This window comes from Castor canadensis, chromosome 1, assembly GCF_047511655.1.
Source record: "Castor canadensis chromosome 1, mCasCan1.hap1v2, whole genome shotgun sequence".
Taxonomy (NCBI): domain Eukaryota; kingdom Metazoa; phylum Chordata; class Mammalia; order Rodentia; family Castoridae; genus Castor; species Castor canadensis.
In genome coordinates this window covers 121,364,567-121,606,515 of record NC_133386.1, presented here as the reverse complement: position 1 = coordinate 121,606,515, position 241,949 = coordinate 121,364,567, and the positions used below count along the sequence as shown (strand labels likewise).

General features: G+C 41.5%; 2 protein-coding genes across 4 annotated transcripts; one reads left to right on the top strand and one right to left on the bottom strand.

The window, feature by feature from the left end:
* The first annotated feature begins 9,816 nt into the window (after positions 1–9,816).
* On the top strand, positions 9,817–10,338 carry LOC109679203 (protein tyrosine phosphatase type IVA 1-like). 3 transcript variants are annotated; one of them, XM_020154497.2, is made up of 2 exons: positions 9,817–9,939; positions 10,009–10,338. In XM_020154497.2, exons 1-2 carry the CDS (start codon positions 9,817–9,819, stop codon positions 10,336–10,338), a joined length of 453 nt encoding a protein of 150 aa, XP_020010086.2. The 3 variants fall into 3 exon arrangements, with proteins under 3 accessions (XP_020010086.2, XP_020010085.1, XP_020010084.1); XM_020154496.1 differs by having other exon boundaries at positions 9,817–10,152; positions 10,210–10,338; XM_020154495.1 differs by having other exon boundaries at positions 9,817–10,338.
* A 3,442-nt stretch (positions 10,339–13,780) lies between these two features.
* Positions 13,781–238,558, bottom strand: Me3 (malic enzyme 3). Its single transcript, XM_074065995.1, has 14 exons — positions 238,234–238,558; positions 149,993–150,126; positions 147,097–147,246; positions 100,019–100,094; positions 90,186–90,347; positions 80,184–80,287; positions 49,754–49,863; positions 24,897–24,994; positions 24,495–24,608; positions 22,775–22,880; positions 21,992–22,134; positions 17,650–17,823; positions 15,325–15,423; positions 13,781–13,942 (listed from the first exon to the last, which is right to left on the bottom strand). The coding sequence occupies exons 1-14, from the start codon at positions 238,519–238,521 to the stop codon at positions 13,781–13,783; spliced, it is 1,920 nt and encodes a 639-aa protein (XP_073922096.1). The 5' UTR covers positions 238,522–238,558.
* Positions 238,559–241,949: the final 3,391 nt, after the last annotated feature.

Below are 241,949 nucleotides of genomic sequence, written 5' to 3'. Positions count from 1 at the left end.
TTTTCCCCCCAAAGAGATCTAACTACCATCAACCAATATTGAAAACACTGTTTGCCTTTTACCAGGATTGACTTACCTAATTCACACCTGCTGTACTCTTGGAGTGTTACTCGCTCTCTATCATACAATAAATTGCTATGATAATGTATTAATATGAGTTAAAATATAGACTGCTTTGTTAAAGAAAAAAGATTTTAGATAATTTTGGTATGTTCAGGTGAGTGGATTTAATGTTATAGATATCTGTGACTGAAGGAACTGAACTTGTTATATATAACTTATTGCCATTGGAGCAGTGCTGACTCAGTATGTGACAAGCACTGAACAAATTTTTGGTGACTTGGAGATTAAGACCTCAGCAATCTCTGCCTGCCTTCAGGGTGCAGAGGTGAGACATGACTAGAAAACTCTCTGTAACCAGGTAAACCAGGTAAACATTGAATAGCACAGCACATTCCTCGCCAATGTAGAGCCCTTGCTGTCCTAAAAAAAGGGCTAGAAATGCTATAAATTAATTTCTTCAAAGAAGCAGAGTTTTCATTCATTAGTTTTCTAGATCACATGACTTTTTCTTTGGTGCTTAATTAGCACCAATTTCTATCCTTTATTATTTCTGTTTTTCTGCTTGCTTTGGGTTTAGTTTGCTCTTTTTCTAGTTTATTAAGGAAGGAAGTCAGGTCTTTGATTTGAACCTTTCTTCTTTTCTAATGTAACCATTTAATGCTATAAATTTCCTTTCTAGCTTTAGCTGCATTCTATAAATAGGACAAGTTACATTTTCATTTTCCTCCCATTCAAAATATTTTCTATTTTTTGACTTTCTCTTTAATCCATGGCATATTTAGAATAGTAATTTACAAATTTTTTTTGAGATTTTACAGATTATAATTGATTTCTACTTTAATTTCTAGTTTCCTTTATTATCAGAGCATATGCTCTGTATAATCTAATTCTTTTAAATGTTAAGGTTTGTTTAAGCTCAGGATATAGCATGTCTTGCTGAACATTCTATGTGTGCTTGAGAAGAATATGTATTCTACTGAGTGAGTGGTGTTCTATAAATGTTAAGTCAAGTTGGTTTGTAATGTTTAGGCCCTCTGTAACTTTGCTCATTTTCTCTCTACTTGTTCTATCAATTACTGAGAAAGGAATGCTGGCGTTTCCAAGTAAAATTGTGGATTTGTCTATTTCTCCTTTTAGTGCTGTTAGCTTTGAGTCATGTAGCTTGATACTTTGTTTGTTGGTGCATACACATTTAAGATTGTCATGTCTTTTTGGTGATTTGACTCTTTTATTATTAAACAATGCTTTCATTTATTCCCGCCTTTGCCAATATTCCTTGTTATGGAATCTCTTTTGCCTGTAGATATATAGCCACTCCAACTTTCTCAGGGTAAGCTTGCATGGAATAGCTAATTTCATACTTTTAATTTTACTGCATCTATGCCTTTGTATTTTAAAAGGATTTCTTATAGATATGCAGTTGGAGCTTTAAAAAAAATCCAACGTGACAATCTTATTTTATCAATTTGTTGTTTGAAATCATTGGTATATTTGAACTTATGTATACCATTGTATTATTGTAGTATTTTCTGTTTGTCCCTTCTATATTTTCTTCATATGATGCTCCTTCTGCTTTCTTTTGAATTCATTGAGTATTTTTAGTGCTCCATTTTAATTTACCTTCTGGGTTGTTTAGGCTATATTTCTTGTTGTTTTTTTTTTGTGATTAGTTTAGAGCATGAACTAATTTTTCATAATCTAGTCTTAACATTTCACTACTTCAGATAAAATATAGCAACTTTGTAACAATATAAATCCCTTTATTCTTCTTCTGTTTTTTTGGTCAAATGTCATATGTATTACAAATCCCAAGCAAAACATGTATTGAAAATCCCAGGCAATATTACAATTCTTGCTTTAAAAATTAATATAGTTTAAACTGGGTGCTGGTGGCTCATGCCTGTAATTCTAGCTGCTCAGGAAGCAGAGATCAGGAGGATCACAGTTCAAAGCCAGCCTGGGCAAAAAGTTTGAGAGACCCTATCTTGAAAATAGCCAACAGAAAAATATGGACCCAAGTGGTAGAGCACCAGCTTAGCAAGCATGAGTTCAAACCCCAGTACTAGTTTAAAAAACATAAGAGGAAAGAGTCTGTTTCTTTTTAATTTTATAAATCATTGTGTTCTATTGTCTTTAGAATAATGCAGCTGTGCAGAGCTGTGTTCATCCTGACCCTGAAGTCTCCTTTCTCTATGTTAAGGTATTCAGGACATTGTAAGTGCTCTGTGTTTACTCAGGAGAGATGGATTTTTTAAAATCCTTTTATCTCCCATCTAAGGAAGACCTCAAGGTCCACTGCCTGCCTTATTTCCCCTGCATTTCCATACTGACATCATTTTCATTTCCCTGAAAAGTACATCTGGAAGTCCTTTTCATGGCAGAGTTTGTATTCCTTTTCAATTTTGCATAATGTTAAATCTGACTCCCAGTGATGCATACCTGCTTAGGTCATTTCCTGTTTTGCTATGACAAAAGCTATAGTACAGACCCCACAGCAGCCTTGGCTGGGGGATGAGGGAGGGGTGGACACTGCTCGTAGCACTCAGCAGGCCCTGCCACTAGCTGTGGCTGAGGCCAGGCTAGAGAGGGAGGAGTTGAATTCAGCCCAGACTGCTGGGCAGATGACAGTGCTGGCTGCTTTCAGGCCCTCCGATACTCAGGTGCCATCCCTGGCTCCACAGCTGGCAGAGCTTCTCAGTCCTACACCAATTACAGCTCCCCAGAGCAAGGATATTAACCTTTTTGCTGCATGGCCCAGCCCTCAGGCAGCAGCAGCCCAGGTGTCTCCACACAAATTCGAGCCCTAGCATCACCAGCTTCTAGCTGTGGGAAGAACCGTTGGGAAGCAGGAGGTGCAAACACAGCTAAATTTGAATGGGGAGAGCAGCCGAAGTCCTCAAGGGCTCATCTGGCATGCTGGCTGGAATCTGCACATCAGGGAGGCCACATTCAGGCCCAGGACACCTGTGGGCTTCTGGAAGATAGCTGACCCTCAAGCAGAAGTGGCCTGTTTTTCTCAGGGTTCCCAGAAGGCCCTGTTGGCCTAAGTAGTTGGGGGCGAGCACCTCAAGCAGTCCAGGACCTGGGATGGGGACCTGTGTCCAGGCCACCTCTCTACCAAGGCTCCTCTGGCTTCTCTTTGGTATTTGAGCATTCTGGTTCTGAAACCAGACTGAATTTGTGGCTCTGGAATCTGGATCAGTCTGGATAGCTCTTCTCTGATGCTGAAACCAGGATCTGGGTTTCTTTCATAGACCTCAATAAGGACCTTGTACTGCTCTTTGCCAAACTTGGTCCTCCTGCATCTCAGGCCTTGTTGGTGCACTGGGAGAGCAGCCTGCATTTCTTTGTGTTTTTGCTGACCAAGAGCCTTGGTGGGAAACTAGTCTGTTTTTTAACTAATTCGTTTGCTCTTCCTCTTTTCCTGAGGTCCAGTTTTTTTCTGGTGTTTCTTTTCAGCCTGAAAAACTTCCTTCAGCATTTTGCTAGAACAGATTTGCTGGCTATTAGTTTTCATTCATCTAAGAATATCTTTATTTTGCCTTTATTCCTGAAGGGGATTTTTACTGGATATAGAGTTGTGGGTAGATGGTTATTTCTATTAGTCTGTCATTTCTGGTTCCATGATTTCTTATGGGATACCAGTCATTCGAATTATTGTTCCCTATTTGTAATGTGTTGTTTTGTCTGCTGCTTTCAAGATACTCTTCTCTATTTTTGGTTTTCAGCAGTTTGCTTATGTCTTTTGGGGTAGAATTGTTTTAGTTTATTATATTTCGAGTGTACTGAGTTTTAAACATCTGTAAATTTGGGAATCATTACAGTATCTTCCTCTTCTCCTTCTCTGAGGTTTTACTCATTATTATTTTTTACCCCCTTTTCTCTGTTTCTCAAATAGCATAACTTCTATTAATCTGTTTAACTTCTCTGTTTTTTTTTGAGATGGGGTTCTCACTATGTTGCCCAGTCTGGCCTTGAACTCCTGAGCTCAACTGGTTCTTCCACCTCAGCCTTCTGAGTAACTGGGATTATAGACATGTGCCATCATTCTCAGCTTTCATTTTTCTTTAACTAAGTAGGTTAGAATGTTGAGGTACTTGACCCAATTGTTTTTCTGTAATGCAGAATTTTTTTTCCAGTAACTTAAACAGATGTGGGGGAAAGAACTAGAAGTCCTGAACACTGGGTCATTTTGGAGGTCAAGGAGCCTTGGCTGCTCTATGCGCACTAGCATGAAGTACTTCCCTAACTATGAATCAACAGCATAGTTGGCCTTTCTTTCTCATCTAGGTGGCTGAATTCACCTGCAGATGCAATCATTTTCTCTGTATACTTCTCCTTCAAAGTTATGAACACTTGACTCTGTACCCATTGCAGAATTTTTAAGTGAGCTTTCTTTCACTCATCGTGGAGAGGTTTCCATTCATCTCTGCAGCCTTCTTTGCACTCGTTTCCAAAATACCTTCAATAACTTCATTAGTGATAAATTTTTATCAACATGCATTAATTGTACTTATTAATGGATTTCACTGTGGTATTTCCATACGTGCCTTCAGTGTGCACCGATCGGTTTTTCTACTTTCCTGACTTCCCAATCTTGAGTGGTCACTGTTCTATTTTCTGGTCAATTGTTTTTCTTTTAGCTTCCCCTTGAGAGAGAACATGCAATACTTTCTGTGTCTGGTTTATTTCATTTAACATAATGTCCTCCAATTCCATCCGTTTTGCTTGCAAATGACAGGATTTCATCATTCTTTAGGTACAAATAATACTCCATTGTGTAGCTATACCACATTTCTTTAGCTTTGTGTTAGCTTTCTGTTACTGTGACAAAATACCTAAGGTAAACAACTTATAAGGAGGAAAGGTTTATTTCAGCTCATGGATTCAGACGTTTCAATTTACAGTCAGTTGGCTCTGTTGTTTCTGGGCCTGTGGTGAGGAAGTAATCATGGCAGGAAGTGCATGGGGAAGGAAAGATATTCTCCCCATGGCTGTTGGGAAGTGAAAAGAGAGAGAGGAAGGGACTAGAGAGCAAGTGTGTATTTCTTTTAAGGGTCTGGTCTGGAAGTGGCATCATTATTTCTGCTTATGTCCTATTTGCCAAAACTTAAGTCACATGACTATTACCTCACTGCACAGGGAGTTTGGGAAATGAATCCTGAAGTTCAGACAACTTGTGTCCAGTGAAATTCTAGAGAAATAGTAGGATGAATTGAGGAAAAATGGATTTTTAAAAAAATATATTAGCATATACTAGTTGTACAGGGGAACATATTGTGTTATTTACATATGTGCTTACAATATTTTAGAGTCACACTCCTCCTTTCTGAAAACAATTTCAACAGGTTTCATTATTCTGTTTTCGTATATAAATACAAAATACATCCACCATATGGAAAAATGGAGCTTAAATGGACAGTTGTCCATCCTTCATATCCTGAAATTTGGAGGGCTGAGAGGAGGAAGCTACAAAATATTGGCTAAGATATTTTAAAAAACCCTGTAAATCTGCAAGAAAAGTCTCCAGAGACAAACACAAAATGGGAGCAAGAACACAGACAAGATAGCCACCAGCTCATTACCTGTGCCCTAGAGCTTTTTAGAATTAATGCTGAAGATGCCTCACAAAATAATAAACATCAAAATCACTAAGTTAACATTGGTTCATTGCTACTACATAATCCAAAGACTCCACTCAGATTTTGTCAGTTGTCCCAATAGTGCAGCTAAGTAAAAGGATCCTGTATTACATTTATAATCATACATCTTTAATCTCCTTCCACCTGAAACAGTTCCTCAGCTTTTCCTGGCCATTCATGGCTGACACTCTGGAAGATCACAGGAGGATTACAATTCTTCAATTTAGATTTATCTGATATTTCCTCATGATTAAATTCCAGTATAGTACTTTTTTGGCAGGAATATCACAGATACGATACCACATTCCTTGCAATCCATCTTCTTAGGTGGTACACAATTCAATTTGTCTAATTACTGGTCATCTTACTTTGATCATTTGATTGAGTTGCTGTATGCCAAGTTTCTGCACTATAATGTTACAATTTTTCATTGGTAACTAGTTAGTTTTTTGTTGCAGTTACTTTTGAAGGTAAATATCCCATTTCAAATTAACTTTGCCTGATAGTTTTAGCATATATTGACTTTCTTTGATAAATGAGTAATTGTGGTGGTGATTGCCAAGTAGAGATTTTTCTAATCACCCCATTCCTGCTCTGTTTATTTAGTTTGCAGTCTACTCTAAGGCAAACATTTGCTTCTCCCATTTGTTTACATTAGCATAGACTCATGGGTTTGTTTTTTTGATGAGTTATGATCCATTCTCATCACTTTTTATATAGAAACATGGCCAGTGTGGACACTTAGAAGTTGGCATCTATGTTTTTGTTTAGAACTAACAGAAAAGTAGCAATGGTGTTGAGTTCCCCAGTACACACTCACCTAGATTCCCCTATTGTTAACATCATGCATTACTATGATACACTTGTCACAATAAGGAACAATGGTACTATTAATTAAATCTCACATTTTACTTAGATGTCATTACTTTTTCCCCCCTAACATCCTTTTTCTGTTCCAAGATCTAAGATACCAAGTTGCATTTAGCTGTCATGTCTCCTCCTCTGGTCTGTGTTCTATATCCCTTTGTCATATTCCTGTCACTCTTCACCATTTCCTTGCTTTCTGGCATAATAAGATGTTCCAGCCACTCTGGCATTCTCCCTGTCCCAGCTCTGGATTCAGCTGTTTTTCCAGCGAGTCTTCTTTTCATGGAAAATGGTGTTTAAATAAACATGATCTGACTTGTGCTCATGCTACAGGGTTGTTATTGCTTCAGGACCTCTCTGCTCTCTGTAATGAAACTAGGGAATTCATGCACAGGCCCACATATCTGCACATGCCACGTATATACATGTGTACACAACACCTGCATGCATGTGCATTCAGACGCACATATGCAAGAATATGTGCACACACGGTCACGTACATGTACATATATTGCACACATGCACGCACCCCCCCATATTTCTACTACTATATGTTGAAAATGATGAGTACACACAGGTACCACCAATACCAATTCAAAATTCTAAGATTAATTTTGCTTTTCTCTTTTCCGTATTTGAAACTCCTGCCTCTGACAGTAAAACAATCTGACTCCCATTATCCTCAGTGAATTACCAGAACTCTTACATATCTTGGATCACTACTGTCCATCCATGCATCTCCACACTGCTTGGCATTTGAGAGTCTGCACCTGGCTTCTATTACCACTCCAACTGTTGCATGAATGACTTTTCACTACCCCTTCCTCCCACCCAGGACTCTGGTATTCTGTGCTGCCACCTCTGTGTCCTTGTCCCCTGTACAGCTGATGACTTTGCTCAGCCCCATCTAGTGGAATGAATTATTAAAGAGGAAATGAAAAGAAAGAAGAGTGAACAATAAGGAAGAGCAAGGAAGAAAAAAGTCTTCTTAAAGACCATATACAGGTCAGGAAGAAAGAAACTTTAGAAAATTCTAACAGCTATTATAAAAGACACCTGAGAACAAGGAGTATCTTTAAAAAGCTGAGACAAAGTAAATGTCAATGTAGAATTGTGCACCCAGCAAACCAAAATAATTCTTTTTATTATATTAGTGAGAGGTAGTGACATTTACAAAAGTTCTTACAATATACCATGGTTAAATTCACCTCCCCTATGATTCTCTCTATCCCCTCCCCCATTCCTGGAATAGTTTCAACAGGTCTCATTTTTCCATTTACATACACGTGTACAGAATATTTCTACCATATTCAGCCTCCTACACACTTTCCTTACATCCTTCTCCCTGCCTCTAGTATCACCCCCAGGGGAAAAAAAAAGCTGATAAACCAAAGAAAAATGAGAAAAGCTTGCCAACAATATGGAAAATGCATTGACAGGGAGAAAATGTGTTTGTGCAAGCAAATGCAAAACACTTATCAAAGCTGATCACACGGAATTAAAGGAATGGCCAAAAGGTGCTTCTGGATAAAGGATATAACCTCAGAGAGATGTATGGAGATACAAGAAGGAGTAGTGAGCAAAGAAAGTTAAACAATGAAATAATAGCATCTAATCAGTGGCATTAAAAATAGGATGCCTGATAGTACTAATAGCTGAAGCATGTGAAATTCCTTCAATAGGTTGGAAAGAAATTCTAAATAAATATTTGACTTTTTCCAAGTGATTGAAGCACGGTAACAATAGAATTAATGGTCTGACAGCCCATAGTATTAGTGAGATAGCCTCCAGAGTCAGAATTGCAGAATTCAAATCTCAGACCTGCCATTTATTAGCTCTATGACTAATTCTTAGGGTTGTTGTATTAAATCGACAACATTTATGTAATTTATGTAAAGCTAGGCAGGCATGATGAAGCACGCCTGCAATCCCTGATACTTAGGAGGCCAGCCCAGGCAAAAAGTTTGTGAGCTCTCCATCTCAGTCAATAGCTACGTGAGGCAGCACACGCCTGTTATCCCAGGTACACCGGGATAACTATTAAATAGGGGGATCGCCCTCTAGGATACCGGATATAAAGCAAGTTCCTACCTCATAAATAGCCAATGCAAGCTGGTATTGGTGGCTCACTTCTGTAATCCTAGCTACTCAGGAGGCAGAGATCGGGAGGATCGCGGTTCAAAGCCAGCCCCAGCAAATAGTTCGCAAGACCCTATCTCGAAAAAACTTTCACAAAAAGGGGCTGGTGGAATGGCTCAAGGTGAAGGCCTTGAGTTCAAACCCCAGTACCACACATAAAATATATGTAAAGCCATTTAGATTTAGAATATCTCGTTCCTAAGAGATACGGTTAAACGTGAAGCAACGGCTGGCTGGCGACAATGGCTGGATATCTTCTTCTCCCTTCCCCATCGCAGTCTCCCCCACGTTCCTCTTTGGCTCCTGTCAGGCTTTGTCCGCCTCTGCAGACCCTCTCTTCCCTGGACCCAGGGATCTCCCATCCAATACCTTAACGGCGGCAGCAGTGACGTCACGAGGGGCGGGCCTCACGTCCCGGGCTGCTCATTGGCTCTTGGTCTGCCCAGCGATTGGTGAGGGGCTCACACTCCATAAAAGGGAGGGCCTGTGACGCAAGGGCGCCTGGGAGAGCGTGAATTGGCTCCCTCGACGTGGCTCTTCAGAGCTCCTCCGCCACTTGGGATTCCACCGCCGCCGCTGTCGCGCGACGCCTCCTACCGCTCCTGGGCCTGAGGCCGCCGCCGCCACCGCGGGAGTGGCTGTATGATTAGGCCACAGTCTTTCATGAGTACACCTGTTCCTTTCTGCGGTGTTCTCGGTCGCGCATTTATGGAGTTTCGGAAGGACCCTGGAGATTACTGCCAGGCACAGCACGACCTTTGGCAGGCGGGCGAACTGTAGAAGGCCGTCCCCCTCCAGCGGGACGCCCCCGACGGGCTAGCGAGCGAGTCCCCCCGGGACCCAGGAGGGCCGGAGGGCGGCACCGAGCGGAGAGGCCACCCGGCTGACTGGATGGGGTAAACGGGCGCTTCCTGCGTGGACTCCCGTGTTCCCCGGGGAAGAGCTGCTGCCCCGTGCCCGGAGGCGCCTTCCGTTGCTTCGTGCTCAGAGCGCTGGGACTGCAAGTGGAGGACGTTGGCCTTCCGACTCTTGACATCCTATCAGTGTCCCGAAAACTTTAATTGGTTTTCCTAACTGTATTGAGTGTTTTCTCAACCGGATCAACATGGCTCCCATGAACCGACCCGCCCCTGTGGAGGTCTCCTACAGGAACATGAGGTTTCTCATCACGCACAACCCAACCAGTGCAACCCTAACCCGATTTATTGAGGAGCTTAAGAACTACGGCGTCACCACGATCGTAAGGCTGTGCGAAGCCACTTATGACCCCGCCCTGGTGGAGAAGGAAGGCATCCAGGTTCTCGATTGGCCCTTTGATGATGGCTCATCACCATCCAACCAGATTGTGGAGGACTGGCTAACACTTGTAAACACTAAATTTCGTGAAGAACCTGGTTGTTGTATTGCTGTTCACTGTGTCGCAGGTCTTGGGAGAACGCCAGTGCTTGTTGCTCTAGCATTAATTGAAAGCGGAATGAAAAATGAAGATGCAGTGCAGTTTATAAGACAAAAGCGGCGAGGAGCTTTCAACAGCAAGCAACTTCTGTATTTGGAGCAATATCGTTCCAAAATGCGGCTGCACTTCAAAGACTCCAGTGGTCACAGAAACAACTGTTGTGTTCAATAAAACTTGGCAGATTGATGCAGTCAACGTTGGAAATGGATCTTGAGACAGGACCTAACTTAGACATATTGGCCCACATAGAGGCTTAGTGAATAAATCTAATGAGATTTCCAAAGAAATACTGAGAAGCCACAAGCTTGACAGATGTGCAGTTACTGTTTCACTTATATCTCAATATAAGATGTTTAGTGAGGTTAAGTACCAAAGATACCCAGCACAGTACTTGTATATTTCTAGTTATACAGAATTAAAATGCCAGGAACTCTAAACAGCAGTCTAGCCCTTACGTGGTTTATTCCTTAAGCCATTGCACGTATTGCAAGTAGGGTGTATGTGGTCACTTGCCTGAACCTTTATGCTTCCCACCCTGCATGTGCACAGGTATACATCAGGTTTGTGCAACAGTTGATTTTGTTGGATTCTTACCTAGTCTTATGGAGATTATTTAATGTCTATCTAGTTTTATGTTGTTATGAAACCTTCATTTTGAAAAATCAACCTCTGGTTAGAAGTTCATGCAAGATCCACATTATACAGAAGCAGTGTGTTTAATGTCTTCACATAGAAAAGGCTTGCAGTGAATGTTTATGTTTGGGGTAAAACTTAAAAGGGAGGACCTGAAGACAGAATGGGAGAGGACTATGGAATATTTCTACTAAGATGTGCTTTGGTCTTGTGCGGACATATAGGATAGGCTCTTTACTTTAGTAAACATTTAAAAAAGGTAGAGATACATTGTAGCTAAAATGATGCTTAATTATAAAAATTCTGAAAATGCATGGGGGGCTGAGGAGTTAGAATGAAGACATAGAAAGCAGAAAAATATCCCTTAATCTCAGGGTGCTTAGGAGACAAAATCCTGCTGTAGGAAGAAGTTCTAACTTCACTACCACATAGTTTTTTGTGTTTTTTTTTTTAAATGCTGGTTATTCTGGTGAGGCGAAGAGGTATCCTGTTGTGGGTTGGCTTTTCACGTGGCTAATGATGTTTAACATCTTTCCTTGGCTTGCTAGCTACTCACATATTTTGCCCATTTAAAAAACTAGGCTGTCCATATACTTAAAAAAAATGGATAGGGAGGTAAAACAGGTAGATACCAGTAGGAAGAGGTAAATGGAGAGGGTGAATGTGGTCAATGTACTTTGTATACATGATACAACATAGAAACCGGTTGAAAATGTGCTTCTTAGAAGAAAGGGGGCAGGGGAAATAAGGGAGAATGATGGGGGTGTGACTCTAATTAAGATACAATGTAAGCATCTACATACATTGTGGATGTCAGGATGAAACCCGTCTGTACAACAAATAAATGCTCATAAAAATGTAAAAAAAAAAAAACCAACCCAAAATAAAACTAAAAAAAACCCAGGTTGTTATTGACTTGTAAGAGTCCTTTATGTATTCTGGATCTAATGCCATTATCAGATACATGATTTGCAAATATTTTCTTCCAATCTGCTGCTGGTCTTTTTAAAAAATTAATGGTATGTTTCAAAATGAAAAAGTTTTAAATTTTGATGCTATATTACTTAATATTCTGAGTCATACTTGAAAAATATAAAAACAGTCCTCAACCCAAGTCATAAGGATTTTCTGCTTTATTTTCTTCTAGAAATTTATAATTTTAGCTTTTACATTTAGGCCTATGATCTAATTTGAATTGATTTTTCTGTATAGTGTAAGATGTCTTAAGTCTTTTTTTCTTTTTTCTTTGCATGTGGATATCTAGATGTTTCAAGAATCTTTTTTTTTTTCAAAAGACTATCCTTCCCCTCACTGCATTGAGTAGCTTTGACGAAAAATCAATTTACAATAAATATAAGGACTTATTTGTGAACGCTTAATTCTTTTCCATTCATCTATCTGATCATATTCTTGGCCACTGCGTCTTTGTAGTAAGTCTTTGAAACTGAATAGTGTACCTTGATAAAAAAAGTTGGTTAAATTGGCTATGCTTGCTGAAGCCTGTAATCCCAGCTACTCGGAAGACTGAGATCATTCAGGTCTTGGTTTGAAGCCAGCCCAGGCAAAAAGTCTGCAAGACCCCATCTCAACCAATGGCTGAGTGTGGGGGCCACACTGTCATCCCAGCTATGCAGGGAAAGCACAAATAGGAGGACCCTGGTCCAGGCTGGCTTGGGCATAAAGCGAGATCCTATCTTAAAAAACCCAACACAGAAAGGGCTGGCAGTATGGCAGTATTTGTTGCATTCCCATTTAAATTGTATCAGCTTGCCAATATCTATTAAAAAAAAAAAAGGTGTATGTGTTGGGAGTGGACGCCCATGGCTCACACCTGTAATCCTAGCTACTCAGGAGACAGAGATCAGGAGGATCCTGGTTTGAAGTCAGCCCCGACAAACAGTTGGCGAAACCCAATTGAAAAAAACCCATCATTAAAAGGCTGGTGGCAAGTGGCTCAAGATGTAGACCCTGAGTTCAAGCCCCAGTACCACAAAAAAAAAAAAAAAAAAAAGGAAAAAAGCCTGCAGGGTTTTGTAACACGATATTTAAAAAAAAAAAGTTTAAAAGAGATAATGGTTTTCAGATCCCAGCTTCTCTCTTCAAACCCTCCTCTGGAAACCTTCACATTCTCTGTGAGCCCAAGGGCCATGGAAGATGGCTGTTTGCTCACGGTATTCTTGGCTAAACGCCCCAAGGAAGCCAGAGCTAGGAAAATGAAATCAAGTCTTCCTTAGAACTCCCTATGGTGTTCTCCTCTCATTGCTTCTCTTTCTCTTACTCTATAGCATACTGACCCTCTCCACCCACATTTCTCTGGCTTTCCTTTTAGTAATAACCAGAAAAGAATGTCTCTAATACTCAACAACCCTCAGGGAAGTGACCATTCCTGACTAATTAGTGGTCTCCAGCCATTCTGAGCTCACGCCCTACTGAGTCTTGAAGGGAGTATATTTCTCTGACAGAGACTAAACTTCCAGCTGGATGGTTGAATCACATTTTCTGGCTGGTGGCTATTCTCATATTCCTCAGCTGCCCATGACTCCCCTCCATCCTTCACTCTTGGGACTCCATGCAAACACTGCTCCCTTGAGCCTTATGTCCTCATAGGAAGTATCCTCTCCTGTCTTTGGCCCCCCTTGACCTTTATCTGCACATTTGTTTTTATTCATGGACTTACCACTTGCAGAAAGAGTTGTATTCAATTACTACTACTAGACCCTGAGCTGTATAAAGGTAGGATTCTAGGCAGGATTCTGTATTTCCCACAAGGCCTAGACAATAGCTGGCAATTAAGTTTGGGAAGCAACTAAGAAAAGGGTTATACAAAGTGAATTCCCAGAGCCTTCAGGGACAAGGCTGTCACTCAGTATATCTCAGCATCTTCCCTCACACCAGAACATGCAAAGGAAAAAACAAAAACACAGTGATAAGAATGGCCATTTTGGGGCCCATTTATATTGTGAATATTATAAGCCCCACATCAGATCGTCTGAAAATTCATGGCCTCCTTAGGCCAACTGTAGCAGTCCACTGTAAAGGCTTCATAGTCTGGAGTATAGATCAGGGATCTTACAAAAGCCTCCTTGTCCGTGGGCTCTGGATAGAAGGAGGCCAGGTTGTGTTTGTACCCATAGTCGAGGATCTAGGAAAGAACATGTTTGGCTGAGGAAGTGGATCTCCAAGAAAACCTGCCTAAAAACCCTTGCTTGGCAGACTGGGACAGGGAAATACACCCTGATGAGCCAGACATATTCCTCTTATGAATTGTGGCCCAGGAAACCACTGGATAGGAAGGATTTTAAGCTTTTTTTCCTAGCCAGGTAAAGTTGACATAGTAGAATAGGTGCTGGGCCAAGGTCAAGAGGTCTAGCTTAAATTCTGCCCTCTTCTAATTGCCTGTGGGACCCCAGCAGTGACATTATCCTTGCTGCACCACAGTTTCCGCATTTGTAAAGTGGGATAACAATATCTTTCTCTGGAGCGGTGTGAGGCTAAAATTAGGGAATAGGTAAAAGTGTCTACACTTAATTAGACATCTCTCCTGGATGTGGCTTGAAATGCATGAACATACTAGACACTTCTGGGCATTAGATCTGGCTTCAGGAGAGTGTGAATCTAAATATCTCCAAAAGGAAGGAACTGGACAGGGCAGAACTGGACTGTGAGCTGGACTGCTGTTCTTGAGGACCGATTCTTGAGGGATCCTGTACTAGACAACTCACAGGGAACGTGTGTTGTTGTGTAATGCATTTTCTGAAATTATTATAAAAAGTTATAGAAAAAAATATATAACTAACAGAAATAGTAGTATCGTAAACCCTCACATATGTATTATCCAGCTTCAATGGTCATTTTGAGCTAGTCTATTACACCATGCTCTGATTCCTTGAAAAACCTGTCATGTCTGCATAGTCTCAGACACTGGAATATTCCATGAATTTGATCACACCATGGTCCAGCTATTATGAGAAAACTGAGAAGAATGAGCATCAACCCAGGCTAAGCAGGCACTAGATATGGATCTCTCTCAATGTTCTCTTTAAATCTTCTTCAGAACTCTGGGAGAGAGGGATTACTGGCCTCTCTAGAAAAGGAGGAAACTGAAGCTCAGGGAAGTGAAGTGACTGGGTCAAGATTATCCCACTGCTGTTTGGCAGAGCTGGGACCCCAAAGCCCAAGTCCTTTCTATGATGCCATGTAAGCTGACCTTTCTCATAAATGCATGACTCATTCATTTAAAAAAGAAATTCCACCCACATTCTGCTCACAAGAGCATGGGCTTTCCATGACCTTTCTGTCTGATGTTTGCTGGGAAATCTGGGAGCTTTCCCAGAACTGGCTTAGGTAGGTGTTGGGGGTGGGCTCCGGCTGTAGGCAGAAATTTGTCCCTCAGCCTATGAGTTGCATGAAGTGAAATCCAAGTAGCTTAGAATTCCCATTATCTGCCATCCCCTTAGCCCTCCAAAGTCACAGAGAGAAAGTAGTTGAGTGTCACCCGTTATTGTAAGATAGGATGCTTCTTACTTTGATGGCAATTCTTAGAGACACATCTTGGATGGTGCTGAGTGGTGGGTACAGTCTCCCCTGGGAAAGATGATGCTCAGAGACCTCCTGGGCAATTTGCTGGAGAGAGGGAGAGAACCAAGAGAAATAAGCTGAGTTTCTGCCTTTTCAGACCAAGTCCAACCCATTACCCCAGAGACTCATGTAGCTTGGCACAGGTGGTCAGACATTGCAGTTCCTACTGTTAACTCTGCCATGTAGCCCCAAGGGAGGTAAGTGCTTAGGCTTAAACAAGGAGCATTCTTTCTGTATTGTGAGTCTGGCTGAGACTTAGAACAACACAAGGCCTTCCAAATTCTAAAGGAAAATCACCGAGACCAAGATGAATAAACCATGACCTGCAAAGCAAAGATTATGGAATGTCCTCTGGGTTGGTCTAGCCTATTGCACAAGGATCCCTGAATTCCACATGCTATGCAAGCTGACCTTTCTCATAATTAGATGGGTGCCCATCTAAGCAACATCATTTGTCTGTGTTTAGGGTTCCCTTCTGGCCATGGTCCTGGTCTGAGAAAAGCCTCTCCTCCATCTTCCACGAGGTCTCTGAGAGATGTTTGTGCCAGAAGTGATAGGGCAGTGGAATTTGTCTTGCCCCCAAGTTTTCAGGCATTGAGGAAGTGAGTCTCTCCTTTCTTTGCCTCCTTCTCACACTCCCATCTCACCTAGCTGTATAATATGCTAGGCTCTGTGCTAGGCGCTGAGGTTCCATAGGGAAAAGCCACAGTACTTGTTTTATATAATTGTTAAGGTTAAATGAGGTAGTGAATGTAAATCTCCTGAAACCTATATTAAATTTCCTTAGGAAAATAAAATTCAACTTAAATACTTTTAACTAAAAGCACCCTTTCTAGAAATACAAGTTGTTGGGCCTTTGAAGACCAGACTGTAGATCCCACAGGGGAGGGGTTACCTTGCTCACAGTAGGTGCTTCGTAAGTAGATGAGGAGAGGCATCTATGTGATGGGAACTGCTCATGAAATTTTGGAACCAAAGTATCTGCCAGCACTAGTCAGTAAGTGTACAGATGTTTTCTGGTGCCACAAAAGAAGAGCTCTAGCAACTGTGTTTCTACACAACAAGGGAATTTGATTTCAGGTTGATTCTAAGAAGGATGTGATTCTTCCCATCCATTGAGGGCTTCAAACAGCTCTGCTGACAGCCACAAGGTAGGAACACACATCATAGCAATGGGACAAAATGCAAATTTAGAATACTCAGATAAGAAGGACAGAGTGTTGTCATATCTGGTGTGCACAGGGTTGAAAGATAGCTTAAAAGCCTTCATGTGTCATTAAGTAATGTGTGGCAGCCCAGTGCTCAAAGTAGACATTGTAAAAAGGGAGTTAGGGGATTGGACAATTCCTTTTGGGACTTAGAGAGATGGATCTGGACAGGGCTGCATGGAAGTCATTTCTGTGTCTCATTGATTATGGACTCTCTTTTGATGAAGAGGAAATCCAGGAGGTTAGAAGTCCAGGGCAGCCTGTGGGGCTTGTCAGGTATAAATACATTTAATATTTGTCTACAGCTTCAGTTAGCTTATACTTCCAACAGAGACAGTTCTCTGCCTTGATTTCTTCAGAGTAAGAATAAATGTCAAGTGCCGGTCACTTAGTAGGCACTTGATAATGTCAGTGTTGCAGTTGTTCTTAATAATCAGTAATATGAATGTGAGATATCATTATTAATGAATTCTTTCATTGTAAAGAAACCCTTTCTTCTAGTAAGGAACCATCCAGGAGCTTTTCAGGTATGATATACCTGGACCAGGTGCATCCCCAACACACCTATCATTGTGCTCAGAGTAGGCAAAGCCAAGCGTGCAACCCATCTGCTTCCTTATGAAGTGTCCTAGTGAGGCCTACTGCTACTAATTATCCCAGCGATGTGTCCAAGGCCATACCTGGAAGAATCTATCACCTGTCATGGTCCATAAGTCACCAGTTTCAGGTGGCTTTGGGGGTATCTCCTCTGTCTAGGCATCTAGATGGCACTGCTGGGAGCAGTACTAGGTATGTTCCCTCACCCAGTGCCTCCTACTAACCCCTTCCACTGACAATTCCCCATCTCCCCTCAAATACCCGATGGGGACCAGAGGAAGGCCAAGCTTCAAGGTAACCTTGAGAGATACTTGAGGTTCAATAACTTTGGGGATTTATTGCCAGGGTTGAGGGCAGGTATATAGAAACAAGAGAGAAGGAATCTTTAGGGGGCACTGGGTCTACAGATCTGGTATTTATCCACAGGTCCTATTGGAAGCATTTGAAAGAGGACACACAGTGATACCTCTGCTGTCAGGAGGAAGATCTCTTCTGGGATGTGCCGGATCCTTCCAGCAATGACTCCCAGTGCCACTCCGGGAAACACATAGGCATTGTTTCCCTGCCCAGGAGTGAATTTCTTGCCATCTTTCAGAGTCACACTCTTGAAAGGACTTCCACTGGCAAAGATCCCTCGGCCCTGGAGGCAAGAAGAAAAGTAGAGATGGATCCCGGGAGCCTGTGAGCAACGTGGCCTAGTAGGCCAGAGGGAGCAGTGAAGACAAAATGTGGTACCAGTGCCAGGTGCGCCCCAAGACCTGCCACCCACATGGCCTGGGCTCTGTGGCCACTGCTCTTCTGCTGCTGCCCTAGGCACCAGCTCTGGTGACCATGGTCCCAGGCCTTAGGCTGGACCCCTCTTTCCTGTGGCTGTCAAACATCCGTACCCTTCTTCCTTTCCTCCCCTGTCCCACTCCCTTGCCCATCTACTTGCCATGACTCTGTTTGCCCTGGGCACCTGGTGCCAGCTTTTGCCCTCATTCTCCTGGTCCCCATGGCCTGCAGGGGTCACAGAAAGGCTCACCCTGAGGTCACATTCCCCTGTCCCAGGGATACATGTCCCGGGCATGCTGGTAAGCGGCTGGCATCCTTCACTGATGGGATTAGTGGGGCTTGTTACCAGATCCTAAAGGTTGTTCCAGGTCTCTTCTCTTAAGAAATTAACAAGAGTTGGCAGCACAACTCTAGCGGTAGGGCACCTGCCTAGCAAGTGTGAGGCCATGAGTTCAAATCCCACCTTAGTTTGCTTCGATTATTTAGTCTCTTCATTTGGATAATAGTTGGGTGAGTGTTCAGAATCAGCAGTCCATTCAGGAGCCCCAAGAAAGGCTTGAGAGGCGGACCCTTAGGAGAACAGGCATCCTCCTGGAAGCTAGAGTACTCTGTCTTGCTGCCATGTGGAGATGTCAGATAAACCAGGTCAAAGGGACCTATACTGGAGACTTCCTTGAGACAAAAGAGATATCTTGGGGATCTCAGAAGGTCTAATTTCTCTCTCAAAGGGCAAATTCCCCTTTCTCTTTCCCTCTCTGTTTCTACCAGCCAGCGTAGGGGAAGCCAACATATTCACACCTTGACTATATCCTTAAATACTGGAAGTGCTTTGTTCCTGCTAACCTAAAAAGATGACTAACTCATGAGTAATAACACCTGTCTCTCAGGGGGAGATGTCTTTATCCTGTAACGGACTGCTATTTTGAGCCTGTATGTTGTATGTTACATGTCTTTGTGTTCCATTTAAGAGAGCCTTTGGAGGGATCGTGTGGTCACAGGAAATACTGCCACCATAATGAAGCCACCACATGTCCTGCACCATCTTGCCAGTCCCTAGGGATAGAAAACTCATGGGTGACCCCATCTAGTCATCCTCTAGGAAAATTATAACTAATTTGTGGTTAAAATTCTCTAAATTAATTTAGTTTTTATATATGTTGTTTTTAATGCACTAATCTGTTAAGGATTGGACAAAAATACAGTATTTGTGTTAAAGATCTGTTATAAACTACTTAAAAATCTAGCTGGCTAAACTATTAAAAATAATAACAAAAGTAATTTAAGAGTACACGCTAAATTAATGTGATTGTTTTGTGTGTCCTTGTGTGTGTTTTCTGTGTATGTCTTTGTCTCCTACCAGTGTGGCCACTGAATTTTTACTTTTTTGAGCCCACACATGTGTGCTTAAATTGACATTTTTTGGCATTCCTATGTCAAAACATCTGTGTGTGTGTGTGTGTTTAGATGTCTTTAGGATGATTCTTCCACTACTTTTATAAGTTAATGTAAAACTGTTGTTTGGAAAGTTTTTGTTAGCTCTTTTACCTAAAGTATACATTCTATCTAATGAGGTCTTTGACATTTCTGCTCTTGACAAATGCTAAAAGTTCTGCCATTAAGGCCTGACATCTGTTTGTCAGATAAATCAATATTTATCTGACATTGTTTTATATAGACTTAATGCAATTGAGTGTTAAAACAGGGGCTACTTGGAATTTCTGACACTGCCTTCCCTTAACCATTGGAAAATGTAGGGTTTTAATTTTTCAGTACCATATGTATTGGCAGTATTGACAACCACTGACCTTACATAACCAAAATTCAAGGTTTAAACTGTAATGCTGCTATTGGGTCCTTCCTGTGTTAGGTGACTTTATGTTCTTCAAGTATACAAGCCTTCTAAAATAGAGTTATAAAAAGACACTGTACCAAGCTGGTGTCTTAACTTCTTTTACAAGTTAGTGCATGTGTTCCCAACTGTAATGAGAGATTTAATAGTACTACATAAAACTAAAAGTAATTAGATGTTATGTTAATTGCTAAACTGTTAACCATGGTTATTTTAAGTTTTGTCATTACACTTCTGATCTTCTGAAACATTTACAGATAAGCCCATGAAAAATGACTCTTACAAGTGCTTATTTGTCAACAAGGACAGACATTGTTAAGTATTGGGATTGTTTTATATTTTCCTTGTAAAACTTTGTAACTGTTGTCTTTTGACACTTTACAACAATTTAAAGGTATTAGTACATCCTCTATGGGACTGACAATTAGGTTTAATTAAGCCCAGACTAACAATCATTTTTAAAAATAAGTCCCTTTGTTGCTTAATTTGGCCAAAAGAGTTGCATTGGCGTTGACTTCTGATCTGTTTGATGTGTTGCCTCCCCTCTTCTGTGGAACAAAATCTGACTGTCTAAAAGAATCTATGACTTTCCAGGAGAGGCTTCTCCTGGCTCCGAGGGACAAAACTGCCAAATTGGAAAAATCTTCAGAGATAACTGTTCAGAGAAACAATTTAAAAGGACTACAGTTCAAAAGGAATACAAAATGAGGGAATTTCTCCAGATCTAGATAAAGTTAATTGTGCCAGACTTCTAAAAGTAACCAGTTGAGAGATTTTAAAAAGGGGCTCTTATGCATGTGCTCTAATATTTAAACCTTCTAGGCTTCTGGCAAAAGGCACGATCATATCCTCGGCCAAGGCCTTCTGTTTAAGCAAAGGCAATATGACCATTTCTACTAGCTCCAGATCTGTCTTTTAAATAGTACTCAGAGCTATTTATACTCTCCTGTGTTCTATTTTCAATGGTGTTTAACTTCTGCTTAGAGACATTGTGAGTCTTTTGTATAGCACTGACTCATTGATGATTACCCTCTAATTGGACTGGCACACCTTGCCCATAATGTAACTATTACCCCAAATAATCAGTCCTTAACTGCCCACTACACTGGCAGTCAAAATAGGGGTCCTTCCAAGGGTCAAAAATAGGTACAGGTAAAGACACCTATAAAAAGTAACCATAAGACTTGTCACTTTTCAAAATAAAAATTTAGATTCTTTGTCTTTCCTACTACATCTGACAGAGCCCCCTTCTGATGCTCCTATCACTGTTAATGTTCAGGTCATGCCTTCTAAACCAGATTTATCTATTCTAGGATAAAAGCCTTTGGGACCCAAATCATGAGACAGTAGGACTCTTTGGCTCTACAGATGAACAAGATCTCCTGGACTGCCTAGATCTCCATGAGAAACTATGACTGGCTGGACAATAATTCAGACACCTTGTGTCCGAATGAGTCCCCAGAGAAAGAAATAGGAGAGACCATTTCCCCTTGTAGATAGCTAGGTGCCCCTTGTCAGCTCAAAGAAGATTCAGAAGGAAAAGAACTCCAGCCCCTCAACAACCTCAAAAAGATGTTTTTGGGATCTTGTCTCTAAGGGGGAATTTGAGGCAGGCTTGAATTAGGGAAAGTTTGGGGCTCATAGAAAATATATGCTTTAATAGTGTGTGTGTGTGTAGGTTGCCCATGCCTGGTGCGGGGATGGCTCGGACTGGCCTCACCTGGCCTGGGACTGCCCATACCCCTCCACTCATTGACTTTTGAATGGGAATCGCCTGGTTCTTCCCTTCTCATAGGTTAATGTAGGTTTTAAAAGTACCTGGAGAAGAGAAGCACATTCTCTCTGCTTCCCAGCTTCCACCTGTATTTCCCTTCCCTAACTTTTAATAAACCCCAATTATACCCATGTGTTCTATTTGGGTTCTTCCATGCAGCACAGGGACCAAGATCTTCTGAAAATACCTTTTCTTGTTAACAGTGAAAGCTTGGGATTTGGAGTCAGGCCTGGGTTTGAGGGCCAGCTTTCCTCTTTATTAACTCTGGGACCTTGGGCAAGTTGCATAATCATTCTAAACCTTTTTATTCCATGGTGATGGGGAATTTTTTCACCCTCATGGGGATTGCTTGTAGTTATTGTTATTGTGGCCTCTTGGGGGTGGGGTGGAAAGGAAGGATTCCCTGCTGACCTCAGTGAGTAGGTAGCACTTCTCAGCTGTGCATTCAGCCTTGCTGGTGGGGTTGCTCAGGGCAAAGATGATAGGGCGCTCATTGAAGGAGGCCATGTCCCTCAGAATCTGCTCCGTGAAGGCTCCTGAGGCAGCAGCAACACCTACAGGGAAAAGGGGACACTGGGGACACCTATTCAGTATAAATACTCCATTCCTCTCCTGGTGGTGGGGGTGGGGCAACTAGGCAATTAGGTGATCTACCATGTGAACCACAGCAGCTCCTGAAGCTAGGCAACTAGGCATACCATGACAGACCCATGAGAGTTAGGGATGGTGTCAGCCATAAGAACTGAGGAAGCAGAAGGAGAAAGAGTCCTCCTGGTTGAGCTGCCTGAACCCTCCTGTTCATCCCTGAGAACACCAGTCTTCTGTAGGTTCCTAATAGATGCACCTTGAAGGCATTCCTAGGCATTGCCATTGAGAATTGGCAGCTCCCCTAGAACAGGAAGAGATGCCAGAGTCCCTGCCAGGGTGGGAGGAGTGCTCATCTCTTCCTGGTTAGAGACCAGCTCTGTGCTTTTCTACTGCTCTATATCATCCTACATCATCAAATCACAACTCTGGCTCATTTCTATGGTTTTTATACAGAAACCACTCAATAAAAGTTTATGGTATTGAATTGGACATGGAGTAGAGGGCAGAGCTGTGTTTCCATAGGTTTTTTAGGCCTCTTGGCTGAGCCTCAGTCTGTAAGTCAAGAGGGTTAGCTGTGCTGGGCAGTGGGTTGCTTCTTTCTCCTACCTATAAGGGCTGTGGGCTTCACTAGCCTCACTACCTCCTGCAGAGATTTCATTTCAGGATGGTCTTTGGCAAACATCTCATTCTCATGGTTCAGGTCACTCCTCCCCTGTTGGAAAAGAAGGATCATGAAGCAGCTATGGTGTTGGGCAGGGGTGCCGATGAATTTGGAATTTCTGAGAGCCCTTCCTGGTGAGCCTCATGCTTTGCTCTGAGCTTTCAGAAGCCTTAAGACTCACACTCTTTATTGGATCTTCCAGTAGAACCTCAGTGGAAACTAAATGTGTGCCTGTGTACATGCATGCACATGAGGGTGTTTCTTTAACTAACCAAACCACAGAGGGAAAATCCATGAAGCATTTTTTTTTTTTAGCTGCCAAGGTCAATGGCTTCTTTGGCTTTGACAGAAATACTCTTCGCGCCCACTTGAGGTATGAGGATTTGAGACTTCCAGGGTTAGGAGGTAACGTGAATGTATTTTACAAGAGCTATTAGCCTCTCTGTGAACAGTACTAAACCAATCCCCACACTTAGAATCACTGTTGCATTCAGCCATCCAGATTCCTTTTATTTCTTCAAGTAGAAATCTGAAGGTGACAGGAAAGTATAGGTGCTGGTAAATGAGTACAGACATTTCTGGTGACTTCATAGAACTAGAGTGAAGATGCTAGCTTTGAGAACTCCTTGGGTAGGGGTGAGCTCAGCAGGGTGAGAAAAATGATGTTGAAAAATGAGCAAGTGAGAAGAGTAGCAGGTTCTGGTAGCCTGTAATTGTGGCTAGACTCTGTTCTGAAATGACATGGGGTTGGGAAACGGAATCTCCAGGCCTAAGTTCCTTCTAGCAGCAATCTGGTTTCATATGGAGCAATAGGAAGGCCTGTTTCTGCTGAGGGTCTCTGCTATTCTTGGTTGATGACCCCCCAGTGCTTCTCAATTTCCATCCCTGCCATTGCTTTTCATCTCTCACTGACATTCTGTGTTAATAGAATTCATGGAACACTAAGCAAAACTCTAAGGGAGAGGGTCATCCATTTGTGTCCCTCACCACATTCTATTCCAAAGCTGAGCTGCTTCTCTTGTTTGTTCTTTCCCTCATACCTCACACATCAATTATGTACTTGCCAGGTGCTAGACATTGACATCAAGACCATACAGCTAATCGAACTAGTAGAGACAGACAAATGAAAAGGCAACTCTTCTACAAAGTGGTAGTGCAGTGTATAGAAGGGGGGAGGTTTATATGAGCATAGATAGAGGAAGTTAATTGATACCTAGATGCTCCAGGACATTTTTTAGAGAATGTGACATGTGAGCTCAATAGGAAGATAAAAAGGAAACTGGGAGGGAGTTGAGGATTTTGAGAATGAGTTTGCAGAAAAGGGAGAAGGAAAATTTCAGGCAGAAGGACAAAATGTGCAAAGATGTGGAAGAGAGAGAGCAGATGACATTTGGAGAACTGTGATTCAATATGGCTGAAGGTTAGTGCAAGGCAGAAAGTGGTGGGAGAGAAGGCTGGAAGGGGCACCACACCCACACACCCACCCACCCACACATTCAGAATTTTTGGAAAAGAGCAATGAAGGCTTTGGCTTTGAGCTTAGACCATTGCCCTCTTTTTGCTCTCTATTCTGTCAGGGTAGTTTGCCCCTTGGAGAACTCTTCCCATCCAGTTCCTGGAAACTCTGACTCTCAGGAAAACTCCAGGTCTTCACAATGACAGTACCTTGACAATCAGCCCCTCGATGTCCATCATCCAGATCTTTTTTGTGGCCTCTGCCTTGGATAAACCTTCTTTCTCTAGCGCCATGACAAGGAGTTTGGCGATGCCCATTCCTGCCTGAGAGGTACCATAAGGAGTATGTTTAGACACAGGGCAAAGAGCTACTCAGCATGTATCAGATGCCTCACCAAAATGAGTCCCTCTTCTTCCCCCCCAGTTACACAACTCCAAGAAGGCCCAGTTAAGCCCTTGACATGAGAAATGCTAGAGCTGAATCTCAGACAGCTGAAATGACCAGAATACTTGTGCTACTTCTTCTCAGAGTCCCAGAGCTCCCTTCCTTGATACTCCTCCCCTCATTCTTATTTTCCTGCTGGAACAAGAGTACCCTCTAATGGCACTTACCTCGCCCGCGCCTAGGAAAACAAACACATGATTGGAGAGCTTGTTCTTGGTGATTCGCAGAGCAGCCAGGATCCCTGCCACAGCGACAGAGGCTGTGCCTACAACAGAGTGGCCTGTGATCAACCTCTAGCCACTGGCCCCCAAAACCCAAGAGAAGACCCTTAGTAGAGTTCCCAACACCAAGGACCTATGGGGGAAGAAGCAATCTTCCTTAGTTCTTATAGAAGTCAAACCTGAAGGCATGTGGGGGCTTTTAGAGCAAATCCGTGCCCTTTTGTTATAGAACAGATCCTGCATTACTTATCCCTGAGAGAGGATCAGTTAGCCAGGTGCTGCTACTGTTATCCCAAATGAAAAAATGGGATCCACATACTTAGATAGAAGCCAAAAAGCAGTGTGAGTCCCCTAGAATGATTCACTTATGGGACAAATTGATAGAGACATACTTTTAAAATGAGAACATAGAGAGGCCGGGCTACTGAAGACTCTGGGCCTTCCTTTAGAAATGAACATCTGTGGCACCTTACTGGGTAAAGAACACTGGACATATTGAATCCTGTGTGAGGACTCAACATGGAGTAGAAGACTGAGGAAGAAATTTATAAATATCAGCTGTGGAGAAAGCCGGATGTCGGGCTTGTGAGTAGTTTCCTTTGTTGTGATAGTGGCAAAAGAGCAAATAAAAATAGGTGATGTTGAGAAAGGCAAGATTTTTGTTCAGAAGTGTGACCAGTGCCACGCTGTGGGAAGGGAGGCAAGCATAAGACTGGGCCCAATCTCCATGGTCTGTTTGGGCACAAGACAGGTCAGGCCACCAGATTCTTTTGCACAGATACCAACAAGGACAAAGGCATCACCTGGTGAGAGGATACACTGATGAATTATTTGGAGAACTCCAAAAAGTACATCCTTGAAACAAAAAATGGTCTTCAATGGCATTAAGAAGAAGGGAGAAAGGGCAGACTTGATAGTTTATCTCAAAAAAGCTACTAATGTGTAATAGCCACTGCCTTCTTTATTACAAAACAGAAATATCTCATGGTTTTTTATGTGTATGAAAATTCAGATCATGAATGGCTGACAGAATATTTTTGTTCGTCAGTTGTGATTTAAGTAAAATTGGCTTGTAGTTAAGTGAATATGGTCTTTTTTTGTTTTTTTAAAATAGTAATTCTAGTTGAGTAAATATTGTTGCTGTTTTCCCTTTCTAAAGATATTATTGGATTTAATTAGTAATGTCCAACTTTTCACAAAGATGGGGAATGCTACCTTAAAACTTAGTGAGGATTGGTTTTATGTTTAGACTTACATAACTAGTTATGTGGATATGTTTAAAAATTCCTTGACTCTCTCAAAACTGAGCAAGACTCACCTTATTTCAATGTGTGATCATTTGCCAGTTCAAGGCAACGTTGAAGATAGGAAGCAATGTCTATATTTTGGTCTTCACTATGCCAATTTAAACAGAATTCCCTGTATTTAAAATGCTACCTTTTAAAACCAGAATATTTTTGCACATTTGCCATTGTTATCTTTGTTCAAAAGAATTTAGTAAATCTCCTATAGCTGTGACTATTCAGTTGCTGTGTGATGAAGGACTCAAAAAAAGCTAGTTATTTTCATGTCATTTTGTAGCTATTGATTCAGTAGAAATTAAGGAAACTATAAATATTTTATTTCTGTGAGCCATGCACTAAGTGTTATATCTTTTTGTCTCCAGTTTATTTTTATGGTAATGAAAAGGCACGGCCTCAGTTACTGATTTGTATGATTTAACTACTTCTATTAGAAATAAATTGGTTTTTTTTAAAAATAAAATGCTGACTTTCACTTATTGAAAGGCATATTAGTGTGGTTTATGTGTAATATCAAATAAAGAATATTTAACACTTCTCACAAAAAATATCAGCTGTAGCCTTGTGATGGGTTAAATTAAGGAGGAATATAGTAGCTGTATGTGTTTTTTCCTTGATAGTTATGTGACTCTATACATTAACTGACTTTTCTCCCTTCCTCTAGGCGCATAACTTTTTTATTCATATGTGCATACAATGTTTGGGTCATTTCTCCCCACTTCCCCCACCTCCTCCCTCAATCCCCTCCCCCTCCCTCTCCCCCCAACCCCCTCGCTACCAGCCAGAAACTATTTTGCCCTTATCTCTAATTTTGTTGAAGAGAGAGTATAAGCAATAATAGGAAGGACCAAGGGTTTTTGCTAGTTGAGATAGGATAGCTACACAGGAAGTTGACTCTCATTGATTTCCTGTGCAGGCACATAACTTTTGTTGGAGGTTAATTCTACACTTTATTCTTTGTGTAACAGCATTTTCAAGTGTAACTGTGACTGAATTTTAAGAGCAATTGAATCCTTCCTAGAGATGGATAATGTGACTATCTTCCAGAGACGAATAAAATGGCTGTTGAGACTTTGCCTCTTCCCATTTTGGAGCCAAGCCTCCAGCCCCACTGTTAACAATTTTGTTAGAGTTTTGTTGTTGTTATTGTTATTTGGAAGCCAAATGTATGGAACAATGTGCATGGATGTGTTAGCCAAAAGGGTGGACTGTACCAATTAATGGATCATTTTCTCTCAGTTCTAGATCCACCCTTTATGCTTCTTGATCCTCAAACCGCTGTTCAGCTTTGACAACTGGCTCCATGCTGGGCTGTGCCAGTAGGAGGTGCTAAGAGGGGAAGAGTCTGAAAGGCTAGATGAGAAAAGACTACTTAGTCAGCATTGCCTCACTCTTGTAGCATTGCCAGGTAAAATGTAGAACACTTAATAAAATGTGAATTTTAGATGAACAACAGTACTTTGTAGTATTGGTATGTCCTATGCAATGTTAGCATAAATATTCTAAAAATTATTTATTTATCTTTGAAACTTAACTGAGAGTCCTGAATTTATGTTTTTGCTAAGTTGGGCAACTCCATAGCATTGGTTTTTTACTTCCACAGCAGAAAGTGAATCCAGCATCAGATTGTCACTTAGAGAACAAGCCTCATAGTTCACACCCTGGAGACGCAAACACCAGCCAGCTGCCACCTTCTTTTTCCTTTGTTCTCTCAACCTCAGATGTGGTAGCAGATCCTTGGTGTTTCTTTTCTTTTCTGCTTTTCATTTCTCTAATGCATACTTTTTTTTTCATTTTTCTTTTATTATTCATATGTGCATACAAGGATTGGTTCATTTCTCCCCACTGCCCCCACCCCCTCCCTTACCACCCACTCCGCCCCCTCCCTCTCCCCCCCCTCAATACCCAGCAGAAACTATTTTGCCCTTATTTCTAATTTTGTTGTAGAGAGAGTATAAGCCATAATAGGAAGGAACAAGGGTTTTGGCTGGTTGAGATAAGGATAGCTATACAGGGCATTGACTCACATTGATTTCCTGTGCGTGGGTGTTACCTTCTAGGTTAATTCTTTTTGATCTAACCTTTTCTCTAGTACCTGCTCCCCTTTTCCTATTGGCCTCAGTTGCTTTAAGGTATCTGCTTTAGTTTCTCTGCGTTAAGGGCAACAAATGCTATGTAGTTTTTTAGGTGTCTTACCTATCCTCATCCCTCCCTTGTGTGCTCTCGCTTTTATCATGTGCTTAAAGTCCAATCCCCTTGTTGTGTTTGCCCTTGATCTAATGTCCACATATGAGGGAGAACATACGATTTTTGGTTTTTTGAGCCAGGCTAACCTCACTCAGAATGATGTTCTGCAATTCCATCCATTTACCAGCGAATGATAACATTTCGTTCTTCTTCATGGCTGCATAAAATTCCATTGTGTATAGATACCACATTTTCTTAATCCATTCGTCAGTGCTGGGGCATCTTGGCTGTTTCCATAACTTGGCTATTGTGAATAGTGCCGCAATAAACATGGATGTGCAGGTGCCTCTGGAGTAACCTGTGTCACAGTCTTTTGGGTATATCCCCAAGAGTGGTATTGCTGGATCAAATGGTAGATCGATGTCCAGCTTTTTAAGTAGCCTCCATATTTTTTTCCAGAGTGGTTGTACTAGTCTACATTCCTACCAACAGTGTAAGAGGGTTCCTTTTTCCCCCGCATCCTCACCAACACCTGTTGTTGGTGGTGTTGCTGATGATGGCTATTCTAACAGGGGTGAGGTGGAATCTTAGCGTGGTTTTAATTTGCATTTCCTTTATGGCTAGAGATGGTGAGCATTTTTTCATGTGTTTTCTGGCCATTTGAATTTCTTCTTTTGAGAAAGTTCTATTTAGTTCACTTGCCTATTTCTTTATTGGTTCATTAGTTTTGGGAGAATTTAGTTTTTTAAGTTCCCTGTATATTCTGGTTATCAGTCCTTTGTCTGATGTATAGTTGGGAAATATTTTCTCCCACTCTGTGGGTGTTCTCTTCAGTTTAGAGACCATTTCTTTTGATGAACAGAAGCTTTTTAGTTTTATGAGGTCCCATTTATCTATGCTATCTCTTAGTTGCTGTGCTGCTGGGGTTTCATTGAGAAAGTTCTTACCTATACCTACTAACTCCAGAGTATTTCCTACTCTTTCTTGTATCAACTTAAGAGTTTGGGGTCTGATATTAAGATCCTTGATCCATTTTGAGTTAATCTTGGTATAGGGTGATATACATGGATCTAGTTCAGTTTTTTGCAGACTGCTAACCAGTTTTCCCAGCAGTTTTTGTTGAAGAGGCTGCTATTTCTCCATCGTATATTTTTAGCTCCTTTGTCAAAGATAAGTTGCTTATAGTTGTGTGTCTTCATATGTGGATATTCTATTCTGTTCCACTGGTCTTCATGTCTGTTTTTGTGCCAGTACCATGCTGTTTTTATTGTTATTGCTTTGTAATATAGTTTGAAGGCAGGTATTGTGATACCTCCTGCATTGTTCTTTTGACTGAGTATTGCCTTGGCTATTCGTGGCCTCTTGTGTTTCCATATAAATTTAACAGTAGATTTTTCAATCTCTTTAATGAATGTCATTGGAATTTTGATGGGAATTGCATTAAACATGTAGATTACTTTGGGGAGTACTGACATTTTTACTATGTTGATTCTACCAATCCATGAGCATGGGAGATCTCTCCACTTTCTATAGTCTTCCTCAATCTCTTTCTTCAGAAGTGTATAGTTTTCCTTGTAGAGGTCTTTCACATCTTTTGTTAGGTTTACACCTAGGTATTTGATTTTTTTTGAGGCTATTGTAAATGGAATTGTTTTCATATATTCTTTTTCAGTTTGTTCATTATTAGTGTATAGAAATGCTAATGATTTTTCTATGTTGATTTTATATCCTGCTACCTTGCTATAGCTATTGATGATGTCTAGAAGCTTCTGAGTAGAGTTTTTTGGGTCTTTAAGGTATAGGATCATGTCGTCTGCAAATAGGGATATTTTGACAGTTTCTTTACCTATTTGTATTCCTTTTATTCCTTCTTCTTGCCTAATTGCTCTGGCTAGGAATTCCAGTACTATGTTGAATAGGAGTGGAGATAGTGGGCATCCTTGTCTGGTTCCTGATTTTAGAGGGAATGGTTTTAATTTTTCTCCATTAAGTATAATGCTGGCTGTAGGTTTGTCATATATAGCTTTTATAATGTTGAGGAACTTTCCTTCTATTCCTAGTTTTCTTAGAGCTTTTATCATGAAATGATGTTGGATCTTATCAAAGGCTTTTTCTGCATCTATTGAGATGATCAAGTGGTTTTTGTCTTTGCTTCTGTTAATGTGGTTTATTACGTTTATTGATTTTCGTATGTTGAACCACCCCTGCATCCCTGGGATGAAGCCTACTTGGTCGTGGTGAATAATCTTTTTGATATGTTGCTGAATTCGGTTTGCCATTATTTTATTGAGGATTTTTGCATCAATGTTCATTAAGGAGATTGGCCTATAGTTCTCCTTTTTGGAGGTGTCTTTGCCTGGTTTTGGGATAAGTGTAATACTGGCTTCATAAAATGTGTTTGGCAGTTTTCCTTCCCTTTCTATTTCATGGAACAGTTTAAGGAGGGTTGGTATCAGTTCTTCTTTAAAGGTCTGATAGAATTCAGCAGAGAATCCATCAGGTCCTGGACTTTTCTTTTTGGGGAGACTCTTGATTGCTGCTTCAATTTCATTTTGTGTTATAGGTCTATTCAGGTGATTAATTTCCTCTTGGTTCAGTTTTGGATGATCACATGTATCTAGAAATCTGTCCATTTCTTTAAGATTTTCAAATTTATTTGAATATAGGTTCTCAAAGTAGTCTCTGATGATTTCCTGGACTTCCATGGTGTTTGTTGTTATCTCCCCTTTTGTATTCCTAATTCTACTAATTTGGGTTTTTTCTCTCCTCATTTTAGTCAGGTTTGCCAGGGGTCTATTGATCTTGTTTATTTTTTCAAAGAACCAACTTTTTGTTTCATTAATTCTTTGTATGGCTTTTTTGGTTTCTATTTCGTTGATTTCAGCTCTTATTTTTATTATTTCTCTCCTTCTATTTGTTTTGGGATTTGCTTGTTCTTGTTTTTCTAGGAGTTTGAGATGTATCATTAGGTCATTGACTTGGGATCTTTCAATCTTTTTAATATATGCACTCATGGCTATAAACTTTCCTCTCAAGACTGCCTTAGCTGTGTCCCATAGGTCCCGGTAGGTTGTGTTTTCATTTTCATTGACTTCCAGGAACTTTTTAATTTCCTCTTTTATTGCATCAATGATCCACTCTTCATTAAGTAATGAGTTATTTAGTTTCCAGCTGTTTGCATGTTTTTTGTCTTTACTTTTGTTGTTGAGTTCTACTTTTACTGCATTGTGGTCAGATAGTATGCACGGTATTATTTCTATTTTCTTATATTTGCTGAGGCTTGCTTTGTGCCCTAGGATATGATCTATTTTGGAGAAGGTTCCATGGGCTGCTGAGAAGAATGTATATTGTGTAGAGGTTGGATGAAATGTTCTGTAGACATCTACTAGGTCCACTTGATCTATTGCATATTTTAGTTCTTGGATTTCTTTATTGAGTTTTTGTTTGGATGACATATCTATTGATGATAATGGAGTGTTAAAGTCTCCCACAACCACTGTGTTGGCGTTTATATATGCTTTTAGGTCTTTCAGGGTATGTTTGATGAAATTGGGTGCGTTGACATTGGGTGCATACAGATTGATGATTATTATTTCCTTTTGGTCTATTTCCCCTTTTATTAGTATGGAATGTCCTTCTTTATCTCGTTTGATCAACGTAGGTTTGAAGTCTACTTTGTCAGAGATAAGTATTGCTACTCCTGCTTGTTTTCGGGGGCCATTGGCTTGGTAAATCTTCTTCCAGCCTTTCATCCTAAGCATATGCTTATTTCTGTCGGTGAGATGAGTCTCCTGTAAGCAACAAATTGTTGGATCTTCTTTTTTAATCCATTTTGTCAAACAGTGTCTTTTGATGGGTGAATTCAGTCCATTAACATTAAGTGTTAGTACTGATAGGTATGTGGTGATTCCTGCCATTTAGTTGTCTTAGTTATTTGAAGGTTTGATTGTGTGTACCTAACTTGATGTTACTCTCTACTGTCTTGCTTTTTCTTATCCTGTGGTTTGGTGCTGCCTGCCTTTTCATGGTTAAGTTGGGTGTCACTTTCTGTGTGCAGGATCCCTTGCAGAATCTTTTGTAATGGTGGCTTTGTGGTCACATATTGTTTTAGTTTCTGCTTATCATGGAAGACTTTTATTGCTCCATCTATTTTGAATGATAGCCTTGCTGGGTAGAGTATCCTGGGGTTGAAGTTATTTTCATTCAGTGCCCAGAAGATCTCACCCCACGCTCTTCTTGCTTTTAATGTTTCTGTTGAGAAGTCTGCTGTGATTTTGATGGGTTTACCTTTGTATGTTACTTGTTTTTTCTCTCTTACAGCCTTCAATATTCTTTCCTTAGTTTCTGAACTTGTTGTTTTAATGATGATATGTCGTGGAGTAGTTCTATTTTGATCTGGTCTGTTTGGTGTCCTGGAGGCCTCTTGCATCTGTATGGGACTATCTTTCTCTAGATTTGGGAAATTTTCCGTTATTATTTTGTTGAATATATTACACATTCCCTTCGCTTGCACCTCTTCTCCTTCTTCGATGCCCATGATTCTCAAGTTTGGTCTTTTGATGGAGTCAGTGAGTTCTTGCATTTTCTTTTCACAGGTCTTGAGTTGTTTAATTAATAGTTCTTCGGTTTTTCCTTTAATTACCATTTCATCTTCAAGTTCTGAGATTCTGTCTTCTGTTTGTTCTATTCTGCTGGATTGGCCTTCCATTTTGTTTTGCAGTTCTGTTTCATTCTTTTTTTTTTTTTTTTTTTCTTATCCTGAACATTTATTTTTAATTTTTTTCCATTTTTATTAGCATATATTCATTGTACAGTGGGGATTTGTTGTGACAATTCTGAATAGCTTTTTATTGTACATTGGTTAGATTGCCCCCTCCATTCCCCACCCGCCACACCTTCCCCAACCCACTTAAACCAATTATAAGAGTCCTCGCCATTCTATTTCCTTTATGTATATGAAGCCCATCAGCCTTATTCCTTCACCTTCATCTCTTTCATTCACCCTCCCACAAATACTCCCCTCTACACTATACCTGTTTTATAGTCCCGTCTCATTGTTAATTCCAAAGTCAGTGTTCAAAGGTGTTTCTCAGTGTATTTTGGCCATGACTGCCCTCACTTTGGTCAGTTCAACCCCCTCTGTTACTCTCTCTTATCATTCTTTTTTCTGAGGTTTTCCATATCCTGGCAGTTTTCTTCTTTATTTTTGTCTATTTTTGTCCTGAGTTCATTTATCCATTTATTCATTGTGTTCTCTCTTTCACTTTGGTGTTTATACAGTGCTTCTATGGTTTCCTTTATTTCTTCTTTTGCTTTTTCAAATTCTCTATTTTTATTGTCTTGGAATTTCTTGAGTGTCTCCTGTACATTTTGGTTGACCCTATCCAGTATCATCTCTATAAAATTCTCATTGAGTACTTGTAGTATGTCTTCTTTTAAATTACTCTTGTGGGCTTCATTGGGTCCTTTGGCATAGTTTATCTTCATTTTGTTGGAGTCTGGATCTGAGTTTCTGTTCTCTTCATTCCCCACTGGTTCCTGTACTAATTTTTTGCTGTGGGGAAACTGGTTTCCCTGTTTTTTCTGTCTTCCCGTCATTGTCCTTGATGTTGTTACTGTCCCTGTACTGTGTGTAATTAAGTATTTTCTAGCTTGTAATAATAACAATGGTAATATTTAGAATGGAAGAGTGAGCTGAGATGGAAAGCAAGAAGTTAAAGAAAAGGGGAAAACAAATATACAGACAAGAGGGAGAAAGCAGAACAAGGTAGCAGACAAGAGAGTTTCAAAGGTATAAACAGGGAGTGTTAGTGTACTAATCGACAGTAAGCTGAACAGACATTAGACAGAGAGAGGACTGAAAATCAAAGATAAAAAAAATAAAAAATAAGTAAATGAAAGTAATATCTATATATAAAAATGAATTAAAATAAAATGGAAAATAGAAAATTAAAAAAAAAAAAAACCAAAAAACTTCCAAGTTTATATGCAATGCAGTTTCAGTCTTAATAATTTGGGTGTCCGTCTCAATCTCCAGTCCTGGAGTTGGTGCCTCAGATGTTGTTCTGTAGTTGTCTCATCAAAGGGTATGCATAAAGTAGAACAAAACTACACACTCACACACACACACACACACACACACACAAAAGCCCCACCAAGTGTCCCCAGTTCAAATGCAATACAGTTTCAGTAAGTTTTTCGGCTTGCAGGTGTAATTCGGTTGTTCTCTCATCAAAGGTAGGGAGAAAAAGAAAAAAAAAGTGTCTGGAGACAGTTCTGAGAATGGTATTTGCAACTGTGGCTTGCCTGCCTGCTGCTCTCAGCCTGTAGCCGGTGGCGTTATTTATGCAGATCTCTGGGGTGAGCTAGCGCTCACCTGGTCCCACCGGCTTTGTTTGCTCAGAGTTCTCCTGTGCGGGAGCCTCTGCTACAGGCTTTCCCCTTTCCAAGCACTGGGAAAGGTGACACTGCCCTGCGTTGTCAGGCCTGCGTGTTTATTTACAGTTTGTATGGGAGGTGGGTCTTCCCCTCTCTCCTCTGAAGTCTTCCACCCACTGCCACTTTCAGCAGCTTTCCTGCTCCTGCTTACTGGGCGGTGCTGCTGCTCCTGCCGGCCGCCATGTTTGTTTACAGTTCACGTGGGAAGTGGGTCTTCCCTCCTCTCACAAGCTTCCCTGCTCCTGGTTGCTGGGTGCGCGCCCCGCTCCCGCCAGAGGCTCTCCGGCCCGCCCGGCTTGTTTATTTACAGTCCCGGGAAGGATTCCCTTCCCCCAATCTTCAGCGCTCAGGGCACCCCACCCTCTTTCCAGCATGTCTTAACTGTTCTTATTGCTTATTACTCAGTTTCTCTTTTTTTCCCGGGTGGAGGTCTGTCTGTTCAGGGGGCTATGCTGCTCTGGCCCAGGCTTGTCTGTGGGGCTACCGCGGTACCGCGAAGCTCACCTGGTCCGCGTCTTCCCACACCATATGGGCGCCGGCCACTGGCGGCCCCGGGGGCCCTCCTCGTTTCTCCGTTTAACGTGAAGTGGAGATTCTCTGCACCGGAAGTGCAACCTTCGGCCGAGGGAAGGTTGGTGCCAAGGACAAGCGAGGTGAAGGACTCAGAAGCCAGGAGTCGTCTGACGCAGAACTGCTGGGAGCAGGCTGTACGGACACACACTGGGCGAGTGCCCCAGCCTTCTGCCCGAGGCTGGCGCCCTGGGAACCTGGGCGACGGGTACAAGCAACGGCTCTCTAATGCATACTTAACAATTCTTTTTTTTTCTTTTATTCATATGTGCATACAATGTTTGGGTCAATTCTCCCCCTTCCCCCCACCATCCCCATCCCCTCCCTTATCCAGCCCTCCCCCCCACCCCTTTGCTACCAGGCAGAAACTATTTTGCCCTTATCTCTAATTTTGTTAAAGAGAGAGTATAAGCAATAATAGGAAGGACCAAGGGTTTTTGCTAGTTGAGATAAGGATAGCTATACAGGGAGTTGACTCCCATTGATTTCCTGTCCATGTGTGTTACCTTCTAAGTTAATTCTTCTTGAACTAACCTTTCCTCTAGTTCCTGGTCCCCTTCTCCCATTTGCCTCGGTTGTTTTAAAGTATCTGCTTTAGTTTGTCTGCATTGAGGACAACAAATGCCATCTAGATTTTTGGGTGTCTTACCTATCCTCATACCTCCCTTGTGTGCTCTCGCTTTATCATGTTATCAAAGTCCAATCCCCTTGTTGTGTTTACCTTTGATCTAATGTCCACATATGAGGGAGAACATATGATTTTTGGTCTTTTGGGCCAGGCTAACCTCGCTCAGAATGATGTTCTCCAATTCCATCCATTTACCTGCAAATGATAACATTTCGTTCTTCTTCATGGCTGCATAAAATTCCATTGTGTATATATACCACATTTTCTTGATCCATTTGTCAGTAGTGGGCATCTTGGCTGTTTCCATAACTTGGCTATGGTGAATAGTGCTGCATAAACATGGGTGTGCAGGTGCCTCTGGAGTAACCTGTGTCACAGTCTTTTGGGTATATCCCCAAGAGTGATATTGCTGAATCATATGGTAGATCTACGTTTAAATTTTTAAGAAGCTTCTATATTTTTTTTCAGAGTGGTTGTACTAGTTTGCATTCCCACCAGCAGTGTAAAAGGGTTCCTTTTTCCCCACATCCTCACCAACACCTGTTGTTGGTGGTGTTGCTAATGATGGCTATTCTAACAGGGGTGAGGTGGAATCTTAGTGTGGTTTTAATTTGCATTTCCTTTATGGCTAGAGATGGTGAACAGTTTTTCATGTGTTTTCTGGCCATTTGAATTTCTTCTTTTGAGAAAGTTCTATTTAGTTCACTTGTCCATTTCTTTATTGGTTCATTAATTTTTTGAGAATTTAGTTTTTTGAGTTCCCTATATATTCTGGTTATCAGTCCTTTGTCTGATGTGTAGCTGGCAAATATTTTCTCCCACTCTGTGGGTGTTCTCTTCAGTTTAGAGACCATTTCTTTTGTTGAGCAGAAGCTTCTTAGTTTTATGCAGTCCCATTTATCTATGCTATCTCTTAGTTGCTGAGCTACTGGGGTTCCATTGAGAAAGTGCTTGCCTACACCTATTAGTTCCAAAGTATTTCCCACTCTTTCCTGCACCAACTTTAGAGTTTGGAGTCCGATATTAAGATCCTTGATCCATTTTGAGTTAATCTTGGTATAGGGTGATAAACATGGATCTAGTTCCAGTTTTTTGCAGACTGCTAACCAGTTTTCCCAGCTGTTTTTGTTGAAGAGGCTGTCTTTTCTCCATCATATTTTTAGCACCTTTGTCAAAGACAAGTTGGTTATAGTTGTGTGGCTTCATATCCAGGTCCTCTATTCTGTTCCACTGGTCTTCATGTCTGTTTTTGTGCCAGTACCATGCTGTTTTTATTGTTATTGCTTTGTAACATAGTTTGAAGTCAGGTATTGTGATACCTCCAGCGTTGTTCTTTTTACTGAGTATTGTCGTGGCTATTTGTGGCCTCTTGTGTTTCCATATAAATTTAATGGTAGATTTTTCAATCTCTTTAATGAATGTCATTGGTATTTTGATGGGAATTGCATTAAACATGTAGATTACTTTTGGGAGTATAGACATTTTTACTATATTGATTCTACCAATCCATGAGCATGGGTGATCTCTCCACTTTCTATAGTCTTCCTCAATCTCTTTCTTCAGAAGTTTATAGTTTTCCTTGTAGAGGTCTTTCACATCTTTTGTTAGGTTTACACCTAGGTATTTGATTTTTTTTGAGGCTATTGTAAATGGAATTGTTTTCATACATTCTTTTTCAGTTTGCTCATTATTAGTGTATAGAAATGCTAATGATTTTTCTATGTTGATTTTATATCCTGCTACCTTGCTGTAGCTATTCATGATGTCTAGAAGCTTCTGAGTAGAGTTTTTAGGTCTTTAAGGTATAGGATCATGTCTTCTGCAAATAGGATATTTTGACAGTTTCTTTACCTATTTGTATTCCTTTTATTCCTTCATGTTGCCTAATTGCTCTGGCTAGGAATTCCAGTACTATGTTGAATAGGAGTGGAGATAGTGGGCATCCTTGTCTAGTTTCTGATTTTAGAGGGAATGGTTTCAGTTTTTCTCTGTTAAGTATAATGCTGGCTGTAGGTTTGTCATATATAGCTTTTATAATGTTGAGGTACTTTCCTTCTATTCCTAGTTTTCTTAGAGCTTTTATCATGAAATGGTGTTGGATCTTATCAAAGGCTTTTTCTGCATCTATTGAGATGATCAAGTGGTTTTTGTCTTTGCTTCTGTTAATGTGGTTATTATGTTTATTGATTTTCGTATGTTGAACCACCCCTGCATTCCTGGGATGAAGCCTACTTGTTTGTGGTGAATGATCTTTTTGATGTGTTGTTGAATTCGGTTTGCCATTATTTTATTGAGGATTTTTGCATCAATGTTCATTAAGGAGATTGGCCTATAGTTCTCCTTTTTGGAGGTGTCTTTGCCTGGTTTTGGATAAGTGTAATACTGGCTTCATAAAATGTGTTAGGCAGTTTTCCTTCCCTTTCTATTTCATGGAACAGTTTAAGGAGGGTTGGTATCAGTTCTTCTTTAAAGGTCTGATAGAATTCAGCAGAGAATCCATTAGGTCCTGGACTTTTCTTTTTGGGGAGACTCTTGATTGCTGCTTCAATTTCATTTTGTGTTAAAGATCTATTCAGGTGATTAATGTCCTTTGGTTCAGTTTTGGATGATCATAAGTATCTAGAAATCTGTCCATTTCAATAATTCTTTATATTAAGTTTTCTCTGTCAAGGCAACCTTAACTGATACAGAGAACTCACTAAAATGCAATCACAGTTGACAATGTGAAGTCTCCATGACATCAAAGAAAAAGAAATTAAACCAGGACTATTTATGACTTGATCCATTTGCACAAGTTAAAAAAAATGATGTTATCTTGGGCTGATGGGAGCCTTGAAAAGTAAAAATGTTCAGCAGACTTTTAAAAGACCTGCAGCTGCCAGGTATCGGTGGCTCAGGCCTATAATCCTAACTACTTGGGAGTCTGAGATCTGGAAGATCAAGAATCAATGCCAGCCCTGGCAAATAGTTTTTGAGACCCCATTCCAAAATAACTAAAGCAAAATGGACTGGAGGTGTGGCTTAAGCAGTAGAATGCCTACTTTGCAAGCACAAAGCCCTGAGTTTAAAACCCAGTCCCACTTAAATGAAAAATGCTTTAATTATGTATTAGGATTGACAGTGCTGTCTAAAATGCAGAATGACTGGAAATTACACAAACATCTAACAAAGGAAAATGGTTAAGTAAATTAGCTCTGTAGGCATGATCATTATGACGATTATGTAGCAACATGGAAAATGCTAGTAACTAACACTGGAGATACTTTCTTAAGTGCCTTGTATGTCTTAACATAAAGACATTTATTTAATCCTCACTATTATCCCTATTTTACAGAGCAGGAAAATGAGGTATAGAACAGATCAGATGACATAAACAAGATTTGAATCCAGGGAATTGGGCTCCAGGGCCTGTTTCTCTTAAACTTTGAGTCATTGGGTTTGTTGGGAAGATGAGAACCGGAAATAGTACACATACCACGATTTTATTGCAACGAAGCACACACAGAATCCAGAAGGAGTACAAGATGCTAATGGTGCGGGGTGGGCATGTGAGTGGGTTTTCAGCCTACCTTTGCAGCTTCATGTTTCCCTATACCAGTTATTTTCCTGGTTCCCTAAACAGGCCGCCCATTCTTACACTCAAGTGCTTTGCTTTTTCCCTTGCTGTTCCTACTCTAAGTAGGATTTTTTTGTAGTTTCTTATTTATTCCTTAAGACTCACCCAAATTATCTCTGCTTACCCAGGCCTGCATTAGCCTCTCCTTTTCCCATATCTATTTTTTATCTAACCTAAATAAAACCAGGCTACATCCTGGCCAGATCAGCACGGAGCTGCATTAAAAAACTCCAAACTAACATCATTCAAGAAAGTGAACTTAGTTAAAGAGGTGATGAGGAGAATGGCAGTGTATGATCCTCTTTCCAAATCTCCAACCCCCTTTTGTCTGTTATTTTCTCCAAAATCCACTTGCTATGATGGCTGTTCTCCATTTGTCTCCCTGAGAACAACTCCATCCCCCTCAAAACCTGCTTTCATTTTAGTTTTACTGAGTTAGAATCTGTATTTGAAATGCTCTCTGGTTGATTTTGAGGTTACAGTGAGGTACTAATTTCCTGTCATCTGGAATTGGAGTTTTGTGCTCATCAGATTGTTTCAGGGCAGCCTTATGCTTCTTAAAAGGAAGCAACTTGCAAAGCATCTGCCACCAGATGGCACCCAAGATATTCCATCAGAGACTCTCCCAAAGACATTGCATTCTTCAGGAGCTTTTAAATTTTGGGGTGTCAAATTATTGTGGGTTAGAATGGGAAGTCCAAATAACTTGAGGTTTTCTGCAGAAACTCAGTGCTAGATGGGGACTTAGGGATCATGACATCCTATAATTGTACAGATAAAGGTACTGAAGAGAGAGAGAGACAGAGAGAGAGAGAGAGAGAGAGAGAGAGAGAGAGAGAGAGAGAGAGAGAGGGAGAGAGAGGCTTGGCCTAGTTAAGTTACCTAGTGGTGGGCAAAAAAGGGGGGGCCTAAGATGTTGCTTCAATTCCTTCAGGGTCCACAGCCCCAGAAAACCTTTCCTGACTGGATTTGGAGGCAGCAAGAGAAGCACTATGGTTTCCCTGGATAGAACTGAGAGTGAAGTTGTAGAGAGAAGGAGCTTAGCAGGAGTCATTGGTGCTCAGATGTCACTCTGGAAGGGGTGGAGGACACAAAACAATGGAAAATCTGATAGGAAAGAGTCACAAATTTCAAAAAAACAACACAAGATAAGCTGTCACTTATTGTCATCGAATCACTCTTACAGTGACCTTGGCTCTGGGCTATGCACTTACCTGACTTTGTTCATCTAATCTTCACAACAATACTTTGAAGTAGGTAGTATTATGTTCCCACAGTAGTGCTTTCTCTCTGTCACTCTGCTTCTTTCTCTCTTTCTCTCTCTCAGGAAGTAAGGCTTACCACTAAGTCTATAAACCTTCAGCCTCAGTCCATACTTTGCCATTCCTACTATAACCACTGAGTGATTTTCTGCTCTTCTTTTTGTACAATGGATTCTATCATTTTTGTCTACTCATGGGATTTGTCCTCAATTTCTCTCTCTTTATGGCTCATTCCCATTACTATATGAACATGTTACAAAGCTTCCATTTTTAAAAACACTCTATTTCTTACTTCTCCTAGAGCCAAACTCTTCTAGAGAGCAAAATGTACTCATGCCTTCATTTCCTTTCTTTTCAGTTTCAAGTGGCTGACTTCATGTCAAGGTCACCAAGCACCTCCACCTTGCCAAATTAGGTGGTCAGTTTTTAGCCTTGCTTTTCCTTGATCTCTCAGCAGCATTTTATCCTGTTACTTATTCTTTCCTTTGGGGAATTCTTTCTGCCCCTGACATCTGGAACCTCACACTCATTAGCTACCTCAAAGAAGTAGCCCAAAGCCTACTTCTTCATGGTTTTTCTTTTTTTTTTGAGACAGGGTCTTAGTATGTAGGGGAGGGTGGCCTGAAACTCACAATCCTCCTGCCTCAACCTCCTGAATGTTGGGATTACAGGTGTCAGCCAACACGCCTGGCTTCACTCATGGTCTCTTTTCTGGGATCCTCATTTGAGGCCACCCTCTGAGGTGGCAAGCTATCCCACAATCACAGAGAAAACAGCAATTCTTAAGCCCCAAATTATTAAGTTTGGCAAAAAATGTTATCATCTCCATCATTAACTTTCATTTTGTGTGTGGGGGTTCTTGGGCTTTGTGGCAGGAATTTTAAAATGGAGAGGAAGATAATCACTAAGCCTGAGAAGTCCAGGGGTCCAGGAATGTACAGGAACATGGTTTATGTCCATAAATGCCACGGACGGCTGAAAGCGTGGCTGGTTGTTCCCATTTGTGGTGAAAGAAAAACAAATTTTCTTTTTCATAGGGAACATCCCATTATTCCATTTCCTGAAAGCTGAATATTTGAGGTTGTAGGTTCAGGAAAAGCTGAACCTACAAAAAGGACAAGCTGAAAACATTGTTTCTGCTTTTAACAGTGACACTTGACGGAGGCAAAGGAGGTTCCATGCTGAACAGCAGATTCCTGGAAGGAACGAAGAATCCATCACTTTATCAGGGGAGTGCAATACTGCTGAACCAGGCAGCAGGAAGGACAGGAGGAGCTGGGCAGGTCAGGATCTGACCAAGGTGCCTCTGGAAGCCTAAGCACCTTGCAGGGCTGGACAGCCTCTACTAGAAAGTCAGGCCTGCCCCCAATCTTCCAGAACCATCTTCCCTTGGCGGCCAGTTACTGTTACCATTTGTTGTTTAGAGTATACTGAGGTCTCCTTCCAGGCCTTCACTGGGCTTTGACTAAAGAGGAATAAACCAGACTTGTTCTCAACGAGATAGCAGCCTATGTGTTCAGAAAAGTAAGGTTTCCATTATTGCATGTCAAGCAAAGGCCTTCAAGACTGCTTCAACACTATTTCTGTGTCATGAGGGAATCTTCCAGAGCCCCTGAATTCTCTGAATGGCAGTTCTGGAGAAGGTGGGGTTGGGCTTCTTCTGCCACAGTTTGGAAGAAACCTGTCTTCTTAGCTTCTCTGAGACTTTAGCTGTCCAACAGGCTAAAAGAGAAAGTGTCTGAGGATCCAGGGTCAGGAGCATGAGAACTCTGTGAACCCTAGGGACAGCCATGAAAATGCAGAAAAGCCTCAGAACACAGGACTTGGTGAAAAGGAAGGCTTCGAGGACTGGAGAAAGATGAGGTGGGAGGGACCATGGGAAATTCTAGTAAAGAGATTAAGGGAAAGCCTGGAATTCCTCTTCTGTGATGAGTGCTGTCTTACAAATAGAACAAACCAACTGGACAGTCTTTGGAGTTGGGCTGTTTGTGCCCAGCTGCCCGTGGGCATCTGTAGCTACCTGGACCCCTCCCACATCCTTCTTCTCTCCCCAAGCTCATCTTTTCTTAGTGATGTCTCACATCTCTTGGCTGAATATCCTATCTGTGTTCCTGGAGCACTTTGGAGCAAAGTGTGCAGCCACTGTCCAGTGCCACTCCTTGGCCAGGTTGGGATCATCTAGACACCTGTGGTTTGGTCCTGGATACGGTATCAGAAGGAAGGTGACACTTGAGCTGTGGGGAGTGGATTATGAGAAGCCTATGAAAACTTGACCTAAGCACAGCTGTGTCAAATAATCTGCAGGCTGAATTTGGCACGGCCCCACCTCCAGAAGGGAGTGAGCACAGTTATGTCCAATAATTAGCAGGCTGAGTTTGGCATGACCCTAGCCGAAGAGTATGAGGGCAAAATGGAGCACAGCTGCTTTTCCTAAAATGTGTATGTTGGAGAATAGCCATCCCAGGTTTCTCTTGTTACAATGTCACGCCCCTCCCAGAGAACTGTTGCTCCACCTCCTTGTTTACCACTGGATATAAAAGACTCGCTGAAGGAGGACTTGGTGGGGTTGGTTATTGGGTGGCTGCTGGCCCCTCACAGAGCTGACAGAAAACTCACAGATCAGTGAGTTCAATGCTGGCAAAACCGGGCATATGTGAAAAGTGGGCCCTGCCTCCCTGCTCAGGCTTCCCCAGTCCCAGACTGATACCAGGCTTTCCTCAAATCAGGATCTCTCTATCTTGGGTCTCATCACTTCCTCCCTTCTCCCATATCTATGTGTGGAGAGCCTATTATGCACCAGAGATACTAGTAATAGGTACCATGAACTCAGTACTGCTATATGCCTGCTCCTGCTGATACATACACCCATACAGTCCTTTCAATGAGTGACATAAAGGCTTAATGTTGAAATACTGAACAATGCATTGGCACAGGCTCCAACCAAGATGTTGGCCTTAGAAAAGCATCCTGGCCATTTTGGTGGTACTTGCTGATTTATGGCTGCTAATACTGTTATGTCCATCTTACAGATAAGGAAGAGAATGTTCTGTGTTTTTAAGCCATTTGAACAAAATCACAAAGCAAATAAGTGAGAATTCAGACTCAGATTTATCTCATTCCAACGTCTCACTATTAAGCATTCTGGCTCACAAATTAAAGTTTAAAGATGTAAAGTGGCCGGACGCAGCAGCTCAAGCCTGTAATCTTAGCTACTCAGGAGGTGGAGATTGGAAGGATCACATTTCAAGGCAAGCCTGGGCAAAAGGTTTGTAAGACCCCATCCAGTCAATAAAAGCTGAGTGTGGTAGCATGTCATCCCAGCTATGCCGGGAGGTGCAAAGAAGTCCTGGTCAGCCCAGTCATAAAGTGAGACCAATGCAGAAAGGTCTGGGAAGGGTGGCTCAAGTGGCAGAGTACCTGCCTATCAACGTCAAGGCCCTGAATTCAAACCACAGGACCACCAAAAAAGGAGTGGGAAGGGGTGATGCTGACCTGACGTTACTCAGGCACCCCAATAAGCCATCTGGCCCTGGGACTGTGGAAGAACTAGTTCCGTGGACGGCTGCTGGGGTACAGGATGCTCTGAAGCTGGTGAGCCAATTGGGCTTTCCTGTCCCCAGTCACACTGTGTGGTCAGTTTATAAGCAATCCAAGGCCACTAGGCCAGCAGCATTCTGGCTCTGGTTTCTTGCATGCAGTTCTCCTTCCTGAGGTCAAATTGGCCTGTTCCCCAGCAGGGCCATTCTCACTGCCTTTCCCCTTCTGGGCCTCTCTTTCTTAAGGAGAGCACAGAGATGCTTCTTTGGTCCCAGCTGAAACAACAAAAGTCACCTGAGCCTCTGCCTATTCCAACATTCCTGAAGAGGCTGCCAGCAATGAGTCAGTGCATTGGCAGCCCCACTCGCCAAGGACCAGCCTGGCCTGGGCCGAGGTTACTGTGAGTTGGAGTTAGGGTGGGAGCAAGAGGAGGCAATTAGAAGGAGGTCTTTTCCCAAGCTCTGGCGCCAGAGGCCTGTCCCTGCTCTGGCCTCAAGGGGTCATTGATTCTGAGGAGAAGGCATAGTGCGCCTGATTGGGAGAGAGTCCTCCCTTCCATCTTCCTACTTGCCTTCACTCCCGGGCCTTTTCAATTCTGTTTATGGAGGAGTTTCTTGCTTACTTCCGGTCACTGCTATGAAGTTTCATGCTTTATTTTCTCCCCACTTTGTAAGGGGAAAATTCCAGCATGGACTGAGTCTTCCATGTTGGACTATTAGCCCTGAATTCCTCACCAGACCTCCCATAGCCCATCTAGCGGTGGAAATACACGTCACAGCCTGCTGGCCCTGGTCCAACCACTAACCAGCTGTGAAGGTGAATCCCTTTCCCTTCTGCGCCTCTCTTCTTTGGGTCTGTAATGTGCAGGAGGTAGAGGGAATGGAAACAATGAGGGGAAGACCACAGCAACAGGATGCTAGGGAGTAGCAACACCCACATTTATGTGGTGTCTGGAATTTATGATCGGCTCTACCACTGTATAGTCACAGGAACAATTGGCAGCCCATCATGGAGAGAGCGGAGACTTTTGAGTCAGCAATGGCTGGGCTCTGGTCCCAGCTTTTTTCCTATTTTGCTATGTCACATTGAGCAAGCTTTAACTGCTTGTACTTTAATTTCCTCACCAGTGACATGGGGCATCTGTTTCTCTATCAGGAGGACGAGCACATTGCTAGGAACCTGTGATATAGTATGGATGAGAAGCACCATTCAAACCTCAAGTTCTGAGGGTGTGAAAAATGTTATAATGTGACACCCTTTGTGATCCCTGGAAGCAGATTTTGAGACCTAATGTAGTTTTCAGGCTGTTTTTAAGAAGTGCCCTTGTAGAGAGGAGGGGAAGGAAGCAGAATGGGACAGAAAAGGAATTTGAGCCTCAGCCAACCTCACTTGAAGCTCTGTCTGAATTGAGCTGAAGTGGATGGGTCTTTATATTCCTTTAATAGTGGGTGAGGGTAGCCTCTGGCAGGGCAGGACTATGGGCAAGGTGGCTCTCGATAGCAAAGGCTCTGCCTGATGTGCTGACAGACTACTGTCTTCATTTCTGAGGAAAGAATGGGAAATTCCTCTTCCATTTGTTGTAAGAACCAGAAAACTATCCCACCTGGCTTTGCCTAGTAATCTATAAGTAAGACATAAAAACCAATGAATTTAAACAAATGAATTTATTTAATTAAAAACCTCCATCAAAAAGCCTCCATGAACACATATGATTATGTGTTTATATCTGAGTATGAGGAAATATGGAGTACACTTATATGTGAGTATATATATGATAACCAGGAGAGAGGCTGCAGAGGCAGGTGTCCAGTGTAGACATGTCTACATAAATGGGTGGGTGAGATTGTCATATGCATCTAGTGAGCACCTCCAATGTGCCAGTCTCTATATTGGAAGCTGGGGAATAAAAATAGATAAGATGGTTTCTGCCTCTGAAAGCTTAATTTCTTGTAGGAGGCAAAGAATATAATGTAGGCATTTAGAGTTCAGTGTGGAAAGAGAACTGGTGTGGTTTTGAGATGAAGCTTTCCTCCAAAAGGGAAGTGTTGAAGTCTTGTCCCCACCTGGTGGATCTGACCACTGTGAAGTGATTGGATCACGAGGGCGCTGACTTTATCAATGGATTAATATATTGATGGATTCATAATTTGATGGCATTATTGGTAGATGATGAAAACTAGGAGGTGGGACCAAGGTGGAGAAAGTAGGTCAGAAGGTCATGCCTTGGAAGGGTGTATTGGATACCCTGCTGATGACTCCTCCTTCCTCCTCCTCCTCCCTACCTCCTCCTCCTCCCTCCTCCTCTCTCCTCCTCCCCGCTCCTCCTCCTCTTCTCCTCCTTCCTCTTCCTCCTTCTTCTTCTTCCTCTTCCTCTTCCTCTTCTTATTCATCTCTTCCTCCTTTTTCTTTCTCTCTCCCCCAACCTCTCTTTCCTGGCCAGCACGATATGAACAGCTTTGCTGTACCTCACCCTTCTGCCGTGATGCTCTGCTTCATCACAGGCCAGAAACAATGGAGCCAGTTGACTATGGACTGAAGCCATGAGCCTAAATAAGTACTTCCTCTTTTAAGTTGTCTTTCTCAGGGATTTGTCACAGGGACATAAAGTTGACTAATAGGAATGGACAGAGGGGAGCACCTGGGTGGGCACCCAAATCAGAATAGAGGATCAGGATCTTCCCTGGGTAGGAAACCTCCTAGCTGAGTCTTAAAGGAGTTACTTAGGCAAAGATGATGGGAGAGTGTGAGCAGAACTTTTGCACACAGAGAGAAATGACTGGTAAGAAGATTATAGGAGTAAAAGTGAAGGAAGGGTCAGTAAAAGGAGAGAGGAGCCCCCCTGAAGCCATACATTTCAGTGAATGGGTGTGAACTCCCTCACAAAGAGGGGATCACATAGTGAGTCATAGTTCCACTTTAGAGAGACATTCTGGCAGCAGTGTGGGCGTGTGTGCAGACTGACTGACTGCAGGGCCCTGGTGTGTACCTGTGCATGTGTTTTTGAGGATGTACACACATGGGGCTGTCTGTGTGTTTAGAATCTGGACTTTGGGCACCGGGTGTGCAGCCCACATGGACTTATTTTCAGCTTCCACCCTCTGGCCTTGGCAGTCCAGGTGACTCAGGGGGATAGTTGTCCTGCTGCTGACTCATGATGAGTGGCATGTCCATCCTGGGTTAGCTGGCAGGTGCTTCCTCCAAGGCCACAGACACACCTCTGCTGGCCATGCTGACAGTGAGGTGACCGGCAGTCAGTGAGACTGTTTCCCTGCTCACAGCCAGTCTTCCTGTATTGTGCCACCTTGTCTCTGCACCGTGCCCAGCTTGCTGAGTTTTGGATCATGAGGCCTCATCACAGGCCTAGGCATCAAGGGGAGGGGGGACAGAATGAAGAGGCTGTGGGGATGGTGTATGGCTATGGCCCAGCTTTCCCTTTAAGGGTCTCCCCCTCTCTGGGGAGACCCACTCTTCAGGCACTGAAGTCATAGATTTGAACACAATCATCTAAAACTATGCTATAACTATGTTATTGCAACCCTTGAAATTTCATGACAAATAAAAAAAAATCATTTATCACATTTCTTATACCCTATAATGTGGATCACAAAGAAAGGAAGAGGCACTTGGTTTTGTAAAATGAGTATGAGACCTGGACCAGTACGGTGAGTGATTAGGAACCTGGAATTTCGAGTCCAAATGCCTGGATCCAAATCTCAACTGTACACTTACAGGCTATGTAAGTCACTTATTCCCCTGTGCCTCAGCGTCTTCATTCTTAAGACATGGGTGCTAATATCTCCTAGGGTTCAATGTGTGAAGCGCCTAGGACAGTGCCTGATGTATCAGACATTCAGCTATGTTTGTCGCCTGGATTTGAATTCTCTCAAGTCTATTCCTAACTCGCTTGGAGAGTTGTGACCTCTTTCAACCTCTAGAGGAGTAATCTGTAGAATGAGATTGTTGGCTAGTCTTTTACTCTCAAGGACCAAGACCTTTTTTCACAACTCATTCTTTTTTTACTTGACATGGACCTTTGGTTTTAACAAGACTTGGCTTGTGCTAGGAATCTTTCTGTATAGTTATCTTTATCTCAAGCTAGCAAAAATGCTATGCCTTTCATATTATCGCTTATGTCTTCTCTTCAACAAAATTGGAGAAGGGGGCAGAACAGGTTCTGCCTAGAAGTGAGGAGGAGTGGGGGTAAGGGGTGAGGGTGGGGAGGCAGTGGGGAGAGATGGCCAAAACAATGTATACACATATGAATAAATGAATAAACAATAAAAAAAAAGACTTGGCTCACCAAACTTGATTTATTAAATAATAGCTTATGTGGGCCCATGGAGGTTTCTCTTGGCCATACAAAATGCTAGCTCCCAGTGTTCCTTACTGAGAACTCCTGGATCATGTGAGATAATGCTGGTGAGGCCAGCCTACCTGCCCCAGCTTCAGACTCTGGTACCTGAACAGCAAAAGCAAATGCCTTCAGGCATTTCTGGGCCCTAGCCTAGGTGACCAAATGGCCCCTGAACTAGATGATGCTTCATGTTCATTGGTCTATGTCCCTGGTGCCAGTGTCTCTCTAGGTTTACCATTCTTAAGAATGCACATTCTGGCCAAGTTCAGAGAAGTAATTGCCCTGACTTCCTGACAGGGATACATCTTGTATTTGGAAAATCCAAGAGCAAGTTATTATGGCTGAGGAAGGTAATTTCTATGGTGATTGATGTTTTTGGTCTAATGAGTCCTGTGTGCTAATACTTTCTATATATTATCTCTTTAAATTTCATAATACTCTTCCAATGCAGCTGTCATCTCCATAGAAGAGATGTTGAAACTATGGTCAGAGAAGTGATTTTTTTTTCAAGTCGAGCTACCTGATCTCAAATGACATTACTATGTACTTACTAATGACATCAATGTTTAGAGTTTATTTTTTTTATTAGGATATGTCCACTACACAGGGGAGGGTGATTCATAGTGAATGCTTAGAATTTCTTACATATCAAACCATGTAATTGTTATCTACCTCTGAAATAGTTAATGATCTCTATTTTGTAGGTAAGCAAAAATAGGGAACCTTTTCAAGGACATAGAGCTAAGAGTTAACCAAGTAGAAGTTGCATTCAAGTTTAATGTTCTTTCTTCAACAGCTTCTGTCAGAAAACCAGCTATGAGATTCTACCTCTTCCCTGCCTTGGCATCTAGCAGAGCCTTGTGAAAAGGCATTAGTCTCCAGTGGCTTTGTTTGGTGGGTGGAAACCTACCTTGGATATCATCATTGAACATGCAGTACTTGTTGCGGTATTTGTCGAGTAGGCGGAAGGCATTGGCATTGGCGAAGTCTTCAAACTGGATGAGGCAATTTATTCCATATCTGTGTGCATGGGGAGGGAGGGAGGGAGAGAGGGAGAGAGAGACAGAGAGAGAGAGAGAGAGAGAGAGAGAGAGAGAGAGAGAGAGAATACATGATTGCCTCTCAGAGGCAGATCTCTGGCAAATCACAACATGCACTGGAGAGAGGGGAGGTTCAGGACAGTGGTAGGGGTAGATGGCTCCTTCTGTGGGTTTTTGCCACTTGTCTGAATCAGGAACTCCTGGGATTGGAGCTCTGATTGCTCCATCATGGATGAGGATGGGAAAGGGAGAGAGCAGGGTCTCTAGGCTTCACAGTTATCCCAGCCAACATTACTGTATCTAATGTGAACTGGTGGTTCCAATGGGAGGGGTGAGATAGGACCTGCCTTTTCTGAACTCTCTGGCTATCTGAGATCCCAGTAGAAAGCTCACTCCCAAGACAGGTGTGTGCAAAGAGCCAAGATTCCCCTCTCTGCAGCCCCCCAAATACATCCATCATTGGATCCTGAAATGTGGCTTTCCTCTACTAGAGACATCTCTAAATGGAGGCCTTGTTCCCTAACAAGTCGCAAAGAAAGTTGGGGAAAGCCACTTCAAGAATCCACTGTTATCTGCTACCATCTTGGTGAAGATGTTCTCCAACTTGGAGGAACAGAAGAATCAGTGAACTCATTTAAAATGCAGATCACCAGGCCCAACTCACTGTCAGTTTCACTCACTAAATGAGATAAGGCTCAGGAGTCTTCATGTTTTTAACAAGCACTCCAGGTAGTTCTGAATCTGACATCAAGAAAACTTTGAAAAACACTGCCTTAATGAATAAAGAATGCACAGTAAGCTGCTTGATAAGCCTTCTGGGAAATCTATGTTAGAATTGCCTCCTAGATTTCACAGTCTTCTCTAAAAAATGAGTGGGCTCAGTATTATTTCATAACCTATTTTTCTTGTTCTTTGATTTGGTATTTGATAGTTTTGTTGGTGTCTCTTAGTCTTTTCTGTAGGCAGGCAAGGTATGAATTATTAAAAGTTACTTAATACATGGGTAAAAATATTTTACATTTCATGAGTCTACTTGTGATAGAGTAAGGGCATCTGAGCTCATGTTCATTGAGATAAACGTCCCAATTGATCCACATTTGATGAAAGAGTATTAGGACACGTGATGGGGAGAAGTGGCTAATCATCCCCAAATTGGTGTGGACAGTGGGCCCCTGCGTGGGACCAGCTGTAGAAAGATTTATGACCTTGCTAGGAAGGATGGGGGCCTCCTAAGCCCTCGAGGCATCTTTCTGATGAGGCTCGTGACTATGGGGGAGTGAGAAGCACTGAAATGACCCAGGAAACATTTTTTCAACCTCATCATTAGTCTGTGTTCCTGCAATGTTTTTCCCAGAGCCTTAGTTAATCAGAGCTGCTTGTGGGGGCACTGGGAGTTGAGGTCATGTTATAGGGGCAGTGTGCTTTTGGGTCAGGTGGCTTATGGGCCTGACCTAGCTCACCATATACAACTGAGTGACCTTGCACATGTCACTTCACCTTCTATTCTGCCTCAGTTTCCCCTTTGTCAATGAGCACAATGATGTCTGCCTGGCCAACATTTGTGAGCTGGTGTGAGGATTAAAAGCTGAGGGTGATTGTTTTTTCAGCTTTACTGATGTATAATTGATAAATTACAATTGTGAATATTATGCACATGAAAGTATATAACATGACAATTTGATACATGTATATTTTGTGAAATGATTACCACACTCAAGCTAGCTAATGCATCTATCACCTCACAAGGTTATCTTTATTTTTGTTGTATGAGAGCTTAAGATCTACTCTTTTAGCAAATTTCAAGTATAAAATATAGTACTATTAGCAGGTGATTTTTTGACTGTAAACTGCTAAACACAGTGTCATTGTGGCCACAATTCTTATTCACAGTCATGCGGCAAGTACAGATTGGTGGAGGAGCACTTACTATGTCTCCTGACCAACCACCCAGCTCCTCTTCTCTTTGTACAGGAATTTTTGTTGTTGTTTGTTTGGTTTTTGAGACAGAGTCTCACTATGTAGCCCAGGCTGGTCTCAAACTCATGCTCCTCCTGCCTCAGCCTCCTGAATGCTGGGATTACAGGTGTGCACCACTATGCTTAGCTTGAACAGTTTTTAAGAGAGGAAGAATCACAAATGGTTTAAAACAGTGATAGGAGCTGAAAAGATACCCTACCTCCTAGCGCTGAGATCCACTTAGTGTGAGACAGGACACAGCCTTAAGCTCTAGGAGAAGTAGTGGCCTCATCCCTAGAGGCCAAATTTCAGAGCAATGAAGATGTACGGAGATTTTTTTGGTCACAGACCAAGTTCTGGAGGACTCCAAAAAAGAGTTTGGAGGAAAGTGAGGTGTCAGGGACTGGGTTGGACAATGGGAAGCACACAGGACCAGTGCTGAACTTCTGTGAGCTCTGAGAGGACCTCATGCCTTCTCCTTGTGTACCCGTCTCTGTGCATAACTCAATACAGATTGTCCTATTTTTTAAGTTTTTAAAGAGGAAGAAATTTCATAGTTTCCCTCAACAATGTATTCCGTGTTTTAACAATCCTTTAAATAATTAGTACCAAGAGGAATGCCTGGCACCCACTGGTGCTCAGTCATTTGGTCAGCCCTCAGTATCTTCAGGTTCTGCAGACATGAATTCAACCAATTCCAGATTGAAAATACTAAAAACAATTGTGCGGCACTGAACACTCACAAACTTTTTACTTGTCATTATTCTCTAAACAATATTGCATAATGACTGTTCACACTGTATAAAGTATTATAAAATCTAGAGATGGTTTAAAGTATCTAGGAGGATGTCCACAGGTTGGATGTCCACTTTATATAAAGGATTTGATACTTCTGATATCCATAAGGGATTCTGGAACCAATCTCCCTTGAATTCTGAAGGACAAGTTTACTATGAATAGAATAGTAAACCCCCCCCATCCACAAATATAGTGCTGTGCTAGCCAAGCCAAATTTTACTGGGAATTTTTGTTCAGGGTATGAATTTCGAGTATTTTAACTGAGAGTGGGGAACAGAATGTCTTTGGTTGCCGGCAACATTTTACTATATATGACTTTCATCGTTACTCCACAGCTAGCCTGAGGCTAAACAGCTGAAAAGGTCAGACAACAAAGCAAGTGATGCATGTTCTCTCTCTCTGTCACACGCACAGACACACTCACACTACTGACCTTTAAGCAACATCACCAGTTATTTGCTGAGGTAAAACTAGGGCAAGAATTATAAATAAATGCCTTTGTTCAGTGTATGAATACTTTTTCATATTTAATTCAGTTTTGTATAAGAAATCCCTTTTGTTCCCATGGTACAATTTGATAAGGTATAGAGTAAAACCTCTCTTCCAACTTGGAATTGCATAAAAGGCCCTGTGGATCACACATCAAATACCTGGATTGAGAAGTTCTAGGACTCCTGAATTTCCAGAACTTTGTTCTTTTTAGATACATATCCCAGAGCTGCTTCCTGGGCCTTTCATCACCAGGGACCCCTCCTATTCTAGGATTTCACACTGTCCCCTTTCAATCTTTGACCACAGCGGCTTCCCCTCACTTCTATAGTATCTGCTCTTAGTCTGTATTAAGACCTCTGGGTACTTCACCATGTCATCAGAGTCCTTGGGCCTCTCCCTATGATTTTTCATGAAACCAGGCCACTGTCCAGTCTGAACTAGGAGTTCAGTCACTGATTTAGGACCATCCATCTATCCTTCCTCCTTCCATCCATCATCTCTCCATCAACTCATCCATCCATCCATCCATCCATCCATCCATTATTCACTGATCTATTCATATCTATTGAAAACCTATAAGCCAATACAATAGTTCAATTATGTTTTATAAAAAGGTGGCTACATGAAGGAGTTGGTGAAAATTTAGCATTGTGAGTTTGCCTGTCAACTTGTTAAGCTAATTAAAAGCTAATTAAGAACAAAAACAAAATTTCAAAGTGAAAATCTAAATGGCTCAGGTGGAAAAAACTTCCCAATCCATCTATATGCATCCAAATACAGGCTGTATCCTAACACAAATTTAAATGTTAATGATCAAGTATCTTATACATTCATTAAAATGCTAATAACAATGGTAACAAAAATAGTTCAGCTTTGTTGATTATTTATTACCTGCAGGACAGGTAATAAAGTTTATTGCCTGCTCTTTATACACACTCTCTCAATCTTCATATGACTTTATGAAGTTGCTGCTATTTCCAGAGAAGCAGATGTTATTTGCCCAGGGCTACTTACTCTGTTGCACTTGGTAGGAGCTGGAGCTGGAATTTGGATCTGGCTCTAATGTGACTCAGTTTTAGCCTAGTTTTAAAAACAATTCAGATTTGTGAAAGGTAAAACTAAACAGATAATAAAGCCAAATTTCTTTATCCATTGGGAAAGACACGTGGTGAAGAAAACATTGGACAAGAAGACAGAAGAAGTGTGTTCTTTCTCTGTCTCTGACAAAACACTTTGGGTCTTGCCTGAGACCCCTTTCTCTCTGTGTGTCTCAGTTTCCTGATCTGACAGCACTGGAGGAGGAGCATGAGCTACTTAATGTCTGGGGTTGGAGTTGATACGCTAGGAGATTTGCTCAGGTATTTCTATAAGACTGGGGCTTCTGAGAGTTCTTAGCAAGAGCAGCATGTGCCAGAATAATTTGGAGAGTCAGTGTCATAGATCCTCTTGTGCTTACGCAAACCAGACCAGCAGGCGGTCACCCTCCAGGGGAGCAGTAGTAGGCCCCTCGAGGGGGCCTAATAACACCTTTACTCTGGGCAGTTTCCAGATAGTAGAACTGGCTGAGCCCTGAGGTCTTGTCCTGGCAGAAGCCAGGCCTTAGGGGAGCTTCCTGCTTATCTGTCCCCTTTTGCACTTTTGAACTCTTCACCCTGAAGCCCTGGCAGCATCAGAAACATCAGACTCTTCCCCAGTGGAGAGTTCCTGTGATGGAGAAAGAGGCTCCTCCCAAGCCACACAGGGCGCTGCCCAGACTTCTTGACCCCAGGGACTGAACTGGGAAATGGTGTGGAACTGCCAGGGAAGGCATTCCAAAACCAGGGCTCACTTGAATACACAGGATGAGGGGTAGATGTTTGATCCTCTTCCCCACCCCACCTTTTTGCAGCAAGGAGAAGGCTACAAATGATGACCTGTGCCTGGGAGTCCTGGTAAGCCATGTGGCAGTGTGGTGAGACCTAGGCCATGGCCAACAGAAGCTGGACACCTGCCACCTGGCATACAGCCTTCCTGGGGAAAGAAGGGTCTGAGGTGGTGCTCTGTTCTTTCCCCCAATCCCACATAAGCTGACCAAATACAGTGATGGATGTTGGTTGGGGCAGGACATTCCGGGGGCTGCAGACCTGGTTTTTCTGTTCCAGAGGTCAGGACCTGCCATTCTTTCAAACACCTGGAATGACCTCTTTCGGGCCTGAACAAATATGAGTGACCTGGAAGGAGCAGGTGGACTTGTTCAGCCTGTCTCCAAATGGAATGACTAAAAGCTACCACTTATATTCCCGTGGGAGACTGCTCTGTTCTTCCAATGAAAAACGCATGTAGGCCTTTCACAGCACAGTGTCCAGTGCGAAGATCAGTCATTGTCATATGGAAAAACAATTTCTTTTCTTTTTTTTCCTTCCAGGAACTAGAGCTGACAGAATTGTGAAATTCTAGGTCTTTTTTCTTCTTTCTATTTTATACATGACATTTAAGCTCTATGACCTTGAAATGCTTCCAGAAAAGGTTTTGTGGTAATATAAGCTTGAATATCTCTGTATAAATTATGTATACCATATACAATGATACTGGAGACTGAAAAGTCCCACATTAAAAAACCTTTTTAACCTAGCACTTAAAAAACTTATTTGGCCAGAGATCTTACCCAGCTGTGCCCCCTTCTACCCCACAACTTGAGAAACATCACTCTCTACAGAAAGAACTTCATACAGGTAGGGCTGGCTGAACTCCAGGCCGTCTCTCCCTGGAGTTCCTGCAATTGCTATTTCTGGTGAGGATCCTACGATGACTGACCTTACCTCCTTCAAGTTTATTTCTCCTTTCCCAATCCATTCTCCTCATCTTTCTCTACATAAGTCTGTGGAAGTCACTTATTTTCACTATCACGGCCTTTGGAGTTACGTTCAAATTTCATAACTGGTGTTCACTTCGGCCTCATCCCGAGTGCTTGATACCTGGTTCATGTCTTCCAACACTCCAGGCACATTTTGTTGCTTCCCAGCCACTGTGGGCCTTTACACAGCTCCATGCCTTTACTCTGGCTGCTGGTTCTTTCTGCCTAGAAGGCTCCTTTGTGCCCAGCCAAACTCCTGCTCAAACTGTAGAGCCCAGATCAAATACCAACCCTTCTAGAAAGGCTTTCCTGACACATCTGTTCCCCTGTCCTTAACACAGTATGAACTCCTGTGTTCTATGGGCTCCCATGATACTCTGAACATACTTCTGATGACATATGTCACCTTGTATTCCAATTATTTATTGGAATTTTTATCCCAATCCAATGAAAGAAATGTCTTGGGCAGGGACATACAGAGGATTCTGTATGTTAGGAACTGTATTGGGTATGATATAAAAGTTCAATTAGACAAATGGGAACAAGTGAACAATTGATTGTCCTACTTGCCAGAATACAAAGCGCTCACAGTCAAATGGGGGCACAAGAAAATATGAAAATCAATTCCCATGCACCACGGTGAAAACAATAATGAAGGTGTGTGGCAGGTGTATGGGAGAACTTGATGAGGGCAGGCATCGAGATTTAGAGAGCAAGAGACTCAGAGTTGGGGCTTGAAGAAAGAGCAGAGGCTTCTAGACAGGCTGAATGGGTGTGTGTGAGGGTAGGGAGTGGGAATGTTGTATAGGGAGCAGCATATGCATGTGGAAGAGAATATGGAACCTTTCTTCAGCAGCAAGAAATGCATAGAGCTAAATCTTGGGAGGAGGACTGGTCGATGATGGTGTGTGGAACCCCGGGGCCCCTTCTTAACATGCCTGTGTAAAGAAACTGCACAGTCTGGAACACAATGGGGATCCACTGAGGAGCTTAGGCAGGAAGGTAGCATGTATTTCAGGAAGTTCATTCTGACAGCAGAGTGGATGACAGCTGGACAGCTGGACAGACATACTGGAGACAAGGCAGCTGTGACCACGTGAGAGATTGTGAAGTATAGGTATAAGGTAATGGGGATACTGAGGGAGAGAAGAGGTTGGGAAAAGAAGTCAAGGAGGTAAAAGGAGTAGTTCAAAAGAAAGGCAGAGTGTGGGAGAGTGGAGAGAGCTTTGAAATCAAGAGACTGGTTCCATCACTTACATCACTAAATGTGTGACCTGAGGCAAGTTATTTGACACAAAGTTCAGTCTTCACTGGTGATAGAATGGGATCACAATCCTTCTATTGCAGTGTTGTCATGATCATTAAGTGAGATAATGTATATAAAAATCCAGGCTCATTGTAGACCCTGAGTCCATAGAGGTCCTGCCAATTAAGGAGAGATTTGATAGTAGGCCAGATGTGGAAGATGAAGGAGAGGAAAGGTTCCAGGATGGGTGGATAGAGGTGGTGTCTTCTACTCTTCACATTTGAGTATAAGGATAGGCAGGCACACTTATCTAATAAGACAGGCTTGGGACATATGAGTCTGAGGTGCTATGTGACATTTGAATGACATGCTTATGGAGCAGTAGGCTATGGGTGAAGTTCAGGAGAGAGGAACGTGCCACTTGGGGCACTGTGAATAGCCAAAGACATGGGACTGGAAGAGATCCTGAAATAATGTGTGTACGGTGAGCAGGGAGCAGGGCCCAGGACAAAAGTCCTGGGGCTTGCCTGCATCCAAGGATCAGAAAAAGGCAGAGGAAGAGGGTAGTGGGCAGAGAAACCACAGAGGTGGAAGACAGGTCCAGAGAGAAGCTGCCCCCAGGACCCATGTGACAGGCTGTGGTCAGGAGTGTCACATACTACCATCAAGTGAAACAGGAATAAGTTTCTATTCAACTCAATGTTTAGATCGTTGTTGTTCTTTGCAGACTTCTTTCAGTGGAGGAATGAAAGGGAACCATATTTCAAGGGGTTAGAGTGTAAGTGAAAAGGGAACAAATGTCAGTGATTATGAATTTTAAGAAGTTTGACTATAAAGTAGAGTAGGGGGATAGACATTGGGGGATGCAGGACTGAAGGATGGATTTGTTTTGGAGAAGGGATGTGTACACATGAGATAAGCGAGCCAGAATGGAGGATGTGAGAGATGAAACATAAAGGGTGAGAGATGGGAGGATGGGGGAGATCCTGAGCAGCTGGGAGGCGGTGAAACTAGAGCTCAGCTGGAATGTGAAGAAGACATGGTTGGAGATCATGGGACAGATATGAGCTGTCGTACTACAACTCAGCTGCAGATGTGTATGAGGGAGTGACTCATTCTTTTGGGGTGGGAGGGGAAGTGGGAGGCAGGAGTTGGAGGTGATGTATAAGGATGGCAGGGAAATATGAAGGTTAGGATGCTGAGCTTGAAAGAGAGAAGGAAAGTGGAATGAGGTACAGGGATAATCTTTAAATATATGAAGGGCTGCTCTGTGAACAAGGAATTAAGCTGAATTGCTTTTGTGTGGCCTTGGGGGAAAAAGCAGAGCCAATGGGTGGAAGACAGACAGACCCAGATTTAGTGTCATATAAGGCAGAGATTTCAAACACTAGATAGATGGAGACTGCTGGTCACTGGAGTGACCCACCGGGGCTCCACTTGGTGAGGACATCACGGAAGGGATTCCAGCCTGGGGTGTGATGGTGGACCTCAGAAGCCTTCCCTTCCCAGCTCCCAGACTGGGAGATTCCCTGGTGTGCCTGCCTGGTAGCCAGACTGGCGGGCTCCTGGGAGTGGCCTCAGGGGGAAATGTCCATTGGCTATAGCAAGATAGTTACAGGAAGCAGCAATTCCTAAGCAAAAGTTTCAGGATAATGTGTCCATTCCTCAGTCATGGCTGTGACGGCAAGTTCAGGCCACACAGAAAACACTTCAGGAACAGTGGGATTTCCTCCTGAATTTCCCAGCCTGTCTGAGTTTCTGGGCAAGCACGCACTTGGCGCCAGTAATCCCAGGGCTCGGAAGAGGGAGGTAGCTGACCTGCTGACCTTTCAACTTCTTAAAGCTTAGTGACTAGTACTGAGTTTTTTCCTCTAGGGCACTGAAACTCACTCCTCAAACTCTTATTCCTGTCCTTTTCTCAGCCACCAACCCACTGGCTAGTTTGGGGGCTTTAGTCATGCCAGCTCATATTTTCCCATAGCTTGTATGTGTCCAGTTGTCACCAGGCCGCTGAAGTCCTCCATGAAGTTCTCTGATTACTCACATCTCTCTGTTTAGGAGTGCTACTATAGTGTTCACACCATACAGTCAGTGATGCAATCCCAACTGTAGCCTCCTGAAATCTAAACCAATTCTCTCTCATAAAACTAGCTGGACTCTATCTTGAATTATGACAGTTGTTCTGGGGCGGGGGGAAGATGGTAAAGTGGGGAAACTAAGTCTGTATGTGTGGACTTTCAAGGCCCAAGTGAGAGAAAGAAAGGAAAACAGACTACCTCACATTAAGCAGTGCAGTGGATCAAAGCAGGTGCTGGACAGAGAGTCTTAGAAGGCAGGGGTGGTATCTTATTCTCCATTGCATGGCATGACAGCTGAAGAGGGAGCATTAACTGACTCTCTTTCCTTGCCTGCTTCTCTGGACATGTCTACCTCAGACACCCATGTTAGAGAACCAAGCATGCTACTGCATACCTGGTGTCTTATGCTTGCCTGACCAGTAAATGTTCGCTGAACAAATGAATGAATGAATTCCAGAGAACAATCCCTTTCACAGTAGTAGCCAGTCTGTACATCCAAGCTCCTGGTGAAAACCACATTCTTCCCTTTTAGAGGCCACAGGGGCAAGGTGTCCATGCATCACACTATCTGGCCTCTTCTTTTATCCCCAGGACTGACATTTACATGAATGAGCATCACCTGCACTGAGCATTTTCTTAGCTAGGCTGGGAATGCAGGCCAGCAGAGGGGCCATAGATCCTCTACAGTCAAACACCTCAGGTTTTGGAGACCTATGGATTTGAGTCTGTTTGGGTGACCTGGGACAGGTACACTTAACTTTGCTGAACCTCATTTCTTGTCCTCTATGGGTTGTTGTGATAATTAAATGTAATGCACCCAGCACAATGCAGGTGCTCTATAAAAGCCTGTTGCTAACACTTCCATGAGAATAAGGCTGTGACTTTTAAAATCCAACTAAGTGTCCCATGTTCTTTAACCACCATACAGAAACCATCTACACAAACACAGTAGCAAATATTAGAGATTTCTTTCTCACCCTCAAGTGCATCTTAAGATTCTCAAGAGCAAAGTCTACTTCAGAGTTCAAAGAATATCAGTTCAATGAATGAATGAATGAATACATGGATAAATAAAAAATAGAATGCTACCTTTAAAAAAAATTTTTGTTTTATTCATATGTGCATAAAATGTTTGGGTTATTTCTCCCCCCTTCCCCCACCCCCTTCCTTACCACCCCCCCTTACCCCCCCTTACCCATCGCTACCAGCCAGAAACTATTTTTCCTTTATTTCTACTTTTGTTGTAGAGAGAGTATAAGCAATAATAGGAAGGAACAAGGGTTTTTGCTGGTTGAGATAAGGATAGCTATACAGGGCAATGACTCACATTGATTTCCTGTGCGTGGGTGTTACCTTCTAGGTTAATTCTTCTCGAACTAACTTTTTCTCTAGTTCCTGGTCCCCTTCTCCTATTGGCCTCTGTTGTTTTAAAGTATCTGCTTGAGTTTCTCTGCGATGAAGGCAACAAATGCTATCTAGTTTTTTGGGTGTCTTACCTATCCTCATACCTCCCTTGTGTGCTCTCGCTTTTATCATGTGATCAAAGTCCAATCCCCTTGTTGTGTTTGCCCTTGATCTAGTGTCCACATATGAGGGAGAACATACGATTTTTGGTCTTTTGGGTATATTCCCAAGAGTGGTATTGCTGGATCAAATGGTAGATCAATGTTTAGATTTTCAAGCAGCCTCCAAATTTTTTTCCAGAGTGGTTGTACTAGTTTACATTCCCACCAACAGTGTAAGAGGGTTCCTTTTTTCCCACATCCTCACCAACACCTGTTGTTGGTGGTGTTGCTAATGATGGCTATTCTAACAGGTGAGGTGGAATCTTAGTGTGGTTTTAATTTGCATTTCCTTTATTGCTAGGAATGCTGAGCATTTTTTCATGTGTTTTTTGGCCATTTGAATTTCTTCTTTTGATAAAGTTCTGTTTAATCACTTGCCCATTTCTTTATTGGTTCATTAATTTTGGGAGAATTTAGTTTTTTGAGTTCTCTGTTTATTCTGATTATCGGTCCTTTGTCTGATGTATAGTTGGGAAATATTTTCTCCCACTCTGTGGGTGTTCTCTTCAGTTTAGAGACCATTTCTTTTGTTGAGCAGAAGCTTTTTAGTTTTATGCAGTCCCATTTATCTATGCTATCTCTTAGTTGCTGAGCTGCTGGGGTTCCATTGAGAAAGTCTTTGCATATACCTATTAGTTCCAAAGCATTTCCTACTCTTTCTTGTACCAACTTTAGAGTTTGGGGTCTGATTCTAAGATCCTTGATCCATTTTGAGTTAATATTGGTATAGGGTGATAAACATGGATCTAGTTCCAGTTTTTTGCAGACTGCTAACCAGTTTTCCCAGAAGTTTTTGTTGAAGAGGCTGTCTTTTCTCCATCGTATATTTTTAGTGCCTTTGTCAAAAATAAGTTGGTTATAGTTGTGTGGCTTCATATCCGGGTCCTCTATTCTGTTCCACTGGTCTTCATGTCTGTTTTTGTGCCAGTACCATGCTGTTTTTATTGTTATTGCTTTGCAATATAGTTTGATGTTGGGTATCGTGATATCTCCAGTATTGTTCTTTTGATTGAGCATTGTCTTGGTTATTCATGGCCTCTTATGTTTCCAAATAAATTTAACGGTAGATTTTTCAATCTCTTTGATGAATGTCATTGGGATTTTGATGGGAATTGCACTAAACATGTAGATTGCTTTTGGGAGTACAGACATTTTTACTATGTTGATTCTACCAATCCATGAGCACGGGAGATCTCTCCACTTTCTATAGTCTTCCTCAATCTCTTTCTTCAGAAGTTTATAGTTTTCCTTGTAGAGGTCATTCACATCCTTTGTTAAGTTTATACCTAGGTATTTGATTTTTTTGAGGGTATTGTAAATGGAATTGTTTTCATATTTTGTTTCTCAGTTTGTTCATTATTAGTGTATAGAAATGCTAATGATTTTTCTATGTTGATTTTATATCCTGCTACCTTGCTGTAGTTGTTGATGGTGTCTAGGAGCTTCTGAGTAGAGTTTTTTGGGTCTTTAAGTATAGGATCATATCATCTGCAAATAGGGGTATTTTGATAGTTTCTTTATCTATTTGTATTCCTTTTATTCCTTCTTCTTGCCTAATTGCTCTGGCTAAGAATTCCAGTACTATGTTGAATAGGAGTGGAGATAGTGGGCATCCTTGTCTGGTTCCTGATTTTAGAGGGAACGATTTCAGTTTTTCTCTGTTAAGTATAACGCTGGCTGTAGGTTTGTCATATATAGCTTTTATGATGTTGAGGTACTTTCCTTCTATTCCTAGTTTTTTTAGAGCTTTGATCATGAAATGGTGTTGGATCTTATCAAAGGCTTTTTCTTCATCTATTGAGATGATCAAGTGGTTTTTGTCTTTGCTTCTGTTAATGTGGTTTATTCCGTTTATTGATTTTCATATGTTGAACCACCCCTGCATTCCTGGGATGAAGCCTACTTGTTTGTGGTGAATGATATTTTTGATATGTTGCTGAATTCGGTTTGCCATTATTTTATTGAGGATTTTTGCATCAATGTTCATTAAGGAGATTGGCCTATACTTCTCCTTTTTGGAGGGGTCTTTGCCTGGTTTTGAGATAAGTGTAATACTGGCTTCATGAAATGTGTTAGGTAGTTTTCCTGTGGTATCAGTTCTTCTTTAATAGTCTGATAGAATTCAGCAGAGAATCCATCTAATCCTGGACTTTTCATAGTTTCTCGAAGTAGTCTCTGATGATTTCCTGGACTTCCATGGTGTTTGTTGTTATCTCCCCTTTTGCATTCCTGATTCTACTAATTTGGGTTTTTTCTCTCCTCATTTTAGTCAGGTTTGCCAGGGGTCTGTTGATCTTGTTTAGTTTTTCAAAGAACCAACTTTTTGTTTCATTAATTCTTTGTATGGTTTTTTTGGTTTCTATTTTGTTGATTTCAGCTCTTATTTTTATTATTTCTCTCCTTCCGATTGTTTTGGGATTTGCTTGTTCTTGTTTTTCTAGGAGTTTGAGATGTATCATTAGGTCATTGATTTGGGATCTTTCAGTCTTTTTAATATATGCACTCATGGCTATAAACTTTCCTCTCATGACTGCCTTTGCTGTGTCCCATAGATTCCGGTAGGTTATGTTTTCATTTTCATTGACTTCCAGGAACTTTTTAAATTTCCTCTTTTATTTCATCAATGACCCATTGTTCATTAAGCAATGAGTTATTTGGTTTCCAGCTGTTTGCATGTGTTTTGTCTTTACTTTTGTTGTTGAGTTCTAGTTTTATGTCATTGTGATCAGATAGTATGCACAGTATAATTTCTATTTTCTTATATTTGCTGAGGCTCGCTTTGTGCCCTAGGATATGATCTATTTTGGAGAAGGTTCCATGGGCTGCTGAGAAGAATGTATATTGTGTAGAAGTTGGATGGAATGTTCTGTAGACATCAACTAGGTCCATTTGATCTATTGTATATTTTAGATCTAGGATTTCTTTATTGAGTTTTTGTTTGGATGACCTATCTATTGATGATAATGGGGTGTTAAAGTCTCCCACAACCACTGTGTTGGCGTTTATATATGCTTTTAGGTCTTTCAGGGTATGTTTGATGAAATTGGGTGCGTTGACATTGGGTGCATATAGGTTGATAATTGTTATTTCCTTTTAGTCTATTTCCCCTTTTCTTAGTATGGAATGTCCTTCTTTATCTCGTTTGATCAATGTAGGTTTGAAGTCTACTTTGTCAGAGATAAGTATTGCTACTCCTGCCTGTTTTCGGGGGCCATTGGCTTGGTAAATTTTCTTCCAGCCTTTCATCCTAAGCCTATGCTTATTTTTGTTGGTGAGATGGGTCTCCTGTAAGCAATAAATTGTTGGATCTTCCTTTTTAATCTAATTTGTCACATGGTGCCTTTTGATGGGGGAATTAAGTCCATTAACATTAAGTGTTAGTACTGTAGGTATGTAGTGATTCCTGTCATTTAGTTATCTTAGTTATTTGAGGGTTTGATTGTGTGTACCTAAATCGATGTTACTCTCTACTTTCTTGCTTTTTCTTTTCCTGTAGTTGGTGCTGCCTGCCCTTTCATGGTTATGTTGGGTTTCACTTTCTGTGTGCAGAATCCCTTGAAGAATCTTTTGTAGTGGTGGCTTTGTGGTCACATATTGTTTTAGTTTCTGCTTATAAAGGAAGACTTTTATTGTTCCATCTATTTTGAATGATAGTTTTGCTGGGTAGAGTATTCCAGGGTTGACGTTATTTTCATTCAGTGGCCAGGAGATCTCACCCAAAGCTCTTCTTGCTTTTAATGTTTCTGTTGAGAAGTCTGCTGTGAGTTTGATGGGTTTACCTTTGTATATTACTTGTTTTTTCTCTCTTACAGCCTTCAATATTCTTTCTCAAGTCTCTGTATTTGTTGTTTTAATGATAATATGCCGTGGGGTAGTTCTATTTTGGTCTGGTCTGTTTGGTGTTCTGGAGGCCTCTTACATCTTTATTGGCATAGATTTTTCTAGATTTGGGAAATTTTCTGTAATTATTTTGTTGAATATATTACGCATTCCCTTTGCTTGCACCTCTTCTCCTTCTTCAATGCCCATGATAGAATGCCATCTTGAATTTTTTTCTGATTACTTTATGTGTCTATATTACAATCCCAGGGAAAACTGAATTTTCCAAACCAGTCTTTTCTTTGTTTTGGCCACATTGTGGGGCACAGAGAAAGTACATGATAAATACAGGCTGAATAGAAATTTTGGGGAAATTTCAGGAATTATGTGAACAAGAGCAAAAACTAGATAGTTTTTCCTTAATTTCTCACTGTTCTCTCATTATTTGACCTTGGGGAGACAATTTTCTTCTTTGGTTTCAGTTTCCTTACCTATGAAGTAAGATTGCTGAATGAAGAGAGCAGGCTGTTTCTTGCTCACATACCCCAAGACTGTGACATCACAGTCCCAATGGTGGGCCAAGTAGGAAAACAGGAATGATAAACACAGACTGAGTGCAGACACCAGTGGGTCGCCTACAATCCTACCTACTTGGGAGACAGAGAGCAGGAGGATTGTTGTTGGAAGCCAGCCCCAACAAATAGTTTGTGAGACCCTATCTAGAAAAAACCTACCATAAAAAAGGGCTGATGGAGTTAGCTCAACTGGTAGAGCACCTGCCTAGCAAGTGTGAGGCCTTGCATTCAAACTCTAATATCATTAAAAAAAAAAAAGAAAGATACAGACTGAACCACAGAAGACATCCCCCAAATTTATAGAAATACTGCTGGGAGGTATTCAGAATGTGATACCCCCTTGAAACACTGTGATCAGGGATTAGAACTAGCAGTGATCTAAAAATCATTTTTTTTAAATTAAGAACTATTTATTTTTGAATAGATAATACATGCACATGGTACAAAAGTCAAAAGGTGTACAGTGAAAAGTCATTCTCCCCCTCTTCCCAGAGACAACAAAAGTTGTCAGGTTACTGTGTAACTTCACAGAGATTCTAGGCATATGCAAGTCTAAAAATCTTCTAAAATTAAAATGGAATCCTCAAACTTTCTTTGTAGTCAGGATGCTACAAGCTCACGAGTGTTCCTTTGCTTATTTTGCTTTCAATCCAACAGAAGTTTGGAGTCAAAGAGCTTCAGCTTTTCTCTTGGGGGTAAGCTGAGCCGGCTGGGATTTGTAGTTTGGTGAGAGGCTGGTGGGAGATGCCCAGCTCCATGAATGATGGGGAAACTGGACAACTGGCCCTTAAGTGCTCAAGAAGAAAGAATAATCTGGATGTGAATAGTGAATTAAGAGGATGAGTCCTTCACTACTGGAAGCTACAGTTTTGAAGATGGTAACTGATGGCTGGTCCCTCTAGAGCGCTGTGCTGAGGATAGGTGGGTATGAAAGTTGCCCTTCAACAAACTACAGAGAGAGGCTATGAGTAAGTGAAGTAGGATAGTGTTAATTCTACTTTGGATATGAAGTGTTCCCCCCACCCCCTCCCAAAAAAAGGTTCATGTGTTAAAGGCTTGCTCTTAAGCTGGTTGTGCTATTGGGAAGTGACTGGATCATGAGGGTGCTAATTTCATCATTGGTTAATCTATTGATGAGTTTGTACTGAATGGGTTATAGGAGGTGGGGCCTGGTTGAGGAAGTAGGTCACCAAGGGCTTGCTGAAGGGTATGTTTTGTTCCTGGACCCTTCCTGCTCTCTGCTTCCTCGTTGCCATGAGAAGAGCAGCTTAGATCCACTGTGCCCTTCCACTATGATCATTCTGCTTCCCCACAGGCCCAGAAACAATGGAGCCAAGGGACCATGAACTGAAACCTCTGAAATCATGAGCCAAAAATAAATCTTTCCTCCTTTTAATTGATTTTCTCAGGTATTTTGTTATAGCAAGGAAAACTGACACAAATAGCTTTCAAAAGATCTTCCTCCCATTTATCCTCCTTGTCTATTATGTCAAGAAGGCATCTTGATTATGTAAGATGTCTTCTTTCATGATAGAACAGAAATAGATCACCTATGTTCACAGGCCTGATTCTACTGCTTAGTGAGTATATGCCTCAGGCACCTCTCTGCGCCTCATGTCTGATATCTATTAAATGAGCATTCATCCAATAAATATTTATTGAGAGCCCATACCACACTGGGGATTGTTCTGGATGCTTGAAAAACAGCAGTAGACAGAAAAGACAAAGAGCCCTCCCTGGAGCTTATATTTTAGTAGGATGGGATATTAATTACATCTACCTAATAGGGTTTGCTATACTTTAGATGAGTGTCCTCAAAAGGCCCATGTGTTAAAGGTTTGGTCCCCAGGGTGGCCCTACTGGGAAGTGCTTTGGACCTTTAAGAGGTGGGGACTTATGGGGAGTTCTTGGTCCACTGGGGGAAGTTCCCTTGAAGGGGATTGGGGAACCCAGGCCCATATTCTTCCTCTTTCTGGTGAAGAGGCAAGTGGTTTTCTCCACTACATGCTCCCTGTCATTGCCAGCAGCTCAAACAAATGGGACTGCCTGCTCGTGGACTAGCAGCTCCAAACTATAAGCTTTGCAAAACTTTTCTCTTTCTAAGTTAATTATTTGAGGTATTTTGTTATGGTGATGGGGAGTTGATGAACACAGGGTTGCTGAGAGTAGTAAGTGAGTTAACTTATGTGAATTACTTATCATCCACAGGAGCCTAGGTTAGCTTAGTACCCAGTTCATCAGAGGGTGAAGGGTAGGATGCTTGTTTGCTTATTATTTATATGCTTTTAAATATAAGGAATTATCTGGGGAAGAATTGCTGCTTAACTCGTTATTTAAAAAATTCAGCCAAGTGTGGTGGTTTGCACCTATAATACTAGCTATTTTGGAGTCTGAGATCTGCAGGATTGTGGTTCAAGACCAGCCCAGGAAAAAGTTCGTGAGACCCCCATCTAACTTAACAGCTGGACGCAGTGGTGCACACCTGTCATCTCAATTATGCATGAGGCTGAGATCTGGAGGATTGCAGTTCTCGGCCAACCCAGGCAAAAAAGTTTATAAGGTCCCCATGTCAAGAGAAAAAAATCTGGGCATGGTGATACCCCTGCCATTGCAGTGATGGTGGCAAGCATAAAATAGAAGGTTTGTGGTCCAGGCTGGCCTAGGCAAAAAGTGAGACCCTACCTCCACAATAACCAGAGTGAAAAGGGCTGGAGGTGTAGCTCAAGTGATTAGCGTGCCTGCCTAGCAAGTATAAAGTCCTGAGTTCAAACCTTAGTACTGCTCTCAAAGAATGCATTGGTTTTTCTAATTACAAAAGAAATGCTTGCATATAAACAATCAAACATAACACAAATGAATGACTTGGAAAGGCAAAATCACTGGCAATCTCATCTCTTAACTGTAACTGCTATTAGCAGTTGGTGAGTATACATACAGGTATTTTTTTCCTTACATAACTTACCTTGATGAAATTATTTATTTTTAGGATTTTTTTCTAGTTATTCAACTTCATTAAAGAATAATCTTACAAGCCTAATAAAATGAGCAAAGTAGAATAAGAAGAAACTGTGTATGAATGAGCAAGACATGGAGAAAGACAGGGAGAATGAGAATAAATATACTATGTCATGGGTTGGTAAGAATTGCTACATCCTTCTACATGAGACTTGGGTTTGAGTTTGGGTCTTATCTACACTTTTTATCCCTCCAGAAACCAACACAACTTTCCTTCCTTCTTTCCTTCCTTCCTTCCTTCCTTCCTTCTTTCCTTCCTTCCTTCCTTCCTTCCTTCCTTCCTTCCTTCCTTCCTTCCTTCCTTCCTTCCTTCCTTCCTTCCTTCCTTCTTTCCTTCCTTCCTTCCTTCCTTCCTTCCTTCCTTCCTTCCTTCCTTCCTTCCTTCCTTCCTCCTTTCCTTCCTCCTTCTCTCTGTTCCCTCCCTCCCTCCTTCCTTTCTTTTGGTGGGACTGGGTTTTGAACTTAGAAACACTTCTTTTCATCCACAGCAGCTCATAAACTATCACTTGATAAAACAAGTGATCCCAGCTCTGAGCAATCAGGAGTAGGAATGAAGGGTCACTCTGGAGTGCCCACTGGCAGTAACTTTTGAGGGTTTGGGTTTTCTGATGGTGTCTTGTCATTGCACTAGGGCACTTGCCTGGAAGCTCATGTCAATTTTTCACTTTCAGATGTTTTATTTGGTTATTTTTCAAACCTACTTGCTAGTTTTTGTTCTACAGTGTTGGGTTCTTTCCTTAGTTCATTAAAAAATCTCTTTAATACAGTAAAGTATAACTGTTTTACAGTTTCTCTCAGAATATTCATTTTTCTTGGGGTTCTAATTTTCGTGGTTGTCTGTCCAATTTTCCCAATTGTGGATTGTTTTTGTATAGATTGTTGTGAATTGTATATTCATTTTCATCAGGGAATTGAAGTCCATACAGCCTGGGACTGTTTCACTTATCTTTCTGCCAGATTTTCCAGTAATATCATTGGCAAAGGACAATATTTTACATTTCTTTCTTATATTTCTTTTTTATTTTTGCTTCATATGTATACTGTAAATGTGGATTCCAAATCCACAGGTGGTAAAGGCTTGGTGTTCTGCTCATTTTTTTTCTTTTTTGGATGGCACTGGGGTTTGAACTTAGGGCCTCACACTTGCTAGGCATGCATTCTACCACTTGAGCCACTCCACCTGCCCAGGCTTGATCTTTTGGTTTCCTCATAAGCTACTTGTCATTTACCAAGGTCGATGGCCAGGGTCTATTTTCTTCTTCATGGTGAGAACAGCTACTTGAAGCTCCCAGTCATTGACAGGTCTCTCAATTGTTTAGACCTCAACATTTGACTCTGCCAGGTGTCAATTCATTTCCAGCCTTTAATAATGGGAAGGAGATAGCCGTGAAAATGGAAGTGCATTCAAGGCTGGAGAGTTAGCAAGCTTGAAGGCTGTCCAGCTGTAACAAGGATGACATGTCCAAAGAGCGGCAGGAAGGCCAATGTGACAGGCGGGGAAGGATTAAGGAGAGGGCGGAAGGAGGTAGGTTGTCAGTGGCATTCTAGGCCGTCCCTCTAGACTGTTAGTGAATCAGCACCAGGGGGTGGGTCTGCCTCAGTTCAGTGACTTTCTGCTGGGCAAGTTTGTATTTCTCATTTATGTACTGAGAAATGTGTCTCATAAAAAGCTCTTTGGTTTGCAAGAGGAAAATTCTTTCAGAGTTGGATCTACAAGGCCCAAATAACACTTAGCTGAAACAACTACAGGCAAAAGCATGAGAAGCCCTCTCTCCATGGGCACGGGAACGCTCCCCTTCCTGGGAACACACTGAGGATCCATGGCGTCTTTCCATGGGGTGTGAAGGCAACAAGCCTTTACTAATTGACATACTAGGAATCTAAAATGGAGATGAGTCATATCCATGGCTGTTTTGCTTTTGTTTTTCCTTCTTAAGTTTAGCATTGAGAAAGACAGGGAAAGTCATATTGGAATGGAGAGGATGGATGGGTGGGGGATTAGGAAAGTGGTGATGGATATGCATGAGTGTGGACACCACTAACCACTGCTCAAAGGAGGATGGCTTTGGAAATTATCTGAATTAACAATAACAATAATAAATATAAAAACCCCAAGTGTTTGCTACCATAAAGGTAAATTTTGAGCATTTTATATGGATGGTCTCAGCCATCCATCATAAGCACTCTGTAAACTAAGTCTTTAAAATGCATATTAGAGCTGAGCATGGTGGCATATGTTTATAATCCCAGCACTCGGGAGGCTGAGGTAGGAGGATTGTGAATTTGAGACCAGGCTAGGCTATATAGTGAGAACCTGCCTGAAAAAAAACCAAAGGGAGAAAATTCTTTAGGGATGAGGAAAGTAAGGCAGAGATGAATCAAATACTGTGCTAATAAGTAGCTTGTTTAAAGGAAGTTCAAACATAGGCAGCCTAGTTCTAGAATCATGCTTTTATAAATGGGTGGAATCTTCATAGGTTTTCCTGTATTAGGTGAGTGAATTATAACCTTCACTTTCTTCATCTCTTAAAATGAAGCCAGTAATAGTTCCTATCTCCCTGGGTTGTTGTGAGAACGGGATGAGTTAATATTGTATGAAGTGCTTATATTAGTGTCTGCACACGGTAAGCAATTAAGCAAGAGTTGTTATTCTTAATCTACCAAGTGAAACCAAGTCCCCCAGTCTTCTCCCCTTCCCACAGCAACAAAAACACACCCATCTACTTCTTCTCCTCCGATGTAATCTGAAAGTTTCAGGTCTGGACATGATTTTGCTCCTATTCTGGAAGCTAGGTGAAAAAATCAGACTGCTGATTGAAAATGAAAAAGAAGTGGCATCATTTAATTCATCTCCCTGGCCAGTGAGTTTTTTCCAGCACATTTTGGACTTAGCCCTGAGGCTGGACCTTAACTAGTGAACTGCAAACGCTTTCAGTTTTCAGTCTGCTTGGTCACGATGAAAGTGCGTAGATCTAGGGAGTTGGTGCTAGTTTGCGTTCCGATACAGTTTCTCAGCCCTTTCTGTGACCCAGGACAGATTTCTTGTGGGATCAGGAGTCTGTCATCATGCAGCATCTGGTTGGTATTCTGATGGGAACATGTTGGAGCTAGATTGTCAACAATTAACCATGTCAGGTGAAGACTGAAAAACTGTCCTCCTTTTTCAGAGGCCAGGTGAGCCAGATGAGTTTCAGAGTTCCTTCATCTGAGCTTCCCAAGATGTGGTCAGATTCATAGCTTTTGGCTAATTGAAAGCTAGTCTGGGAAAGTCTTTTGACCTGTCTATCCACCAACAGCACCCTAACTAGTTCCTGTAGGCCCACGGGACTAAAGCCATGCTCCCAAGAGCCACCACTCAGGTAGGGACGTTATACAGTCCTAGGACCTGGGGTAGGAAAGTTTTTTTTGTTTTTTTGTTATTGAGGCTGGTATTTTTTTCTTTTTGGAGGCACTGGGATTTGAACTTGCTAGACAGGTGCTCTTACTGCTTAAGCCACCCTGCTATCCCTGGGGGTAGGAATGTTCTGTAAAGGCTGTCTACTCCTGGCCACATTAATACTTGACCTGAACCCTTCTACAACAGTCTAGGGAAATATTTGTCCAAGCTTTTCTCTGATTGTGAAAGAAAAATAAAAAGTTCAACCCCTCCATTAAGCCATTATACAAGAGATGTCACAATATAGCATATGAATAATTAGTAAATGAAATATACATTCTATACACAAACAGGAAAAATGTTTCAGGTCAGGCTGATCAGGGTAGACTTCCCCTCGGTTGGACAGTGTTTGAATTGGGGCATTTTTATATGTAATGCACAATGTCTATCTCATCTAAGTCACCACTGGTGGCTTCATTTTCTGAATTTCCAGGTTATCACCAAAGAGTCTTTAGCTGCGCCCAAGTGCAAAGCACTTAACTCTCCTCTAATTATTTTTCATTCAAGATTTTGGTCTTCCTGGGAGTATGGCTCAAGTGGTAGAGTCCCTGCCTAGCGAGGGCAAGACTCTGAGTTCAAACCCAGGTATCAAAAAAATTTGGTCTTCTCAGAAGCACTGTAAATTTCTTGAGGGCACAGCTCATCTTTTTATTCCTTTTAAATCTCATTACAGGGCCTCAGACAGTATTAGGTACATAGCCATGAAAAGTCCCTGGAAATGCATGATTATATTTTACTATTATGTATAATAGTAATTATATATAATATTATATGAGATATTATATAAAATATATATTAATTATATATAATCAATATATATAATTTATATGTATTATATATAATTATAATATGTAATTATATTAAATATATATTATATATAATATATGTTAATTATATAATAGTAATTATATATAATTATATACAGTAATATATGCAATATATAAGTATATATAATAATATAATAGTAATAATATAATGTAATATATAATAGTAATTATATATTACATATATATATAATTATATATATATAATACATAAATTAGTTTGTGTTGATCCTGCTTTCTTAGAGCTGCTATAAGGAATTTTCTCACCTAGTGATGAAAATAAAGCTCAGCTCCCAGCTCAGTGTTCTGGCTCCCTAGTGTTCCTATCTCTTTGTCAGCAAGATGCATCCCCTCATGGGACAAGTTTATCTTTTTCAGTTTGAATAGTAAAATTCCAAAAAGTAGTTGTGTGTTGGAAGCAGGATGTGTAGCTTCATGTGGATGAGAATAGAGAGAATCTTGGTTTAGCTCTGCAAATATTCTGAGTACTTGGAGATGAATACCCTGAACACTTGGAGAAGAATACTCTGGAGGCTTCTGATAATAGCTTGCTATTGTGCTGTAGGAGGTTGCAGGACTCACCTGTGTGAGTGCTCACAGGATCAGATGCTTGAACCCCACGGCTCCTCAAAGATCCGAAACGGATAAAGCATAGCACATGTGCTACATGCCTCATTCCCTGCTCAGGGCCAGCAGAGCTACCAGCCATGACACTCTTCCCTGTTGAATCTAGAGGGGCCTTAGAATCCTAAGCAGTCAGACTTGGTACAGGAATGAAAGCTTTTACCTTTCTTGTCATTTATACTAATAATATCCTAGACTAACCCTGTATTTCACGGAGTACTTGGATTTAGTTTTCCTTAGGGCCCAGTTCAAAGAATGGTAGTGAGTTATATTCTCTTCTCTTTCTACCTTCTTTCCCAGGTGGAACTCAATCATTCCCTTGACTTTAAATAAGATTTATGGGCTGGAAACTCCCAACTTCATATTTCCATCACAGAACTATTCTTGAGCTCTTCACGTACACAGATACTTGGATGCTAAGAAAGCATGGGAAGTCAGGTTATCTAAATTCCAGTAGATATATAAGAAATGCCTTTGACAACAATAGTTTTTGAGGGCAAGACCATCTCTCTATGGGTTGCTCACCATGCCCAGTTCAGTATCTGGCAAGTGCTGGTAAAAATGCCCATTGATTTTATGTAACACAGTTCTCTGCCTATGTGTGTAACTATGTTATTTTCTCTGCCTTTCTTACATTTCCAGATCAGTTCCTCCTATAATGTTGGCTGTCCCTCCCAGGCTGCATGCATTGTGGTGGTCTATTACACCAATGAACCATGCCTCCTGATTTATGCCCTGTGTTTCTTCCTCCCTTGAACCAAGTCTGGACCTATGGCTGGTTTTAACCAGCATAATGTGGCAGAAGCTATACTGTCACTCTTAAGAAGGCCTGGCAACTTCCACTTTGTATTTGAGGGAGCCCTGGACTCTCATATAAAAAGCTCAGCTATCTTGCTAAGGGAAGAGACCACATGGAGAAGCCATGTGACGAGAGAAACCCTCTGAAACTCCACGGAGAGAAGATAAGCCCAATGTTTCCAGTGTCTCAGCTGAGCCTGCACCCAGCTAATCTTCTGGCTGAAAGTAGCCATATTTAGCCACGATGGACAAGACCAGCAGATGAACCATCCAGCTGAGTTATTTCAGTAAGAGCAAATAAAAATTAGGTCAGTAAGATTTGGTGTGGTTTGTTACACAGCGATAGTATAGTAAAGTGAAAACAAAAGTAGTTAATAAGCACTTTAGTTCCTCTTTCTCTTTGTCTATCTCTCTTTCTCTGTCTCTCTCTCTTTTTCTGCTTCTTTTTCTCTCCTCCGTCCCTCCCTCCCTCCCTTCCTTCCTCCCTCCCTCCTTCCTTCCTTCCTTCCTTCCTTCCTTCCTTCCTTCCTTCCTCCCTTCCTCCCTCCCTCCCTCCCTCCCTCCCTCCCTCCCTCCCTCCCTCCCTTCCTTCCTCCCTCCCTCCCTCCCTCCCTCCCTCCCTCCTTCCTTCCTTCCTTCCTTCCTTCCTTCCTCCCTCCCTCCCTCCCTCCCTCCCTTCCTCCCTCCCTCCCTCCCTCCCTCCCTCCTTCCTTCCTTCCTTCCTCCCTCCCTTCCTCCCTCCCTCCCTCCCTCCCTCCTTCCTTCCTTCCTTCTTTCCTCCCTTCCTTCCTTCCTTCCTTCCTTCCTTCCTTCCTCCCTCCCTCCCTCCCTCCCTCCCTTCCTCCCTCCCTCCTTCCTCCCTCCCTCCCTCCCTCCCTCCCTCCTCCCTCCCTCCCTCCTTCCTTCCTTCCTTTCCAGGCCCTTATGAATGCTAGGCAAAGTACTCTACCACTGAGTCACACCCCCAGCCCTTTCTGCTTGCTTTTAGTTGATTTTAAAAGTCATTAATTTTGGAGATCATGCAGCTGAACCGTATGTTGACCTTTCATGAGCTTTGCTGTAGATAACATCTTTGACTAACATGTTAAACTTTCACTTCTGTGAAAGTTTCATTTTACTATCTTCTCCAGCGAAAGTTGTCTTTCTACTGCCTTCCCCTGTTCTTCAATGAAATATCCTTTTGTATCTGCAAGGTTAGTTATTTTTAGGAAGAGGAACTAAAAAGACATGAGTTCTAAGACTTTCTCATCAGTAACCTTTCTTTGGAGTTACAGAACCCAGGACATCTGGTAGACCTATAGATAACAGCAGTCCATGCACCAGAAAAGCAGACCACCAAAAATTTGTGACTACACTACAATTTGTAACTATTTTGGCACCCAACTATCTGGTATACTTTTCCCCAAATCCCGATATAACCCTTGCACTCTCAACTCCTAAGCAAGATGGTCTTTGTTTGTAATAGACTCCATCTTCTTTGGTTGTTAGCTTTCCAAATAAATCTTTTTCCTTGCCCTAACAACTTGCCCTTGAGTCACTGGCCTTCTTGAGTGGCATGCAACAAATGCGGGGCAAAATAACAACAGAAATGCAGGTTTGTGCCTGACACCTCAGAGCAAGAGGTGGTGAATAGCCTTGGAATCCCATCTTCTTATTTCTAGCTTTTGCTTTGTTGATCTGTTTGTACGTTTGTATGAAGGTCTGACAAGTAACAAGTCCCTTGCTCCTTCTCAATTTGATCAGGGGATTGTGTTTCAGTGTATTTCAGTATGGAATTGTAGTAACCTTCAAACATAAGGATAGAAAGAAGTGGGATGAGATACAGAGAAGAGATTAGACAAGAAGTTCCACTTAAGCCAAAGGGTCACTAGGAACGCACGGTGGAGGACATGACATGGCTACATGGAAAGGCCAATGTAGCGTTGAGGGATGGGTCTATGGAATATTAGTGCTAGGAATTTGAGGTCTGGGGCTGTATAGATTTATTTGAAAAGTAGAACTGTTGTATAAAGACCTCTAATAGTGAAATAGTAATTTCCACTCTGGTGTGAACTTTAGATAGTTGTGTGTGTGTGTGCACGCGTGCAGTGACAAAGGCTTTTTTTCTGAAGTAGATGACTTCTTTTCAAAGCAAAGTTTCTTTTAACTATTATTTACCTTCTTCTTTATTACTCTCCTTGAGTTTCTAAGAACTCAAGAACCTCTACATTTAGAATTGGGGGAACTATAGAAAAGCGGTTTCCTTTCCTGGCCTGCCTAAAGGCTGAAGCTGCTGGTAACATCAAACATCTGCCCGACCTAGGCCAATTATCAGAGCTAGGGCTCCAGGTACATTCTTAAAATACACAATTTCCATCCATTCTGGTATAAGTAACAAAAATAAGAAGTATAAATGGAAACCATTGTGGAAAACTTGTCACACCAGGATATGGTTCTCAGGTGCAAAGCTCCAGGTCACACCACAAGGAAGAGGAAGAGCAGGAAGGATGGAATGACTCCTCTGCCATGGAACATCAGTCTTTGTTTCAAACACAAAGTTGGAGGATGTCCCCAGCTTTCTGTTGTTGAAGTTTGTAGACTTAAATGGAGATCCCTTTTGCTTTTGTGGGTTCTCCTCGGTGGCCAATCTCCATGATAGGAACTGAGCCATAGTGAACTTTCTTTTTTTAGGTCAAAGAATTCTTAAGACAAATGCTGATTAATGCGGAGGGGAAAGGAGATGAAGCTTTTTATTAGCAGGATGTTTGGGCAGAGTAAAGGATGTTCAAGGTAGGAGTCAACTTTTCCCAAGGTTAGTTCCTAAAATATAGTTGTATTTGGCTTCAGGGCTTCTGACTCACCCCTAGGCCAGGATTCCCAAGAGTGCCTGAGGAGATCACTCACTCCCCACCTACAGTATCCACAGAAACATCTGCTTTAGTTTATTAGAAAGTCAAAACAACCTACCATCAATCCATCATCTTTTCTGCTTAGGGACACATTCCTGTTTGCTGACGCAGGCCCCTCACCCTTGACTGTTGGTGTGTCTGTGGAACTGTGAACTGATTTTGATGATCACTTGAAGAGCTTCTTACATCCTAGTTTATTTGACCTTCTCACACGAATAGCAAGACTTCTGTTTGGGGAATCATGGAATGACTACTGACTCATTAGATAATCTGTGAGCCCTGGAAACAGGAAGCTAAAAATGGACTCTCAAAGCCAATTTCATTCCTTTCTCTGAGGTAACTCAGCAACCTGGATATGGAGTCATAGATTAGGGTCCTCCTCAAAGTTCTGTCAGGTATTGTATGAACTGAAGCAGATACCTTGGCCTCTTAGGGTCTCAACTTTCTCTTTCGTAAGAATGAGAATAACAATAATAACTATCGTGCCAGCCACATGGGGCTGTTAAGAGGTCAGATTAGAATAAATGCATGGTGCTTGAATTCATTCTTATATTACCTCCAATAAGCCATACCTATCTGGAGTTCCTTTTGTGCCAGAGAACTCATTCCTAAAGAGTCTGGTGTATTGTGGGAAAGATTTGATTTATTTTTGGGTCTAAAATGACCTCTGTTGGTATTCTACCACTTGGTTCGTCTCCATTGACTACACAGAAACAAGTTCAGTCCTCTTCTAGAAGAATGGATTTCAGATGTCTGGAGGTAAGACTGTGCTCCTGATATAGACAGAGCTGTCCCAATCTTCTTTCCACAAAATCAAACCTTTTATTACCTTCACTGTCATGTTCCCCAAAGATGCTTTCAGTAATTTGTGACCTATTTATTTTATCTAGACCTGAATGTGGTATTCAGGATGGCTTGAAAGGGGAAGAATGAAGAGGGCACTCACTGCCCCTGTTCTAGCTGCTATGCTTTGATTAATGCATTTGAACCTGAATTAGCTTCTTTGGTGGCCATATCCCAAAAGCATCACTTCCTCTATAGTACCAAATGCGAACACCTAGCATTCTGATCACTGAATACTTTTGGTCCAGCTCATTCTACCTAGTACCCAGCTCAACCACTCTCAGATCTCACCAGGACTATGGTTTATCAAGCCTATCACCTTTTCCACTGTTCCTTACCCCTCTTTTCCTCCATGTCCTCACGTTCTCATATATAAACTTCATGTATAACCCCAGCCTGGACCTTTGACATATCGTTATAATCATCCCCTTGAACACTCTCTCAGCTCCTTTCTCACCTGGAAAAATCCCAACCTTGTTTACATTCTACCCATACCTAGACAGTTGAATCTGGTTAGAGAAACACAGAACCAGGTTAACTGACTGTCTTAATATGTTTTGTGCTCCTATAACAGAATACCATAATCTGGGTAATTTATAAAAAATAAATTTATTTCTCACAGTTCAGTTGGGGCAGTCCACTATCAAGTTGCTAGCATTTGGCGAGGGTCTTCATACTGCATCATCCCATGATAGAAGGTGGAAGGGCAAGGCCATAAAGCAGGAGAGCAAGACATTGAACTCACCTCATTCTACAAGCCTTAAATCCTTTCATAATAGGCATTAACCCATTTGTGAGAGTGGAGCCCTCATGACCTAAATGCCTCCTATGAGGCTCCACCTCCCAACACGTTGCATTAGGGATCAAGTTTCCAATGCATGCATTTTTGGAGGACATATTCAAAGCACACCACTAACATAAGTTAAATTCATGGCCAGTAACCTTAAGTGGACCCATAAAGCTGCCCAGCCACAATGCTCTACTTCCCAACCCTGGAAATCTCTGGCTTGCTTAGATAATGAGGTCACACTCCCTTACCCTTAAACTTTTACCAGTTTTTCTCCACACTCACTCCTACCTGATGATTTTCTCTTCAACTATGCAGGACTCACACATGTTTCTTCTACCACCTCTACCCACCTGCTCTATCTCTGCCCAATATTCTACCTTTCCTCTCTCCTTGTAGATTTTTTTTGTATCCCTAAGACTAAGATCTCCAGGTGTACACTACATTTCTGCCCTCCTGGCTTACTCAAGAGCTTCTGCTCCCATCTTGTCCTCCGTCATTCATTTCCTCTTCTCTGCTGAATCATCCCCATCCCATATGACCATAATATTATTTTTCTCTCTTTTCAAGTGAGAAGGAGAGCTGCTTTGTGTTCAGAAGCCCACTTTGCTGCTGAAACTCCAGCTTTCCCAGATTATTGCGGGTGTTACTGTGATTCCATCCCAGCAGTATGCTGGCAATGACCAGGGAAGCAGGTGACCATGATGGCAGACAGAAGGGGTAGGTGAACTATAAGAAAGGGACTAAGGTAGAATGTAGATAATTAGAAGAGATAAACCAGTTGGGGGTATAACACATAGGTACATGGAAATATCACAAGGAAATTCCTTGTATAGCTACCTTTATCTCAAATAAGCAAAAATGTCATTTTTTTTTTTAATCTTTTCTTTTCTACAAAATTGGAGAACAGAAGGGCAGAAGAGGTCCTGCCCAGGGGAGAAGGTTGGCACCAGTGGGAGGAAAGGGGGTAGGAGAGTGAATATGGTGCAAAAAATGTGTACACATGCATGTAAATGCAAAAATGATACCTGTTGAAACTGTTCCAGGAATCAGGGGAGGGAGGAATAAAGGCGAGTTGTGGAGGGGGTGAATTCAAGTATAATATTGTTGATACATTGTAAAAATCTTTGTAAATGTCACAAGGTACCCCCATCCAGCACAATAATAAAGAAAAAAAAAAAGACGGAGCAGGTGAGGGGGTGGAGCTGCCAATATCTTCACCTCAATGAAGAGATGATGCGTCATTAATCTAGAAGGTCCAGAGCCCATGTAGTCTGGCTACAGTAGCTTATTAACACTTCCCTGTCCTCATACAGAGGTGGAAAATTATGTCAAATATGGTATGATGCTGTCCAAATATATTTCATCAGAAGGGCAGCACCTGTTCTCCATCACTTGCAACATCCCTACTCATACTGAGAACCCTGAATAGCTTTGAGCAAAAAGGCTTTCCTCCTGGACCAACAGATATTTAACTACTTCCAGTCACAGAGCCTTTAGCCATCGATCCTTTCTCTTCTCTCTCCTCCTAAAGATTCTCCGAGAGAACGCACCCATTCAGCCTTCAGTCTTCTAATACACGGGGTCAAGCTGGAATTTTCATACTACCCGGAAAAGTATGCATCTACTTCCTCTAATTTGTGATTCTGTCTAAACCAGTGTTGATTTCAGTCAAGGTACCACTCAAGCGTCCTCTTTCAAAAGAGACAACTAGCCCACTTACCTATCTTTCACGGCCTCCATGAACTCATCCAGCAAATCATCGTATTCCTTCCCACATATACGGTTGTGTTTCAGGCCGATGTACAGAGGGTCTTTGATCAGTGCCTGGAACAGACAGCACCCAATTACTGAGCCCGCTTCATTTTCACTGATTTATTATTATGATGATCTTTAAAACAAGAATCCAGGTTTAGTGGGAAGGATTTGAGTAGCAAACTGGCTGGGTCTCCCCACCCCCACCCAGGAGTCATCCCTGGAAGGTCTGCAGGCCAAGCCACTGACAGAGGTGGACAACTATGCAGAGTCCCCACTTCAGGAAAGAATGATACTTTGGAGCAGGCAAGCCTCTCTCAGACAGTCTTCCAACCTCTGGCTACAGACTCTGAGTTTATTTCAGGGATTCTCAACAGTGGCACTATTGACATTTCAGCCTGAATAATTATTTAATGTGACATTTGAGTTACACATTTGAAGATATTTAGTAGCATCTGTGCTAGAGATGCCACTAGAAACCAGTAGCACATGTCGTGATCATGAAAAGTGTCTTTAGATGTTGCCAAAGGATTTTTTGGTGGGGCAAAAACTGTCCCTGGTTGAGAATCACGGTGGCTGACTTTGGGCAGCATCTGGATTGACGCTATAAGTCTCACCCAAAGCCCCTGCTCTGGACATAGCTTAGAAAATACTTCATTCATCCATGCAGTCAATGAAATTTTTTCCTAGGCTTTAGAGGACTCAAAGATAGAATGATAGAACCAGAAATTTCAGCTCAAGGAAGATGCTTGCCTCACCTCCTAGCCTGTGCAAGAGGCGCCACTTGCCTCTTGCAGCTCTTCCCATCACACCAGTCACACGCAGTTGGGTCAGGTGCTGTGTCTGCATTGGTGTGAATGACCTCTCTTTCTGGACTTTCCCCCTCTTCTATCCCCCAATGAGTCCCTTACTAGTCACATTCACGCATGACACGTTTGTCTGTTCATTTATTTATTTTGGCTGTTCTGGTGCTTGAACTCAGGGCATGGTGCTTGGTGCTCTACCACTTGAGCTATGTCCACAGCCCTCTTTGCTTTTAGTTATTTTTTGGGTAGGGTCTCACAGTGTTGCCCAGGCCAGCGTATGCCTGATAGTCTTACTTAGGCCTCCCACATAGCTGGAACCTCAGGTGTGCGCCTCCATGCTATCCATGTTTATTTATTATTTTGAATATTCATAGAAGTTTTATAATCAAGAGCCAAAAAACCAGAAAAAAAACCTCAAACTTTTGAGTGATAAACGGTTAAACAAACTGGCACATTCATGCCATGGAATACTACTCATTGGTAAAAAGGAATAAACTATTGACATGCACAACAATCTAGGGAAATCTCAAGAGAATCGTGTTGCATGAAAGAAAGCCAATCTACATACAACCTGATTCCATCTATATAGCATTCTTTTTATGTAACATTCTTGAAATGATAGACGGAGAACAGGTCAGTAGTCATTTTAGGTTCGGGAGAGGAAGAGGGGAATGTGGAATGGTCACTAAGGGGTAGAACTCTGACAACCAGAGACTGACTGCCTTGGTGGTATAGGAATCTATGCATCTCATAAAATTGCACAGAACTGCACAATACATACACATGTGTGCATGCATCCATGCATGCACAGATAAATGCATAAAACTGGTGAAATGTGACTAAGATTTGTGCATTGTATCAAGGTCAATTTCCTGGTGGTAATATGTACTGGTTTTGCAATATGTTACCATTGGGGAAAACTGGATAAAAAATATAAGGGATCTCTCTGATTTATTTCTGACAACTGCATGGGAATCCATAATACTTCAAAATAAAAAGTTAAAAAAATAAACAGAAGACTGTGTTAAGATTTTTACAACTCGTGTAATAAAGAGAGGACACATTTATTGGTGATTTACTACTGCTGACATGGGGCACAGTAGGGGTTTGTAGGTGAGTGAGCAATGGTTGTTGCCTTCAAGGGGCTCACAGTTTACTGCAGGTGCTAATGAGTAAACTAACTCCACTGCAGGGTAGAGCAACACTGATTTGGGACGAAGTGTGGCACATGGAAACACAGAAAAGGAGTGAAGTAGTTTCTCTTCAGTGGTGGGTGGGCAGTGTGTTATGGATATTAAAAGATAGATTTCAATAGGTGGGCTGGACCTTCAGGCTGAGACATCAGCACAAAGAAAGGTTGGGGGCTGGAGGCAGAAGGAGAAAAGCATACCTGGTGTGCTTTGGAAATGAGAAATAATTCCATGTGTTAGAGTCCCCTGGGATTATCTATTTTTGTGTCTAGCCCACAAAACATAAGAGTTCCTGGACAAGGTTTTGGGTTGTCATCATCTCCATCTGAGCTGCTACTGCAGGACAGAAAGATAACCACCCTTAAGCGTCTGAGACAAGTCTCACCTCCATCACTAATATGCTGAGTGACTTTGGGCAAAGCATGTGACCTCTCAGAGCCTTCTTCTCACCTGTCAAATAGGGATAAAATAGCAGCTGCCCAGGGTGGTTGTGATGACTGAGTTCAATAAATAGGAAAGAGCTTTGTGAATTATAACACATGCTATAAAACAGTGGCAGTGCTAGTTTTCATATTGCTTCCTGGGTGTCACATACTGTCCTGAGTGCTTCAATTTACTCAGGCCATGGTAGCCATGGAAGGGTGCAAGCTAGAGCTGTCTTAAGAGAACTTGAGGGGAGGTTATTTGGTGCTACCATACTCTGCCCAGCCTGCTTAATGACTGCACGTGGTGGAGCTGGGGAATCTGGGCTGGGCCATTCCTGCTCAGTTGAGACTATTTGAGTTAGCCTTTGATTGGGGACTTCCCACTGGCTTGAGACTCTCCCTGGGTTATGCTGTAGTCAGAGCTCTTCTCAATTCTACATCCTTCCTCCTTTCTTTCACAGGAGTCTGACCTGTATTGTAGTCGGAAGATCTTATCCTTCTCCAACTACTCCTGCTCTCTCCTGCTTTATTCTTCATGGTGTTTCTTTCCTCCAATGAATCTCTCACACATCTGTTTCTCAGAGGACCTGAAAAGGCGGGTCTCATTTCTGCCCCATGTTACAAATGAACCAACAAGATAAGACAGGTTAAGCTACTTTTCCAAGACATAGTGCAGTTAGGCTTCAAGACTGGAGTCCATGGTCTTAACAGTTCAGAATGCTGCTTTGCTGCATATCAACAAGAATTGATTTATAGTATTTTAAGCCACTGTTCTAGATCCATCTTGCTTTGACATCAATGTAGGAGGCAGAAGGGAAAAGATGCAGGGGACAGAAAAGAACCAGAACTATCTGTCTACTCAATCCCTCACTCCCAGTCCTGTGTCCACATCTTCTTCCCAAGGTGGGTTTAGCACTTTAAGATATCACAGGTTTACATTTAGAATGTGGTCCTAATCTCCTTCTTTCATTCTCCTCATTAACCGGATCAGTCCTCAAAATTGTTAGTTTTTCTTTGGCAGCCGTGTGTATGACCTTCAAAGTGATAATTAAAGTCACTTAGGAGCAGCAAATATCCAGCGAGGGAGAATGACAAAGTCAGTGATGACATGACAACTTGATGGACAGCTGGGCAGTCATTAAGATGGGTGATTGCTAAGACTATGCAGCCAATCAACAAATGTGTACGAGATTCTTTAAAGTGCAAAAAACAGGATACCTAATTGAGAAGTTATCATAGTTATGGCTATTTAAGCAAAACACACATGTGCATAGAGCCTGGAAGGCCATGCATAAAACTGATTGAAAATGTGTAACTCTTGGCATTTGCAAAAAACATTCATTGTTCCAGTTCTTACAGAGATTAAAAGGATCCACAGTAAGTAGTAACTTGGAATGCCACAAGTCACAGATTTGAATCCTGGTGCAGCAGGGAGCATAGAGAGAAAATCTTAGAACTGCAGATACAGTTTTTGGGGTGAGTCAAAAGTCTCCAGATGTACTGAAAAACTTTTGAATTTTCCAAAAATTTCTCAGATCATTTCCATAATGATCAAAGGTCAATCTTTGAGAGACTGTTGAGATATAGGGTGAATCTAGAAAGCTTTAAAAGTCTTTTATATTTTATTTTTATAATAAAATGCTCTATATCTTAAATACTTCAACACTAACCATAAAATGGAAAAAATCCATATGGAGATGAGACTAAAATAATTTCTTTTTTTTTTATTGTTTTATTATTCATATGTGCATACAAGGCTTGGGTCATTTCTCCCCCCTGCCCGCATAAAATAATTTCTTAAAAAACTTTTATTAGTATATGATAGTTATACAGGGAGTTTTGTTGTGACATTTCCACATATAAATATATTATGCCCTGATTTGGTTTATCCCATCCGTTATTCTACCTCCTACCCCATTCCCCTTCTTAAAGTGATCTCAACAGGTTTTGTTGTTCCATGTTCTACTTGTATCGAAAGTGTATCAACCACATCCACCCTCCCTCTTCATTTCCCTCCCCCTCTCACCAGTGTCCTCCCCTTAATAAGACCTGTTTTACATTCCTACCCTTCATTGTTTAAGTATCCATTGTTCAGTGTGGCTTTGCCTTGGTGTTTTGTATGCTTGTATAGAGCTTTTAAGTAATTTGCTCATTTGATCCTTCTAATAACCTGACTTATTTTCATCTCTGATTTACAGATGGGGAAGCTGGAGTTCAAGGGTTTAAATAAGCTCATAGATCCAGAAAGTGGCTCGGCAGAGACTGAGCCTTGCTTTGACTGGGTCTCATGGCAGCATCTTCTCCTCTCCATCATTTGATGTTGTGGGGACCAGGGAACCAAGCAGCAGCCAGGACTCTGCCTTGTCCTCCTGGAAGAGTTCGGTAGACAGAGGGAGGTCTAGGGGTTCAGGCTGTCATCTTGAAGACCAGGCTGGGGAGCAGGGAAAGCCAGAAGGAAAGGCAATGTTCACACTTCCAGCCAGTTGGGGTTTCTCTGGCAGATGTGAAAATGGTTTCTCTAAAACAGCAGGAATGTAGCTCCCTTGGCTGACTTGACACAACATAGGAGCACGAAGCACATATTCTGTCCTCTGCCTCACGAACTGATTTGGATATAAGAATGACTGCCATAAAGTGTGGGAGTATTTACTGCCTGGACCTCGTCCTTGCAACCCTCTTCTACCCTGACTTCCTCATTCACGTATGCTTATGCATTTAGAAGAGAAGTTTTCAGCATATAGTATTGCCAGATAAAATGCAGTATGACCAGTTAAATTTGAATTTAGATAGGTAGTAATTCTTAAGTTTTTCTTAGTTTAAGTACGTCCTAAGTATTGCATAGATCATCCTTATGCTAAAAGTGATTAATGCTTATCTGAAATTTAAATATGATGGGTGTCTTGTATTTTAATTTGCTAAATCTGGTGTCTCTACAAATAGAAGCAACCCTGTCAAAGGCGAGAAGACATGTACTGCAGAGGAAGTCATTGTACTGGTAGCTGTGGTCTAGATGCCCTCTGAGCAAGCTTGATATGGACCAAAGGGGTGCTGAACTTTAAAACTAGGTGGATCTGAGTTTGAATTCATGCTCTATAACTTGTCTAGTTCAGTGACTTTGGGAAAGATATTTAACTTCTTCCTGCTTTATTTTTTCTTCCCTGTTAAAAAGGAATGTAATCATCTCTGAGTGTCTGTCCCTTATTCATTTGTATCTTGTCCCGGAAATGGACAGGGCTGGCACATGTAAAAGTTTAAAAAGTGTTTATTGACATAAGTTGCATGGGTCCCAGGAATTAACAAAACAGATGCCAAATTAAGAACTATGAAGATCTTAAAAATTACTTGGGCTGGTTTCCTCCATATGAATTTCTGGGGATTGGAAAGGCTGAATGAGCTGTTCAAGGTCACAAAACACATTGGTGGAAGCAAGAAAGAAGAAACCATGATGTCTAGACCAGGGCTCTTGCTAAGGTAGGAACTAGTTTATTTACTTCCGTGCGATCATGCCCAAAAGGTACCCTGGAACCTAAATATTAACCAAATGCTTCATCTGTCCTATCTGCTAGATAGTTACTAAGTTTCCTTTTGAACTAAGTAAGCCAGTGGCTATAATTTTAGGTGAAAACAGTTACCCAAAGTAGGTAAACCAGAACATCTTCTTCCACTGTGCCCACCTCTGCCTTCCTTGGAGACAAAATAGAGAAACCTCTTGATCAAAGCAATGCTTGTCTTACGTAGCATCAGGCACACTGAGATGTCATACAGAGCACCTGTGGATCCGGAAAGCCATGGGGTTGGGCACACTGCAGCCATATTGTCTTTCCCCCATGGGTGACAATTATACCTATTGCTCATTTCTTTGGAGGTTGTTAGGCCCAGGAGTAAGCTACAGCAGGGGCAGCCTCGCCGATCACACACATGTAGAGAGTGAGCTCTCTGATGATGGCACCATGGTGAAGGCTGAATATTTACTAGTCACAGTGATGTTAAACTTGTAAGGTAGAAAAACCTCCACAATCCATTAACCCCCAAGGCCAGGTCACCCAGCTCTGCTGATAATCTATTTCTGTGTTTGTCTCCTGGAGCAGACATGCCGGTTAGTCAGTTCCAGAAGCTGACCCAGCATCTCCTTGTGAGGGGAATTTATAGAGGCTTAGGACTTCAGCCAGGAGACTCCAAGGCTCAGGCGGCCCATCAAAAGGTCAAGTACTCTGGGTTCCCTGAAGAATCTTAGCATAAAGTAGGTTAGCACAGGGCTTGGAGCCAGCTGTTGGGAAAACCATTCCTGCTTTGCTCCTCTTTTCCCATGTAAAATGAGAGAGTTGAATGAGATGGGGTTTTAGGTCCCTTCTAACTTGGACAGTGTGACTGTCATGTGTTTTGTTCCATCTAAGTAGCCATGAAGGACAGGGGCTCCCATCCCTTTCCCCCTGAAACTTAACCGTGGGATTTCCTTTCTTCATGGGAGCACTGCCCTACATGTTTATTTTCCCAGGCCTCCTTGGTGATGGCAGGTAAAAGTGACTCAGCTTCAGGGCTACAGACAGCAGATGTTTTCTTCCAACAGGAAACCTGGAGGGGTGTTTTCTTTGACTCTGATCAAAGCTCCTGTTGCCTCTGGAGTTTTTATAGAGTCACACACACACACACACACACACACAGATGATGCAGTTACTTTGACACTAAGACTCCTCGTAACAGTACCCTCCTTGAACTGCTGTGGGAAACAGAATTTGCAAGATGGAGCCTCCCTCTTGCTTGGGGAGGAAATGTTGCAAACTGATTCATTTAAAAAAAGAACTGTAGTGTGGGAGATGACATAGTAAATCCATTTGATGAGAGATAAATTATGTCTTCCTAATGTTAGTTCATGTTACAACTTTGAATTCTCATGTTCTGAGTGAAACAGTCGGGGGAGAAGCAGAAACTTTGAGTAGATGTAGCACAGGACCCATTAAAGTGAGCAATTAGGTGACAGGATTGAATCACTGACTAGACTATTCCACCCAGTCCTGGCCCTTATTTATCTCCTTCATGCCCAGCAGAGTAACTGACTCCTACTAAACATGCAATAACTAAGTAAAGAGAAAGTGCTCACAAAATAATCTTGAAATATTAGAACAAAATTACAGGTACATTATGATTACAACTAGGTAATAATTACATCTGTACATATGCATAGATAAATATTGGAAAGGGACAGGACACTTAGGTAGTAGTGTGAAAGAAATGCCATTTCCTTTTTCTTTAAAAATTTTGACTAATATTCTAAAGTTACTTTAGTATGAAAATGTGAAAGTCAAGAGATGATCTTTATTTCTAAAACGACTGAAACCCCAGCAGGAATAGGATGTGGGAGAGGATCAGAGGCTCCAGTTAGGATCCCTGTCCTGCCACTTCTAGAAGATTTTTTTTTTTTTAAGAAAATTAAACTCTTTGGCCTTAGTTTCCTCAACTGGAACAAGAGGGTGATGACAGGCGCTCCATTCACAGGGCTATTGTTAGGCTCAAACTGGGTGTCAGGTCCTGGTCCATGACTATAGTTCGTCTCTGAACCTCTTTTCTGGTGGGTTTGTCACAAATCGAGATCAGCCTTCAACTGATCATTTCTGAGTGCTGGACCTTCAACAACAAAGAATTCTAAAGTACCTGCTAGAGGCAACCAACACCCTTTCCGGGGATGAAGCAATGACCTAAGAATTAAACACTCTTGCCTGGGGCTGGCTTTTAGGAGAGGGAGTGAAGGTCAGATTAAATACAATTGGGACACAGCAGGAGATGATGGATGGGAAGAATAACTAAAATAAGGTTTGCTACACTCATCCATCTTTGGGGCTTTTTGAGGCTGGAGGATAATTTTAATTGTTGTCTGGTATGAAATCAAACATCTGGTGGGGGGCGGCGGGCAGGGGGCGGTGGTTAGTGGTGGTGGAGACACTGTGCAGGCCAAACTTGCAAACTGGTCTCACTGAGCAGCTGTAAGGCTTGTGCCACCATCCAGCCTTCCATGTCCTAAACTGGAACAGAGGCACGTAGACAGGAAGAGCCTTTAGAGGTGGGAGGATGCTCAGTAACCTGGTCCAGATATTATGAAGTCTAAAGATATGACGTGGTACTGGGAGCAGACTCCCTGCTCCTCAGTCCAGTCCAGTCCTCTCCCATCCCCCTTGTTCTCCCTCATCTCACCTCCACCCCCAAGATTTCCCAACTCTTAATCAGGGTTTGCCCAGTGCTCTGTCATTTGATGGCATCTCTGGACAAAGCCTGACAAGGCATCATTCCTTACTAAGCATTACAGTGCTCATTCTTTAGAAATGGGAACATATGATGTCTAAGGAAGAGGAAGTTCATGCAAAAAGGCTTTGCAAGTCTTGAGAGAGATCACTACAGAATGCAAATGTGTATTACCTTTTTTTGACAATGTGAATCAACAATAGAATTTATCCTAAGGAAGTAATCACAGAAAGGGACAGAGCTTGATATGCAAAATGGGTAGCAGAGCACAATTCATCTTTGCAATAAGCCCAGAAACCACCCAATGTCCAATTGTGTGGGGTTTCTTATGTGAGTTATGACATACCAGGCAGCTATTAAAGAGACACTGTGGAATAATGGCTAATGACCTGGGAGAGGACTCATGACATATTTTAAGCTGCAAAAAAGTAGAATAAAAAACTGTATATGCAATATAAATCCAATTTTTGTTTTATAAGTGCTTCGGGGGAAAAAGGCTGGAAGGAAATGTAAAAATGTGATAAGCATTGATCATGTGACTGATATATGTTATTTTTAATGCTTCTCTGGATTTTAATTTTCAAAAGAATATGCACTGATCTTAAACCCCAAAATAAATGTCGTTAAGAAGGAATTCTCAGACACTTTTTTTTCTGATACAGAGACACGGGGCTGAGAATCACAGACATGTGCAAACGCTGTGTCCCATAGTGGTATTCAGAGCAGACAAATTCTTGGCTAGGGTTTGAGCTTCTTTGATCTCAAACCAGCTGGAATCCTGCAGGCAAATCTCACCCATAGTGGCTCAGTTTTTCTCACTGGGTTTGCTGGACACTGCTGTGCCTGATTCAGACATTTCAGCTCCTGGCCATGCTGCTTTAAGTTTTAACCCTTCCTCTGAAGCAGCTTGCCTTGAAAATGCTGAAAAACACCCTTTCGCTTCACAGTGAGAGCTGCCAAGCACAGCTCTCTCCACCAATGGGTCAGAAAGTGGCCTCAAGGTGAATGGAAGTTGCCAGAGATGAAAGGAAGCTCTTGTAGCCGATATCCTAAGCATAGAAATCCTCATAGAGGTAGAAGAAGGAGCAAGGGGACACAGAAGTGGAAGGGGGCTGCATGAGGTAGGCAACAAGAAAGGAGGAAGGTCATCCACTTCAAAACTGTGAATAGGGGAGTGGCCTTTCAAGGGGATGCCAGGAAAGAAATGGCTCATTGCTATGTGGATATAACCATCTCACCCACAAAAATGCTCCCCAAGCCATCCACCCTCCAGCTCCCTCTGGTCCCAGAACACCCAGTCCAGACAGCCTGTTACCTCATTGTTGGTCCCGACGTCCAGCAGAACAGGGAGGCATTGCTGTGGGTTCACCCCTCCACATGCTGTGTATAGGGCCAGCTTGCCCACAGGGATGCCCATGCCGTAGCAACCCAGGTCTCCCAGGCCCAATATGCGCTCCCCATCAGTCACCACCACGGCCTGAAAAACATAGCAGGGTGCTATCAATTAGGGTCAGTGCCTCCTGTGACAAAGTACTCATTTCAATGCCTTGGCAGTCAGGCTTGTCAATTGGACACCCACTGACTTTGCAAGGTATGAAACTATTTGGGATAAGACCAGAGGATTGATCATCAGCTGTAGGAGGCTGGTCCTTTCTGGCAGGCTGGTGAGAAACCCCACTGAGGTGAAATGACAGAAAGACACCTGCCTTGCCATCTGAGGTTTGGGATGGGAGCTGCAGAAATGGCTGGAGAGAAATCACATATAGCCACTCACCCTCAAAGAAACTAAACAGACACTCAGCCTGAGACTTGGGATGAGGGACAGGGAGGGAAAGACATAATGAAAAGCAAGTGTTCACATTTTATGAAGCCAGTATTACACTTATCCCAAAACCAGGCAAACACACCTCCAAAAAGGAGAACTATAGGCCAATCTCCTTAATGAACAGTGATGCAAAAATCCTCAACAAAATAATGGCAAACCGAATTCAACAACACATCAAAAAGATTATTCACCACGACCAAGTAGGCTTCATCCCAGGAATGCAGGGGTGGTTCAACATACGAAAATCAATAAACATAATAAACCACATTAACACAAGCAAAGACAAAAACCACTTGATCATCTCAATAGATGCAGAAAAAGCCTTTGATAAGATCCAACACCATTTCATGATAAAAGCTCTAAGAAAACTAGGAATAGAAGGAAAGTTCCTCAACATTATAAAAGCTATATATGACAAACCTACAGCCAGCATTATACTTAATGAAGAAAAACTGAAACCATTCCCTCTAGAATTAGGAACCAGATAAGGATGCCCACTATCTCCACTCCTATTCAACATAGTACTGGAATTCTTAGCCAGAGCAATTAGGCAAGAAGAAGGAATAAAAGGAATACAAATAGGTAAAGAAACTGTCAAAATATCCCTATTTGCAGATGACATGATCCTATACCTTAAAGACCCAAAAACTCTACTCAGAAGCTTCTAGACATCATGAATAGCTACAGCAAGGTAGCAGGATATAAAATCAACATAGAAAAATCATTAGCATTTCTATACGCTAACAATAAGTAAATGGAAAAAGAATGTATGAAAACAATTCCATTTACAATAGCCTCAAAAAAAATCAAATACCTAGGTGTAAACCTAACAAAAGATGTGAAAGACCTCTACAAGGAAAACTATAAACTTCTGAAGACAGAGGTTGAGGAAGACTATAGAAAGTGGAGAGATCTCCCATGCTCATGGATTGGTAGAATCAACATAGTAAAAATGTCTATACTCCCAAAAGTAATCTACATGTTTAATGCAATTCCCATCAAAATTCCAATGACATTCATTAAAGAGATTGAAAAATCTATCGTGAAATTTATATGGAAACACAAGAGGCCACGAACAGCCAAGGCAATACCCAGTCAAAAGAACAATGCTGGAGGTATCATGATACCTGACTTCAAACTATATTACAAAGCAATAACAATAAAAACAGCATGGTACTGGCATAAAAACAGACATGAAGACCAGTGGAACAGAATAGAGGACCCAGATATGAAGCCACACAACTGTAACCAACTTGTCTTTGACAAAGGAACTAAAAATATTCGATGGAGAAATAGCAGCCTCTTCAACAAAAACTGCTGGGAAAACTGGTTAGCAGTCTGCAAAAAACTGAAACTAGATCCATGTATATCACCCTATACCAAGATTAACTCAAAATGGATCAAGGATCTTAATATCAGACCACAAACTCTAAAGTTGATACAGTAAAGAGTAGGAAATACTCTGGAGTTAGTAGGTATAGGTAAGAACTTTCTCAACGAAACCCCAACAGCACAGCAACTAAGAGATAGCATAGATAAATGGGACTGCATAAAAGTAAAAAGCTTCTGTTCATCAAAAGAAATGGTCTCTAAACTGAAGAGAACACCCACAGAGTGGGAGAAAATATTTGCCAGCTATACATCAGACAAAGGGCTGATAACCAGAATATATAGGGAACTTAAAAAACTAAATTCTCCCAAAACTAATGAACCAATAAAGAAATGGGCAAGTGAACTAAACAGAACTTTCTCAAAAGAAGAAATTCAAATGGCCAGAAAACACATGAAAAAATGCTCACCAGCTGTAGCAATAAAGGAAATGCAAATTAAAACCACACTAAGACTCCACCTCACCCCTGTTAGAATAGCCATCAGCAACACCACTAACAACAGGTGTTGGTGAGGATGTGGGGAAAAAGGAACCCTCTTACACTGCTGGTGTGAATGTAGACTAGTACAACCACTCTGGAAAAAAATTTGGAGGCTACTTAAAAAGCTAAACATTGATCTACCATTGATCCAGCAATACCACTCTTGGGGATATACCCAAAAGAATGTGACACAGGTTACTCCAGAGGCACCTGCACACCCATGTTTATTGCAGCACTATTCACAATAGCCAAGTTATGGAAACAGCCAAGATGCCCCACCACTGACGAATGGATTAAGAAAATGTGGTATCTATACACAATGGAATTCTATGCAGCCATGAAGAAGAACGAAATGTTATCATTCACTGGTAAATGGATGGAATTGGAGAACATCATTCTGAGTGAGGTTAGCCTGGCTAAGTATGCAGTAGATACAGTGATAATTCAGGGCTTACCTACTGTAAATTTAGATGCTGATGGAGCTGGTGACAATGACAGACATAATTATATGATTATGATGGATGTTCCCTTATTCATTCATTTATGAGCAACTACTTTGCATAAGACACTGTGCCAGATCCTGGGGGAAAGAACTTCAGTTAGCTAATCTAAAAAACAAGTATGCATGGACCGAGCTCCTAAAGAGCTAAAAGGCTAAACAGACATGGAACTTGTATACTGACAATTGGAATGACCTTGGAACAGAGGCTTGAGCATAGCAGAACAGCACCAAGGGCAGCGGAGAGTGACAGCCTCCTGTAGCATAACTTCCTGTAAGGTAACCTTTTGTGAGTGAGGGGACACCTGCCAAACCTGGGACAGATGGAGACTATAAGGATGCAGGTGGGGAGAACGGAATTTGATACAAAAGGAAGTTAAGATCCAGGATAGAGGTAGGGGATACGTTGGATGTACGTATGGAAGAAGGAGGTATAGGTTACACGAAAGGAACGAATGGAAAGTCAGTCAGGAGTCAGACAATGAAGGGTCATGAATGTCAGACCAAGGACAACTTCTCAGGGTGCCAGTGAAGTTGTTTATAGGCCACTCCAACTTGCTCACGATGATGGACTCCCTCCACTTCTAAGAGTTAAGTTGGTTGGCCACTCATCGCTCCATTGGAGCATGGATTTGGACAAGGGTTTAGGACCAGCCTTGAGCTATGTATGTCCTGGTTGACCTCCATGCGTGTTGCCAGTGGGTGCCATGGGGCTTAGTTTAATTCTGGGTGCTGGGGATAAAGCACCCATTCATACCCCAAGAAGAGTTTATGATCGAGTACCCAAAGGGCTCATGGTATCCTCTTACTTCTATTCTGTCTCCAGGACTGCTGCTGCCTTTTGGTAGAAACAGTTGCAGAAATTCTAAAACTACTTCTAGACTTCTGCAAAGGAGTTCTGGAGAGTACAGCAGACCCATGATGTCATGGTATTTCCTCTTAGTTTGTGGTGAGTGCTCACAACCTGTGTCCGACCTCATCTGAGCCTCTGTCCAGCCTGGACAGGTCTGAGATCTCTAATCCTGTTTCCCAGGTGAGCAAACTGAAGCTCAAGCTTTCATGTTCCACTCAGATCTTAATTATCAGCCGGTGCTGGGCGCTGGGTTGATGCTTGCATATTAGGTGTCTCAGAAAGGCTGGTGACTTACCAAATTCACCTGTGTGTGCATGTGGAAGTACAAGATGCCAACCAGGCTCTGGGTTTCGGGTTCAGTGATCTTTCTACCATTCCATTCCACTGGGCTAAAGCACCTGTGCTCTTGGCTCCCAGCCTGACTCTAACCTCCTCCTGGCAGCTTTCTCACTTGGAGCCTGGGCCCTCATCAGTCCCCAGAGGCCCAAACTCTGGGAATCTACTATCTTTCTCAATCAAAGCTTCTTTATTTTGGTTCCCATTCTCTCAAAATCCTCTCTGCTGAGGAGTTAATGAGTAACATGAAACTAAACATATGAAATCAGCTATTCAGGGCTTTATTCCTACAATCCTAGGGATTCAAACAGTATTTGAATCTAGGCTCCTTGATAATGTGCCATATGTAATCGTGGGCAAATAGATAAATTTTTGGAGCTTTAATTAAAAAATGTATATAATAATAATAATAACCCATCAGATTGTTATAAAGGTGAAATTAAATAATATGTGGCTCATGAGCAAAAGTAAGGATGATCAGTAAATGGTCACTGCTCTTATGATTATAATGATGGTTATTATTTGGGACAAACATTAGACTTTATTTCTTATCTCTCTTGCTCAGCTCAGCATTATCACAGAAAGATCGTGCAATAATTATCTGTCAAATGAATGAATGAAAGAGAGACCAAAAGAAAAATACAACTTTTAAGAAAGTCTAGCTATGCAAAGCTTAAAGCATTTTCCCTTGATACCGTCATCCATCCCAAAGGCTTCTACTGGTGTCTCCTAAGTGGATGACACTTGTAGCTGACTGTTGGACACTACCACTTAGATTTCCAATACTCCCTTCAAATTCTACCAGTATGTAACTAAATGAATCTTCTTTTCCTTCCTACCCTTTTTGAGCATTTTTCCTTTGTGGCCCTCTCTCCTGTTTCTTCACATCTTCCAAGGTCAAAACCATCCAATTTGCTTTAATTCCTCTTTGTCATTACTCAACCATGGTCAGTTGGCAGCCAGGTTCTGTTGATTTTTTCTGGCATCCATATTTCTTGCATCTGTTCTGTGGTCTTTGTACCATTGCTACTGCCTTGAACCAGCCACTGCTCTCTGTACTCTCGGATAGTCCCCATTTCATTTCATGTTTCCAAAGCACATCCAGATGGATCACTTTCTTGCCCTAAACCTCCAGTGGCTCCTTATCCCTATAAAATGAAGTTCAAATACCTTAGCCTGACATAGAAAATTTTCATGGACTCGGTACAATCTGCCCTTCAAATTTCCCCTTCATCTTCATATTCCATCCTAACTAAAATATTTGCAATTTTGTTCGAGGTTTGTGCTTTCTTGAATACATGACACTTTACTCCACAAACTCTTCATTTCCTAGATCCAAATTCTGCCATTGTTGTAAGTTTTAAGGAATGTTTCAAAAGGTGCCTCCTTCCATGAAACTTCTCTGCTGGAAGTTGTCACTCCCTTCTCTGACTTTCTAAAGTATTTTCCTTGTCCACAGCACCTCTCACTCTCTTCCTTGTTTTATAGTTATATACATTTCCTTTTCTTTCATAGTAAGCTTTAAGCTCTTTAGGGGCAAGTAACAGTGTCATCTTTGATTCTGCAGCACTTAGCTTGGTGCTTGCAATGTGATATGTTCTCAATAAATGCTAACTAATATGAGCTCCAATGTAGAGCATAAAGTGACTTCTGCACTGGACAGAATTCAGAGCTGGCATAAATGAACAAGTTCAGAGAGAAGATGCTACATTCCATTTTTCATTAACACCATTAGAATTAATGCTGGGAGTCATTAGTTCAATAGATTGTCAAACGGCTTAGGGAAAAGCCTGTGCGGCATCCTTGGATTGTAAATGTGTCAGAAACACATTTTCTTGTTTGGAAGTTTTGTAAGTCATGACTCCCTTGTCTTTCAGATGACTAGGAGGAGACATGGGGGATGGTGTTCCACGCTCTTCTTTGCCTGCCCACCTCAGATGTATAACCTTTTTAGACTTACTAGAAATGTCTCTTAGCTTAGGTGAACCCAGTAGGACTGCTGTGAGGATCATGATTCCCTTTTTGCTCTGGGGCTTCTTTAGAGTTGTAGGAATGGTCGTGGGCTTCCCACAGTTCTGTGTGTACAACCTTCTCTGTCCTTTTCCTTTTGTTTCACTTCCTCTCATCTTTCGCTTTCTGCTCCTACTGGCTGTCTTCCTTTCCTTTTCTTCTCCCCACTCCTGCCCAACATAAATCACTACACACTTCCTTAGTTTCAATTTTTGGTTCTACTCCTCACTTGCAAAGATCCTAACCTCTCATCTTACTTGTCTATGAAACAGAGATTATAATTATCCCTTCCCCTTACAGGGTTGTCAAGAGAATTCAGTGAGTTAATCTGACCAAAGCACTTAGCATAATGTGGCATGAGGTGGGTACCATGATGTGCTGCCTAAGATGGTCCCTCAGAAATGTGGGAGTTATTTCTCCAGCATTGCCCTTAGCTGTTAACCCATCTGGGGATCTCCTCTGCTGAAGAAAGCCACCTTGCCCAGAGCCACACCCCATTCCAAGGACAGCCTGCAGCCCATGACTGACCATTGCAGAAGTCCAAAGACCAGCTTGCTTGACTTGAAGGTCCAGCCCAGCCCAGCAACCAAAGCTCCTCATGGGCTCAGCCAAGCCTTCCTGTGACCTCACTGCAGCCCAGTCTTTCCCTTTGCTCTAGCCTACCTTCTTCCCTTTCACAGGTGTGGGTCCAAGAGTACTTTCTAATATGCTAATTTCTACCCCACAGACTACTTCCAGGGAAACCCAATCTCTGACACTGAGCACAGACTGAGGTTTAAGACAACAGGGGCCAGGGACTTGGTTCCTGGATAGGCAGGAACTTGGTCCTAGTAATCTTGTCCAAGTTTAAACAATTATGTGGCTGGTGCCTGTGGCAGAGCGTGTGTCCTTGGCTCCATTACCCAGATGCCTGTCAGCACCTCTTCCCCAGAAGCTGTTGGGACTGGAGTGGAGGAGACATTTAGGGGGAGGAAGGTGATTCTCAGCTGAACCCTCCCCTTGGCTGTAGGCAATGAACACTGTGGGAAAGAGTCAGAAAAACAATTCTCACTCCTCTTTTGTGATTTATGCTGGACAGCTCTGGGTGGCCTGGTGCAGCCTGCTGCCTCCTCTTTGAACAAGAAAGGCCCACAGAACTTCAGTCCCGGGTTTTAGCTCCATTTCCCTTACAGCCTACATCTCAGCTTGCAGTTCTACTTTCTAGCTGGAAACCCACAGAGTTTATTTTTTACCTTCCAAGTTGATTCAGAAGACCCTCCAAACTCATCATTCTCCCTAGCCTGGCGCCAGCAGCATTAGGGCCCAGAAGACATCTGAGCCTTGAGAAACTGCCTCCCACTCAGCTGCTGGGGGAGATGAAGCTAAGTAGCAGGCTCTGGGTTGGGCAACGGCCAGGGTGACCTTGGGCAAGTCACTTAACCTCAGCAAGCTTATCACAGCAAAAAACACTCCTATCCATTCTTTAAGACCCTCCTCAAGGGTTTCAGAAGCAGCCCTTCCTGCACTCTGATCATAGGGCCTGTGAGAACTGATGAAATGGCCAAAATGTCCTGTAAGGGATGATAAGTGGAATTCCTTACCTAGGCAGGGAGACTTTTGCCTCCTCTTTAAGGGAACTGGAAAAAATACATACGAGACAAGAAAGACTAAAGCTTGGAACATTGGGAACTTTGGAAAGGGCACCTTGGGTGTAGGGAAAGGAACTTCCTGAGTGAGCCTGGGGAATGGGGGAGAGGAAGGGTGTGGGATAAGCAACGAACAGTCCAGTCAGCCCTGGCTGTCTTGTTTATATGCTCAACCGTAGGCCCAATATTCAGAGCATCTGGTTTTTCCAGAGAAGCCAAAAATCTAAGTGCTGTGATATTTATTTTTTAAATGATGTCTCCAGATTTTAAAATGTTGCCTATAAATTTAAAATTCTCAACAATCACTAATGGGGGCTAAACTGTCAAACTGCTCAATTATGGCTTTTGATTTCCAGGAAAGACACCTCCATGGTTGTACTTAATCCCTGAGCTACTGTGGAGGGCTACATCTGCCTCTGCCACCTCCGGTGACAATGTCCACTCAAGAGTCCTTCAACATTTACAAACAATCTTCACAATAAGAATACAAAGCTTCTCAGGTGAGCAGAGTTTCAGGACCAGAGCTCACATCTGTCTGTTGCAAAGTCAGAGCTGCTTCCTCTCATAATCATTGAACCTGATCTCCAGACTTCTCCAAAGTGAAATGGGAATAAGGATAGAGGTGGTCCACTCTGCAGTACTGTAGAGTGGGCAAGCAGCCAGTTGCCTGTCCATCTAAGCAGATAAGCAGGACAGAGAAGCACAGAGCAATATCACATCCAGACAGAGATGCACAAAATAAATTATTCATCATGACCAGGACTGAAGTACAAGGGCTTTGGCTATGACTGGAGCCTGGCTCCTGAGAGCCAAGGACCTGCCCTCCTTCTGCTCTAGTTCTACACACTGACACTTCCCAGAGAAAGCCAGCAGTGGTGGAACACAAAAAGAAGTAGGTAGAAAGAAGCTGTATTGGCTGCCCTTTGGAGAGGAGTGAGGGAGCTCAGGGAACTGGAAGGGGAGGAAGGAGAGAGGACCTGGAGACAAAGCAGTAGAGTGTCATAGCCTCTCAGGCAAGGCAGGGTGCTGTGAACCTTTGCTCTGAGAGTTATTTACAGTGTACTTGGTCAGCTCCAGCCCCTTTTGGCTCATGTGCCAGAAGCAGCCAGCAGCCTCACCTATGTTATTCCAGAAATGACAGTGATCTGAGATGTCAGAGCTCCCCCTCCCCCTGTACCCCAACTCTCCCATAGAAGTCCTATGGCAGGAGATCTGGGATTTAGCCAGAGGCTCATAAATTTCTACAATGCTGGATATTTTATATTTAAAAACTATCACATCTGCATTCCATATTATATCCCATTTGTTATATAAAAATGTTTCCTCCTTAAGTTCTTTGAGTGAAACTGATCTTCAGGAAGAAGTGCCAGGTCATCTACCCAAGTGGGAGGATACTGCCCATCATGAGCTTTTTCTGTTTGTGCAGAAAGTCCTCACCTACATCCTTGTCTCTGTGATGTCCAAACTCTACTATCAGTGGAAGGCCCAGTTCCAATGTCATTTTCCCCTTGAAACCACACCAGATTTGCTTCACTGTAAACGTTGCTTCTGCTTGCTTGAACACTCTCAGCTCTGTGTACTTCATTAATCTTTGATCAAGCTCCACCTTGTTAGTCTTTGGCGTCTGTCTTATTTTCTTTATGACATGTCACTTATTCTAGAACTAAGTCTGTGTCTGACTTAGCTCCATATATTTAACAGGTACTCAATGCGTACTGAACATTTCATCTCATCTCATCATCACAGTATGGAGCAATTTCACATGGGCGTCTGGCTAACGTAAATCTCTGCTCTGTAGTACACTCATGTTTGGCTACAGCAGGTCTGTGGGCTGGTCGTGGGAATGGGGACAGTATGCTGTCTTCAGTGTCATAATGGCTCATTTTATAGGTGGAAATGACTGATGCAGGCTGAAAGGAGTCATCAAAAAGTAGAGCAATATGGGTATTGGGGGGGGAGAGGAAGGGGGAGGAGTGCGTGGTAAGGGAGGGGGTGGGGGCAGGGGGGAGAAATGAACCAAGCCTTATATGCACATATGAATAATAAAAGAAAAATGAAAAAAAAAACCAAAATAGATATAAACTAAAAAAAAAAAAAGTAGAGCAATAGCAATGAAAACAGGATCATACCTTAATGTTTTCTTCTGGCCAAGAGTTCAGCATTGTTCCAATGTGGCCTCTGTCATGGATGGTGATAAACAGCCCACTAGAGAAACAAACACACATATAGAGAAACCAGGTGGTCAGACTAGAAACAGAGCAAAGACTGTGCGTACTGGGTATCATTGCATTGCTTAGTTTTGCACATAAACCGGAGCAAAAGAGATCCCTTCCCAAAACCCCAACACTTTAGATGGTCCTGAGCTGGCCCTCCTCTAATTGCAACTCTGCGTAAGACAAGGAATGCATCAGGCCAAGTGTGTACTCACCTGCACCCTGTGTACTCTAGAAACCATACTCTCTCTTCTTTCTTCTAGACCAAGTACCTAAGAGCCCAGAATTCCCTGACTGGATGATCCTAATACTGCTTCAGGAACTGCACGCATCTCTTCTCCAGTACAGACCAGTGGCTAGACCCTAGACCAGGGACTGTGAGTGAAGCTTGGACCTGTGGGTGGGGATGTCCAGACACATGTGCACAAGGCCCCTGAAGTGGGGAAGTAGCTGGGATGGGAATAGGGTGGTGTGGGACAGTTTTCCCTGAACCACCGGAATCTGAGAATTCCAAATCCCAAATTGGCTTTTAGATCATCCGAAGGTATATTTGTAAGTGTAGGATAATACTACACATCTTCTTTAACAGTTTATTAGGTAGATTTACAACTTTTAATGTTTAGATCTTAGATATGTGGGTGTAAGTCTTCTACCCTGGCATCAGGGGTGAGAGAATGTACGTATACCTGTTTGTGTGTGTGCGTGTGGTGTGTGTGGACCCTTTCTCTCTTCTCTCTCTCTCTCCTTGAGATTTCCCATCAACCTTTCATTAATTAATTAACCTTTCATTAATTTCCCATCAACCTTTAAACATGCCCAAGCCTTTATCATCCTAAAAACAAATCAAGACTTCCAGCTTCTGGTAGGGACATAGTAGCTTGGATAGAATAATCATACCGCAGATAACAATAATAAAATTATTCATTTGTAAACAACTTGTATTATTATCACATTAGGAATGTGTGTTTGTTTATTTATGGCAATGGAGGTTGGCCAAATGGTGACAGAAACTGGAGGGGAATCCATCTGCAAAAGCAGGAATTATACCTCTTTTTCTTTTAATTGGGATTTTTTTTCCCTTTCGTAGTAGGGTTTGAACTCAGGGCTTCCCACTTGCTAGGCAGGTACTCTACCACTTGAGCCACTCCACCAGCATGGGAATTATACCTCCTGAGATTTGCTAATTTGTACCCTTTTGCTGGAGGGCATTCCCAGTCTTCAAGCAACACTAGGGGACAGAAAGTCAGAGTCTTACTAGCCATAGGAGTCAGAAAATAGAGCTGGGGTTAGAAGAGCAGCTGGGAAGTGAAGGTGACGCATTCCCAAATCTGTGCATAAAATCTGCCTAAATCATCGGCTGACCATTGAACTATGCATACACAGGGGACTGGCAAAAAAAAAAAGTTGCAGCTGAAAGCTAGAAGGACGGAGCAGAGATTTTAGTTACTGCTGATTTGGAGAGACAGAGTTTGGAATTTGAGTCCAATTAAGTTTGGTCTCCTAGAACAAAAAATACTCTTCAGAGAAACAAAACTGAACACAGATCCTATAGAATTTGGGGTACATAAAGGTCCATTATAGTAATCATGTCTTCACCCCTGTTTGAGAGTTTTCAAAATAAAAAAATTAAACAACAATAAAAATATCACAGAATCACAAGCTATTTTTAGCTTTCATATTCTGTGCCAGAACTGTTCTTTCTTTTCCGTTCTGTTGTCAAACTTCTTTTTTATTTTGGTGGTGGTATTGAGGTTTGAACTCAGAGCTTCGCACTTACTAGGCAGGTGCTCTACCACTAGAGTAATGTCCCCAGCCCTTTCTGCTGTAGTTATTTTTTGAACAGGGTCTCGCATTTATGCCTGGGTAAGCTGAATTGTGATCTTCCTATTTATGCCTCCCATGTAGCTGAGATGACAGGCAAGTGCCCATGTCACCCAGCCATTAGTGAGATGGGGACTTGCTAATTGTTTACCTGGTCCAACTGCAATCCTCCTGATTTCTGCCTGCTGAGTAACTGGGATTACAAGCATGAGCCACTATGGCCTAAACTCATTGCCAAACTTCTTAAAAGGGCTGCCTACTCTAGCTACTCCAGTTTTTCCATCTCCCATTCATTCCTCTGCCAATATCTCTTCTCAACACCATGCTACCAAACTACTGTTGCTAAATGCAATGGTTGTTTTTCAGCTCCCATCTCCTCTAGCTTCTCAGTGGCAGCTAACTTTTACTCACTTCTCCACCAACACTTTGGCTTCTGTGACTTCACTTTCTTTGCATTTTCTTCCTTCTCCTCTGGGTTCCCCTGCTTAAGTCTCCAGTGAAACTGAAAACCAGTTTCTCACCTTCGGTACTACTGACATTTTGCATTAGACAATTTTTTTGCTGGGCATGAGTGGAGTTGACCTGCGCACTGCAGGAGTCTTGGCAGTATCACTGGGCTCATCCACTGCATGTCATTTGCATCTCCCACTCCCTTGTGACAACCAGGAATGTCTCCAGACATTAGCAAATATACCCTGGGGGAATAAAATGATCCTGATTTTGGACCTCTATATTTAACTGCCGACCTGACATGGGTCAAAGGAACTTCAAACTTAACCTGCCTAAAATCAAATTTATAATCTAATCTCCCACCACTATGACACCAAGACAAGACAAAAAAAAAAAAAAGGCTCATTCCTCTCGTTTTCCTGTCATCCACCACACTGGTCTAGAGAATGAGGCTTTCTAGTCTTTCATGTGCCATGCTCTTCCTTATGTCTTTCCTACCTCTAGGCTTGTCCATACACAGTTCCTTCCTCCTCTTACATCCTGCCTTGCCTCACTCTTCAGTTAGTTAATTTCTAATCATTCTTTTGATAGCTTCCAAGTCCTAGTAGAGGCTTCTTGTCATATGCTCCAAGTTCCTCTTCCTTGCAGATGCAAACTTAGCACATTAAGCTGTCTGGTTCTTTGTTTTATATTCTTCCCTCTGATTAGACTGTAAGCTTCACGAGGGCAAGGTCTGAATCTATTTCTGCTATTGTTTGCCACCGTATTCCCAGGCTTAGTCCATAATATGTTACTTTTAAATAAATGAAGAGGTGGAAAAATGAGTAACAACAGGATGATGACTGAGGGATAAAGATGAAAAAATGTTGAGTAACAAAGGATGAGAGTTGGAGCAAAGGTGATTTGTGGGTTCTCTGCTGTATGCCACTCCCGGGACTATGTCGGCCACTGGGTGATGCTGTGCCCTGTGGTTTAGGGCAGGGAACTGAGCACATGGAGGATGGCCCATGGGCCAGAGAAGAGGCGAATACACCAGGCTTGGAGTGCAGGGCTCTGTTCACCACATTGAAGGGAACAGTGTAGGCATTATTTGAATTAACTTACTCACAGTTTGAGAGCAAGTACCAGGTGAAGGTTGCTAGCATATGCCACCCCAAAGTGTGTCTCCTTGTTTTAGAGATTATTTTGAGCTTAAATGCCATTGAGAATCAGCAGGTGCAGAAAAAACTCAGAATATCAGGCACAAGTTTTCCTTTTGTAAAAAAAGTTTCCATTTATTAAAAAGTTTTTCTATTTGTACAGATGCCTCCCTCTCCTATACTAGGGGGGACTCTTTTTTAGGTTAGTTTTTTCTCTTATCAATGCAGGAGGCACTGACTTAAATCTCACAGTGAAACTTACTTAACAGCCCTGTTTACCCTACTTTTTCTGGACACTACCTCAGAATCTACCCCCTTCAGAAGCCCCAAGCCCCCTTTCCTTTGTTTTAGTCTGAAATGGTGTTTAAGCACGGGTGTGGGTGCTCCCACCTACGCATACAGATGCATGTATTGAGCTTCTGTTTTTTTTTTTATTCCTCCTGTTAATCTGCCTTTGGCCAGTCAAATTTACGGGGCCCCAGCTGGAGATCCTAAAATGAGTAGAAGAAAAGATTTTTCCTTCTCCTTCATGGGCATTTGCTAATCCCATTTTTCTTTCTTTCTTTTTTGGCGGGGAGAGGGAGACTAGGTTTGAATTCAGGGCTTACGCTTGCAAAGTAGGCACTCTACTGCTTAAGCCATATCCCACTTGGAAATGACTGTAGGGCTTTTGATCGCATGAATCAAGACAAAAAAGATAAGAATTGAGTTGGTTTCTAGGCACTGATTTTATCTGAAGTTCATCTCTATGAATTTAAGTTTAAAAAATCATGCTCATTGGTATTAATGAGCCTCAAATTGCCCTGGTTGGAAAAAGTGTCTAGGGGTTGTGAAGATTAGGTTGGGGTGGTTGTGTTGGTGTGCATAGGATAAATAGGCCAAGCTGAACCTATAATCCTGGAGTCATTTTATTTTTTTATTGTCATTATTATTGTACTGAGTTACGATGTGGCATTTACAAAAGTTCTTACAATATATCATAATTGAATTCACCTCCTCCATCATTCTCTTTTATCTCCCCTCTTCTCCCCCCATTCCTAGAAGAGTTTCAACATGTCTCATTTTCCCATAGGATCTTGCATTTTTGCACAGGGCCAGCCTAGGACTGTGATCTTTCTACCTAAGGCTTCGTGTAGCTGGGATTACAGGAGCATACCACCATGCACAGCCATATATCTGGAACTTCTTAAGGAACTATTCAGCCATGTTTTTAGCTTTTTTTTTTTTTGCATATGATTTCATGTTCTGCAAGATCACAATGCAAAAATATCACCCTTTAAAATGTGTGTAATTTAATTAACTCTTAAATTACATCTTAAAGTGCATATTAATCACAGCTGTAAGTGATCCTGAAGGATTGGCCTGGCTGGGGATTTTGAAATAAAGACTTCATTTTATAAACCAAGACACTGAAGTCCAGATAGGCAAAGTGGCTGTATGAAATCCCACAGCTGATAAGCAACAGGACCTTCCTGGACCAGGACCCTGACAGAGAAGGCCTGCTCGTCCGGGACTCTGGAAATGCACAATGAATATTTTTCATTGATGTTTGTTGGTGAGGAGGTAAAATGTGCATGGCAGGGGGTTGTGATGGTAAACAAATGGATTGCAGCACCACATTTCCTGGCAGAAGTGATCTAGACCAACTCAGAAAGGAGATACTCCAAAGAAGAAAACTTCCTCAGAAATGCAGCCCATTTTCAGTTTCAGTGGAAATCGTTTTCTCCAGCTCTAAGTGGTGATGGAGTGGTTTTTATCTGTTTGCATGAGCACAAGGCTCACCCCTCTGCATTCTCCCGCAGTAGCTTCAGAAAGTATATCTAGATGCCTCAGGAAGTGCTTCTTCCTAGCCCTGCCCACTTAAACCCTGAGTCCCTGAGGCTGGAGTGGGGACTTTCAAGTGATTTCCAAAGCACTGACAAGGGATGAGGCTGCAAGTGACTCAAAGGACATTTTAGAGAAAGGTCAGGGGGAAGGTAGCCTAGCCTAGGGGCTAAGGCATGTGCTCTGCAGCCACAGTGCCAGGGCTACTCCCTGGCCACATGGCTGTCCACAAGTTACTTCCTTTCTTAGAGTTTCACTCCTTACTTGTGAAATGGAGGGAGTGACATTATCGGTTTCCCACCTTGGCTGTAACAATGAGCTAAGAATGCATATTTAGTGTGGCAGAGTTTACTGGCACAAAGTGTAAGCTCAGTAAATGGTACCTCATCCTGCTGCGGAGGATTGAGTAGAGCAGGCTCAGGGGTCAGATCCCCTGGATTCCAATGCTGGCAACAGGTCCAGTGAGGCACCTGGTTCACAGTAAATGCCCAGAAAACGTTAGCATCTAATTACAGCTAGAGTGACACCATGCCGGTGTACATGTTCGTTAGGAGGCATGTTGGCAGTTACAGTGCCTTTTATTGCTGAAAGAGGAAGGCAGTCATAAATAAAATCTGGCAGGTAGAAAACCTTTCATTATATAGATCACTGAGTAGGGGCAAAAATAAAAGGGTCTTTGGTGATACAAGGTTGGGACTAAAGATTTCCCATGTTTCCTGCAAGAGCTAATATCCCATGAGAATGAGATCAAGGGAAGCCTGGAAAGGGACAGAAGTCACAAAACAGTTACACCCATTCATTTGTTCAATAAGCTTTTTTTGAGTATCTCTGTTCCAGGGACCCTGGCAGGCTCTTCAGGTATGTTATCCTAATGCCCATGCTACACGACCAGGTGGGCATCATCGTTCTGCAGGTGAAATGAACAGGTAGTGATGTAAAGGTGTGACGAGATTTAAATGCAGATCTCTTGGATCCCAGAAAAGTGGCCCCTTTGGATAAATGATTTGGGGCAAGTCACTTCACTTCTCTATGCCTTAGTTTTCTTGTCAGTAAAATGGGGACCATGACTTCTCCATAGCAAAATGACTGTGAGGGTCAAATAAGGCAAGTCTCAGAATCCTTGTGCACTGAAAAGCCCTGTAGACACATGAATCTTAATATCTGCCTGATCTTGTCCAATCTGGCAAGTCTGAGAGGGGTGCTGATGTGAGACTCCCTGAGCACATGCTGCTCTGGTTCCCTAGCAGATCCATGCGGACAACTGGGTAGTAATGTAAGTGCCAAGAAGTGCTCTGCGCTCCACAGCTGGGTTTGTTTCAATCTTCGCTCTTTGAGAAGGAGGCAGAACCCTGGGAATGAATGATGCCTGGGAGGCACTGCCTTCAATAACTGTGTGACAAGGTTCGAGTACAAGAGGACCATACTGTTTGAGGCACAAAGGAAGGCAAGAAGGTTGGAAACTCCAGGAAGCTCAGTCTGGCTTTGAGGCACAGAACATCTTCAGCTTCTGTGTGAATTACAGGCAGCCTGGGTGTCCCTAGGCTCTGAGCATCCTCCAGTGTGCTGGCAACCTGAGCACTCATGGAGGTGGATGTCTCCTCTGAGTAATTAACAAAGGACATTTCTCAGCCCTGGGCTACCCAGATGGGTGCCTGGGATAGATGCATTCATGGGAATCCCACTGTTAATAGCTGCTGACTGGAACAGGATAAAAACAAAAGTAATTTTAGCTACTGATGATTTTCCCCAAGTTTTTCCTGTTTATTTCAAGATGGCAATTTTAGAACTTGAGGGATGAAAAATATATAGTAATATGGAAAACTGCCAACCTATGGAACCCAAGTCTTTAATAAAGAGAGTGTTGCTCAATACCTGACTTCAAACTATATTACAAAGCAATAACAATAAAAACAGCATGGTACTGGCACAAAAACAGACATGAAGACCAGTGGAACAGAATAGAGGACCCAGATATGAAGCCACACAACTATAACCAACTTGTCTTTGACAAAGGAGCTAAAAATATTCGATGGAGAATTAGCAGCCTCTTCAACAAAAACTGCTGGGAAAACTGGTTAGCAGTCTGCAAAAAACTGAAACTAGATCCATGTATATCACCCTATACCAAGATTAACTCAAAATGGATCAAGAATCTTAATATCAGACCACAAACTCTAAAGTTTATACAGTAAAGAGTAGGAAATACTCTGGAGTTAGTAGGTATAGGTAAGAACTTTCTCAACGAAACCCCAGCAGCACAGCAACTAAGAGATAGCATAGATAAATGGGACTGCATAAAACTAAAAAGCTTCTGTTCATCAAGAGAAATGGTCTCTAAACTGAAGAGAACACCCACAGAGTGGGAGAAAATATTTGCCAGCTATACACCAGACAAAGGACTGATAACCAGAATATATAGGGAACTTAAAAAACTAAATTCTCCCAAAACTAATGAACCAATAAATGGGCAAGTGAACTAAACAGAACTTTCTCAAAAGAAGAAATTCAAATGGCCAAAAAACACATGAAAAAATGCTCACCATCTCTAGCCATAAAGGAAATGCAAATTAAAACCACACTAAGATTCCACCTCACCCCTGTTACAATAGCCATCATTAGCGACACCACCAACAACAGGTGTTGGTGAGGATGCGAGGGAAAAAGGAACCTTCTTACACTGTTGGTGGGAATGTAAACTAGTACAACCACTCTGGAAAAAAATTTGGAGACTACTTAAAAAGCTAGACATTGATCTACCATTTGATCCAGCAATACCACTCTTGGGGATATACCCAAAAGACTGTGACACAGGTTACTCCAGAGGCACCTGCATACCCATGTTTATTGCGGCACTATTCACAATAGCCAAGTTATGGAAACAGCCAAGATGCCCCACCACTGACGAATGGATTAAGAATATGCGGTATCTATACACAATGGAATTTTATGCAGCCATGAAGAAGAACGAAATGTTATCATTCGCTGGTAAATGGATGGAACTGGAGGATATCATTCTGAGTGAGGTTAGCCTGGTCCAAAAGACCAAAAATCATATGTTCTCCCTCATATGTGGACATTAGATCAAGGGCAAACACAACAAGGGGATTGGACTTTGAGCACATGATAAAAGCTTTAGCACACAAGGGTGGGGTGAGGATAGGTAAGACACCTAAAAAATTAGTTAGCATTTGTTGCCCTTAACGCAGAGAAACTAAAGCAGATACCTTAAAAGTAACTGAGGCCAATAGGAAAAGGAGACCAGGAACTAGAGAAAAGGTGAGATCAAACCAGGAACTAGAGAAAAGGTGAGATCAAAAAGAATTAACCTAGAAGGTAACACACACGCACAGGAAATTAATGTGAGTCAACTCCCTGTATAGCTATCCTTATCTCAACCAGCAAAAACCCTTGTTCCTTCCTATTATGGCTTATACTCTCTCTATAACAAAATTAGAAATAAGGGCAAAATAGTTTCTGCTGGGTATTGAGGGGGTAGGGGGCAGAGGGAGGGGGCGGAGTGGGTGGTAAGGGAGGGGGTGGGGGCAGGGGAGAGAAATGACCCAAGCCTTGTATGCACATATGAATAATAAAAAAAAAAGAGAGAGTGCTGCTTTATGTAAAATACAGAATATCCCTGGAAAGTTGTGAGTAAATAAAAGATCTGGAGCTAAAAGTATGTTTTATGTATATTCAAGAGGTTGTTGTTTAAAGGAAAACTATAGGGAACTACTTAGGAATATACATTACTATCCCCTGATATGTTAGTTTGCTTTCTGTCACTATTACAAAATGGCTGACATAAATAGTTTATAAGCAAGAAAGGTTTATTTTGGCTCATGGATTTCAGTCCATGATTGGTTGGCCTGTTGTTTTGGACCTGTGGTTGCACAGTACATTATAGTAGGAGCACTTCATGGCATCTGGGAGGCAAGGAGAGAAAGAAAGGCCATACCCTCAATGACCTGACTTCTTCCCACTAAGACCTACCTCTTAAAAATTCTGCCACATTCCGATAGTGCAAACATCTGGAAACAAGCCTTTAATATATGGACCTTTAGCAAACATTTCAGATCTAAACGTAGACCTGATTTCTGGCTTTCCCTAGTTTGGACTTTGCTTTTTGCAGTTCCTAGAAACAGACTATAGGTTCTCTCCTAGCTGACAGAGAACTCTTTGGTCAGGACTCACTGACCAAACCTGAGAAGGAATGGCTAAAGAAGAGGCATAGATCTTCCTGCATGGAGCATAAAGGGAGGGAACAGATTAATGCACTGGGCATGCACTCTATTGTTCCACACACTTACTTTATTTGGCCTGAAAGGTATATTTGTTGTAGGCTTCTCATCCTGAAACCAGGTTAAAACTCTTCCTATCCATGTGTGGAATCAGTACTGATTTCTCAAACACATTATGTGCTCTCTCTTTCAAGAACAGGGCAGGATGGACATGCATGATTTGCTGAAATGAAGCGAGCCTAGTGACTTGCTTTAGCTGAGAAAATGTAAGTGGCTACAACACGACTCTCCTAGGTAGAAATGTTGAAGAGCCAATGTATGATTCACCCTCTTCTTCTGTTTCTCTCTTTGCCACAGTAACCTGTAGAGTTCCAGATGAGGCTACTTCATTAGTCTGTGTCCCGGAGAGAGGGTGACACAGGACACAGTTCCCATATTGGTGTGTGTACAGAAACATTAAGCAGAAGCACAGAATAAGCTTCATTTTAAGCATTGAGATTTTAGGGTTACTTGATACACAGCTAACCTAACTCTGGCACACTTTGTTCAACAAAGTTTTTCAGGGATGCCCAACATATAAAAGAAACTATTGGCACTCTGGATAAAGAAGAAGTGACGGCCACCTGCTTTGTGAGGGACTTCTCACTCATTTTCATCTCAGTACCCATTATTCCCTCAATAATCTTCTGGCAGTGACAGCAAAGGAAAAGAATTCCTTATTGGAAATAGTGCTATGGTACTGAGAGTTAGCAATTGACGTTTAGGACAATACATCTCTAATGCACACCTCCTCTCATTAGATTATATGTTGCAGGAGGGTTCGGCAGCACCTGTTTTATTCATGGCTACAACCTGGAGGTCTAGCATAGTTCCAGGAAAACAACAGGCACTCCACAGGCAATAGATGCAGACATGGTACTGAAATGAGGTACAGTTGGGCCTTCATTTTGCAGTTTTAAACTGAGTACATAATAATAATGACAGGCGTTGTTGTGAAGATATATGGCATAGGTTTTATACCAAGCCATTTGAATTGTTTCCCCTCAGCTTTTCAGCTTGGGGTTGAAATCCTAGCACCAAGTACCCATGATCTTATTTAGAAATAGGGTTTTTGCAGAGTAATCAAGTTAGGATGAGGATATTGGAGTGAGCCCTAATTCAACAAGCTACTGTCCTTAGAAGAGGAAGGGAAGCCATATAGGGAGAAAATGACCATGTGATGATGGAGGCCGAGATTGGAGTCCTACATCTATAGGACAAGGAATGCCAAGAATTGCCAGAAAAAATAGAAGACAGACAGGGCAGGGAAGGATTCTTCTCTATTGGTTTCAAAGAGAGGGATAGCATGGCCCGGATGACACCCTGATTTTGTACTGCTAGCTTCTAGAGCTGTGATATATTTCTTTCAAGCCACCCACTTTGTGGTAATTAATTATAGTAGCCCTGTCATGATTGGATTGGATGCCAATCACACGGTTTTTATATAGTAGCCATAAGTAGTGGTCATCACAATTCCTTCTCTATATATTACTTAAAACTTAAAGTCTGTTGGAACTTCATAAGGGCAAATGCAGGTAAAGTTTCCATCATCCTACAAGGCCTGAAAATTACACCACCATCTCCAGTTTCCATCAGGAGGCAGAAAAAATTCTCTTGGATTTTAGAATTCAGTTACATGGGTGAGAAAGAAAGACAAAGATAATGTTCACTTATGAGAATGTTCTTTCTTGAGAAAAAGACTCTTAACTCTTATCTTGGTCTGCAGAGGAGTGATCCTTAAAAATCTCCTAAAATAGAATTGGAAGTATCAACAACAAAACCCATTGAAATAAACAACATTCATTTAGGCTTCTTGGCACTGAGTCTAACACAAAAGGAGGACTTAATTAAAACAGGGTCAGTGACATTAGGTAAACCACTGCAGCAGGCTCAGAAGGAGGGTTGTGCACTTTCAACTCTGTAACAAAGGCCCACTGTTGTCAACGAAACCCTCATTCCACACATTTTTGGCAGGAAGGGAACCTGTCCTCCGAAAACCTGCAAGAGGCTATTTTTAAAGCACAGCAGCAGTCTCCCAAAGTCAACAGCACCGCAGGGGAGAGTAGGTCTAAGAAGTCCAGGAAGTGGATCTAAGAATCCTTGAGAGCTCTGCAGGCCAAGTGCCTGGAGAGTTTGAGGTGAGGCCACTGCTCATGCATTGGAGGAACTGCCCTGCAGGCTGCAGGTTTTGAGAAGTCCTCAGGGTGGTGTGATTGAAGTGGGATACAGGTGTCCACTGGAGGTGCAGTGTGTCAGAGGTTGGTCACTCACAATCCTTCCTTGGTTTTACTTTCTCTCTTGAGGTACATTTTGATTATTTAAACGCACTGAACCACCATAGCCAATTTCCTGTACCCTGGACAGCCCATCCTGTTTGCACTTTGTTTCCGTCTGAGGTGGGATGTTACAAAGGAAGTGGATGTGTGCCCCAGCCCCCACCCTATGGAAGCCCCAGCCCCCACCCCATAGAAGTCCCAGCCCCCACCCCATGGAAGTCCCAGCCCCCACCCCATGGAAGCCCCAGCCCCCACCCAATGGAAGCCCCAGCCCCCACCCCATGGAAGTCCCCATGGAAGTCCCCTTTCCTTCTGACAGTCCCAGACAACAGAGGATGTGAAGTGATCCTTAACTTAGTGAAACTTAAGTTATGGACAGTGATTTCTGTCCATGTCACACCATCAGCAGGGCCTTGGAGTGGATTTCATACACTTGAGGTTAACAATTGCCTTGGCCCTATGTAGGAGTCATATATTCTGCTTTGTGCTAGGCGTTGTGCTGGGTACACAAGGATGAATATGACATCATCTCTGAACTAAAACAGTTTTCTGATTTAGGCAGACCAGAAAAAGTGCAGTACATTGGGATACAACAGAGACATTATTGGAAGACTGAGGATAACCACCAAATAAGCAGGCCCAGAATGGCTGAATCTCAGTATGAGAAAGTAGCAGAGCAGAGCTTGCAGAACTGCTTGAACCTCTCATTCCTCTGCATCCCTCTTGTTGCTGTAGGATGGTTTTCCCCAAGTAGACTTGAAGCATCACAAGGGCAAGCACCATATCTTCCACTTCCATGGATTTCCAGGGGTTCCCTAATGCAGTCCTATAAATACAGTATCTACTTGAAAAGGTATTTCCAATAGACAGCTAATTCTTTTCTCTCCCTCCCTGAATGTGGGGATGGACCAGTTAGGACAGGGCAATTAATGTTTCCCATTACTGCATATAGTCATGGGACTTTGAGAAGGTTAACAGACCTCTCTCAACCTGTTTCTCCATCTTAAAAATGACGGAGGTAGATTAGACAACCTCTAAAAGTCTATGATTCTATGATTATAACCTAGTAAGGCTTACAGACATCTATGAAGTTATTGTAAGAACATAGATTTTTGAGCTAGACATACCTGGGTTTAAATTCCAGATACAACCCTTACTTGCTGTGAAAACTTTCTGAGTCTCTGTTGCTCATGAACTGGAGCTCTAACCATTAAATTAATCTTAATAAGTTGGTGTGAGCGTAGACACATACATGTAAAATGTCAGTCATAAAGTAGTCTCTTGATAAATTTATGTTGGTAACTTTAGCAATGTTTGCCAAAGGAATGTGTCAGATTTCTCCAAGAAACCCAGAATTTCATGCCATGGTTCACAGATGGGGCAACTGCATATTCCGGTTTTCCTGTGTCTTGACACGATTATTATTTGCTTCCCTTTCCACTCTCAAAAACTTGCTGTTCTACAGATAAAGTATATTGAAGTCAGTACTGCAAACATTTATTGAATGCCAACTATGGAAAGTCATACTCATCCTTTTGGTGGCATTGTTTGAATCCCTTCTCTGTATAATTATTAATTCTAGTAATAACAACACAAAACATATGCACAGTGGCATATACTGCCAAAAGGCTTTTGCTTTCCCTGACATTTTGCTATAGTCTACAATGAACTTTTGTCAAACTCTGCAGGGTTACTTTTGAACTCAAAGGATGGAGCCTTAAAGGTGTTAGATCAAGAAACCTCAGGTCTGGTTTTGGATCTTTGGGGGTCTGATTTTTGGCCTCAGGTAAGTCATATCATTATTATCTTAGCTGTCAAATGTAAAAGGAAAGGAAAGAAAGAAAGGAAAGCAAGAAGGAGGGAAGGAAGGAGAAAAAGAAAGAAAAAAAGGCAGCATTTACTTAGCTCCCACTGGGGACATTTTACAAATGCTACACCATTTATTCATTGTGACAAGTCTGGGAGGCAAGTATTGTTGTTCCTATCTTACACTTGAGAGTAGTGAGGCAAGGAGATGAAATAGTATCACTGAAAAAAAGAAGTAGCCAAAGCAGTATGGGAAAGCAGATAAGAAGCCATTATGCCTTCTTGTCTCCCTTGTAGAAGTTACAGGAGGTATTTATAAAACACTAAGCCCTTTAGAAGGCAGGCTTCTGTTAACAGAGAGAAACTGGAATAAGTTTCTAATTATTTTTACTCTTTTTTCCTTCCTGGAATTTCCAAATATAATATATTGCTCTAGCCTCTTTGTTGATTATGAGATGATTTTTGGCAGTAGAAGATTATTGAGTTGAATTCCGAGGGTTGGGAGAATTTCCCCATCTGTTCTCTTTGAATAGGAAGGATCCTGATAAGATATGCAAATAGTTGAAGCAGCGTAGTTTTCATTAAAAAGCACGAGTACAGAGAAAAGCTGATGGGGAGAGTCCTGAACTTCCATCACATTATTAGCTGACTGGACAATTTATAATCAGGAGGGAGAAAAGGGCCCTTACATGGAATTTCAGCTGAAATTGGCACTCTAGTACAAGGAGAAAATCACTTTGGAATCTGAAAATTCAAATACTGCAACTCACAGATGCTTCCAATTAGAACAGAGAAGGTTACTGTAGTTTCAGCTGTTACTTGAAATATTAAAAAGTGCCAAGAAACTCAGAGAGAGCTGGTACAAAGGAGTTTCTTTTTCTACTGAAATAGTCACTCCTCTAGAAATAATAATCACAGAAGTTTCAAGTCCCCTTTACCCTGAGAAGTCACACTTAACACTCTTTACTTTCTTTCATGGCTGTGAGCAGGCAAAGACTCACACATGCCTCCACTTTATAAAACAAACACCTTTCTGCCACCTAGAAGGACTCTGGTTAATCTGGGTCTCTGGGTGGTAAGTTTTTTGGAACATGTCTCTGTTGTAACTCAGACTTCTGATATCTAAAACAAATAGTCATCAACTTGAAATTCTGAAATTGCTGTCCCCCTGACTCAGAGGCACAACCGATGAATCACTTGTTTATATGTATGTGCAAGATAAAGACAGAAAAACATCCTATCTACTTGCTTTTCCAAAGCAGGTCTGAGAAGTATTCACACATACTTTTTTCCACTGAGTCATAAATCTCTGTAGCTTTGTTTTGAGAAATAGGCCAGGAGCTCACCCTATGGAGACACACTGAAACAATAGGACCTTGAGCCAAGGGCAAGCTGAAATTATAAAGGCTAGAATCTATTTTATGCTAGCATTTATGAGGCCACTCTATGGGCAGGCATCTGAGTCCTATCTTGAAGCAATTTGTAAGCGGAAGACCCTGCCCACTTTAATTTATCATATAAATATTTCTGTAGCTATCATCACATATTAGTCATGAAAGCTGGAATTTAATAAGAGAACAGAATGCAGTTTCAAGAGGACAAAAGTTCACTGGGAAAACATATGTTTAAATCTCAGCAACCCTGATCACTGGAAGCAAATGTAAGAGACAGCCAAGTGCCTGGAACTAAAGTCTGAAAAAGCCACTCATCATATGCAATTAAGCAAGAGGAGGGGAAGAAGCACACATGTGACCTAATTTGTTGTTTTGACTAGGTTTAGCCTCCAAACTACAGATATCTTTAAGGGAAGAAATCTCAGAACACTCAGATCAGGAATGTTTAAGGCCCTGACAGTATTTGCTTTGAAATGACTAGAAAAAATATGTATGCATCTCTGGCCAGGAATAAGTCCTTATTGGACCCAGTTCAATGGCAAAATGTCAATGTTATTGTGAAGCCTGAGAACAGAGGCTCAGACAGACTTAGGCCCAAATTCTAGGTATTTTGGTAATAGCAGAGTGACCTTGGCAACTGATCACATTTGAGCCTCAGTTTCCTCATCTACAAAATAGGAGCAAAAAATAATGATAATAAAGTTACATGTGAAAATTAAAAGAGACTATTTAAAACCCAATTAGATGTTGCCTACAAGTGACTAACTTTATCTTTAAGGATACAGATAGACTAAAGTTAGGGGATGGAAAAAAATATTCTAGGCACGTGTAAACCAAAAAGGAGCCAGGGGTGGTTCTATTTACATCAAATAGGCTTTAAGTCAAATACTGTAAAAAAAAAAAAGAGAGATAATAAATGGTAATTATATAATGTTAAAGGAATCAATTCATCAAGAGGATATAACAATTATAAATATATATGAACTCAACATCAAAGCACCTAAATAAATAAAGCAAATATTAAGAGATCTGAAGTGAGACATACACTATACTACTATAATAGTGGGACACTCTAATATCCCATTTTCAACAATGGGCAGATCAAACAGACAAAAAGTTAACAAGGAAATATTACACTTTGAACCACATGAACCTAGCAGGTGTATAGCACATTTCATTCAACCATAGCAGATTCTACATTCTTCTCAAATATATATAGAACATTCTCCTGAATAGATCGTATGTTAACCACAAGTAAGTCTTAACATATTTAAGAAGTGTGAAATCTTTTCAAGTATCTTTTAAAACTAGAGTGGTTTGAAACTAGAAATCAGTAATAGGAAAAATTCACAAATATGTGAAAATTAAGCAATATGCTCCTGAATAGCCATTAGGTCAAAGAAGAAATTAAAAGGGAAATTTAAAAATATTTAGACACAAATACAACATATCACAACTGATGGGATGCAGCAAAGGCAGTTCTAAGAGGGAAATTTACAGCAATAAACACACCTTCATCAAAAAAGAAGAAAGATTTCCAATAAACAATCTAATGTCATACTTCAAGGAACTAGAAAAAGAGAACAAAGTCTAAAGTTAGCAGAGGGAATAAATAACAAAGATAAGAGGAAAAATAAATGAAACAGAAATAGAAAAACAATAGGAAAGATCAACAAAATGAAGTTAGTTGTCTGAAAAGATAAAATTGAGAAATCCTTAGCTAAAGTACCTAATAAAAGAGAAAACTCAAATAAGTAAAACCAGAAATGAAATAGAAGACATTGCAGTTGATACCATAAAAATACAAAAGATCTTAAGAGACTACTATGAACAATTCTATGCCAACAAATTGGATGATTTAGAAGAATTGGAAAAATTCCTAGAAATATATTACCTACCCAGATCAAACCACAAAGAAATAAAAAAATCAACCACATTAAAAACAAATAAAAAGACAAAATCAGTAATAAAGTGGCCCATTAAAGAAAAGCCAATGACCAAATTTAACAGCACATGAAAAGGATAATTCAAGTGGGATTTATTTCTGGAATGTAGGATAGTGTAATATGCAAATCAATAAAAGTGATTCACCATGTGAATAGAACAACAGACAATAACTACATGATTGTCACACACGCACAAAGGCATTTGAGAAAATTCAGTATTCTTGAATGATGAAGACTTTCAACAATTAGGTATAGAAGGAATGTTCAATACAATAAAGACCACATGACAAGCCAACAGCTAACATTATATTCAATGTTGAAAAACTGTATGCTTTTCCTCTATGGTTGGCAATTCTATACTTGATCTTAGCCAAAAGGTCGAGAAGCAACGTGTGATCAGCAATTCTTAGATGACAATTCTCAACACTTCTTATGGTTTGGATCTCAAATGTCTTCTAATGGTCACCAGTGGTGACTTTAGGAGGGAAAGCTTAGTGGAAGGAAGTTAGGTCATTGGGGAGTGTGTGCTTTTGAAGGGGATATCGGGACCCAGCCCCTTCATCTCTCTCTGTTTCCTGGCTGCCATGAGGTGAGCAGGTTTTCTCCACCATGTACTCCCATCAACATGTACTGCCTCACAATAGATCTAAAAGTAACAGGGTCAAACAACCATGGACTGAAATCACTGAAGCTATGAACTAAAATGTGGGAGACTGAGGCAGAGCACAGCTCTGTCAAGGGCCTCTTGGCTGATAGGCATGGACCCAACCAAGGCAAGGCAAGGCTCAGCAAGGCTGCCTTGCAAGAAAAATAGGACAGGCTGACCTGGTCAGGATACTCTGTACTAAATAACAACATACCACCACTGCACTGTTCCTTCCACCTACGTGACTGGACCCATGAGAACTTGACCTGCATTTCACCCTGCTTTCTCATACATGCTGTATAAATAAATGCACTTGGAGGAGGAGGGGGTCACTGGCGTCTCTCATCAGGAGTGCCAGACCCACCCGACCCCAGCTTTCTCAATGTCTATCTTTGTGTCTTTTTCTTATTCCCCAGTCACCCCCAGTCAGAACAACGGACCTACTCACACTGGCCATGAGACCAAAATAATCTTTTTCCCATTTAGGTTGATTTTTGTACAGCAATGGACACACCACTTATATTTCATATAGTACCGAAAGTCCTACCCAGAATAATTAAGCAAGAGAAATAAATAAAAGTCACCCAAATAGGAAAGAAAAAGTGAAATTAACCTGATCTTATAGAATCCTAAAGATGCCACCAAAAAATTGTTAGAACTGATCAATTAATTCAATTAAGTTTCAGGATACAAAATAGATATATAAAATCAGTAACATTTCTTTCCATGAAAAATGAACTGTGAAAAAAAGAAATTAGGAAAAATCCAATTTACAATAGCATTAAAAAATACTTAGGGTTAAATTTAACCAAGGAGGTACAAGAGAAGTATTCTGAAACTATAAAACATGGCTGAAAAACTTGAAGATGACACAAGTAGGTAGAATGCCTGGCATACTTAGTAAATTTTCAATGAATGAAGTTAATTTTTTACTATTATTATTTCATGTAAACATCCTAGAGGATTCTTTGTATCTCAGGCTTATCATCAGTAGACAAACATAGTAAGTAGAGCTAAAAACTGTTGACTTATCTTAAATTATATGAGTATGAGTTAAATGCTTGCAATAGTACCACTTTTTCTCCATCAGAATACCTTTGTCCATAAAGATAAACCTTACACTATCCAATGCCAGAAATATCAAATTGGGATCTCAATCTTAATCTGCCCTTGACACAACAATATTGGTGCCACTGCAAAAAAATTCATATTTTAATGTTGGGAAACACAGCCAGCCCACTCTCTTGTTTCTATTGGCTTGTGTAAGCTAAAGCACTCATTAATTGCCTCAATAATTATTCATTAGATCCCTCTATGTAATAGGTACTTTCTAAACATTTGAAATATCTATCGCAGTGAGCAAAACAGAAATCCATGCCCTCATGAAACCCATATCCATTTTATTCATTCATTCATTCATTCAACCATGTGGCAAATTCCAATAGTAGGAGCTAGAGAAAGGACAAAGATACAAAGACGAATAAGACACACTCTCTGATGAGCGTCCTGTCCAACAGAGTGGACAGCAACAGAGAAGGTCTGTAAATAGACACTGAATTATAACTCAGTAAGTTCTGTAAGTACAGTATTAGCAGAGGGCGCTGGGACAGAAGAGAAACAAAGTATTCTGAAAGTGAGAGAAGGGAGAATCTGTCCTCCCTGAGAGGTGGTGACTGGCAAAGATGTTTGAGATGGATTTTAAGGAGTAAGCAGGGCTTTGTCACCTGGATAGTGTGGAGAGAGGGAATGGAGCAAAGCTCCATCAATTAAGGTAGTATATGGTAAATGTAAGACTAAAAGAAAGTACACACATGCATTAATGGAAGATGGTGGTTTGTTGACATGCCTATAATCCAGCAGTGAGTAGCTACCCTGAAAAAGGAAGATCAGAGGATCCCGAAAGTCACCCATGGGGTCCCATAACCAGCAAGAAGCAAAGCTTCTTCTCAGAATCCACAAATAAAGAAGCAACTCACCAAGTGAGGACTAGGAAGAATGACTGGAAGCTCAACATTCTGGATCGGCCATCCCTGAGGTTGCCACATGGTTCCAGACTCCATCACTTGGCACTCCCTTGGTGGTAAGTCCTAACTTCCTGGCACACATAGGACTCAGAGCTCCATGCTCCCCCCACCACACAACCTGCTACCATCACCCTGAAAATCCAGGGAAACTGGCACCCATGTACAAGCAGGCCCCTCAGTGCCCACTGCCCCATGGGTAACAGAAAGTGCAATCCAGTAGGCTCCGTTCTCCTAGAAGCAACACCACAGAATTGAGCTCCCTGAAGCTCATGCAGGAAATCATGCCCCAGAACTCCTGCCACCTGCATGCTTGGTGATCCCAAGCTGAGCCATCAGCAGAGCCATTGAAGTGGGCTCCCAGAAGCCTGTGTGAGAAATCAGGGCCCAGGGCTCCTGCTACCCAAAGGCTTGGTCCCCCTGTGCTTGCAGCACTACTGCACTACCCTCCCAGAGCCCATGCCTGAAAAGCAGGCCCCAGAATTTCTGCTGACTGAAGGCTTGGTTCCCCCATGTTTCCAGCAGCTGCTGTGGCTCTGGGTAGCCCAGCACCAGCAAGCAAGCCTTAGGGCGTGTGATACCTGCAGATGTGGGTCCCCCATGCCTGCAGTAGCTGTTGTGGCTCCTGGAAGCCCAGGCCCCAGTGCAAGTAGACCCCAGGGCCACCATTGACTTGTGGACACCAGACAATTCAAGACTGCAGGCTCTGCTTCCCCATGGCTACCCTCAGCTTGCTACTCAGTTCCAGGAGCCTACCACCACATGCCCAAGTGAACCTCCAGTCCCAGGCTTTGCTATTTTTTGGTGCCAGGAGGCTTCCTTGCCCACAGAGCATTGAAGCCCAGCCCTCCCCACTGTCTCCGACAGCAAGAGAGCCCTTGCTTCTCTGCTAAAGAGCAAGAATGCCAGATTCCCCACTTCAGGGAGGAAAGCTATAACCTGCCACTCTGTAGGTGGCACCAGAAATCCATTCCCCCAAGGTACACAAGCCCAGTGCTTCACGCTGTACTTCCCTGCAGAACAGTCATATCTCTCTTGTCCAAGAGCTGAATTCCTGGTTCCTCCACTGAGTACAAATCTGCTACTCTGTTGGTGCTGGGAGGCCTGCCCAACACAGTGCACAGAGACCCAATGCTCCCCACTGTGACTGCAGTAAAGATCTTGTGCCCCCATCAAAAAGCAGGAACTCTAGCCCCCTTGCTGAGGACAGAATAGAGTAATCAATTGGCACAACAAGAACCCTGCAAAGGGTAACATATCCAGCATATCTGTCTCTGAGGAACACTGCTGGAGAACCAGGAGAAAAAACTCAAAACCCCAATTACAGAGGCATAAGGGATTAAAACCCTAACCCAAACCACCTCCAGATGTGTAAAATCTCAATGCAGAATGAAACAGCAAGACAACCACTCTCCATAAAAAGCCAGTTCCACCACTAAGGATCCAAATATCTGCATAGAGGAAGAGCTATCAAATAATGACTTTCAAAAACCCATAGTAAAAATGATTAACAACCTCAAAGAAAAACCACAAAAGTTATTATTTGACTTCAAAGAGAATATGAATAAACAATTAAATGAGCTTAAAGGGAATACAAACAAACAGATGAATGAAATTAAAAAGACTATCCAGGATATGAAAGAGAAAATCAATGAAGATATGGAAACCCTAAAAAATAATCAATCCAAAATAAACAACTCAATATCTGAAATAAATATTGCAATTGAAAGCTTGGTGAACAGAATGGTACAAGTTGAAAATAGAGTGTCAGGAACACAAAACAAAGTAGAGGAATTAGACCAGTCAAAGATCATGAAAGAATGCTAAGAAAATACAAATGGAACATGCAAGATATCTGCACATGAAAAGGCCAAACCTACAAATCATGGGTGTAGAAGACGAGGAGATAAAAACTAAAGGCATGGACATCCTATTCAATAGAACAATAGCAGAAAACTTACCTAACCTGGGGAAAGAGTCACCCGGTGAAGGAAGCTTACAGAACACCCAACCAACAGGACTAAAAAAGAAATACCCCCAGACACATCATAATCAAAACACTCAGCACACAGAACAAAGAAAGAACTCTGAAAACTGCAAAAGAGAAAAAGACAAGTCACATTAAAGGCAAACCCATTAGAATAATAGATTTCTCAACTCAAACTCTAAATGCAAGAAGGTCATGGAAAGACATAATTTAGCCCTTGAAAGAAAGCAATTGTCAACCTAGACTAGTTTACCCAGAAAAACTATCCTTCCTCATTGAAGGAGAAATTAAAACTTTCCACAACAAGGGAAAACTAAAGGAATTTGCAACCACCAAGCCAGCACTGCAGAAGACACTTACAGGACATTAACATATAGAAGAAGAAACTAGAGGAAGACTCAAGAAAGAATAAATCCTTTTGAGCAAGCAGACCACTAAACAAGGAATAGGTAAAACTAAACAGCAGGGGAATAAAAATTACTAGAAACAACAGGAACCTGCCAACATTAACACTGAATGTAAATGGCCTCAATGCCCTAATCAAAAGACATAGAATAGCAAACTGGGTTAAAACAGAAGACCCAACCATATGTTGCTTAGAGGAGATTCATCTCACTGAAAAAAATCAATACTGGCTTAGAGTTAGAGGCTCAAAAATAGTTTTCCAAGCAAATGGACCCCATAAACAGTTAGGGGTAGCTATACTCATATCTGACAAAGTAGACTTCAGACTAAAATCAATCTGAAGAGATAATGAAGGTCACTTCATATTAATGAAAGGAACAGTTCATCAATAGGAACTATCAACCCTTAACATACTTGCACCAAACACAAGGGCACCCATTTACATTAAAAAAATTCTAATGGCCCTAAAAGCACTGATAGACACTAACACAGTGATAATAGGAGACCTGAACACCCCACTATCACCAATAGATAGGTCATCCAGACAAAATATCAACAAAGAAACTTCAGAGCTACTCCACATATTAGACCAAATAGACATAGTTGGTATCTACAGAGTATTCCACCCAACAACTAGGCAGTACACATTTTTTTCTGCAGCTCATGGAACTTTCTCCAAAATAGATCATATTTTAGGACACAAAGCAAGTCTCAACAAATTCAAAAAAATTGAAATAACTCCACAAATAATATCAGACTACAATGGAATAAAAGTGGACCTCAACAACAAAAGAAACCCCATGAAATATTCAAACACATGGAGAATAAACCACACACTGCTGAAAAACCAATGGGTGACCAAAGTAATAAAGGAAGAAATTTAAAAAAATTCCTGGAATCCAATGAAAATGAAAGTACAACCTATTGGAATCTGTGGGACACAGCAAAAGCTGTGCTGAGGGGAAATTTTATACCTATAAGTGCCTACCTTAAAAAAACCAGAGACCTCTCAAATAAATAATCTAATGATGCACCTTAAGCTCCTAGAAAAACAAGAACAAACCAAACCCCAAACCAACAGACAGAGAGAAATAATAAAGATCAAGGCTGAGATAAAAAAGAGAAAGCGAAACCAAACAAACTATACAAAGAATCAATGAAACAAAAAGTTGGTTCTTTGAAGATTAACAAGATTGACAAACCCTTAGCCAAAATGACAAAATGGAGTAGAGAGAAGACCTGAATAAATAAAATCGGAGCTGAGAAAGGGGACATAACTAGAAACACCAACGAAATCCAGAGAATCATTAGAGAGCACTTGGAAAACTTACATTGAAGTAAACTGGAAAATCTAGATGAAACGGTTAAATTCCTAGATGCATACAAGCAACCAAAATTGAACCAAGAAGATATTGCCTACCTAAATAGTTCTATTACATGCAATGAAATTGAAACAGTAATAAAGAGTCTCCCTCTTTATTACTGACCTGATGGATTCACGGTCAAATTTTACCAAATCTTTAAAGAAGAACTAACACCAATACTCCTCAAACTTTTCCAGGAAATAAAAAGGGAAGGAACACTACCAAACTCATTCTAGAAGCCAGTATTACACTCATTCCAAAACCAAACAAAGATGTAGATGTAAAGATTATCAACAAAATATTGGTAAACAGAATTCAACCACAAGTCAAAAAGATCATGCACCAAGATCATGGTCAAGTCGGTTCCATTCCAGGGATGCAAGGATAGTTCAACATACATAAATCCATAAATGTACTACAGCATATAAACAGGAGCAAGAACAAAAACCACACGATCCTCTCAACAGACGCAGAAAAAGCCTTTGACAAAAATCCAACACCCTTTCATGATAAAAGCTCTGAAGAAACTAGGAATTGAAAGAATGTTCCTCAACACAATACAGGCTATATATGACGAACCTAGCGCCAACATCATACTAAACTGAGGAACAACTGAAACCGTTCCCTTGAAAGTCAGGAATGAGACAGGACTGTCCACTTCCTCCACTCCTATTCAATATAGTTTTGGAATTCCTAGACAGAGCAATAAGATAAAAGCAAGAAATAAAAGGAATTTAAACAGGGAAGGAAGAAGTCAAACTATCCCTATTTGCAGATGACATGATCCTATACCTAAGAGACCCCAAAAACTCTACTGAAAAATTACTAGAAATCATAAACTCTTTTGGCAAAGTAGCAGGATACAACATTAACATACAGAAATCAGTAGCTTTTCTAAATACCAACAACACACAGACTGAGAAAGAAATCAGGTAAACAATCCCATTTACAATAGCCTCAAAAACAAAAAAGTACCTTGAAACAAATTTAATGAAAGAAACTAAAGACCTTTTTTCTCTTTTTTATTGTTTATTCACTTATTCGTATGTGCATACATTGTTTGGGCCATCTCTCCTCCCCACCCCCCCCCTCCCCCACCATCCTCGCTTCCAGGCAGAATCTGTTCTGTTCTCTTCCCCAATTTTGTTGAAGAGAAGCATAAATGATAAGAAAGACAGCATTTTTGCTAGTTTGAGGTAAAGATAGCTATACAGAGAGATTCCTAACATTGCTTCCATGCACATGTGTATTACAACCCACATTGGTTCATCTCTACCAGACCTCTTCACTACTTCCCGGTCACCTTCCCATAGTGACCTCTGTCAGTTTAAGATTATTTTATTTGCTCCTCCACAGTGGGCACATCAAACACTTTCAAATTTTAGGTTTCCTTCCCTTTCCCTATTCCTCCTGTACCCATTCTCCTCTTAGCATAAGACCTTTTAAATGAAAACCATAAACCACTAAAGAGAGAAGTAGAAGATATCAGAAGATGGAAAGACCTTCCATGCTTGTGGATCAGTAGAATCAACATTGTGAAAATGGCCATACTACCAAAAGCAATCTACATGTTTGACACAATCCCTATCAAAATTCCAATGACGTTCTGCACAGAAATACAAAAATCAATCATGAAATACATATGGAAACCTCAAATAGCCAAAGGAATTCTGAGCAACAAGTCCAATGCTGGAGGCATCACAATACCTGACTTCAAACTGTACTATAGAGCCATAACAATAAAAACAGCATGGTAATGCACAAAAACAGACAGGAAGACCAACGGATCAGAATGGAAGATCCAGACATAAGCCCATGTATCTATAGCCAGTTGATCTTCGATAAAGGAGACCAAAACACAATGGAGAAAAGATGGCCTCTTTAACAAATGCTGCTGGGAAAACTGGATCTCTACATATAGAAGACTGAAACTAGATCCCTGTCTTTCACCTTGTACCAAAATTAATTCAAAGTGGATCAAAGACCTTGATATAAGGCTTGAAACCCTGAATCAACTCCACGAAGAAGTAGGAAATACACTGGAACAGATAGGTTTGGGGAATGACTTCCTAAATAGAACTCAAAAGGCTGAGCGTCTAAGAGAAACAATGAACAAATGGGACTGCATTAAACTAAAGAACTTCTGCACAGCAAAAGAAACAGTCACCAGACTCAAGAGACAGCCCACAGAATGGGAGAAAATCTTTGCCAGCTACTCATCCAATAAGGCACTAATATCCAGAATCTATAGGGAACTCAAAAACCTCAGCCCCCAAAGAATCAACATCCCAATGAAGAAATGGGCACATGAATTAAACAGGGAATTCTTCAAGGAAGAGGTACAAATGGCCAGTAAATACATGAAGAAGTGTTCAACTTCCCTCGTTATAAGAGATGCAAATCAAAACAACATTTAGATTTCATCTTGCCCTAGTTAGAATGGCCAGAATCAAGGGTAATAACAACAAATGCTGGTGAGGATGTGGTGAAACAGGAACCCTTATACACTGCTGGTGGGAATGCAAATTAGTACAACCACTATGGAAAGCAGTATGGAGATTCCTCAAATAAACCTAGAGATTGAACTGACAGTTGATACAGTGATACTGCTCCTGGGCATCTACCCAAAAGAGCGTAAAACAGGATACCATGGAGGTATCTGTACACTGATGTTCATCGTAGCTCTATTCACAATAGCCAACCTCTGGAAACAAACCAGATGCCCTACAACTGATGAATGGATCATGAAATTGTGGTATATATATGCAACGGAGTATTACTCAGTCACAGGGAATAATGACATGGGGTTTGAAGTCAATTGGATGCGATTGGAGGACCTCATGCTAAGTGAAGTTAGCCAGGATCAGAAACACAAAAGATGCATGTTTTCCCTCATAGGGGGACAGAAGATTCAAAGATAAGCATATATACAAAAAGATGCATGATCATATACAAACTCAAATGTAGAACATGTTTGTAACAGTTGGAACAACTCTATGGAACTCCGGGAACAAGGTTCAGGAAAAGAGAATGATAAAGCATCAGTAATATCGCATACCATAAGATGTAAAGATAGAGGATATAAGGATATGTATTGAAAACTTGAAAAATGGGGGGAGAGAGGTTAAGGGGTAAGGGAGAGTATTCGAAGGGATTGAACAGACCAAAGTACACACACAGAGGGCATACACTGAGACACCCCTTTGAACATCAACTTAAATATTAATAACAAAAATCAGGACTGAAAAATAGGCACAGTGTGTGCAGGGTGGTGGTGCTTGTGGAAGGGGGAGGGCAGAGGAAGGAGATTAAAGTAACTGTCTATGGTTGATGGACTTCATATACCTATGTGAAACAGAACTAAATAACCTCTTGCAATTGCTTTAAGGGGTTGGGAGGAGGCTGAGGGGAAGAGATGATGGCGGCAATGTAAATAATGTAAAACATGAGTCTAATTGTAATTGTCACTATGAATTCCCCCTGTATAATGAATATATTCATTTTGTTATAATAATAACAGAAGAAAGAAAGTACAACACATAAACTGAAGTAGCTTATTTGGGAAATCAATTAAAACCATTGAGTAAACAGACTCTGCTTTTGTTTTGTTTTAAAGCTAGGCTTCAGTTGAAAATGGTCTTTAGTCTCTGTAAGTTTCCCATGAGGTGAAAATAGTTGAGTGTGCTCCAGCTTGGGTCTGCAATCTGGTGTGTTGTGCTTACCTTTCACAGTGTTTATGAAAATATGGACTATAAGCATCCTATGGAGAATAGGTTGTGAATTGTTTTAAAATGGTGAGTCTTGGGCTCCTCTCCTGAAACAATGGGTCAGAATCTTGGGAAAGGGAGTTGGAGTCTAATTTTTCATAAATGGACTCTTAGGAAAGTTTGAAACCACTGTCCTAGATAGAGGCTTATTTTCAAACACTGCCCTCTCACACTGATAATCAAAATCATTTCATTACTTGTCATCTGAAATATTTTAGCCAGCACTTTCCCGTATTTATTTGTTCTATTACTTGAATTCAAACTTCTTGTCCTTTCTTTACCTAGAAAGAGAATTTTTCTCTCTTTGCTCCTTGCCAGTGGATACCCCTACTCCCATCCCCAGGCATTCCAAAGAGGGTCAGTCTAGCTTCATCTATTCTTCCACTCAGTAAAAAAGTTACCATGACAACTTCACATCTATGTCCCTACGCTTGGCTGCACATGAGAAGCACTGATTGGCTCACCCGGGGTCCATCCTGTACTAGTAGACAAGGGCAATCTCTTCAACCTCATTTGTGATGAGGACTGGACATTGTTGTTAATCCTCTAAAACCAAGGATTCTGAATGTGCAGGTCATGATCTCATTTCACTCCAGCTATTTATTTCTTCCCAATTTATAGGCCAGGGTTTGAGGAAAAGTTATTTTGCAAATAATGAACAAAGCCTATTCTTTAATTATCCTAGTAACATTGAAACTCTTTCTACTTTTATCTCCCCATGCCAGTACTAAAATATAATTAAACTCCAGAAACACATACTGAATACCTCCTATGTCCTATGCAAATCTTCTTGCTGAAAAATTCTTAAAGGAATCAAAGCATTTTACATCATTGTTAAAAAATTTTAAGACTACAAATTTTAAACAAAATTAGAGTTATAAATCTTTGTCTTTAAGTAAGGAGCCATTGCTGATAGAAACTTTCTCCTTTAGGATTCTATTAGAAGTCATCAGGAAAAGAAGATTCCAAATTTCTTCTATCTCTCTTCTGATCCTTCCATCCACCCTGCCTTCCATCTAACAAGTACCATGTGGCAGGCCCGGGCTGGGTGTTGAGTACACTATGTTGAGCAAACAAATATGGCTCCTATTGGAATTTTATAGAAAGAGTGCTGGATGGAAAAGTAGAAGACTCCAAACCCTATGTTCAATTTTTCTCTTACTATTTGTACAGCTTTGGGGGAGTCATTTAACCTCTTGAATTCTCTATTTCCTCCTGTGAAAGGAGGCTGCCCTGTTTCACAGGCTGGTTAGAAAAATTGTATCTGAATTTGCCCTAAAACTTTAACATGCTATCTAAATATAAGTAATAATTGTGAATTAAATTTGATTCAAGTAGTGGAGGGAATATCTATCTGTGCACAATAAGAGGCTGGAGACTTGAGTTGTAATCCTACCATTTCCACTGATTAGTGCCCCTGGTGGGCAGGGTGTCATTTCCTCTCCTGGCCATGGTTTCGGCTGGTTGATTTACAGCTCTGTGATGCTGCCAGTGTATGCTGCACAGGGAAGCACGCCTGCAGAAATGCAGAGCTCAAGAGTCCCTTAATTGCTAATCAACTCCATCTATTCAAAAACAGAGTCTCACCTACTGCTTCCTGAGAGTTTTGACTGTTTTCAAAGGCTTCTTAGAAAGGCAATGCCTCAGTCTGTCTTAGAGCCCTGAGCAGGGAGTTGTCTAAGAATGCTTCAGAGTGGGGTGCAGGGGTACAGAGGAGATGTTTGTGTTGGCTAGCAGGCCATCCAGGAGTTTTTAAGTGTGGGGGCCATTAAATATCCTGACACCAACCCAAGCCAAAATCCTGGGAGCAGAAGCCCATGAGGTGCGTGGAGTATCCTTGCTATGAGCCTTTGCAAAAGGCTCTGACTGTGCAGGTGTGAAAAACCTGGTCAAGCCTGGGCTTCAGTGGAGCATCATGACCTGGCACTGCAAGTCGCAGCCCCAGTTCACCCCATCGCACTGCAGGGGACTCTGGCCCTGAGGCTGATGCAGGTAGATTCCCGCAGGTACCTGTTGCTAATTTCATTGAGTGTAGGAACACGTTTTCTGTGTTGATGTTGTTGGGAGCAGAGGAAGATGGGGCACATTTGTGGTAACATACATGATTTAGAAATGCTGAGTTTCAACAATGTAGGACTAGAGGGAGTTTCAAAATGGAAGGAGGGAGAGGTCTTGGAATAGGACAGATTGACTCAGGGCTGAGTCCTGCCACTTATTAGTTGCGTGGTCTGGGACAAGTTTCCCTTCCCCTCTGAACCTCTCATGTGGGGTCCAAAATACATTCTGTCTGACTTAGGGCTTTGTGGGATTCAAAGATAACAAAGGCAACCTGACTGTCACGGTACCAGCCACTGAATAAAAGCAGGTGTTAGTAGTAGAAGTTGTAATCTAGCTTGGTATTCCATTTCTGGAGCCCTAGTTTAACTTTCCACACTACCCATCCATTGTAGCACAGGTCTCAATATGACAAATCTTTCACTTTTACGTTCACATCTGACCAGTCTCCATGTAGCATAGATTTCTATTTTCTGTTCTGGGTTTTCACTTTTCATTTTCACATCTAGGATAACTTCAGGTTCTTTTGTCTCATGCTTTATTTAATATAATAGTTACCCCTTGAGCTCTCCTCTTTTGTCATCCCAGAATGATTGTCCTTAGAAAAAACTTCCATTTCAGTGCCCCACCCCACATTCAAAAGTGTATCACCCTCCCCGCCCCCCCACCCCCCATCAGCTTGATCCAAACTCCTCCCTGTGCCTTGCATCCAGCCTGGCCTTCTCCACTCTGCTCAGTGGAGTGATCTCTTTACAGCACAGAAGTGGGCTGTCTTGGTGGAGAGTCCTCTGTCCTGGAGGTAGATGCTGTCACCAGAGAGGAGACTTCATGAAATGAAGGACATCGATAAAAGTGCACACTGGGAGCCTGGGAGTGAACTGTGGCTCAACCACCTACTAGATACAGAACCCTTTTCAGGTTAACTCTCAGATTAACCTGCCTCAGATTCCTCCTCATGAAAATGGGACTGATAACATCACATACCAAAGGGATATTGTGGGGCCCGAATGGACACAATCACATAGAAGAATGCCTGGTGCATGGGAAGTGCTGCATACATAGATGTGAGCTACTGTTAAATGACAGAGGTGATCCTTGTGGCCCAGCAGCAAGGGGGATTGCTTTCAGCTGTAGGAATTCTTTGATTTGACTGGATGAAAAGAGAAACTTTATGCCACATAACAAGAAGTCCAGAGCTACCTGACTCCAGGATTTATTTAGTGGCTCAATGATGTCACCAAAATCTTGGACTTTCCATGTTTCACTTTGCCATCCCTACTTCTGTAGGCTTAGTCCTGGGGCTGTTTTCCTCGGGAATATGGGATATTTGTGTAGTTCTGGGCATCAAGACAGATATGGGAAAGTTCAGGGAAGAAGAGGGGCTCTCTTCTGAGGAGGAAAACCATTCCCCAAAGTCCTCTGGCAGATCCCCTCTCATCTTTCTACTAGCATTAGGTCATGTGTGTATACCCCTCTCAAAGGACATGGCTATTAGGACAAAGAAAGATAACTGGAAAATTCAGTCATTTCAGGAGGAAGAAGGAGCAAACGGTAGTGTCTTTCACACTCCCAATTTTGAGAGTTTATAGTTCTTGGCTTATTACAGCTCCATGCCTTGTCTGTAGAGTTCTTCCTGCTTGGAGCCTATTAAAATTTTTGTATGCCAGGGACTGTGCTGGTCTATCTTCCCACTGTGAATCAAAATCCTTCTCTCAAGGTTTAAATCAAGAACCAATAATTCAATTGGGAGATTTTCTTTTTCTTTTCTTTCTTTTTTTTTTTTAAGGCAGAACTGGGATTTGAACTCAGGGCCTTGTGCTTACTAGGCAAGCACTCTACCACTTGAGTCATACCACCAGCCCTTTTTTGCATTATATACTTTTCAGAAAGGGTCTTGAGTTCTTGCCTGGGACTGACCTGGGACAGTGATACTCCTACCAAGGCTTCGACGTAGCTGGGATGACAGGCATGAACTACCACATCCAACTTATTTGTTGAGATGGGATCTCACTTTTTGCCTGGGATGATGAACTATAATCCTCTGGATCTCTACCTCCCAAGCAGCTGGGATTACAGTGGGAATATTTTTACTGTAATGAATTACTTCAATAGTTACACAGTAAAGTTAAAATTCATGTCTTACTTTACTCTTTGGTTTGTTCTGCCTTAGAGTTCTTCTTAGTTGGTTGTAAATGACTTAAGGACAAGGACCATAAATAAACTTCCTACTCCTTTTGGATCTTCCATGTGTTTATGGTAGGCAACAGTAAAGACGGTACTTAACCAATGCTTTTTTTTTTGGTGATACTGGTGTAGCAGGGAGGAGGGCCAAAAAAGAAACAGACAAGTCTGTGTTCTGATAAAGTAGTAGGAGGAAAGGATGGCATAGCAGAGAGATAAAACTTAAAGAACTGAAACATGAAGGTCATATAGCACTGGGGGAATGAAATAGCCAATGAAGTCACATGCAACCATGTATGGGTTGAGTTTTGTTTTTTGCTTCTGTAACCTGCTTGCAAGGGTATGTAAGGTGAGACCCCTTTGTTCTCACTCATGTCCAAAGGGTGAGCCCCTAGAACAAAGGAGTCTCAGCCTTTGGACACGAGTGTGCTGATTCTGTGCTGGCACAATAAAACGTTACTTCCTGCTAAACTGGCCTCAGTGTCCTGCATCTCAGCTTGAGATTCCTGCAACACTGGGGTTTGATCTCAGGGCCTCATGCTTGCAAGGCAGGTGCTCTAGCACTTCAGCCACTCTGTTAGCCCTGTTGTTTTGTATGTGTGATGGATTTCTTCTTTTTTTTTTTTCATTTTTCTTTTATTATTCATATGTGCATACAAGGCTTGGTTCATTTCTCCCCCCTGCCCCCACCCCCTCCCTTACCACCCACTCCGCCCCCTCCCTCTCCCCCCCCTCAATACCCAGCAGAAACTATTTTACCCTTATTTCTAATTTTGTTGTAGAGAGAATATAAGCAATAATAGGAAGGAACAAGGGTTTTTGCTGGTTGAGATAAGGATAGCTATACAGGGCACTGACTCACATTGATTTCCTGGGCGTGTGTGTTACCTTCTAGGTTCTTTTTGATCTAACCTTTTCTCTAGTACCTGTTCCCCTTTTCCTATTGGCCTCAGTTGCTTTAAGGTATCTGCTTTAGTTTCTCTGCGTTAAGGGCAACAAATGCTAGCTAGTTTTTTAGGTGTCTTACCTATCCTCACCCCTCCCTCGTGTGCTCTCGCTTTTATCATGTGCTCATAGTCCAATCCCCTTGTTGTGTTTGCCCTTGATCTAATGTCCACATATGAGGGAGAACAAACGATTTTTGGTCTTTTGGGCCAGGCTAACCTCACTCAGAATGATGTTCTCCAATTCCATCCATTTACCAGCGAATGATAACATTTCGTTCTTCTTCATGGCTGCATAAATTTCCATTGTGTATAGATACCACATTTTCTTAATCCATTCGTCAGTGCTGGGGCATCTTGGCTGTTTCCATAACTTGGCTATTGTGAATAGTGCCGCAATAAACATGGATGTGCAGGTGCCTCTGGAGTAACAGTCTTTTGGGTATATCCCCAAGAGTGGTATTACTGGATCAAATGGTAGATTGATGTCTAGCTTTTTAAGTAGCCTCCAAATTTTTTTCCAGAGTGGTTGTACTAGTTTACATTCCCACCAACAGTGTAAGAGGGTTCCTTTTTCCCCACATCCTCGCCAACACCTGTTGTTGGTGGTGTTGCTGATGATGGCTATTCTAACAGGGGTGAGGTGGAATCTTAGCGTGGTTTTAATTTGCATTTCCTTTATTGCTAGAGATGGTGAGCATTTTTTCATGTGCTTTCTTGGCCATTTGAATTTCTTCTTTTGAGAAAGTTCTGTTTAGTTCACGTGCCCATTTCTTTATTGGTTCATTAGTTTTGGGAGAATTTAGTTTTTTAAGTTCCCTATATATTCTGGTTATCAGTCCATTGTCTGATGTATAGTTGGCAAATATTTTCTCTCACTCTGTGGGTGTTCTCTTCAGTTTAGAGACCATTTCTTTTGATGAACAGAAGCTTTTTAGTTTTATGAGGTCCCATTTATCTATGCTATCTCTTAGCTGCTGTGCTGCTGGGGTTCCATTGAGAAAGTTGTTGCCTATACCTACTAACTCCAGAGTATTTCCTACTCTTTCCTGTATCAACTTAAGAGTTTAGGGTCTGATATTAAGATCCTTGATCCATTTTGAGTTAATCTGGGTATAGGGTGATATACATGGATCTAGTTTCAGTTTTTTGCAGACTGTTAACCAGTTTTCCCAGCAGTTTTTGTTGAAGAGGCTGCTATTTCTCCATTGTATATTTTTAGCTCCTTTGTCAAAGATAAGTTGCTTATAGTTGTGTGGCTTCATATCTGGATCCTCTATTCTGTTCCACTGGTCTTCATGGCTCTTTTTGTGCCAGTACCATGCTGTTTTTATTGTTATTGCTTTGTAATATAGTTTGAAGTCAGGTATTGTGATACCTCCTGCATTGTTCTTTTGACTGAGTATTGCCTTGGCTGTTCGTGGCCTCTTGTGTTTCCATATAAATTTAACAGTAGATTTTTTAATCTCTTTAATGAATGTCATTGGAATTTTGATGGGAATTGCATTAAACATGTAGATTACTTTTGGGAGTATCGACATTTTTACTATGTTGATTCTACCAATCCGTGAGCATGGGAGATCTCTCCACTTTCTATAGTCTTCCTCAATCTCTTTCTTCAGAAGTGTATAGTTTTCCTTGTAGAGGTCTTTCACATCTTTTGTTAGGTTTACACCTAGGTATTTGATTTTGTTTGAAGCTATTGTAAATGGAATTGTTTTCATACATTCTTTTGCTCATTCCGTTTGCTCATTGTTAGTGTATAGAAATGCTAATGATTTTTCTATGTTGATTTTATATCCTGCTACCTTGCTATAGCTATTGATGATGTCTAGAAGCTTCTGAGTAGAGTTTTTTGGGTCTTTAAGGTATAGGATCATGTCGTCTGCAAATAGGGATATTTTGACAGTTTCTTTACCTATTTGTATTCCTTTTATTCCTTCTTCTTGCCTAATTGCTCTGGCTAGGAATTCCAGTACTATGTTGAATAGGAGTGGAGATAGTGGGCATCCTTGTCTGGTTCCTGATTTTAGAGGGAATGGTTTCAGTTTTTCTCCGTTAAGTATAATGCTGGCTGTAGGTTTGTCATATATAGCTTTTATAATGTTGAGGTCCTTTCCTTCTATTCCTAGTTTTCTTAGAGCTTTTATCATGAAATGATGTTGGATCTTATCAAAGGCTTTTTCTGCATCTATTGAGATGATCAAGTGGTTTTTGTCTTTGCTTGTGTTAATGTGGTTTATTATGTTTATTGATTTTCGTATGTTGAACTACCCCTGCATTCCTGGGATGAAGCCTACTTGTTCGTGGTGAATAATCTTTTTGATGTGTTGCTGAATTCGGTTTGCCATTATTTTATTGAGGATTTTTGCATCAATGTTCATTAAGGAGAATGGCCTATAGTTCTCCTTTTTGGAGGTGTCTTTGCCTGGTTTTGGGATAAGTGTAATACTGGCTTCATAAAATGTGTTTGGCAGTTTTCCTTCCCTTTCTATTTCGTGGAACAGTTTAAGGAGGGTTGGTATCAGTTCTTCTTTAAAGGTCTGATAGAATTCAGCAGAGAATCCATCAGGTCCTGGACTTTTCTTTTTGGGGAGACTCTTGATTGCTGCTTCAATTTCATTTTGTGTTATAGGTCTATTCAGGTGATTAATTTCCTCTTGGTTCAGTTTTAGATGATCTTATGTATCTAGAAATCTGTCCATTTCTTTTAGATTTTCAAATTTATTTGAATATAGGTTCTCAAAGTAGTCTCTGATGATTTCCTGGACTTCCATGGTGTTTGTTGTTATCTCCCCTTTTGCATTCCTAATGCTACTAATTTGGGTTTTTTCTCCCTCATTTTAGTCAGGTTTGCCAGGGGTCTATCAATCTTGTTTATTTTTTCAAAGAACCAACTTTTTGTTTCATTAATTCTTTGTATGGTTTTTTTGGTTTCTATTTCGTTGATTTCAGCTCTTATTTTTATTATTTCTCTCCTTCTATTTGTTTTGGGATTTGCTTGTTCTTGTTTTTCTAGGAGTTTGAGATGTATCATTAGGTCATTGATTTGGGATCTTTCAATCCTTTTAATATATGCACTCATGGCTATAAACTTTCCTCTCAAGACTGCCTTAGCTGTGTCCCATAGGTTCCGGTAGGTTGTGTTTTCATTTTCATTGACTTCCAGGAACTTTTTAATTTCCTCTTTTATTGCACTGATGATCCATTGTTCATTAAGTAATGAGTTATTTAGTTTCCAGCTGTTTGCATGTTTTTTGTCTTTACTTTTGTTGTTGAGTTCTACTTTTACTGCATTGTGGTCAGATAGTATGCACGGTATTATTTCTATTTTCTTATATTTGCTGAGGCTTGCTTTGTGCCCTAGGATATGATGTATTTTGGAGAAGGTTCCATGTGCTGCTGAGAAGAATGTATATTGTGTAGAGGTTGGATGAAATGTTCTGTAGACATCTACTAGGTCCATTTGATCTATTGCATATTTTAGATCTTGGATTTGTTTATTGAGTTTTTGTTTGGATGACCTATCTATTGATGATAATGGAGTGTTAAAGTCTCCCACAACCACTGTGTTGGCATTTATATATGCTTTTAGGTCTTTCAGGGTATGTTTGATGAAATTGGGTGTGTTGACATTGGGTGCATACAGATTGATGATTATTATTTCCTTTTGGTCTATTTCCCCTTTTATTAGTATGGAATGTCCTTCTTTATCTCGTTTGATCAATGTAGGTTTGAAGTCTACTTTGTCAGAGATAAGTATTGCTACTCCTGCTTGTTTTCGGGGGCCATTGGCTTGGTAAATCTTCTTCCAGCCTTTCATCCTAAGCATATGCTTATTTCTGTCGGTGAGATGAGTCTCCTGTAAGCAACAAATTGTTGGATCTTCTTTTTTAATCCATTTTGTCAAACAGTGTCTTTTGATGGGTGAATTAAGTCCATTAACATTAAGCGTTAGTACTGATAGGTATGTGGTGATTCATGCCATTTAGTTGTCTTAGTTGTTTGAAGGTTTGATTGTGTGTACCTAACTTGATGTTACTCTCTACTGTCTTGCTTTTTCTTATCCTGTGGTTTGGTGTTGCCTGCCTTTTCATGGTTAAGTTGGGTGTCACTTTCTGTGTGCAGGATCCCTTGCAGAATCTTTTGTAGTCATGGCTTTGTGTTCACATATTGTTTTAGTTTCTGCTTATCATGGAAGACTTTTATTGCTCCATCTATTTTGAATGATAGCTTTGCTGGGTAGAGTATCCTGGGGTTGAAGTTATTTTCATTCAGTGCCCGGAAGATCTCACCCCACGCTCTTCTTGCTTTTAATGTTTCTGTTGAGAAGTCTGCTGTGATTTTGATGGGTTTACCTTTGTATATTACTTGTCTTTTCTCTCTTACAGCCTTCAATATTCTTTCCTTAGTTTCTGAACTTGTTGTTTTAATGATGATATGTCGTGGAGTAGTTCTATTTTGATCTGGTCTGTTTGGCGTCCTGGAGGCCTCTTGCATCTGTATGGGAATAGCTTTCTCTAGATTTGGGAAATTTTCCGTTATTGTTTTGTTGAATATATTACGCATTCCCTTTGCTTGCACCTCTTCTCCTTCTTCGATGCCCATGATGGTCACGTTTGGTCTTTTGATGGAGTCAGTGAGTTCTTGCATTTTCTTTTCACAGGTCTTGAGTTGTTTAATTAATAGTTCTTCGGTTTTTCCTTTAATTACCATTTCATCTTCAAATTCTGAGATTCTGTCTTCTGTTTGTTCTATTCTGCTGGATTGGCCTTCCGTTTTGTTTTGCAGTTCTGTTTTTGTTCTTTTCTTCTGAGGTTTTCCATATCCTAGCTTTTTTCTTCTTTAATGTTGTCTATTTTTGTTCTGAGTTCATTTATCCGTTTATTCATTGTGTTCTTTCACTTTGGTGTTTATACAGTGCTTCTATGGTTTCCTTTATTTCTTCTTTTGCTTTTTCAAATTCTCTATTTTTGTTGTCTTGGAATTTCTTGAGTGTCTCCTGTACATTTTGGTTGACCCTATCCAGTATCATCTCTATAAAATTCTCATTGAGTACCTGTAGTATGTCTTCTTTTAAATTATTCTTGTGGGCTTCATTGGGTCCTTTGGCATAGTTTATCTTCATTTTGTTGGAGTCTGGATCTGAGTTTCTGTTCTGTTCATTCCCCACTGGTTCCTGTACTAATTTTTTGCTGTGGGGAAACTGGTTTCCCTGTTTTTTCTGTCTTCCTGTCATTGTCCTTGGTGTTGTAACTGTCCCTGTACTGTGTGCAATTAAGTATTTTCTAGCTTGTAATAACAATGGTAATATTTAGAATGGAAGAGTGAGCTGAGATGGAAAGCAAGAAGTTAAAGAAAATGGGAAAACAAATATATAGACGAGGGAGAAAGCAGAACAAGGTATCAGACAAGAGAGTTTCAAAGGTATAAACAGGGAGTGTTAGTGTACTAATCGACAGTAAGCTGGTCCTCGTCTTCCCAAGCCATATGGGTGCCGGCCACTGGCGGCCCCGGGGGCCCTCCTCGTTTCTCCAGTTAACGTGAAGTGGAGATTCTCTGCGCCGGCTGGAGATGTGGAGGAGTCAAAGTTATGCCTTTTCTCGGTGATTATGCCTGCAAAGTGTGTCTCCAGCGTCTCTCCAAGATTTCACTATAGGAGGGTTGCTTTCTGCTTCCTCCATCTAGCCACCATCTTGGAATCCTCTCCTTTTGATGCTTTAAAATGTCAGCTGTTATTTGTGCAGGAACTCTGCATCGAGCAAGAGCACAGCTAGCATGTGATCCGAGCGCCTCACATGCGGACATGCATGTTCATTTCAGACGACTAGGTTTACGGCTCACTTGAGCAGAGGCTAAGGTAGATTTATCACAAACTGATATGCTAGCGACTATTTTTAAGATAGCCTGGAGATGCTGTCTCCTCTAGCGGACTGAGACTGATGGATTTTTTCAAGATGGGGTCTCACAAACTCTTTGATTGGGCTGGCTTCCAACCAAGATTCTCCTGATCTCTGCCTCCTGAGTAGCTAGGATTACAGGCGTGAGTCACTGATGCCTGGCTCCACTGCTTATTGAATCTAGTCAGAGGACAGCCTTTGTTTCTTTTGGTTCTGGGGCTGGAACCCAGTGCCTCACACGTGCTAAGCACCACGGACCTGTTTCCCCTAGCCCCAGAAGACAGGATTTAAGTGCTCTCTCTCTGGTAAGTGCTTAAAGATACTATGCTTGGCACCGTGGGAGAGTCAGGGAAGATCAGCTCACAGCCTTCCCTCTTCAGTGTTGTGATCCAGAGGAAAGTATCACCGAAATGTGTGAAGCTGGGGAATCCATCTCCTACCACTTGCACTGCTTTTGTCCTTTTGGTCTTTCTACTTGCCCCTCCCCTTCCAGCTTAACCTGTTGAACAATGCTGACACCACCTCATCGTGGTACCCTACCTGCACCTTGGTTCTGTCTCCAGAACCAGACAGTTCCTTCTTCATTTTAAAAAAACTTTTATATTTGTTTACTTTTTTTGAGATGTTGGGGATCAAACCCAGGACCTCGTGCATGCTAGGCCATCTATGTACTACTGAGCTGTACCTCTAGTCTCAGGTAGGCCCTTCTTGATCTACTCCTCTCCATCACTCTCTATTTCAAACAATACCTATCTTTCCTAAATTCTAATCCTTATCGACCTGACAAATGCTGATTTAAGAGTCACTAAGGAGTCAACTCAGAAATGAGGGTTTCAATATTACCTTCTAGAGTGCAAGGGAAATTGGAAGGAGTTCCTATAGGTATAATGAACACCAGAGCATAATATAAAAACGGACATTGGGAGCTGGATTGTTAGTGGCGGGGTTCTTTATGGCAAGGCAGCTTTTGCTTTTCTTCAAGAGTTTCTACACCAGTGACCTATTTCTCCTCCTCTAGCCCATAAACTTGAACATTTGCACTGCTTATAGTTCCTCCCTGCCCCCAACACTTTTATTAGTTTATATTAATTGCACGGTGTGGGGGTTTCATGGTAATATTTCCATGCATGCATATAATGTACTTCAGTTATATTCACCCTTCCATACGCCTTCTTATGCCCCCTCCCTCACCCTCTCTGCAGCTTCTCTTAAGAAGCCAATCTTTTTGGATTGTGAGTAAACACAACCTTTAGTGGGAGATCAAGGTTTTCCGAGGAAAGGTCTACTTGATTCCTGCTTGCATGTACGTGTTTTCTTCTTTGAGTAAGGAAATTGTCTCTACACCTATTCTTCTGATCATGACTGGGATGGCCCAGGACAAAGGAAGAAAAAGACAAACCAAATAAAAAGGAAACGAAATCATTTTGTTTAAATTGCCAGGGAAATCTGTCCTTGGCTAAAGGAAGTCAAACACAGAACATCCTGTTCTAGTTAATAAAGTTCATCTGTCTCCAGCTTGAATAAGGAGAGTATAATCTTTGCATCCGTGGGGTGCTGCTCAACCATTCCCATCTCCACTCCCAGCCTGCTACACCCACACTCCTGGATGACTCAGGACTACCCTGTGACCTCCCCTCAGAGCAAGCTGCTCCTTCTGGTGTGAAAGTTCCAGGCAGGTCATATGCAATTATGCACAAACTCACCTTTAAAAAATGTGAATTTCAACACTTCATCTAGAAAACAAATATGCTGGTTTCCTTAAAATCCAAGTAATTCAGACACAAAAATAGAGGTTCCTTCTTTCCTCTACCTCTGTTATAAACTGGTTCAACAACATGAAATTTAGGAACAATTAATTTATTCCATGTGACATTCATATCGAATGGTAGCTGAACATCCTCCTGCTTTGGAAGGAGTCTTCATGCCACCGTCCTTAAATCTATTTCAGCATCAATTCCCAAATCATAGCACCAAACAATCCATAAAAGATCCTGGACTGCCTAGTCTGGGAAAAGGCCCACTGATGAGCAGAGCTCTCAACAAAAGTGACACGTCTGCAGATAAGTCTGCAAGCTTTTTCTTGTCAGAAAATGAAAAGTATGTATTCTCACCTACTTTTGCATTTTTCTCTCTTAAATGTCAGAAACCCTAGAGGCAAATTTATACCAATAGTGCTCTAATCTGCTTCAAAAATTAGAGACTGTTAGGGTTAGGAGTCCTTGAGATCCCCTAGTAAAATCCTCTCATTCTTTAGATGAGGAAATTGAATCTCAAAAAGGGGGAAGGATTGACAGAAGGCAACACTGCTAGCTGGTGACAAGGACTAGGACAAGAACCCTTATCTCATGACTCCCAGCTCTTTTTACTAACAAGCAAAGTATCTACTTCTTCCACTTCCTGCAGATGGTCTCTACTCTCTTCTCAGGGAGCTACCTTTCACATCCTTTAATCTAGTGGTTTTCAGAGCATGGTTCCTTCACCACCAGCAGCAACATCCACCTGGACCTTCTTAGGTATGTAAATTCTCTGTCCTCTTCCCAGACTAGCACAATCTGGTTTTATAAGTCCCCAGATGATTTTAGTGCATGCTAAAGATTGAGATGCCTTACTTTAATCTGTTAGCTCCACCCAATCTATCAACAAAAGAATCAGGAGCTAATCAGATACATCTGATCATATAGATCTTTTTCTAGTTACCCGAGGCAGAGGGTGTAACAGGAACAAGTGTGGAAAACTGTCATGAACTGAGGCAACTGGAAGGACCAACCACTGTCTCTGTGTTTTTTCCTGTCTCTCTCCCATCTGCCCTGTTCTCTCTCCACAGATTCACTCCTTTACTTCATTTTCTTTCTTTACTTCCTTTTTTGGTTGTTGTTGTTGTTGCTCCATCACAGCTGGCATTTGCCTTTGGACCACTATGACATGGCCATCCTTTTTGTCTTCATTTCCCTTCCCAGCTGGAAAGTTATTTTCACGTCTCAGTTCAAATTTTTGAAAAGGACTCCAACCCACCCACACCACACCAGTCTCATGCTTGTCCAAATGATCCACCTTTGAGTATGATGTTTGCTCCTGTCTAATCAATTGTTGACATCAGATGTGTGGGCAGCTGTTACCATTACAAGTCAGGAGAATGCCTGTGCAGCTTGGGAGAGGGGCGACTGCTGTGTGGTGAGGAGCTTCAGGAGGAAACTTGGTGAGGGAGGAAGACAGACTTAGGATTCCTCCTGCCTGAGCAACCCTGTGAATGTGACATAAGGGATCTAGGTAGTGGGGCTCAACAATTTGGTTTTTGAGGGCTTGGTTGAAGAAAGTTCTGTTATATATAATGGCCCTAATCTTTTAGGCTGAAGTAGCCTGGAAAAAAGGAGATGCAGGTTCTCAATTCCCTAAAAGATCCACGCTGGAAGGAACCACAGAAATCACTTAACTCTGCAATTCTCAGCCCTGGCTGCCTGTTAGAATCTCATGGGGAGCTTTTGAAAACTGAAGATCAGAATCCTCAAGGATTCTGACTGAATACTCCATAGATACTTTCAATGCACAGCCAGGACTGAACATTTTGCTCAGCAGCAATCTTCTTAATTTCAAAGGTGGGGCAACTCAGGCTCAGTCACGTAATATGACTGTGACTCACTTCAAGGTTTCATTTCTAACTTGGTTATAGAGTTTGAGTTTTCAGATCATAAATTGTTAGAGCTGGAAGAGCTCACAGAAGCCATGTAACCTAACCCTACTACTTTTCCTGGAGACTGATGAGTGGCTTGCCTTAGGATTCATAGCCCGGAAGAGGGTGGTGTAGGTAGAACCCAGACCTCCTGACTCCTGATCCAGTGCTCTTTGCTTGACACTAAAGGCTAAAGAACTAAGAGGACCATGGGCAAAGCTAACCAGACCCAGCTGCAGACCTCTTGCTTGCCCTGCTCGAGTGAGCCTTTCCAGCAGCACAGCTGAAAGAGTTTGGCAGAGGAGTCTGGGTGGAATTGGATATAGAGCCATCTTGGCAGAAGGAATTAGTTCTTTAGTGCCCCAAGGCAGTGGATGTGGCAGGTCTAATGATGCTAATTATTGATTTCTGCCTGCCTTCAATTGTGCTAGGAGCATGTGTGTTACATGACTATCCCTAACTGACAGCTAGGTAAGAATCCAGATTGTAATGTGCTCAAAGACTGTGTGCTCTGGGTATCAGAGCGCATTTGCTGAAATGAGGTTGCATTTGTTTTCTGGAGTGGCTTTGGTCAAGATGTTGACACCCACTTTCCCGTGTATACCTAGAAGTGGGCCCCAGTGGGCATTTAGAGTGTAGAAGTTTGTGAAATGAAAAAACAATGCTCCTTTCAGTTTATGAGGAACTTTACAGTTGATAAAGCATGTTCACATGCATCTGACCTTCACAACAACTACAGGAGGTGCACAGTTTCTGTGATTTAAGCTTGAGAGATAGAGTAGCCAGACTCCAAGGATAACTGGTTATCAGTGGGGATCTGACCCACTCCTTCTGGACTCTGTCTACCGTGGTATACTTCCCCTTTCAGTGTGTGTATCCATTGTGTCCATCCATGCCCATCTTGTGTACAGACCCATCATTTAAGGGAATTTGTATGCAAGCAAGAATGCAAGTGCTTATCTCTGAGGCATTGTGTTACTAGGGTCACAAGAATCTGGGTTGCAAATTCAGGAAAAACACAGAACTGGCTCTGGATCTGTGGTAGTATCTTAGGCAGGTAACCCTAGTTTTCTCAGTAAAATAACAAGTACCTTATGGGGTTGTTGAGGTGCTCACACACAACAAACATGAAATTCCTAGCCCAGGACCCATCTCCGGCATTGCAAGCCTTCAATAATGGCAACTGTTAATCTTATACACACATATATATGTTGACACTGGCCTGTGTGCAGAAACTTACCTGTTTGCACATATAAAAATGATAGCACCCTGGCTTAGAGCCAAGGGCTGGTGACTAAATCGAAATACACTGTCAGGTATTTTCCACAGAGCCTCTGACTACGTAAAGTCAAGTCCCACTCCTATTCTGGCCTTTCTAACTCACCACAGCCTGCTTCCTAATTCTTCACAGTACCTGTGAATAGATTTGCTAGTTAAGTACAGATGCAGGTAATTTAATGTCTGAGTCAAACAATAGGGCATGGTGGTTTTCAAGGAAATAAGATGCCCTCAGCAGGCTTTCAGTTTACATTCTTGGGGAGGGTGCTAAGTCAGATGACAGGTTTTGGGGATGATGGGTCAGGCAGCTCACAGCTACTGAGAGTCTACTAGGGCCAGGCTTTTTACATATGAAATCCCACCCAATCTTCACAAGCAGCCACATGTGTAGGCATTATTCCCATTTTATACTTGAGGATATTGAGGGGGTACTACGTTAATTGTCAAAGTCATCAGGCCAGGATTGCCTGACTTTAAAGTCTGAGCCCTTTCTACTATCCAAACCCAGTCATCTGTCTGAAAGATTCTCTGGCCGAACCTCTAATCAGGTTCCTCAGTCCTTTCTGACTAGGCCAGATAGTGGGCTTCCCTCTCTGTCCTGGCAGAACTCACTTTGAGCAAGAATCTTGCTAAGCAAGAATCTCTTGCCCTTGATCTCCGACCACTTTGAAGTCTTATCATCCAGTCCAATAATCCTACCAGGTCAGTTTTGTAAGGAACCCTTATTCTTGGTGTTTCCTCTTAGCAATTTTCCATTCACTGCCCTCTCACCCTGATTATAAATCCTTACTTGTCCTTGTTGGAGTTGAGTTCAATGTTTTTCCTCACTGTGAAACTCTGTCTCAGTGGTCCCTATACCTGTAGCCATGCCCCCACCCCCAAGGAAAGTCTTCTTTACCATCTTTAATAATTATGAATAATTTTTTTCTTGACTACGTCCATCACCTAAACAGGATGGACATCCCACTGAAACTAGAAATGTTAGATCCACAAGTGTGTGCACATCATTTGGACTAGGAAGATGAAAACTGGTCAAGGGAGGAGGGTGGCCTGAGGAGAAAGAGGATTCACTGACATTGTACACCACATTGGTTTCCTCTCCACACCCCTCTTCTAGGTTGAGATCTGTCCTGGCCTCCGCTCAGCCTCACCTCTGGCCTTCACTTCTTCCGAGTGACCTTCAGGGGGCATTCTTGCAAGCCAGGCCCATGAAAACATGAAAGCAGGAAAGGGTGGAGTGGTATGAACACCTTCTGCTGTGTTCAGATATTCAGGACCCTTGGGTCCACTGAGACACTGGAATCTCCTTCCAGGTTGTGAGGGGATGCAGAGCCCATCATGTTAGAGGCTCAGCTTTAGTATCAGCTGGACCTAATTAGCTTTGGTGGGGTGCCAGGCCCTTCCACAGAAGACTACATTGTTTCCAGGAACAGGGCAGGGATGTCTATCATTTTAGAAACCGAGCTGGCTTGGCTCCCTTCCTCTTGGCCTGGGGGGCTATCCTCCCTTCAGATGTTAATCCATAAAGCTGTTCCAGGCCAGGCCTCAGATGAAGCTCTGTGTTGAGGTGGAGCCCAAACTCTCCTTTCCCTGTGGAGCAAGGCAGGTGTGAAATCAACACCTGGAAAGTAGCCAAATGGAAACCTAGAGCAACCACTCAAAATGTCACATGTCAAATAACTTAATTGAGTAATCATCTGAAGAAGGGTTTGTGTGAAATATATGCAGGAAGTCTATACCATGTGAGGGACTAATCCAAGAAGACATTCAGTCTGCCCAAGGCTGCCTTAGCCTAACCCAGCTGCAGGCCCAGGACCTGGCTGAATAATTCCTTCTGGAGAGGCTCTGGAAATGGTATCTGGCAATCCTTACCTTAGACCCCAGCAGGCAAACATTCCTGGAGCTGTAATGGCACTCCACCCCTCAGTGCCCACTAAATGTTCATAGTCCTGAACTGGGAGAGGCAGCACGTAGTGAGCACAGTGTAGTGGTTACCTGTTCACACTGGTGCAGGCCGCATGGGTTGAGTCCTGGCTTTGATCGTTAAAAGCTGTGTGACTTTGACTTTGGGTGACTTATTTCTCTGTACCTCAGTTTTCCCATCTGCAAGTTGGATGATAACAGTACCTACTTCCTGGCAGAGGACTGATAATTAAATAGGATATGTAAAGATTTTAGGATAGTATTTAGCCTTTACAGTTAGGTTTTTCTCCTGGTTCCAGTTTATCTGTAGGTTCCCTGCTGGGACTGCTTGCTGCATGTCTGTTTTCTATGCTGTGTGCCCAGCTTCTACAGCACTCTAGCTACCTCCACCCACAAATGACTTGGAATCTGTTTCTGTTTCTACCCATGTGGAACCTCACTCTGCTGCCGCCATCCCTGTCTATCACAGCTCTGTTGGAGAATGAGTGGGACCTGGACCTTAGCCTGAAATAGCTTCTCATTAATCTGACCACCTTGGTGGTGTGAAGGGGCAGAACCCCTTGTCTGTTCTACCCAGCATGGGGTCCCAGAGGCCATGCATGTAATGGGGGAGTGGTATCTTTGGATGACTGTACACAAATGCTTTTTCTCTCAATTCTTCTAATTCATCTTTTATGACAAAGTTCAAATGAACAAAAGTTATCATAGAGCAATGATTACATGTTCTTCATCTAACACATGACTTGTAAACACTGGTTTATCAATTCTATGTAAATTAAATTACACATCTGTGCACAATATGTTGTATGTTTATCTATTCAAATACAATCTAATAATTACCTGCTGGTGATGTTCTATTACATATTACAAACATAGGCAGCTATTTCATTATTAATGTTAGAATTGTGTATTTATAATAATCAGGCACCTTGCACTGAGGACCCTTTGAAAATCCTCCCATTTTTTCTTTTTAAATATAAATATATATATATATTCTTGCTGGGTGCAGTGGTTCACCTACACTCCCAGCTCCTTGGGAAGCAGAGATTGGGAGGATTCCAGTTCAAGGCCAGCCTCAGCAAAAAGTTAGCAAGATCACATTTCAATCAATATGCCTGGTGCAGTGGCGAGCACCTGAGATTCCAGCTACAGGTAGGAGAATCACAGTCTAGGCTGGCAACAGGCAAAAACGTGAGACCCTACCCGAAAAATAAGAACAAAAAAGGGCTGGGGTGTGGGTCAGGTGGTAGAGTGTCTTCCTAGCAAGCAGGAGGCCCTGAGTTCAAACCTCAGTACTGCCCAAAAGAAAAAAAAGTATCAATATATCAACATCAACATATTCATTGAACTCAACACGAAAACAAAATCAAACACAAGTGATTTTTTTTCTTAGAAAACTGCCCCCAAATTCTTTAACTGTGGAAGAAAACGCAATGCCCATTTTTCTTGTCTAATAAAATAATATTTTTCATGGAATTTGAGTCAAACCCAAAGGAAAGCATACTGGTTCTTTGAGGCAGCAAGAGAATTTGTGTTTGTTTTCCAACACTCCATTATTCATGGGTCTGCATTGCCAGGAGAGAGTGGTAGGCACTATAAGATGAGCAGAAAGGGGTGGGGGAGGTGATCAGTAGTAGGTAACATGAGAACATCTGAACTACCTCTTAGGCCACACTCTGAGCAACACATTGAGTGTTTGTTATATGGAGGTGGAGAAGATTTGATATCGTCTTGCTAGGTACTCTCTTGACTCATCTCTCCACTTTATGGGGTTGTTTTCCTGGGCTAGTGCTTAAAATCAAATGTCTCCTTGTTGGGCCACTGACCCAACAGAACTTAACCTCTTGGGTCTCAGGAAGCAAGGAGAGTGGAAACAATTTATTGCCCAATGTGGCCCCTTCCTGACCCTGCCAGGTGTGTACTCACCGGGGCCGGCGGAAGGTCAGGCCATAGTGCTGACAGGCCAGCCCCACGGTGGGCGTGTACACGATAGGCAAGAACTTCTCCACATCTGAAGTCAGCACTCTGTAGAACAGCTTCTCGTTCCGGTCTTGGAGGGCCATGAGGATGATGTACCTTGGAAGGGGAGAGAAGAGGCATCTCAGGAGCACATGTGTGACAGCATGGCAGGGCTCTGGATGATGCCCCTGTGTTCTAAGGGAAGAACTGGTACAGGGCAGCTCCGAGAAGGGCCAGGTCTCCAGCTCCCACTCAGCTGCAATGACACATTCATGGCCAAACTGCCCATCTTCCCCGAGTGGGGGGTTCAATGGCTATGGAACAGGAGAGTCTGACCTGCCTTACAGTGCTTACTATTGCACACAGTGTAGGCATCCTTCTAACTAGTTTAATTCATTTAACTTTCAACAGCTTGTGAGGTAGGTACTATAATTTTTGCTGTTTTAGAGTCAAGGAAACTAATGTTTGGAAAGATGAAGTTACACAAGGTTTCATGGCTGAGTTGGGATTTGAACCTGAGCAGTCCAACACCAGAATTTGTGCTCTTATCCACTGTGCAAGATGTCCACATGACTATACGGACATTAATGAATGACAATAGAATAATAATAATCTGAATAGAGTAAGATACGGACATTAATGAATGACAATAGAATAATAATAATCTGAATAGAGTAAGATCAAGGAAAATACTAGGCCTATAACTGCTGTGAACTGACCTTTCCTTTTCTACCATCCAGGGCTGGTTCCTGTCACAGCAGAGTACACAAGTGACTAAGTAGCAACTTATTTCAGGAGGCATGCTCCAAAAATAATTTTTCCTTTACCTATTCCCTAAACCTTGAACTCACTAAGCCAGGAAAAGAGACTTCCACTCATGGCCCTAAAAATGCAAAAACTTATGGGAGAGATAACCCTGGGGTTGAAATTTACTCTGAGGTGTGACTGCTGAATCACAGCTTTTCTGGACAAGTTTGGCAGAGAATGTGTGGGCACTTGGGGCCCTGGTATGAAGTGGAGAGATGCCCTGGGAGGGGAAAGAACTTTCCTGTTGTGGAATGGTCCTGGGCATTGTGTCAGCATCCTGGGTTTAACTCCCAGCTCCGCCATTTACCACTGTGTGACTTTGGGGAAGACTTGGGACTTCTTGTGACCTCCTGGGCCCTCCTGGACCTCAGCCTCTTCTTCTCCACAAAAGGTCCAGAATTAAAAACTGTTTTGGGCAGTGTTTTTAGGAAGAAAGGATTTATACTCAGATACAACCAGGATCTCAATTCACTGCAGTGCAATAGCCATATCTCTTAGCAATTCTACATCCTACTTCCAGCTCCCTGCCCAGAGAACTAGTTGTTAAATATTTTGCAGCACACCACTGCCTTCTCTGAAAGAAACCAGTGAGCACTCTTAGCATTTTCCCAAGCATCTGCTAAAATGAAGGCCTCATGGGAATGAGTGGGCCAAAACAGTCAATAGCGTCTGGAGTGAACCTCAAGGGCTTCCAGGACTGGGCACCCCCATGTCTCCCTAAGCTGAGAGTGTCTTCCCAGGCAAGTGAGTGCATCCATCAGGCTGGAAAGAACTGAAGAGGGTAGGGTTTGGGATTTCATCTTTTTTGGAGAAAGATTTCACTTGAGACTTTCATTCTTTTTTAAAAATAAATTTAACAGAAGATGGAAATCCAGATTGTTCAAAGTTAAGGCATGTCTCAACTTGCTAGTTGAAGTTCTTGTATAAGTTCTGGTTTGCTCTCCAGGGTGATATAGCTAGGCCCAATCTGAGTGAGATAAACCACAGGGAGAGCCCATCTGACTTGGGCTGCAGTGTGGCCTTGAAGTTAATGTAAGGTCCCTGTAGCTTAGAGCTTCGGGAGAAGGGATGTGACTGTGGGCAGGGGCTTGTTTTTCACTGCTGCTCAGAAGCTGTGGATGGAATGGGGGAGGCACATGGAGACAGGTACAGAAAAAGCTTACATGCTGCTGAGCTTTGCCGTCAGGTGGCAAAGTCTTGACCATTTAGCTCTATGGATATAGAGGGAAGCCTTACCTTCTTCATACATATGTTCTAGAGCTCGTTATAGGGTTATACATTTGGTTAACAAACTCACATAGTGCTTGATGTGTGTCAGCCACTATTCTAAGTACGTCATAAACACGAATGTATTTGATCCTCATAATAGCCCTATGAGTTATGCACCTTTGACATACTCATTGTCCAGATGGAGAGTGACCCAGACAGACAAAGTAACTGTTGTTATTAAGTGATAGAACATGGATCTGACCTCAGTCTAGAGACAGAATCTAGTCTTATAGCCAGCCTCTAGACTAAGCTGCCTCTTAACTGTGGCACAGCAGAGAAATTAAAAGCATAGACTCCCGAGCTGCTATGTGTGCTCAAATCGTGCCAGATAATTAGGTCTTCTGTCTAGACCCTCCCCATGTTCTCCTTATTCTGGGAACCTGGGCCATGCACCACTTCCTTTACACCTTAGCATCCTGTCTCTACATTTTTGCACTCTCTCTTCCCTCTCAGTGTAATGCCTTCCCTGGACCCCTCTGCTGTCTGCAGAAGTCTCATCAATGCTTCTGGGGCTGAGTCATCTCTCACATAGCCCAGAGGGCCTCCGGGATTCTACTGGTTAAATCCGGTTCCCCTTCCCAGCTCTCCAAGAACATGTCAGCTGTGTCTCTATCACAACAAGCATGTCTCTCAGAAAGACCCTCACGCTCTCTAAGGACAGAGCTAGTTCTGGGATCTCTCGGGCTTTCAGCCTCTCCTGCTGGAGAGTATCCAGAAAACCCTCCATGGACCATGGGAAATAGCAGCTCAGCCCAAGGATGGGTAGAGAACAGACTCAGGCACTGACTTGTCCAGGTCGTTCCGCTGTCTCTCATAGTATTTCATGATCCGGAGAGCTTGCACGTCCTGGCTCAGGAAGCAGGGGGGTATCAGTCCATGGATCCCAAGCTGCAGCCTTTCTTCAAGAGTAAAGCCCATCCCCTGGGGAGAACAAGAAAGAAACACATGTAGATGGATGTGCAGGAGGCCAAGCCACAGAAGGGTCCCACCCATAGACTGGCAAAGGTTAGTGGTTCTCAGCAGAAAGGGTACTGGACTCAAATCCCACCTCTGCCTTTTAAGTAGGAGACAATTTTGGGCTAATTATTTTGAGGCTTCCTCATTAGAAAAATGGGAGAAATATTTACATCATCAAGTTTGGGTTTTTAGAAAAAAATTATTTTTGAGAAGTTTTAGAAAAGATAGAACGGAGTTCCTAAATACACATTCACCTGTTGGGGCTGGGGACTTAAAGGACAGATGAGTCCCCCATGGAGAGCTCTATGAGCCCTGCCCCCTGAGGAGGAGATACAGGGTCTCATAAATCTGCCACAGGGCTGGTAAACAGAATGCTTTCAAGGTTGTTTCCCCCATAAGGGGCAAACAGACCAGCTCATCAAAGAGAGCCCATGTGCACAAACCAACAGCCAATGGAAAGAACCCACTTAACCCTTACCCTAACCTAGAGTTAAAGCATCCATAAAAAGCCCCACCCTTCACCTGGGCAGGGAGTCACCAGTTTCCAGGCTCCCCTGCACTGCCCTAGCTGCAGCCTTTCCTTTCTCTTATAAATCCTGCTTTGTGTACCGGCCTTGTTGTCCCACGAGTCAATCAGCTCCCTCATGAGCCAATTCTTTGGCCTGTGAAGGCAAGAAGCCTCTACACAGGCCTGCAACACACCAACTTTCCCTAATTATTGATGTCTTAGATTTGTGTGGTACATTCATTAGAATTAATGAGACAATAGTGACTGGTCCTTATAACTAAAGCTCATAGCTTATTCAGAGTTCCTGAGTTTTAAACTAATGTTCTTTCTAGTTACTGTTGTCTCAACATGCTACATTACATATATCATCTTATTTCCTTAGGCTCCTCTTGTCTTTAAGAGTTTCTTGGCTGTCCTTTGTTTTTGATGATCTCGATAGTTTGGGAGAGCACTGGTTAGGTATTTTTTATGACACCCCTCTATTGAAATTTGTCTGATTTTTTTCCTCATAATTAGACTGAAGATGTGGGTTGCTGGGGGAAGACTACAGAGATAAAGTGCCATTTTGTCACATCCAATCAAGAGCACATACAATAAATATGATTTATTGCTGTTGGTATGAACCTTGACCACCTGGCTGAAATAGTGCTTGTCAGGTCTCTCCACTGTGGTTGCTCCTGTTTTGGAGTTATTCTCCCAGGGAAACTTGTCTTTGTCATCATTTACTGATATTAGAATAGCCTCATGAGTATGTATTTTATACTTTGGGTTATAATCCAGTACTGCTGTATTAATTTGTTGCTCAAATTGCTCCAGCTGTGGCCACTGGGGGCTCTTTCAGTTGGCTGTTGTGTTCTTTTGACACACTCCCATAAAAAAGTAGGTTCTTTTTTTTTTGAATTATTCCTTACTTTCTGGCATTACAAGATGTTCCAGATTTGTTTTATATATTCCCTGCTTTGGTCCTAGAATCAGACTCTTTTCAAGGAGTCTTGATTCCTTTTTTGGAGCATGCTATTAGAAAGTCTGGACATTACTTTCCTTTGTGCTGCTTGCTCCTAGGATTCATTGTTTCTCTTCTTTCTCAGCTGACCAAGCAAAGAGAGATATGTGTGTATACTAAAACTTGTGTATAAACATATATCTATAAATGTTCCTATATTTAGCTATCTGAAGCTATGCTAAGTCAAAGATAAATTCATATTAATGTCTCCATTACCATATAAATCATTCTAATCTGATGACCTCTCTAACCTGTAAATTCCCACTGCAATAGTAAGAAACTTAACTTGCACCATCTTCCAAATGTTTACTGAGTTGCTTAGCTCCATATACTTAGGCTGACTTGCCCACTCGCTGGGTGCCAGTGGCTCTTGCCTATAATCCTAGTTGCTCAGGAGGCAGAGACCAGGAGAATCGTGGTTTGTAGCCAGCCTGGGCAAACAGTTCTGTGAGACCCTATCTTGAAATACCCTTCACAAAAATAGGGCTGGTGGAGTGGCTAAAGGTGTAGACCCTGAGTTCAAGCCCTAGTACTGGAAAAAACAAAACAAAATAAAAACCTGTTAACTTGTACCACTACGGGAAACAACTTTATACTTACGTGGAGTTCCTTTTGCCTTTAGTTTTACAAGCCCCAGTAATTCCCCAAGTTACTTTAGTTAACTCTTTTTCCCTCTATCCTCTTCACTGAGATTGTTATGGACATTTATAATATTGTTAGATCCTCTTGTAGTCTGCATAATTTCCTGAACATATTAAATGATTTTAAAAAAATGTGGGTACATTAAGGTTCATTCTCTGTGCTGTACAGTTAGTGGGTCTTGATAAATATGTGATGTAATGTTAGCCACTCACCACTACAGCATCGTACAAAATCATGTCAGTGTACAGAAATCCCATGGGCTTTGCTTATCCATCCCTCTTCTTCTCCCGAACTTCTGGCAACCATTGATTTTTTTTTTTACTACCTTTATAGTTTTGCCTTTTCTAGAATGTCATATAATTGGAAGCCTTTTTGGACTGGCTTCTTTCACTTAGAAATATGCTCTTAAAGTTTGTCCTTGTATTTTTATGACTTGCCAATGCATATCTTTTAATCATTGAATAATATTACATTTATTTTTATCACTGAATAATATTCTACTTTATGTTTGCACCATAGTTATGTTTCTCCATTTTCCTATTGAAGGACATTTTGGTTGTTTCCAGTTTGTGGTATTATCAATAAAATTGCTACAAATGTTCCTGTGCTGCTGTTTTTGAGGACATAAGTTTCCAAATTAGTTGGCTAAATACATAGGAATGCAGTTACCAGATCACATGAACACACTGTTTCTAGTGTGTTCTCACGCCCACTTGCAGTGAATGAGAGTTTCTATTATGCCCCATTTTTCTCTAGCAGTTTTGATAATATTTTAAATTTTAGTCATTTGGATAGATTATTTGTCACGCCATTATTATTTTAATTTTCAGTTTCCTACTGACATGACATTGAACATATTTTACATACTTATTTTCTTTTTTATCTTTAATTAGCATACACTAATATTACAAGGGCGTTTCATGGTAATAATTTCATACGTACATGCAGTGCACTTTGAAGAAGTTTACTCCCTCCATTATATTCCCATACCATCTCCTCCCTTCGTTTCCAAACAGTACTTGGTGAGTTTCATTATGCTGTCTTCACACACACACACACACACACACACACACACACGATACAACAACAAAAATAAATACAACCCAATTTAAAAATGAGTAAAGGACTTAAATACACATTTTTCTAAAAAATACACAAATGTTTAACAGGATATGAAAAAATGCTTAAATGCCATTAGCCAGTAGGGAAATACAAATTAAACCACAATGAGCCACCACTTTACACACACTAAGATGGCTGTAATTTAAAAACAAACACAAAAACAAAATCCAGAAAATGAGTATTGGTGAAGATGTGGAGAAACTGAAAACCTCATATATTACTAGGGGGAAAGAAGAGTATTATAGCCTATGGGGAAAATAATACAGTAATTCCTCAAAAAGATAACCATAGAATAATTAGGTAATCCAATAATTCTTCTAGGTATATACCCCAAAGAATTAAAAGCAAGAACTTCCACAGATACTTGACACTAATGTTCATTGAGTATTATTCAAATAGCGAAAGGGAGGAAGCAACCCAGGTACCCATCAACACAAGAACAGATAAACAAAATTGGTATATATTATGAAAATTTCTTCAGCCATAAAAAGGAATGAAATTACAGCTGAGCACCGTTGCACTCACCTGTCTTCCTAGGTTGGCAGGAGGCTGAAATTGGGAGGATCATGGTTCCAGGACAGCCTGGGCAAAAAAAGTTCATGAGACCCCCATCTCAGTGGAAAAAACTGGGCATGAATGTCTGTCATCCCATAAAATAAGAGGATTGTAGTCCAGGCTGACTAGCACAAAAAGTGAGACCCTACATCCAAAATAACCAGAGTGAAAAGGGCTGGAGGTGTGGCTCAAGTGGTAGAGCTTGCATGGGTTAGAACTAACAAGATGGGTTAAAGTCCCAGTACCACCACCAAAATAAAAGGAAACCCAGTGAAGTTCTGACACATGTTACTACATGGATGAACCTTGAACACATTATGCTAATTAAATAAGCAAGAACCAAAAGGACGAATACTATAAAAGTCTACTTGTGAACTTTCTAAAATAAGCAAATTCATAGAGACAGAAAAGTAAATCAGAGGTTACCAGAGTCATGCGGCAAGGGAGTGAGAAGTTGCTGCTTTATGCTCAGAGTTTCTGTTTGGGGTGAGATAAAGTTTTAGAAATGGATAGTGGTGAGAGTTTCACGACATTGTGAATGTAATTAATCATGCACTTAAAATGGCAAATTTTATGTTATATATATTTTACTACAACTTAAAAAATAATTTTATATACCTCAAATTATTGAATAATACAACCTGAAATAGTGGAATTATATAGAACATAAATTATATCCCAGTAGCACCATGTTTTTTATTTTAAAGTGTTCTTCACATGTTTCAGATACAAGTCTTTTATTGTATACGCATTTTGTCTTTTTTCCATTCTCTTAGCAGTGTTTCTCACAGAACAGCATTTTGTAGTTTGAGCCCTGGCAGAAAGAGCTGGGAACAAACAGGATGCTATGAAGTTGGCTCCCTGGCTTGGCCCACAGTTAAGCTTTGTGAACACAGTGTGTATTGGCAGAAGTTTGGAGAACTGTTCTGATACAGACACTGGAGGGCATGGGCACACAGCTGTCCCAAGATGTTGACACCACACGTGGTGAAAAACAAAGACCTTTTCTTATAGAACTTGTAGTGATTCTGCTGAAATGAGGGTTGCCCTGGCACTGCTTAGAAGCGCCTGGACACCCATCCAAAGATGTCTCCTGGAAGATCCTGGCTCCACTGTGGGTGGACATCAATAAGAAGTGATCAAAATCCCTATGGATGGTGCAGGGGACTGAGAATTGTTTTAAATTGATCAATTAGTTAGTTCAGTTACAATGACCCCTACTGTAATCAAGGATGATGATATTGAGACAACTCTAGTTAAGTTCTTCATTTGTTAACGCTTCAAATAATGTAAGGTTCTTGTTGAAAGTGAAGAATACTGAATGATAAAAAAGAAAACCTCAATTATGCAATTTGTAGTCTGGCTTCCCCCAGATGCCCAGACTGGGAATGGGAAGCTTGCAAAGGTAAGGAGCATCAGAGCTCCTTTCAATCCTCCACCAACTAAAACAGTCTTATTGCTAACCTAGTTCTAAGGAGTTGATGACCACAGGAAGGTATTGATCATCCATACCTTCAAATTACTGCTATCATGAACTCGAAGGAAGGAGCTCTAACACATATCCACTCTTACACAATATTTCACTTACAGCCAATTTTCTCTTTGTCTTTGTTTTGTAACTTGGGATCTCTAATACCAGACTGCTCTTGTATTTTTGAGGAGTTGTAATGACAACTCAACTTGTGACAATCTTAAAGAGTTGTTCCTTCTTCCAGAAGAACTAGTGGAACTTTTTGAAAGATCTATCTTAAGACAGGTCCTACTCTGAAAGTGTGACTCACAGAGACTCTCAAAAGTACCCCGCACATAAAATTCCAAAGTTTTTCTTCATCAAAGCCCAAAGTCATGAGTTCATAAATCTTCTGAGCTGGCTAACAGCTTTGCAAGCAGGAAACTACCTTGCCCTGGAGACTGGGCACTTTCACAAAACACCATTAGGTAGGTGACTGTTCACTTCCTTGGGAAAGTCTGTGATCTCCTCTCCTTAGCCTGGGGATCCCAGAAAGCTCAGACATTTAATTATGACATCATCTTTGTTAATGACCACTGTGGCTTTTAATAACAGTCCACTTCTCTCTACAAGGCTAAGTGTTTCTCTTGGCTGACTTCCACCAACTTCTTTTGTAATTGAGGAGAAAGAATGACTGTTTAGCAACTGGTAATTTCAGAGATTTAAAGAAATTACTTCTAGAAGTGTCTTTTCATCCTGAAGTTAATGTTAAGGTAACTTCAGATTTACAAATTTGCAAAGCAGAAAAACAGGCAATTTAGCTGCACTGTGGCTTCAGAACAGGACAGGCACTCTCAAGACCATTCATGGCAGAGAGGAAAAGTAGTAGAACTTACATTTCTCTCAAAAGAAATAAACTTGGCTAATTGGCAATGAGGCTCTTGGTCTGTGTGTAAAAGTTGTAATTCTCATAAGGTATAGAAGAGGTCCTAAGGAATATAGTAATATATGGAGGAGTTGATAGATGAGCACTTACTACCATGTTGAGAAATTACAGTTTCTGTGTGCCCCATAAATAGAGTTACAGACTGTATTATCTAGTTTTAACAAGCTCTCAAAATAGGACAAATGGTTTTGAAAAATAGCCAACTTTCATAATTAAACTTCATTCCCTTGCGGTATTTAGCTAGGACCTACTTATAGGAACCTACAGTTGTTACTAGATTAAAATGTTTTGGTTGTTACCAAGCTCTGCTCAGACCACTCCTGCCAGCCCAGTGTACCTCCTTCTCTGCTCTGGCATCTCCCAGGGAACCACCGGACCTTCCAAAGATAGATCAACCAATGTGTTAAGTAGGGGGCCTGTGGCCATTCTGACTGGCCAGTGCCCATTCTGACTGGCCAGTGCCCATGCTGTACCAGTTTTAATCCTTTACTTATCACCCCTGACTTTGCCTATTTCATCATCTTTCCAGCCAATGAATTCTATCCAAGGGCCAACCCTCCCAAGTTCTCAGGACAAAACTTAATGGCATCAAAGAAGATATTTGAATAGATCCCCATCAAATGGCAGGGCTCAGAGACAGCAAGCCTGCCAGACTGTGCTCTGCCCTAGTTTCCTAAAGTTCTGAGTTTCCCAGTCCTGCTTGATGATCTACCTAGTGCTTCTGGACCCAGAGCCCCCGCAGCGCACTTGGAAATCTCTCTCATTTCTTCCACACCCATCTGTGAGCTCCCACTCATGCCATGCTGCCGTGTTAATTCTAGGGAGGTAAAAGGGAATAAGTTATGATCACTGTCTTCATGAGTCTACTAGAATAGACAAATGGATTAAGACAGCATAGCCGTCCTGGGCCTTGGCCTTGAGCAAGCTATTTCTCCCACCTAGAAAATAGTGCTACCAATTTCATGTATTGTGGTGTTGAATGAAATAATATTGCATGTGAAAAGCTTAGCACAGATACTGGTGTGCAGAAATGGCTCAATGAACACTAGTTGTTCTCTTTATTACTATTATTACTTTGCTCGAGGGAGGTGGCACAAGAAAGCTCATTAGCAGATGCTGGAGATGAGCCTTGGAGGGCAGTTAAGAGCTAGACAGGCAGAAGGACTGGAAGACGGGCTGAAGTGATGTCACCGCATCAAAGTGTGACTGCATAGGCAAGGCTCCTGTCTCTGCAGCCCTGTGCAGTCTCCTCCCAAAAGCACACTGCCCACCGTGTTCTGATCACTTCCCTCCCACACTTTCCAATCCACAGTCAAGGACCCTCCCAAACAGCCTTGTCTGCCTCCCCCATTCCACACTCCCCTTTCTCTGTGTCAGTGTCATACAGTTTAGCTCTTGCAATGTGTCCTCTGTTTGACTTCTTGAGCTTTTATTACTAGACAATAAACTCAGGAGTTCGGAAGTAGACACGTTGAAGAAGCTGACACAGGTTTTAGCACAGAAATTTTATCATCATTTATAGGAACAGCAATGATTCCCACGTATGTAGCACCCCTGAGGTTGGGTCAGGCACCGAGGCGCAGACGCTGTAACTGTCGTCTCATCCTCACGGCGACCCTGACAGGGAGTTAGGATTCGTATCCCCATTTTGTGGATTACAAAACTTGGGCTAAAGGGGTAAGTAAATTGACCAAGGTCATGCACCAAGTCAGCAGAAAAACCAGGAGCAGGATCCAGGCCCAAATATTTCTAAAGTTCATACTTTTCCCTCTGAGCTAATCAACAGCTCTTAAGTTTGGACAGATTGAAAAAGTTGGTGACTGTGTTGGCTTTTTTTCATCAGGGATGTGATTATCTGTTTCTCCATATTGAGCCGGGTGTCCCAGTGATTTCAGCTACTGTCAAGTGTTTGTTCTTTTGCATTGGCCACTCAGCCCATCTGCAAACAGGTGTGCCTGTACCTCTGAATTGACAGGTATGCCCTACAGCATACACAGAGCCATGTTTCCTCTCACCAGCATCATTTCTGGAAGGAAGGATTAGCAGACACACGGTGTAACAGTCAGGGTTTTCTGTTCCACACATCATTATGCCATGCTCTGAGCTGACTGCTTATGCGATAACTGGCTTCCTTCATCCATCAACCATGACCACATAGAGAGCAGTCATAGCTAGGCTAGAGCTGGGCAATCAGTCCTGAGGCTGAGCAGTTAAAACTGGTTAGCTGTTGGGGGACTGGAAGGCATTTCCTCCTCCTTGTGCATATTACTTCTTGATTCTGTTTGTTTGGATTTTTGAGTTAGGGTGATGTATCTCTGGTTGGAGAGAGGAAGTGAGATTACTGAGGCTGCTGTTCTCCCTCTCTGCACCCCAGGTTTATGAAGGTCCTGAGCACACTCCTGGGATTGGATATATAGGGTCTCAGAAACACAAGCACGGGGAAGTCCCTGCAGACAGAGAATAATAGCCTTCCTCCTAGACATACTTCTCTGCTCAAGTGCAAAGTTGCAGATCCACAAACACACTGTACATTCCTGAGAGGGACGTAGAGGAGACTCTGCTCATTACTGTTCAAACAAACCCTAAACCAGTCTTGGGCTCAAAGACTGGACTCTGGTGCAGTGGTGCATGTGTGTGGAGGTGGCATGTGACTTCCATCTGTGAGATACATGGAACTTTGTGTTCCAGTTGGGAAATACAACTCCATTTCCTTTCTGTGGGATTCCAGCCAGGACATAAAGTGGATGCACTCACACAGGTAGTATGGGGAGTGAGAGGGAAATTGGAAGAGAAAACTTTTACATTCTGTTCTCAACTGGCTGTGTGATCCTGGGGAAATTACTTCATCTCTCTGAGCCTGCTGACTTCACTGGGACGTGCATGTTAATATCTCTCTTTAAATTCGAAGATGTGGATTTTCTTTTTTCTTTGCCTTAAAGGCTGTGACTCTTGCAGTTTCGGATCATTCTAGGCTAAGGACTCAATTAAATTGTTTAAAAGAATTTAGTATAATTAGCAAAAACACTTTTTGCTATTTATTTCTTTTATTGTTTCTTACCCATTCAAGTCAGAGGGCAGAGGCTATGTCTAAATGAATTATGTGTCCCTTTTGCCTAGCATAGATGGATGGATGGATTCATTTAACAAAAAAATTGTGAAGTGTCTCCTATGTGCTATGTATGATATTTTAGCTCCTGGTGAACCACTAATGAAAAGACATGGAAGGAGTCCAGCTCTCTAGGGCCCAGGTGAGCCATTCCTATAGCAAAGAGCAGCCTGCCCTCACTACTACGTCAACAAGTTGCCTGCTCAGTGCTGCCATGAGGAAAAGGCCGGATATCTGCTCTGTACAATGCGTATACCTATCGAGCACTTGAAATGTGGCTAGTATACCTGAACTGAATTTTTATTTCCTTTCATTTTAATTCATTTAAGTATAAAGAGCCACATACCATATTAAGGTAGGAGAGATCTTTCCTACACTGGGGACAACTACTAGTGGAAAGCACAGGAGCAGAGGAATCAGAACCCACATAGTGAAGAAGCCTTGATCTACCCCAAGCAGAGAGCAATGGTTTGCTGAGTGGAGCAGGCTGTGTAGAGCTGGGTAAACAGGCGTAGAGATGAACTTAATGACAGGCAAGAGCCCTGAGAGCAGGCAGCTGACCCAGCATGGCTGCAGGCAGGAGGAGCCCTCAAAGGAGTTTGGCTCCTTTCTTAGCCAGTGTGACTATGTGAGAGAAGGAATGCATAGTGGTGGAAGTGTAGGGAGAAGCAAAGAGGTAGCACATTCTTTCACAGTGATATAAAAATTAAGAATGAAGAAACAACAAAGATCAGCTGAGTGCAAAATAGACACAAATGAAACCTATGAGGAAGAAGGAGGGGGCAGGAATTTCTGTAGAAAGAATCTTCCCAGGAGCCTTTGTAGGCATTTTTTTTTTGGGAGGCGGTACTGGATTTTGAACTCAGGCCCTTGTGTTTGTTAGGCAGGTGCTCTACCACTTGAGCCACATCCCAGCTCTTTTTTTGTTTAGTTTATTTTTCAGGTAGGGTCTTGTGCTTTTTGCCTGAGGCAGGCCTCAGCTGTAATCCTCCTACATCTGCCTCCTGTTCAGCTGGGATTATAGACATGCACCACCATGTCTCTCTCTGTAGACATGTTCTGCAAATACTGCAAACAGTTAGAACATCTTATCATGGGGCTTTGTGACTTCTACCACACTCACTCTGGTAGAAAAGTACTGAACTAGTCCACAAGCTGGCCTGAGAAGGCTTTTATTTTATTGTGGCTATGGACAGAAGAACTGAGGCAAAAATAAGAAACATCAATTAAAGTCTATAAGACAAGCTTCTGGAGGTGCTATCTTTATAGGCATCAGAGTTTTGAAAGAAGTACCACATTAAAAGGCTTCCACATGAAGGTATCTGAAGATTTCCAAAGATGTCTCTCACTCTTGTCTGTGATAATCCAGCAGTACGCAAGCCTGACCGTGTCTATCCTCAAACAGGGTCTGGCTACCGGTTCTCAGACAAGGCAGGGAGGTGGTACGGATGAAGCCTCTGCTTTCAGTGTGCAGGAAGTCGTTATTAGAAGTTACCACTCTTTGTCTTTAAAATGTGTCTCAAGATCTTCAAACAGTATCCTCTACAATTTTTAAAACATAATAATGGTTGTACCAATATAAACAGCCATTAGGGATAAGCTACTTTGAAGAAATGTGCTCCAGGCATGACTGTCTCCTACTGCCATCTCTTCTGGTCCCAAATCACTAGAATAGGTCCATTGTGGTGAAGATAAGAAGGTTGCACTTTAGCTATTTTTCTCACACTTGTATTACACAAATGAGTTCTTTATTTCCTCAGGCTTTAACTCTATTCATCTAGGAAAAGGTCATAATAATTTATCTACTTCATGTAGATGGAGATGATTCAACAAAGATAATATCAAAGAAATAATTTGAAATATAAATGTTAAAGTTGTTAGCAAAGATAAGAATAACTAGGGTAGCTTAATTACTCCTTTCTCCAAGGTATGAATAGATCCAGGTCTTCTGAGTGACTAGGTGTTCCTTTTAGAGGAGAATTTTAGAAGACATACAGAAGTAATGGTCCATGCTTTATACAGTGCCCCGTGTTCCTGCACAGCCCTGTCCACACTTCTACCAGGCTTCACCATCTTGCCTTGCAACTATCTAATTGTGAGTCTATAGTCCTTGAAGGCAGGGACTTGAATTGGTCTTAACATCTTTGTTCCCCAATACAGTGCCAGTTCTTCATAACATCCACTAGAGGAATGAACAGATGAATGGGCCATCTGAGTCCCAATGTATTAAGCAAGAATTGTGTGTGATACCTTTCCTCACCCACCATAAGTGTTAACAACTGACATTCAAAAAACAGGTGACAAGAATAAAGCACAACTAATCTATGAAATCAAAAGTTTTTTGTAACTCAGTAGCTTCAGAAATGGAAACTCAAAGACCCAGGGAGAACTATCCGTTTTTATGATTAGGCTCAATGAAGAAAGGAGAAAAAGGCATGATCTAATGGGTGTACACTGAGGAGGGAAAACCCAGCAAGGCCTGCCTTCAGATCCTTTATGGTGTCTCTGTGTGGCATGGGCAGGCTCACCCAGGAATGAGAGTTTTTAGGGAGAAGGAAGAGAGTGACTTCTCTAGGTTTTTATCCCTTGCTAGGGGAGAGAGGTGTTCCAGTTTCTATATCCTACCTTGGGGAGGAAGGAGAGATAAGAGGGATAAGTACAGTGAGACACAGCTGCTTTTCTCACTGTACACCTCTTAATTCAGGAATTATTACATTTGCATCAGTGTGGTAGATCAAGAGTCCTTACCTGGCAGGGAGACCATCAGAAGCACTTGAAAGAATCCCCAAAGATTGGTGCCTAGTGTGGAGGATCAGAGAACCTTATATCTTCTTAATTTCTCCTAGGTGACCCTGATCCTGTGTGGATTTAGGAGCTGCTGGACTGGATCTTTTTCTGTACATGAAGCTTATTATGCTCAGCATTCCATTGTCCCATCATCCCCTTCAAATTGACAGCTGAGAGCCCTGTATTCCTGTTGTGGTACAACTCAGGATGGAAAGGTTCTCGTTCCAGCACGCTTTGGGCAAGATTGCCCCTGTCCCTGCTCCCACTCCAAAGCCTGTTTTCACTTTGAATGGATACATCTGTGCTTTAGGACACAAGCAAAACACCCAAAAATCACGTGGAGAAACAAGGCTACTCAGACAGCTTGGGTTCATTTTAATGCAAAGAGATCACATAGTTGAAGGAGCAGTGCGGAGAGGGACTGTACAGCCACATGGACACACCTGCTCTTGTCCTCCAAGTACTCTGCTAATTCATAATGTGAAGCCTGCCAGCCTCAGTTTTGAATTTCTGGGGGCTCACACTGCTCTGCTGATCACTGTCTTCCCTGGAAGAGGTGAAGACCTAGACCTGTAGTCTGTTTATTCAGTCAACAAACATCAGGCACATCCTCTGTGCTGGGTACTTTTCTAGATGCCAGGGTGGCTGCTGTCTTCTCCAGACAGTTCCTAAATCCTCACTCAGCACAAAATTGGTATGAACAAGGTTGTGACTCACACAGTGCATTAATCAAAACGAACTCCCCATTGTTGGAAAAATGAAAGGAATCTGAACTTTTAAAAAGCAAGCTAGTTTTTATATTCTGCATTGTTTACTCAAGCGTTCTGAAAAAAAAATCATATACAAGTGGCTACATGTCTTACCCAATATCGTTGCCAATGATAAAAAATAACATGCATATTTTACTGCTTTATTGTGTTCAAAATATTCTCATATGGCTTATGTCATTTGATCTTAGACAGGGCAAGTGTTATTATCCCCATTTCTAGAAGAGGAAATTGAGGCTCAGAGAGGTCAGTGACATGCCAAGGGCATGTGGTTAATAAATGCCAGGCAAAAGCATGTGAGAACAATGGCCATTTCAATTATTTTGCCATTGGAAGACTAGTTTATGCAAAGTTGTTGGATAAGAACCAGCACGGAAGAGGAATGGAAGAATCTGCTCCTGAAATACTTGGAGACTCTAGGACTTTGTCCTTCCCAAACAAGGGAACAGAGGTGGATAGTCAGAAAGGCAATGAATCATTCCCTTGGAAAACGTCCCTGTGGCAGTCTGAATGCTTCATGACCCTCTATTTCCAAGGGCCTATTATTTAAAATTTAAATAATATTGTTCTTGGCACAGCTGAGCCTCAACAGAGTAACAGCAGAGGAAGGTTGTGAGCAGAAGAGCAGCTGAGAACAAGGAGCACAGCTTCCTTCCTCCAAACAATACAAGTGCACTTTGACAGACCCAACCAGGGATGACTGAGTCAAAAAGTCAACTACGGCCAGAAGGAATAAAACAAACTTGTGAGGGTCTCAGAATAAGCCTGTACACACATGCCGAGTGCATGTGGATGAGTGGGTGGAGGTGCCAGAACAGCACATAAGGTGACCAAGAACATCAATAGGAGAATTGTCCAGCGGTTAAGCTATTCCAGCCCTGATGTGGACCAAATACTCATTCTCCTTGGCCTTGACCAACTCTTACCTGACCAGGTGAACCAGGAAGGAGGTAATTTTGCTTGGAGGTAATTTTGTGGTCACAGGTGAGGGTGTGTCTTGATACCAGCAGGCAGTTCTAAGGTCCAGAGTCAATTCTGGACTGAGTTTTAAAGCAGTTTTCTTTCCTATGCTAGTGGCTCTCAAACTGCTGCCCGTTAGAGCCACTGCCTTCTGAAGTGGGCTGTGAAAGAATCATCCCCATTTAGGAAATCAGAAGACTGAGGCTGAGAGAATTCGATGATTTGCCTAAAATCGTGGCCCTAGCATGGGGCCGAAATGAGACTTGAATCTTGAGTCCCATTTCAATGCATTGGTTCAGTAATTTAGTTACATAATCATTCATTTAACAAGTCTGTTTTGAATAGCAGCCCTGTACCAGTCACTTGGCGTACAATAAGAGACCCAATATACAGCCCCTACCTCTATAGAGATTCTGTCTAGTGATCTTGTAATGCAAGCTGGTGTCCTTTACATTCTTCATATTTCAGAATTAATTTGGAATTATGTAGGGACTGGAAGGCTGGGGTGCTCAGCAGAAAGGCACAAGTGGCATTTTTCTTGGAGTTCAGATGTATAGGGGCAAACTTGCCCATGAGAGGAGGGAGATCATTCCTTGAAGGTGGGTTCTGGGTTCAAATTGTGACTTGGCCTCACTTTTCCAGCTACGTAATCAGGAACAAATTTCTTAGCTTCTTTGATCCCTGATTTCCTTATCTGTTTAATGAAGATAATAATATTCATTTGGGAAGATTGTTGTGAGATTGTGGCTGGAGTCCCCTGTGTGTGATGTGCCTGGCTAGGGGCTAGCATACCTGAGGCACTCAGTGAACACAGCTGTGACCTGATGTACCAATTGCTGAGCACCATGGAGAATGCACAGATTTTAGAGCATTCTGCTCCTGAGAGGCACAGCAGTCTGTGAGTGTTTTGAGGGCTTTGCATCAGGTTGATTCTTTCCTCTCCAACCTCTACCTGCAGTCCATTGTACTCATCTTCTTGGTTCTCAAAGTTGGTGTATCCTTTATTCCAAATAAAAGGTGCTCAGTAAATTTTCACTTGTGATAGTGACCTAATGTAGATGTAAAATTAATGAGAAAAACTCAATGGGGTTGAACTGAAAGTTAAAAGTTCAAGGCTTTTTGATTGACATTTCTGTGTTTTATTACTTATATTAAAAGCAAAAACAGAAAGGAAAATGTAAACCCCAAACTATGTGAGTTTTCTTCTTACCCGTTTGTATAATCGACATTCAATAGTTTTCTTTATTCTCTCTTGAGATAGAATCTAATCCTTGCACTTAATGAATCTGAGCATATTTTTATTTTAATTTCTCATTTCATAAACATGATTAACTCTGGGATCTATGTGCTTAGGGAATATCTAATGTTAAGTCACTCTTTTCTGTTCTTGATTTCACTGGAATTCCTGCAAGTGTGGCTGGGCTGTTACAGATGAAGGAAGCCATGTTGACATTCACAGACACCTGCAGGGCGACCTCTCCTGCAAATGCCTCAACATGAACAACTCCATGCCCGAGGCTATATTTAGTGCCATTTAGCTACCAGACTCTTCTAGAACCTATATCTTGTCAAGTCAACATTTAAAATCTCTTAAATGACTGCTCACGCCACCCCTTCCCCCCACATCACACATTGGTAGCCTTCAACATAGCAAGCTACTCTACCATTTCCAGAGCAGGCAGGCATTCTCCTGCCTGTGTGTGTGTATGTGGGGGTTCCTCTGCTGGGAATGCCCTTCTGTGACTGTCTGCCAAACACTATAGCAGATTAAAGGAGGAAGAGGACATTGACTCAAGTTTACATCTAACACTGATTCTCAAAATTCAGTGTCCATCAGGAGCACTGTGGTTGCTGCTTTCAATTTCAAGTCTTGTGCCCCATTTGTAATGTTGATTTTAGCTGAACCAGGGCTTTTCTCACCTGCATCCCAGTGTTTATGAGAACCTGCACCAGAAGGGGAGACAAAAATTTTGCACATACTCTAATTAATCCTTAATATGCAAATTCAGGATTAAGGGACCCTTGTCCCTTTCCCTCTATAGAGGGGAATACCTCAATAGGGATCTGATTGGAAAATTTCCTAAGGGGGTGTCTTTTTTAATGAGCCGCAATGACAAGAAGGAAAAATTTCTGCTATTTAATATCTATTAAATTATTGTCTTAAGATATGAAAACTGCATACCTTAAAAGCACAAGGATTCACTGGCAGTAGTATAGCAAGATTTCTTTGTCCTAAGTTGCAAACCCTAATGAGAGCCTGCCCTGGGGATTTTTATAATAGAGAAGAGGAAATCAGTTGACACTCTGGTAGAGAAGACAGGAACTGAGTTGTCTGCATTGTCTGAAATAAAGGGCTTTCTATGTTAATTCCTATAATAAGAAAAGAAGAAGAAAGTAGAAGGAAGAAGGGAAAGAAGAAAGAGGAGGAGGGGGAGGAGAAAGAATAGAAGAGTGAATCTTCAGATTAAGTATCAATGCTTTAGAGGCAGTTAAACCAAGACTAGAAGCTAGCTTCTTAAAGGGAAAAAATCTCTGTATCACACCCCCAGCACTGAAGAATTTTTATGCTTTGCAGATACTGTCTCTGTTGAGCTTAGACTATCTGGACCACTCTGCATACTCAGTCTAATTTCATTCATTTATTCATTCATTCATTCATTGAAGAAGCATGTACTGTATGACATGCACAATGCAAGTATAATGAAAGAGAGATGAAAAAGCCCAAATCTCACACTCATGTACACAGAATTGATGGGGAAAATACGAGATAAAGTGATCATCATTCATTCAAAGTTACTAGAAAAAGTGATGCCATTCGTTCCACAAAAACCTGTGGAACAGCTATGCTGTGTTATGAAGTGTGCTAGGCTCTGGAGGGTATGAATAGGAAAAACAGAAGTTCACATTCTAATGGGAAAGACAATACTAAGTAATTATCTAAATAATCATTTTTGTTCAAAGAAATACTACGAAGTGGTTGCAGAGGATTCTATAAAAGAACTTTGGGAGCCCAGATGTACTTTTCTTTGAGAGATGGGTATGTGATTGAAAGAGGCTTCCCTGAAGAATTCACATTCAAAATAAGAGATAAAAGTTAAAGAGTTAATTATCTTGAGCAATAGTGTTGGGGAAACTGGATATCCATGTAAAAAAGAATAAAATTGGACCCTTGATCTTGTACCATACACAAAAAATGGATCAAAGAATTAAAATATACAACTTAAAACTGTAAAGTTCCTCAAGGGAAAAACTTGATGACATTGATCTGGGCGATGACTTTGATTTGACATCAAAAGCACAGGAAACAAAAGCCAAACAGACAAGTGGAACTACACCAACTAAAAAGCGTTTATGTAGCAAGGAAACAAATCAAGAGTGGAAAGGTGGCCTATAGAATGGGACAAAATATTTGCAAACCACATATCTGAAAAGGGGCTAATTCCCAAAATATAAAAGGAGCTCAATTCAATGACAAAAAAGACCTAAAACAAACCACAACTTAACCTGATTAATATATGTGCCAAGGATTTGAGTAGACATTTCTCCAAAGAAGACACACAAATGGCAATGGACACTCAGTATCACTAATCACCAGGGAAATGCAAATTAAAAACCACAATGAAATATCACCTCATACCTGTTAGGATGGCTGTTATTAAAAAAAAAAAAAGATAACACATGTTGTTGTTGGCTGAGGACGTGGGAAAACTGGAACTCTTGTATCATATTGGTGAAAATATAAAATGGTGCTGCCCCAGTGGAAACAGTATCGATTTTTCTCAAAAAAGTAAAAAGAACTACCATTAGATGTAGTAATTCCACTTCTGAGCATTCATCCAAAGAATTGAAATCGAGATCTCTAAGAAATATTAGCACTCCATGTTCATTGCAGCACTCCTCACAATAGCCAAGATGTGAAAACGATTTAAATGTTCCCTGACAAGTGAGTGGGTTAAAAAGATGTGGTATGTCAGACAATGGAAGGCTATTCATCTTATCATGGAGGAAATCCTGTAAGCTAGAACATGAATAATTCTTGAGGACATTATGCTCAGCAAAGTGAGCCAGTCACAGAAGGACAACTACTGCGTGACTGCACTTAAGCAAACTTACAGAAGTAAAGGAGAGAGTGGCGAGTGCCAGGAGTTGGAGAGGGGGACGGTGAAGTGGGCAGTTGCTGATTAGTGGATATAAAATTTCAGTTAGGCAAAATGAACACGTTCTAAGATCCAATGTATAATATCATACCTAAAATAACATCCTCCACTGTAGCCTTAAAATCTGTTTAAGAGAGTGGATCTCATGTTAGGTGCTCTTCAGCGATAATAATGACAACTGTGGTAAAGATAATAAAGATAATAAAATATATTTAAATATGACAGCCACAATAAAAGAGTGAATTAGGCCAAGTGGTGGGGTGAGGTTCAGCAGAGAAATGTTCTAGATAGAGAAGAGACAGCTTGCTCAAAGCTTTGGAAAAGGGAAGGAGTCCAGATGGGACCAAGATTGTGCAGTGTATTTGGTGACTTTGCTGAGGACTAAGTTTACAACCTCAGAGCATGGGAAACACTGAAAGTTTCAAACAAATAGGACATAATTCACATTTTTTTTTTAAACAAAAGATCACTTTGGCTGTAGCGAAGAGAAGTTTTGGAGGGAACTAAGAATATGTTGATAAATGAGGAGTTTCCTGCAATAGTCAAGTTAAGAGGTAAAGGCAGCTTGGACTAAGAGGTAAAGGCAGCTTGGACTAAGATGGCAGAACACAGATTAAGAGTAGAAGGATAAGATACATAGTGAAATAAAACGCATAGGACCTGGTGGTGGATGAGACTTGGGGGTTGAATAAGAGAAAGAGTAGTCAAGTATCACTGCCATTATAAGAGAATATCTGAGATGGGACACTAGTGATGAGGACTAAGATTATTTTGGGGAAGGGGTCGAGGAGCTTATCTTAAATTTTACTGTATACACATTCACTTTGCCTTTGATGTATCCATCCAGAAATGTCATGTATCCCATGTCATCTGAGTATCTGTAAGCCTGGCCCTTAGATAAGGTTAAAGAATTAATTTCAAAATTGTTAACAAATAGATGGCCACTGAAACCATAGCAGGGACGTGTTACTCTATGGAGTGAATTTGGAGTAAGGACTAAGGTTAAGACTGAGCATTGACAAACCCCAGTGTTGCAAGACTGGATAAAGGGAGATAAGCTCGTGGAGGAGAGAGATGGAACAGCTGAGCGGTAGGATGGGCTGTCAGCAGATAACAAAGGAGTATAGTGTTTTAGGAAGAAAAGAGAGGCTGACGCTGTTTTCTTATGAGAACTAAAAATTGTCTGCTAGATTTAACAAAGTGGAGAGTCCTCAGAACCTAGGGAAGAATTGATGCAGTTACACTGGAGTAGTTGGAAGAATGAGCAGGAGCTGAGGTGATGGAAACAGCAAATGCATATAACTCTTTCAAGAAATCTGGCTATTAAAGTAGAGTGGGCTAGTTGGAGAGACGGGAACATGTTTAAATGCTGATAGGATGGATTCCTCAAGAAGGGAGACATAGAGGTAAAGACTTACAGTACTGATAGGAAGATGGACTGTGGACCCCAAGCTGGGTTGGGTTGGGTTTAGTGCATAGGAATGATGACTGGAATAAGGGATGAACAAGGTGAAGTAGGGGGCTGAGTGGGTTGAAGGCTGTGTGAGGTCAGAGGGCTGACCAAGCAGTTACTTCTGGTTATAGTGTATTGTCAGAATCACTAAATTTTGACCTGGAGAAATTTCACATGATGTCAAGGTACAGGATTTGATTATGGAAGTAGCTGAGGAAAAGTGTTCTAGTCAGTGAGGTAAGGGTGTTGAAACAACCAGTCAGACCGGTCCTGAAGTTACCCAAGATGGTGACAGGACTATGTGCTGCTGTCTTAGTCCTCGATGACGACAGGTGGTTCGTGACAGTGATGAAAAGGACAAAAGGTCAGGATCTCTAAATGGCACCACTCTGAATAAAGGAGCAGAGATGCAAGTTTTATTGTGGTGGAGTTTGTTTAAATTTCAGACATGTTCTGGGACTCTCACACTGTAAATAGGGACTATCTCGGGCCCACACATAAACAGATGGTGCCTGGGTGAAACTATGGCAAGATGACTACATTCATGTCCTACCAACACTTTGACATTAAGTCAAAGGAGACCCAAGAGAAAATGACAGAATCAATTCACATATTTTTAACCCTCAAAACATTTGGCTAACTGGAGCAGAAAGTGCAAATACATCAAGCTGCAGGACAAGCCATTGTCTCAGGATTTAGGAGGAATGGAGGTAAAAATGGCAGCCTCAAGTGGAGCCTTGAAATGTGGCTAGAGTGTGGAGGCCTCACCCTCTCCCCAGCTCATCCATCCTCCAAGAGGTGAAGGGCAGGGAAGCCTTTTCCCTTATGGGCTCAATTCATTTCTAGTGAAAGAAAGCCTGCGTTTCCTTAAAGTTTACTCATGAGTGACAACATTATTTAAAGATCTCTGGGCACAATGCCTTCTCCAGCTCCCCAGTGGCCTGGGACAAAAGAATCTGGCAGAAACACTGGCCCTATGCATTGTGAGGTGGCAGCTGCATGTCCCCAAAGCTGGAGAGAGAGTTCCTCCCCCTGGCCTCCCTCACCTCCCAGGTCGTGCTCTGTGCACTCAGCGCTGCCGAGGACAACAGCTGAGCTGGGAGCCCAGGAGGGTGCAGAGGGTCTTAACAGAAAGCTTCTTCCACTTTTCCTTTAGTAGCAGCAGGGTGGCTGCTGAAGCTCATTGGCCTGAGAGTCCAGGCAACTTTGGGGTACTGACTGACCTCTGGTTTTTTTTTTGCCTCCCTGTCACCTGCACAATCCTGAGCTCTAAAAATATTTGTGAGATTTTCTGCAAGTGTTTACAAGTCAGTCTCATTTAACTCTTGTATTTCTTTATGGCAAGGACTGTGTCTAATTTATTTTTACCACAGTGCCTGGCTTGTAGTAAGAGCTGAGTAAATGGAGAAAGAGCGTGAATGCGAGGGAGAGAGAGAAAAGACACAAAAAGAATATGAATGAATGAATGAATGAGACTCCAAGCCCGGAAAACTCAATTAGGAGATGCTAATCTGGACTTTAAGACTCTAGTGGATTCTCAGAAATTCCACAGAGGGATTCAGTGGGGGTGACAAAGGGCATGTCAGGAGAACAGGGGGCCTGTCTTACTTCCTTCACTGTGATTTTAGCCTGTCTTTTATATTATTTTCTGCTTATACATTGGACTTCCTTGAGATTTTGTTTGCATAAAAAATTATTTGTTTTGTTCTGTGCCCAAGAGAATTGTGTGTAAAGAATATTGGACTAGATTTCTTTTTTTTCCTTGGGTTTCTTCCAAAGTTGATGTGTTCTCTGATGGGCAAGTACTTTTAGTGCTTCAGGTTTTAACTACCATTGAAAAAATTTTCTGCATTTCTTTTTTTGGAAAACTTCCCAAGGAATGGCAAATAAGAGACTTCATTTGTCAAATGTCTACAGTGTGTTCTATTGCACCCGAGGTCTGGCAGCTAAGTGACTGCTACTTGGCTCCCACGTATTCTGGTTCTTCTGAAGTGTGCGGGTCTCGCATCACAGTGATGGGGTGTTGGAGGTATTTTTAGTCTGTATCTCCAGCTCCATTTTCTCACCTCTAATTTTAACATAACCATTGCATTTCATAGTACTTCTGCTGACCCAAACTGAGGAGTTGACTCAGCCCATGGAGGACAGAAGTGCTGCTGCAGATGGGTGGGTCAGGGATGTTATCCAAGGGTAGTTTGGTACTCACGTTTTAAGAGGATGTGATCAGATAGCCCATCAACTCCACAGCATGAGCCATCAATGAGGTCATGGGGAGACTCTTATTTAACACGTATCTACTGAGCACCCCCCGGGTGAGGGACCATGTGGGCACTAGCAGTATAGAGGTAACTAAAAGAAAGTGCGTGCCTTCAGGTTCATACATCCTAGTGAGGCTAGGTGAAGAAAATGATGCAATTCCAGATGATAAGCAGCATAGACACAGAAATGTACAAGAGCTAAGGGACTGCAGACCAGGGAGAGAACCATCTCCTTGAAGACTTGGGGGAAATGTGGGGAAGACTTAGTAGAAAAGTAACAGTTGAATTAGGTCCATCTTTTCTTCAAGCTTGAAGACAGGAGAAGGAAAGCAGTATAGGCTCGGAGGCACCAGACAAGGGACAGCTCCTGAAAGATGGGGTGTTGGACCATCTGGGAGGTGGGGATGAGAGGACAGAGGTATCAGACCAGATGGAAATGAGCCCTGTGAGATTCATTACTGTGTACGCAATGGGGAGCCACTGAAGTTATTAGAGCATGGCCTCATGTGTGTGCTAAGGAATGGCTCATGATCCCAAAGCCCATGGAGAAGGCAAACAAAGATGTCCAGTTGTCACTTAACTGAGGCCCTGACAACTGTGTGGAGGACTGGGGAGGGCCAGAGACTGGAGGCTGGGAGGCAGAGACAAGGCTGTTGTCATGGTCCATGTGAAGGAAGAAAAGATGCTTTGTATTAGGGCAGAGTGGAGTTGTGGAGGAGAAGGGTTAGATTCAGGATCTGTGTTAGAGGGAAAGAAAACAAGACATGAATCCTCTGAGTGGTGAGCAACGCGGGAAGGAAGAAGACAAGCAGGCCTTGAAAGTTGCAGCCCAAGACACTAGTTGGTCCCTGTTTTTCTTTCTTTCTTTTTTTTATTGTTTTATTATTCATATGTGCATACAAAGCTTAGGTCATTTCTCCCCCCGTCCCCCCCCTTACTACCCACTCCACCCCCTCCCTCTCCCCCCCCACCCCCTCAATACCCACCAGAAACTATTTTGCCCTTATTTCTAATTTTGTTGTAGAGAGAGCATAAGCAATAATAGGAAGGAACAAGGGTTTTTGCTGGTTGAGATAAGCATAGCTATACAGGGAGTTGACTCACATTAATTTCCTGTGCATGTGTGTTACCTTCTAGGTTAATTCTTTTGGATCTAACCTTTTCTCTAGTTCCTGGTCCCCTTTTCCTATTGGCCTCAGTTGCTTTAAAGTATCTGCTTTAGTTTCTCCACGTTAAGGACAGCAAATGCTAGCTAATTTTTTAGGTGTCTTACCTATCCTCACCCCTCCCTTGTGTGCTCTCACTTTTATCATGTGCTCAAAGTCCAATCCCCTTATTGTGTTTGCCCTTGATCTAATGTCCACATATGAGGGAGAACATACGATTTTTGGTCTTTTGGGCCAGGCTAACCTCACTCAGAATGATGTTCTCCAATTCCATCCATTTACCAGCAAATGATAACATTTCGTTCTTCTTCATGGCTGCATAAAATTCCATTGTGTATAGATATCACATTTTCTTAATCCATTCGTCAGTGGTGGGGCATCTTGGCTGTTTCCATAACTTGGCTATTGTGAATAGTACTGCAATAAACATGGGTGTGCAGGTGCCTCTGGAGTAACCTGTGTCACAGTCTTTTGGGTATATCCCCAAGAGTGGTATTGCTGGATCAAATGGTAGATCAATGTTTAGCTTTTTAAGTAGCCTCCAAATTTTTTTCCAGAGTGGTTGTACTAGTTTACATTCCCACCAACAGTGTAAGAGGGTTCCTTTTTCCCCATATCCTCACCAACACCTGTTGTTGGTGGTATTGCTGATGATGGCTATTCTAACAGGGGTGAGGTGGAATCTTAGCGTGGTTTTAATTTGCATTTCCTTTATTGCTACATCTGGTGAGCATTTTTTCATGTGTTTTTTGGCCATTTGAATTTCTTCTTTTGAGAAAGTTCTGTTTAGTTCACTTGCCCATTTCTTTATTGGTTCATTAGTTTTGGGAGAATTTAGTTTTTTAAGTTCCCTATATATTCTGGTTATCAGTCCTTTGATGTATAGCTGGCAAATATTTTCTCCCACTCTGTGTGTTCTCTTCAGTTTAGAGACCATTTCTTTTGATGAACCAAAGTTTTTTGGTTTATGAGGTCCCATTTATCTATGCTATCTCTTAGTTGCTGTGCTGCTGGGGTTTCGTTGAGAAAGTTCTTTCCTATACCTACTAACTCCAGAGTATTTCCTACTCTTTACTGTATAAACTTTAGAGTTTGGGGTCTGCTTTTAAGATCCTTGACCCATTTTGAGTTAATATTGGTATAGGGTGATTTACATGGATCTAGTTTCAGTTTTTTGCAGACTGCTAAACAGTTTTCCCAGCAGTTTTTATTGAAGAGGCTGCTATTTCTCCATCATATATTTTTCGCTCCTTTGTCAAGGAAAAGTTGGTTATAGTTGTGTGGCTTCATATCTGGGTCCTCTATTCTGTTCCACTGGTCTTCATGGCTGTTTTTGTGCCAGTATCATACTGTTTTTATTGTTATTGCTTTGTAATATAGTTTGAAGTCAGGTATTGTGATACCTCCTGCATTGTTCTTTTGACTGAGTATTGCCTTGGCTATTCGTGGCCTCTTGTGTTTCCATATAAATTTAACGGTAGATTTTTCAATCTCTTTAATGAATGTCATTGGAATTTTGATGGGAATTGCTTTAAACATGTAGATTACATTTGGGAGTATAGACATTTTTACTATGTTGATTCTACCAATCCATGAGCATGGGAGATCTCTCCACTTTCTATAGTCTTCCTCAATCTCTTTCTTCAGAAGTTTATAGTTTTCCTTGTAGAGGTCATTCACATCTTTTGTTAGGTTTACACCTAGGTATTTGATTTTTTTTGAAGCTATTATAAATGGAATTGTTCTCATACATTCTTTTTCAGTTTGCTCATTGTTAGTGTATAGAAATGCTAATGATTTTTCTATGTTGATTTTATATCCTGCTACCTTGCTGTAGCTATTGATGATGTCTAGAAGCTTCTGAGTAGAGTTATTTGGGTCTTTAAGGTATAGGATCATGTCGTCTGCAAATAGGGATATTTTGACAGTTTCTTTACCTATTTGTATTCCTTTTATTCCTTCTTCTTGCCTAATTGCTCTGGCTAGGAATTCCAGTACTATGTTGAATAGGAGTGGAGATAGTGGGCATCCTTGTCTGGTTCCTGATTTTAGAGGGAATGGTTTCAGTTTTTCTCCGTTAAGTATAATGCTGGCTGTAGGTTTGTCATATATAGCTTTTATAATGTTGAGGAACTTTCCTTCTATTCCTAGTTTTCTTAGAGGTTTTATCATGAAATGATGTTGGATCTTATCAAAGGCTTTTTCTGCATCTATTGAGATGATCAAGTGGTTTTTGTCTTTGCTTGTGTTAATGTGGTTTATTACATTTATTGATTTTCGTATGTTGAACCACCCCTGCATTCCTGGGATGAAGCCTATTTGGTCATGGTGAATAATCTTTTTGATGTGTCATTGAATTCGGTTTGCCTTATTTTGTTGAAGATTGTTGCATCAATGTTCATTAAGGAGATTGGTCTATAGTTTTCCTTTTTGGATTTGTCTTTGCCTGGTTTTGGGATAAGTGTAATACTGGCTTCATAAAATGTGTTAGGCAGTTTTCCTTCCCTTTCTATTTCATGGAACAGATTAACAAGGGTTGGTATCAGCTCTTCTTTAAAAGTCTGATAAAATTCAGCAGAGAATCCATCAGGTCCTGGACTTTTCTTTTTGGGGAGACTCTTGATTGCTGCTTCAATTTCATTTTGTGTTATAGATCTATTCAGGTGATTAATTTCCTCTTTGTTCGGTTTTGATGATCATATCTGCCTAGAAATCTGCCCATTTCTTTAAGATTTTCAAATTTATTTGAATATAGGTTCTTGAAATAGTCTCTGATGATTTCCTTGAGTTCCCTGGTGTTTGTTGTTGTCTCTCCTTTTGCATTCCTGATTCTACTAATTTGGGTTTTTTCTCTCCTCATTTTAGTCAGGTTTGCCAGGGGTCTATCCATCTTGTTTATTTTTTCAAAGAACCAACTTTTTGTTTCATTAATTCTTTGTATGGTTTTTTTGGTTTCTATTTTGTTGATTTCAGCTCTTATTTTTATTATTTCTCTCCTTCTATTTGTTTTGGCATTTGCTTGTTCTTGTTTTTCTAGGAGTTTGAGATGTATCATTAGGTCATTGATTTGGAATCTTTCGGTCTTTTTAATATATGCATTCATGGCTATAAACTTTCCTCTCAGGACTGCCTTTGCTGTGTCCCATAGGTTCCAGTAGGTTGTGTTTTCATTTTCATTGACTTCAGGAACTTTTTGATTTCCTCTTTTATTTCATCAATGATCCATTATTCATTGAGTAATGAGTAATTTAGTTTCCAGCTGTTTGCATGTTTTTTGTCTTTACTTTTGTTGTTGAGTTCTGCTTTTACTGCATTGTGATCTGATAGTATGCATGGTATAATTTCTATTTTCTTATATTTGCTGATGCTTGCTTTGTGCTCTAGGATATGATCTATTTTGGATAGGTTCCATGGGCTGCTGAGAAGAATGTGTATTGTGTAGAAGTTGATGAAATGTTCTGTAGACATCAAGTAGGTCCATTTGATCTATTGTATATTTTAGATCTTGGATTTCTTTATTGAGTTTTTGTTTGGATGACCTATCTATTGATGATAATGGGGTGTTAAAGTCTCCCACAACCACTGTGTTGGAGTTAATATATGCTTTTAGGTCTTTCAGGGTATGTTTGATGAAATTGGGTACGTTGACATTGGGTGCATACAGATTGATGATTATTATTTCCTTTTGGTCTATTTCCCCTTTTGTTAGTATGGAATGTCCTTCTTTATCTCATTTGATCTATGTAGGTTTGAGGTCTACTTTGTCAGAGGTAAGTATTGCTACTCCTGCCTGTTTTTGGGGGCCATTGGCTTGATAAATCTTCTTCCAGCCTTTCATCCTAAGCCTATGCTTATTTCTGTCAGTGAGATGGGTCTCCTGTAAGCAACAAATTGTTGGATCTTCCTTTTTAATCCATTTTGTCAAGCAGTGCCTTTTGATGGGTGAATTAAGTCTGTTAACATTAAGTGTTAGTACTGATAGGTATGTGGTGATTCCTGTCATTTAGTTGTCTTAGTTGTTTGAAGGTTTGATTGTGTGTAGCTAAGTTGAGGTTACTCTCTACTTTCTTGCTTTTTCTTTTCCTGCGGTTTTGTGCTGTGGTTTTCATGGTTAAATTGAGTTTCACTTTTTGTGTGCATTATCTCTTGAAGAATCTTTTGTAGTCATGGCTTTGTGTTCACATATTGTTTTAGTTTCTGCTTATCATGGAAGACTTTTATTGCTCCATCTATTTTGAATGATAGTTTTGCTGGGTAGAGTATCCTGGGGTTGAAGTTATTTTTATTCAGTGCCTGGAAGATCTCACCCCACGCTCTTCTTGCTTTTAATGTTTCTGTTGAGAAGTCTGCTGTGATTTTGATGGGTTTACCTTCATATGTTACTTGTTTTTTCTCTCTTACAGCATTCAATATTCTTTCCCTAGTTTCTGAACTTGTGGTTTTAATGATGATATGTCGTGGAGTAGTTCTATTTTGATCTGGTCTGTTTGGTGTCCTGGAGGCCTCTTGCATCTGTATGGGAATAGCTTTCTCTAGATTTGGGAAATTTTCTGTTATTGTTTTGTTGAATATATTACGCATTCCCTTCGCTTGCACCTCTTCTCCTTCTTCGATGCCCATGATGGTCAAGTTTGGTCTTTTGATGGAGTCGGTGAGTTCTTGCATTTTCTTTTCACAGGTTTTGAGTTGTTTAATTAATAGTTCTTTGGTTTTTCCTTTAATGACCATTTCATCTTCAAGTTCTGAGATTCTGTCTTCTGTTTGTTCTATTCTGCTGGATTGGCCTTCCGTTTTGTTTTGCAGTTCTGTTTCGTTCTTTTTTCTGAGGTTTTCCATATCCTGGCAGTTTTCTTCTTTAATGTTGTCTATTTTTGCCCTGAGTTCATTTATCCATTTATTCATTGTGTTCTCTCTTTCACTTTGGTGTTTATACAGTGCTTCTATGGTTTCCTTTATTTCTTCTTTTGCTTTTTCAAATTCTCTATTTTTATTGTCTTGGAATTTCTTGAGTGTCTCCTGTACATTTTGGTTGACCCTATCCAGTATCATCTCTATAAAATTCTCATTGAGTAGCTGTAGTATGTCTTCTTTTCAATTATTCTTGTGGGCTTCATTGGGTCCTTTGGCATAGTTTATCTTCATGTTGTTGGAGTCTGGATCTGAGTATCTGTTTTCTTCATTCCCCTCTGGTTCCTGTACTAATTTTTTGCTGTGGGGAAACTGGTTTCCCTGTTTTTTCTGTCTCCCCGTCATTTTCCTTGGTGTTTTTACTGTCCCTGTACTGTGTGCAATTAAGTATTTTCTAGCTTGTAATGATAACAATGGTAATATTTAGAATGGAAGGGTGAGAGGAGATGGAAAGCAAGAAGTTAAAGAAAATGGAAAAAAAAAACAGACCAGTAGGAAAAAATAAAACAAGGAATCAAACAAGAAAGTTTCAAAGGTATTAACAGGGAGTGTTAGTGTACTAATTGACAGTAAGCTGAACCGGCCTTAGAGAGACAGAGAGAGAATTGAAAATAAAAAATAAAAAGAATAAAGATAAGAATAAAAATAAAAAAATAAGTAAATGAAAGAAATATATATATATATATATGTATATATATATATATAAAAGAAAACAAAATGAAAAATAGAAAAAAAACCCTCCAATTTCAAATGCAATAATGTTTCAGTCTTAATAATTTTGGTGTCCGTCTCAGTCTCCATCCTGGAGATGGTGCCTCAGATGTTGTTCTGTAGTTGTCTCATCAAAGGGAACACATAAAGTAGAACAAAACTGCCTCCCCCAAAACCCACAAAGTGTCCCAAGTTCAAATGCAATACAGGTTCAGTAAGTTTTTCAGCATGCATGTGTAGTTCGGTTGTTTTCTCATCAAAGGTAGGGAGAGAGAAAAAAAAAAGAGTCTGGAGACAGTTCTGTGAATGGTGTCTGCGGCTGTGGCTTGCCTGCCCGCTGCTGTCAGCCTGCTGTTGCTGGAGGTGTTATTTATGCAGATCTCTGGGGTAAGCTTAGCACTCGCCTGGCCCTGCAGGCTTTGTTTACTCAGAGTTCTCCTGTGTGTGAGCCTCTGCTACAAGCTTTCCCCTTTCCAAGCACACTGGGGGAGGTGACACTGCACTCGCTTTCTCAGGCCTGTGTGTTTGTTTACAGCTCACATGGGAAGTGCTCTTCCCCCCTCTCTTATGGAGTTTTCCTCCCTCCACCACTCTCACAAGCTTTCCGGCTCCTCGTTGCTGGGCGTGCACCCCCACTCTTGCTGGAGCCTCTGCGGCCTGCCCGGATTGTTTATATACAGTCCCGGGAAGGATTCCCTTCCCCCAATCTTCAGCGCTCAGGGCTCTCCATCCTCTTTCCAGCGTGTCTTAACTGTTCTTATTGCTTAGTACTCAGTTTCTCTTTTTGCCCTGGGTGGAGGTCGGTCTGTCCAGGGGCCTATGCTGCTCTGGCCCAGGGTTGTCTGTGGGAGTACCACGGTACTGCTAAGCTCACTTTGTCCGAGTCTTCCCAAGCTATCTGGGCGCAGGTGACTGGCAGCCTGGGGGCCCTCCTGATTTCTCCGTTTAACGTGAAGTGGAGATTCTCTGCACTGGCTGGAGGTGTGGAGGGGTCAAAGTTTTGCCTCTTCTCGGTGGTTTTGCCTGCAAGGTGTGTCTCCAGCATCTCTCCAAGATTTCACTATAGAAGGCATGCTTTCTGCTTCCTCCCTCTAGCCGCCATCTTGGAATCTCCTGGTCCCTGTTAATGTTTAGACTTCCCAAAGGGCCCCGAGAATGCTTTCCCTTTCCTGGGGTTGAGATTAGCCACCCCAGCACTAGAGAGATTGCTGACACAAGCCTTCATGGTTTAGAATGTGGCAGTACTGTTCTATTCCAATCTCCAGATGCCTTTTCTATGGGCTCAATAATGTTCCCTCAAAATTCTTAGGTTGAAGTCTTCATCCCCAGTACATGAGAATGTGACTGTATCTGGAGATGGGGCCTTAAAAGAGGCTAAAGTTAAAATGGGTTGTTAGGTTGTTAGGATAGGCCTTAATCCAACTTGACCGTTGTCTTTACAAGAGGAGGAGATTAGGACACTGGTAAACACAGCTGTAACAGAGGGCTGGCCACATGAGGACACAGTGAGGAGGTGCTAGCTGCTAAGGAAGATGGGAACCATTAGGGGTGAACTCCTTTACTAATGCACCTTCAAGGTGTCCTTTCCTTGTTTCAGCTAAAATGTTTTGGAAAGAGCTAGGCACAGTGGCACACATCTGTAATTCCTGGGGAGGCTATGGCAGGAGGATCCTTAGTTTGAGGCCAGACTGGGCTACACAGCAAGATCCTGTCTCAAAAACAAACAATAAAAACCCCAACGTTTTGGAAAAATGTTCCTGTCCATCATTTTAACCTTTTGAATCTGTGCTCCATGATCTGGAGCTGAGAATGATGGTAGACAAAAATGTGTCTATCATCTCTCCTTCTTGAACTATGACCTAAACTGAGCATGCTACTCACATGTGAGTAGGTATAGGCTCCTGGAATGAAATCCCCATACTTCCTCTGCTGGGGGAGGGCATTCCTTTAGAGATAATCCCATGTGCTCCTTACCGGCTGCAGGTATTAATTTTCTCGACCGTTTTACCTTGTGGTTAAGCTGTTTCGCATGGGATTTTTGTTTTGACTTTGCAGTCACCAAGATGCAAACCCATTGTGTTTGGTTACAAAGGTGGCCGGCCATCTGCAAGCCAAGGAGAGATCTCAGAGAAGCCAAACCTGTTGATTCCTTGCTACTGGATGACTAGCCTTTGAATTTGTGAGAAAATGGACTTCTGTTCTATAAGTCACCTTGTCTGTGGCATTTTGTCATGGCAGCCCAAACAAACCAATACACTCTCCGTGAACAAAATTTCACCTAGGGCCCAAGCCTGCCTGGACCAGGGGACAGAAGGAGCCATCAGGGAACTGAGACCATGTTCTCCGTTTGTTTCTCTAACTAGTCGAGCTCCACTGGCCAATTCCACTCACACCATGACAATCGTGGGCAGGTTGGGGAATGTGGGGAACAAGAATTTCACTGGGTTATTATACCCAGGCTGCTGCTGTTTTCTAAAGAGTCAGGCAACTAGTTGGAAATCTCACAATGACTCAGTTTCTAGCTCAGTTTCTTAGGCCTGGGGAGCTTTATTGATAAAACATTACTTGGGAGAATAGTAAACTGATACATGATATCTATCTTTAACAAGGCAAAAGCCTTCAGAAGGGTCAAGGAGCATTTCACAAAACTCACTTCCCTCTGGCTGCTGGACTTCATTACTGCGTCCACAGAGAGAGAAGTGTGACCTTGTGGCCTTAATTAGGCAAATAGAGGACACTGTTGGGGAATCTCATTGTAACCAGTGGGATGATGGGGTTTTTACAGACAATTGCTGGATGTGACCAGGTCAGTCTCCAGACCTGAGATAAACCAGCAACAAAGGACCATTTGACCTAACTCCCCTGCACACATGTAGATGCCAAGTTTCCCTTGTTCCTGGCAAGGAATAATAGAAAAGTTTAAAGCAGAGAAATCTGGGATTTCTAAACAAGCTCTCAAATTTAGCAGGATCTGGAGACTATACCGCCTCGTCACTTCTACAGTCAGTGGGGGAAAGCACGGAATTTAGGAGCCAAACAGACTTGCATTTGGCTCCAATGGTTACTAAGCATATGGCCTTCAGACAGTGCTTCAAACTTTCATTGCCCTCGGCTTCCTCATCTGTAGACTTGGAGTAAGAGAGACCGCTGCGCACAGGGTGATTATGAGGATTCTGTGTGACTGTGTACGAAAAGAGAAAAAGGAAATGATGTAGCAATGATGAGCATGGTGGGATGGGCTTCCTGCCAGGAAAATAACTCACTTCTTTCTATATGCTAGTGGACAATCCTTCAGTTCGTGGTTACCCTGACAAATGAATGTGGAAGATCAACAACTTCTCAACCTCCCTTTACTCACGCCGCAAAACGCCTGCAATACGCCAGGCACTCAGTGCAAAACCCACGAGCTCCCTCCTCCAGGAATGCACAGTGCCAGTCCGAATGTGCTGGGGACTTTGACGGCCAGCACAAAAGGGTCCAATAACGCTTGGATAATAGTAGCAACAACAACAACAACCACTGCTATCATTTCCTACTTTGGTTCTGTGCTTAGATTTCGCAACACTACACTTTCATCCATAACACGTGGGCCCCACAAAGGCTTGGAATTCCTCAACACAAAACTAGCAAGCTGCAGAGCTGGGTCACAAGCCTGGTGCCATCGCCCTACATTCAATAGGGATTTTGTAATTTTTGTTTCCTTGAATTAAAAGTAGTATATGCTTATTATACACATACAAATTGAGAAAAATAACAATCACACCTTATTCTCATCACACAGAGCTAATCACTGTATCATTTCAATGTTTCCTTCTAGTGTTTTTTCTATGCTTAAAAAAACTAAAATAAATTAAAAACTGTGTTTAAACAAAGTTGAGATCATAGCATATATAAAATTTCATACTTCTTTATTTGTGCTTAAAACTGATTCGTATTTTCAACATACTAAATATTCAACTTAAAGCATCATTAAAAAACTTCAAAGTACTCCAGTTATCCAATAGTTCCTGTTTCCTAGGAGATAATTTTTTTGCGGTGTTGGGATTTGAACTCAGGGCCTGTGCTTGGTAGTCGGGCCCTTTACCACTTGAACCACAACCCCAGTCCTTTTATTTTAGTTTTAGTTATTTTTCAGATAAGATCTCACTCTTTTTCCTCATAGCTTGCCTAGGATTGTGATGTTGATCCTCCTACTTATGCCTCCTGCAAAGCTGGGATTACAGGGATATACTAGCACACTTGGTCTTATGTATAATTATTTCTAGACTTCCACTATTATAACCTACACTGTGATAAGCACACAGATAACTTTGCATTTCTTATTTTTTAGATTGAACTACTATAAGCAGACTTAATAGACTGATGACTCATTTATTCAACAAATACTTAAGCACACACTAGGTGCTGAGCACCATTCTCAATCTGCAATATAGTAAAAAGCACAAAAGTTAAAAACTGACAAGAATATCTGAGCTTCCATGAAGTTTACATTCTAGAGAGATTTAAACAATTTTACGTCTCTTTAGGTATATTTCCAAGTCACTTTCATAAAGGTTGAAGTTACTTGCAACTCTACTAGCAGTATATAAGTAGCAGTCCTACAGCATTTTAATGAATACTAAGTATTAGGATTTTTTTTTTTGCCAATTTCCTAACATCTGATGGCAATGTTGCTTTCCTTAAGGGTTGTTGCCCTTCCCTTTCTGCTTCCATAGACTGACCGATTCACAAAACACAAGTAAATTGAAGAGACATTTGAGTTCTCATTTGAAGTTTGCTCTCTAAATACCAACTTTCAAAAGTCCCCCCCTCTAGAGTGAGAAAACAATTTCAGCCCCCAAACAGAGATGCCAACAGTGGAATTACCTCCTGTGCCTTGCAAGGTGACCCTAAAAAGTAGTGGGAAATGATGATGACAAAACCGTGCCTTGTCAGGGCTGGGTAAATCTGGGAGACAAATTAATACTGAATTTCTCAACCAAAACACCAGGCTTCCTTGGAGGATGAGCCAGGACAAGCCAGGTGGTTTCTGCAGAAGGGGCTGAGGTCAGGACCAAATGAGGCTCTTCCATAGAAGTGCTTTGTGCTGTAAAGCACTGAACAGTAGAAGGGAATTTTGGTCTTTTTCATGGAGACCTTAGGAAAATGTTGGGGATTTTAACATGGGCTTCTAATGAAAGGGGATAAATGTGTAAATGTATATATATTTAACTATATATTTTTTAATTCAATGTGTTTAAAATATTTTAAATTAAAAAATTTATAGATGGAAATATATTAAAAGAAGTAAATAAAATATTAGTAAGTAAAATAAAAGTACGTAAAAATATGTGCATAATATTTTTGAAGTGTTAGAAACTTTCAGAATACTTTCAGTTTTTTGAAAATAAATACACATATTTGCCTATTATGTACATATACATACATATATACTATGTATTATTATGTAACAGGCACTGTTTTAAGAACTTTTGACTTCATAGCTCATTGTCTCCATTCAACAGACGAAGAAACTAAACGTAGACTGTTAAGTACTCATAAAGCCAGATTCAGATCCCAATTAGTCTGTCTTTAGAGGATGCACCCTTAATACTACCTTACAAAGAAACTGATGATTAGAGGAATGAGTAATAGCTCTGGTTCAATAGGTCGGAGTGCCTTCTATGAACAGGCACTGTGCTGGCCCACCATCACCCAGCTCATGAGTGGGAGGGCTAAGAGCTTGGATCTGAATCAAGATCGACTCCAGGCCCTCACTTGTACTGCATCATGTTTAAGGGAAAGTGTTTCCTCACTTGGGTTGATGGGTAAGAGGCACGGTTGGCACAGGGCACAGTGCTCTTGGAACATTATGTCACAGCTAGAACAGAAGCTCCCAAGTGTATCATGCTTTGGGAGGCAGTTGTGTTAGATAGCACCTCTGAGGGCCTCTCACTGCACCGTCTCAGCTCCAGACACTCTAATGTGGTGCAGGTGGTTGAGAATTTACCTTTTGGGTTTCGATGCCTCCACGCAATGAACAACAGCCTTTAAGAATTCCATCAAGTGTTCTTAACAGTCCCAGACTTTGGCCTTAGAATGCATCGAACCTCCGGTTATTGAAAATTCTTTATATTTTTCCCTTGACAACTCACACTGTACTTCATCCTGCTTTGATAGCTCCCTTAACAGTTGCCTTCATATTTCAAAACCTATGAAGTGACATATTTGAAAGGATTATTCATTTTTTTCCAATGAAAAGCACATATACTCCATAATGCTGCAATAATACTAACCAGATGGATTGAAGGGGCTTTGACAAGGGGTTTCTTTAGCTAATTCGAGAACATACTGAATTTCAGTCTCTTTTGATTGGTACAAAAAATGGGAAGAATGAAAAGTGCTCTATAAATTTCTTACTTATGAAGTTTTAATATGTTCATCATGGTCACATGAAATATATTTAAAGCCAACTTTCCCCTTCTGACATTTGGAAAGCACAGGTTTTCAGACTTTATTCAGGAAAGCCCTAGAAAATGTTTAACCACCAGGAGTAGATCTTCCTAAATAATTTCCACTCAAAATTCCAACAAAATACCTTCCTGGGCCCCCTCTTTTTCTCAAAGGAACCTGAGAGACTTTAAGAGAACTTCTTACCTACATGTGGAATCACAAGTTGCCAGGGCCAGAGGGGACCTGACTACCTCTTTCAGGTTCTAGATGACGAAACTGAAATTTCAGAAAGCTTGAGTGAGTTGGGCAAGGTCCTGTATGTAAGATGTGACCACGTTTAGCACTTCATTCTATCACTGTGCCTCTCTTCTTTGCTTTTCTGCACACTCTTTTATCTTTGCTCTTTCATTTCTCTGCTAGAACTAAGTGATGGAATGGCCAAATCAGAGTGGAGCAGATTGTGAATAACCAAATTTAGGAGGGATAACAGGTAATGGAGGGAAGGTTCTGGATATAGACATCTAGAAAAGTTGTGGCTGACCAGTCCAGAGAAGGCAGAGGCTCAGGTGGTATATTTAGAGCAGGGAACTAATTTGTCATCAGGGCATAGAAGTGCAATAGGTGGATAAGGTAACAACAGGAACCATCTGAAGTTGCATTTCAGTGGCAGGACTCCTGATCTTAAGAAGTGAGGTACAGAGTCTAGGCAGGGATATGACCACAGAGGCCCTGAGAACTGGAATGGAAATTTGGAATTCAGTACCAAGGAACAAGTTTATAAGGTCAGGGAAGAAATAGCAGCGAACTTCTCAACTAGAGTTCCTTAAACTATCTGGGAGGGTCTGGAGGAGACAGCCACAATCTAAATAGTTCATATACTTCCACACATCTCCCAGCCTCTTTTTTTGCTGGCTTGGGGCCATATGACTATTTATGGTCCAAGGACCAGGAGGGGAAGTAGAGATCATGGCAGATACACATCTTGTTGTTCAGGAGAGGGGGGAGACACTAGAAGTCTTAGAGCATAGACCGTAACTCCTTGTCCACCCTTCCTGAACATTGTGAGGTCTCTCTCTGGAGCAGGAGCAGCCCAAGACACAACATGGTCTTTTTTTCCCAAGGACTTAACGACTACAAGAGGAGCATCTTTGATGGAGAGCGTATACCTACCTAGGGGCTGTCTCACAGAAAAAAATAAGAACAAAGAAGGATCCCCAATGTTCTCTGATCTTCTAACTGCTTGTTTTGTTAAAAGCAATTGAAAACAGGATGGAAGGATGGAATTTATAAATGCTACACAGTAAGCACATATAAATATATAAAAATATGATATAAATGTAAGCAGACTTATATAGATGTAAATAGGTATATATTGATTCATAGCTATGACTCATTTAATCTTCTTAACAAGTGAATGAGGCAGATATTATTTTCATTTTATAAATCAGGAAACTGAGGCACAGAAAGTGAGTAATTTGGGAGACAACTGATCAAGTCTTTTGTATAGACAAACCTCTGGGTTAGAAATTACACCTCAAAAATAGCTAAGAAAATTATTACTAAATATTTATACACTGGTTACCATGTTTTAAGATGAATCAATCCATTGTATCATGTACATCTTTAAATTTAAAACTAACCACTTTAAAGAGGATGATACAGTAACTTTTGGTACATACACAATGTTATACAATCACCATTCTGTCTAGTTCCAAAACACTTTCATTACCCCCAAAAGAAACCATCTACCTAAGTGCTCCTTAATTTTCTCAGTTCTCTAAGCACTATCCAGTCCTACACAATCACTAATCTATTTTTTGTTTCTATAGATTTCCCTTTGGGGATATTTCATGTAAATTGAATTGTACAATATATGATCTGGCTTCTTTTACGTAGTACAATGTTCTTGAGGTTCATCCATGCTGTAACTGTATTCCTACTTCACTTAATTTTATGGTGGATTAATGTTCCATTGTATGATAATATTGAAAATTGTTTATCTTTTCATCTGTTGATGGATAGGTCCTCAGGCCTAATGAGTCAGCATGCTTTCCAGTCTATGCCACCTGTTACTTACTCCTTGGAGCATCTGCATTCCACAAGTTATAAGGCTCCATATGGTTCTGAGTCATGGGGCTTTTGACCTGAGAATCAGAGATCAGATATTGTTCCTGAGAAGTATTTTAAGGTATGTATAGGAAATTCCTCTGGCTTTAGAAGACTTTCATTGCCCCTCAGCTTTGCCACCAATAGTTGTGTGTCTCTGGGCCAGTCTCTCTGGGCCTCAGCTACCTCATCTATTAATTTGGGAAATTTTTAGTGCCTTCTAGCTCTGACAAGAAATGACTTGCATTTTATCCATGAAAAGTATTAGTTACAGTGAAGTCAGTTATCTTTAATAATGGTTATTGTTCATTAATGCTTTCTATTTTAGGCTGTATTTAACTATATTATTTTCAACCTTTGCAACAATCCTTCAAAATAGATTAAACATTATGCCATTTTGCAGGTAGAAAAGGAAGACTAACTTCTCTCAGCTACATAGCCAGAGGGTGAGGGAACTAGGGTTCAAGTCCAGACAGCCAGACTCCAGAGACCACAACTTTTTCACTTTAAGTGTCTGTCATTAGTTTCTCTTCCCTGATCTTACCCACCCCCAGGGGCTCATGGGTCTGCCACAGGTGTACCCTCAAATTTGACTGTCTCTCCATTGTACACATTTTCTAAGAGCTACTGAAGCCCACACACATCATTTTCATTGAAGGACCTGGCAATCTAATTCACGTTGCAGAGAGAAGATTCTACCTCTCCTCCTTCCCCAAAGCTACCTGAGCTCATTTGAGAATAGCAGTAAGAACAATATGTGAACCTTACATACCACTGATCAACTTCTCTATTGTCTTATGGGAGTGTCACAACACCTCCTAGGTGAGGATTCGCTTTGCAGGTGAGGAGACTGAGGTCACTTACCCATGGCCACATGACTAGCTCCAAGTGTACCACATCCCTCCTGGGCCTTTGTTATGCTATGCTACCCTGGAGTTTGGGGAAATGTCTCAGGAATGTGCTTCACTAAGTTTCTCTTTGTGGGCAGCAAAGGGATGAGGGTGTCTCTGGTTGTTTATAGCCACACTCACACACACACACACACACATACACACACACAAAGTGCCACTCCGAACACTAGCCCTGACCCTAAAGGATCAACCTCTGACCTGCCTCTAGTGCAGTTATTTTGGGGAGTTTTGGGTGCTGTCATATTCCACTAACAGGTAGTCTGCTTTGCTCCACGAGTTTGATGGCCCCCCAAAACATTCCAGTGACTAATGTTCACCAGATGTGCTTGGGATCATATCCTCCTTTGGATATAATGGAAAAGTCCTACATTACATACTGAGAAGTGACCCGTAGTCCACAGTGCTGATGACTCTCCCGGTACACGAAAGTGGAAGAATTTCAGTAGATTGACATGGTACCTCTGGTTGGTTGACTGGTTTCGATTTGGGGGTCACTTGTCTGGAAAATCTGGCTTTGAACTAACTGATGCTTACTCTTCCTCTCTCAATCAGTCCCAGTTCTTTTTCTAATCCATGTGTCACCAAAAGAAGGAAATATAAATGTGTTAGGTTGCTATTTAAAGCAAATTCACTCAGCAATCAAGGCCAAACCAGTCTTTGCCTGAAAACCAGTCTGGCACCAATGACAAAAAAAAAAAAAAAAAAAAAATGGAAGATAGGGTTGCATTTCTTGTAAACCAACAGCTTCACTTTCATTTTGGCACGAGTGGGTTTTGTTGTGCTGCTGCTGTTTTGTTGTTCTGGACTGAAGGACTTATTTCTACAGCTGGGTTTATAATTAAACTCAGCACTGCTTCTTAAAACAACTTGCTAAATAAATTCTATTGATTTAACACATTCATGTTCATTAAGAAACCTAGCCATCTGTTCTCCCCTAAGAATGATCTTTCTAGATCACAAATGCGATCATGCTACTCCTTCTTTGGAATAGTCTGGCGAGAAGTTACTTTTCAGATATTTTGGCAGGACTGGTATTTACCTGGCATTTCCCAGCATTCAGAATTGACTGGCCTCCATTTTGTTGGTTTAGATCCATGCCACACTGGTCATTAAATAGTTTAAATATCACTCTTATACTTAACCTCTAAATCTATCTTAACCTTTATGAAACTACATAAGTCATTTCAGAAAATACACCATGCATTGGATGAACTTACGTCTTTTATGTTTTCACACCTTTGCTTTGGAAGTGCCCAGCTTCCTCTAACTCTTCCCCTCTTTCACTGCTCTCAGGTCTGTGAAACCTTCCCTAGCCTCATCTTCCCCCCCTTTTCCCACCAGACACACCATTAACTATTCCCTCTTCTGACTCCAGAGCACTGTATGTAGACCAGTGGGCTAAGAGACATAATGTTCTTCACTAGATGGGAAAAATACTCACAAAGAGCCAAGTCAGTATCTTCGGGGGAGGGGGGAGGCAAACTGGGAAAGTAAGTCCTTCTTATAAGAGAGTTACAGAATCTTGAAGTTACTTCCCATTCCCTTCTGCAGTATCCTTGAAGATGTTTTATCAGCTTCTAACTAAGCACATATGGAGATAGGTAAGTCAGTATTTTTTAAGAAAGATTGTTGTTTTAATATCGAGCTAAAATTGATCTGGTGATAAAATTCTACTGAATATGTGCTTCGTTTACCTCCTGAGCCATAATGAGCAAGTCCTCATTCTACTTGATGACCCTCCAGATATTAGAGAAAGGCTCTCATCTGCCTCTGTCCTTCAGAAAGAGAATGGGGCTCCAGAATCATTCTTTCTCTTATGCTAGGAAGAGGATTACTCCAAGCTTCTCCCCATCAGCTAAATGTGCCTCTCAGGCATTTCTCAAGTGCTTTGGCAGCAGGCCATTGTTTGAGTAAATACATTTTGTTACAGAACTGATTCCAGTGTAAGCATAAGCAGTATATTCCTTAAATGTAAGGTTGCAATAGAAGACAAAACAACAAAAACCTAGAAAGTATTCTTTTTAGAAAGATGGGGAAGGTTCCAAACACACTGCAATGAGTCTAGCAGGTTAAATAAAGTTCAGCTATGGCTCATTATTTGTGAATTGTTATGCCAGTTTCTTGCTGAGGGACAAAGAGGCAGCTGAGGGATAAGGCCTGTGTATCTCTCCAAGTCCATGCATTTGGAAAAAGTCTAGAAAAAAATGCCTAGGAGGGGCCACTGTGGGGAGCTGGAGACCACTGGGCAATGAAACATAATTCTAGTCAAACTAAATATGCCTGAGGTGGATATAGTCTGGGCAGTGTCTGAACTGAGTATGAGAGTTGATCCTAGAATTTTTCTCTGAGGATCCACTAACAACAGCGATGTTTTCAGGTAGAGTTTGAATGCAGTTTTGCCTAGAGTCAGAGCAATGGACTCAATTCCCTCTGAGCTCCCTCTCGAGGTTGGCGTGTGAAGCTGCCGGTGGAGCTCCTGGGCCTGGACGCCTGCCCCAATGATCCAGGACACAGTCAACACTAGCACCAGGAGCATGGGTTTTTTCCAGCAATTAGAGAAAAATCTATTGGCTGAAAACATTATAAAATAAAACGTCTCCATCCTCTAAATAAGGCAAGACTGAGATCAAACACTCATAGAAGAAGTAGTAAAACTGGTAATATCCTAACATTTCAAATTAGATAGTTTCATGATACTTCATGATTTATGGTGTACTGAAGGAGGTAAAAATTCCACGACTCCCTAGGTACACTGACTGCTAAAGAGGCACACATCTTCTGTTTAGTGGATGAACAGTTGGCATGATCTTTATCATAGACACAGATCTTACTATGTGCCAGGCATTAGGTAAACACTTTACTTTGATTTTCTCATGAAGCCCGCTCTCAGAGAGATACTAAAATTAAAACTATTTTACAAACCAGGAAACAGCGATGTGGAGACGTTAAATCTTTTGTACAAAATCATGCAGTTAACGTGGTAATGTCAGAATTTGAACTCAGGTTTGTGCCCTTTAACACAATAGTCATGATTTCTCATTAGAGGACACTGGTCTCAATGAAATTAATTATCAGGATAGAAGCATGGATCAAGCAGTAAAGTGCCTGCCTGGCAAGCATGAAGCCCTGAGTTCAAACCCCAGTATAGCCAAAATAACAATAACAGCAAAATCTAGAAAGAAATTAATAGTCAGACACACAACTAGCAAGCAAGAGCATTAATATTCAAGTTGAATGAAAGTATACATACAATGCTTGATCACTCATGATATTCAATGAACACCAGCTTCCTTCCCCCCTGAAGTCATCACAATTCTGACCACATGGGTCCCAAGTGTGTCTTCAAGAACATAAAGACCCCCAGAAGACAACCTGTGTCATTTAATCTTTGCATCCCATTGCCTAAATAGCCCCAAATGCTGCTCATCCTGGGTGTCAAATGAACATCTTCAAATGAATCACTGAATGATGGAATTCCATGAGAATGGTCTTCAAGGAGCTTACCATCTGCTATGAATGACGTTGTCTGTGCACACCAGCAGACGTACACACACATGTGCACGCCAATATGATTGATAGTTAGAAGTGAGGTAAAGTATGCTGAAGAATAGATACCAGCAATTCCACATTCTAACAAAATAGACTTGCCCATGTACAAGGAAATAGGTCAAAATACTGATGGCAAAATTGTTTGTAATAGCAAAAATTAGAGGGGGTGGGGGGGGAGAGAAGGGGTGGGGAGTAAGGGAGGGGGCAGGGGAAAGGCGGGGAGAAATGACCCAAACATTGTATGCACATATGAATAAAAGAAAAAAGATAAATTTTTAAAAAAATAGCAAACACTGTGAACAACTTGAATATTTACCAGAACAAGCATGGAGAGGTACACTTCAGTTCACTGGTATAAGGGAATTCTACACAGTGATGAAAAGAAATGCTCTAAAACTAAATGTATAACACAGATAACTCTCAATACAATAAGCAAAAAATAATGACAATAATTTCTAATGTTTAACACGTTTCATGTGCTGGGCATTACTTTGTGTGCTTTCCATATAATAACTCATTTTGTCCTCACAGCAACCCTTTAAGGACAGGAACTGTCTGCCAAACACAGTGACTCACTTCTGTAATCCCAACTACTCCGGAGGTGGAGATTGTGAGGATCGAAGTTCAAGGTTAACCCTAGGGAAATGTTAGCAAGACTCTCACCTCAACCAACAAGTTGGATTGGGAGACACGTGCCGCCATCCTAGCTATACAGGAGGCCATAAGTAGGAGGACCATAGTCCAGGCCAGCCTAGGGGAAAAGGTGAGACCATACCTGAAAAATAAATAAAGCAAAAAGGGCTGGGGGTGTGACTCAACTGGGAGAGCACCTGCCCAGCAGATGCAAGGCCCTGAGTTCAAACCCCAGTACTTCAAAAAAAAAAAAAAAGGAACTATTACCAAGCCCGCATATGTAAAGACTATAAATTAAGAGTTTCTCCATGTGTAGTAAAAGTATAAAAACATGAGTGGTAATCATTAAACACAAAATTTATGATAGTGATGCATTGGGGATGATGAAAGGGAAGGACATGTGACCAGAGAAGTAACTAGAGGGGCAGCAAACGCACTTATAATGTTTCATCTCATAAGCGAATGATTGATACTTAGATATTTTTCATATTATCTTCATTTTTTTCTATGTCTGAAATATTTCATAAAAAAGAACTCTAAGCAGAATCTAAATTCCTTGAGTCCTCAGAGGAAAGAAACAGTTCTCCTGGTATTTTATGGAGATGCAGTAAAGTGAATCTCAACCTAAGATAGGGTGGAAATTATGTATCAGTGCATACGGCAGATGAGTGATGCCGTGACCAAGGTGGAAGGCACAGCAGGCCTCCGATGGCTACAAGAGATTCCACTTTCCCTTCCAAGATCCCTGAGAGGGACACAGATCCTGGACTAAGTGGCAACAATATTATTTGGCCTTCTCTTTGTGGCCATAGCTGGAGAACTGGGAGATGCCAGCTTTTCTCTCTGGGTGACTGAATGCATGAATCTGCTGGCATCCTGTGGCTTTCTTCTGAACTGTGGAGAGTGTCCTCACTGTTGTTCCATCACTATTGTTCCGGTGAGTTTTGCTTTTGGCTTTGCATTTGAGATCTTACTGCAAATAGATTCTGTTGGTGAATCTGAAGCTAAGTTGTTCCACTTAGGCAAAGGTAAGGGGGGGCATATTCAGGGTTTGAATTTTTTTTTTTTTAGAAAGGAAAGGCTGGACTCTTTCTTCTGTGCCTGTGTGCCACACTGCATGCAGATCTCACATCTTGGATTTTATTTCCATAGAGTGACCATCGGTGAACACCTGTGTATCTACAAAGTCTTGTTGTTTTGGGTCAGTCTTTTGCTTGTAGCCCTGCTAATGGGCTTGGTCTGCTGCTCAAAGGCAGCCTGGCTGCCATGGCAGATTGTTTACAAACATGGATAACATCTGACAAGCTGTCTGCTTCTGAGCTTTGGGAGAAATGGTAAGGACTTGCTGCCACTCAAAACCTAGACTGGCCAAAAATAAGTAGGTAATACATGTTTTGCTGAATAAAACACAGCCAACAGTTGGCTGGAAAGGCCAGGCACAGTGGAGGATCATCGGTGGACTGGTTTTCAGCCCTGGGTCTAGACAGCCCAAACTCCAGCTACTGCCACAAGCCAAGCAACTTCCCAGATACTGTCTTAGCTTGGGCCTAAGTCCCTAAGTCCCTTCCCCACCCAACCACTTGCTCTGGTGGGGACTTGCCATACTGCTGGACTATTCTCATGGGCTGTTTCACTGTCTGCAGTTTGGATCAGAAGATATAGGATGACATCACTCAGAGCCTGGACCACTTCACCAGAGCCTCTAGGAGCACTAGCTGTTACTCTGTAGTTTCTGAACTGCATACTCAAGAGATACAGAAAAAAAAAAAAACCCAAAAAAACCCCACTTGTTTGTTAGCAATGAACATCTGATATAGAAGCCACCAACCAACCTAAGTGCCTGTTGATGGATGAATGGATAAAGAAAATGCAGCGTGCGTGTGACTCCATTGTGTGTATGTGTGTGTACATACATATAGATATTATTCAGCTCTGAAAAAAGAAGGAAATCCTGCCATAAATGACAACATGGATGAACCCGGAGGTCATTATGCTGAGTGAAATGGCCAGACAAGAAAGACAAATACTTCATGACCTCACCTATCAGTGGAATATAAAGAAGTCAAGCTCATAGAAACAGAGAACACAATGGTGGTTGCCAGAGGTTGGGGGCTGGGGTGACTGGGGAGATGCTGGCAAAGTGTACAGACTTTTAAAGGTGAAAACATACAGTGTGCTAGTATTGTATGCTTGACATTTGCTGAGATTGGATCTTAAGTGTTCTCACCACAAAAGGTTGTGGGGAGGTAACAACTGTGCGAGGTGATGGATATGTTAATTAACTTCATGTGGTCATCACAATGTATTACCACTGTAGATCTTAAATATTTATCATTTCTATTTGCTAGTCATGCCACCTCAATAAAGCAGGGAGAAGACAGAAAAGAGATGGATCGAAGGAGTGCTTTGCTCTTTCAAGGAATGATGACAACTAGAAGTTAAGTCTGAAGATAAGGCCTTGATTGTTGGCTCTTCCTCTGATTCTATATGCCTGATCTTGGACAAACCACTGAGTTTTACCTCAGTTTTCTTATCCATAAGGATGACCACCACATAGCTACCATTTATTGAGTCTTCTCTATGATTCTAGCCCTATTCTCTGCACTTTCTGCACAAAATCTTACATAATCTTCCCAGCACCTCAAAAAAGGAATTGGGGAAAAAAGGAGCCAAGTGATTTGTCCCAGTCATGCAGCTAAAAAATTGTGGAGAGGGGATTCAAATACAGGTCTGACTGATCCAAAGACTGTGACAACACGGGAGGCTGGGAAGTGCTGAAATGCTTGGCTGCTCATGTGGAAGTTATAAACTCAACCAGTTGAAACTTCCTTTTTTGAACAGACCTGATTTGACATTAATTTACACCCCCAATACAAGGGCTGGGCTACACTTCTGTGTGAGTCCAGGAGTGCCCTGGCTCCATATGAGCAGAATGCAGAACCTGTTTTCTTCTGTCTGGGTCCTCAGAAAGCCAAGTGGACATTCAGGGTTCCCCAAAGGAAGAACAACCTTCTCTGTGGGACACAAGTCTCTCCTGATTCCCTGGTCCTCTTACCTTGGACCTCAGTTTTTTTTAATCTTCTCTGCTTCTTATAATGTCACCAAAAAGGTACCTGAGTTTTTTTTTTTTTTTTTGCCAAACACTTCCCTGAGCTAAATGCTTTTTAAATTAAGATTTTCAATAACTTCTTTGTATCCCACTAGTCATTTCTCTTATACTATTATTCTTAATATTGTTTTAAATATTAAGTGTTTAGTACTCCCAGTTATATAACCACTAACCACTTTAATTAAAATGAGGCAACTTCTTTATAAAATATTAAATCATGTCACATGTAGCCACAAGAGGACCTATAAGAGTTTTGACTGTAAGAATACCTTCATTTTGGCAGAACTATATATATATATATAGAAGAGCAATGGCTTTAGCTGGGAGTCCTTTAGGGACCGGCTGTTCTGACTTTCAGAAATCAGAATCAGAATTTATGACCCATTCTTCCACGTGAATAAATATTAATGAGCTTCTGGCCAGATTTGAACTTTAGCACGTATTTTTAGAGCCACAATTTGAGAAGCTATAGCCTCTGGATAATTGGAATTATAATTGGCATTTTTAGAGGTGGAGGTGACCTGACAAATCATTTAGTACGTGATTCTCAAATTCTTTGTGAATAAGAATTGATTGTTGAAAAAAAAACAATGCATACATATATTCCATTCATTGACTACCTACTACATACCAAGAATGGTTCTAATCACATTACATGTATTAACTTATTTTTATCCTTCCCCAAATCTCTTAAGGCAGATAATGGTTATTATTCCCATGTTATAAAGAGATGCAGAGAATGAAAAACTGTCGAAAGTCCAAGTCAAGGTAGGAGCACTCCACTTCTTTATTCTGCCTCTTGATCCAGGTAGAACTAGAAGCCTTGAGGTAGGAGTGGTCATTAGAAATGACAGAACCAGTAAGAGTCCACCTCTGTCTGAGTATGCATTTCCTTGTCAGGGCTGCGGTGGCTCAGCAGTCTGCAGACATGCAGGGGTGTTGGTGATGGTGTGTGTGTTGTGTGATTCATCATGCAGCACCTCCCTCCTCTTCCTTTCCCTGATGGTGCTGTGGTTTGGGTGTGTGTGTGGGGTGGGGTGGAATCCTTACTCTCAAGGATTCTCTTGTGCAATCATCTCCTGAAGTCACAGACATTCTTGCAGTAGTTTAAAAGCGTATTACTTACAACCACTATGAAAAACCATATGAAGGCTCCTCAAAAAACTAAAGGTAGAACTGCCATATGATCCAGCAATCCCACTCCTAGGGATATACCTGAAGGAATGTGAATCAGGTTACAACAAAGACACCTGCACACCCATGTTTATTGCTGTGCTATTCACAATAACTAAGCTATGGAAACAGCTAAGATGGCACAAACTGATGAATGGATTAAGAAAAATGTGGTGTTTACATACAATGGAATTTTATTCAGCCATAAAGAAAAATGAAATTTTATCATTTGCAGGTAAATGGACGGAACTGGAGAACTTCACCTTAAGTGAAGTTAGCCAGGTTCAGAAAGCCAACGACTACATGTTTTCTTTCATATGTGGAATACAGGCCCCAATACAAGCAATATTATGATAAACAGGTCACGCTAAGGGGAGATGGAAGGTAAAAGATGGAATTTGAGAAGGTGAATGTGGTTGATGTACTTTCTGTACAAGAATAAATATAGAATTTTTAAACCTTTGGAAATCACTGTAAGAAGGGGACAAAGGTAGAAAGGAGAAAAAAAGAAGGGATGAACCAATTCAGGTTCCACATATATTATATATACATGGAAATGTCACAATGGAACTAACATGTAGCTATCTTAAATAAACAAAAATATCTTTTTTCAAAAACAGAGAAGAGGAAGGTAAAACAGGTCCTGTCTGGGGTTGGTACCAGTAGAAGGGGGGAGGATATAAGGAAAGGGTATAGGAGGGGGAATATGGTGGAGATATTATGTATGAAAATGGAAAAATGAGACATGTTGAAACTCTTCTAGGAATGGGAGGAGGAGAGATAAAAGAGAATGATGGAGGGGGTGAATTCAACTATGATATGTTGTAAGAACTTTTGTAAATGTCACAATGTATCCCCAGTACAACAATAATATGAAAATAAAAATTAGAATTAACAAAAAAAATCAGACAAACACAGCTGGGGGACATTCTACAGATACTTGGCTAGTATTCCTCAAGACAGTCAAGATCATGAAAAATCAGAGATGGAGACACTGTCACAGACAAGATGAACTAGGGAGATAATGACGATAAAATGCAGTGTGGTCTCTGGAACAGAAAAAGAGAACCAGTGACAAAACTGGTGAAATCCAAATCCAGTCTGGACTTCACTTAATGACCGACATCTGTCATTAGTTTTGACAAATGTGCCCTGGAAATGTTAAAAATGTGAGGAAAATAGGTGAGGGGTGTATGTGAACAGGCTGTACTATCTTGGCAACTCTTCCATACATCTATAATAGTCCAAAATAAAAGCTTATTTTTTAAAAAGCTGAAGAACAAGGGTTCTGGAGCCAGTATGATTTGGTTTGGGTCCTGAATCTGGCATTTATTACAGCCGAGTTGCCTTGAACAAAGTTTTTCTTTAAGCTTCAGTTCATCTATTATATATGAAGAAAATTGCCTTCTACAGGGGGTTGTAGGTCATAGCAATAATAATGCAGATAAAGCACTCAGCATTACTCCTGGCACAAAGTGAGCACTCCTTTTATTTGGTTTGAAGGTTCTTCTTTCTAATTCTTAGTTTCCTCTACAGTAGCTAAGAATTTTCTAAAACAGAAATGCACGGCTATGTAAGAAGTGGAAAATTAAATAACCTCATTAAAAATTCAAATTCACAGTAAAGAAGCCTAGCTGTTGCATGTATTTGGACATGATAACTCATGTTGTTCTTCTTTTCTGTGTTTTTGGGTCATTTCCAAAGGGTAGGTGCAGTAAGAAGATGCAAGATTTTGAAGAAACTCCTTATTTGAGCATTGATTGCCCAAAATAACCAACTTACAAATGTCCATTGTAAGACATGGAAATTCTTTCACTTGAACTGCTTAGAAAAACAATCTTATAGAGAATTGAAAATGGGCTGTGCTTGGCCTCCATCCAAAGGCAAATTATTTTAGTATGAAAGTCTAAGGAAAATAATTTAACCACAAGCTATGTGAGTGGGAAAGTAAAAATAACCACAGGATAAAGAAAATTGCAATTTAGCTCTTTCGTATCTAAAATTTCTTTTTCTGGGTGCTAAACTGCAGCCCAGATGTGAAACGTGATCTAAAAGTTATACTCCAAATGACAAGGGCAAAATAAATAATTCAAAACTCTAAAAAATATTTGAGATGATATTAAACTGTAATCAAAGACTCCAAGTGGGACTGGGAGCATGGCTCAAATGGTACAGTGCCTGCGTAGCAAAGCATGAGGCCATGAGTTCAAACCCCAGTACCACCAAAAAAAAAAAAAAAAAGGAAAAAAAGACTATTAGTGGGTATGGCTGGGGTTTAGAACCTGAGTCAAATCCACTTACAACTTACAAGATGTAGAATCAGAGACTGCCTAATATGAATCATCTAACTTCAGTTTTTCATCCCAAAAATTGTGGTAGTATCTACATCACAAAACTCTTTGTAGAGTTAATACAAAGATTAAATGAGACAATATATGTGAAAAATGCTTGTGTGAAGTCACATAGGGGAGCCAATGAAGACATAATTGCTAATCTAAGTCTGAACATACACAACATTGAGCTGGTCGCATATCTGACTTTGTTAAAGAATTTGCAATCTTTTTGATAAAAACTACTCACATGAAAATTTGTAGACCAGTACTCAACCTGCACATTAAAGTGTTCAACTGAGGGCTAAAAATATGGTATTGATTAACTTCAGCTTCCTTGTTGGCTTCCAAATTTGACCTTACTTGTCAACACAGTCCCAGTTTGGAAGTAGAGAGAAGGAAGGGTTTGGATTAAATATCATACATTATCAGGGCAGCAAATTCATCCTTTGGGTGTAAGCCTGATGAGCTGATTAATGTTCTTCCAACTATGAAATCAAGCCATCACTGCTTCTGTTCAGGCACAGGCTATGAACCACTAGCACTTTCTTTATTTTTTTTAAAGCAATTATTTTTCAAACTTGTTACTCAGATTGAAAGGGCAAGAGGCAGACACCTTTGTCAAAAGTAGACTGGAATCTGCTAGTTCTGCTATGTCACCCATTGTAGTTCTGCCCTCCCAGAGTGGAGGGACTGTAAGGAACCAAATGATGTGAGCTATTACTGCCCACCTTCAGGGTAGCAAATTCACATTAGGAACTTCAGAGAGATAGTGGCTTGCCTAGTGGCAAGAAATGATTTGAGTTCCTGTGTGCCATGTCTTTTGAAAATGTACCTACTCACAGCCTCTATTTTTGAGCCCTGTGGCAGCTGAGTGAGTTAGGAAACGGAAAGATTCAAAGTGGAGTGATGTGAGATGGGTGGTGATGGCATGCAAGAGTGTATCTGAGAGAGGGGCTCTCGCCACCCTCTGAAGAGCTTGGGCCAAGGCCACTTTTTCTATTTTACAGCTAACTGCTCAAACACCTGCTAGTGGGGGGAGGGTTGTTTTTGGAGACAGCTTCGAACTCAGGATCCTCCCGCCTTGGGATTACAGGTGTGCACCACCACGCCCAGCTCTAGTGGGTTTTTGTTTTATTTTGCAGTACTAGGGATTGATCCCAGGACCTTGAGCTTGCTAGGCAAGTGCTTTACCACTTGAGCTACACTCCCAGCTCTCCAGTGGGGTGTTTTTATAAAAAAAAAAAAATTCCCCGTTGCAATCATAATTATTGCTTATTAAGGAAAATTTGGGAATTTTAGAATGTTTGCTGCCCAAATGCTACCACTGTTAATCTTTTGATGTTAAATGTTCCTCTCTACATTTCTGTGCATAGATTCTTGGTGTGTTTACATAGTTGTCATTCTGTATATACAATTTTATGTCCCTTTTGTACTTAACATATAAACATTTTTCCATGTTATCTGTCATAAACATAATTTTATGGCTGGAGCCTCTTCCAAAAAAAAAAAAAGAATTCACAGCCACAAATCATTTATCCAGGGAATGAGCTTTTCCCTACAAGTACTATTTTCCAATGTAATTAATTTTGTTCTTCTAGAGCTAAAATTGCAATATTTTTAGAAAAAAAATTAAAATAAAATTGTTTATGTTATCTGTTTCATGCTTCAGATTACAAACACAGGTCTTATCTTCCCTTAAATCAACAGCACTTGCACATTGCCTGGAACCTAGTATATGGTCAGTAAATGTTTTGCTAAACTGAAGTGTATGACACATTGTTCCTGACCTTAAGCAGAGTTAATGCAAGTGATCAATCTTGTCTTAATGGCTAAAATCATTATTCTGAACACAATAACTGTACATAATTTCATGGGAGTGAAGTCCTCCAATGCAATTTGCCTTCCCAACATGGTCTCAAATGTGATGTTTTAATTTTGTCAGCTTGCTTTTTCAAGTTTTCTCCCTCTTGTTGAAAGGCATCAGTCACTCCAGCGAGGTGTTATCATTCGGCCTCTTTTGCATCTACTCTTTTCTCATATGTTGTGCAGTGGGAAGCCAGAGAGCCAATTGGTTAGATCGTATCTAAAAATAAGCGTAAATAGGCTTTATGCAAGGGACTTCTGAACTAGTGCCCAAACTCAGATCTTGGGTTGCAAATGCACTCCTCGTCTGCTATGCTATACAGCTGTGGAGAGAATGTTGACCACATGTAAGGGAACAACCATTAAGCAAGTTTGTTATACAGTTCATTTGCATATTGATTGTACTACTTACAAAGGGGTCGCCTTGTTTTTCAAGAAGATATGGAGATTGAGCCAGGTATGGTGGTACACGCCTACAGCCCAGGCAGAGGCAGGAGGATCAAGTGTTTGAGGACAGCCTGGCCTACATAGCAAATTCAAGACCACCTTGGGCTACATAGTGAGACTCTGTCCCCCCAAAACAAACAACCCCCCCAACAAACATATAAACAAGCAAAACCCACCAGTAACCCACTTTGAGGCATTAGTTTCCGCTATCTGTGTACCTTACTATAATATTTTTTATTGTTCAAATCTTCTAAAATTCAGACATTTTTCTAATTTGGCCAATTTCTCTGCCCTCCAGAGCCTCAGTCCAATTTTCTGAGGTTTTACCAAATGTTTTCCATCTGACCCCAGGCCACTTGTTTGGTGCATTTTCCCATCAGTGTGAGGTTTCTCATGCCTGTGATTGGTTAACTAATACAGCGTGGTCCAAACTCCTGACCAGGCCTCCTCCGGAGCACAGTCTAGGTTTGGATCCCAGGGTCAGTTGATGTCAGGGAACTCTTCCAGGCCTCCCAGTGAAGTCTCCAGACCATAATGTTTCTGTGTTGAGCCAGGATCAGAAAATTAAAGCCCACCCATCCATGCTATCTCCAAATTTCTCCATAATAGCTTTGGGAAAATTGTTTGTCTACTTGAAATATTCGTTTCCCATCCCAACTCAGTGTTCTTTGGGGTTAATAAACAGAGAAAAAGTACCACTTTCAATGATTTTAATCCAGTTCTAAGGTCAATGCAAAGGAACCATTGTTTTTATTGGCACAGAATTCATGGGACATAAGAATAATAAAGGTCCATGGCACCATATTTTAAACACTTGTTCCCTCTTAGCTTTAGCTAATTTGTAAGCACGAGTCTCCAAATTCTTAAACAAAAATGTAGAACTTTGAATTATTTACAATTGGCCTGAGAATTTCTCTTGAGTAATCAGCAGACCAGGAGTGGTTTCATCACTTTAGAAAATTTTTATTTATGCTTTTTTTCCCCTAAAGACTTTCAAATTTAGGGCCCTCCTTTCCCCTCCCTTTCCTTTTCCTCCCTGCATCTCTATCTCTATTCTTTCCTTTGTTTATAACAAATCTCCAAACTTTAAACTTTTTTTTTGTGTGTGAAAAGGGCTATATTTGAATTCAAGTGGACCTAAAACACAAATTGAAAATTATGCCAATCTCTTAGCATAATTTAATAACAAACTTTAGAAGGTTTTATGGACAAGCATCACTTAAATCATAATTATAATTATAGCAACAGGGAGAGGGAATGTCTGCCTGAGACTTGAAATAAATCAGAATATAAAATTATCTGCTGAATGAATGTTTTTATAAATGAAAATAAACCCTTTGAAGCAGGAAGTCTTACCCTTTGGTGGGACTGGGGTTTAAACTAGGGCTTCACATTTCCAAAGCAGACCCTCTACCCCTTAACCCAAACTTCCAGCCCATTTTTGCTCAGGTTATTTTTGGAGATGGGGTCTTGTGAACTTTTTGCCCAGGCCGGGCTCGAACCACAATCCTCCTGATCTCAGCTTTCCAAGAAGGTAGGACTACAGATGTGAGCAACCAGCGCCCAGCCAGAAAATGAAAATTCTTTTCCATTTAAAAGAGCTTTATATTTTTGGAGCTTGCAGGAACTTATGTATCATCCAGTCTGGAGATGACAAGACAGCTTTAATTGGGAATGTACTTCAAGCAGTTGTTAGTGGATGCCTGGGTGCTATGTTAACTATTGGGTAGAACAGTCAATCAGGGCTCAGTGAGGAGTGTCATGATTGATTAACGATGTCTGCCATGGTCAGGGGATGATAAAGGCAGCAGGACTTATGGAAGGACATTTGTGGAAGACAAGTTCCAGACACCTGTCACAGACCCAGTTCAACCCTTGGCCATAACAGAGGAGAAACAGAAGGAGAGAAATTGTCTGCCAATGGTCACACAGATAACTTGTGACAGAGCTGGAACGAAAGCTTGGCATTTGGGTTTTCATTTTTAGACCCTCTCCCGCTATTAATGGAAGTCATTAAAAATGCATTGTATACTTCCTTACCATGGTAGATAGATAATCACATTTATAATAGTGGCTAGATTAAAAGAACACAGTAAAATATCCAATAACGTCTACAGAGTCATGGGGTACATAAAATTCAAAGCCATTTGTGACACAGTGTTCTGTGAGATCAGAATACCTAATAGTATTTATTGAAACATGTGGCCTTCTGGTAGATCTCACAGGTTTCTGATTCAGTCAAGGGTGAGGCCTTGGTGGTGTATGCCAATCCCAGCACTCATGAGGTGCAGATAGGAGGATTACCAGGTGGAATCCAGCCTGGGCTACATAGTGAGACCTTGTTTCAAAAACCAAAAACTAGAACAGAACAAATAAACAAACCACCCAAAACAATGAGGCCTCAGCAGCTGCATTTTTATCAAATGTTCAGGTTTGTGGACCACAACTTGAAAAGCATGGAGATGGTATCTTTCTTCTTCCCAGTACTTCTGTTCTGTGGCTTTCCCATGTCACACTGTTCTTCACACCATCTCTTCTATCTATTAGTGTTTTTCTCCTTCTGTCCATATTTTTGATGCTTTCTTGTTTCTCTTCTCACTTTTTGGTGTAGCTTCACTTGATTTTTTTTTTTTCTGGTACTGGGGTTTGAACTCAGGGTCTTAAAAAGGGCCCTGGCCCTTTTGCTTTAGTTATTTTTCAGATAGGAACTCACACTTTTTGCCTGGGATACCTTTCCTTCGGTCTCCACCTCCCAAATAATTGTGATTACAGGCATGAGCTGCCAGGCCCAGTATCTTTTTCTTAACTCTGACTGCCATTACCAGCCAATGGAGATGTTTCTCTTGTTTATTTGGTGAACTGATCCATCAAAGCTCAGCTTCTCACTTATTCCCAACCACTCCCTTGAAAGCATGTATCATGTTATGTTAAGAGCATGGACTTTCGATGCTAACTTGAATAAATAATTTCACTTCTCTGTGCCTCAATTACCACTTCTGTAAAATGGAACTCATCATAGTATTTACCTTTGATGATCAAATGTATATGTGAATTTGACTGAGTTAAGTGATTCCCAGATGGCTAAGAAACAATGATTTCTGGGGAAGAGATGTGCCTTTGAATCAGTGAACTAAGTAAAGATCTGAATTCACCAGTGTGGGCAGGTACCATCCAATCCATTAGGGGCCAGCATGAATAGAACAAGAAAGCCAGAGGAAGGGTGAATTCTCTCTAGGCTGGAACATCTACCTTCCCCTGCTGCTGGTTATCAGAGTTACTGACTCTTAGGCATTCAGACTTCAGGATTTCACCAACAGCTCCTCTGGTTCTCAGGGCCTTTGACCTCAGGATGAATTGTACCACTGGCCTACTTGGATCTCCAGCTTGCAGAAGGCAGAGTGTGAGACTTTTTGACTTTCATAGTCACCTGAGCCAGTTCTCATAATGAATCTTCTCATGGATTTGTGGGTATATATGGATCTATATGGATCTTCTTCAATAGGATCTACCTGCATCCTATTTGTTCTGGTTCTCTGGGGAGCCCTCACTATTATATTACCTCCTGGCCCTGTGTGAGGACTAACTTAAATGAGTTAACAAAAATGAAGTGCTTAGACCAGGATCTCATCTATTAAGATATTGTTTAAGTCTTTGCTTATGTTATTATCTTTGATTTCATACTGTTTCAAGCTATCAGACAGTCATGAGTCAAATAAACAACATTGTTACAGAAATAGCAGTTTAATACACAGTCCAATCTATAATCCCATGAGTAACTCCAAGGGCCCTTTCAGTTCAATAAAAAGATGTGTGCCCAGATGTGCTATGGAACACACATTCCCCTTGTGGACTTCATAAACACCTTTTTCTTAATATAGTAAACATCTTTTGGAGTATCTTCCCAATTCAAAATCATGATCACTGCCCTGCCCACACACATGTGCCCTCTTACTCTCCAGCAGCCATGGTGCACAATGTGACCCCTCCCTCCAGCTGCTGCTTGAACCAGGAGTGGCCTCCTGACTCAAGCTAGACCAAACCATTCTTGCTCACATAATTTAGTTTGGGGACCAACCGTCTGTGACTCCTTGAGACTAGAATGCTGCTATAAACTCGGGAACTACGGGGCAACCATGGAGAAATTCCAGAAGTAGAAATTGGCTTATGGGCAAGAGGAGAGAAGCTAGAAGATTCTGAGGGCTTGCCAGTCCTTGGTTTCGGTATTTCCCTGGCCCGCCTGAAATGTACTAACTGGGATTATTGGACAGCCCATACCTTCTGTTTTCTATTTGTCTTAATCAAGATCAAGCTTTTTTTTTTTTTAATGGCACAGAATTAGCACTTACTGTCACTGGAAGTTGCTGAAAAATTTGTGAATTCTCTGACAAATCTGTCCAACTTAAAAGACAGAATCAAGTAGAAACAACATGCTTATAACTGTAAGTAGCTATAAATAGTCCTCTATTCTCTCCTTTCCCAAAACTTTATCCAACTAGATTCTTGACATAGGCTATACCTAATGCAGAGTTTCTTGAGCTGCTACTGTTCATAAGAACACCTGAAATATCCAGTCCCAGGAAACTGCCTAAGGTTGATTTCATTGGCTCTTAAATAGCCCAGGTAGAAAAACTGACTGAGTGATTAGATTTTATTAGTTGTTTGGAAGATTTTCTGGAAGAATGAATAAATGTTATGACACCTACCACTCTTCTGTCTTTATTTCTCTTTGATGCCTTTGAACTTCTACTCTGGCATCAGACAGTGGAAGAGAAAAGGCAAATGGGCTGCTCTAAGGACCAGATCATAGAGGACTAAATACTCATACACTGTTGTGGGGTGTTGGCTTTACACTGAGAGAAATATTATAGCAGAAGGGACAGAGAAAATGTAGCATGTAGAGCTTTGCAGATTCTTAGACTACATGGTACAGAAAGATGAGATGGGAGATAGGAGATAGCGTGCAAGGAGCCCAAACTCTAGTCCTGAAACGATGGTGTACCATTTAATATGTTTAACTTTGCTAGAAGAAACACTTACTTTTTAGTATTTTAAAATAAAATGGCCTGGGAGGCCATTTTAAGGATTCCTTCTTCTACTTTAAAAGCTCTGGAGAGCTATTCAAGGGCTTTAAGCTGATACAGCACAGGCTCATATTTGTATTTTGAAAACATCTTCATGGGTAAAATCAAGTGTGGTGAGGATTAAGTGGTCTAACATTTACAAAATGATTTATATAAACCTAATAGACACTCAACAAATCTCAATTTCTCACTTGCATCCTCTTTCCGCACCATGGTTATAGGAACTGTGCTGGATTTCTGACAACATTGCAATCAACTCTGCTTGCCCTTTGTGGTGTTCAGCTTTGGAAGGATGACTTTTTCAAACAGCGAAAGTCTCTCTACCCATACACGTATAAATATTAAGTGCAATTCTTTTGTTTTTGTCTTGCCCAATACCAAAAATATAACTTTTCAGTCAGACACACAGCAAAATTACCAAGGTTCTGAGAATCATGTACACAACCATTTGGCAAGGACATTCTTGGCAGCTATTTTGCTGACTTGTGAAGTCTGATCCCATCTATTCATTCTGAAGGATCTAGTATCAACCTCAAAAGCACAATCCTTCTGGATCAGTGAGTATGCGGGTGGCTCCTCTGCCAAGCTGTTCTCACTAGCAGATTTAGTGTACAGCAGAAACGTGTGTACCTGGACCAAAGACAAAGTACAGGAGACTGAATGTGTGGCAAGAGGCCTATGGACTCACAAGGAAAGAGTGTCTTCAGTTAAAACACACAGAAGCATTTTCCCAATTTCAGACACAAAAGCAGAACGGCTTCTGAAATGAATTAACATGAAAATATCACTTTCCCTGGGATATCTATGCGTCTGGCTAATGTTCCCCTATCACCTCTCCATACCCAGTCACCATGTGCCAAGCCCTGTGCCATGAGGTCTGGGAGACTGTGAAAAAGACTAATTGGGTCCTGCCTTCTAGAAAATATGATTTAATGGGAAAAGTGGTGGACATCTTTTGGGCACTAGCACCTTGAACTCTAAAGGAGCTGATAATCCAGTTGGAGAGTTAAGATTTAAGTACCCAAAGTAATGACAAGCCAGTATATAAAAATGAGTCCATCTTTTGGCTCCGACAATGATCATCATGGGCAGCAGGTGTGACAGGTTGGTTTCCAGCTTTTGAGGGGGCCTGTCCCGTCTCCAGCCTCCTCCCAATGCTGTTGGGCTCACTGAAACCTCTTCTGGACTCTGTCACTGTGGCAGGAGATATGTAAGCAGCGCCAGGCCAACATTCTAAGACACAGTTTCCATCTTTCCTAAGCAGTGATCATCATGCATTTGTATTACTTGGAGAGCTTTCAAAATTCTGATGCCAGACCAATCTAATAAAAATCTCTGGAAGTGGGACCTTTCATCTTATTTTTTAAAGCATCCTTAAGTGATTCCAAAGTACAGCTCAGGTGGAGAACCAGTGTCCTACAGTGGGTCTACTCTGACCTTGTAGACTATTTGGTAATAGGGCCCATTTCTTGATCCTCACATCATTCTTTCCTGGAAGCTCTTAATGTATCTGTTCTCAGTCACCTGTCTTGGACATCCACTCCATTTGAGGAAATTCCAGATAACTAACTCAGGAAATAAAATACAGACTTTGGACTTAAGCAGGGCAGAGTCCTGACCTCTCCACTGTGCGGAGGGGTGACTAAATTATGGGGGCCTTGAGACTCAGTTTTACTGGACTACTTGAAGAAAAGTCTAACTTTATATGGAAAGAAGCTTCTAGATCTGGTATTTTCAATTGGCAAGTAAGGGATAAAACGATCAAACATGAAGAGGGTGACTGTGGTCTTCACGTGATTATTCAGCAGGCCTGACTAATGGTTTGTCTTTTGAGGAAAGGAAATCCAGGCCTGGAAACTGGAGCCCCACTATCTTTCTCACCAGGGTCATGAGAATGTCTAGCATCTTGAGTTCATGGCCCTGAACTCGTATTCCTTTGTCATAACATTTAGAGCAGCTGGGCTATTTATTCCCAGAGGCATGGCTTTGTCTGTAGTGCTTTTGAGAGAAAGAGGCAGGGTTTGTACTTCATTTATTTTGTTAAAGATGCCCTTAACTTTTGAAAAAAGTACAAAAACAGAGGACTAATCATTTCAGCTACAGAAAGGAGTTTGTCAAGCTTTGTACCAGACCATCCCTTACCCCATGGGTAGAGACACCATATTTTCTTATGTGGAACTGGTATACTTACACTGACTACAACTTTTTTCATCTCTTGGAGCCTCAGACACTGTATGAAGATAAAGCCACTTAAAGTTTGCCTCTGACAGAAAAGTATTGATAAGCCTACACTGTCTTCTAATATTAATGCCAGTTTTTAATGTCTTGGGTATCTTCTCAGTATTCCAGTGTTTGTTTCCAGAGGTCAAGAGTGGCCCTCAAATACAGGCCAAGAGTATCTGAGGTTATGAGCAAAGCAATCATTCTTACCTAATGAGGCAGCATACAGAGCCTACTCTGCTGGCTGGGCTTACCACCCACCCAGGACTTGCCTCCAGCTGCCTCCTAGCTAGTTTTGGCAGATAAAAAATTATAATTGAAGTTGGATGTGATAACAGTCTAAATTTGAAATGTTGAGGTTTAATTCTGCCAAGTTACATATGACAATGAGCAATATGACATGTACAGAAGAGGAAACTGAGTCAGAGTAACTGAGTTGGAAACACTTGTTTCGGAACTCCAGAACTAGAGGAACTTCAGGGTTTCCACAAACAATGACTGATTTGCTACCAACAATAAAGATCTAAGTCCCCTGGTGAGCCATTCATTGTCTTGTTCTGTTTTACAAGACAGTTCATAGCCATTCCAGCAGTAGACGAAAAAAGACTTGAGCTACCTTTGTTACCCATAAAGGGGAAAAGAGCAAGCCCCGGAAGTACGGATTTCTATCAGGAGGCCCTGACTGACACCACTTGCTTGAAGTGTTTTGCAAAACAGGCTTAGGCCTTCCATCCCAGTTGAATCTTCAGTGACCTGAGCCGGACACCTGACTGGTTCTGTTTCCCATGACTCTCCTGTGTTCCTCATAATATTATGAACTGTGCCATTTTTGGGTTTCATGAAATAGACCACTGGGAATGGGTTCCTGAACTTTTCTTTGCTCCAGAGATAGAATTTAAACAGTGACTGGTGATTTACACATCAACTTTCAAGTCCAAAAGCAACATAATTTTAGGTGAAAACCAAGCCTCCTGCAGTGTTTGCCTCAAACAAATCCAAATGCCAGGAGAAATCAACAGGATGAAGCAGATTTGATCAAATCGGGCCTGTGGCCTGGAGAAAGCACACTCCTTGGCATTTTCTTGGCATACCAACCTCCAACATTGCTCCTCAGAAACTGTTGTTTCTTGAATAATCATGTTAATAGGGGTGAGTCATATGCTAAAGATCTGAGTCAGGATGTTCAAAGGTTGAGGTTGGTGCTGTGTGTGCAGTGCTGCAGGGGGCTGTGCACAATGGGAGGCAGTGTGGGCTTGAGGGAGACTGACCTGAGACCACCCAGGACCTGAAAGGAGCATGGAGAGCCTGCAGGCAGTTAGAAGGTGTTCCCAGAGCCTCATTTCTAACAAAGGCAGCAGGGCTGGCAGGAAAGGCACAAATGAGAGAGATGCTAGCACGAACTGACTGAATCACAGGGGAGCCCAGACCTGGGGCCTGAGGCCTGGAATAACACAGAATGGAGAAACAGTGGATTTGGGGGAGGATGCTATGATTTGAATTACAGGTTTGGGGTTGAATAAAATGCTTAACAATCTGTTCAAAAACAATGGTCCTGGAGCTTGGTTTGGGTAGATTAAGTAACTTGCTGAAGGTCCCAAGGCCTGTAGATGACAGATCGTGGGTTTGAACACAGGGATTTCCAATTCTGAAGCCCTGTGTTTTCAACCCCTGTGCCCTCTTCCCTACCCCTTCTCTCACATTAATGAAGAGAGACTGACAGTTGAGAGACCTAAGTAAGGATTTTTCCAAAGCTAAGGTCAGCCCAACCTTCAAAACTGCCTTGAACATGTAGGCAAGAAAACAATCCAAAAAACAAGAGCCACACACCTGGTGGGGGAACCAAGGACAATGCAAAGAGGTGAGGGGTTGCTAATAGTTCTCAAATCCAAATGCATACCAGCATCTCCTTGGTGACCATTAAAAAATCCCCCAGTTCCTTCCCAGACCTACCAAACCAGAGGGTCTTGTTTGCAAAACTCCTCAGGTAATCAGGATGGATCTGGAACTATTGACATAATAAATACAATCTGAGAGAAAGTTTTAAAGATAACTACTGCTGCTGCTGCTGCTACTACAAAGTTGTAGTGCTCACTCTGTACCAGATGATGTTCTAATGGATGGCTATAAATTATTTCATCTGATCTTTGTTATAATTTTGCAGCTGAAGAACGAGACCCAGAGAGGCTGAGTACCGTGGCCATGGCCACACAGTGGCTGCCATTCCAGCTCAGACCTGCCTGACTCCAAAGCCATGGAGGTGTGGACTAGATATCTTGAAAAGTGATGTATTTAAGAGATTCTGGGAGCAAGAGTGCCTAGGCTTTCCTGGAAGAGCAGTTTCACTTGAGCCTCATAGTAATAGGACAACCTGCTGACCCCAGAAAGTAAATGGAGGAACTAAGAAGTAAATCAAGACCACCCTGTGGAGCTGGGTGGAGAAGCCTTTGCTATACTACATGCCTGGGGCTTGCTTCCTGTGCTTGCTTCTGTCTGCTTACCATGGCCAAATAGATTCATTCTTTCCTTTAACAGGGTTCCCTGAAAACCAGTCCTGACTGCAATGCTCACTACCCTGTGAACTCTGGACAAGTTCCACATCTGCAAAATGAAGAGCTGCCCTGGGCCCATCCCCAAGGCTCCTTCTAGCACATGCATCAATTTTTTGGTCATGTGTTCAAGAGCTGGCCAAATCTGTGACAAGCTTTCACCCACTGCCACAAGGGAAGTGAGGAGCTCGTGGGGGATTGAGTCTCCCTCTGGGGCCTTGGTGAAGCAGGAAGCTTCACTTGGGGTAACCCAGGGTGCTGTTCAGTCTATGAATCCCCCTTGAGCATTACTCCTCTACTGAAGCCCAGGCCCAGGGACGTGGCTATAACATATAGGCAGCAAGGGCTTTCAGAGTTTACACCCCTCAGTCCTCTCATTCATGGGTCAGTCACCACAACCAAGCCCAGCTCTTAGTCACTGTCCTCCAGAGCACCACACTAGCCCCAGTGCTCAAGGATGCAGAATTGGCATGTCGAGGGTTCCCACAGGAAAATGCTGTGGGTCTCTGACCTGCATTTCAGTAATGACCACTGAGTCACCATCAGGCATTGTGAGGTCTGACTGAGGGTTTGGTTTCATAGTTTCTGGCCACAAAAATTTCTCTTTGCAAAGCCTAAGACCTCTTTATAGTTTCCATTCAGCTTACTGTCACACCAGAGACATGTAACCAAGGACATAGCAAGCACAATGAAGAATGGACATTTAATTACTTCCCATATGCCAAGTAGTGTCCTGAGAGCTTCAAGTATATTAGCTCATTTAATCCTTGCAAGAGCCACATGAAGGGTATATTGTCAACCCTATTTTATAGGTTAGGAAACTAAGCATGCTTACACAGTCTCCCCAAGATCTCACAGTTTAGGTAGGCAAAGTCAGAATTTAAACCTAAATAATGCTTTTTTGGGGGCTCTTGCTGTTAAATGATACCCTCCACTATCTACATTAAATAACTAGAAAGTAGGAGAAATAGAAGAGAAATGAAAAGGTGCAAGACAAGTTGTTGAAAGATGTTGAGGTTTGTTGTGGGGGGAGGAGTGGATAGTGAGGAATAGGGAAGTACCTTTAGAGGGTCTGGGTTGCAAATCCAGGTTTTCCTCAAACCCAAATGCATGTTCTTCCCAGGTCAGATGGTGATAGAGGACAGAGATCAAGGGTCCCAGAGAAGGAAGAGAGAGTGCCCATAAGATGTAATCATGAAAGGTTTCACAAGATGGAAACATCTACAAAGAGCTATTGAGCTTTTTCTTAATGAAGACGGAGTGTGGTTCAGGAGATCCTTTAAAATGTGGAATAGACTAAGCCAAAACATAAAGACAGGGAAATCAAGAATGAGGAGTTGTGCTTTCTTGGGTCACAGAGGATGTGAAAGTAGGTAATGGCAGAGCTAGGTTGGAAAGGTCTCATCACAGGAGGCCTACAATGACAGCATAAAGAGATGGGTTTTATTTTCAGGCAATGGGTGTCTGTGATCTTTCCAATAGCACAGTTCGTGGCAGAGCAAAGTCTTCAGAAGCTGTCTCAGGGCAGCCATGGGGCCCACTGAAATAGGAGCAGAGCAGAGAGGAGAGGCCAGTGAGGAGGGTGCTGGAACGACAGGCAGTCCACAGTGAGGTAGGGACTGTAACGGTGGCATCAAAAATTCAACAGTGAGAAATGCACTGAGAGGGAACTGACAGGTCTTTCAGACAGAGAACATATGTGGGTGGGAGGGGATAGGAGTCAACAGTGCAGGAAGCCCACCCTGACTATCCAGGAAAGTATGCAGGAAGGAGGTAAATTGCATTTTGAGATAGTTGAGAAGCTTGGAGGTGAAGCAGATCATAGAGATGGGGCACATAAGATGGACTGCCTGGAGGCTGCTGGGTCCCAGTATAGTGATCGAGGCCATTAGACAAAAGGAAGCCAAGGAACAGTCAAGACACTGCCGAGGCATTGGCTGCTCCATAAAGACCCATGCGTCCTTTTCTCCTTGTGTGATTGCAAATGATGTTTACAGAAGGGAGGTTAGAGCACAGACTCTGGAACTTGAGGGCTCTGATTTGAGCCCCAGCTCTACTTAAATTACTTGACATCTCTGTGCCTTAGTTTAAAAATCTGAAAAAATGAAGATAATAATAGTACTTGCTTCCAAAAGATATTAGAGGGAGACATAACAGAGTTGATACATATACAATATGTCTAGAACAGTGTGTGGCACACAGAAAGTGCTAAATGAGTGTTATTTGATGTTACAATTCACATAAATGGCCTTATTCACATTTGCTATCTGATTAGGTTATCACCATGATGCTATGCCATCCAGGCTGGAAAACTGGGCTCTGAGCAGCTGAGTGACTGGACTACCTTCAGTGGCATAGCTGAGAGGAGGGTAGGGCCAGGCTTTCAGTACTGTGCAGAATCTGCTGCCTCACTGCCTTTGGAGCCCAGGCGGGGGGAAAGAAAAGGAATCAGAATTTCCTTCTTACACTGTAATTCTTGATACATTCCACTAATGAAGTCCCCAAAGTCCCGCCCAAAATACACTCTTTTCATTCCAACAAACCATCTTGGGCATGAAGAGAGGAAGGAAGAAGATAAAAATGGGATGAACAGAAGAGGGAGAAAGGAGGTGGGAAACTTGAGAGAGGTGTTCATGGAAGTCTCTGCCTGGTTAGTCAGTGACCCTTGGTATATGGGGGCAAGTTCAAGTTACGTGCTTCACCATGCAAGTCACTGTCATCCCTGCCAGGACTGTCTTCTCCATACTCTTAACATGCCAGCAGCCTGAGCAGCCCTGATCTCCCAGCCCGTGTCCTGACATCCTAACAGCGAGGATGGTGGCAGCTAATGGGCAGATGTCCCTCGGGACAGCAGCTAAACCCTAGACTTCCCCGCTTTCTTAGTTCACAGTCAGAGCACAGGATTGTCTGCCTTACTGGCTGCTCAGCTTACCTGTCTCACAGCAGAGCTGTGGTCTTTGGTTTTAAATAAATGATCATGCCTCTAAAAGAAAACTATCCAAAACCCAAAGGATGACTGGCAGCATTTACTCCTGTACGGGGGCTTTGTCTACTGTGCACAAAGGCTTGGGTTAGAAAGGATCAGATTCCCATGCTTTTGTTTTGTTTTTCTATTTTATTTTTTGTTCTAAAAAAAAAAAGTGGGCATAGATAGCAGCTGGCTTGTCTATTGCTTCTCTCTGGGAAATCTTTCGGCAGGTTCCTTTGAACACTATTCTTGGCTTGCTCTCCTAGAACAAACTTAAACTGTGATTGCTGATAAGGAACAATAAAAGCTAATTAAGACAGAACTCTCCATTTTTATTGATTTGCTATTGTAAGACAAAAAAGTCAGAAAAATAAAAATCCTCAAGTGGCAATTCTTGAGGGGTGAGATTCTATCTCTGCTCCATTCTGGGTGTCATCAGGCACTGCTAAAACGAATCCTTAGGGTTTGAAGCATGAGAGCTTTGCAAGTGATCTTAATACATCCCCCAAACTGAGGCCTTGGCAATGGGCCTACACGCCTCTTCAGAGTTACTGTCTTCCTCTTCTGCTTGCTCTTCAGTAACATCTTTGTGACAGGCTCAATCCATATGTTGAGCCCTAACCCCAAGTGTGATGGTGTTTGGAAGTAGGTTTTTTGCGAGATGATGAGGCTAAGATGAAATCATGAAGGCAAAGCTGCCTTGATGGGATTTGTGTCCTTATAAGTTACCAGAGTGCTCCCCGACTCCCTTCCTCTCCTTTCCCCTCCCTCCCCCTCTCTCCTCTCCCCTCCCCTCTCCCCACTCCTCTCTCCTCATCTTTCCTCCTCTCCTCTCCTCTCCCCTTGCCTCTATTCCTCTCCTGTCCTCTGGTCTTCTCCCTTTTTGCCTCTATTTGCCTACACCAAGGGAAGGCCATGTGAGGACACAGTGACAAGGTGGCTGTCTGCAAGCTGGGAGGAGGGCTCACACCAGAACCTTGATCTCACATTCCAGCCTCTAGAACTGTGAGGAGTAAATGGCTATTGTTTGAGCTGCCTAGACTATGGTATATTTAATTACAGCAGTCTGAACTGAGTAAGATGAAATTTTTGTAGATTATAGAGAACCTGAGTCATTTCCCAAAATAAGTAAGAGATGTTATACCCATCTAACAGGTTAGGAAACATGGAGACCAAGGAACAGGCTCGATCTAGGTAAATGGCAGACCCCAGGTTAGAATTCTGGTGTTTTGGCTCAATTATTTCCCTCTCTGGTTCCTCTGGGTCTGCTTTGTTTAACCTTGTCCCCACGTCCCAGGAAGGCTTGGAACTAAAGTACACACATTGTTAGGCAGAGATGATAACACTAGCCTACAAAATCATAGAAAGGAAACCTGGGCTCCTTTGGAAGCCTCAAGTGTCTGAGGAGGTGGAAGGAGTAGGTTCTGAGATTTTTAGGGTCAAATTCCCTTTAACACCTAGAGATGACTATTACATTCTTTGTACCTCAAGGGTATTTTTTACCTGTAAAATGGAAGTAATTATTGTATTTTCCCCTTAGGGTTTTTATATAAAGTGTAAAATGAGATAATGTCTGTGAAATGCTTTCAGGACCCTGGCTGGCATAGAGTGAACACTTGAAAAAAAGATGGATCCAGGTTTTGGCTTGGACTTCAGAGTAGTGGCTGAGTACTGCCTGAGTGATGCAGCCAGACAGACCTCTACAGCTAGTCAGAAGTGTCATCCTGATGAAAGTTCAGAGTGACAACACTCCTCCGCCCCCCCCACCCCCCGAGACACTGACAACCTGCAGAGCACTTGCACAGTCATCATTCCCTACTTCCTGTGAGGGTTCAGATGGGGAAACTGAGACTTGGAGAGGACATAGTTCAAAAGAACATGCACACATTTTGGAATGTGAACTGCGGGGGGCTGTTCTGTTTGCTGTGTGTGTGATCTTGGGCAAGTTATTTAACTTCTCAGATCCTCAGTTTCTTCATCCTAAAACAAAAGAAGAATCAATAAATGACTACCTCACAGGGTGCTATGGAATTAAATGAGAAAGATAGATAAAGGTGTTCCTAAAAATGTTAGTGTCTGTTTTCCTTTAAGAACTTTTCTTGTAGCTACCCAGTGGTTGGTAAGCAGCAGAGTGTGGTCTAAGATCTAGGTTTTCAGGTGCTGTGAGACCACAGGACAGATTTACATAGAAAGTGAGAAGTTAAGGTTCTGGACAAGGGTGTGCTAAGGATTTGCTGTTGCTTCCCGTCATTCTCAGTTCTATATAAGTAGAAAAGTTAAAAAATGGAGTAAACAGGAAAATCAGTCATGGTACCTGTATCAAGAATCTCCAGTGGGTTTTAACACCGACAGTGGCTGGGTCTTATACAGAGTAAGAATTGATATATAGATGTTTAGTGAGTCATTCAATCAACAAATATGAAACGTCTGCTTTTGTGAAGCACCAAGGTATGTTCTTGGGGCTTCGAAAACTGATAGGATGGTCACCGTCCTTAGGGGATCTTATTATAGTACATATGGTAAAAAGAAAAGAAGAAAATCACAGAAGTGTGATAAGGGTCATGACAGTGGAATAAGCACGAGACACAATGGAAAAAGACCATATTTGGTCTGCAGCTGCCAGGGATGTGACATTAGAGCTGTCAGAGCTAAGAGAAGCATGGAATAGCATGCTGAGACAGAATTAGAACGAGCCTAGGATGTGTTTGAAAGCTGTGAATTTGATGTAGCCCGGCACCGGGCACATACTGGAGAACAGAGGTGCCCTTCGTACAATGGGTGGGAGGGTGCCACAGACAGCCTTTTTAAGAAGGGTAGTTTACATTTTAAAAATTACATCTGGTAGAAGTTGAAGTCGGATTGGGGGTAAGACAAATTGAAGATAAGAAAATCAATACAGGAACTATGGAAATTTCCAGATGAGAAAAGATGAGATTCTGAACTTTACACACACAAATATACAGCCATCAATGATGACAGGCCTGGGCTTGAGATATAGAAATGATATATGAATTCGTGTGTGAATACATGAATACACATGTGTGCACATGCATGCACACAGAACCAGCTGGTTGGTTCTGCCTTTACTACCATAACTTGGCCTGAATCCTACCTGCCTCCCTGCCCCCCAGGCCTGGTTCTTGCTCCTCATGGGTTGCCTTTGATATGCCTTATTCTCTGACTTCTCTGCTGTGGTAAATTCAAATAGCTTTTCATTTCCAGAATAACCTCAAACCCAGAATTTGAGGTGATCAAGCACTGCTAGTGAGGTTGTGGTACTGAAAACTTCCTCCCAAACAACCTAAGTGTGTGGCGTGCTTGCACACACAGCACACTCAGAGCCATGTGGCTCGAGAGCAGCACAGTTGTGTTCATTTCTGCAATCAGACCTTCAAATTAACAGCAATTACAGCTACTAAGGGAAAGGGAAATCAGCATTTACTATGGGTTTTTATAAACAAACACAAAATAAAGGTAACAACACATAGTACATACTGAAAGAAAGTATCACTAAATGTGCCTTTGTTAAAATAAAAGCTCTTACTCAAGAAAGATAAGAAAATCAATACAGGGACTATGGAAATTTCCAGATGAGAAAAGATGAGATTATTGTGGCGTGTTGGGGAAGGTGGACAGTCTGGAAGTCTTTTTAATACCAGGTCAGTGTTAATAAAAGGGTAAGGAGGGAGCTAGCATTTACTGGGAGTTCACGGTGTGTCAGCTACTATGTTAAACTTCACATAGGTATATTGAGGTTGGAGTTTGTTATCCTCTCTACATAGACAGGAAACTATGGGAAAGAAAAATCAGGTCGTTTCCCCAGGACAAAGTCAGGACACAAAGCCAGGTCCCCAGAATTCCAAAGCCATGCTTCTTCCATTGCACTCTCCTCCCTGTCTTGTTTTCAGAATGTGAATGGCTGGACAGCCCTCAGGAAGTCACTGTCACAGTGCCTATTCCACATGTCTAGAGAACATTAGTTTGGAAGGAGCCTTAGTCCCCAGGTTGCACAGCTGAGAAGTCAGTCCCTCACTCTGTGTTTCATGTCTTCTCACCCAGTGTCCTCACTTCTAACTTTCTACGAAGTTTCTTGCTGTTGCTGTTTTCTGAACCATGAGATTTTTATGCCCACCTAAGTCTGAAAAGGAGTGTGGAAGTGCTATCTCTCCTTCAGCAGACGCACTCAATGGAAATGCAAGAGCTGAGTCTCCCAATTGTAAGTAATCTGCACCCACGAGATCCCACAAGAGGATGAATAAAAAGTGATTAAATCACAGCAAAGTGGTTTTATTTATAATTAGTTCTCAGTGCCTTGAAACACAAACCTCCCACCCAAATATTTATCCCAAGGGTAAACATGCCCTCCACACCACATTGCCATAACCAATTCCTGCTGGCGCAAGAGCATGCATCATACAGCTAAGCATCTGAATCTGGGATTTAAATAATTTTTAGCAGACACCCTTGTGTTGTGGTAAAGCCTATCCTGGAATGTTGGACCTGTGCTTTACTGGGCCTGTCTGGCTTCAAAGACAGTTTTCTGTCAAAGGAAAAAATAATTAGCAAGTCTAGTTATGTGGCTCTCAATGATATGATATGATATGTTGAACAGAAATCCCTTGCATTTTCTTCAAACTGAGAGAATAAAAATACAGCTCCACATTAAAGCAGAAAAGTTCAAGGTAAAAGAAACCTGAATAGCCTTTCAAATTGAACTGTAAACACAGTATTTCTTTAAGGTTTATGTGGTTCAAACTCTCTGAGATAGGCTCTATTTGTAGCGTGAGTGGGTGACTTGGAGAGAAGTGTGCTTAGGTGGAGGTAGAGAGAATTGGGCGAGCAGAGCTAATGAGAAGAAACAGCACCCCCACACGCATGTGACCTCAACATGTATGTTGAGCAGAGAGACAGACCTTACTTACGGCCAAACCTTAGTCACCTACAGGTTTCTGTCACAGTTTCCACCATTCCCCTACTACTTTGAAGTGGGTACAATTTAGTGATAACCATTTGAGGGGTTCTTGGAATAGGAAAAAGAGACAACAAAAGCAAGACTACATGACAGTCCTCTAGTACTTCGGCCAAATTCCTTTAAGGACATCTTCTGTAGCAAAAGAGTTCAAGCTTGGTGAGATTCACAGAGCATATTAGCTTTTGGCAGAAAAGGCACCACAGTATAGAAAGAGACCATGGGGTTTCCTTAAGGCTTGAACCCCAGTGGTCCAGGCTACACAGGGAAACTGCCATGGTCTGTAGAGGTGAGTAGCTTTGATCCAGTGTTTGGGCAATAGCTTTAGCATGTGAGTAACATGTGCTTGAAAACACCACCTGACGGCACAGGTTCTTATACTAACTGGGCAAGCCAGGGCCTCGTTTGATTTTCTTAAAAAGCTGCCTTACCTCTTTAAGAGATGTCAAGCTTCACTAAAACAAAAATGTCCATCGGTATTCAGCAGTCACTCATGTGACCCTGAGCTACTTCATCTCACCTACTGCAGATCTCAATCCTCCGCTTATCTCTCTTTACTCTTTTCCTATCTGCCATGTTACACCTTCAGTGACATTCTACAAGACACATGACTTGGTTCTTTTTTGGCCTCTACCACTGACACACTTTTCTGTTCAGTTCTTTTTTTGTCTTTCTTAGTGTTTCAACCATTGATATTTCCAGATACATCCCTCCCCTTACCCAGTCCCCAGGACCTCATCTCTAGGACATTTTGCCCTTTCCTCATCTTCCCAGAGGGGACAATGGGGATTTTCTAACTCCCAGAGGCCAACATTGCTAGGTTCAACAATTAGTCAGTGAAACACACATAAATGACTTGTTTTCTGTTTCATTATTGTCAATGAAAAGCACGTGTGAGAAGATTTAAAAAAAAAAAAAGAATGTATAGCTGGGTGTAGTCGTTCATGCTTATAATTCCAGCACTGGAGAGCCTGAGGAAGGAAGATCCAGAATTTGAGGTCAGCCTGGGCCACATAGTGAGATCCTATCTAAAAATATATATATATAATGTATATTTATATCAAGTATAAGTTTTGGTAATCCTAATGCAATTCTCTCTCATGTCCTGAGATCAAATAGAAAAGAAGAAGGAGGAAATTTTTTTTCTAACTCACTTGATAAGGAGAACAAGAAAACAACAGTAAAACTAACAAAATAACTTAAGTCAGAAGTAGAATTATGAAACAAAAACCAAAGGAAAGTACCACAGAAAAGGTTATTTGATCAAAGATCCTAATGTACTTCCTTCTGAGTGGTCTGATGAGAACTATACTTCTGAGGACAAGCCAATAAAATAAATGCTTCCTCATGGAAAGAAGGGACCTGAGAGTTCTTCAGATCTATAAACCATAAGCTAAATGGATGCAAATGTGTTTACAGTTTTCTTTCTTTGAAGCTACAATATCATGAGATGTTTGCAGTGTTAGACTCCATTATAAAAATTTGTTCTTTTGAAGAGGAGGTGAATTAAAGACAACTACCACAGTTATATTACATGGAGTAAGTAACATAACATCAAAGACTTCAGAAACCCATGGTGTAAAACCAAAGACCTTTTACAATTGTACAAGAATTGTTAGACTACCAACCTCTTGAGAATATTTCATCTTGGAAAATTTTTCATCATTAGACTTTCTATGATGTCGGTGGCATCACAGTTAGAGTCACTCTTGTGACAAATGACCTTGCCCAGATGATAACAAAAATACATGAAAAACAAGAGTAGGCTTCCAGTGGTATTTTTGTTGCTGGTCCTATTAAAATTTCACCTTTAAAAAATCTTTCAACAGCCTTTTACTTAGACAAGTGGCTGATAACTGGGTCAAACTAGCCAAGAATATCATTCCTAAAACTTCTGATTTTCTATTTTTGTTCTCCAGGACTCATGGTTCATAAACACAAACTGAGACTTGGCAAAAGAAAGGCAAGCTAAAATCCAATCCAATGCAGAAAGTAACAACTCTTTGCCTGGGGAGGCTGAAATTTTTGAAAGGTTCATATTGCATGAGCTCCAAATCCTTTCTATTCCACCCAAGTCTTCTCAAAAATAGACAAAAGAAAAGAGAAAAAAGAGGAAGGGAATTATATTCCAGAAAATATACTTTCCAAATTTTGAGTATTGAATCCATTTTCAAAGTAAGGAATTATTGTTTCTCCGGGGGCATGGGAGAAAGAAGGAAATCTTTTGAGCTTTTATAGACGTTAAAATAGGTGTCACCTATGTCTTTGATTGGGGAGCTGGTACCAGTCACTGCATGGGAGGTTGGGCAATATTGTCACAATGACACACACTCAGCAAGTTGGGACCTTCTCTATGCTTGGGGAGATAAAATTATAAGCAGAGCATTGCTTTGTGAGAACAGAATCAGAATATGGGTGGCTAGTTAGATGAAGGCCAATGACACCAACATTCACAATAAAACACTTAAAGTAAAAAGTGCCTGAAGCCATCATCCCTCACATTTTACCAGTCCCAAAATGCCTCTTAAGGAATTTTATATTTTGAAAGATCTTGCATGTATTAATAACTAATGTATTTTCTGTACTTAAGTCACATAACTGCCAAGCAGAACTTCTGAAACTGGCATGAGATAACAAGTACTAGCACTTTTATTTTGTTTAATTTTTCTAGGCAAAGACAAAGGAATATAACATTCCTGGTTAAGCTGTGTAAATTTATGATGGATAAATAAAAGGTTTTCTTTTTTTTAATATTGGCAATAACTCTTGGACATCACTATTATAGAGCTCAAGGAACTTGGAATGAACTTGGTCTCTTAGGCCTCTCGAGTCTGTGTCCACTTCATTATTGGTTATATCATGTCTTCCTCATCTTCTTCATGAGAACTCAATTCCTTTTCACTGGTTCCTCTAACTGTTCTTATCTTCTATTTGTCTAAAGTTCAAATCTCTTGGCATTACTTTCCAGTGTCCCTCGTCATCTTTAGGATTAATGTCAAATTATTTACCTAGACAGAGTCACCCCTGGCACTTCATCCCATGCCTTGCTCTCCAGGCCCACCACTCCACACCCTGTCCTCCATCCAGAATCACTCACAGTTCCTTCTACAACATGCAGTTATGCTATATTTGTTTGAAACCTCTTTTACCCTTTTTGTCTTCCCAGAGAATCCCTATTTATCTTTTAGATCTATACACTGGCAAAACAATAAAAAGAAGTAGTCACTTCAGGAAAAAGGTCTGAGTTGACTTTCTATTTTACTCTATGCAGTGTATTATTTATATGATTTAGCATAAGGCCACTTTAAGAAACCTCATTCTTCATTCCCCCAACCAAGGTAAAAATTACTTGGATACATTATGATTTGCATTCATTTAATATAATGTAGAATCTATAATACTGCTTTACACTTATAAACTTGCAAGTCTCTCTGTTCTCTGGACTCCAAATTCCTCGAGAGCAAGGACCATGAACCAGCACAGTGCCTGGAACCCAGCAGGTGTTCCATAGGTACTTGCTGAATAAATCAGCAAGTGGTCTCTGGGAATTTGAAACTGGGTCTTGGTCCTTACTCGTTGGGAGACCATGGGCAACTCAGTCTTCTCAGCCTCAATGTCCTGTCCTATAAAACAAAGATAATAACCCTGGCTAAGACATTTCATGAGGATCAAACAAGATGATCAGTCAGGAAGCATTCATAAGCTCTAAGGATATATACAAATATACTTATTTTTATGAAGTATGCTGAGGAAGGATGGGAAATAGTTGCAATAGTATAATATCTGCTTGTGGAGTGGGAAGCGTGAAAAGGGAAAATGTAGATTGAATCCTGATGACTCAGAAGGACATGGATTTTTCCTGTCCTACCTTCCAACTCTATCTCCAATCTAACCACTTTTTTCCTCTCCCTGACACCCCCCATCCCAGTCTCCATCTTCTCTTGGTCCTATTACTGTCCTAGCTTCTAATGAGTCCTCCTGCTTCCTCCCTTGCCCTCCTCCAGTCTGTTCTGCAAGCAGCAACTAGATAGACCTTTTATTAGTGTAAATCATATCACACTTCTTCCTTACGTAGAACTATTTAACAGTGCCTTATTTTAGAACAGATGACACCTACACCACATCCCACAAAGTCCCAGACTCTGTACCATCTGACTCCCTGGCTCTGTAGCTGGCTCCTTTAGGTCTCTTCTCAAATATCACCTTTTTAAGAAGTTTTCCCTGGCCATCTGAAGTACATTCTCTACTATTTTTTCCCATGTGTTATGGTTTGGATATGAAGTGTTCCACCAGAAGTCTCATGTGGTGAGGGTTTTGTACCCAAGTGCACTATTGAGGCGAGCTAGTGTCTGTCTGTCTCTCCCCTCTCCCTTTCTTTCTCTCTTTTTCCTTCTTGGCTGCCAGAAAGTCAGCAGCCTCCTCTTCTGCCACATGCTTCTGCTACCGTGATGTTCTGCCTTACCATAGGCCCACAGCAATCTGAACCAGCTGATTTGAAACTTCTGAAATGCTGAGCCCAACTCAATCTTTCCTCCTTTTAAATTGTTTCTCTCAGGTATTTTGTCACAGCAACCGAAAGGCTAACACATCACAGTACCCTGTTTGTTTCTTCCTACCACCCATAACTATTTTTATAATGTGCTTTGCTTACTTATTATCAGTCTCTCTCACTAGATTACATAGAAGTTTCACAGCTGTCTAATTTATGAAGATATTCCCAGTGTCTAACAGTGTCTGGTGTCTGGTGGGGGGGGTCAATAAACACTGGATGGGTAGGTGGGTGGATGGATGGATGGATGGTTAGGGAAGGATACAAAGAAGAGATGAGGTCCAGGGCAGGAAGCAGAGCACTTTACAATGAAAAGGTCTTAGGTTGGCAACCCTGATAGCTTAGGAGGACCATGAAGAACCTCAGGATATGCCCTGCGTAGTAATGTGTAAGGGAGAAGAAGCCATGGAAACAGGAGGTAAAAGAGCTACAGGTCAAGTTGACCTTCTTCTCAATACTTCTGCTTAGAAATAATCTATCTAAAGCACCTGTAAAAGTACCTGCCATGGTAGGCAGGATTTTCTTTTCTTTTTTTTGCTATTTGAGCTCCTTTATTTATTTATTTTTTAAATTATTTTATTATTCATATGTACATACAAGGCTTGGGTCATTTCTCCCCCCTGCCCCCACCCCCTCCCTTACCACCCCTCCGCCCCCTCCCTCTCCCCCCCACCCCCTCAAGCAGGATTTTCTATCATTACTTCTGATGTTTTTGTCCCAGGGGCTGTGAGTCCAAAGGAGGCCACTGACACTGTCCAGCTGATTGGCAGAAGGCCACAGAATATGAGACAACTCGGTCAACAAGAGAGCAGCTGAGGATGCTCAGGACCCTCTAGGCCTGAAAGTAAGGCCAATAACTGAAGGCAACTGGTTACTGGAGGCAACTGGAGTTTTCTGGGGACACCGAACCACTATGGGACGGGAGCTCTCAACTGGCACCACCTGGTGAGCTGCCCCATCAGCACCTCTGCCATTGCCTCCCACAAGCATGACCAGACAGCTTCTGAGGCTCTGTAGATGTGAGGAGAAGTTGCTACCAGCGCTTAGAGCATGAGAACACGGGGAATACTGCAGCTCTGGTGGGTGGATTTTCAAAGCCTGTTTCTAAAAATGGCTGTTAATAGGTTTTTCTCCATACCAACCAACTCTACTCCTGTTTCATTAAGGAGCAACTGCACTGCTATTCACTGTCCTTGTGAACTCAAGTGCTTTCACCAGTCAAAACAAATAACTGTGGACTAGAAGAGACCAAAATAAAATAAGAGATAAGAAAGGAGGATATGACATGAGGGCTAAGCTTTCTGTCCAACAATTTGTGGGCCATCTTTGAGATCACATTACTGCAAAGAAAAATAGAAACTTTTTAAAAAGGTGGGAGTTGGGAACATGTCCATTCATCAGAAATGGATACAGATGAGTGACAGCAGGAGCTATGTCAGCAGATGTTTAGGTCTGCAATGTATGACAATGACTAATATTAAAGCATGTCTTTGCTTTTTTAAGGAGAGACTCAAAAAGTACTTCTGCTTAAGTCTACAAGCTTGATTCTAGGCACTATTTCAGGATGGCAGGCAAAATACTAGCTTTCAAAGGCAGAGGGTGTAAGAGACAGATGCAGCTGGAGCCCACGGGTTCCTCTGTGGCTCTAAAACCTTATCTGTAAAATGGCAGTAAGATGCTAGGATAATATCTGCCCAAAGACAAAGGGCTGGACTAGATGAACTCTTAATCTTTGGGGGCAATGCTCATTCTGCGTTCTAATGAGGGAAGAGATGTTCATTTAAAATATGCCCGTGCAAGAATTTATGAATCACCCACAGAAGAGTGCATAGAGACTATGGGACTACCATAAAACTTCCTGCCCAATGTGACTGTGAGCTGGGTAAGTGGCCCTGTTTAGCTGAATTTAAAATGGTGCTAAACCATTTTAACTTTTATGCTTAGGTCCCATTGCACACATTCTTACCTTGCTGTCTTGCATCATAATCTCATGAGATTGGGAATGCTACAGTGATGATTGGGAGGGAGTGAAGGAGAGAGAGAGAGAGAGAGAGATCTCCAGGTAAATTTGGATTTTTTTGGAGTAGCTTTTAAAAACTTGGTCAGCACATGCTGAAACACTGAGATAAAGTTCTGTGATTCCTAATGGCAGCCACCATCTCAACACCAGCCTAAACTTCCAGAAGTACCAGCTCTTTAAATGGCCCTTGAATTTCTCTTTTAGAGACATTTTTATGTAACTTTTTTTTCAGGCAAAGTTTTGAACTTCTTTTCTAGAGACATTTTTTATATAAGGTTCTGTCAGACAAATGTCTAGAATTTCTAGGCTTAAGTTCCAGCTGCTATGGAAAAAATATCAATGAAGTCTGTGCTCAGCCTGTCTCCCCTCCTCAAGTCTGCCAAAATCAAATGTAATCCATGTCCATGTAAAATCATCCTTTTGTCATCCCCTCTCTTTCCAGACTGGATGATCTAAACAAGGATGGACCAGGTCTAACCCCTTCTGTGTCTGTGACTTCTGCAGCCTACACAGAGTTTCACACTTTTTGGTTAGCAACAGAGCACAAGCTTTAGAGATGTGGATGAGTTGAAAACTTAAAATATGCTTTACATACACTATTTCATTTAATCATTATAGCAACCTGTCAAATAGATATATTTTATTATCTTCCTTCATCACAGATGAGGAAACTGAGGCTCAGAGAAATGAGGTGGGGTTGCCAAGCTCCCACATCTAGTGAATGGCAGAGCTGGGATTGCAATTATATTAGTCCAGTTTTTGTTACTAAATACCTGAATCTGGGTAACTTCACAGAGAGTTTTATTTTAGCTCATGGCTCTGGCCCAAGGTCAGGGGTCATGTTTGGTGACAGTCTTCTTACTGGCAGAGTTCAATAAGGGGCAGAATATCATGTGGCAAAAGATGTGTGTGTGTGTGTGTGTGTGTGTGTGAGAGAGAGAGAGAGAGAGTGAGTAAGTGTGGGTGTGAGTGTGTGTCCGTTTGTCCATGTGTCCTTCAGTCTTTCTCCTTTCTTATAAAAACACCAATCATGGGGCTCTACCCTGATGACCTTATCTAACACTAATAACCTCCCAGAGGTCCTATCTCTAAACTCCATTCAGATTTTCTATCCTCTTAATTCCTCACAATGGGGATTAAATTTTAACACACGAACCCCCGGGGAATACACTCAAACTATACCCAAGCCATATCACGAACATGGGATTTTCTGACTAGATTTCAGGCAGTGTGCTATGGTCACAGGCTATGCCTCTTGAGTGACCACACACAATAGATTCTAGCTGACTACTTTCCTTCACCTCTCAAATCCTTTAACATGTTGCCAGTTACGGCAGGTCCAAACTTAATGTCCTTAAAGCAGCCCCAGGATAAGCATAAATAATCTCATCACAGAGACGCTGTTCTTTAAATCAAGTGCACTTGGCCCAGCTTCAGAGCAGAAAACTCTCTTAAAGAATAGTATTTCCACAATTCAAATGGCTAGAATGAAAGATTACGCTTGGATTTCAAGATTCCCCAAGTCCCATGGAGAGATTTAAAAATAATTTACCAAGCTTTTCACATTGTTCCAGAGGCACATAGGAGTGGGTGAATTATTGGTCTTCACACTAATGATTTCCGATCTGTCACAGCAGAAGGAAAGTAATTCATGTAAGCCATGTGTACCATGAGGAAGGCAGTGTGCCTGACATGCACACCCAAGACAGTCTCCTAGATCTGAAGACAACCTAAGCAATGGAGACAGAAAAACACACAAATCAATATGTGGTGAGTCCATACCTGAATGCTAAATGCCAAAGGAATACAGAGGAAGAATGAGTAGCTCCCATGTGGCATTATCAAGGAAAGCAGTGTGACACGGGTGATCCTGAAGATTTTGATAAATGGCCCAGTGTGAATGGTACCCCCGGCTTTGTGAACCATAAAAGCAAGGAAAAGAACAAAATTGAAGATCATATTTGTCAAATTGGAGATTTTATATTATATAGTTCCCTGGAAATGAGGCACCTTATAGGATATAGGTCTATTGCTCATTTTCTGCACATTCCATCACAAAAATAACCAGTGGCTATTTTCAGATGGAATTTCATTCTCTCTCACAGTATGACCTAAACAGCTTCTCCTCTGCCACCTGTATCTGCCAACTCCAACTCTTTCACCAGTGTTGCTCTGAAAACACTACCACTGGAAGCATGGTTCTTCAACACTTGTACAGGTGCCCCTCACCACACCTACTCACTGAATTGACAAAACTGCCACCTGACTCATTGGTCCTCACTTATACCCCTCTTATACTGCAAACTCCTCACAGGCAGAATTAAAAATACTGTATTTACCACGAGGTGTCCTTTGCCTAAAATGGAGTAGAAACTCAGCAAATGTCTATTAATAATTTTAGTAGCCAAACACATGAGTCTTGGGAGAACGATACACATTTAGATGGTGAGTCTAGCGATCTTTAAAGTTCCCTCCAAGTCAATTTGATGTCATATGCCTCTAATCCCAGATATTTGGAGGTGGAAGCAGGAGGATCACAAGTTTGAGGCTAGCCCTGGAAAAGTTAGTGAGAAGCAAAATAAAATAAAGTTCCCTCCAATTTCAGGATTCCCTGATTCTAACAAAGCCAGTCTGACAGTAGGGAGCAGGAACACCCTAGTTACTTCTCTGGAGAGGCCACCACGCATCACACTTCATTTTGTAGTGCTAAGTAAGTGGGTCATTGCACACTGGAAGTGGCAGCAGTGCACCATAGGGAGTATGGGTGTGGGCCCAGATGGCGTGGGCTCAAGACCCAGGTGTCCTATGATGAGTTGCGTGACCATGGACAAGTGGACTAACCGTCTCATGCCTCAGGTTTCTCTTCTGTAACATAAGGGTAACAACAGTGTCTACTTCAAAAGCTGTGGTGTTATAATAAATGAATTAACGCATATCAACTACTTCGAACAATTCCTGGCACATTGTATATTATAAAAATGACTTGAATTCCCTCCAACACTATCAAAGGACAGTCAGTATAATAGGAGTCTGGGTTGGGATCTCACCAGAGGGAGAGGGGATACACTGTGAATTGGGACTGGAACCTAGCTCCACTGGGTGGCCATGTACTGTTGGGAAGTCACTAGAAAGCCTCAAAACTCAGAAGAGCTGCCATTTTTATGGAGATATGAACTCCCTCTTTCTGTTTTCCAAAAGAACAAGACAAAACAAAGGGCTCAACAGAGCCTGATTTCTCCAGATTCCACACTACAGAAGTGTATGTTTCAGGACCAATCATGTGTGGGCTTCCTGAAACTCACCACTGAACAATGCAGACTGAGACGAAATTTCAAAAATAATACTCTCAAGTTGCTGATCATTCAACTTTTTTTCTTACAGTCCCTATGGTTTTCAGTAACCGTTTCAAAAGCAAATGCAGCTTTGCTTTTTCTCCTACTCAAGTTCCTCAAAAGCTGATGCTCTTTCCATCAAAAATCTCTCTCCTCAAATGACTGGGTATATTTTACTCTTTACCGTGTCCTTTTAGTAGGAGCTGTGTTTTAACCAGGCTGCCTGGCAACCTTTTGGGTACAAAATGAATGCATGCTTTTAGCCACTGACCCTGGCACCCCCAATTGTAGGAAATCCATCAGATTTTCATCGCACAATCATAGAGCATCTTTTGTACTCTGCATTAGAAAGGCATTTGGATACCACCCCAAAGGATTTTCCAATGTACTTTCTACACATCAAAGTGAAGGTTTTTGAAGCTGACTGTAATCCATGTCTTTGTAAACAAAAATGCTATACATTAGTGTTCATCTGCAATGGCTATACAAATCAAAAGGCCATTGCCCTTCACTTCTCACTATAAGACTGGCATTTGGAAAGAAGAGGGCAGATAATAAAACAAACCTTTGGTAGAAATGACAAAAATGCAAAGTAAAATAAAACCATAAACCCAAGAGCCTATAAGGGCCAAAGACAACCAACAGAAACTGGAAATGGAGAGACTGCAGATGCACCTGAAAAAGCATCCAAAGACACAATATATAGAACTCAGACTTAGACTGACTTAAGATGCCAGCTGGCACAACTCAGAGCCAGACAACACATATTTCTGCATGGGATTTGCCCTCCACTGCTGTGATTACGTAATTAAGATATTGCTATTTACAACTGCTTTTAAAACTTGGCAACAGATTCCTGTGTTAACATTTTGTTATTATGAATCTAAACCTATTGCCTCTAGAAGATAACTAATCATAAAAGCTTGAAATAAATGACTACTTCATAGAGATTTCTTCCCACAGATTATAGACAGATTAACTTCCAAAAGTTTATCTGAATATTATTTACTTGGCTCTAGAAACTTGACTGCTAACAAAAACTATAACCTGAAATTGAACACAACAGAATATTAAAGAAAATTATATAAAAGAAGAAATCAATCTCCCAGAATCCCACTTCCCCCAAAGTAATCATTTTTTATTTCATGTATTTTTAAATCATTTTTGTATTTCCAACACAATCATTTTCATACATTTACTTCCAAGTCATTTTCCAGAGTTTTGTCTTTTTACAGTAACACTCATGGATATAGATTCCATTTAGTATTTTGCATTTTGAATTAAGCATTCATTGACATAAGCCAAAGCTTTTGAAGTCTTCATAATGATCACACAAATGCTTATTTGATACATAATACACTTTCTTTGAAGAACAATTAAACTGTTTATAACAACATGCTCATGAGGAAACACTTTCTGAGTATCAACATCAGGTTCCAGGAGCAGCAAATCTCCCTCCAGAACTTCTGGCACCCATCCCACACTTGCTGAACTTTCAGACTCTTGGAAGTGAGACTGTGCCTGCCATGGTTTCTCTTTGTCTCCATTAGGACTCCTGCAAGATGGGGAAGCTGGAGAGGTCCAGAGTAGGGATGGAGGCTCCAAGAAGTCACAATGGAGGGTGGGGGTTCCAGAAAGTTGAAGATGTTGACAGAAGCCAGAGCTTCCCCGCTCTGGTTCTCTCTCTAGATATCCCTTTGTGCTTTTTACATGGACTTCAAGAACTGTCTCTATCCATATCTTCTTCCATGGTACTATTCACGTCTTCTGAATAGGACCTCTTTCTTCCCTGGGCTCTGCTTAATGCTGGCAAAACTGGAAATAAACAAAGTGAACATTTCTTTGCTGTCCTTCCCCAGCATTTTAACCTAGGATAGGTCCTTGAACACAAAAAGGGCCTATATGAGACTTGTTCACACCCCAAAAGAGCATATCAACACCACTGGCGGGAGTGTTGGGGGAGGAAAGAAGGGATCTTTGATGAAAGAGTAGGTGAAGGAAAGAGAAGAGCAGGCAGCCTCAACAGCTGTTTCTCTGAATGACTCAAAAAGGGAGGGAGCTAACAATGGTGTGGTAGAGAAAGTGTGTTCTAGGAAGAGGGACAGGATAACATGAAGACTCTATAATAAACATAAGCCAACATTTCTGAAGTCTTCATAATGATCATACTTATTTACAATCAATGTGAAAGGATCACTTGTATTGTGTTGAGGATAAATGAGCAGAGCAAAAGTGGTAGCAAGGAGACCAGCTGGGATGCTGCTGCAGTCTTCCAGCAGAGATGTTGGTGGCTTGAAACAAGGTAGACTTGTGGGTAGGGGTTGGATTCCAGATTTATTCTGAAGTTAGAGGATTTTCTGGTGAATTTGGTATGGGATCTGTTTTAGTTACTTTTATATTGCTGTGATGAAATACCTGTCATAAACAATTTGAGGGAGGAAGGATTTATTTTGGCTCATGGTTTCAGAAGGTTCAGCACTTGGGCAGAATAGTCTGTCAGTGGGAGTGAGTGGCAGAGGAGCCTTTTCACCTCACTGTGGCCAGGAAGTAGCGAAAAGGCAATCAGGAAGGAGGCAGAGTAAGATATAGCCTCTAAGGACACGCCCCCAGTGATTACTTTCTCTAAAAAGGCCCCATCTCCTACTCTTCACTCCCTTCCAATAATGCCATCATACTGTGAATCCATCAAGAGATTAATCCATTCTTTAGGTCAGAGCCCTTCTGATGTAATTGCCTCTGAAAACACCATCACAGACACCCCAGGAGCATGCTTTACTAATGTAGGCATTTCAACCCAATCACAGGGACAAGGTTCATGATCACAGGGTCTGAGGGAAGAAGAGTGGTGAAGGATATGTCTAAGGTCTTAGCCTCTCAAAGTGTGGTTTACAGGCATAGAGGAGTAGATTGAAAAGCTGGACATGGGGAGACCAATTAGGTGGTTCTTGCATAAGCTAGGTTATGAGACGATGAAGGTGTAAACAAGGTTGGTGTTAGTGAGGATATGGAGAAACAGATTTTAAAGGTTGGCATAAAATTAACAGAGCAAAAGAATAAAATTTTCAGATCAACATTTTGTGGCTGTACCCCAAATATATATTCTCCCGTTCGTTAATGGTATAGAATTTTTAGCTAAAGACCTGGGTACATAGCCAAAGATTATAGTTCACAAGTTCTGTAGTATGCATATAATCAAGTTTTGTTAACTGGATGTGAAGAGAAGAGATATTTAAGACTTCCAGATGCCCTTAAAAATGGTGCTTCCCCTTCCCATTGGCTTTTGTATGGAATTGGTGGCAGAGATGAGAGAAGCTATCTTGAACCATCAGACTCAAAACGCATAGTGACAATGACAGAGCAACAAAATCAAACCACATGTCAACCCACGTGTGCCCACGCAGACTTGTTTATAAGAGAGTAATGTAATTCTATCTTGCTTAAGCCCCTGTATTCTGGGTTACTTTGTTAGAACTGCCTAACCTTTAGTCTAACTAACACAAGTTCTTTTAGCTTTCTCTAAGCACAAAACCAAACACCAAATGCTTAGAATTCCCATGACACTAGGACAGTATTCAACAAGAAAGGATGTGATTCCTAAAATATTTGAACAGTATTTGAGTTTTCATGCATTGAGTCACTACACAAAAGGCTCAGGTCTAGTGTAAATTTCCATTTATGGAACTAATGTTTACTAACTCTCTGCTTCTCTTTCAACTAGGAGGTCAAATTTTACATCACAACTGAAGAAGAAGCCTTGGGGAAATATGATATATTACCTGTCTTAGGGGTAGAAAATGGCATCGCTAATAAACTTCTAATTCTCCATGAAACCCACCCATCATCTCCTGAATGGTGAATGTGCCAAGTTTGGGATGACAGATTCTCTTCATCCAAAAGAAGACAATATCAAGTTTTAAGCTGCCACTGAACAAAAATATGCACATCATTCAAAGACAAATCTAATCCGTGTGGGAATCTGATAAACCACCAATGACTGCAGAAGGGATTCCGCTGTGTAGCCTCAGATGTGCAGCCAATGCCATGGCACTGGTCACCAAGCCACACACCTTCACTAACGGACGTATGTCAAGTCCACATGGGCAGGACATCACCTGCTGTGCCCTATAGTGTCTGAGTTCCCACTGTATTCAATGTGGTCCACAACCACAGTGATTTGACAAAACACACTTTCCAATCACTATTTCTCTGAATATCAAGCTCAAGAGATCAAAACATTGTAGAGAAGCAGGTGAAGGATCAGTATAATTTTATGGCAAAAATCACTGTCATTGTTAGGTGAAAGGGAAACGCTAAAGGACTCAAGTGGTAGAGTGCCAACCTAGCAAGTGCAAGGGCCTGAGTTCAAACTCCAGTACTGCTCATAAAAGCGGAGAGGGGAAAGCTGATACACTCTGGGAAATAACCACCTTTTGGTGAAATGACCGAAAATCTGGGAAGATTAGGTATACCTCTTTCAAAATGGGCCATATGTTGGCAGTAAAAGTGGTGACATTAACATTCATAAAGTTGAGTGAAAAGGACCCATGATTTAGATAACTTTAAAGAGCAAATATTTATTGAGCATCTCTTTGGTCAGACAGAACATCAGTCTGAAGGAGTCAGTTGCTGTCCTTGAGGTGCGTAGGGTCTAGTGTGGAAGACAAATCAGTCAGCATTAGTAGTGTGCTCAGTACCAAAAAGGAAAAACCAATCAGTGCAGTAAGACAAGTGCCAGGGAGCACAAGTCTAGCTCAAGGAGTGAGGATTAGGATACCCTTCCTAAAGTAAAGTTTAGGACTGGGGTGTAGTGCAGTGGTAGAGTACATGCTTAGCATGTGCGAGGCCTTGGGTTCCATCCCCATAATCGCAAACAAGGAGGATCACAGATAAACTGAGTCTCAAAATATTTTGATAGTTCACTTGCTTCATTTATATGATGGGAATGTTATCTGCCTATGAGATTTCACTATAAAATAGGGTTGATAGTTGCCTATTTAAGGAGGTAAGGCTGGTGTCAAAAGATTTGCTCTGTTGCCATAACCTGCATGAACAATAGAACAGGTCCTTGGGTATGTGTGTGTGAGAGAGAGAGAGAGAGAGAGAGAATATGTGTATGTGTGTATTTGAGAAGAAAGGCAAGGTATGAGTTTTTTTTAAAGGAAATACCTGATATATTGATGAATTGGCAACATTCAGAAAATCTAAAGCCCTAGAAGAAACTTGGAATCATCTTGTATTCATTCTGTCATCAACAGGAATATGCTAAATTAGACACAGAAGATGTGAACAGTCATCACAGAGAATGGAAATTGTGCAGGGCTGCCACTGCCCTTTCTCTAACCAATGAAAATCTCTGTGGTGTCCCTTAGTTTTTTAGGCTTCTCTTAGAAACACAATGACATTGCATTTTTCAAAGTGGTTTCACTGTCTCCAGGGCAGAGAAGCTTATGAGAGTCATTAAAGGGCATGGGAGAGACAGGAGTAGCTATGCTTGCCTGTTCAGTAGCTAATTCTCCCTCCTCTTCCCTCAGTTTTCAACTTAAATACCTCTCCTGATCAGTTTATAAATGCAATATAAACCCAGTGAATGCATTCCAAGAATTTTATGTTAATTGCTAAATCCTTCAGGAACTACCCTGCTACAGGTGCATGCCAGTCACAGGTACATGAAATTTAGTTCTCTCACTGGAAGAGTTCATATTCTAGGAATAAAAAAAGGCACTCATAGACTTGCCTGATAATCACAGTACCAAAGACCCTTTCAAGCTGCCCTTGTCTTCTGTTTCCTCAGGGATAACCTCACTGTTCTGTGAAACCGCTGCATAACACTCCCATCTAGTTGAGGGGAAGCATGAAGCCTTGAGCCTGGAGTCTGTCTGAGTGCTAGAGGTCACCAGGACAACCACAGAGTGATGCTCCAGAGGGAAGAGAAGGGCATACACATAGCTCCCCAGTAGAGCTGCTTCTCCCTTGCTTCCCTCTCTTTCCAAGGGTCTGGGAAGGGGGAATGCCAACAGGAACCTGTACCATAGATACCCTTTTCACCCCAGACCAGCATCAACTGATTTCAGAGAGGTATAAAAATGTTGTATAACATCATGAAAATCCCTATAAAGTGTGCCGATAACCTTCCATTTATATTACTTGAGAGGGGAAAAAGTACATCAAAAGATCAGGGACAAGAGTGTTTTAAGGGAATCAAAACCTAGTGTTTTTTTTGTTTTTAAAAAGGCACTGGGTCCATCAAAATCCCAATATCATTAAAACAAAAATAGAAAAATTAATCCTAAAATTCATATGGAAGCATAATAGACCCCAAATAGCAAAAGTAATCTGAGTAAAAAGTAATGTTGGAATTATCACAATGCCAGACTTCAAATTATGCTACAGAGTCATAGTAACAAAATTAGCATGATACTTGCAGAAAAGCAGACATGAAAATCGATGGAACAGAAGACTCAGAAACAAACCACACAGCTACGGCTATCTGATTTTTGATAAAGACTCCAAAAACAAACACTGGAGAAAACCAGCCTCTTCAACAAATGGTGCTGGGAAAACTGGTTATCTACCTGCATAAGACTAAACTAGACCCCCTATCTCTCACCCTGTACAAGAAACAACTCCAAATGGATGAAACATGTTAATGTAAAATCTGAAACTGAAATCACTGCAAGAAAACATAGGCAAAAGACTGGAAGACACAAGCACAGGTAATTATTTTCTGAATAAGATTCCAATTGCTCAGAGAACAAGAGCAAGAATTGACAAATGGGACTACATCAAATTTCAATGTTTCTGCATGTCAAAGGAAACATTACTAAAATCAAGAGACAACCCACAGAATGGGAGAAAATCTTTGCCTGCTTTCAACAGGTAAAGGATTAATATACAGTGTACACAAATAACTCAAAAACAAAATAGTAAAAGAACAAATAATCCAATTACTAAATGGGTCAATGAATTGAACATATAGGTCTCAGAAGAAGTTCAGATGGCTAATAAGTACATGAGGAAATGTTCAACATCCATAGCCATAAAGGAAACGCAAATCAAAATCACATTAAGATTCCACCTTACCAGTCAGAAAGGCTATCATCATGAAAACAAACTGCCACAAATGCTGGAGAGGATGTGGGAGAGGTGTGGGGGAGAAGGAACCCTCATATACGGTTGGTGGGAATGTAAACTGGTGCGACCACTAAGAAAATCAGTATGGAGGATCCTTTAGAAACTAAAAATAGGCCTACCTTATGACCTCACCATACCACTCGTGGGCATATATCTGAAGGAGTATAAATCAATACACAAGAGAGATACCTGCACACCTATGTTTGTTGCAACTCTGTTCACAATAGCCAAACTGTGAACACCAACTGATGTATGAAAAAAGAAATATATATATATATATATATATATATATATATAAATGTATGTGAATTAAAAAAACTTTTAAAAAGGCACTCGAAATCTTCCTTTATTTTCTTAACTACTCACTAAGCAACAAGTACCCATACTTCTAAGGCAACAGTTGATTGACATAAGGATTGGAGCTCATAGTGGGAACTTCTTATTTTGCTTTCCAGCATCCATTCCTCCTCTTTCATGATAACATTCAGATTTATTGTAGGGAAACCACATCCCCTTCATACTAAGCCAGTTGATGTGGGTGGCCCTTTCTTAAGCCCTGTCTTCAACTCCAGGGGTAGGCTTCAACTGGCTTTCATTACTGAGGATTGGTTTGGAAATGGGAACAGAATTCGATTAGAGTCTTTAAATCAGAAGAATTCACTTTCTGAGACTTCACAGAAAGTTTCTCTCCCCCTGACCTCCACAGAAGCTTCTAGAAGAAAGCGTCTCTACGCCTGGGTGGTGTGAGAACAGGAGACAGGGCTCCTGTGACAGCATTGAGGAGAAGTACTCCATTGGATGGAGCCTGAGGAAGAAGCTAGCATTGCAGAGGCACAGCAGAGAGCCAGAGAGAAACCCCGTCTGCAGGAATGCCACCTAGACTTCTTGGTCCAGCCTTGCCTGCAGCCCTTCCTCTAGATTTTGTCTAGTTACAAGAGCCTTTTGTTTGCTTTAATAACTACTACCAAAGGAATTCAAATGGATTTAAACACTTTAAATACTTGAGAAAATAGTAGTGTACAAAGAATTTAAGGTCTGTTTGAGGGTGAGCAGGAAGTCAATGTGATAGGTAGAGGTTGTAAGAAAGACTTTTTCCTTGACTTTTTCTATTAATTCTGCAGGAAACAATCACAATACTCAGCATTCTACAGTTGTTCCTACTTCTCAGAAACACCTTTTCCAGTTTGCCTTGTTTGAATTTCACAATCCTGAGTCAAAGCAAGTATTAACATTTTTATTTTGCTGTAATTGCTTACTCAGTACTTTATATAGTTTGGCTTCGAATTCAGTGATTAGTTTGATTGTCACAATAACCAAATATGATCCATCTTAATATTCATTTTAGACTGGGGAAAGTTGAGCCTCAAAGAAGTTAAATGAATTGCCCAAGTGTATGTGAGGAGGTAAGGGAGACCAGCCTCAAACTTAGGTCTCCTCTTTCAATGGCTCCCAACCCAATAGTTTGAAGAAAAGATACTAACTCTATTATCAGAAACAAATATGCCTCTCTTAGGTTAATAAACTGGCATTAGCAATGAATAAGTTGAATTTAATCAAACTATCAGAGACCTAGATTTCAAGACAAGAGTCAGAACTAAGTAGGGGGTGACCTCAGGAAAGTTCCCTTTGTCTCCATTACTGTTAAAAGAGATGCTTGAACTGGGGTCTCTGATGCTCCTTCTAACTCTAAAAGTTCTGTAATTCTAAACCTTCCTGCCCCCGCTGTTAAGTTAGTGTCTTCCCCAGGATAATAATCATAACCTTAGCTGACATTTCTTCCCTCGCTGGTGCCAGGTACTGTTGTTAAATTTTTCAATCTTTTAACATCCCGAAGACACATCTCTTTAACAGAAAAGGAAACTCCAACTCCCAGAGGTTAAATGAACTGTCCAAGATCATCAGGGTTAGTATCCATGAAGGGGCAGTGTGACTCCAGGTCTACATGACCATAAGGACCTTAGCCTGGTCTATATTGGTTTTGCTAAAGAAATCGAGTTCCGCATTGCTGGTCACCTTTCTCCATGAAGAAGGGAGAGAGGAAGGGGGACACAAATTACACCAAGCTGCTTCAAGGGAAAGGCAGAAACCACTGGAAGGGCGCCTGCTCAGGAGATTCCTTCCAGGTCCAGGAGGCAGGGCGCCCTTCCTGCCAGCCACAAGCTCCCTTGAGCCGTCCTACTTGCCAGCCCCAGAGGTTTACCTTGTTGAGATGTGGGTTCCTAATGATGTCGTATCCGCGCTTCTTCAGGTCCAAAGCACGCACGGGGCGGTGCTTGGAGTGGCATCCTCGCGTGGGCGCGAACAGTGCCCAGCACGGGAGGGCACCGCAGGCCCTACGCGACAGGGGAGCCAGCCGCGTGCCGGTGCCCAGCGCGGCGCCCATGGTCCTTGTGCAGACCTGGTACAGGGAGAGACCAAGGTCGGGGTGCCTCCTAGCTAGCCAGGACCCACGCGCCAGCAGGCCACCTGGTCTGAGCCGGACACGCATTCTCCAGAGGGGCCAAGGGCACTCGGAGATTATAGGCGCTACCCCGTCTGTCCCAGAGGCCACCTGCTCGGCTCTGTCTGCTTACAGTGGGCCAGGCACCCAGCAAAGCGAAAGCAAGGTCAGCCACAAAGCAGATAGAGAGCGGGTGACAATCAGCTCCACTCCCGCCCCCATCCAGGGGAAGAAATGGCCACTGCGTGGCCAGGGGGTCCCCGGACCGTCCATCTCTCTTGGTGATCTGCCTCTGTCCCCTGTCCCCGGCTCACCTGCGCTGCCAAAGCTGATGGCTATGCGATCCCGCTGCCGGACAGGTGCGGCGAGGCGCAGCGGTCCGTTGTTCCCCTGCCGCGAATGACCGTGCCGCGCGAGTGGCCGCGAGCTCGCGGGGTGCTGCGCTCTGCGAAGAACCGTCCAGAAACCAGGCTGCTCCTGAGGATGCGCGTGGGGCGCCTCATCACCGAGCGCTCATGGCTCCCGGGTGACAAGATGAAGCTTGGAATGAACTCCTGGACTCTCCATCCCACAGAGGGGAGTTTTGTTTACGGGTAACGGACCCTGTTCCATGCCCACCTGGTGAGGAAGGCCCTAGCCGCAGGTTTCACATAGAAATCCTTAGGCACCCGGTGGTTAACGTTGCCTGGTGTGGTCCAGTACAATAGCCACTCGCCACGTGTGGCTTATATACATTTAAAATAAATTAGCTAAAATAAAGTAGAATTTAAATCCAGTTCCTCGGTCATGCTACCTGCATTTCTAAGTGTTTAAGAGCCACTTGTATTGTGCGCAGACAACTTTGCACAAAGTTCTCTTGGCCACCACTGGCATAGGGTGAAAAGTTCCTGAGAGGGCTGGTGGGAGCTCCATGGAGCCTGCCGCGGATTGTAAGAGCCAGACCTAAACCTTGGCGTCCGTTTATCCCTGAGCTTAATTATATGCTTTTCCACACCATAGTCAGGAAATTGTTTTTAAAGCAAACATTTCATTGTATGTGGAATAAAATCCAATTTTTTTGGGGGGGAGTGGGCTACTGGTCAGTCCATAGCTGTATTCCTGTCAACTTCTTAAAGCTTCATCCTTCTCCATTCCCCTCTGTCATAGAGCTTTCTAGCCTGGATTGCTCCTCCCTGACCTCCACCCTCCTCAGTTCCCTCCCACCTTAGGAACTTTGCACCAATTTCTTTTATGTGGAATGCTCATACTGCAGTCTTCCTTGAACTGCCCCATTCCCATCTCTCAGGTCTCAACTTGAGGGCCTTTCCTCTACATCTAGTGTTGACCTCCACCAGAAGACTTTTCCCCTACAGGTAACATAATCCGTTATCAACTTGTTTTGCAGATGAAGCTTCACTAGGAGAGGAGCTTTGCCTGTACATCCATTTATCCTCATGTCAAGTGCAGTCAGTACCTCGTATGGAGTTTGCAAAATAAACAGTTGTAGGTGAATGAAGTGAAGTGACAGCCTCTTTTATGGGAATTCTGAACCCTTAGACTGACTGTGAGACAGATAGAGGGGTTCTCTATTGACTCTCCTTCCAAGCTCCCCAACTTGCATATCCTAAGTACAAAGAGACATCGTGGTGGAGAATGTGTTTGGCTGTGGTTGCTCCTGCCAGGCTCCAGATTCCCTCATCTCCTCAAATATGATCTTGTCCTTCAGTCTCTCCCGATTAACAGTCTGAGCTCCAATTTCCTACTTGAATAATCTATAGAAAACTATGCTTTCTGAAACAGAATCAGAATTACCCGTTGGAGGGATAGAGATGGGGGGCACAAATACAGATATCAGGCCTTGTCCGTGGAATCTCATTTACTAGTTTAAATGCCTGAAGTCGGGGTGCCTCTTGGATTGTATATTTTCATAAGCATATAAAGAATCTTTTTAAATTCTTAAACCAGTTTGAGTCAAATTTTTTTATTGTCCATAGCCAAGAGTATCAGCTAATTCCTTTCAATACTGTTCTTACATTTGTATATCTTTCTACCAGTCTGCAAGCATCTTGAGGGCAGAGATTATATGTGCATGTTTCCATCTTTAGTTCCTGGCACACAGCAAATCAGCAGAAACTGTTGAAGGAGTCTGTCCTGGCTCGATGCAATGACCTTTTCCTCGCCTGTGGACATTTAATAGGTAACCTCAGTCCTTTGAAACTCGGCTAGAAACCAGGATGTAAACAAAACAGCATGTATAAAATTTTTACAGCATCGATTCACTAAAGCTTGTACGGTTTGCTTGTAAACCCATTTATCCTCATTGTATTGTCACATGTCCTCACCTGTGTCCTATATGCCCTTAACCTAATCATATTTCTAACAAGATTGTTTTTCTTTGTGTGCGTTTGTCCTTTGGCCACAGTAAAATGCCAAAGGCAGGTCTACCAGGTGCAGTGGCAGAAAACAGCAGCAAAGAAGAGGTAGCTTCTCAGGTCCACGAGTTGTCCTAGGACCTGGGCTCTTCTCTCCCTGCCATACTTCTATCTAGGGGTTGTAGTTGTCCTCTACACAGAAGCACCAATGCCATCCCATTCCCTCCCCCACCCCCACCAGGTGAAGAGGGAAAAGAGAACATGAAAGATGAGCAATTCTCTCTTAAGGAAGTGAAATGAAGCTGTATACTTTGTTTCTACTCATACTGAGCTACAAGGAAGGCTGGAAACTATTGTCCTAGCAGAAAAGCATGCATGTGCTTTAGGAAAGCTCAGTAGGGGAGTCTATGACTAAAAGGAAGAAAGGAAGAATGGTTCTTAGGGACTAGTAACTCTACACAATGCTCATTTTATATTAAAGGGCTTGACATAAGTAGAGGCTCAGAAACTGTTAGTTATTATTACTGGCATGTGTGGTTTCCATCTCTAATTTTGTGGCAACTTCCTTACTTTTAGAGCTGAACACAGAGACCAGCTTAGAACCATGGGAATGTTCCAGAACAGAACTTCTTCCAACTCCATACACTTCTGACTTCCTTAGCCAGCCAGCACTGGATAAGACTAAGCAGTCTTTATAATATGACATGGCTTCTCTGCTTTCAGATTCCATCTACTGACATCTGCCCCTGTTGAAATGCTGACTCCTGGGGTGGCAAGGAAGGAATCTCATTCCAACCCCCAGGCTGGAATATGGAGGTTCCATATTCTAAGTGTATTTCATACCTTTGCTTTCCCATTGTGAACACAGAGATTTGAATAGCTACCTGCTACTCTACTAGATTGAGTGTTCCTTAAAGACCAAAACCCACTATTTACAATTATTTGCATCTTCAGTTTCTGGGACAGTGCTTGATACAGAGGCTCCACTCAGTTTATCGACTTAAATAAAATAGATGTAAAGCAAATTTGGACACAATCTTCCAAAGAATGAACTCAATGAACACCAAATTTGGCACACTGTCAAAAGGGCAACAAAATAGATTGAAGTTAGAGTTCTAGTTCGGT

What these genes read in the sequence shown, in the direction of transcription:
- LOC109679203 (XM_020154495.1), top strand. Translation starts at nt 9,817, where the DNA reads ATGGCTCCCATGAACCGACCCGCCCCTGTGGAGGTCTCCTACAGGAAC.
- Me3 (XM_074065995.1), bottom strand. Translation starts at nt 238,521, where the DNA reads ATGCGTGTCCGGCTCAGACCAGGTGGCCTGCTGGCGCGTGGGTCCTGG. An exon ending in TTTTCCTAGGCGCGGGCGAG is followed by an intron (nt 24,609 to 24,896) that starts GTAAGTGCCATT and finishes GGTACCTCTCAG; the next exon opens with GCAGGAATGGGCATCGCCAA. An exon ending in CTCTAAGAATTGCCATCAAA is followed by an intron (nt 13,943 to 15,324) that starts GTAAGAAGCATC and finishes GTTCTTTCCTAG; the next exon opens with ATCCTCGACTATGGGTACAA.